A 205,434-nucleotide genomic window follows, 5' to 3' on the forward strand; every position below is an offset into this window, starting at 1 on the left:
AGCTAGGCTTGTATGAGTGGCTGGGCCGTGTATGTTTCTTAAGCTCCAACTCTGCTCTGGCTGGGTAATGGGTGCCCTTCCCTGGGTTCCTGCCTGCTGCCTGCCCAGCTTGCCCTCTGCCTCCATCCTGGAGCCTTGTTTTCCTTGGAGATGGGAGCACGACCACCACACTGCCAGGCCTGGCAGACACTGCCCCCTGGGCAGGGCTCCTGGATGGGCATGCCTTATGCTGCTCTGCAGGGTCAGAGTGGGAAGGGGCCCTTTGCCCTGGCTGGCCTGTGCCCCCACCTTTGAACCTCCTCACCACCCCACCCCACCCCCGACCCCTCTCCCAGCCCCACTCCTGGCCTTGGATGTGGCTCTTTTCTCAGCTATGGAGCCTGCTGCATCAGGCCCTCGAGGGGGTAATTTGGTTGCCCCTGGTAAGTGAAAGGATTATCCTCAGTGTTGATTGTCCTTTTTTGTAATCCTCCTGCTGTTCTGTTCTGTTGTGCTGTGCAACATTTTGCTACATAGACTATTTTATAGCAGAAAGCTAGAAGAATATTTATTATGAATATTAAAGCAATAGTGCATCAATGAAAAGGCGGAGACATTAGGAATTGTGTAAATGCTTAGATTCACTTTTGGTGGATTTTTTGTACTTTATTTATAACTAATAAAAAGGAACTGCATTGCTAACTACATTTCACTCGTGCAGGGTGTTTATTTCTATGCATACCCAGTGCCTGTCTGAAGGAAGCCTCGCACAGTCTTTATCCAAGATATGAAGTGACATCAGTTATCTATTTCCCACCAACTCGCTTTATCCTCTCCTTTTTTCACCTAGTCATGCATCACTTAATGACAGGGATACCTCCTGAGAAATGCATCATTAGGTGATTTCATGGTTGTGCAAACATCATAGAGTGTGCTCACACCAACCTAGATGGTACAGCCTACTACACACCTAGGCTACATGGTACAGCCATTGTAATCATATGGGACCACCACCGTCACATATGTGGTTTATTGTTGACCCAAACGCTAAGTGGTGCATGACTATATTTCCCATTTCCTTCTCCCCGTTTTTCCCTCTCTCCCTTAATCTCCTCCCCCCTCTTCCTCCTCCTTGTCTCTTATCTGTTTCTCTCTTTTACATCTTTATCTCTCAAAGCATCTGTTCTCTGGCTGTGGATCAACCATCTAACTGACCTATTTCCTAAACTTTAGTTATGAATCTTCAAGGGGAAACTTCCCATTTGTGCTCAATTTTCAAATGTAACTTCGTGTGTGTGAGCTGGAGGGCCCCTTGGTTTGTCTGCGGAAGAGAAGGCACATGATTTTCAACAGTTGGCATGGATTTCTACCCCCTTGTAAGAGCCCAAGCTCACCTACTCTGCATTGTCTAGAGTCTGTTCTCAGAAAAGGGTGGGCTCATGAACTGAAAAGCGGCTTTGTTTCATAAACTGCAAACAGGACTTATATTAAGTGAACTTTAAAAAAAAGTTATATACTTTGTATTTTTAGAGTAGTGTTAGGTTTACAGAGAAATGAGTGTAAAGTACAGAGAATTTCTGTCTACCCTCTCTTCACCACCCCAGTTTGCCCAGTTGTTAACATCTTGCATCCATGTGATACATGTGTTACAATTGGTGAGCCAACATCAATACATCATTATTAATTAAAGTCCATAGTTAACATTAGATTAATAAACATTTAAATTCCCAGTTCTTGTTCAAGTGAGATGAACCAAAATACTATGTGTGGCTTTCCATACATTTCTTCGTCTCTTTTGACCCAGGAACCAGGGCTTCTTAGTCCTTGCCTATCACTAGCCAGCCGAGTGAACAGGGGTAGAACACTTTCTTTCCCTGGTTTTGCCAATGTGGGTGATGGACTGGGCTCCTTCCAGCTCTACAGTTCCACAGGTCTTTATTTACAGGCCCTGCCTCTCTTTATTATCCGTCTGTCCATATATCTATTTACACTTACAATGGAGGTGACCCTGGTAGGAAAGGCCTGGGCTACTTTTGGGGTGGGAGGAGAGGGACTGGCGGAGGGGTAACTCTTTCCTTGGATAATGTGCCCACTCAACACATGGGAAATGAAAGAAAGTGAGCCGAGATGCCGGGTACTGTTCAAGCTTTATTAAAGGAGGAAAATCTGCCAGGCTGTGCTCAAAGTGGCAGGCAGCCCGGGGCTGCCCTGAAAATGGGGATAGCAGCAACAATGGGTTTGCAAGGGTTTATTTTAGCTTTGGGGAACCAAATGTATGGGGGGAGGGACCATTAGGTTGACTATTAGGTAACTGGATGGAGAACTGCACCGATGCAGAAGCCAGAAAGTTGTTTCTAAGTCAGGAGGCTTCTGGTAAAGGGAAGCGGGGAGGGGCTTGGTGCTGGAGTGGAAGACGAGGCTGGCAGCTATTTCATGCTCGTGCTTATTGTGTGCACAATGGTGCCGGCCATGTCCAAAATCCATCAGGAAAATATTTAGCTTTCCTAAACCCTGTGAGTTTCCTGTGCCACCTGTTAGCTGTGCGACTTTGGGCAAGTTACCTAAACTCTCTGTGCTTCAGTTTCTTCATCTGTAAAATGGGAATAATAGTATCTGCCTCACAGGCCTTTATGAAGATTTAATGTGCTAATATGTATAAAGCACTTAACACATGGCTGGAATGTAGTGAGCACTGTATAAATATTAGCTATGATGATGATGATGCCTTTTTAAAAAAAGCCCTGCCTTCTGTGGTCTTTCTCCTTGATCCTCTTGTTCTCTCCTCCCTGCCTTTTCCTAGAGTATTTCCCAGGCCCCATCAATGTCTGCTCTTCTCCTCCAGCCACCTCTCACCATGGTCAGCCAGCAGCAGTCACCTATCCAGCAGGAGGGCTGGTGGTTGAGGCCTCAGAACCAAGACTTCTGGAATCACTATTTGGTAACAGTCTTTTCTGCATTCAGATGGAGACTCCAGGAAAAAAAAAAGCCACATTGAGGCCACTAAGCTGGAAGTGTAGAGCCATCTTCCCTGCAGTTCATAGCCCCTACCATCCCCCCACCATTCGGTGCTTCTACCCAACCTGCCCCTTCCAAATTCAGGGCTAAAATGCTCTTTCCTCCCTTAAGGAATCGAATCACACATTTTCCAGGCCCCTCTGTCCAAAACCTCCTTTCTTGCAGTATCTATTTAATCCCTTTGTCAAAGGCTCAGATTCCTCTCCCCGATCTGTTCCCTGAAACCTCTTATCTTGCCCTTGTTCAGGGCATTTGGGGGGTTTCTATGTGGTTGATGCCTGGTGCCAGGCTCTGCAAAGCGGCTGGAGTAATGCCACTTCAGGATGGACACAGCATGGGTCCTCAGGAAGGCAGGTGCCCATGTACTGTCTGACCTCATCCATTCGGACTCCATATAATCAGAATTCAGACTGGGCTGAGTTTACCTGTATCAAAACCTTGGATGAAAAGGGTTGTTAAGCCAAATAACTGAGAATATAAGATTTGAAGTCTTCTGTTTACCTTACTTGAGCAAACGTGTTTCTTAGACTTTGATGCAATAGTTTGTATGTAAATAGCTTTGCTAATTGCAAATGAGTCTTATCTTTTCTTTAAAGTAGACCCTCAGGGATACTTATTTGCAAATACTTTGTTAGCTGTTACTCCGAAACAATGTGATTACTGTTCTCTCCAAATATTCTTTAATACACACTTGTCTTTAAATCAGGCAAAAAAAGATGGAGCCAATATAAAATCTTTTCACACAAAAAGCCATCCTTATAAGGAAGAACTTTCCAACCATGTGAGCTGTCAATACCCAAGAGGATTTGGGGAGGGAATGAACTGCTCTTGCAAAGACTGCAGGCAAAGGAGGGGAGGTGCTGGGGATGGAAGAGACCCACTCCTTCCTTTGTTTTCTTCACTCTGAGCCCTGGGAAGGGGCTTGGCCAGCGGTGAGGGGGCATTCCAGCACCAGCTGCTCATTACAGACCAGAAGGAGCAATGACCACAGGGCTACGTTTGCAGCAGGGGCATTGGGGTGAGATGGGTTGGAGGAGAATTCCCAAGAAAAAGAGCTTGTTCACGCTCACCTTGGCTGGCTGTTGGGTCCCAGCCTCAGGATTAGGACTGCTGGGGGGCAGAACTCTGTAGGGGCTACCCACAGAAGAACATCTTTTGCCGGGACCAGGACTAGGGTAAGGCCAGTGAGGTGACCTGGGTGGAAAATTTAAGACGGCCCTCACTCTCAGGTGCCAGCCTTGCACTTGCACGAACCTGAGGTTGGGTGCCTCCTTAAATTGTGCACCCTGGGCCTTGTTGCCTCACCTTAGTACCAGCCCTGCTTTCTGCCCTGCTAAGAGGAAGAGTTCTGTGACTGCCTGCAAGGAAGAGGGGATTGAATGGCAAAGCCCAGACCAGGGGCAGATGGGGTGAGACTTGAAGCAAGGTCCCTCCTGGGGGTTTCCCTCATTCTTTCTCAGGGTGTGGGGCAGGGATGGGCAGCAGCCAGGCCAGGCACAGCAATCAGGTGAGAGCAGAATGCAGCAGAGGGTCAGCCTTTTTCTCCTCTTCTCTCCAAGGAGCTTGCAAGCAGTTCTCCTCTCTCCTTAGCCTCCAGCCTCAGGATGACCTGGGTGGCAGAAGAAGGACTCTAGGGCTCCAAACTATAACTTGCCCAGGACCCCAGCATCCCCTAGGGAAAGTCAGTGTCCAGCCCAAAGAAGCAAGATCATCTAGTAAAACCGTAGAGATGGGATCTGACAGATGCTGAATTCTGCAGGACCCGCAGCCCTCCTCTCTAGCTCCTCTCCACCATCATGCACCTCCCTCCACTCTCGCATCCACTGCTGCCCCAAGTCTTACTCAACTTAGGGTCCCATCTGTGACCCTTCAGAGTGTGGAGGGTGTCAGGTGGCCTGGCTGAAGCCCAGCTTTGATCCTATGCAAACTTTGGCAAGTCAGACACCTCTGGTCCTCAGTTCCCACTCCTATAGAGCAGGAAGGCTGGCTTAGCACAGGGCCTCATAACATGTTCTGGGGAGGAAGATGGAGTACAAGACACTGCATAACATTGAAGAAACCTTGGTGAAGGCACACAGGAACTCTCTGTTCTATTTTTGCAAATTCTCTGTAAGTCAAATATTATTTCAAAATAAAAAGTTTTTTTAAAAAGGAGAAGAAAAATGGGCTCTTTGTTCACTCTGTATTTCAATAAACAGAGATGGTTGCCTTCTGGCTTCAGGCTCCTTCAGTATTCAGGTGAATACTAGTCTCTGGTCTCTAACTGGTACATGAAATTCTTATGATCAGTTTCTAATTCCTTTGAATAAACCAGTGTCTTAGTTTATTTTGTGCTGCCATAACAGGATACCACAGACTGGGTAATTTCTAATGAACAGAAATTTATTGGGTCATGGTTCTGGAGACTGGGAAGTCCAAGATCAAGGAGCCAGCATCTGGCAAGGGCCTTCTTGCTGTGTTGTCCCATTGAAGAAGGGTAAGCGAGGGGGTCGGGGGGAGAGAGAGAGAGAGAAAGAGAAAAGGGGGGCCAACTTGTCCTTTTATAGGGAACTCATTCCTGTGAAAAAGAACTCATTCCTGCAATAATGACATTAGTCCATTTATTAGGGTAGAGCTTCATGACCTAAACACCTCTTGAAGTTCCCACCTCCCAACACCTTCTCACTGGGGACCAAGTTTCCAACACATGAACTTTGGAGAGCACATTCAAATTGTAGCACCAGTATTACCTGTTTCATTAAAAATTGAAGATGTGTTGGAGGTATGTTTTTATTTATATGTTTCTGAATTTGTGGCTCTAAAGGTTTGAGGTAGCTTATGATAATTCATAAGGTGCAATTATATATATGTGTGTATATATATAAAAATATATACAAAGCCAGGATGTAGAAAGTAAAAGCTGCAGATAGCTCCATTTAAATTCTGAGGCTAAACTCATTTCTTCCGGAAGCTTCACTTAAAGGACCACAGAAGAATAAGAAACACTTAAATCCCCTGGGCCTAGGAGACAAGAGATGTCAACAAAATGTTGCAAGATGAAAGAGGATGGGTAAGATAAAAGCAATTAGCAGAGAGAAGAAAACTGACATCTTTTAGCCTGCAGCTCCAGGAGCCAATGGTAAAAATTTAGAGGCACCTGAAGGAGCCAATGGTGAGAATTAGAGGCACCCAAAATCTCTAAAGGAGAGGATGAAGGAGCTGCAAACAGGGGGATTGGTTGAGAGTCTAAGGAGCAGTTAGACCCTGGGATCTCTTTCCCACCCCCAACCAGGCAACTCCCCATGCACTCCCATACCCTATACTGCCAACGATGGCACGTTTCCTTTCTGAAGAACCTGATCAGAGATGCAGAGCCTGGGACAGTGGGTTCAGGGGAAGGTGGAGGTGAGGGCTGGCACAGCTGGATGGTGACATAAATGTCTGAAAGGGACCTTAGCCAGAGAATGGCCATATTTGGCTATCTTTGGGGTAACTAAGACCAGGCAGGAAATTTCAGTTAGTCATTAACATAGGAACTAATAATCATCAATTCCTTGAGGTTAGCAGAGGAATTGAGAAACTGACATGTGGCTGAAACTGCAGATAAAATCATGCTCCAAAAGGGTCCTTCTCAAAAGTTTATTTCTGTTTATCTGCTATTATATCCTCTTAACGCTGATTTACTTTAGATGTTGTACACCTAAAAGTAAGAATTGAAACTAAGTTCTCTTATTTTCTTACCTTTCCTGATCAACTTCAAACAAGGAATTCCAAGAGAAAGGCAAAGCACCCTAGCTGATTATTAACTCACCTTCTCGCTTAAAGGAAAATTACATTCACATTAGTTAGAGGTCCAAGTCAGGTATTTTTATGTTTCAGTGATGCTTGACTGAGGTTATTGTCTTTGAGTTGTCTCTAAAAGATAAGGAACTCAACCCTGAGATAACATCAAGGGTTTGAAGCTGACCAGTCCACCAACTGCAGACTCCATGACGCCAAAGAACCCAGTCCATCATGGGACCCTGACATCTGACTTAGACCCTCTGCTGATCCTGTGACCAGCCTCCCCTTCTGCCTGCAAAACAAAACCCTTACCTCACCTTCCTGCCTGTTCCCCTTTATAAACCTCAGAATGGGCATCAGAAGAAGTCATGATGATTCTAGCCTGGTCATCTCCCAGATGCCGGTTATCTGAGTAAAGCTACCAATCCTTGCACCAACTTTTGGACTTTTGGGTCATTTGTTTAGTGTGCGAAGACAAGCTGAGCCTGTTGATGGTAACACGTCCTTGTTCTGTACTCCAAGACCCCAGCACATGCCCTCTCCCATTCTTGCTCCCCAGACATGGGAAGCTTGTCCTTATTCCCACAAAGATGTTTCTTGTGTGGGTCTTCACCTGGGGGCAGGAGGCACTGATCAGCAGGCGGGGATGAGAGCCTCAGCAACTCTCCCAGGAGACCTGCAAGGCCATTTCCTGTGGTCCCTCCCTTGTGGATTGAGCACACGGTTTTGAGAACAGAGGGTGGGGCACTTCTGCTGGAAGCCAGGGCACTGGGGTCAAAACACTCAGCTCTCTGAGGGCCAATTCCTATCAGTAAATGACCGAGAAGAACTGGAGGAATGCCTTCAAGCTCTCCTCCATATACACTGGCAGCCTAGTTTATAATCAAAACCCAGCAGCTGAAGGGGCTGAAATGTTCCCATGCCCACACTTATAGCATGGATACTCAGAGTTGTAATTAAGGGCATTTTCATGATGTCCTGTAAATGTTAAGGTGTTTACACAGGGTTTTGCCAGAAGGGATGGGAGCAGGGACACATTCAGCCTCATCAGTTACTAGAAAGAGTCTGTCCCAGGACTGGGGAACCTTCCACCAAAAGCAAGAGCTCAGAGCTTTGGGAGGGCTGGAGGCATCACAAAAGACAAGGTCAGGGTATGTGTGGGAGGAAGAGGGGGTAGGGGCTGGCTGGTAATACAGGAGAAGAGAAAGCAGGAGGATGCTGGAGTCAGTGTTTACCTTTACACTGTACGCCTGGGGCAACCCCACTTCACCTGACTGTTCCTGAGGTCAAAGTTGTCTTGGCAACAGACAACTTGGTAACAGGCCACTTCACCTTGGCTCACCCTCCGCTGGCTCCCTGTTCCATTCCCACTTCCTTCTCCAGCATGACAGATCCTGCCATACCCCTAGGCTTCAGTCTTGCTTCTGGGGCACCTGCAGTAACAGCCCAGCACCTTCCCGTCCTTGCTTATGCTGTTATTTCCATCCAAAACGCCCTTCTTTAGCACATCCTTTGATGCAGCAATTCAGAGACCTGAAGCCTCTCCCTCCAGAGTGCTGGGGTTGTTCCCCAAGATGACAGGATCTCTCCAAGAGGAGAAAGGCTCAGGCTTCAGATTCTTATCCTTGTTGGAGCCATAGTGGGACAGATCAAGAAAGGAACTAGGAGAGCATCTAGTCACTAGAGTCACAACCTGTAAGTGGCAGAGTTGAAACTGAGTGTAATGATGGTTAACATGTCCTGAGCCCTTACTGGGTGCCAGACACTGTGCTGAGCCAATCACATGAAATGCCTCATTTGTTCTTATAATGATCCCTGTGGCACTGGGATCATCTCCAGCTTTCAGGAGAAAGGGAGGCGCAAGGCAGTTCCATGACTTGCCCACAATCACACAGCTAGGAAGTGAGGGCGAGATTTGACCCCAGAACCCTCAACTCTTACCCCATACTGCTCCTCTAGGGCCCAGGTCTCTGAGTCACAGTGCTTGGCCCTTGGCATTATTCCAGGCATGTCCAGGGATGCTCAGGAGATGGGGAGGACTCAGAGAGAGTCCCCTCCTTAGAGTATCTCATCAAAGATGCTCCATCTCTCCCCTGAACGCGGGACTCATATTCAGCTGCCTGCTCACATCTCCACCTAGACATCAAAGAGACAGTTCCTGTGAACTCCTGCTCTCTCCTCACCATACAAACAAAACAAAGTAGTCAAGCAAAACAAAAGCCTCTGTTTCTCTCAGTCTATATTATCTCAGGAAATGGAAACCCCATTCTTCCAGGTATACGGGTAAAAACATTTTTGTCAGTATTGATTCCTCTCTTCTTCTCACATCTCATGTTCAACCCATTAGCAAATCCTGCAGCTCTGGCTTCAAAATAAACCCAGAATTTGACCACTTTGAACTACTTTCACTGCTACCACCCTGGTCTGAACCACCCACAGCTTTTGCTTGGACTATTGAAGTAGCCTCCCAGCAGGTGTCCCCACAATGTCCTGTAGTCTATTCTCACCCAGCAGTCCCAGTGGTCCTGTTAAAATGTAAGTTAGATGATGTCATTCTCTGCTCACACCTGCCAGTAGCTTCCTGTCTCTTTCAGAACACATGCCAGAGACCTTCAAGTGCCTGTGAGGTCCTTGGGACTTAACACCGCTTGCTCATGCTGCTTCTGCCACTGACCTTCCTCCAACATTCCAGGCTTACACTTGCTGTTCCCCTTGCCTGGAGCGCTTTCCCCTCAGATGACACCATGGCATCATCTCCTCTCCTTTAGAGATTTACATACTCAATGTCAACTTTTCATCACCCAATTTAAAGTTGCAACCTCCTACCCCACTCCCACCTGTCTCTCTTTCCTACTTCATTTTTCTTCATCATGAATTTCCATCTGACATACCATAAAGTTTATTTGTTTGCTCACATCTGTTCCCCCAGTTTGAATGTAAGCTCCATGAGGCCAGGATTTTTATCTCTTTGGCTTGCCACTGTATCCCCAGCACTACCTGGCATACAGTAGATGCTCAGTAATTTATTGAATAAATGACCAGGAGTGACCTCTAGTGAGTGGCTCTCGTCTGGACCAAGGCTCCTGGTGTCACCCTTCTCCAGCCCCAAGAATATGTAACAGCTCCCTGAGGCAAAGAGTTTAATGGGGATCCTCTGAGCAAATGTCTCTTCCATCCAGCCCACAGGTGAGCCCAGGGAAGCTATCACCCAATACGTACTATGCATGCCCCAGGGACAGTTTGAAATCTGGGGTTCACAAACTTGGGGATTCCATTAAAAGGAGAGCCAAGCTGCTAGAAGTTTAGGCAATAGGACTCTGGAGAAATGACCCAAACTGGCTAGGAAGGGTCTCTTGGGCCATAGCTGAGGGACCAAGAAGATTTTGCTCTTGGAAGTATTCTGACCAGAGATGATGAGGTTGGCTTTCCGCAAGTTCTTGAGCTGAGATGAGTCTCATCAGAGAAGGTGTTCCAAGCTCCGAAATAGACTCATCTGTCCACACACATCCACCCACCCACCTACTCATCCATCTTCCCACCCATCCATTCAGCCACTCATCTATTCATCCATCCACCCACCATTTATACATCCATCATTCAACACACATATATTTAGTACCCACACTGTGCACTGGGCCTTATGTTAAGTGCTAAACAAATGTTAAGAGATAAATCAGACTAGTCCTTCTCCTTAAGGACTCATGGTTCAGTTGGGGAGACACATGACGAGGCACATACTTCTCATAGATGCAGGCACAGGGTGGGCTCCTGGCTCTGTCTTGGGGGAGAGGAAATGGAAACTTTTCCTGGAGGGTGGTGGAGACCTTGAACTGAGATGTAGAGAATGTGAAGCACAATGCCTAGTAGATGGAAGGGTGGATAGGTGGTGAGAAGATTGCAAGCAGAGGGGACAGCCTTAGCAGAAACATGGCAGGCAGGACAGTGTGTGCGGCATTGCTGGAAGGTAGCATGCAGGGCTTGGAGCTGTAGTCATCTTGCCCAAATGGACGTGGCCCAAGTCCTGGCAACTTGGGGGAGCCAGGTGGGGTGTGGGGTAGGAAGAGCCCCATGGGTGAGAAAATGCAACTAAATGAACCAAAGTTATTAGTAGTTTTCAATGGAGCTTTCACAGCAAGTTTCATCAGATCCTGATAAGTTCTCTGAGGAAAGCAGAATAGACAGGGCTGGTAAGAGAAGGAAAGAAAATTGACTAAGGTCATGACGTATGTTGTTGAGCCGACTTGCCCTATCCCAATAACAGCAAGCTAGCATTTACTGAACACATCTGTAGCACGATGATAACACGAGGCTCTTCCTGTACTGGTTTTGGCTGAATCAACAAGACAATAGATGCTACATTCTACAGTGAGACCACCATGCAGCACCTGCCAGGAGAACGTGGCAGGAAACTGGGTTAGTCTCTGAACTGAGTATCCTCCTCCATTTCTGATGGAAAATGTAGAGGCTGAGGTGCGGGGGGTGCCGTGGAAACAAGGGCAAGGACATTCAGGGAGAACTGCTGGGGAGCTGAGTGCCCTTTGCAAGGCTAGTGAGTGGGGCTTCAATAGGGCTATTTAAAGAAGGGGATGTGTCTGCCTCAGTTGAGGACACGGTGGCCTGCCCTTCTGGAGAAATTGTAGAGGTGAGAGATGGACTGGCCGCTGATGGCAGAGAGATGAGTGGCTTGAATGCTCAGAGTTTGTCAGAGCAAAGGGTGCCAGAGACCTCTGGTGGGGTGTCTTAGATCCTAAACAAGAAGACAGTGTGGAGGGGTGAGGCCACAGAAGAACTCGAGAGAGAACGTCTATACACCTGCTGGGGCAGAAAGACGCCAAGCACAGAGCAGCCCTCAGACAGGAGGCTGCCTTGTCTCTTCACCTCTCCTCCTCCCCGGGAGGAGTCAGAAACTAGGGGCAGCAAGAGGCAGGAGGGGGAGGAACAGGGCAAGGCAGGGGAAACCACACACGCACACATGCACATGTGTGCACACACATCATACATACATACATGCCACAGATGCTTATACACACATGTGCACCACACACACACATCGCACATGTTTATACACATGCACACCACATACATACACACCACACATGCTTATAAAAATGCACACCACATACGTACACACCACACGTTTGTACACATGCACGCCACATACATACACACCACACATGCTTATACACACATGCACACACCACAATGTGCACCACATACATGCACACCACACATGCTCATCCACACAAGCACACCACATACATACAAGCCACACATGCACACCATATACATACATTCCATGTGTTTATACACACATGTGCACCACATGCACACATTCCATGTTTGTATGCATGCATGCCACATACATACACCACACAGGCTTATACACACACACCACTTATGCATACCCACACCACACATGCACACCACATACATACATGCCACACAAACTTATACACACACACACACACACACACACTTGCACACGCACAGTTGCGCTCACACACACTCTCACCCCTCCCTCACTGCACTGTCCACATGTGATAGGACTGAGCTGGGGTATGTGAAAGGGCTCAGTGTTAAGTTTGATGTTTTGACCTTTTTATTGGGGCTGGACATTTAAATCATTTGTGACTTAAACCGTTTGTTGGACTTTTTATTACCTAGGTGAGTCCAGAGGAGTTGGGAGGCTTGTCTAAATTTTCATCCAGGGGCAGAGGAAGAACGAGTTGCATAAAAGAGACAGAACTAAGGCTGTTCACTGATTACTTCTTCCTTCTCTCCATCCCTGTGAGTCCTGCTTGGTCAGCAGGAGGGATATACTCACCATTTAGTGTAAGTGCTGAATTAAAATGACATACATATTAACCCATCTAGTCCTCAACATAACCTATGAGGCAGGTATTATTATCATTCTCCCTGTTTTACAGATGAGGAAACTGAGGCCCAGAGAAATGAAATAACATGCCTAAGTTCTCATGGCTGCTAAGGGGCAGAGCTAGGATTCAAGCCCAGACAGGCTGCCCTCTGACTGTGCGTTTCATCTTCCCAAGAGATCTCAGAGAGCTCCCTGAATGTGCCTCAGAGTTAAAAAGCCACGCTAAGAGTTTAGGCCCATCTGGGACCGAGGGTACGAGGTACAACACAGGGTGGCAGAAACACCAGTGCTGGGATGCCCTCCTGGAGGGAGACTTCCTGGCCTGACTAACCTGCCTGCTGTCCCACTCTCTGCAGGAAAATCAGAAGTTAGGTGCTGAGCTCTGCTCGTGCTGTGTGTTGCCCAGCTCCTCTGTGACTGTCGATCAGGGAGTGTGTATATTTGTGTGAATGCACATGTGCACAAATGTGTGATTCTCTGCTGCCTCTCCGTCAAGGTCACATCCCCCTTGAGGGCAGAGACCATGTCTTCATTTTGTTCCCGATCCCCTCTCGGCTCTCAGTCCAAACATTGCCCGTAGAGGGCCACAGTTGATAGTCACTAAACAAGCCCAATGCCCCTCCTTTCCTCCCAGCTTTGGAGCAGTAGTGGCCAGGCTGTTCCAGGTGCTGTCCCCTATGACCCTGCGCCCGGTCTTGACTGTGTTATCACAGGCTGGGCTGACCAGCAGGCACTTGTCAATGTGTTCTCTGTAAAGTGATGGAAAGAATTATATACTTTTCACAGGCTCGAGTCCCCTGGCAAAAACATTTCCTCCTGACACTTTTTTTTCCCCCTCATTTGCCACTGGATTTATTGAAACTGTGCAAAAGCATACATTTCTTAGTGAGTAGATGCTAAGATCATTTTTTTGTGGGGTGTGGTTGCTAATTTGCTCAGTTTTTTTTTTTTTTTTGGAAAAAGCGTTAATTCATTTTTTGCTTAAAATACACCGTTTGATGACCTCTCCTTCCCCATTTCTATCCCCTGGGTGAAGTCCCAATTTCCCATACACTTTCTATATAGCAAGTCTCAGCCTGGTCACCACTCTTATCATGGGAAGAGGAAGTGTAAAAAGTGATTTTTGTGCAGACATGGATTATGACACATGCTGATTATGATTCCAGTAGGTCCAAGTGACTGGAGGGGAGCAGGACACCACAGACACCCACAATAGTAGCCTCTGAAGGACGATGAAGTTCTCAGTGGTCTCCTGGCCCCAGTCCCAGCTCCTGGAGGCTTCAGGAAAGGGATGCTGAAAGCCGAGGTGGAGGGCAGGAAGGTGTGGTCAGGAGCGTCTCCGTGACAGGGTGGGATGCAGGGAGGGAGTCCCCCGGCCCCTCAGACGGAAGGGAAGAGGTCTCTCCAGGTGAGTCCGTCCCCCCGCTTCTTGTCCAGCCATCTGCCGCAGTTGAAGATGGTGGCCACACCAGTGCTGGTGTTGGTGACCTCCACCTTGTCCACCAGCCAGCCCGAGTAGTGGCCGCTGCTGTCGTGCTCCAGCCGCACCTTGCGCAGCTCGCCCAGCTCCAGCGTCTCCAGGAAGAAGCGGTCGGTGCTGCCCCGCTCGAAGAGGTTGCGCATTTTCTGCTTCAGCTCCCGCTTGCCTGTGTCCCCGTTGGCCCCAAAGATGGTCACAAAGACGTTGGCGTCAGTGCCTGCCCCTGGCTCGTAGCCTGTCGTCACGATGACCTCGTACTTGACTGGCACCAGGCTCTGGACCTTGCTGGCGAAGCTCTCCGTTGTCTTGGTAACCTCGAACACTTTGAAGTACTTCCTCTTCCTCTTGAGGGGGATGAGGCTGTCGCAGTTAAAGAAGTACCTGGCAGAGGTGCGGGGAGAAAGGAGGGCTCGGTGGACACCAGCTGAGGGTCACGCCCTCCCCTGGTCATCCATAAATGATCCCTTCATCAGGTGACAGGATATTGGGGCTGGAAATGTCAGGGTTAAAGTGTACGTATGGGGTCTTGTTTATCCTAAAATCCACAGGGGAGTGGCCTCTCCATCCTTCTAGTTGCTTCTTGATTCTCCTACTTCTCTTTTTGCCCTTAACATTCCATATCCAACCATAAGCAAATCCTGTTGACCTTATCTTCAAAATATATCCAGAATCAGCCCACTTGAAAAACTGTTTGGCATCTCACTAGCTGTCCTGCTGCTACCGTGGTCCAAGTTGCCATCGTTTTCTAACCTGGAGAGTATCAAGAGCCTGCTAACTGGTCTCCTGGCTTCTTGCTCCCTGTGGTCAGTTCTGATATGGTAAGCCCAAGTATGGCATTCCTCTGCTCAGAACCCTCCAATGGCTTCCCAGGTCAAGGAAAAACCAAAGACTTCACAATGGCCTGCAAGGCCCTATGTGATCTGACCCTCCTCCTCATGTGTCCCTGTCTGCCCTGTTGCCTGCTCTTCTCCTCCAAGCTCACTTCACTCCACCATGGTGATATCCATGCTCCCTCAAAGGGACTGATTCATGTTTTTACTGGTGTTGTCACCATCCAAGGAAGCAGCCGAATCCAGAGTGACAATCCCAGGCAAAGCCAAGTGGAAACATGACTATGCAATGTGTGCTCCCAAGTCCCTCTCACTTGGATGAACTACAAGAGTGGGGGGGGGGGGGTTCATAGACTGCAGAGTGCAAAGAGTAAGAGAAAGTCCTCTACTGAAGAGGCTGCCACAGCAAAAGCAAGTCCTGGGTCAAGAGAAATGGTCTTGGACCAAGAAGTCCCCCTCTAACCCTACCTCACACACTCCAACTTTAGCCTCTGGTAATGGCAGTGAGTCCAAGAATTATCAAGGAGGAAGTCAGAGGGTGCAATGAGAAAATGCCACACAGAGCATAAGGGCGCTTGTGATCTGCCCCAGCCCTGACACCAACCATCTGTGCGGCCTTGGGCAAGTCACATCCCCTACCCAGACCTTGATTTTCCCAATGGCAAAGCTAGAGGTTTGGACTGAACAATTGCTATGGCTTCTTCCCACTCCAAATTGTTCATATTTGAACAGCTTTGGAAATAAGCAGTCCTGTTGCTAGCTAATAATAAGTTCAGGAATGCAGCACTGAAAATTTGTGCCCAGTCGGGTAAAATCAAATCCTACTGAAGGTGAAAAATTTTAACAGCAGAAAGAACTTGGTTTTCTGGATGTTCACCAAAGGCCAGGCATCACATTCTTGCATCTCATGAATTCCCCCAACAACCCTGAGCATCATACTCCCGTTGTACAGAAGGGGGGACTAAGGCTTGGGGAAGAAAAGTCCCCACTCAAGGTGACAGAGCCAGGGCCAGCCTGGCCCCTGAAGAACAAGCCATTTAAAGACACTTTGCAGGAAATCCTTATTCTGTTTTGAGATCTCTCTTCCCAAGATCACTTGATAAGTTTTGGATTGTAGTTACTTACCTCAATTTCTTCAGGGGGAAATATTTGCATTCTTTGTTTTAAATTTCTTAAAAATGTATTTCTTTATGCACATTCCCAGTAATATACATAATTCTCTATAAATGCACAAATCATCTGATCATATATACGCTTTTGTAAATGTACTTTCTTGCTTCCTTTCTGCTTGGCTCTATCTCTTTCTTTCTCCTCCTGTTCCACTTCACCATCCCATCTTCACCTCAAATAACCCATGCAACAGTTGAGGGCATAGGCCTGCCATATTTCCCTCCATCTCAACCCTGCCTAGACCCACGTGTACATAGACATATGGGGATGTCAGTGTTCCCTCTTCAAAACGGCACCATATAAGACATGTTTTCCTGCATCTTGCTTTTCTCACTCAACAATACTTCCTGGGAATTGCTCCAAGTCATCTGGTACATATTTAATTCATTATTTTTAATGGTTGAAATATATTCCCTGGTGTAGATATAAGGAAATGTTTTCTAATAGACATAATTATAAGATTGCCAAGATGTGGGACTCAGGGACTTTGTGGAATCAAGGCTGCAGCTGTGGAAGGACACACAGCAGGCTGTTCCCAATGGACACAGGGGTAGGGTGGCCAGCAAGAGTAGAGGCACAAGTAGAGAAAAATGGACGAAAAGCAATGATATATATTTAGGAACATGTATAATATGACCACACTTCTGTGAATGTTGCAGATGTGAGACATTAGACAAATGCTGGAGAAGGTATTTTGGGGTCATCAAAATGCTCATGGTGGCCATTTCTGATGGGCAGGGCTTTAGGGAATTTCTACTCTTTTTAACATACCTTCTTGTACTGCATAAAGTTTTATGATGATTATGTATTAGATATGCCATTGGGATAAGACAATAAAGGTGTTTTTGGTTTAAAAAATAAATAAAGCCTCTATGTGTCCTTCTACTGAAAGCCCGAGGATATTAGTGATGAACAAGAACTGGTCAGAAAGGTAAAGGGCACACTGCAAAAGAGGGATCAGAATTAGAAAAGACTGGAAGAGAGAAATTTGAGGTTATTGTGTTTATAAGCGATTGAGATGAAATTCATTTCTAATTCATAGAAATTCAAATGTGGTTAACGTGGTAATTGGAAAGGAACTTTGGATGTATGTACAGTGCTAAGTAAGTGGTTTTTGTAATACAGAATGCATGTGCCTTCTAGAACAACGTCATGGAATTAGCCACGGTGTTTACATGTGCCTGCAAAGTTCCCCTTCTGGATGAAGGTGAAATTTCTGGGGGAGACAGGTTTGCACCCATCAGAAACCACAGACCTGAGACCTATGCAGGTGAGCAGGGGTGGGCTGGGGCTTCTGAGAGCTCCCCAGGCTGGCACTCTGCTGTGCGTCCTCTACCTCAGACTCTAGACAGCATCTGGCTCCCCTCCCAAAAGGAGAGCATGAGGCACAGAGAGGGGATGGGCACACAGCTGATGGGGCAACAGCTCCAGGGGCCTGGAATCCCTGTACCCCCTTCACTTCAGGAAGAGTCTCTTCCTTGCAGCTCTCTCTTCCTCCCTGTCCAGCCCCAGTGACATGCTGACAATAGGCCACACTCCTGGCAGTGGAGTAAAAGACTATTCACTTGGGAGCGGCTGCTTCTTCCTACTGGATGCAAAATGCTACAACTTGGGCCCCAGCACTGGGGGGGGGGGGGGGGCAGGATGCTCACTGCTGGGCCTTTTCCTCCCCTTCCTCCTGAGGCTGGAAGGTGCCAGGTGGTATCGACAGTTTTAGCCATCTCTCCCACAGCCAGCATTGTGGTTTTAAAGGTAACTCGGGTGGTGACCATTTTACTTTACATTATTGTGTCTATTTTGGGGATTTGCAGAGGAGCATATCAGCAGCCACATGTCCTGTGGCTGGCAGGCAGTTCTGGGCAGCAGAAGGGGCTTTGACCTGGTCTTGACTTGCTGAGTGAGTCATTAACTCTTCTTAGTTATTTCTAGGTTGGTCTCCCAGCTCTCAAATCCTCTTAGCAGCCACACCCAGCAACTCCTACAGGACTTATTGCACCTTGGCTGGGTTTTCTTTAAAGGAGCAACAATAATGTCACAGCTCAAGAGGGAAGTTGCTGTGGACTGAATTATGTTCCCCCAAATTTATATGCTGAAGCCCTAACACCCAATGTGATGGTATTTGGAGTTGGGGCCTTTGGGAGATAATCAGGTTTAGATGAGGTCAGGAGGGTGAGGCCCTTAGGATAGAATTCTTGCCCTTACAAGATGAGGAAGAGAGATCAGAGCTCCAAACCTGATCATGCTGGCAATCTGATCTCAGACTTTCAGCCTCCAGAACTATGAGATACTTTTCTGTTGTTTAAGCCACACAGTCTCTGGTATTTTGTTACGGCAGCCTGAGCAGACTAAGACAGAAGTTCAGAGGTCAGCACCCCTGCTCGATTTCCAAAGAGGACCCTTGGTCTGGGAGAGCCAAATCCGGGGAGCCTGCAGGTCACGGGCGGAGCATGCACAGGCACTGCTTTGAGAAGGTGGACTCCTGAGGGCCCACCCGGCTGCTGCTTCTGTCCAGTGCACATACTGGGAAAGGCACTGCAATGAGCAGGGCCAGCCCCGGGAGGGGATGTGGTGCTGGCTGGGGTGCCCCGGCAAACAGCAGGCTGGCCCTGTGATCTGCCCTCAGTTTCTCCTTTCCACCCCTCCTTGGTTCCTTCTCAGTGTCTTTCCTGCCTTCCAGAGCCTCAGGGCTCTTTCTGGCTTCCAGTAGTGGTTACCAAGCAGTTTTAATTAGACAAATTGATGGCTGTGACTATGTTGCCCAGGTAACTAAGACCCTTAATCCTCCAGAAAAGCCTGAGTCTCTAAAAGGCCCTGATGGGAGAAGTACAAAGCCCCTTATCTGGGGTGCTCGGTGGCAGGTGGACTTGCTGGTTTACCCCCGTTTGTCTCTGGTCGCTACTCTGCCCACACAGAGGGTGGGCTCTCCCTAGGACCCTGTAAGCAGCAGGCTTCAAAGCTTTATCTCTTTGTCATTATAGAGTGAGAGGAGGGGAAGGCAAGGAAAAGCTCTGCCAAATGGCACTGTTTGACTTTCTCAGTGCTCTTCTAAGGACATGTCCCTGGATTCAAAGTCTTGACACACCAAGGTCACCTGGTCTAATCCCCTGCCTCTGGTGGAGGTCCATAGTTGAGATAGCTCCAGGACCGTGCAGCTGCCTCTTCCCTTCCTACCTTGTAGGAAGCCTAGCATGGGGTGACCTTGGCATTAGAGGGGACGTATCCCTGTACCCTGCCCTCTTGCCCATGGTCCCCCTCAGTCCTTGTCCCCTGCTGAGAGAGTGGCGCTTCCTGCGGGAGGCGCAGTACGTACACATTGCCACGCTCCATCTCCGTGATGGTGATGGTCTTGACGTGCCAGACCAGCTCTCTCTTGGGGATGAACCGGTCCTCCCTGGCGAGGTGGCCCACACAGAGGGAGGCAATGTCCCCTAAGAAGATGCTGTCAAACTCAAATGTGTCTGTGGTCCCCCTGCAGGAAACAAAGGGTGGCCAGTGAGCTGCCCATGCAGAACCTGAAGCAGGTGAGCTTTCATGGGGTGCCTACTGCCTGCCAGGCACTGGGCTAGAAACAGGGCGAGGACAGCAAGACCTGATGTCAGTCTCGCGTTCCTTGAGGGACTCAGTCTAGTTCTGGAACAAGACCACCACAATTACAAAGCCCTACTAGCTGCCTGGTCCCAGCACCAATGAATGGGATGGAGCTGGGGGGAGGTGAGGCCCTGGGTGTTGAGATGAAGAGGGTGATGAGGTCCAGAGAGCAGAGGAGGGAGGAAGGAAAGGACGGGGCCCCTGAGGCGGACCTGTCTCAGTGAAGTCATGGGCTGGGAAGAGTGGGGTGTGGAGGTGCAGATACTTCTGGGGAGAGAGCTGGCCTGGGTGGAGTTTGGGTTCAGTGAGGGAAATGGTAATGCAGAAGGTGGGGTGCAGGCACCTGTGGCGGTCTGTAAGGGCCAGTCTAAGGAGTCCAGACTTTGTCCTGATGTAGAGGACAATGCAATGTTGCTATACAGTGAATGTTTGTATCCCCCCCAAATTCATACGTTGTCACCTAATCCTGAATGTGATGGTATTTGGAGGTGGGGCCTTTGGGAGGTGATCAGGTCATGAGGGTGGAGCCCCCATAAATGGGATTAGTGCCCTTATAAAAGAGACCCCAGAGAGCCCCCTCATCCCTTCCACCGCGTGAGGACACAGCGAGAAGCTGCCATCTATGAAGCAGGAGGAGGGTCCTCCCCAGACACTACATCTGCTGGGGCCTCAGTCTTGGACTTCCAGCCTCCAGAAGAGTGAGAAATAAATTTTGGTTGTTATAAGCCATGCTGTCTGTGATATTTTGTTATAGCAGCTTGAATGGGCTAAGATAAAGGTACAGTGAAGTTAGGGGGAGGGGGATCCTCTATAAGCAATTCTGGAGACAGGAGGGGGATGAGGTGGGTGTCTTAGCAGTTCAGAGGCAGCTCTGACGGGAGAAGGAGGTGAGATCCTGTTTATAGGGACACGGGACAGTGTTTGCAGTGAATAACCACATAGTGGGTTCTCATCAAATGGCAGGCCCTCCTTCCCCTTTTATAAATGTTTCATTCACAGGAACGTGCACAGGATTGGCACACAGCAGGTACTCAATAAGTACTTGCTGCTTAGGCCCATTTGTATACCTATGGCTCTCACCATGGGGGGAGATTCTTGGGGTCCCTCTCTTACCCACCCCACCCACCCCACTCCCCCATGGACACCCCTCCTCCTACTTCCTGAAGGCCCGCTGTCTGGAAGAATTTTCCACGAGAAACTCTTTGGATCGGTTCTTCCTGCCCTCCAGGATGAGCCAGACGTTCTCCCTGGTTTCGCCTCTGTTGCCCGTTTCTATGACAATCTCATAGGCTGTAACGGAGCAGGTGGGAGAGGGTCAGCAGAGGGGAGCAGCGCCCACCAGCAGGGCAGGAGGACAATGACCACTCCCTTGGGGCCTTTGTCTGATCTTAGGCCACAGCCTGGGGGTGGGAGAGGCGGGTTAAAATGGCCATATCCCAGGTGCTATAAGGTGAACTTGTCTCACTTCTGGAGCCAAAGTGATGGTTCCCATTTTATTTAGAGTAGCAACCTCTTTGCCAGGTGAACATGGGAGCCTCTGGGAACGAAGCAGGAGGTGGGGATGAGCACTCGGAGAGACATGGGGTCTAGCTCTCAGGGATGGAAGAGTCCCCAGATGCAAATGGAGATCATATGCCGAGAAAAGAGGGTGGGCAGGGCCTGCTGACAAGATGCCAAGGAGAAACACCCAGGTGGGCAGAGGGCCCCAGGAGAGCCCGGAACTCACTCCAGCAAGCACTGCCAGCCCTGTCTGGTCTCAGTTGTCACTCTGTGTCATGCTCAGCCTTGCAGCAACCTCCTCCCTGCTTCCCTCCTGCATGTCAGCCTGGTGTTCATTCATCCAGACTTTAAGTGGGTATCAAGTGTCAGGACTGGACTAGATTCTGGGCGACACCAGAACTCCCTCTCCATCCCCAGCCCCAGACACTGACTGTATTGGATGGCAGAATGTGATAACTTTGCAACAGAGGGTGAGAGAAAATCTGGCTCCCCTTTACCTCTCCCACCTCATCTTCTAGCATGTTCTTTCTTGCTCACTCCAGCCACTCCACCTCCTTGCTGTTCCCAGTGCACTTAGGCATGCTCTGGCCTTAGAGCTCCATGATGCAGTCCCTTCCACCTGGAGCGCTTCCCCTTTCTGTCCCCTTCTCCCATGTGGCTTGGCTCACTCCTTCACTTCCTCCTGTCCTTACTCAAATGTCACCTTCCCAGGGAGGTCCTCCGCAACCACTCTAATTAAAATTGCAACCTGAGGGCCGAGCCCGTGGCGCACTCGGGAGAGTTCAGCGCTGGGAGTGCAGCGACGCTCCCGCCGTGGGTTCGGAGCCTATATAGGAATGGCCGGTGCACTCACTGGCTGAGTGCCGGTCACGAAAAAGACAAAAAAAAAAAAAAAAATTGCAACCTGATTCCCCCTGCACTCCTGGTCTGCTTTACCTCACTCTGTTATTTTCTCTTGCCTTGTCACCTTCTTTCATGCTACATACTTGCTTTTCTTTGTTTTATTGTTTATTGTGTTCTCCACTCCCACTTAAATGTAAGCTCCATGAGGATAGGCATCTTCATTTTGCTCAACTGAGAGATTCTCACAGGCCCAGAGCCGTTCCTGATACATAGAAGGCCCTCAATAAATATTTTTTGAGTGAGTGAATGAATGACTGGGCTAATCACAGGAAGCTTCATGAAGGGCGTGGCATTTGAGCTTGGCCTTGGAGAAGAGCCATGATTATAATCAGCAGAAAGTGGAGGGATGTTCCAGGCAGAGGGAAGAGTATAAGCAAAGATACTGAGGGGCATGACATGTGATCCCGTCCCACTCTCCAGGGACCAGTCCAGGCATGGAGCTGGCACGCAGGAGAACACACTGTATCTTTGTCTGCAGTGTCCCCTGTGTTTACAGCTATTGCTTCAGTAAATGAATCATTGAGGGTTTGGAATTCTGGATCCAAAGGGATAGCTCCGCTTCTGTGCCATTATCTCAGAGATATGATGGAGACAGTTAAGGGAAGGGAAGGCCAGGCCTGAAGCTTGATATAATGTCAATCCCAGCTCCTAGGCAACCCTGCTGCCTTTGTAACTTATCTCATGGAGAATCTCTGCTACCTGAGACAGGTAGAATGAATCTACACAAAGAGGCAGGTGGCCTACGAGAGAGGAAGAGACCCACAGATGGCACATGACTTTAGAAGTAGGAGGGGTTCCACAGGCCGGGCAGATTCCAGTCCAGGGACTCACAGCTATCATAGCCAGGGGGGCTGTGCCACTGTCCTTCTGCTTTCCCAGCAGAGGCTAAGGTGTGCTCCGCGAACAGACACTGGCGAATTCAAAGTGGATCCTGTGTGTTGTCAAGGACAGGATTTGTCAGCACCAAGGACGCAGGGAGCACGTGGAACCTACATGCTCACCATGATTAACTCAAGTAGGAGATGGCGAGAGATGATGCAGGTGGGGTGTGCACGGACTGTAACAGACCCTTTCTGATGGTCCTGAGGGTAAGGTAGAGAAGCAAGGTCTGTAAGCGAGAAGACTTAGGTAGATTAGAAACAAATGTTGCTAGCTGCCTTCTGAGAGGAAGCTTCAATCAGCATACTTTCACCTCACCCTCTTTCCCATGTTATCAATGGCTTGATAAAAATGTGGAAGGCATGACTCTCAACCATGTCCACAGGTTGCTGGGAGGAAATGTACAGAGGAGGATCAGGGACCAAAATGAAAGGGGCAGGTAAAAGCGATGAGCCCAAGAGATCAATGTATGGCTGGTCCACGGGGCTACCACACCCATGGGACAAGCCCACCTGGAGAAAGAGGCTCAGCAGCCACACAAAGGAAGAAGCACCGTGGAGTCACCAGAATGAGGTGACCTCCAGCAAAGCCACCGTAGGCTTAGGGGGCACGAGTAGTGTTTCAAGTGGTGGGACAGGAGAGGGGACCACCCTGGAAATTTAGCTTTTGCTCTGGGCATGGCATCTGCAGAGGGAGATGAACAAGCAATCCAGGATGGACTGAGAGGGGGTGGGAGGACATAGAAAAGAACCAGTGCACATTGTGGAATGAACTCTTGAGACAAGAACCACAGGGGCACACGATGGCCATGAAAGAGTGCCAGGAGCAGGAAAGTTGGGCTTCTAGTGTGCACTGGAATTTACCGTCTCATGTTATCAGGACCACTCTACATTGGGGAGATCCTGCCATGAGGTTGGGACGGGACTGTGAGTCCTGGGCCTGGCCAATCAGAATCCTCCCCAGGAAGATGCTCTCTTCCCTTCCACTGAGGCTATTAAGCTGGAAGGATGTGGAGTTGCAGCTACCAGCAGCCACCTTCCCGTGATGTAGAGAAAGTCTGCACTAAAATGAAGTCAACATACTGAGGGGACCAGGGCTGAGGAGAAAAGACAGACAGAGACATCCTGAAACCACTGGAGCCTCTGGAGACTTCCAAATCTAAGCTAGGGCCACCTACGGCTTCCAAGTTCTGGGAAACAATACATTCTTTTTTTGCTGGAGCCAGCTTAGATTTGGGTTTCAGGCACGTACAACCAAGAGTTCTGACTACTCTTGAAATGTTCTGTTTAACCCCATTGGGACTACCAAAGGATGGAAACTTCCAAAACATAAATATGAAGATAGATTTTCTAACAGAACTGCTTTGTGAATAGTGAGTGCTCTATCCCTGTGGAGCTGGCCAGCAAGTTGGACTGTATTTGGGCTGGAAATGTTGCAGGTAAGGATGATTGAGCAGCCCCAAAAGGCTTCAAGAGAGTGGAGAGGGGAAGGAGGAGAACTGTAAAGAGGAAGGCATTGGTCTTGTTGTTGGATGTCCCAGCAAGAGACACAGTTTGGTCTTCTTAGGTGTGTGTGTGTCTGCATGCGCATGTATGCCCATACACTCATGCATGTGCACACCTGAGCATGTGATCCTACTGTCCAGGCCTTACCCTGGATCAAGTACAACAGAATCTCTTGGGGGTGGGACCCAGCCATTTGTATTACTTAAAGATTGCCAATGTTGGCATCACCTGCAGAGGCAGATGCTCACAGAGGGTTGGGAGCACCTTCTAGAACCACCATCAAGATTTGGGGGTGAAAGCAGGAACAGGAAGCTAAACAAGGTGAGGCAATGATTGGTCTGGAAGAGCAGGCAGGCCCGATAAAGACAAGACATCCTGGGCAGTACAGTGGTCCTTGGCTGTATCACTTAACATTTCTGTCTTTTTGTTTTCCTTATTCATGATATGAGTGTGAATTTGTGTTCTACCTCGTGGCGTGGGAGTAGGGTTGCAAGGACCTCATGAGAATGTGGGTGTGGAATGCTTTCACTAATATAAAGCTCTGTTTAGGTACAAGGTGTTTGTCCTCACAAGCTGAGTGCCCAGAGTTGCCCCTGGCGTCAGTGCCACCAGAATGTAAATGCCATGAGGGCAGGGTCTGTTTCACTCAATGGTGTCCCCAGAAGTCAGAATAGGGCCAGGCACTTGTGGGTGCTCAGTATGGATTAGCTGCATCCATGACTGCCCTCAGGGTGAGCTTCCATCTGGGGACATAGGTGTGGCTGTTTTTTACTTATGGGATCCCAGAGGGTACTGCTCTGCCCTCTGCAGACTCCCAGTAAAGATGGACTCATCCAGGCCCTCTCCTGGCTCTGCCCCTGCCCTCCCATCTCTGTCATGTACACATCCTCCCAGAACTAACACGAGTCAGCTCCGCTCTGCAATCCACCTGCCAGCCCAAATCCTGAAAGCCTTAGGAACTGTTTGGCAGGAAATCTGTGAAGGAGACTCAGCAACTATGCTCTAAGCCTTTGTTACAAATCTCTCCTCCCCTGAACACCAGCAGCCTGAGGAACCTCTATTGCTCATCCTGGCACTTGTGTAAGGGGCTTAGGGTTCTCCCTGTAACTAGATCATGAAGCTGAAAGAAAAGGACCACCTCTCCTTCCACTCACTGAGCACCAACTACCTGAGCACTTACTAAGCCCCAAGGCCTACAGAGCTGCAGAGACCTACAAACATGAGTAATGATGTTTCTGATCGGTGGTAGCTTTCAGATGTACAGAGAGACCAACACATGTACTAAGGGTAATACAAATGAACTAGAGGTCACAAAGCAGTGTGCATTGCTCTAAAATAAAACCGGGCACCCCGTAGCTCCTGACAATGTACAATTACAGAAGCTGGGAGTGCCCCTTCTGAATTAGGGCAGGAATACCCATATGGTAAACTCAACAAATGGGTGCTTGGTTTTTGTTTGAATGCTCCCAGGGGCCCTACCTATCAAGGTAGCTAATTTCATCATTGGGCAGTTTGGATGGTGTGGCAGAGATGGGTGTGAGACGGTGGCTTTCCACCAAAGATCCATGCTTCCCTCCCATGGTGTATGGTGATGCACCAGAAGGGACTGCTCAGCCAGGAACTGCATTGCCCTTGCATCTGGCAGAGCCATGTGACTAGCTCTCACCGATAGAATGTGTTCATGTGTTGAGAAGATAGGGGAGTGTGCCTTCTTCATGCTCTCCTTGCCCAAATGCAAGAAACGTGGAAGCCACAGTTGGAAATGGCAGAGACACAGATGGAAAGAGCTTGGGTTTCTAAATCACACCACGGAAGACCTCCCACCCAACACCTATGCTGATCTATGTATTATAGGAGTGAGAAATACATTTTGTTGTGCTAAGACACAGATTTGAGTGCTCACCTCTTACCGCAGCTAGTGTTGCCTTAATAACAGTCTGGAAAATCCCTTCTATAGGTCAGGCTCTGCTTTTGATAAGCCTTCTTCTAATCTGTTGGGCTCAGACATCTGTATTAAAGACACACCTCCCTAGGCTTTGATGGTATCTCCCTTAGGGATCAATTACTCTTTCCCTTTAAATAACCCCCGAGGAAAGGACAAAGAGAAAGTGGCTGATGCAGTTCCTGACTCTCCTGCATTCTGTTTCTAGGAAGGCTTGATTTGGCAGCTGTTGCCATGGGCATCAATTGGATGGAGTCTATGATATGAGAATAAACCAGAGAGAGCTTCACAACAACCTGCCCAGCCCAGTCCAGACCAGCCTTCAGGTCAGGGTGAGCTTGTCCCCAGTGGGTTTTCCTGCCACCTCATTAGTGCCTATGATTCAGGGACATGAGCAGTTTCAGGTTCACCAAGCAACATTTAAGGTGTTTACTCCTGCATCTTCCATGTTATTGCCTTCACTGGGCATCTGACACCTCTCCGGCTGTGACGGTGTTTTATTCCAACACCCTTCCCCACCTCCTCCTGAGCTAACTCTCCTTTAACTCTGAAGAGTCAGCCCAGATGGCACAGCCAGGCTGGGCCCCTGCTCTCCCCACGTACTGGTCTCCTCCAGCTCATCATGGATCTCGTTGTTGGCACAGGCAAAGTCACGGACCGTCTGCCCATCACCCTCACTCTTGGACAGCCAGCAGTCACACTGGAAGCGGAAGGTCTCATCACGGGAGTTGTCCTTCACATCCACATAGCTCAGGTGCCAGCCAGGAAATATTCCTGTGGAAAAGATATCATGGGGACTGGGAGATGAACATGCTGTCTCTTCCCTTTTAGACTTCCACTCCCCACCCCCAATCAGTTGGCTGTGTGGCCCAGGACAAGTTCTCTGTCCTCTCTGGGCCTCGATCTCCTTGTTGATGAAATGAGGGGTTAGGTCAGGTGGTCTCTGGGGGGTCATCAATCCCAGGGGATATAGTTGTCCTTGCAAAACCCTTAACTTGGGGTTCATGAACCCATAGCGGATTTGTGTATGAGATTTCAGCCATCTAATGGACCCAAGTAATTGAGCTATAATTATGCATGGAAATTTTACCAGAGAGAGGGCATATATCTTTCTTCAAACTTACAATAGAGGTCTCTGACCCAAGAAATAGATCTTTGTGCAATTCACAAAGCTGAAGGATGACTTCTATTACTTCCTGACACAAATATTCACCCAGTTCATGCCATTATACTTCCAGAATCAGTTCAGGTATCAACTCCTCCAGCAAGCCTTCCCTAATGTCCCCTGATTGCATGCTAGGCATTTATGAGGTGTCCTCCTCCATGCTCCTAGAGCTTCCTGCACCTGCCTTGGCCACACTCTGACCACCTTGGATTGTCATTGTTTACATGTGTTTCATCCCCCAGACCATGGGCTCTTGAGGGCAGGGACTGGGTCTTATTTGCTTTGGTTTCCCTAATGCCTAGCATTGTGACTGGCAGGTAGCAGTTGCTCAATGAGTGCTGAATGAATGAATATGTTATGACTTTGGGGACTTTGGCTGAACTATTCAACAATCATAGTAGGAATCAGAAGCTGCTACTTCCTTAGGATATGTTGCTAAATCTGACAAGTCTTGGCCTAGTATGCAACATACTGCTGCTTCTGTTGTAATTGGCAGGGCTTCCCTCAGAAGTGCTCCCACCACAGCATAGTTATCAAACATGATGTTCATTTGCTGGGACAGGTGCATGTTATTTTTACCACACACTGGTTCAGTTACTCTCCACTCTTCAAAGTTATTGAGAACTTTTAAAACCACAGAGCCCAAGATATGGGGAGATCCAGTGGTCTGGCAGGTTGTGGTGATGACACTCACTGCTCACATGTCCACAAGGCAACCCCACAAGGAAGGCATGGGTGTGATCTGCTCCCACCCCTCCTCCTCTCATACCACCTGGGGTCATGGGGGGCAATCTCAAACAGCATTTCTCTAGGATCAGACACTCCCCAAAGCAACAACTGTGGATAGTTCCTGCCTCTGATCTCAAGGTCTTATGAGCACAAAGAGGGACACACACTTCCAGTCACCCAGATCACAGGGGGTAGATGTTAAAGCTCCTGGTTAACTGTGTGGCCAGCACTAGTGAGATGGTGGACACCCTATCTGACCCTGAGAACCAGTAGGGAACCACCTGAAACCGATCATTAGAGAATACATTTCCTTACAAAGTCTTTTCGTTTAGTGTTCTACTTTAGTTTTTTACACAAAGATAACCAACACTCCACACTGTTTGACATTCTACCTTTTCACTCACAGACAACCCATATGAGAGTATAAATACCTGCTTCATTCTTCTTCACAGTTGCTGGGCATTCCACTGTATGCATACACCACAAATTACGTACCTTGTCCCGGTTGATGGATAATTAGTTGTTCTCCAGATTTCTACTTCTATACACAGTGCTATAATTAATATCCTTCTCCATGCATCATAGTAATCTTGTAAAATCACAAGTCACTTCTCCATATAAAACCCTCCAACAACTTCCCATCACTTTCAGAATAAAATGCAAACTGCTGGCAAAGGACTGTAAGGACTGACATGCTCCTCTTCCATTTCTCTGGTTTCATTTCATACTGCTCACAACTTCACTTTCTATATTCCATTTACGCTGGCCTTTTAAAAATACCTTGACATATGAAACCCTGTCTTGCCTTTGAAACTTTGCATTTACTGTTCTGTCTAGAACAATACTCCCCAGGCTCTGAATGCCAACACTGTCTCGTCATTGAGATGTCAGATTAAATGTTCTGTCTTAGGGAAAGCCTTGTTAACCACCCTACTTGCAGAAGCTTCCTCATCCCCAATTACTAACCCACCTCACAATCTGAAATAATCTTGTTTTTATTTCCTCATATATTGTACTATCTGTCTTCTTCCGCTAGGTTGTGAGCCCCTAAGAGCAGCAGTCTTGCCTTATCTATCCACCACTGTATACCAGTGCTTAGACCAGTTCTTGGCATATTATTCAACAAATGTTTACTGAATGCATGCATGTGCACTATTACTGAACAGGGAAGAATGAGGAAGAGCACACTGGTGTGGAGTTTTAGGAGTGGAGGGGAGAAAGATTTAAAACCCCGCCAGGAAGCAATGGCCTGTTCTAGTAGAATTGATTATTTTATCCCAAATCTTCCAAAGTTTACTTTAAGAAAAAGGCTTAGAAACTTTGAACCAGTGTGGGGCCCCAATATTTCCAGGCAAGAGGTGACAGACTCTGAATGGGAGTGGAACTGGCAGCTGGATGCATTATGCCATCTATTGCCTGTGATGTCCCAGTGGCTTTCCACCTCTGATGCCATAAAAGAGCCCAACTCTGTATTTACATATTTTGGGCCTTCTTCACCTGACTCCAACCACCTTTTCTCTCATCTCAATAAGAAAGAGCCTTTATTCAAAACCCCTATCCCAGTGAGATGGAGTTTTTACGCATCTCTTTGGTGTCTCCTCCTCTCATAATGGCACCAAGATATTTCTCTGCCCTAAATGCCTGCCGATGCTCTGGACAAACTTAGGTCACACCTCCTCCACGAGGTCCTTTGACATCTGCATGCCCACAGTTTTCCTTGTCTGTCCATTCTCCTGGCCATGCTCACAGATATCTTGGGAAATCTTTGCTGTTGAGGTCATGGTTGTGCCCTAAGTCTTATATGACTATTTTTCTGTGTATGTCTGACTTCTCCAATTAGATTTTAGGCAATGGGAACTATGTCTTAATTGTATCACAGGGACATGTACTTAGTATTCAATAAACATAGAACTGATAAATTATTTTTACTTTCAAAAATGAACAGTCAGTTCTGTATTCCAATGCAAGCCATTGAAAATTCTTCTCAGGTAGAATGATACACTTCACTTCACCAAGCGACTCTTTCCTCGAAAATAACCTTTGGCAAGTTAAGGGTTCATCTGGCTAACTCACATTTACTCATCAAGATCAACAGATGGTTTGAAATGAGATATGGAACCATCACAGAGCACCAGCTATGGAAGAGTACAAGAATCTAGCTATTATCATCCGACAAACACTGTTACATGTCTATCATCTAAGAAGCGACCCAGGGAGACAGTTTGGGACTTGGCAGATCTGGGTTCTGGTCGTGGCATATCAACCAAACTGAACACATTATAATATCTCTATGCCTCAGTTTCCTCACTTGTACAATGTGGGAGTTAAAACAGGTGGTTTCTGAGGTCCTTTATATGTCTATGAATTTACCTTATTTAAAAAACATATAGATTCATTTTGTAGTAAAATTTTTTTTTTATCTCACCAGAGTTTTAATTTAACCAGAGGAAGCAAGAAGAGTAGGACAAATTAGAAAATGAACACTCTGGTTATAATTTGTTCAGTATTGTGAAAGCTATCTGGGTAATTGGAATTAAGGAGAAGAATTAATCATTTATCTTGATTTTCCTTTATGAACTATATTTCATGGTAATCAAATAGCCTGAGGGGCAATTTTTTTTACAGAAAAGTTCCAGCTAGTAAGTGGATAAGAAATGACACAATTAGAAAAACCCTATTTGTAACTGTAGTTGATCATTCCTGGATGAAGCTGTTAGATGAAGAGTTATGAGGGAACTTTATAATGGGGAGATCAGGCTGACAGCCCCTGTAACCACTATTTAGTGTTATCATCAGTAAGACTGGGACTCCTGTGTACTTCATATTACATCAGTACACAGTATTTCTTCACTATGGTGTATTTCTCACAAATCTCCTCAATATACAGTACTGAGGAAATTTACATATGTCCTGTATACTACATACACAGTATTAGGGAAGTTTTCTATGGAGTGGAAATTTAATGATACAAAAAAATCATTTTTAAGTGTAATAATGATGGTGCGATTTTTGAAAGAACATAGTTTATTTAAAAAAGAGGATCACACTAAATATGTTTGGGGTAAAATGACATGAAGTTTAGGAATTGATTTTGTATCTTCCAGCAACCAAAAAGAAGTTAAGAAAGAAAAAGAAAAAGTAGGAAGGGTAAAGCTGATGTGACAAATCACAGTAATTGGTGAGCCTGAGTGATGGGTATGTGCAAGTTCATTACATTATTCCCTTCATTATGTGCATGTTGAAAATTTTTCATAAAAAAAGAACTACTGGATAAACAAAGTGAGATGAAAAGGTAGAGTCAGGGAAAGAGAAAATTGCTGTGATTTAAGTTAACTAAATATTTGTAACCTACTTATATGGTATTTGTTCATGAATCCTCACCTTTTTTTGTGGAAGACTCTTAAACAAAATGTATTTGTCCTTATAAATTTCTATGCCAGGGATGCATTAATGTAGCTAAGACACTTTTAAACTAAATATGAAAAAAGTGTGGCATAGAGAGAATTTAAGGACGTGCTTAATGTTCTTTGCTTATATTAACATTTAAACTTCCGTCCCTGGAGGAGAAAGTTACTATAAAGAGGAAGTTGGGCACAGAACCCGTACTTCTTTGTCTCCTGACTCTAGTATCCCAACCACATGCACTCAGCAAGGATACAGAAATTTTCCTCTCCCTGTTGAGCCTCAAGTTTTATCAATGATATAATCGTGCTTTCAAATCTAATGACTGGAATGCAGGAGGCCCACCTCTCTGCCCACATTGGGAAGAGGATCACATCAATGACTCAGAATTTCTTTAAGTCCAAGAGCCATTATGGGGCCAAGGCAATCAGATAGTCTTTGGTTATCCAACGTGGGGGTGGGGTGAGGTTTCAAGGTCTTTGGAGAACCTGGCATAGAAATGATAATAGTAGCAGATAGCCACATTGTTGAAGTGCCTTAGAGCTGTCCGTGGTGCTGAAAAATTGGCTGACTGGCTGTCAAGTTTTTGCATGGTAGAAAAACGCATCGAGAAAACTGAGAAAGTTGAGATATGTGCACAGTGAGTGTCTGGGGGTGGGGGGCAGCCAGTATTATTGGACTTAGTAATGAGCGTCAGGCTCATGGATAGAATTCAATTTTTTGAAGCACTCAGGCAACAAAGAAAACTCATTCTGGAGAACACTATGACTGAAGCACAGAAAGACAGGGAACAGTCTGAGAGACTTAAATAGGGGTATAATCAAATTCTGTTAAAATATATTGAGTCCCTATTATATTACAGGCATTGTGATAGGCATTAGGGAAAGAACAATGAACAAGACAATGGTACTTGTGGAGCTGATAATCAAGGAAAGAAGACAGAACAAGCAAATATGCTACAAATATGATGACCATCCTGGGAGGGAGTTCAAGTTAGGTAGGACAATAGGAAGAACTTTCAGTGAAGAGGTGGGAACAGAAGAGAGTTTGTTAACCACAGACAGGGAGATGTAGTCATGGCAGGATGCTTGGTGGAGTTGGGTCACAAGGCAGAGGTCCCAGTGGCTGGAATTAAATGACAAGTTCAGAATGGAATCAGAAGCTAGTTTATGATGCCTTTAGCTCTGGAATTTTCCTCTTTTTCATGTTTAGAAGAATGATTGGCTTCTGTGCCCCAGTTACCACCAAAATGATTTTGGAGCTGTGGAGACCCCAGCTGTAAAAGTTAGGAGCAACAAGTTTGCCAAACAGACCACTACTTAACACCACCTTGAGTGTTATGACTCTGGGCCAACCAGCCTTGCTGTGCTTCACGATGCTGCCATTAACCCCATTGACATTGGGCTCTGTGATGGGATGGCACTCTGACTTGGTGCATTTTATCTTGGCCCAATGGCCTTGAATATTTTTCCATCTGCAGCAAGTCCTGAAGCAGATTCTTTGCTGCAGAAACATAACTGAATTGAAACCTTAGTGAAGTCTTTACTATTCCCCAGAAAGGTCTTCCCTACCATATTATTTCCTAGGGTTGTCATAAAAAATTACCACAAACTTGGTGGCTTAAAGCAACAGAAATTTATTCTTTCACAATTTTGGAGACCAGAAGTGTGAAACCAAGGTGGGAGCAGTGTCATTCTCTCTCTGAATGCTCTAGAGAATAATACTTCCTTGCCTCTTCCTAGCTTTGGTGCCTTCCAGCAGTCCCTGGTTTTCTTTAGTTTGTAACTGCTATCTCCAGCTCCAGTTTCTGCCTCCATCTTCATATGATCTCTCTGTGTTCTCTCATCTTCTCATAAGGAAACAAGTTGCCATTAGATATAGGGTCCACCTTAAGTCCAGGAAGATTTAATCTCAAGATTTTTAACTAATTTTATCTGCAAAGATCCCATTTCAAAACAAGATTACATTCTGAGGTTCTATGTAAACAAGAATTTGTGGGGTGGGGGTGGGGACACTATTCAACCAATGACATGTACCCTTGGAGAATTACAAATGCCTTAATAAGAGTATCTCATGATGTGCTGCATCTGGAGATGTCTCAAACACCTAGAGGGGAGAAAGAGATCTCCATGGAAGTCTAGAAAAGGATGAAATTCTGGGGCCATGTACTTAGGATCCAGAAGCTGCTACAAGCTGGTGTTTAACATCAATTTATTCATTTATTCATGTAATTATTAAATGCCTACTGAGTGCAAGGGAATATAAATGTAAATCAAACAAGGTCTGTATCCTTGAGAGATTCAAAGTCTTCCAATTTTAATTGGCAAGACAATTACAATTCAGCTATGTGAGTGCAACAAATAGAGGTATGAACAGAGAAGTTTAGGAGCACAGAGTAGGAAGTGCCTGACTTCATTTGGGTTCATCAGGGATGAGTTCATGAAGATGATAGTTAATCTGGATTTTGAAGGATGCATAAGAATTTAGCAGGAGAAAGGCATTGCATTTGTACAGTTATCTCTTGGATATCTATTTATAAATGACTGTTAGTTTGAACAAAAGATGTATGTTATTTTATGCAAGGTGAAATTTAAACAGGGGATAGCCTCAAAGTTCAGGGAGCTAGAAAAAGAGTAAAGAATAGAGAAAACACTTTGGATGGAAATAGTTAATCTTAGAGAGTCCTTGTTGCTGCAAATTCATGTGTACCATACCATTCTCTGGATGGATTGGAATAACCAGGTATAAAAAGGCAATTTCACATTACAAAAAGGATTAGAGAGCAGAGAAGGTGAGGCTAGGTGAGAAAGGTTCCCTGACATTTTCATGTGTGTGTCTGGATAAGTATTTAGAAGACAATGGAGAGCATTTTTGTATGATAAACATGAATCCATAAATGACAGAAGGCTGTTCATCTCCACCTCCTTTCTTCCTGTCGCTTAAGTGTTTGGCTGTATAACAAAATTTCTCATCAAGGGATTCTTAGAATTTACTAAGGAGAAGTAAACATTTAAAATATTTTTAATTGCTTTGCTATTTGAAAACCAATGTGACCTCATATTTCCTCTATTAAATTTACATCACAGAAACTATGGAGTCTGGAACCAACATTCCACATCTTGGGATTTAATGGCTGGTGAGCATTACAGACTTCCCCAGATGATGTCTTCCTCCTAAACACATTCCAGTTTGGAAGGAAATACAAAGTGTGGAGGTAACAGCTCCTCATCCTCTTTTCTTTCTCCCCCTCCTTTTCCTTTTCTATTATCTAACCTCAAATGTTGGAATTCTCAGATATCTGCTCTAGGCCACACCTGTTTTGCTCAAGCTGCACTTTCTCCATAGACTTTCTCATTCACTCTTATTCATGGCTTTAATTCTGTCTCTGCACAAATAACTCTTAGAACAAGATCTCCCAACTCATTTTCCTTCTGAGGTCCAGACCCCACTGTTACTGGACGTCACCCCTTGGATGCTTCCTAGGCCTTCAAATTAAACTTATCAAGATGAAGAAAGTTCTCCAGCACCCTTATCATTCTTGCTCAACTCTTCTCAAGTCTTTAACAAGTTTGATGCCTTAAATACTCCTCAAATCTCTCTACTTTTTCCTCCATCCCACTGCTACTATCATGGTGCAAGACACCATCCTTTCCTACCAATCTCTTAACCATCTTTTGAAGTTCATTTTCTTTTCCATCTAACCTGTTCCTCACAGGAACTACAATGATCTTCCCCGAGTGACTCCTGTCCTTGAGATCCTCTGATGGCTTCTCAGTGCAGTTAGAATAAAGACATGGCTTAAAATATCATGCATGGCCTAATTCCTTTCTACTTTTTAGCTCTCACTCACTATTCCCTGTTTTGTAGTCATTCTGGATTTTTCTTTAGTTTCTGGCACATATCAAGATATCTTCTATTTCAGGGCTTTTATATTTGCTATTCACTTTGCTTCAGATGTCCTCCTCCATTTTTAGCAAACACTTTACCTAATATCCACTCCTCTTCATTCCTCAGGGCTTAGCTTAAATATCACTTCTTCAGAGAGGTCTTCTCTGAGCCCTCACACTAGCACTCTGTGGATCTCCATTTTAGAGTCTTATCATTATTTAAATTAATTACTTGTTTAATAAATGTATTTTTTGCTAGAAGATCATTTTCAAGATGACAGAAGACTTGCCTGCTGTTCACTACTCTGTCCTCAGCACTAAACACAACACCTGGCAGTAAGTGCTCAATAGATACAGGTATTGGCTGGTGAGTTAGCTCAGTTGGTTAGAGTGCAGTCTTATAATACCAACCTCAAGGGTTCAAATCCCCATACCTGCCAGCTGCCAAAAAAAAAAAAAAAAAGACAGAATTTAAAAATATACAGTTGATCCTCATTATTTATATGCCCCACCTTTGTGGATCTGTCTTTTTGATAAAATTTATTTGTAACCCTAAAATTAATACTCACATTGTCATTCTTGGACATATGCAGGATGGTGAAAAATTTGAGTCTCCTGATGCACACTTTCCCAGCTGAGGTCGAACAAGGCTACATTGACTTCTTGTTTCAGCTCTAATACTGTAAATAAATGCCCTTTTTGTGGTCTATTGAGTGCTATATTTTTCATCTTTCTGTGTTTTTTGTTGGTAAGTTCATTTCTTAAAATTGTCCCCCAAACATAGTGGTTGGCCCCCAAGCTGAAGTGCTATTTACTGTTCCTTAGGGCAAGAAAGCTGTGATGTGCTTCAGAGAAAATACGTGTTAGATAAGCTTTGTTCAGGCATGAGTTACAATGCTGTTGGCCATGAGTTCACTGTTAATGAATAAACAGTAAATATTACATAAGGTGTCTTTAAACAGAAACACACATGAAACAAAGTTATGTATTAATCAGCTGATTAAAATGTTGTCAGCAGAGGCACACAGGAACCTGACTCCGCATTTCCCATAGGAGCAATTGTTCAGTATTTCCTAACTCAGTGTTTGAGGCAACTTTATAAAGCATATTTACTATGAACAATGAGAACTAACTGTATTTGATTTATTTACTGATATGAATATTAATACTGTGGGGATTGTTAGAGCTGCAGTAGTAAAGGACCTGGACCGATCATTTTGTCTAAGGAGAGAACAGGTCAGGTAGAAGGAGAAAAACAAGAAGAGGAAAACTTAGGCATCACTGAAAACAAACACTATCCCTTACTCTTGAAATGTTACTGCAAGACTTTTTGAACATTTTTCTGAAGTCATGAGCCTTTACTTTCCTAGATGGTTTGGAAGGAAGGATACAGCATGGAGGCAGGAATACCCAAGAGGACTCTGGAAGGTTCTTCAAGAAAAATGATTGAGATGGAAAACTAGGGCAGACATTGAAGGTGTGGCAACAACAGGAGAAGTCAGCCAAGGAACAGAGGGTTTAGTCAGGTGGGGTTCAGAGTTGGATAAGATGGAGTTGGATATAGTGACCTTTGCAGGCAGGAGACATAGAGATGTGCTCTCATCTTGGATCAGCAACTCTCTGCCTCTTATTGCTGTGACTTGGGGGCAGGAGGCATGGCAGTCTGAAGCACCTTGGCAAGCATCTGGATGCCTATAGCAGCTCAGGTTGAAAACAGTCAGCCCGCAAGGCAAGAATGCTGGATCGGGCTGTAGAGTCTGGGGTTGAGAGAAGACAGAGGAGCAGTCAGAACCCTGGATAGCTCCAAGGCCCCCCAAAGACTATTGCACGGTTTCTCCACAAGGGTGGTTTTAACACAGGCACAGTCAGTCTTTCCGGCCAACTTCTGCACCTTCACACTTCCCTCCTCCACAATAAATGAAACACCCATATTGTAAATTGTCCTGGCATTGTTTCCTTCTTGGAAAATGGGGGTCATCATAGTCTACATGAAATTTTTCCCTGTCCAGTTTTCTGGCTTGACTGGGAGAAGGTCAGGGAACTCCTTGCCCTCTGGCCCCCTAGTGTGGCTGAATCCTGAAGGAACAGTTCAGGCTGCCCGGGAAGATTATTTCTTCCTTCTCAGAGTTCTAGTCCCTTTGATTCTCTGTTGTGGCTGAGATAGAGGCTGTGGCAGAACAGGATTCAAGAATTTGGTATTTTTCAGCTCTCTCCTTGTGTGTTGGGGGGGTCTCAACTAAGCTAACATTTTTTGAGTCCCCACTATGCTCCAGGCACTATTATAGGTAGTTATGAAGTTAAAGGCGAATAAACATGGTTCCAAGAGCAAAGATATCTTGCTGGTAGCCAGACAGAGAGCTGGAAACCCACAGATACAATGTGCTTCTTTCTGATTAAGGCAGGGACATAGTTCCCAGGAATATACTTCCTAAACAATGGCTTAAGCGCTGCAACGGGAAAGACCATATGCATGAATGTTAGGTTACGCAGACCTCATCCCTACGCCCTCCACCCGACCCTCCACCGACCTGACCCCACTAATCTCATATGTCAAATCCCTCTAATCCCACACAATGGGCTCAGTGTTTTTACAATTGTCTTAACTGAGTGATCCTCTGCTGAGTGTCGTGGGCAGAGGCTCATCCTGATCTTGTGAAACGTCTGGGGTAGAAGCTACAGTTTTAATAATTATGACTATTGTTATTCAACTGGACTTTCCACCTACTACTAGTCCTAAGACAATCGTAATGGATGACAAGAGGGTGGGGGAAAAAACTCTCAGGGTTCTCTGTTTTGTTTCCTTCTTGGTAAACAGGAGAGCTCATTAAGGATATTTGAGAATGTTTTGCAATATGATTCTTTCCACAGACTCATAACGCCACTTGAATGGACAGGTGAGGAAGAAGAGCCCCCTTGCACTGCAGTCTTTTCTACATAAGACTACCCCCATGCACACTGATGATAAACATATCGGGGGACAGAGCAAACAGATAGAGGAGGCTGCCCTTCATCATCTCATCTCTTTGGACCCTCTGGCACAGCGGCTGGTGAAGGTACAGAATGCAGAATGGACTGGCACACAGCATGGCATATCAAGACAGGCATCAGAAGGCTGAGATTTGAGTGCTGGCTGTGTCCCTTTCTTGCTGTGTCATCCTGAGTAAGACATTTGAACCTCACTAAGACTCAATATTTCTTGGTTATAGAAAAGAGGAACAATAAAGTGCTTTTGCTGCAGTAATTTACCACTTTTTTAAAAAAAGGATCAAATGTTTGTGTCTTTAATACCTAACAGAGTTCCAGGCATATCACAAACACATTAATTGTTCAATATATGAATGACTGAATGGATACACTGACATTTGAAAACTGTGGAGTGCTGTGCAAGTATTTGTTATTTTATTATTTTGAAGACTGGTTATTTTATTTGCACCTAATTTGAGTTTATTCCATGTTATGGAAAATAGATTAACTGTTTAACCCATGTTAAAGTAAAATAGTCTAGCTCCTTTAGAAAGAGAAGTTGCAAATTGCTGAGTTGGGTTTCATCAGTGACCAGGACAGACAGGCTGGTCCTCAGCAAAAAGTTGGAAGAAATGAGGAGATATGCAACATCAGGACAGCTCCAGGCAACACAAGAGGGAGACTCAGAAAAGTCTGGACAAGGCTTGAAGCAGATAGCTTTGCAGGGGCGAGTTTCCACAGAAGACAAGAGAGGTGGATTTGAAAGCACCAAAGAGGTGAGATTTAATATTTAGCAGTTTGACTCTAATTATGTCAGATAGAACCTACAGGCCCAAAGCCAGAGAAAATATTCAGAGAGGCCTGAAGACAGCAAAAAGATAATCAAGCAAATGTTGAAAATGTGAACTTCATCACAGTTATGGATGTGACAAAGTATTCCTTAGGTACTTTGAAGTTAAAAATAAATTTCTCACTTGACTTATATCCTATTTCATAGTTTATATTTATAAGTGAATTCAACTACTTGTAGGCTTACTATATTATAAATAAACAAGTATACTCCTTTATATAAAATCTATGGGAAGTGAATTTGGTGGTATAGCCCTTTTTTTCTTAATGTTTGTCTGAACTACGGAGCATTAATGATTCGACATCACAAAAAATAAAGAACCACTAATTACCCAGGAAAAAAGCAGAAGGAGCTAAGCCTCATCTCTAACATATGTCCAGAGACACATTCTCTAACTTATGGAAGCATCAAATTGGTGTCGACAACCATGCAACCCTGGTCTAGGCTGTCAACTTGCTGCCAGGGAGGCAGGGAAGGGCTCAGGTGGAGAACTGAGGGCTGCCCTCCCCACCGTCCTGCCTTGAGAGGGAGCTACCTTTGTTGTCGTGCCAGACCCTCAGCTTGCAGAGGTGGCCCAGGCTCAGCATGTCAGAGAAGTTGAACGTGTCTGTGTTGTTCCGCTCAAACTTGTTCCAGTTGGCCGACTGCTTCAGGGCAAGTGTCCCGCTGTCCCCGTTCTCCCCAAAGATGATGATGAACACGTTGGCATCGGTGCCTGCTCCTGGAGGAGTGCACAAGATGAGGCTCCAGGTGCCAGACTCTCTGACACATAGGCCTCTTGCTCTGGCCTTGCCCCTGGACTCCATGGAGTAGCTAAAGGTGCAGGTGGACACAGTCAGAGTTGACAGGACTGGGGTGAGGTTGGAAAGAGCCAGTTAGAGTCCTGGGACTCCCAGGTATCCAATTCTGTTCTTAACCTTAACTCTGTGTCTTGCAAATACTGTCGGTCTAACTAGAGTCATAGTCAGCCAGTGTGAATGGTTTGATACAAAAACTCATCTATTTCTGAAGAAATACACTCAAACTTAAAAGGCATGCCATGCAGACTTGGATTTATAGTTAAAAATATGGGCTACTTCCTACACAATGAAGGTTCAGAGGGAAGCAGGAAAGTTCCCTGCTCCTCAAATCTACCTCTGGTTGACATTCTACACTAGAGCTTTATGTCATTTGCTTAAGCCACAGGAGGTATTGGCCCCATTTTAAAAGCAAATGAGTTTGGAAGAGGTGACCCTGTGAAGTTTTTCTGACACACCCTGCTGTTGTCAATGAATTTATCTATTATTTTCTGAGAGCACACTGTGAGTGGATGGAGGAGCTTGAAAGCATGGGGACACTTGGAACTTTAAGCAATAAGGGTGAAGGTTCCACGGTGAGGAGAAAAGAAGAGAGATATTGAAAACTTCACCAGATTTACTGACCCATCGCTCACACCTGTGACCCTACTACGAGGGCTTCATTTCTTTGGCTGAATGCTTCTCTTTGAAGATGTAATCTACCAGGGCCAGCAAGTTACCAGCCATTTACAATCAGTGTGAATGAGTTTGCCAGATTCTTTGCAACAGCTCCTGGAGAGTGGGCTTGGTGTAGGGAGGGTGGGTGGGAGGCATCACTTCCACAGCTACATGAGAGTGTGTTCCCTTTGCACACGCTAGTGCTTTTGCTTGAAAGGCCCTTCCTCTGGGTGTCTCATCTGCCTAAGTGACTTCTGTTTGTCTTTCTGAATTTGACTTTGGCATCACCTCTAGCAAGCCTTCCACGACCCTTGCCGCTGATCTCCAGGTAGGGAAGGTGCCTTCCCGTGGGTTCCCCAACAGCACCCTGAGCTAACACCTGTTGGAGCCTCAGCACACTGCACTGTGGCTGCTCCACTAGAATGTCACACCCACCGGGGCCCTGGAGTCATATCCCTATCCTAAGACCCAAGGCCAACATAGCAATGGTCGGTCACAAGCACACGGATGTGGGAAGGAACCTGAGAGTGCCTGTGATAAACGGCACCTGGGTGAGGGGCGTCGGGCAGCAGCAGGCAGGCCAGGACGGAAGGGCTCCAAGGCAAGCTCCTGCACTGCTTTTGGAAGTGCTGACCATACTCCCCAGCAATGTTCTCCCCCACTTCCCTGACGGAGCCAACTCAGTCCCTGGGGGGAAATACTTTGTCTAGACAGAAAGCGACACGCTGTGGCAAAGACTCAACTGACTAGATTTTGGAAGGCCATAAGAAGACAATGCACTGACCGGAAACAAGGGCCCAAGCCAAACTTTGAGGGTGAGAGGCAAGGACAACGGGAGATGGGAGGGACCCCCAACCCACCCAAGACGTTGCTGGTCTTAACCGTGACAGTGTAGGATGTCCACTCCATCATCTCCTCCTCGTTGATGACAGCACACATCTCACACACCAGGGTCTTCTTGCCCTTCCGCTGGGACAGCCAGTCTCCATAGTAGAACATGGTCAGGTCTCCAGTGTTCATGTTCTTCAGGAGGATCTGGGGAGAGGCAGCCCCGGTGCGAACGCCCTCCCTCATCTCCACCAGCCCCCACCCACCAATGTGGCCCCTCCACTGAACCCCAGTGACCCCAAGATCCCAGATCTGAGACCAGCCCTTGTGATTCAGCCTTGAGGGGCATGGCCAGGGCCCTCTCCAGGACAAAGACCCTGCCCTGCACGCCTGGCACAGAGTCTGCAACCCCCATGGTGAATCCCTTAGCTTGGGGATTTGGGAATTGGCAATTAACTAAAAATGTTTCCTAAGAGGTGCCTATTATTGTGCATAAGAAATGTTTGCTGTATGAATGACAGAAAAATGGACCAATCAAGCCACTGTCAGCCACAAACACCTGGAACATTTGCCAGATTGTCCTTGGTGTGGGAACTATATTGTTTGCTCAAGAAAAATCTGCTAATGGCTCAACAGGGAAGGAGGACCCTGGGTGATTCAGGACAGATGGCCTTTGGCGAATGAGGGATGTGTGGACTAACTCAGGCAGGGGAAAGGAAGACTTTGTGTTATGGGTTGAATTTTGTCCCCCCCAAATTCATATGATGAAGTCCTAACCCATCATCCATCAGAATGTGACCTTATTTAGAAATAAGTTTACAGATGGAATTAATTAAGATGAGGTCATTAGGGTGGGTCCTAATCCAATATGACCAGCGTCCTTATAAACAGGAGGAATTTGGGCACAGAGACATACACAGAAGATTGCCTTGTAAAGATTAGCATGATGCCACCACAAGCCAAGGAACTACCAGAAGCTAGGAGAGAGGCCTGAAAGATATCTTTTCCTGGAGCCTTCAGAGGGAGCACGGTCCTGCTGATGCCTTGATCTTAGACTTCTACCCTCCAGAACAGTGAGACAAGAAAAGTCTGTTGTTCTAAGCCAGTCTGTGGTAGTTTGTTATGGCTGCCCCAGGACACTAACACACATTGCACAAGGAGGGCAGACACGACACCAGAACCACACATGTCCAAAAGCGCAGGGCCCACGTGACACCGAGGCCATGCTTGAGGGACAGTCAGCTAAGTCATCACAGCTACTGTCTTTGCTGTGATTGTGGGGCTGCAAACAAGCCTCCTTGTGGCTGCTGAGGGCCTCCTGCTTTGGGGCCATACTCAGTATGGAAAGCACCTTGGACTCCTAACATCCCATTAGTTCCCATCAAATCTCATCTTGCTTGGCCCGCAGGCTCTGAGAACTCTGCTCTCTTCTCCAGTCTAGAACAGTGAGTGTTAATGACCTTCCTTCGGGCAGCCTGGAGCACGGGGCCCCAGGGCATGGGAAAAGTGAGGAAACTATGAAAGAGAAGTCCTAAGAAGGAGCAGCTGCCTTCTTTTCTTGGTGGAAGCTGAGTCTGCGGCTGTGTGTGCATGTGTGTGCATGTGTGTGCGTGTGTGTGCATGCACACATGCATACATGTGCTGGGGAGATGAGGATGATAGAGGCAGAACTAAGGAATCCCACAGTTCTGTTGCTCCTTGAATATCCCAGCATTCCAGCTCCAAGGCTGGTTTCAGCCCAACTGAGAGCCCAAGCATTCGGGATCCTCAGCCAGGCTGCTGCTGGTCAGGCTTAGACTCCTCCTGTGAGTGGAGGTCCAACATGGAAAAAGAGGCAGCCATATAGCTACGGGATCACAGGGGCACCCAAAACTCCCCTGCCATCCAGCCTAAAGTTCCCACCAGGAGACCCTCTCTCTGAGCCAGTTCTTGCTGCTGCCCCTTCAGTCCCCCTCAACTCACATCCCTGGAGAAGCCCACACCAAGCCCCTCCCCTTATTCCAGTCTGTCTGCATTAGGTTGACAGCTCACACTGTGTTCTTTCTCAGAGATTCAGTACTCTCTGGACACAAATAAATACAACTATGCTCTCAGATTAATCCACACCAAAGGGCATATTAGATTATATGGGCTAGCCACATTCATGTGATAACCTTCTCTGGTGACATTTGCACTTTAACAAGGTCTAGTGACAATCCAAAAGAACAGGGAGAAGGGGAAGGTGGTGGCTGGAAGGGAGGGTGAGGGTCCAGACATTTTACCCTCTCCAGGAACCACTCGGGCCGGCTGCCCAGGCCGTCAATCCGGATCCGCATCTTGGTGAATGGAGCAATGTCTAGGATTTCCATGATGAAGGTATCATTCTGCTCCCGCTCAAATCTGGGCATGGAGAGGAGGGTCATAAAGAAGGGAGCTGGCCATGGGGGGGGGGCTGGGCCAGGCCAGAGACCAGATTTGGGGCAAGGAGAGAAGACGAAGCATTTACTCAGCCCCCCTCTGCTTCCAGTGACTCCCCAACAACCATCTCTTACATCCTAGAGGAGTTCATGAAAGACTGGGTTAAGTGGTTTTGGTTGGCAGAAATGGTCCTGAACTGAGAGCTACCAGTTGTGGGTTCTAATCTCATTCTTCTAGTCACCTAGAACAGCCCCCGCTCCTCTCTGGGACTTGGTTTTCTTACCTGTAGTCTGGGGAGAATGACACTAGCCCTGTAATCTCACAAAACTTTCATAAGGACCAAATGGATGTGAAATCAACTTAAAATGTAAAAAGAATTTTACACCTGAAGAGCTTTAAATGAGATTCTGTGAGTGAAAGGGCCACCATGAATAGTGGGGCAGGTTTTGCACTGCACAACTCGAGATGACATCATTCACATTTTTCTACATGCAGTCTGAACACAGTGGTCCTGGACTGGGTAATGCTACTGACAACTGTAAAGTGGTAGGCACATAGAAGGTAATGTTGCTTTTGTTGCTATTATTATTTTTCTACTGAATGACCTCATCATCTCAGACATGGTCTCTCTTTACCTTCAATGCTGACTGATTGCTTGACTGATTCCAGATGCTGCTGCTGCTAAGCCTCTCAGGGTAATGCAGTCGCCACTGAAGATATGGCTGTGCATGGCAATTATGATGCTTTCTTGAATACGAGACATATTTCAAAACAGGCCACTGTGAATGCTGCAAACTTAGAACTAACAACCCCTAGCCTCAAAGGTGGTGGTGGAACAGAGACCTAACCCCTCTAGATAACCCACTCCTGTGCATTTCATGATTATGAGAAGTGAAAAAGTTCTCCCAAAGTCTGCCCCGTATCCCTTTTGCTCTCATTTAATCTCTGTCTGTCCCTCTGGTCATGTGGGAACTGTCAGGAGGTGTACATGTCACACTCATGTCACACACCAAGATTCTCTCAAGCAATCTTTCAACCCACTCATTCCTTACTCTTGCCAGGAGCACACTTTTGCAGATCAAAAGAGCTTTAGAATTCTTCACTTTGTATGTCTCTTTAATTTTCACCTTTTGAATTTAACCAGCATTTTCATTTTATGGAGATTTTATGGTTGGGCAGGTGTAAGGTATATAGGGAGGAGAAACACTTTTCTTCTAGAAGGCTGAAAAGTAGATACATTTGCCCCCTCCTCTTTCATAACAGGCTAACCCCAGTTGCCTTTAATGTCCCAGGTGGTGGACATCTTCTCACGTGAAAGGTAAATACCCAGAGGGAAAGCCCTCACTGGTCTTTCAATCCTCCCCAACTCACAAGCCACATCCTTCATGCTGCCCTAGACCCCTTCAAGACACCTCAGTTGACCTGCAGTAGGACTCCCACACTGAGAGGCCACCACTGGAGAGGTGACCAGCCTTTGATCTAGGTCCCTGCCCCCCCACCCAGATGGACAGGGCTGCTGAAGTGGCCCAGAGTGTGCCCTGCTCTCCTACTCAATGGAGCCTCTACTCAGCAGCTGAAAGGGTGATGTCTGGGAAGGGCCAGCTTTGGCTGCCCTTCACTTCCTTCTTATTCTGGTTTCCTTCTGTTCCCAGTTCCCCATGAAAGGCTGTTCTCAGGAAAGGGCCCAGCACCACTCACTCACTGGTCTCTATGACTGAGCAGAGCCTGAGGGCTAACCAGGGCCAAAGCCTTAAGTTGGAAGGACTACTCTTTGACGGAAGGGTTTTAGGCATTGCTAAGAAGCCAGGGAAGGTTTGTGGGTAGAGAGCCTGAGAAAGGGCTGCTTAGAAGATGGGAAAGAATGGTGTAGGGGTCCAAAGCCTACCTTGCTGAGTAGCTTTTCAGGCCGTTTGCCTCTGGGGCATCTCAGGGGCATGGCTGGGCTCCCAGGATTGGCCAGGGTCACAGCTTTGGCCTTAGCTTCATTCTAGCCCAACCTCCCTCTGGTCTGGGGCTTTCCATACCAGTGGCCATCTAGCGCATGCTCAGTCGGCTCCACTGACAGGGTCCCATGGCAACCTGGGCAGCTCTCTTCCTTTCAGGACCGCTGTGGGCAACTCTAAGAACTTTTTGTTTACACTGAGTTGAGCTTCCCCCCAGTGGCCATAGCTCTGTCTGCCAGAACTAATTGTTTAATTGTCGACAGTCTGACCAACCTTGATGCCTCCACTGTCTCCCCTCCCCGTGCCCTCATAACAATCCCAGATCCTCTCTTCTCTAGCCTGAAGTGCTCATCAATGGACTACTACACAGCAATGAAAGTGAACATATCATAGCCACACTCAACAGCTCAGAAAAATCTGAAAAACCTGAAGTCGAGCAAAAGGACTAAGACATAAAAGAGGACATACAGCCTGATTCCATTTATATAACAATGAAATCCAGGTTACATGAAAGCACATTGTTTAGGAGACATGAGGCAAGATAAAACAATAAGGGAAAGCAAGGAAATGTTTACCTTAAAAGCCAAGAACTGGCAAGGTTTAATTTCTTGGCCTAGGGGGTGGTTACATGAGTTTTGGATTTATAGTTATTTATGATTTACATACTTTTACATATATATGTATATTGTATTTTATAATAAAAAGCTAAAAATGTAAATGTCCTAGAACCTATGGCTGTTCATCATATGGCAAGATTTTCAGATCCATGCTCTGTGTGTTACAGCCCCTGTGGTAGGCTGAAAAAGGGCCCACCCCCAAAAATCCATGTCCTAATTCCTGGAACCTGTATATGTGGAGGTGATGTGAAGATGGGGGCAGAGATTGGAAGGTCTGGTCTTGACAATTGGAGTGATGTGGCCACAAGCTAAGGAATGCTGAAAACCAACAGAAGCTGTAAGAGGAGAGAAATGGATTTTCCTCTAGAGCCTCCGAAGGGCATCTAGCTGTACCAATACCTTGATTTCCACCCACTGACACTGATTTCAGATTTCTGGCCTCCAGAAATGTGAGAGAATAAATTTCTGGTGTTTTATGCCAGTACGTTTGTGGTAATTTTGTATCACAACCTCAGGAAACAAATATAGCCCCAAGTGGCATGAATGAAGAACTTTGGGACCATAAAGGGTGCAGATGAGGGGAAGCTACCCTGGAACCCATACAGAGAGAATTCCAAGGTGGTGTAAGTGTCCATAGGGCTGACATAACTGGGGTACACAACATGGAGCCATAGTCCCAGGCTCCTCTGATCCAGGCTCCTTAGCTCCCTCCTCAGAGTCCATTAAGACAAGCAAACTTTGTGCGTACCCCATGAGATACAGGCAGCAATGGAGATCTGCATCCCTATCTTGTGAATGTTTACTTCCCTCTACAGAAAAACCATGTCCTTTTGTCTAAAATACCCACTGGACACCAATAGCCTCAAATTCTGCTGTTAGAGATTCATTTCTTGAGCTTAAGAATTATTTTTTGAGGGCATAATCTTTTTGAATGCCACATTCATTTGCCTTCTCAGTGTGAATTAATTTACCAGAACAATTTTTCCCAAAGTGGCAATATGGGAAGTTGGGGAATTTACCTGAGGAGCGGGGTTGAATGAATTGCTATTGAGTGTGTTAAGCCTTGGCCTCTGGGGGTAGCATCTGACAGCAGGAGTGGTTGCAGCGTGCTGCAGCCTCATTCCAGTCACACACTACCTCATGGAGAATGCACCACCTTGCACAACACAAAGCTGTACTTACAACACATGCCCAGTGGGTCTTTACATCCAAGTCCCCTAATCAGGATGCGGACACACATAACAAGGACTCCAAGTCATAGGTGATACATTGGGCCACTTGCTCATGAAATAAAGCAAACATGCTTCCAGTAAGAGCTCTGAGTTTGCAAACCAAAGTAATTAAGAAATGATGGCTCTCCTCACAAAATAAATCTTTACCCATAAAAAAAAATCCTTTAACAAGGTACCTCAAAGCATTTACAGTATGGTTGTGTTTATAATGATGCTATTTCAAGCAATATTTTTGGAATGTGGATACTGCCAGAAATGAGATGTCTATCTCTCCCACTAGCAATTATGTCTTGGACATCTGGAAAAGAAGGTGAAATGTAGGTGTGGGATAATTAATCAGAGAAAATCCGAGAATTTGGGGTCGGGTGGAGATTAGAGTCACAGTATAAAGGTGAAGACTGTAAGAGACTGAATATTTAAACAGACAATAGCCAGACCATGCACAATGACAGAACTCTGACTCACACCTCCACAGCAACCATCCCGGGAAAGCACGGCTTCTACAGCAATTGGCCCGGAGTGGTCAGGACTTGGGCAGTTATCACCAACTTCCCTATTTTGTTTCCACTCCCAACTCAGGACCAACCAGAGAAATCCAAATATGCTCCCCAGTCCAATCACATAAAATGCCATGATTCTATTTAGCTTAACATCAGCTTTGCATGCCCCAAACAACACTTCACTATGAAGCTTTCCCACTCTCCTGACAGCCTTTGAGTATCTGCCAAACCAAGTGGTGGTGGCTGACTCCCTTGCTATAGCAAGCTCTAAATAAATAGCCTCTGTTCTCATTTGGCCTTCATTTATTTTCACAACTGCCTGAGTTCAAATCCCAGTTTCCCTACTTACTAGCAGTGTGACCTTGGGCAAGCTACTTCACCTCTCTGTGTCTCAGTCACCTCATTTGTAAAGTGGAGATGATAACAATGCATACTAACAGGGGTGCTGTGAGTTAGTATATATTAAAAAGCACTTACAGTAGTGCCTGGCATGAAGTAAGTGCTCAATAAATGTTAGCCATTATTGTCATTACCATTGCCAGTTGCTCTGGGAAGAATTCAGAATTGAACTGCAGAATGAGAGAGCAGAAGTACTAAGAGAAGGCAGGAAAAACTGTCCTCATCAGATCCCCAGGGATGGGCAGCAGAGGATGGACAAAGCTCCAGCTCTTATGAGCTGCCCTGCTCATGGGAAAAAGTCCTTGCCTGGTCCCCAAGAGCTTCAGTAGCCTTGTCCCTATCATCACCTTCATCACCATCATCACAATTATCATCAAAACCACCATCATCACCAACATCACCATCATCTGCACCATCCTCATGAGCACCATCCAGAACTCAGTGGGGGCCCCGTGCATGCAAGAGACTCAGAAAGGAAGCCACCCTGGATCCTGCCCTCCAGCTGGGGGAAGGGGCTCTGTGGGTTCAGAAGTAAGTGGCTGCGGGTGGGTTTTCAAAATCCTTGGCTTGGGCTCTGAGTCTCTCCCCTATGGTTCCTAAGATGTCAGGAATCAGGGATGTTTGGGGAACAATGGGTGAATATAGAAGACCAGCAAAAACCCAGGACTGTTTGGGGGGACCCAATGAAAGGCACAGACAATAAGTACCACAGGAGGTCCATATTTATTGTTATTATTAATCACTGTATTAAGAGGCAGTAGAACCTAATGCTTCAGACTGCGGACCATCTGGGTGCAGTTTCCAGTGTCACAGCTTACTGGCTATAGGACCCTGAGCATTGCTAAGCTTCCATTTCCTCACCTGTAGAATAGGGATAATAGTAATAGCCCTCCTAGGGTTGTAGAAAGGGCTAGGTGTGTGAATATAGGTTTAGAACAATGCCTGGCACAAAACAAGCCCACGTGAAGGTTAGTGCTCCTGCTGTCGTTCTCCTGAAGTGCTAGCTCTGTGAGTGAGGGTGCCCTCCTGGCCATACTGCCTCTCTCCAGTGCCTGAGTCAGTGCCTGGCATGGACCAGGTGTTCAATCATTTTTTTAATGTTTTGAGAGTTGGCTGCTTTTTATTTTGCAATTAGGCTTACAGAAAAGTTGCAAAAATAGAACAGAGCATATGTGTACCCTTCACCTGGCCTCCCCTAATGTTAACATCCTGCATTACCATAGTACAATTAATGTACCAGGAAATTAACAATAATACAATGCTATCAACTAATCTGCAGACCTTACAATAAACATTTTTGAGTGGGCAAATGAAAGAAAGAAGGAAGGAAGAGATTGCTATGGCCTGAGGCGACTACAGCGGGCTTCCTAGAGGAGGCAGATTTGAGCAAGTCCCTGAAAGAGAAAAGTATTGAGACAGAATAGACAAAGGTGTGGAAGCTGGAAGGCCCTGCTGTATGCAGGGGTTGTGAGAGGACCAGTAGCCTCTGAAGGCGGGGGGTGTGGGTGGGGGCAGGAGGGGATGGCGCAGAGGGCTGAGGACTGGAAGTGAGGGGGTGGGGCAGGGGCTGCCTCCGGATACCTGGCCTTCTTTTTGTCCAGCTGCACCTCCTCTGTGCTCCCGTTAATGCCATAGAGGGTCATAAAGATGTTGGAGTCAGTGCCCCCGCCAACCACATCACCTGTCCACACAGTCATTTCATAAAGCACCTGCCATGAGAGGGACACAGGTCCTGAGCCTTGGCCTTAATGTACCAACCCCACCCAGCCTGCATCAGTCTTGCCAAGGAAAGAAGATACGCCCTCCGAGCTCCGTGGCTCTGAAAAAAGCCCTCACCCCAGTCAACTGTAAATGTCTGCAGGGAAAGAATCAGGCCTTGTCTGACCCTCTCATATCCCCACTGTGCCCAGCCCAGCCCTGGAGAGGAGTTCAGCTTCTGATAGAGCATGCATGGTGCGATGGAAACATGACTGACAGCTCTGGTGTTAACTGGTCCTTCGTCAGTCAGTTCCAAACCTAAGTCCACCCGTGCTCGCAGTGTATGGTGGCAGGACAGTGGCTTTTGGAACCATTCAGAGCTCCATTTGAACCCCAGATCTGTCACATGCTAGCTGTTGAATCTGGGCAAATGCCCCACCCTCGCCAGCCTCTGCTTCTCCTGTGATAAAATTGGGATAAACTTGGCAGAATTGTGAGAGCTACAGACAATTCACATTGCTGCTGGAGTTGGGCCTGCCATATGTAAAGCCTCAACAAGCAACAGCAGTTTCAGGTGTCCGTCCCCACTCTGTGCCACTGCCAGCCCATGCCCTGAGGTCTGTGAGCAAGGAGGACTGTCGGGCATAACATTTAAGGGAGCTCTGCCTCAATCCGTTTGTGAAGTGGGATGATTGCCTATTTACATGATTTTTGCTTTAGATGGGGACTTTCCTGTTTTGCTTGAGGTTTGCTCCAAAGAGGATGTATTTCCTTTGTCTCTGCTGCAGAGTGAGGGAACAGCCTGCTCTTCCCTGGGGATGGGGGGGCCTTCACTGAGGCCCTGCCTTGGGTCTTCCTCTGTGAGCCAGCCTCATGGCATAGGGCATTACCTACATCAATGGTCTGGAATATTCTCTGGTCCTGGATTCTTACACCATCCTCTCACCAGGTGTCCATGCACTAACAATGAGGTCTGAAGTTTCAGGAGAGGCTCATGCACACAGCGAGGAGAGGCCAGGCTGACTGCCTCCTCTGGACATACCTGGCCCTTCCCTTCCCCTACAGCTGCCACGTTCCTTCACCACCTGTGTAGGGGCCTGGTCCCCACTACCCGGAAGTCTTGAAACTCAGAACCAAAGTTATTCATCACAGTGTCAAGCCCCCTGCCATTGTGCCTGGTGGGTGCTGGGTGCTTTTTCAGCAGCATCTGGAATCTTTGCTGTGACACTGCAAAGTTTGAAGTATTAGGTGCAGGCCTGACCCACAGGACAAGTTCAGGACATGCTTGCTGAGGGAATGCATGAAGAGCCTCTTGCTTTACCAGGAAAATCCCCTCAGACCACCCAACAGGGGTGTTTGCGATGGGCAGGAGGAGCTACCAGGAACAAAAGTGGGAGCCTGACACTTTTTTACTCTTATCCAGACTGGCATGAAAAATAGAATGATCAAAACTAGTGCTTTGGCTGCCCATGGAGACGGGCCCCTGAGGGCTGGTCCCTCCAACTCTTGTGTTCTCTGCATCTATCTTTCTCTCCTTTGCACAGACACATCTCTTTTTATGTAATAGGTGTGTTTCCAAAAAGAGACAGAAGCAGGGCTCTTGTAATTCCAGTCTGGTAACAGATGTCCTGGGGAGATGGCCTGTCCCAAGAACCCTGGAGTTCTTTGTAAAGTGACAAGCCTGTGTTCTTTTGTACTGTGAATAACAGGCATGTGGATCTGGATTCTCCTGGGCTGCAGGGCTTGGAGGGCAATGCAGCTGCACTGTGTGGGGTGTGCATGTGTTCTGGGGGGCGGCACACACACAGGCACATGCAGGCTGGGAACTGAGTAAGGTGGAGGTCCCTGGAGGAATTGTGTGCTCACCCACACTGTCTGTCTGGCCACAGATGGAGACGTCTGTGAGAGACTGGCAGGGGGGTGTCTGTGCTGTAGAAAATTCTGCTCTTTGGATCTCCTGCAGGGAAGGGGCAGGTACGCACACTATTGCCTGTCAAGGTTTTTAGAACCCAGAACTCAGCCCTTTCTTACATTTTCATATACAGTACAGGCAGGGCACACTCAGGTCCAGGTGATTTCTTCTCACCTTTGTGAGAACAGCTTCTGACCTAAACCAAGTAGCTCATTGGTTCGGATTCAGGAATAGAGATAAGGGCTGGAGCTTTCTGTTGATCCCACAGCTTATGAAAAAGAGAAGCCAACGGGGTCAGGTGAACCAGAGGTCTCTGGGCCACCAACATCTGTGTTTCTTGGTATCCAGCATCCAGGCATCCTGCCTCCTGCCTGGTCCTGACCTGCGGGTTTATACAACCTGTCCCAGGTCATTTGGCCAATTAGAGGTGGAGCCAGGACAGGAGCTCGGTGCTCTTGCCTTCCAAGCTTTTCCAATTAAGGAGGGTCTCATGCGGACAGCATTCCCCACACTGTGAGATCCAGAGGCTCACAGTATCCCAAATGCCACTTCTCCCCATCACCATCCTACTGGTGGAGCATCCTTTGGAGATTAACAACCGTTTATGTCTATGTAGAGCTCTTATCTTGCAAAGCTCTTCATAGACTGTTCATGATCTCACTGGTTCTTGCCAAGATCTTACATGGAACAGGATGGAAAGCATTATTTCCATGAGGTTTTTGAGATGACAAAGGCCCAGAGAGGCTGGGTGTCTTGCCTGAGTTTACACAGAAGTGGACCAGAAGAGACTTCAGTCTCCAGGCTCCTAGCAAAGTGAGTCTAACCATATACCAGACTGCAGCCCCTACCAGTGCCCCAGTGATGAGTCTCCTACTCCCCTCCTGCCGTTTCCCCACCTCAACCTGTACTGCCCTTGCCATGCAATGCATATCCACAGTGCCCCCTCCTACCTTCACCCCGATGTTCACCACCATGGCATCCAGGAGGTCAAAGACGCGGGAGGTGATGCCATCGCCTCGATCCTTGGCTAGCCAGCAGTTGCAGCGCAAAGTGTACTTGGTGCCCTGGGTGGGCACTGCCAAGCACAGCTCCTCCACCAGCCAGCAGCTCTCGGGGGAGGCCCCGTCATGGCCGAGCTGGGAGGGGACACACCAGACCCATGAGGATCCGGGCATAACTGGGAAGGAAGACCTCTCTGTTCTGTGCCCCCTCTCTCAGTGCTCCCTTTCAGTGTACTGTGCACTCGCTGGCCCAAGTCCCTCCCATGAAGGTGAAGAGATTTCACAGATGTAATTAAGGTCTCTAATCAGATGACTTGGAGTTAATCAAAAGATTACTCTGGGTGGGCCTGACCTAATCAGGTGAACCCTTTAAAGGAGGTCTAGACATCAGAGGTGGGAGAAGAGAGATTTGGAGCAGAACAGGTTGTCTCCTATTGGCCTTGGTGAAGCAAACGGCCAGGTTTTGAAGAGGGCCAATGGTGGGGAACGGCAGGCAGCCTCTGGGAACTGAAGGCCTCAGACCTATAGCCATAAGGAAGTGGATTCTGCTGACAATCGGTGGCTTAGAAGAGGACTCCCAGCCTCAGAGGAGATCACAGTCATGGATACAACTCGATTTCAGCCCAATGGGACCTGAAAAAGTGAATCCAGCTAACTCACATTTGGACTCCTGACTCGTGAAACTGTGATGGAATACATTTGCATCTTTTTTAATTTTTTAATTTTAATTTTAATTAATTAATTAATTTTTTTGTGACTGGTAAGGGGATCGTAACCCTTGGCTTGGTGTCGTCTGCACTGCGCTCAGCCAGTGAGCGCACCAGCCATCCCTATATAGGATCCAAACCTGCGGCCTCAGCACTCCCAGTGCTGCACTCTCCCATGAGCCACGGGGTCGGCCCACATTTGCATCTTTTAAAGCTACTAAATTTGTGGTAATTTGCTACACAGCAATAGCAAATGAATACATAGGGCAATCCCATCAGGTGGGTGGAAAATGGGGACCCAGAGGGGCAGGTGACTCACCCAAGGTCACCTAGCTAGTCAATGATAGAGGCTGGGAGGTCTTACTCCATACCTGCTCTGGTGATGGGTTGCTCCAGGAAGGTTGCTCTGCCCTCCCTGCACTTCCCTCCCACCCATGTACTGCTCAGCTCCTACCTTCCCTGGGGGTGGTCACTATCACAGGGTCCTGAGGGGCCAGCACCTCTATTTTCTTGATGACACCCACATCCAAGCCTGCGACGTAGAACTCTTCCACAGAACCACAGCCAAAGCCCCTTTTCCCTTGGGGGTAGTCCAGCCAGATGCGATTACTAAGCTCATCATCCTCCCCGATGAGTATGACGAAGGCTCGACTGTCGGTGGCGGCGTCCTTGTGCTTCCCGGTGGTTACCGACACATAGTAGGGAATAACTGCAAGAGACCATGGTGGGGTGGGGGCGGAGGCCTAGCCTCATGATGGGCCAGGTGGACAAGGGCACCACGCAGCAGGCGTGTACGGAGGGCACTGATCTCAGCTCCCTGCCTCTGAGAACAAGCCCAGTGGAGCTTTTCAGACTGGTGTCTACTCTCCAAGGAATGAGGAATTGGTGACTCCCAAAATGAAGACCAGAGACAGTTCTTGCCACTTGTTTGGAGTGTCAAGCTTCTAAAAGCCCTTTTGACCAGATATCTTACTTGAACCTGGCACTACCATGTGAAGTAGGATAAGAAAAATAACTTCTCACCAAGTACAGGGATTATGTACCTGAAAAGCTTACCACAGTCAGCAAAAATGAGCTTGGCAAAAGCAAGGTCTCATAGAAAGTAGGAATTTGGGGAAGAACAATAAAAAAGTATTATATGTAACATGGCAAATGAAAATTCTAGAAGGCACTCATTTCCAAAAGAAACCAGATTACTCAGCATAAAATCTTGCTCAAGTAGTGTGGCACAGAATTCTAATTGTCCACTCAATATCTACTCCTTGCCACTAGAAGTGGTTATAATATGTAAGCAGATATTAGAAGTGCCTTATCTCAAAAATCTGGTTGGCAAAATGAACTTGCCAGGGAAATTATGATACTGTTTTATGGAAAATGAAAAAACTGAAGCCACAGAAGTGACTTGTCCAAGGCCATACATGTTACTGTTCGAACCAGAAATGGAACTTTAGTCTCCAAACGACCAGCTCAGAACTTCTTCCCCCACCCCCACCACACACCACATCATGCCTAAGTTAGCATGGCTGAGTGCTTTGGGTGATGCACTGCTGACACACGAGGGATTCCCCTTGTTGCTGTCATTCTCTGTCTGGTTGTCCTAGGCCCTTTGGGCTGAATCTATATCCAGAAAGTCTGAGTGAGCGCAGCATTTATGACCAGACCCTCTGGGTGGTGGATCAGTGCTTTAAGGGTGTCATCGCCCTAATGTCTTTTAGCCTCTATTTCCCCACCTGTGAAGGGGGCTTATCCCTGTCCCCTCACCTTGCAGGGTTGCTGTGGGGATGAGATAGGTAATATGTGTGAAAACTGTAAATTGCAAAGCATTAGATTTAAGTCATTGATAATGGTGGGACTAAAGGATGGCCCATCCAAGAATAGCTTAAAAACATTTCCATGTGTCTGTTCCTCCTCTGAAGAGCTCCCTGCTTGGCTTACCCGGACCTTCCTGAACATAGTCAGCCATGGGCCCGGTCACTGTGTTGATGTCAATGTCGGCCATCTTGGAGCTCAGGGCGATTTCCCAGAAGTCTGCAGGGCTGCTGCAGTTGCTGCTGCGGTCCCCAGTGTACTCCTGTCCAGAAAAGCACGACCCAGCCCGTTACAGCTCCAGCACCTTCTGCCCCAGGGAGCCTCCCCCAGGTATAAGGATAGTGACAGGGCATGGCTGAGCCAAGGACCCCGACTGCCCCTTGCTGCACCTTCTCATAAAAGAGCCTCTCCAGCCGCCCATCCTCCTTCTTCAGGGACAGCCAGCGCCCACACAGGAACAGGAACTCATCCTCGTTGGTGTCGTTCCAGATCTCCACCTTCTCCACGTACCAGTCTGCACACCACTTGGTGTTGTCATGGCGGAGCTTGATCTTATAGATGACGCCCAGGTCAGCAGCCTCAATGATGAAGGTGTCAGCCTGGAGAGTCCAGATATGGGGACTCGGATGGGGAGAGTGACCCACCTCAACCCCCTTCAACCCCATCCTTCCAGAACCTTCCATCCTCCTTAATTGTTGGGCTGAATGGACCTTCCTAGATGGGAAGCCCTCCGGGCCCAAATCCCAATCACTGAGCACTTGGTGTCCAAGGCCTCACTTCCACCGTGGCCCTATTTTATAGTCCACTTCAGTTTATGAAACTGTGGAGAAAACTGCCTTCACCCACATTCCTCTGGGGATAAGTCTGTGGGTGTTGGGAAGATGAACTCTGATGAGCGGTGTGGGTGGAGGTGGGACCTGGCAGCCACATGAGGGGTGCTCAGCAGGTCTTGTTAACTTAGTTATGTTGAGAATTGGGATGAGCCCAGGTGTGGCAGCCAGAGGGTAAAAGCTACCATAGAGGTGATATCTTGAATAATGGGAGGGGGCTTGAAATTTCCTGGGAGAATCTGGGTGGGAGTCAGAAGAGCCGGTAAGGCTAGGCTGCAGGAGAGGAGGTAAAGAGGGGCGAGGGCTCTGGGGGAGGTGAGCCCATAGAAGGGCTTAGGGGACAAAGCTCTGGAACATAGGTACACAAGGGTTTTGTGTGGGGTGTGATATCCCTGATTCTAACTTCAGTCAAGTGGACGTCAACTATGTGTGCCTGGATTCTTCAAGGGGAGCTTATTGCAGTGTGCATTCTAGGCCTTGGCTGAGACGGGGCAAGACAGAGGTTGAAAGTGGGAGGCAGGAGCCAGAGGATGGGACTGGGGGAGACAGGTAGCCCTGATGACACCAACTTCCTTCCAAAAGTTTTGCTGAGTGTGGATACTATGTAAATCACTGCAATGAGCCCTGGGAACTTAGCAATGAATACAATAGGACACCCTCTGCCCTCAGGACTTCACCATCTAGTAGGGGGAGAGGACAGGATGGATAATTACAGTCAAGGTGGCAGGAACAACCACCTGTGTGAGCACTAGAGGCAGGGCTGGGAAGCGTCTCCAGGTGGCAGCACTAAGTTGTAGATGGGGGCTGGGCTTTGCAGTCAGCCAAGGTGGGGTCAGCCCACAGGCTGAGGCAACTGCAGGTGAGTGGCAGCAGGTGGTGCCCGCTGACAGCAGGTGTGCATTGGTGCAGTCCTGGGGCATTGGCAATTGACTGAGTTCACTAAAGTGAAAATGGGTGCACTCTGTGACACAGCAATTCCACTTCTTTGCATCTTTCCTGGGGGAGAACTTCACATGTGCACAAGGATGTTTGTTGCAGGAAAATTTTTACAGAGAAAAATTGGAAGCCATCTGGGGGTCTAGCGCTTGGGGAACAGCTAAATAACTCTGGCAAAGTCTTTCCTGTAGGATGTTGTGTGTGTGATGGTTACAAAGAAGCACCAGCTCCATCTATGGTTGAATATCCTGACAGAGAGAGATTTCCAAGACATCCCACTGAATGCCAAAGGCAAGTTGAAGAAGGGTTTATATAGAATGATGCCTTTTATGTAAAAAACTAAAAACCACAGGCCAGCATTATCTATTTTCTATGGGCATGTGTTCATGTATGCATAGAAAATGTTTGGAAAGATGCGGAGACAGGAGAGAGTGTGGGACATCCTGGACACTGGGCCCAGTAGTCCGTAGGGGACATTCTAGGCAGGCTGGCAGAGAGGGCCCTGAAGGATTCAGGTCAGATCTGGGATCCACGGGCAGCACCTGAAGGGTGGGAGTGAGGGAGCAACGCCCTCGGCCTCGGATAGGTTAACTGAGGAAGCCGGAGGATGGACTGGGTGGCGGGGTGAAGCGGGAGGTCAGGCTGGTTCAGTAGGTGAGGGGAGGTGAGGCGGCTGAGAGGTGACAGTCCTGACTCTGCAGATCTGAAGCTACTCAGAAGGAGGATCGCTGGGACCTGGTGATGGAGTGGGTGGGGGTGTGGGGGGGTGCTGCCAGGCAAAGCATGCCCAGGATGACTCCTGGGTTCTAGAGAAAATGATTAGAGAAGTGGACGCTTCTAGATGAACAGCAGTGAACTTAAGTTCACATATAGTACTGATCCAGAAGTAGCTTCAGTTCCCCAGATGGGACATCTAAACTAGAGGTCAGGAGGAGAAAGCAATGGGGCAGAAAATTGAATCTGAATACAGGGGAGAACGAATTTCATCACCTTCATTTATACTTTCATTCATTTATTCATTCAACACATTTATTGAGCACCCACTCTTGGCCTGGCTCTGTGAATACAGCCGTGAATAAAAGTTGATCAGCCATATGCTGCACACTGCTGTTTTTACAGTGCATTCACCAGACATCAGCACCAGGCACCAATGTAGGCAGGGGACAGATGAGCTCTCCCAAGCCTTGACAACACCCAGCACAGGCAAAGAGCTAACTCTGTGCCAGGCATGGTTCTCGGTATTTCACGTGTTCTAATTCAGTTGACTTTTGCAATAACCACAGATTAACTCTTTTTTGTGGAGGAGAAAACAGAGGCACAGAGATGTTAAGTAACTTTTCCAAGATCACACAGCTAGTAAATATCAATGCCAGGTGATCTGAACCCAGTATCTGGGCACCTGATAAGCATGTCCCAAGTGCAAAATCAGGGACATCACATGAATCACTTGACCTCATTGACATTCCATTTTTCCAAAATGCAAAGAGGACAATCCTCTTTCTAGCTACATTGCAAGGACAGTGAACAATTATATATATTGTGGAGGTTGTGTGTGTGTGTATGTTTTCAATGATTTCTCCCTGATACAAAGTGCTCTTACATCTTGTCATGTTTTTCAGCCCAGGGGTCTAATTAGCAATCCCATTACTGTTCCCACTTCAAAAGCAGCAAGCGGGAGTTAAAGGTAAATGGTTCACATCTGGATGATGGAGCAAGCGAATGGGAGTGCTGGGGCCTGACTCCCAAGGACCTGGTGGCCAGCCTGGGGCTCCTGCCATGTGACCTGGCTCATGGGGTCACCAGCCAGCTGCAGACCAGCTTAGATAACACCTGCTTTTCTTGTCCCAGGGCTAATTTCCTCCTCACCATTCCCAAGTGGTTCAATGCTAAGGGTCATGCCTGGCTGAGGGTCAGGCTTAAGACTCTTGATAAATACCCATTGGCTGATGCACGAAATCCCCACACATGCACGGTCACGGGCAAGACCACAGATTGGGTTTTGAGCCAGTCTCCTTAATCTGATCTCCCTGTGGAGTTAGCGTGGCCTGTGTGGATTTCAGGGTGATTTGGGTGAATGAGAGGGGAAGGAAAAGAGGCTGAGGATCAGGTGACGGGAGTAAGGCAGAAAGGGTAAGGACAGAGCAGCTGAGGTGCAGAGGGATGCCAAGCTTGTGGGAAGGGAAATTTGGCAATGCCCTCCTTTAGAGGCCCCTCTGGACAGACTTCTTCCTTTCTGTAAAACCACAGCATGTCAGAGCTGGAAGAGCCTTAGACAAAGTCTAGTCATGGGGTTTTCAAGCCTTTTTACAGCACAGAACTCTTTGCTTAATGAGGGCTTGCTTGGTATTTCAACAGATAGACCAGGCCAAAGTGGATCCACCTTGGTGGGAGTGGGGTACCTGTCTACCCTGACCCCCACCACTGTGACTCCCAAGGGCCTCTGTGTCACCCAGGACTCTGCACAACACAATTTAGTTTATTCATATCTGACCCCTCACTTTATAGATGAGGAAACTGAGGCCAAAGAAGATAAGGAGTGATGGCGGAACCAGGCCTCCAGACCCCCAGTTCCAGACTCTGTTGGGACAGCCCCCTTCCCCCGACTCTGCAACATTCACCTCTGCATTTATGTACCAGCCACAGTGAACTGGATTTTCTGAAGATGATGCAGTCCCCTACAGCCAACAACCTGGGGCTTAAGCAGGCCTTCTCTTGCCCAAGCCCTACCTTCTGTCCCATCCCACTCCCACATGCAGGATCCAGCGGGGGTGCACACCTGGGAGAGGAAGACGAGCTACATATGCAGAGGGAGAGGGCCAAGGACAAAAGCCCAAATGAGGGTACATGGCATCCCACAAAGCTCCCAGACATCCCTGGGGATTAAGAAGAGCTGGTGCCCAGATAGCTGGACCTGGGGAGGAGAAGGGAAGAGGGGTAAACTCGGCGTGCCCCTCATACCGTTCCTTTCTCGAATTTGTTGGTACGGTTCTCCGACTTGCCAAGGTACCGCTCCCCGGTGTCCCCAAGGTCTCCATAGATGGTAATGTAGACCTTGGCATCCGTCCCTGCCCCGGGAATGTTCCCTGTGAAGATCTGCACCGAGTACAACACAACTGGGCAGGCAGTTGGAAAGACAGACAGACAAAGGAAAGAAAAGAACGACAGCACTTTAGGTCTGGGTGAACTGGATCTGCAGGAGGTATTAAGCTTCTGGCCCAGACCTTGAGGAGTTAGTGTCTTCCTTTTACGTGCTCAACTGTGCATATTCAGCACAATTCTGTGTGAATTCTCTTGCGGGAAGTTTGCGCATCTGATCTGGACACAGGTGAGCTCTTGGAAACCCAAAGGAAGAGACTTTTCTGAGCATCCCTCAAACCATCCACCCGTACAGCCACCTACAGTGTCCAGGGAGATGAACTCAGGAAGCTGCCTGAAATGTGTCCACATGTGGCCACCACATCTACCTGCCATGGCACACTGACAATAATATGCCTTCCTGTTTCAGGGTGACAAATGTCAGTGCCAGAACCTTCTAACTGGTTTATGGAAAAAATCAGATATTGAAAGAATAGTTTCCCCTCAGTGTTGATTTCCTTGTTTTTATTTGTTTTTCAACCTATGACCACTCCTTCCTTCCCCTAGTGCTCCAGGAAAACTCCTCTCACCAAAGCCACAGTGACCACCACCCTCTCCTTTGTCTCCCATGGCCTGTGGGAAGGGCTCAATAAGTATCGGTGTGACAGTTATTAAAAATGATTAAGGAAAGTAAAAACTAATGGTGTTTGTTTTCATTTTGCTGGATAGACTCATCAGGGAAGAATAAAATATCTCTTTTTCCAACCCAGGGGAGAGGCAAATCTCGGGTTTTTATGACGGCTGAGATTCTTTGTTCCCTCACCATATTCCTCCATCCTAAGAGATTTTGAGTTTCAGGCCAAAGAAGAGAGGGCTAAGCTGGATTGTCTGCAAGGGAGACGGGTGGTAGCTGAAGCTTTGAGATGAAAGGTAGAAGTGGCCAAACTGGGAAGAAGGTTAATTTCCCTTGTCGTGGGAGGGCTGAGGATTCCGATTACCCACTGGTGGCAGGGATCCCTCACTTGCACACAGAGACCCAGCAGGGAGCTGGCCACCGGGCTTATTTGGAGACTTAAAGCTGGAAGGAGGCCTCAAGGGTGGACGAGAGGGTCTCCTGGCAAAGCCAGGTTTATGCAGGAGTGTTCCTGGCCACCCAGAGAAGTGATACCTGAGCGTTGGCAAAGAAACCACAGCAGCAGTGGCACCGTGCGGCAGGGAGCACAGGCGGGGGTGGAACTCACTCTGGACTAAGGCCAGGCCCCTCCTCTGAGCCTCAGGATTCTTATAAGATCCCTGGAAAGGGAATTCCCCCTCCCTGCAGTGACTGAGATGGACTTTCTTATGAACCCTTGCAAGTGGGCTCAGAACCACATTTCATTAAATTTAGGAAAATAAGGTAATGTGAGTTGCTCATACCCATGATTATGGAACACAGTCACACCCACAACATGGTTCCTAGTGTTTTCTTATTTTCCTTGGATTTTGAGCACTATTCTCTCCGTCAGCCTCTCTGCATGCTCCCTCTTAAGTAGCTTTATGAGCTTCTACGCTTCTGCCCACCCCTTGGACACCAGGGTCTCCTGAGTTCCATCCACATTCCTCAGCCCTCATTTTGCACATCCTGGTGTTGACTTCCTTGAGTTTTCCAAGTCTGTATCTCCAGCCCAATTCCCTCCTACCGGAAATCTCCACCTTGGCTGAGTATCTGATGAATAACATGCACACTGACATGGACAATATTATCGCTGGTCAAAACATCACTAACTCACACATCCAACCCTGAATTCAACCCCATCTTACACCCCCTTTCCAAACCCTCTCTGCACCCATCTTCCATGCCTTGGTGGCCCCACCCAACCCCCTGCTCTCTAAAGCTCCCTGGTGCATTGGAAGAATTGATCAGCAGAGGCCTGCCTCCCACCACGGGCAGAAACCAGGGACTAATCACACTGCCCCCACCCCCACTCAGCTTAGTGCAGAATCCACTCAGCATTTCATGTGCTACATTACTCAATAAAATCTCTCTTTGTTCCTTAAAAGAGTCAACATTACCCAATCCTGTCTCGCTAGTACTGACATGAGGTAACATTAGGAATCTTGTCACAGTTTAGACTCAACAGTAGACTGTCTTAGCCCTTCATTTTTCCCTACCATCCACTTCCTAGGTGTGCATTCAGGCCTGCGCCACACCTGAAGTAACTGCAGGTGGGGCAGGCTTGTTAGGATACCCTTTCTAGGAGCCCTAGTCTTGCATGGGATGCTGTGTCACTAGTGGCTGTGATGAAATGACCTTCCTACTCCCCCACCCACCCACCCCACTGCTTTCTCCAGCCCTTTGCAATTAGGCAAACTGATTCAGCTTCTGGGTGCTGAGCAATGCACTTATACAGTCAGATTCAGCTATTTCTGGAACCTCCTCCCTCCCCATCCCACCCAGGCCACACAGCTCATCAGTGGAAAGATGTTTCCCTAGAAACATCACTGAGCTCTGAGTGGGTTTCATGGCATGCTATTCATACAGAACAGCCCAAGTGTGCCACTGGGACAGCTTTCTAGGGTGTCCTCTGGGGTCCAAGTACAAAAGGAATTTGCCCTCCCAGATTTAATAGCGGGGAAAATGTAGAAAAAGAAATATGAGTAGGGAAAGGCATGCTATTGAGGGAACACTTGTTTTTATTTCTAAGTGAGTGAAAACCAGATTAAAGGAATGTTAGAGCTATAGCCATTTTACTTCCAGTGATAAAAAGGGAAAACAACATTTGTCTTTTATTTTTTGACTGTCTTATCAGCTTGGTGGGCAGAAAGACCTGTTTCCCTGGCTCCTTATGGGACCTGGAATCTTACTCCAGCTTTTTTGAGAAGGCAACACAACACATTTAAACTGTATTTCCAAGCATCTGGAGCTTCTCTGTTGGAGACTGCCCTGTTGGAGAGACCCCTAGTATTCTTTTGTATATCATCAGTGGTAGGAAGTCTGTGTTTTGCAAGTGAATTTGATTTTTGAAATAGCTAATGATTATTCAGAGCTGAATGGCTGATGAATAACACGGGGACAGACAGGGACAATGCCAACGCTGATCAAAACAGAGGCGTGACTGTCCATGTGTTCCCGGAAGAATGTGCGCATGCACATACACATATACACTTACACAATGTAGAAAGAGGGAGACAAGGAGGCTGAGGACCAAGCCTTGACAAACACCACCTGGCATGAGAAAGGACACCAGTGCTCCGTGGACTATTTGGTGGTGTCACCAAAGCAAAGGAGGAGGAAGTACAGGAAGTGGATGGTCAGGTTGATGCAAATCTTACAGAGAAAACCACATCGATGAAGAAAGGACAAAGGTAACTGGCCCATACAGAAAACGAACTCATGACCTTGGGCACTCTGAAGCTGAACCCAACCGCTGAGAGCAGATACACAACAGCTCCAGTTGCATATTAATCCAGGACGTTTCTTGATTCATGCCAAGTAGGGACAGCCAGATCCAGCAAGAGCAGAGAGGACTAAGCCACAGAGATTGGTAGCCAAATGGACAAAGAGTAGGGAGAAAATAAGGGCCAGGATAATTCAGGCATGGGACACCCCATATATGGGTGTATTATCACAAAGTCGGACCAGGAAAGGATCTGAGCACAAACCTCTGCCATTCATTAGCTGTGTGAGCTTGGGCAGGTTATATGTCTCTATAAGCTTTAGTTGTCCCCTCTACAGAACGGAGATAACAGTAGACCCTCCTCCTACTGTGAAAAGGCTCCGTCTGGCACAGGGAAGGTGCTCTCCAAGGGATAGCCATGGTCCTGGAGCTGCCGATGATGCTGAGGGTGACCACACCACACTTACTGTCCAGGGGCTCCTCCACTTCCTTGTAGACTTGTCTTAAGGACCCATCTTTCATGTATTTCTCAGTGAAGATGTCATAAGGGACCAGTTCTCGAATGGTCTTCTTGTCATCCTCGGAGGTGGCAAGCCACCGATCGCATGGGAAAGTCAAGGTCTCTGTACCCTGGGGTGAGGAGGAAAGAGTAAAATTAGTCCTTAATGTGGAAGCTGCCGACTTCAGGGGTTCATCACATGTCAGTATGCACGGGGAGCCTCCTTGTCCCTGCCCCAATTTCAGTAGATCCAGTCTTACTTAAAGACTTGAACCACATCAAGGGCTACCTTTTGAAGGCTGGGGTTCCCGGGGTCACTTAGTAATACATATCTGAACCCCATCCCAGAGACTCCGATTCAGTGGTTAAGGGGAGGGGGATCTATACTTTTAAATTGCTCCCAAGTCATTCATAGCCACAGCCATGACTGAGAGCTATCTCCTAGGTTTAGAATTTTGTGATTTCAGAATGTTTTCCAAGTTGTTTGGGGTGAATTTTCTTTTTCTTTCTTTCTTTTTTTTTTTTACCGGCAAGGGGATAGCAACCCTCGGCTTGGTGTCCTCCGCACCACACTCAGCCAGTGAGCGCACTGGCCATCCCTATATAGGATTCGAACCCACGGCCTCCGCACTACCAGCGCTGCACTCTCCCGAGTGAGCCATGGGGCCGGCCCTTGGGGTGAATTTTCTTATGTGAGCTGACCTTGAGTAGCAGGAAGGGCTTGCTGGTCACTCACAAGTAGTATGGACTTAAGGCAGGGAACAGAGACATGGTTGCCAGACCTTGCACCTTGACCATTAAATCAGGTTCTAGAAGATTCTGCCATGGATCTGAGCTAGTTCCTTCACTCTGAGTGAATGGGGTGAACTTTCCTCAGGAGGTTTCATCTCAGTAAGGCTGAAGTAGCCAGCAGGTTCTTACAAGGAATCTGCCTTGAATCTCTTCTGGAAAGGGGCAAAAGAAATAGCAGGACAGTCCAGTCAAAAACTCACGTCTTTATCTGGGAGGAGCCTGCGGATGTCCACGTAGGAGCAGTGCCACCCAGGATTAATGCCTGTGTTATCATGGCCAATCCGAATTTTTTCAATGACTTCTCCCACATCTTCTAACTTTGGAAATGAGAAAAGCCACCAGATGTTAGTCAAAACATCTAGGAAAGTACAATTTCAGTGACATCAGGCCTTCCCAGGGCACCTTCCCTTAAGCCCCTTTGAACTCCAGGGGTCATCTCTCCTCTGTCCAGCCAGAAAGCCCCCACTCCTCTCTACACAGGCCATGCTTATGCTTCACGTTCCCTCTCCCCTCTTAAGATCAGCCTAGACTCCAGAACTCAGTTCAATCCACCTTCTCTAGGAGGTGTCCCCATGCTTCAAGGGGGAGCCCAGCCCCCGTCTTCCATTACTCGCTGTCATAGCAGCTCATTCTCTGTTTGAGAACTCACCTGATCACTGGAAGAAGAGTTTTGTCCATGCTCCTGCCTTGCCAGGCTGACCTTGTCCACATGCCTTAGCCCCAAGAACCCCTCCATTTCTAGCCACTCTTTTTCTATGCTTCCACAAACTCCAGTCCTTAGACTTGACATTCTCTTGCCACAGGGACTTTGCACATGCTCTGATGGCCTCTCTCCTTTTCTCCTCTTAACTAATCTAATGCCTTCTTAGCTCAAGAATCACTTCCTCAGGAAAGCACCTTTGACCTCCCCAAGAAAGTCAAATTTCTTTGTGATAGGCTGTCACAGCACAGTGTGACTCCCTCAGAGCTCTTCGCACAGTCCCAAGTTTGCATTTATTTGGGTGATGCCTACCTTCTCCTCCACTACTGAAAGCCACAGTGGCAGGCATCCTCTGCTCACCATTGTATCCCCAAGGCCTAGACCAGTGCCTGTGACCTAGAGACTCAACAAGTACTGATTGAAAGGATGAAAGAATGAGTGTTTCCTCATCTGCAAGATGGGTATGTTACATCAGCAGGTCCTCTCATAACATGGTGGTGAACCCTAACCATGATGGTACGTGTGAAAATCCCTTTGGATGGAAAAGCTGACATGTGTATGCCATGGTGAGCCCCTGGACTAGGGGGCTACAGCCTCTTCTGTCCCCTGCCTGGAGCCTGCGGGCACGGGGTGCAGACAAGGAGCTCGGTCAGGCCTGACTGATTGCCTGACCCCTTGGAGCCCCTCTAAGGAATAAGGGAAGCAGCCAGGCACAAGGTACGGCCATCCACTCAGCTTGGCACACAGATGCCAGCTCTCTCCCTGCCAGGCCGCCTTCTATCATCCTGCCAGCCCCATCCCCAGAGCCTCCAGGAGACTTGGGGGCCTCTCCTGGTTCTTGTGCGCCACATTCACTTCTGAAATGATCCTCTGCATACTGATCCACATCCTGCCTTGTCCCGAAGAGGATCTGGGGCAATAGCAGGATAAGAAATAGATGAAGGAGGTAGGGCAAAGAAGAAAGAAGGGCAAGGAGATACAATGATGCCCTGGCTCATGGTCAGCCTGAAAGGGACCTTAGCCAGAGAACGGCCATCTTTGGGGTAACTAAGACCAAGCAGAAAATATCAGTTAGCCATTGACTTGGGAACGGCTAATCATCAGTTCCTGAGATTAGTAGAGGAAATAAGAAACTGACCATATGGCTGAAATTGCCCAGAGATGAAATCATGCCCCAAAAGTATCCTTCTCAAAAGTTTGTTTCTGTCTGTCTCCCATTACACCCTCTTATGCTGATTTACTATAGATGTTGTGCACATACAATTAAGAATTGAAACTATTTTTTCTTTTTTTTCTTACCTCCCTAATTAACTGCAAACAGAGGAAATCCAAGAAAAGGCAAAGCACCCTAGCTGATTATTAACTCACCTCTTTCTTAAAAGAAAATTGAATCCACATTAGTTACAGGTACAACTAAGGTGTTTTTATGTTCCAGTGATGCCTGACTGAGGTTATTGTCTTTGAGGTCTGCCTAGAAAATAAGGACTCCAACCCTGAAATAACATCCTTAAAGCTGGCCAGTCCACCACCTGCAGACTCCATGATGCCAAAGCATCCAGTCCATCATAGAACCCTGACATCTGACTCAGACCCTCTGCTAATCCTGTGACCAGCCTCCCCCTTTTCTGCAGGACAAAACCCTTAATTCACTTCCCATATCTTCTCCTTTATAAACCCCAGAACAGGCATCAGAAGGTGGGATGACTTTAGCCTGGTCATCTCCCAGATGCCAGTTATTTGAATAAAGCTTCCAGTCCTTGCACCAACTTTTGGACTTCCGAGTTATTTGGTTAGTGTGAGAGGGCAAGCCGAGCCTGGCTGCTGGTAACAGGCCCACAGAGTTCATGCTATGAGGTTTGGTATAACAGTTGGGGGTTGGGGTGGGGGTGTCTGCACACTTGAGTTTCTTGGCGGCCCTTCTGTGAAGCTGGCTGCCCCAACCACTCCATCCAGCTCTCAGGTGCCATGAGGAGGTGGCTTAGTCAGCTCCGGTGTGAATGGAGAGCTCTTGATGAGTGAATGGTGTCTGAATGACTGATTGAGTCATTCATTGGATGCAAAGCGACCTCTGAATGAACCAGAGCAGCCTGCAACCACTGCTTCCTTCCTCCCCACACCACCACCCACTGTTGGCAGCCAAGGGGGGGCCCATTAACACCGCTTGGGGAACCCCCTCCCCCCAGCTCTACCTTCATTCTTTCCAATTCTAGCCCTGGCTCTGCCACCTGCTACCTGACTCTCCAAGTCACTTGACCCTCCAAACCTTAACTTCCTCATTTATAAAATGGAGAGAATGGTGTTTTACTCAGCTGAAGGCAGGGGCAAGGACAGGGTAAGTTCTTGAGGTCTCTTCTAGGCCTAAGATCACAGACATGGTTCCTTTTGCCAAGTGTTTTCTATTCTAAGTGACTGGCAGAGCACTACATTGCTGTGAACTCCATGCATTAGCAAGGAGGTGACAGTTGCTGTTGATGCTGCTACCATGCAGGACCCTTCCCAACTCCCTACTGGTCAGCTGCCCACACAGCATCAGAGAAGTGAGAGTCCAGATCCATGATGGCCCTTTGGAGGTCTTGTGAGCCCCCGAGGGCTCTGAATCATTAAACAAAGATCAGTGATTCCAGGCTGACGTTGGTGCCTTGGACATTATTAATGAGGCTTATTCTTTCACCCCTGGAGAAGCCGGAAACCACTGGTAAAATCCTTGGTCTGAAGGATCTCCACTTGAGGACCCAGTCTGCCTGGCAGAACCAGGGAGGGAAGAGTTGCCTGCCTTTCCCTCTGTCCAGAGGCATGTTTTTCTCCTTGCCCATCTCAGATCTTTGAGATTCAAGTTGTGTGGGTCTTGGTTTCAATGGCACTTCTGTGACCCTAATCCTCCAGCCACTCATTTGCATGTGCGAGGTGGGCATCTCAGCCCTGACCCCTCAGAGAGCCAGGAGGCCTTTAGGGGACTGCTAGTCATGGTATGGTCTTTAGGGGACTGCTGGTTATGGGGTGGGCCTCAGAGAGAGATTCAGGATGTCAGCATCAGAAGGATCTGGTGTTCTCCTGGGAGGTGAAAGAATTAAGAAGAAAAGATTCTGGAACTGAACTGCTTGAGTCCAGATCCCAGATCTGCTGTTTTTATGACCCTTTGACTAAATTACTTAACCTTCCTGTGCTCCATTTCCTCATCTATGAAATGGGGTAATCATGCTGCCTCCCTCTCGGAAATGCAATAAGGATTAAATGAGTTGACACACATCAAGTGCTTAGAGAAGGGCTGGCACAAAGGACATGCTCAGTGACTCTTAGCTGTCATTGCTCTTTTCCTGGCCAACACCTTTGTCTTAGGACAGGGCCACAGAGAGAGAAGTGGCTTGCTCAGGAGTTAGCTTCTGAGCCAGAGTCAGAACCCAGGGTTATGGATTCACAATCCAGTGCTCTACCTGTTACCTGAAGATCAATTGGAAAAGAGAAGAGGAGAAGCAGGGACACAGGCAGATGGAGGGACAGAGGCCAGCAGACAAAGCCTTTTCATCGTTTCCAAGCTTTCATGCTCCCCTAAGACCCACATGGATTTGAAAAAAAAAAAAAAGAAAGAAAGAAAAAAAATAGCAACAAATTACCAGCAAATTATAGCTGTATATTAGTGGGGGCCTCATTGATAAAACACCCTGGAAGTCGTGCTGAGGCGTAATCACAGCCTCAACTACTGACGGCATCAGGCTTGGGTGACTCAGGCACTACAACATTGGGTGGATGAGATGTTAGCTTTGTGTGGATGAATGAATCACCCTTGAATTTTCTGTGTTAAAAGACTCAACAAAGGTGATAGACCTTCCCACAGGTGCTGACTGTTCCTAGAGAAGGTGGGGAGGGAACAGGGGGTCCCCTGGGACAGAGGCTGGCCAAGGAAGAAGGAAGGTGCTCTGGAGTTTGTGCCCCACCACAGACTAAGGGGCCCACTACCTGGAGAGTCCAGGCTCCCAGGGCTCCTGGCTCTTCTCCTTCAGGGTCTCCCGTGCTTCCCCTCTGCACCCTGGCTCATCCCTGCCCTCTGCCCAAGTCACCGCAGCTCCTCCTGGCATTCTAGCCAAATCTCAAAGCACACGCTGTGCTTATTTCCACTGTTGGGCCCTTGGCTATGCTGTTCTCCTTGCTAGGAATACTTTTCCTCCTCATCCCTGCTTGTGCCTACTTTCAGGTCCACTTCAAAGCCACCTCTTCCAGGGAGCCTCCGCCTTCTCCACCACCTATATGGCAAGGCTTAGTTTGTTTTCTAGTCTACTGCAATAGCTAAGAGCCCATATTCTGGAGACAATCTTCCTGGGTTTAAGTGCTGTTTCCACTACATCCTAGCTGTGTGGTTTTAGGTAGGCTACTTAATGCTCTGTGCCTCAGTTTCCCCATCTTTGCACAGAGATAATTACAGCACAGAGTTGTGAGGCTTGTGAGTTAATACAGATAAATCCTTTAAGACAGTGCCTTCTATCCCAGAAGGTCAGTTATGATGATGATCACCAGACTCTTCCGTCAGCTTTGTGTGAAGGCCTGGCGTCCTCATCCAGACTGCAACCCCCTCACAGGCAGGTTCTGGGCACTCCCCTTCTCTTGTGTCTCCCACCCAACCTAGCACACAGCTGGGCACCCAGGGCAGGCCCAGAGAGTGTACTTTGAATTGAAGTGTATGGGATTCCATGGTGCTGTGACCTTCATCCATAGTAAAAATCTAACAATAAACCCCCATTGCGGAAACCTAATGGGGAGCTGTGGATTACACAGGATGTTTTCCTGTATTGACTTGTTTGGCCATAGCTTGAGAGCTGAATAGGAGACCCTATCCCTACTTGATCATTGGTGGTGGGATTCCTATCCGCCCCGGCACCCCAGAGCCAGCAAGTCTGGAAGCCATGCTGCACCTATGGATAGGTGTCTGCTGTTGTTCCAAGCAGCAGAGATGCCCCATTGGCACTGTGCCTCTAGCTTTGCCAAGTCCTCTCTATCCATTATTGCTTTTGACCCTGACACCTGTCCTGGAGGGGCAGGGTAAGCTTCACATCCTCCTGGTTAGTTGGATGTACTGAGGCCCAGAGAAATTAGATGAGCTGCGTTTCTTCCTCACTAATACCAGCCCATCAAGAAGGGTGTGTGTACTGCCCTGAATGCAGGGCTCCTTTCCCTGCCGTCTCTCTCGCCCACCCCAATCTGGGACAGCCTGCTGAGCCAGGTACCTCCACAATGAAGCGGGAAGCAGATTTCCTCTCAAAGAACACCTTCTGCTCCCTTTTGTTGGTGCACAGGTACTTCTGCTGGGTGCACACAGCATCGCAGCCGTAGATGACAATGAAGATGTTGGCATCTGTCCCAGCAGCAAAAACATCACTGGTGTAGAGGGTGATCTCATAAGGGACGACTGATGGTGATGGCCAGAGGGCAAAGCCAGAGGGGATGAAAGAACAGAAAAGAAACATGGCTGAGATAAAATTCTTTTTTTTTTTTTTTTAAAAGATGACCAGTAAGGGGATCCTAACCCTTGACTTGGTGTTGTCAGCACCACACTCAGCCAGTGAGCGAACCGGCCATCCGTATATGGGAACCGAACCCGGGGCCTTGGTGTTATCAGCACCGCACTCTACCGAGTGAGCCACGGGCCGGCCCCGAGATAAAATTCTTCACAGTACCACCCGCCCAGACCCTTTCACTGGGGAGCTGCTGCCCAGGGACTTAGACCTTCATATGGTTGCCTAGCAACCACAGGTGGGAGGCCTGTCATGCCAGTTGCCCATGGAAGGCCCCAGTCTCTTCAGACCTGGGTCTTCGAGCCTTTCACATCACAGAGCTAGTAAAGTGGATTGGTTGAAAGCACAGGCTTTTGAATTCAACAAGCCCAGGCTGTAACTCAACTATCTGCATGACCTGGGAAAGTTACTTACAAGCCTCAGTTTCCATTATCTGTAAAGTGCCCTTGACATGGTGCTTATGTGAAGATATTCTATAAACAGGAGCATTAGATTTCAGTGGGCAACTCACCATTGGGATCAGCCTATCTACAGTGGTGAGAATCCTGTCTCTTTTCTCACCATCCCCTGCTTCTAGCCCCTCACTCGTTCCAAGCTGGCCTGACCCCAATCCACCCATGCCACACCGGCTGCCTCACTCAGTTCCTTCACTTTATAGGGATCTTCCATAGGGGAGGAGATAGGTGCAGGTGAGAGCTGAGCCAGAGTTTACTCAGTCACACCAGGGACTATCTGTCCTTGAATGAGAGTTGACCCATCAATGCTGTCCCGGTGGGTGGACTCCAGCAGGAGTAGAGAACATTATTTCTCCATGCATGGGATGAAGACCCTTTGCTTCATAGCTTTTGGGATGCTTGTTAAAAATGCAGATTCTCAAACCCCTTCTCAGATTCTCTGCAGGGTGGATTTAGGGATCTAAATATTTAACTCATACTTTACACTAAAGTCTGAGACCAGTAGTCTAAAACAATGCATTGTTGTCTATAGGTTAGTTCGTTAGCAGGTTGGTTCATTAAAGCGTTGTTAAATAAGCTTAGTGGGTTGTCACTAGTATTTTTAAAAATATATGGAACAGAATAGAATCAAATAGAAAATATCACTGTATATCACACATAGTGAGGGTAACTTTTTTGTGACACTTATTTGTTGCATATGTATATGAATGTGGGTCACAGTTAAAAAAAAAAAAGATTGAAAACCCAGAAGGAAGAGTTCCAGTGGAATCTCGACCCTTGAAAGGAGTCACATTAGAAGTGACCTTCTCTCAGGTGGCCCCAACCTTCTACAGATGAAGAATTTGCTTTTCATTTATTGTCATGGGTACTTCACTGTAGAACTGTAGTAGGAATTGTTGTAGCAGTAATAGTCATTACTGATTGAGTACTTACCACATGCCAGACTCTGTACTAAGCTCTCTATAGTCCTTATTTCTTTTAATACCCACAATGACCTGATAAAGTAGGTATTATTATACCCATTTCACAGATGAGAAAACTAAGGTTCAGAGAGGTGAGGTAACTTGCCCAAGGTTACATGATGAAACTTGAACTTGAACACTTGTCTAACCTCAAAGGCTGTGTGATCAGCCTCTAGGGGTGTTGTCATTGTGAACTGGAGGTAAGTCCTGCTGCCTACCCACAAGCCATCAGGCCACATGGGTAGCCCATGGAGGTGACTACCAGCCCCACAATGGCTTAAGTGGGCCCTCACTTGTGGGTTGAAGGGAAACACAGCCCCAATCCAGCCAGGCCCTCAAGCAATATCAGAGGCACGTCTCTACAGCGTGTAGTCCTTTCCTTTGAGTCCTCTTGGGTTTCTCCCTGGCCTATGACCTGGGAGGCTTTGAGCAGAAAAGCTGGCAACAGGATCTGAACTTTCCTGAGACGAGCTTGCAGTAGAAGCCCATTTCTGGCCCACCCTTCAGCCCTCATTCCTCCAGGCCTAGGCCCAGGCTTGGTTCCTGGTTCTAGTTCTGCTTCTGCTGTTGGGTAGCTGTGTGTCTTTGGGCAAATGATAATACTTCTCTGGGCCTCAGTTTTCTCACCTATAAAATGAGGATCTTAAACTAGATCTGTGGTTTTCAGTTTGTTTAAATGTGGAATTCCTGTAAATTCATTTATCAAGAATGTTTGGAAAAAAATGTGACTTTTTCAAGCTGAGGAGCTGCTCTGAATGGCATCAATTGGGTGGGAGGCTTTCCTCTCTCAGCCTTTCTGCTCCATCCACCAGCTGCCCTGAGACACCTCCTTCACATACCAGGGCTTCTCAGAACATTTGTTGGAGCCTAAGTTTCCTCCCAGCCCTAACGCGGCATGATTCTGACATCCAGAGTTCTATGCTGTGCCCCGCCTATCCCATGGAGCCTTCCTAACCCATACGCCTCTCCTGTGTGGGCAGCACATTTCAGACGCTCCTTGACCAGCTCTTCTGAGTCTGTTCTTTATGGTTTCACGTGTATTGGGCAGCCTGATGAACTGTCAAATCTAGGTTCTGAGATTCTTTCTAGTGCCCTGATAAGGACAGCTGGGCACTGATTCCCACTATTCCTGGGACTGCAGCTCCCAGTTCATTGGAGGTCCCTGGCTTTGGTCCCCCAAGGCCTTCACCAGTCAGTGAAGCAGGTTCTGAGCAGCAGACCCCTCCTCTCTGTGCCCACCTAGAGGGTGCTGCACGTATAAGCTGTATCTCAGCTCTTCAGCCTGAAAGTCAAGTCTTTCCTGCATTTGTTTTTTCAAATGTGAGTTTAAGACAGCAGGCAAATGGATTAGTTTTAATATCTGGATGGAACTGAACATATTCAAGGTCAAGGCATACAAAACTTTTTTTTTCCTTTTTTCTTTCTTTCTTTCTTTCTTTCTTTCTTTCTTTTTTGTGCAGAACAAGACATATACTGAGGTGTAAATAGAGCAGTGGGTACCTCTATCCTCAAAGGTCCCACCCCCTACTGCTGACACCTGTGTACATCTGTCAGGTCAGAGTCTGTTCTAGACTGTAGGTGACTCCTGGGGAGAGAGGCTGGATCGAGGGTTTGTTTTGTACATGTCTGGCCAGGGAAATGTCGCTTTATTTATTTAGTTATTTGGGGAAATCTTTTGGTATAGTTCATTATTTAGTTAGAAGAAAATTGTATGCTCTGAGTTTGGTTTGGATTTCACCAAATTTAGACAATTTTTATAGTTTGGTTGATTACAGTTTGATTCTCAGTACCTAGTACACACTTACCTGTATATAAACACTGAATGTATATTATCTGATGTTGAGAGTGGAAAGGAAGTGTCAAAACTTCACCAAATTACTCACCTTCCTCTTTTCCTTTAGCCAGTAAAAGGAATTACATTTACCTTCTTTTGGCATTCTCCCCCTCCTCCCCACCCCCAATCAGGAGAAAAGTTTATAGTGATGTTTTCATTGGCCCATTAACGACTAGAATAAGGATTAGTAATGGGTTGATAATGATTCTTCACAATTAGACCTTATCTTTCTTCTTTTTGGAATATTACAACCATCCTGCATTATTACCTCTATTTTACAGATGTGGAAACTGAGTCCTAGAGAGATTAGGCCCTCTACTAGTTTGGAGTAGAGTTTGGAATAAATCCCATATTTTCTTTCCCTGGGTCTAGGACTCTGTCCACAGCCCCCACAGAGCTCAAGAAACTTTGGAAAGAAATGAGAGACCCAAATCTCCAAGGTGGGCCTAGCCCAGAATCAGTACTGGAGGAAGAATTGGGGCAGAGTTGGGGTGGCAGGCAACGGGGTTCCAAAGGAGGGCATGGTTCCTACATGGTGTGTACAGCCTTGTCTGAAGCTCTGCAGGGAAGAGGTCCCTGATGATGGTCCCATCATCTTCATTCTTAGCCAGCCAGCGACCACAGGGAAACGTCATGCACTTTCCAAGAGATGGAGCATCCACTTCTACCCAGTCTACAAACCAGCCTGGTGCCTTCCCTGGAGAGAGAGGAGACAGAGAACCCATCAAGGACTTGTGTTTCCTGTGGGTAACTTCAAGGACTCCAAACATCTTTCTCTACTCGATGGCTGATCCTTACAGCTTCACCGTTACTGTATCATCCTTTTGCTGACAGCATTGCTCAAATGATTCCTATTAAACGTGCACCCAGATGAAGCTGGAATGCACTCCAGGCTGCTGTCAGTAAAATTAGCAAGAGTGAAAGAGCTTCGAGAGATGACAGGTGGATAGGGAAAGTCTGGGGGAAGGGAAGTGAGGATGCTGTCCAGGGTGGAAGGGCTCCAAACAGGGAGCCCAGGGATGCCAAAGAGAGCCTGTGTTCACAAAGACTTTATAATTTCACCCAGTGGCAAGGATGACACAACTCCCTGGCTCAGTTTGTGATGGATGAAGGGAAGGGAAATGCGTGGAGGAAATGAGTGGATGTGTCTCTCTGGGAAAATGAGTGCTCAAGTTTAAAGAAGGAAATGGAAGTTTAAAGAGAACCCTGTCCCTACATTTCCTACAGTCCCTACAGTCCTTACAGTCCCGGGTGCTAGGATGAGGGTCCCTTCTTTGGGCTTAGAAGAGGTGGTATTAGGACCAAGAAAAAAAGTCCTACTTAGAAAAAACATGGGCACATCCTCTGTCTGGCTGCAATGTCAGTGGGTTCCACAAAGGGATGGCTAGATCAGTGCTTCTCAAAGTGTGGTCCCCAGACCAGCAGCCTCAGCCTCACCTGGGGTCTTGTGAGAAATGCAAATTCTCAGGTCCCAGCCCAGACCTACTAAATCAAAGACCCTGGGGTCAGGCTCAGCAATCTGTGTTTTAATAACCCCCAGATGGTTCCAATGCACACTCAGGTTAGAGAACTACTGAGCTGGATCAGGGGTTTTCAAATACAGCTGCATATGAAAACTACTGAGGTTGGGGGATAGGGGAATGCTGTAGAAATCACCAGTGTCCAGGTCTCATTCCAGACCAATTTGATCAGAGTCTCTGTGTGCAACCAGGGCTCCACTGGGCTCAAAGGCTTGAGAAAGCTGTGTCACGGAAGGCAGATGGCATCCAGTTTCTTTCCCAGATGCCCACAGGGAACTGTCCATGGTCCTTAAGGTCTTAGCAGATAACAGAGGGGAAGGAAGTCAGACCTGTGTTGTCATGGCCGATCCTGACTTTCCACAGTTCTCCCAGATCCAGTGTCTCCACTGTGAAGATTTCGATGCTGTCCCTCTCAAACTTGTCACTGTTGGTCTTGGAGGACTTCAGGAGGGTCATTCCTGCCAACCAGATGACCTCAGCATGAATGGCTGGGCCTGAGACCGTTCAATCCTAGTCTGACCCAACTCTTTTGGTCCCTCCTCATAATGACCAAATTCCTGAACTTCCATGAAATTTAGACTGTGCAATTATCATTTACTGGAATTTGGAATTTTCTTTTTTTGGTGGTGTCACTTTCTTGAGTTTTACAATGACCCTTTGAGGTATGCATTTTTATTTCCAGTTTATATCTAAAGAAAGGCCTTACCCAAGATCATCCAGGAGAAAGAGGTGGAGCACTGACTCAGTGTCTGCTCTCTTTCCATACCTCTCATGATTCTCCACCATTGACAAAGCCACCCATCCCATGCTCACTGGGGAAAAAGGGACTTGCCTGTGAGATGGGACATATGGGAATTGTCTGCAGTCTCCTCTCTGGATGACAGAAGGAGGGATGGCTTCAAATGCCTCCCACCAGCCATCTCACATGTGTCCTCTGTCCTGGGACTCTGGCTGTGGTGTCAGCCTTGAATTTAAGTTGGTCTCAGAGCCACCACCATTCCCTCCTTCCTCAGCACACACTACATGGCCTTTTAATTGTCTGACTCCTTTAGGTCCCAGCTCTGGGCCCATCTCAGCACACACTACATGGCCTTTTAATTGTCTGACTCCTTTAGGTCCCAGCTCTGGGCCCATCTCATGTAGGAAGTCTTCTGATATTCATAAACTTATTGCAGACTGGTTGCAGTGCACAAAAAGACAGACAGACCTTGGGCCAATGCCTTGCTCTGCCACTTACCATCTGGGTGGCCTTGGGTAGGTTACTTAATGTCTCTGAGAATCGATTTTCTCAAATGGCAAAAAAAGGGGGGATGGTCTTGGTGCTTTCCCTGTGGGGTTATTGTGAGGACTTAATACGATGATGACTGTTGACTGCTTAAGAGTGTGTCCAACACATAGAAAGCCCTTGGCAAATAAAAGGAGTTGTTAGGGCCTGTCAATTCCTTTGCCCATGGGTCAGGAACTATGGTAATCACATACATGTATGTTATGACCTAATTCTTTCATTATACACTATTATCTTATCTGTTAAATAAAAACCATAATTAATGTTTGAGTGTCACTTTGTCCCAAATATTTTACATGTTCAATTTTATTAAACTCACAACTCTATGAGGCACATGCTAGTTTTACTCCCATTTGGAAAATGTTGGAAACTAAGGCACGGAGAGGTTAAGCAACTTGCCCAAGATTACATAGCTGATAGATCATAGAGTGGAAATTTGAACCAATCAGTCAAGCTCCAGAGTTCATGCTCTCTGCCAACACACAATTGTTCTAGAATAAAAGCAACCCATGGTCAAGGATTAGGTCCATTCATTCTTCAGTCATGCTTGGCACAGGGCTCTGGACCCAGAAGGGTTTTGAATTAATGCATAATGATTACTGAGGGGACTGACTCCTCTCTAAACTCAAACAGAGTGGCTGGACAGGTGAAGTGAGTGAGTGGCTGACCCCAACACTAAATGCCACCTTTTCTGAGTACCTGGGCTGAGGTTCCAGAATAACTCTAAGATTCCTTCAGCACCTCATATTGAGAGTACCATGGAGCTGAATCTCACTGGAAGTTGGGAAGAGCCACCTTTTCCCAAGTTCTCATTGGGGTGGAGTTAGGGTTAGGTCTAGCTCTGCCATTAGAACAGAATGAGAAAGCTGGCACAGAGAAGAGGAGATTTTTTATTAGATAAAAAGAACTGCCTTTCTCTGATAGGGCTAGTTGCCTGCAATCTGTCAAGAGACAGAGGCATGCCAAGGATTTCTTTGGAAACTTCTGTTGAGTCTTCCAGTCTCCTTGGGGAGGAATGTAGGTGAACCTTAACCCTGCATTGCTTTCTTACCGGTGTTATCTTGTATGCCAAAGAGTGTGATGAAGACATTGGCATCTGTGCCTGCATTCTTCTTTTCCCCGGTCTTTATGGTAACTGAGAATGTGGTAGATTTGTCTGCCAGGAAAAGAGTGGAGAGAGGTGAATTGTAGGAGGAGGGAGGACTGCTACTTCCTCTAGGAGAGCTTCCTTGATTCACCCCACCAGGCTCTGTCACTCAATTCTTCTCCTGCTCCTTAGTCCTATACCTGTGAGCCCTGCAATCAGTAATAAGTGCACTTCTATGTTCATGTTGGCCATTTTTATGAATCACTTTACTTCAGCATCTGTTTTTCTGCAGTCAGCTTCAGTCTGGACATTTCCTGAGGGTGAAGACAATGTCCTCTGCCTCCAGCTCACATAGGGAGCCGTCAGTCAATGGAGTTGATAGGATGGTTAGGGGAGACCTGGTGTGACTGCAAGGGTCAAGAGGCTCATCAGCTTGGAGCGTCAGCCTGACTCCTCCAGGCTCGGAGGAGTTTTAGGGATGCAAGTTTCAGGGAAAGGAGCACAAACATCACAGACCTGTTGGTTACTGTTCATTCTCTCACTTAACAAAAATGCATGAAGAGCCTATAGTGTTCCTGGAGGGGAGGACACAAAAATGAATCAAAATTGCCTACAACTATCCCATTCTATTCTATTCCATGCAATTCATGACAATAACTCCATCTTAAGTCATGTACTTTATACTCAGCCTTATGCTAAACACTTGGAAATATGCCCCCATCACCTCCCTGTTCTTGCCAAGGAGGAAAGTACAGAGAGACTGTCAGAGGAGGAAGTGCCCAGAGCCCCCAGGGGAGGGAGGTGGGGGAGAGGCAGCGGGGAGTGATGCTGGAAGCAAGAAATCAGCTCAAGTTCAGGAAACCTTTCTGCTCCAAGGCCAGGTTATCGAGGGGGTTGCTGTCACCACCTCCGCCACCCTCCTCGTCTTCGCTTGTCGGCAGCACATAGGACTCATCCACTGCCAGCAGCTCTCTGGACAGCTGGCCATCGTCCTCTTCCACTGCCAGCCAGCGTTGACATGGGAAGTAGTATCTGTGGGGGTGGGGGCAGGGACAGGTCTCATGTGGGAGCAGTTGTGGGCTGAGGATGACAGGCCCTTCATGGGGCCCCAGACTCACTCCTGTCTGCCCCCACAGCCTTGCCCTCCCATCCTACCCAGCTTGGGAATCCCCATTAGCACTCACCTGGCATAGAGAACAAACATGGGGACATGGTCTCCAGACACCCCACTAAAAATGGCTGTGTAACATGCCTGGAGAACCTCAATCAGGGTCATATTGGATGGAAGTATCTAGAAGGAGAGGGACTTACGGAGACTGCTCCAACCCTTTTTGGAATTAGATTCTGTTAGCCAGAGCTATGTTAGCAGAGAGGGTTGTACATAGCAGGTGCTCAATACATAGTGTTGAAATAATGGATTTTAATGGAATGAATTGATTATGCTTCTGGAAGGCACAAAGAGTGTGTCTGAAGATCTGGCACAGTGGACAGCCAGGGCCATCTAGAAAGGTGGTCGAGTCAGACTTCTCAGTGCAGAGGCTGGGCCCAGCACAACAGAGGAGCTGGACAGAAGGGAGGTCAGCCTGGAGGTGACAGAGGTGCCAGAATGGGTAAATTGAGGACTCGCCCTTGGAGTCAGATTGTCTGGATTTAAATGCTGTCTCTTCCCCAATAGTTGGGTGACTGTCAGCCAGTTTCTTTACCTCTCTGTGCTAAGGCTATCATGTTTAACGAATAAAATTATAGGACTCCAAGTCTGAATTTACATAAGCAATGAATAATGTTTGCAGTGGATTGAATTGTGTCCCCCCAAAGTTTAATGCATTGGAGGCTTGGTCCACATAATGACAGTGTTAAGAGGGTGGGAAATCTTATTATGGTAACTGAAAGATGGGGCCTTGAAGAGGTGATGGGATTCTGAGGACCATGCCCTAATGAATGGATTAATAATGGTGGTCCTGGGCGTGGTTCTGAGGGCTTAAAGGACAGCATGTGAGAGTCTCTCTTCTCTGTCATTTTCACAATGTGTTATGCTGCATCGCTGAAATCACCACCACAGGAGGCCTACATCAGGTGTGCTCCCTGGACTTCCCAGCCTCCAAAACTGTAAGCAATAAATTTCATTTTTTCACAAAGTACCCAGTTCCAAGTATTTTGTTATAAGCAATAGAAATGGACTAATACAATGTTTTAGTGTAAGTGTGTCCTATCGAATATTGGGGACATACTTATACAAAAACATTATTTGTTGCTTATCTGAAATTCAAACTTAACTGATCATTCTGTATTTTATCTGGCAACCCTACTCCGTGCCTCAGTTTACCATTCTATAAAATGAGGACAAAATTGCCTATTTCAGCGTGAAGGTCACGTGAGTTAAACTTTTAAAGTGCTTCCCTTTCCTTCTCAGCCCAGGAGACCATGGGCTGGGAAGTTCTCCTCTGGCCCCTAAGCTTCCAGAACAACTCAAAGGGTCTGAGAATGCAGTCCACCTCTAAGCCGGAACCACTTCACCCATTTAGTGCCCCTTCCCCACCCTTCCCCTGATGCATAAGCTCCATTCAGGGACTGGTCAAAATCTAAAGAGATGGGAGCAGGGTAGGCTGAGGGTCTCATCTCTGTCTGGGTCTCACATTCTCCTACAGTCTTCATTGCCTCTAAATGTCAAAATGTCAGAGGAGCAGAACCAGAGAGCAATACTCAGTCAATGGGCTCAGATGGGGTGAAGAGGGGGCAATTTTATATTGATGAACCTGGATTTCAAGGGCAGGAGGAGCTCAATATGGGTTGATATAAATTAAATTGCCATTAGGTTACTGTTTAAGTGGAAAATGCATACTGTCCTGCTTCTCATCTTTTAAATGTATTAATGGGAAAGTTAAAATTTTATTTAATCAAATAACTTATGGGCATAATAGGCTACTGTTCTAAATTATGGCCAATTAAGTGAGAGAGACAGAAATAAAGAAAGGGGTAGGATTGGGGCAGAGGTGGAGACAATGAGAGAACAGGAAGTCGGTAGAGGACAAGGACAAAGGGAGAGAGAGACACAAAGAAAGAGCCAGGCAAATTATCCAGGGAAGAGAGAGAAAAAGTCAGAAAGACAGCAAAGGAAAAGGCACAAGCCCTCCCACACGCACAGAGAGCAAAAGCACACAGAGAATGAGAGTGTGGCTTTTGTGGAGCGTGATCTTCATTTTCCCTAAGACACCTGCATCAAGACTTTAAAGTTTCTCAGCATGCTCACAACTGCAGCACCAACGGGCAGATTTCCTCTCAGAAAATGCTCCTTGGACAGACAAAACCAGAGCAGGAGCCAGGCCTGGCCTGAGTGCTGGCAGTGTAGCCCCTATCCCCACAGTGCCCACAAGCACACATGAAGGTTTGGAGGGAGATTGAGCCTACTGTCCCCAACCTCTTCCTCCCACAGGAATAAATCCTGCTCAAGCAGGTCTCTGGGTACTAGGGAGGGGAGTAGGCAGAGGATTTTTAAGGAACAAAGGAGAAGAGAGCATGCATGGGTTCTGAACCAGATATGCCCAACCACTCTGTTTAAGCAAGGGTGATGGAAGGAAAGAGCAGGGCCTGAGTGAGCAGGAAGTTTAAATTAAGCATTGAACCAAAGCTTGGAACCATTAAAAGTACAAATTTCACTTGAAAGTAAAAATTGAATGAGGAGATTGCAAAACTGAGTGTTGTAAAATGTAAAAATTTCATATGGAATTTCTCATTTGTATGCATAAGCTGAAGGCAGGACATCAAGTATAAGCAAACTGGTGATACAGGTAGAGTGGTGTAATGACACAAGCATGGGTCTGTGATGGATTTTGGATGTGGCCGGTGCCATTGTGCACACAAAAAGCGCCAGAACAAACTAGCCACAGGCCTCGTCTTCCACTCCAGCACCAAGCCCCTCACCCTTCCCTGTACGAGAAGCCTCCTGACTTAGAAACAACTTTCCGGCTTCTGCATTGGCGCAGTTCTCCACCCAGTCCCATCAACCTAATGGTTCCTCTCCCCATACATTTTGTGCCCCAAAACTAATATAAACTCTCGCAAACCCATTGTTGGGGCTGTCCTCCATTTTGAGCACAGCCCAGCAGATTTCTTTCTTTAATAAAGCTTGAACAGTACCCGGCATCTTGGCTCTCTTTCATTGTGGTGCCAAAACCTGGGAAGGGTTTTGGCCAATGTTGTGGACGATCCCCTCTCTCTTGGGGTGATTGGCCCTCAGCCATCCTTCCTGGACCTGCCAAAACTGGGTGCCTCCGGGACTCTCTACTTTTACCTTTTCAGACCAATGTATCCAACACTGGCCTCAATTCAGGGTGAGTCAGTTGGTCTGTCCTGCCTACTTCTATGGTTCCCCGACTACTCTCTATGACTCAGGTCTCTATGAAGCCCAGGTGCCTGGCCAAGGGAACTCTTCTCATGTCTCCCAGCTATTGGAGGATGCTCCTCTAGTCAGTCAGTGGCTTTTCACTCGAAAAGAAGGTGGGCACCAAAGGGGACACACTTTGCTGGCACGCTTCTTCTACCAGGACTGACTGTCCTTTCTCACCCTCTACATGGGATCCTCACGATCCAAACCCCCATGCTCTATGCCCTTGGGCCATCTCCTGGCCAATTTCTTGGCCTTCAGGGAGACATTGAACCTAAACATCCAGTCCCGTTTTCTACTGTACTCTGTGCCTCTGGGCTGTCTCCTGGCCAATTTCTCGGCCTCCAAACAGACATTAAAACTCAAACACCTCATTACAATGGATCCCAGTGGCCACAAGATGGCACTCAATTGAGACACTCACCAAAGTGGCAAAAGCTGTAGACATTCCTTGTTCAAGCCTTTTCCTATCCCTGAACGTGTTCTTCTCCCTGTCAAAACTGTCCTATGTCTGATTCTCTTAGCTCATGCTCAACCTCTCCTTCCAGACTCAGATCAACCTTCTGATCCATCAGCCATCCACATTTCTCTCTCTTCCTCACACTTGGCCTCCAGACACTTGTCCTCAGTCCAACTCCTCCCCTTCTCCCCCCTCATCAGATAACAAGCCCACCACCGCTCTGGCTTTTCATAACCGTTCCATGAACGGGCTGGGATGGAAGGAATTGTCTGAATCCATGTACAGGGAGCAAGTCTGGATGGTGGCTCAGGTACATGCTCAAAATAACAGGCAGCCTGTGGGAGCCATTGCTGTTCCTTGCATGAACCCAAATTGGAACTACCATGCTGGCCATGGGGATTGGAAGCTCAGGGATAATATGATCACACACCTACCTCATAGCCTCCAAAGACTACTCAAAAGTCAGTCAATTATGACAAGCTTAGAGAGATCACACAGAGATCCACTGAAAATCCCAGCGAGTTCCTAACCCGCCTCTCTGAGGCTTTACATGAATACACATGTATAGACCCAAACTCCCCTGCAGGAATGGCCCTCTTACTCTCTCATTTCATTACCCAATCAGCCCCTGATATTCAAAAAACTATAAAAGAAATCAGGCCAAATACCAGCTCCTGGCTAATGCCACCCATGGCTCATATACTCCCAAGCTGGCTGCCTCTAGGGGCAAGCCTCCCGAGAACTCCTTCAAATGTATTCAACTGGGCCACTCGGCATGGGCCTGTCATAACCTGTCCTCACTACAGATGGCCAGGTCACTGGGCGACTGACTGTACCACTCACCAGAGAGGGAGTGGCCCAGTCCCCAACCTACAGCCTTTGGCTTCATGGCCATCCCCACCAAAGCTTCTTGGCTTTGCCCAGGAGGAGGACTGATGATGCCCAGGGCCTGAGGCCCCCACGGAGATCACCATGCATGAGCCCATGGTAACTCACCTCATAGCAGGTAAGCCAATCTCTTTTGTCATTGATTCAGGGGCCATTTACTCTACCCTTCCTGATTATGCTGGACCAACAACCCTGTCCTCTATTACAATAGTGGTCATGGGATCAGAATACCACCCACAGATCACTCAACCCTTTTCCTACACCCTACGACACACCCAGTTCACACACAAATTTTTAATATTGCCTCAATGCCCAGCCCCCTTACTGGGACAGGACATTCTTTTCAAATTCAAAGCTACTCTTACCCTAAACACTTTAATTCCAGCTACAATACTCCTGTTACAGGCCACCCCAGACCTGGCCCCTGAGGCTTCCACCTTCCCCTACCCCTCGGACAAGGTTAATCCCTAGTATGGGAAGCTTCTTCTCCCTCCATTGCTATGCACCATTCCCCTATCCTTGTTAAATTGCAGAACCCCTCTTTCTTCCCTGATGTCCCACAGTACCCCACCGCTAACAAACACCTAACAGGCTTAAAACCCATCATACACAAACTCCTTTCTTCTCATCTCTCATGACCTACCCACATGCCTTTCAATACACCCATCCTTCTGGTTATAAAGCCTAAGGGCTCATACCATTTAGTACAGGACTGATCCTGACACACATCATTCCCAGCAACTTACTTGGACAGCACTACCTCAGGGGTTTCGGGATAGCTCGCACTTCTTTGGCCAGTCCTTAGCTCAAGACGTATTAGAACTTCCCCCAAACTCTAGCACTTTAATACAATATGTGGATGACCTCCTCCTTTGTAGCCCCTCCTATGAGGATTCACAGACCCACACTGTTGCTCTCCTTAATTTCCTGGCCTCCAGGGGATATCGAGTGTCCCCCAGCAAGGCCCAAATTTCTTCTCCTTCAGTTCAAGAGTCTAATTTCTGAACTCCCTACTCCTACCACAAAGGGTGAAATCCTTTCTTTCTTGGGGCTTGCAGGGTATCTGCGCCTATGGATTCCTAACTTTGGCTGCTAGCAAAACCACTTTATGAGGCAGCCAAAGGGGATCCTGCCATTCCCTTAGATCCCACAAAGCCCATTCATTCTCCCTTCCAGTGATTAAAAGCCACTCTCCTCACAGCCCCGGCCTGTCTCTCCCAAACCTATCTCATCCTTTTATCCTATTTGTCACCAAAACCCAAGGACAGGTGGTTGGGGTTTTGGGACAAGAGGCAGGAGATATTTTCTCCCTGGTTACATACCTCTGTAAACAACTAGACACCACAGCTTGAGAATGGGCCCCTGTTTACAGGCCTTGGTGGCAGCTGCCCTTTTAGTACAAGAAAGCTCTAAACTAACTTTTAAACAACAAACAGTCAAGACCTTCTCAGCAATAAGGCCTAGTCAATTCTCTTCCTTTCCTGCCTACAACTTATTCACCTTACTTTCATTGAAAACTTAGTTCTCTTTTAAACCTTGCCCTCCCTTAAAATCCAGCCACTCTCATCCCAAAACACTCATAAGGCTTTAGACCTCTATCTCAATCCCTTTCCACACATCTCCCTCCATCCCATTACATGGCTCATAGATGAGAGTGCAAGCTCCATGCCCACCCCCTGGGTGGGTTATGCCACAGTAAATATAACACAAGCTATTGAGGCTGCACAACTCCCAAAGGAGGTTGGGGTTATACACTGCAGAGGACACCAAACCTCCAATGACCCCATAGCCCAGGGAAACAAACTGGCAGATCTAACCACAAAACAGCCTGCTCAATCACCAGGCTCCCACTCTTCCTCTCCTGCTCAGGTCCTTCTCATGGCCCCTATGCCCTTACCCCAATACACACCCCAAGAAATACAACACCTCCAATGGTTGGGAGCACAGAAAAAGGACAACTGGTATACTCTCTCCAGTCGCTATGTCCTCCATACCACACAAGCTGAGCAAATCCTTTTAGATTTCCATAATTCAGTTCATATAGGCTATGAACCCCTACTACGCCTTCTTCAGCCCTTATGTTGCTCTCCTCACAAAAGGACATGCTCTCTTCTCACTTTAGTAGATACCTTTTCAGGTTGGATTGAGGCCTTTCCCTGTACCTCAGAGGATGCTACAGCAGTAACGCATGCTCTCACCTCAGAAATCATCCCTTGTTTTGGCCTCCCCACCAGTCACTCACTCGCCTACGGGCTGCCCCCTGCAAACCCATAGGCCTCAGCCCCTCGAACTTATGTATGGTAGGCCCTTCACTCTCACACCTCTCCCTTCCAGCTCATTGCCTTTAGGCCAGTATCTCCCTACTCTTTCAATCGTTAGGGATCTTCTTAGGGAACAGGCCAACCTTCTATTACCTCATCCTTTCCCCACCACCCTCTCAGACTTTAAACTAAGCTCAGGACAGCAAATGTATATTAAGACCTGAATCTCAAAGCCTCTCTCGCTGTGTTGGGAAGGGCCTTACACAGTACTTCTCACCACCCCCACGGCAGTAAAAGTACTAAGAAAGGCCCTCTTGGTATCACTTATACTTGGTAAAACTAGCACCTGAGACTTTACCTAAAAATCTGTTAACAGCAAGCCAGAGAGGTCCCCCTGCTCAACCCCCAACCCAACATCTCCTCACACTTCATCCGTTTTAGGACCCACAAAACTGAAAATCTCCAGGACCTCCACTCTTCCCCCAATCCCAGAAGAAGGATGATATTTCCCCTGGCAATTATCCTCTTACTCTTGCAGGCCCATTTCACATCCTTTGCACAAGAGCTACTATTATACTATCTGTTCAATACTTGCTACAGGATTGGCAGCAGCTGCTCCAAAGGAGTGTAACATTATAGGAAGGTTTCTCCTGGCACTTCTTTACCTCCTATCAGTAGAATGCTTCTTAGCAATTTCACTGTGGCAATGTGCCCTTTATATTCTTTTGGCTCCTAACCCTTTGCGTCCTTCCCTTGGTTTTCCTCCTATCTCAATGCTTCCCCTTACCTGGAACATGAAGGTTCCAGGTCCGCAGGGACAATGCAGTCCTCAGCAAATCAGACTGGTCCCCAAGCGACTCATCTGTCTCCCACTTTGTGAGAAACTTTTTGTGGTCACCCCCTCCCTGTCAATGAAGCCCGCAATATTTCCACAAATGTCTCTTCACTTTCCTCTAATCTCACCTCAGTGGGGACTGTCAGCATTACGCGGGGCCTGCCCACACTCTGCCTCCCTAACACCAAACGCTACCACTCACTTACCCCCTCCTCATCCATGCCCTAAAACTGGAATATATTGCCTTTGTAAAACTACATTATCCTGTTACCTTTCCCCCTGATGTGACTTCTTGCATATTCTTTTGGCTTGTCCCTGACATCACCCTTCAGACAGATGGAGAGATGGAGATGGGACTGGGACTAACTTAGGCCCCCCTCTTAGGAAGTGCCTTGCGCTCCCGTAGGGCACTAATTGCACCTTTTAATTGGGGCAAAGATCCTTCCTGCAACTGGAACTGGCATAGCAGGCCCTGCTACTGCCTCTCAATTCTATCAAAAACTCTCAGAAGAACTAAGCATAGATAGCATCTCCTCCCTCCAGTGACAGGTCACCTCACTCACAACACTCGCTTTACAGAACCGTCAGGCCCTTTACTTTACTTTCTTACAGCTGAGAAGGAAGGCACCTGCCTCTTCTTGGGGGAAGAATGCTGTTATTATGTAAATGAGTCTGGGGTGACCCAAAACAACTTAAACCATTTCACTGAACCTTTGGCTACCATGGCTTATGCCACTACTAGGACCCCTAACTGTGCCTCATCCTGCTTTTTGGTCCCTGTCTCTTTTGGTGTTTCTCTAATTTCTCACAGGAATGTATGCAGGCTTTCACAAACCAAAAGGTCACCAAATTGTTCCTGCAAGGAGGATATCAGCCCCTCAGAATCAGCGACCCTTCCCCGGAGGAATACAGCCTCCCCACACGAAACCAATACCCCACCACCTAATTGTTTTGCCCGCCAACATAAATCTTTTATTTTTTCATATCTTTGCCCATCTCCAGCGGGAAGTAACTTCAGAAGAACAAGACCTTCTCCCCTTTCCCCTTCTTCTTATACTTAAAAGGCAGAAATGATGGATTTTGGACGTGGCCAGCACCATTGTGCACATAATAAGCACCAGCACAAAACAGCCACAGGCCTTTTCTTCCACTCCAGCACCAAGCCCCTCCCCCCTTCCCTTTACAAGAAGCCTCCTGACTTAGAAACAACTTTCAGGCTTCTGCACCAGTGCAGTTCTCCACCCAGTTACATCAACCTAATTGTTCCTCCCCCTGTACATTTTGCACCCCAAAGCTAATATAAACCCATTGTTGGGGCTGTCCCCATTTTCAGGGCAGCCCCAGGCTGTCCTCCAGTTTGAGTACAGCCTGGCAGATTTCTTTCTTTAATAAAGCTTGAACATTACCCAGCATCTAGGCTCACTTTCTTTCAGTCTAGAACTCAGGAACTTTGGATGTGTGTCCCTATTCTGCCTCTGATAAGCTGTGGACTCTAGGAACTGAGTTTCATCCCCAAGAAGGCTGGATGGGATGATCTGCAAAGTCTTTTCTGTCTCAACATTCTAGGACCCCCCACGATCCCTGAAGGAATGAGGGCTCCCAAGAACATCTTTTTGTTGAATGAAACTTAAGAGGAAAAAAATCCGGGAAACTTTTTGCTCAACCCCTGTTCAAAAGCCCACCTAACACATTTGCCAAATGTAATGGAATTCAAGAATAGCATCTGTCTTTAATGATTAGGGATCTTATGGGACCCCCAAGCCATCAATCAGAACAGAAATCTTTGTGTCTTCTGGATGAAAACAGAGGTGAAGAAAGCATAGAATATCAGATTGAATGTGGACAGAACCCAGGACACTAAATACATTCCTAGATTTTTGGGCGTTTGCTTGTTTGTCTTTGAAATTGAAGGGATTTGACTTTATTGCAGATTTTAAAACTGCAGCTAGTTAGAGTATTAAAGAAAAAAGGAAGTTGTGGCACAACCTCATTTAATCAACAAGCCAATGGATGTGGAAGGGGGTGAGAAAGTAGCAGAGCCAACAAGTGAATGACTTGACAAGGATATGCTAATTCAAGAGAATTCCAAATATGCCACCATTTGTCATGTGTTCTCAAATGCAAACATTAGAGGCTCGTAGCTTTGAGTGCCGAAGGACTATGAATCCTGTGTTAATATACGTGGAATCTCTGGGCTGTAAGGGATATTTAAGAGCCAATATATGATTTGTCTCTTCCCCTTTCCATTACAAGGATGGCCACAGAAACATATGTTAAGGAAAAGCCTCCATCAGCTGGGGTACCTGAGTGATCACGTTAAGCAAAGTTCCCTGATACCCTGCATTGGACGTGTATATAAGCAAAAAGTAAGTTTTTGTTGTGTTAGTCCACTAATATGTCAGGCATGTTTGTTACAGAGCAGAACCTAGCCTATTCTGACTGATACAACTTCAGATATTGATATGAGCATTATTCTTGGATAAATGCCAGTTGAAGTGATGAGGTTGGAAGAGGTTGCCCAGAGAGTGTATAGTCAATTGTCTGTGCCTCTGCTGTTCAGATCATAAGCCCAAGAGTGTGGGGTCTGCTTGCTCATTGCTATGTCCACAGTCCCCAGCATACTCAGGCATTCATAAAAATCAGTAGAATTGAAAGGCACTGCCTCCTCTCCAGGTGAAACTTTATCATTTCTTTCTTCAAAATTCCTGAGATAAGGTCTAGGTTTCTCAGTCAGCCAGACACTCTGTCCTTGAAGATTCACTTTCTTTTTTCTAATATCCCTCTTACAATGTGGTGCCTAAAGCCAAACCCAAGGCTCCAAGAATTATCTGAGTAGAGCAGAGGGGTGAAGGGAGGACCAGTCGCATCTCATTCCAAATATGATATGATTATCAATACAAAAATCAATCTGACACTTTTGTTAAACACTCACTTTTTCAGTGGACAAGGGGGTGGGGCCTCTCAGGCTAGAGGAGATAAGAGGAGTCCAAAGATAGATTTTCCCAACTTCACAATGTTGTGAAAAGCTTGGACCAGAGGGGCCCTTTACCAAAGGGATGTGAGGCTGTGTGCAGAGCCCAACTCAACCCAAGGGAGTCCTCAGATCCAAGGACATCCCATTCAAAGCCATCCACAAGGTGTGGTATATACATACAATGGAGTATTATTCAGCAGATCTAGTATACAACAATGTGAATATACTTAACACTACTAAACAGTACACTTGAAAATTGTTAAAATGTTAAATTTTATGTTTCTTACCACAATTTTAAAAAAATCCAACCCATGAGGCATAGGGAAAAAAAACTACCCACAGCTGCAAACCACCATTAGAAAGGCTTTTTTTTTAGAAGGTTATAATCTTGATAACCTTCTGCCAGCCTGGGACTGCTATAAAGGACCTCAAGTACTCTCCATTTGAAAAGAAGAGCATTCTCTTCTTAGTGATGGAACTTCAGATCAATAAACCTTCTGCCCCTTCCAGCCCCCTCCTCCTGTTGTTTCCATTTCAGGCTCCTCTGCTCTCCAAAGCAAACAGCCTAGGAGGCCAGAAGGGCTGGAAGGGGTCCTGCTGAGACCAAAAGTGCTATCCATCTCCCAAACAGCAGAGCCTCCAGGGCACTCTGAAGCCTTCCTGGGTGACCTCATGGCTGGTGGCAGGCCCTCCATGATGTCACATAATTTTCCAGTCCCTTCTACTCAGACCAGCATCTCCCACAGTGCTTGACGCCAGCTGACATTCTCCTGTTTCTTTGCTCTGTTTTCCTCGCTCAGACTCAGAAGGTCTCTCTGTGAAATCCAGCAAACTGGGAGTTTGGGTATGTTCTCAAAGTCTTCAGAATGGCTTTTAAGGCCCCCACCCATGCCTCCCCAGCTTCTCTTTCACTTTTCCTTTCCTGTTTCCTACCCCTTCATGTCCCTTGTGTAACAAACAGAATTACTCGCTACTTCCTGTGTGTGTCCCTCAACTGCTCAATTCTGTGTCACCTGCATGCCATTTCTTCAACCACCCTGAATGTTCTTTGTCCCAAGCACCAGACATCCAAGGGCTACATGTTCATGAAGACCCTTCTCAAATGTCATCCCTTTCAGAAGGTGTCCCACCACAGCTCCCTCCTCTTCCTGAAACGATTGATACCTCCTCTGTCCCTTATAGCTTCCTGTGTTTTATCTCCTTCCTTGAAGGTTAGCTTCTTAAAAATAATCCCACATGTTCCTGTAGCCCTTCCCAGCTCTCAAGCCACTTTTCAGTGTTGACTAATTAGATTCTTATCTCCAAGGGAAAAGAACCACTGCTGCGTTTCTACTGGGGTTAGGCACGGCGCTGGGCCCTTACATGTGCTTTCTCATTTAGTCCTCAGGATGATTTTGTGGGTGGGCTTTATTACATCCATTGGATGGATGGAAGACCTGAGGCTCAGAGGGGTAAAGTGACTTTTCTAAGGCCGCACAAGTAAAGGGAGGGAGAGAAAGTGAGGCAGGACAGAATAGGAACATGCCCCAGGGAGGTAGCTCATAAATATTCTGACTGGATTGGCTCTAGCAGTTAATGAACCTATAAGGAGCTAAGGACAGCTTAGCCACTCTACCAATCAGCATGCCACACTTGGAACAAAAATCGCAGTGCCTGCACACTAAAAGGAACAAAAGTGCAGATGACCACTAAACCAGAAAATACAAAGTTAAGGGAAAAGTGACTCTACTGTTCACGACCAAAAACTTCAGAAACTCAAGGATGCATGAGAGGAAGCTGATACAATCTCACATCAGCCTATTAGGCCTTAATTACCCTAGATCCTCCCCCACGGCCAAATATTCCTTCCCTTAGTTAGGACAGAAAAATACCTGACCCAGAACAGCGTCTAAAACTTCCCCCTGAGAATCTGGAAGTGTTCTTCTCTTGTGGGGTTGTCCACACATGCTTCTGTGCATACTTTCACTTTACAATAAAGTTCTGTTGTTTGAATGTTCTGTCCGTCTGTCTGTCCCCTTCCTCTTCTTTCACTAAAGGGTGTTTGCCATGACATGGACTCCATTCAGTCCCGTGAAAGATTTTTCTTCATGGTTTGACTAAGAACCTGGAACTTCTGTTTGGTACCAAAAGGACTTGAACCTATATCATCTGTTTCCTAAACCATCAAAGTTTTCTACTCTTCAAAGGCAGAGGTATATCTGAGCCAGATATTTAACCCCCAGCATTTGGAATGGAATGTGTTTGTCAAGTTGATGAATCAATCCATACACCAAGCTTTGATTTTATTCATTCATTGACTTAACAAGTATTTCTGGCATGCCTATTTTGTACCAGGCAGTCTTCTAGGTACTGGGGAGGACATAGCTATAAAAAAAAACAAATGAGATTATTAACTACACACAACTTACATTCTATTGTGGGGATGAACAATGACTAAATTCTGTCACCAGGTTATTGTAGGTCAGGTAATGAGTGATACAGAGAAAAATAAACAGAGAAAAAAAAATGGGGGGTATGCTAGGCCTCAACTGTCACCTGAGAAGGTGACATTTGAGCAGAGATCTGCCTAAAGGAAATATGAGAGTGAGCCACTGGGGGAAGGAGTGCAGGGAGCAAGGGCAGCACGTGCAAAGGCCCCAAGGTGGGACCGTGTCCGCTGGGTTCAAGGAACAGCAAGAAGTGAGCAAGGGGGGACCAGGATAGATAAGGAGGGAGTGTGCGGCAAGCTCTGCAGGGTCAAGCAGGCCACTGGAAGGGCTTTGGCTCTTACTGAGTGAATGGGAGCTTCTGGAGGTTTTCCAGTGGAGGAGAGACACGATCCTGGTCACTATGCTGCTGTAGACAATATGAGGCCCTGGGTGAAGCAGAGGGACCAGTCAGGAGGCTTTGACTAGGGTGCTGGGAGGTGAAGATGGGGAGATGGGGTCAGACTCATGTTCCTCTGAAGGAGGAGCAACAGGTTCTGAGTCCAGGATGTCCCGTTTACATGGAAGCTGTTGACTTGGTCTGGGGCAGCCAAGGGATGACGTCAGTGTTCTTGAGTCCTTTGGGCTACAAAGTCCTCATTCCTGAGCTGTAAAGGTCATGGAGAGTCTGGGGGAAGCCCTAGGCACTGTTGGAAAGGTGGTGTGTCCCCAAAAGAGAAGGGAGGTTCACTATGCTGATTCTGTTTCTTCTGAACTTCTGTAATTTTATGTCTGTCTGCCAAAGTAGGCTTTGCTCAGAGTTGCTCTTGACTTGAAGATTGTTGAAATTGGCTCATCCCAGACCACTTACTGAGGGCTGCTTCAATAGCAGAGGAAACAGAGAAATGTAAACTACAACACCGGCAGAAAAGGATGACGAAGGAAGAGGAAGAGATGAGGGAAGGGATGAGTAGAGGAAGGAAGGAAAAACAGAGAAGACTAATGCAAAGATGCCATTCGCAAGAGTGATGCAAATGTAATATACCTGGGCATAAACTGAGCAAGCACGTGTAGCAGTTACATGTAGAAAATTGTAAAGCAATACTGGGATACATAAAAGAACAGCTGGATAAATGGAAAAGTGTTCCTGGGGGAAGCACTTAATATTCTAATGGCATAACAATCAAAATTCCACTTAATGTTTTGATTCGGAAAAGGTAAGAATAGTTATTTTAAAGAATAGAGGAAGAGGACAGTATTGCCAGATATTGAAATAGATTCTAAAGCTACAGTAATTTTTAAATTATTGGGCTGGTCCACAAATGCCAAATCAACAGAACAAAATAATGAACCCTGACTGAGCTGTATGGGGAAGCTGGGATGTTCACTATTTGTCACTACCCTTATGTTTCTGCAGCACTTTATCCTTTCAAGCTTAAATGCATTAGATTTTCAGAACATCTTGGGAAGTAAGCTGGGCTGGCATCATTAAGCCCACTTATCAGAAGAGGAAACAAAAATCCATAAAGATGGAATGACTTGTCCAGGTTGACCTGGTGAGTTTCTCGTCGAGGACAGACCCCAGGTCAGGACCCTGGTTTCCAGCCATAGGGTTGTCCCACAGCCTTTATGGGCTGTCACAATAGCTTCATGGAAAATCATGACATTGGGCCATCTGTGAGCTGTGTCTCAGAGTTCCCTTGGGCTGGTAAGGCAGGGAGGGCACAGAGAGCAGCCCATCAAGAGGGCAGGCTCCAAGAGACAACAGGCTGACACACCAGGCTGCAGGCCAAGAAATTGACTTAATTTAACAAACATTTATGTATTGGGTGCCCACTAAATTCCAGGTACCAACAGACCTCAGTGGTCCCAAGCCTGCTGGGGATATTATGTGCTTTCCTCCCTACCCCACTGCTCTGCACGTAGAGGGGCTTCTTTCATCTGTATTGCCCCTTGGCCTCTTTCACCCAAGAGAAATGTGGCCTAATAGTGACAACACACCAGATTCAACCCGGATGGTTTAGAGTTCTGGTCCTGGCTCTGAGGCTGTGGCTCCACCTCCCTGGGGCATGGTTTCTTCTCCCTTGGGAAGACTTAACACCCTCTTCCCAGCCTAGCTCATGTGGAGGCTGTGTGTCTCCAGTAAGGCCAGCAAACTATGGCCTTCAGGCCAAATTGGGCTCACCACCTGCTTATGCACATCTCACAAGCTAAGCATGGGTTGCACATTTTTCCTATTTATTTATTTATTCACTCATTCATTCACTTATTTAAAAATGCAAAGGCTATTTATTTAGAGCTTGCTGTGGCAAAGGAGTCAGCCACCATGACTTGTGTTTTGGCAGAGACTCAGAGGCAGACAGAGGGGTGGGAATGCCTAGTAGTGGGAAGAAGGGAAGGCTTCAGGTGTGCACTGACTGGAAGCTACTGTCATGGGGAAGCTGGAGGGGGGATATTTAGGAAGTGTACCCTACGTGATCAGCTGGGATTGCATATTTGGCTTTCTCTGGTTGGTCGTACGTTGGAAGTGGGGACAAAAATTAGGGGAGCTGTCACCTATTAATCAAGTCCAGCCATTTGGGGTGATTGTTACAAAAGTTAATGTTTTGCTTCCTGGATGGTTACTACAGGTAGCTTTCTGGCTTCTACAAGTCTGACTGAGTAGGCTGGCTTCCAGGCTATTTACTGCAGCTGAGGGGTTGCTTTCCTGGGCGGGTTGCTCACAGGTTGTGGGACAGAGCTCTATTTTACATAGTTTAGCCATTGTCCATTCGTATGTTCAGTCTCTCACATTCCTCTGCTCAGAGTCCTCCAGTGGCTTCCCTTGGCATACAGAGTCCTTAGGATGGCCTACAAGGCCCTCCATGAGCTGCTCCGTTTCCCCTCTGGCCTCACCATCTGCCACTCTCCCCTTCTCTCCACTCTAGCCACACTGGCCTCTTTGCTGTTCTGGAACATGCCAGGCCCTCTCCCAAGGCACTTAGGGCCTTCTCATATACTGTCTGCCTTTCTTTTTTCTTTCTTTCTTTTTTTTTTTTTTTAACTTTTCAGAGGTTGTAGATTTTAAATGGTTGAAAAAAATCTAAAGCAAGATGTTTTGTGATATGAGAAACTTACATACAGTTCCAATTTCCGTGTCCATAAGTAAAGTTTTGTTGGAACGCAGCCACCCCCAATCATTTCGGTATTCTCCACGGCTGCTTTTGCGCTACACCAGCAGAGTTGTGGCTACAGAGAACAAATGGCCTGCAAGGACTCAATATTTACTGTCCAGACTTTACAGAAAATATTTGCTGATCCCTAGTCTAGAAAATTAGCATAGTGCCCTGGGAGTTGCTTTATTCATGGAGAGACTTACGGGCAAGCTAAGCCTGAGCATGGAGACGGGGCCAATGAAGGTCTGACAGGGATTGAAAATCTGACCTCTCTGAATTGATGGACCTCAAGAGCTGCTGGATTGGATGGTCTACCAGACTGTCACCTGACAGGGCAAGAGGCTCTGGGGACTGCCCAGTGAGAGGGAAGGGGAATGTCGGCTACATGGGCCAAACCGACCCTGGTGGCCATGACAGGCAATACAGCCAGCCCACCCTCATCCTCACACATCACCTAGCCCACCCTCCCCTCAGATGTCGTGGAAAACCCACCCTCACCCTCAGACATCACAGCCAACCCACCCTCAGTTCTCTTTCCAGGACTGTCTTCATGGCAGGCATGTTGCTTCCTCAACTCAGGCCCCCTGACCTCCCTCTCCCCCAGCCCCACTCACGTGATCTCGTTGTTCATGTCAGTGATGTCTATTCTGTCCAGGAACCAGCCTGGTCTGTTGCCTGAGTTATCGTGGCGAATCCGAATCTTGGTCAGGGGCCCCAGGTCAATGGCATAGATGGTGAAGGTGTCTGTCTGGAAAGGGCCAGGGCAGGACTCAGAGGAGTGAGACCCACTTTCTCCCCACCAGGCCATCAGCTCCACCCTCCCAAGGACCCGAGCAACCAGAGGCTGAGCATAAGACCCAAAGCATCCAGAGGTGGGGACGATGGAAACTGCAGCTCGTTAGTCTGGTGTTTGGTCTGCACCAGTGTTGTTTTTTTTTCTAACTTGCCCCTGCCAGAGGATCTTCTCACTGTCATTGTACTCAGGAAGGTGGAGGGAGAGGAAGGGAGAAGGTGACTGTGAGACGGAAGCACAGGTTGGTTGGAAGCCTGCATTTGTGATGCATGTGGGGCTGGGGTGGGAAGGAGTGTGCACTGAGACCCTGTCCTTGTGTGTGCACACGTGTGTATAATATCCTGCAACCACAAGTCTTTATTAAGCATCTGCTATGAACCAGTCCTGTGCAAATCCAAAGTGATGGACAGAAATGGAAGACTTGGACCTGCCTACCATGCAGGTGGGAAGATGGAATGTGAGCTACACAAATGTCTGTGAGCCACTATGTGCACTGAGAGAAGCAGACTAGACTAAACTTGATAAGTGACTGGGGTCTTCTTGGCTATAACTTTTTTAACTCTTTATTTTGAAAAAGATTTCAAATCCACAAAAAACTTTCAGAAATAGTACAATGAAATTTTTTTCACTTTTACTTAAATTCCGCAGTGATTTACATTTGTTTGTCATTCTCTCTCTTTTCTCTATTACTTTCTCTATTTTTTTTGAAGCATTTGAAAATAAGTAGGAGATACCATAATCCTTCACCCTGAAGTATTCAACATGGATTTCCTAAGAACAAGGACATTCTCATATAACCACAACACAATGAACAAATTCAGGAAACTTAACGTCAACACTAGTCTCTAATGTATAGTCCATATTCAGATTTCACCAGTTGTACTGGTTACTATTCTTTTTTTTTCCAATCCAGGATGATGGTTGCTATAATTTTTAAAGAAAGGCAGAAATAAGTCCTAATCCACAAGTCACGGGAGGGAGTGTTGAAAGAAAAAGTAAAGGCCTCTGAAATACAAGTAAATCAAGTAATGAGCCTGGAAGTATTCTGATGGATTTGGCTTATTTTTTTCTTTCTTTGTGTTGATGAGAGAACCTGGCTTTGGGATGGGGGCAGGAATGGGAAGGATGAGATAGGGGATGATCTTCTAGTGAGGGGATATTGTAAAATCTTGTAGGACAAAGATGACACCTTATTTCTCATGCTTTCCCACTATACCTGGAAGAGGGAGGCACATTTCGTTCATGGCTCCCACTACCTCAGTGCACAGTCTAGGCTTCAAGCCTGACTTTCAAGCCTCTTGTGCCTTCCCACCTCCATGCTGCATTGGTCTTATCCAAGCTTATCCACTATGGCTCAGCACTAATCACAGCTCGGCTGGAAGACTCACTGTCCTCAGACCGGCCTTCCACATTTCTACTTCTGCGTATTTGCTCATGTGGTCCCGTCTTCTGAGAACATCTTTCATGGTCACCTTTATACATCTACACCATACTCATCTGCCACAGCCCAGTTTTTTGCTCCTTCCCACCAAGTTTTCCCCAGGCGCCATCTTGCAGTGAGCACTTCCACCTTGAACTTCCATCTGCTCAGCGCCTGAGCATCTACTACCTGGTACTTTTCTCTGCTTGTTCCTGTGAGTCAGATACCCTGCAGTCTCCATGGAGCTGGAGCTCCACCTCTACTTTTCTCACCACCCACCACAAAGCACCAGTGTTTACAGAGGTGGTGCTGCCAAAAAGCCTGGTTAGAGTCACCAAAGCACACTGCTGGGCATACAGCAGGCACTGTGCTGGGGGGAGCTGCCGTGGGAATGATCAGAGGGCACCATCCCCCATATCTGAGTCCCAACCACCTGCCCAGGGGCCAGAGACCCTCACTCTACCTGCCCCTGCTCAAACTTGTTGGACTTGTCTGACTTCTTCAGGGACCGCTCGCCTGTGTCACCATACTCCTCGCCATAGATGGTCAGGTAGACGTTGGCATCAGTGCCGGCCTTGGGCACATTCCCTGTGATCACCTGGACCTCATAGGTGTTGGCTGGAGACACAGAAAGATGCAGGATTGAGGACACCAGGGCCACAGTGTGGGCCTGAGGCACAGCCTCTCAGATGCAGCAGATCCTGGGAGCAGGAAGGATCTATGGATACATCTACACTAACCAGGTACTGAAATCGCCCCTCCTCCTAACCCAAGACTTTCCTTCACCACGGAGCCAAGAGGCAACATTTGGCCTCAGCAACCTTCCTACTGTATGTCCCCATGGTTAGTTTTATCAGTTATATCAAGGCTGCTCCCAAACTCATTGTTTCCTCCTAAGAGCCTCAGGACAAGGCCAGTGCTTAACCCCAAACAGAACCATCAATGGTGGCATTTCAGAGGGAGGCCAGGAGAGCTATTTGGAAACCATGGTGGGTTCCCACCTATTCAGCACCAATTTGGCCTCCATAGGAGGGAAATCTAAGCACCTCTGTCCCCATTGGGCCCCACCTTAAGGAAACTGTCTGACCCCTCGTCAGGCTTACACTCAGGACCCGGCCGGCCAGCTGGCACCAGCTCCACGACAAGTTCATTGTCTTCCTTGCCCCGGGCCAGCCAGCGGTGGGCATCGAACTTGTACTGCTCAATCACCTCCTGCATCCCTGGCCCAAACTCCTCCTGTTCCTCCTCCTCCTCGGTCTCCTCCTCCTCGGTCTCCTCCTCCTCCTCGGATGAAGACTCGCCCTCCTCGTCCCCCTCATCCTCCTCATCGCTGCCTTTCTTCCTCTTCTTCTTCCTCTGTAGCTTGGCCTTCAGCCGCTCCTTCTTGAGCAGCTGCCGCAGCTTGTCCTTCTCTTTCTTCTTCCGGGCCTCCTCCTCGGGCGTGAGGTCCACCTCCCGCACCACCAGGTGCCGCAGCCACACTGTGTCCACGAACCAGCTGGGTCTGAAGCCCTCACCCGTGTGCCCGAGCCGGATCTTGTAGATCTCGCCCACATCCACTGCCTCCAGCTGTGCAAAGTGCAGGGCGGTGGCTGGGCTGGCCCCTGGCATCCTCCCTGCCTCCCCTGCACAGCTGGGCACAGGACTTGTGTGCTGAGCTACCGGGTGGAGGGGCTCAGGGTGTCTGTGCTCAGAAGCCTCCACCTGCTCTCTCCCTCTGATCACACCCAGACTGGATCCGCTGGCCTGGCCCCAGACTCCACCCAAACTTATTTCCTTCTAACTCCACAGAAGTCAAGCTGATCTCCCTGTTTCTCTTTCTCTCAAACATACATACTCTCTCACACACACATGCACACACACATGCATACTCACACACACACACACACACGCACACACACCCACGCGCGCGTGCACACATACTCACACACACGCGTGCGCGCACACACACACGCACGCACACTCTCACACACACGCGCACACACACTCTCACAGGCGCACACGCACACAATGCACACTCACGCACACACACATGTGCGCACATAGTCACACACATGCGCACATGCACACGCACACACACACACTCACGCACGCACACACACACACACACACACACACACACACACACACTCTCTCTCTCTCATTACTATTTTCCGATCTTTGCTCCTGCAGTCCCTCACCTGGCCTGGCTTTATTCCCTCTTCTACCCCTAACTAAAACTTATTCATTCAGATTCTTGTGCTTCACTACCTTTTTTTTTTTTTTTTTTTTTTTTTTTTTTTAACTCGGCTCTGTTCTTCTATGTTCTCTTTCCAAAATTTTTCAATATTAAGCATACATAACTTTAGTAATAAGAAAAAAAAAGTGTTATTTTTCAAAAACAAAATCTCACCCATGCCCCTAGAGGTCCCAGGCCCCTCCCAGGCACCTGGTCTCAGCCTGCCTGCCTGTCCCCTTCCCCAAGAGCTCCGAGGGGGCTCAGAGCTTCGCTCTGGTTCTGGTCTGGCCTGGATGCCCTCTTTGCCCTCACGAGCTGGTGTCTGCCCACTCAGTCATGAGTTCCTTAAGGGCAAGAACCATCATTTTGTGCCTCTCCCCCACTGGGTATAGTAGGCAACTGGCTCCAAGGGCAGTGCTGATGGCTTCCTCACCCATTCTGTCCTGAGCCCCATGCTCTGAGGAAGGACCCACACTGAGGTAAGATCTGGGCCCTGCAGAACTCAGGGGAGGGCTTGTGTGAGATCCTTGCCAGTCAGGCTCCTCTTAGGCTCCCCAATGCGAATGAGCCCCTATCTGGGTGTTTGACACTTCTCAAAGCCCTGTCCCACTGGTTCTTCCACATGAGTGCCAGGGGAAACTGAGGCCCAGGGCTGTCCCATGAGTTACTCAATGTCCCACAATTCAAGTCCAGACCTAGATGAGAACTCAAGTCTTCTGACCTCCTGTTTATGAATCCACATTGCAGCCAATCTACCCTTGCAGGAAAACTACCAGCCGAGATGGAACCCAGAGCCACTGGGGAGAGCAGAATTTATCCTTCTCATCTACTTAGGGGATGGATGCCAGACTTGGTAGGTCACTTCTTCAGCACATTAGCTCACCTCTCTAGCATTTCCCAGGCCATGGCACCCCTGCAGCCAACCCCTCCAAGGGGGCCTGCTTGCTGCCTCCACCTCCAGAAGATGCTTTAATTAGTTACATCCTCATAACAGGCCACAATTTCCCAAGTGCATTCCCTGACATTGATTCTTTTGGTCATTACAGCAACTATGAAGCTGGCCAGGCAGAAATAAGCTAGGTTTTAACTGATGAAGAAGCTGAGGCTCAGAGAGGTACAATATAAGGGCCTCTGCCTCCTCAGGAGTCTATGAGGTCATTTGATTCAATGAGGTCCACTCTAGCTCTAATGTTCCAGACACCTGTGACCCTGGCCCAGGTCCTATTCGGCCAGGACCTTCTCCCGTGGGCACTGGGTAAGGATCTTCACCAAAGGCCACGATGCTCACAGCACCCAAACACTCCTAGAGCACCCAGCATGACCATGCTCCCTGCATACACATATCTGCAGATGGACACACACACATGCACACACATGCACATACATACACACACACTTGTGTCCAACATAAAACACCCATGTGTCCTCCAAGTGGCACTACTCTTGCATTCTCCTCTCCTGCCAACAACATGCTCACATTCTCATCTCTTTTTTCCTTCTATTCAAAGACTTGCAAAGGGAAGAGAGGAGGCCTGGAGCACTCAGAATGCTGCCATGGAACTCCAAAGTCTTCCACTGTCCTTCCTGAGAAGGAGCGTCCTGCCCAGTGCCCTGTCATCAGGCCTGAGAGAACAGTAGAATCAGAGGCCACAGGGCTGGGACTGGGTGGAAGGACCTGGGCCCTAGTGCCACCTTTGGCTAAATTAGAATCAACCACTCCAGCAGTTCTCAGAATCAGCAGCATGTTAGTATCACTGATAGAGCTTTTAAAAGCATGCACAGAAAACACAACCCACCCCTAGATTCTGATTTGACTGGTCTTGGGTGTGGACCAGGAGGCACTCTTTTCTTAAGCTCCCCAGGTGATTCTAACATGAGGCTAGGGCTGAGAACTACTGATCTGCTCCAACCTTTTCACTTTCAGGCCAAAAACTTGGGTCGGGAGAGAGGAAGCATTTTCCACCCAGCAGGAGGGAGGCACTCCATTCTTGAGGGAGTGTTGGCTGAAGAACTAAGAACATCCAGGAGACCCTCCTGGCATCCACTGGGCCCTCTGTTGACACCCTTGGGCTTACCCCCACACACCTGGAATGTGTCCCTGGAGGCCCGATCAAAAACTTTGGAGCGGCTGGAGAGGAAGAGAACTTCAGTCTTGCCTTCCTCACCATAGATTTGCATGTAGACTCGGGAAGTGGTGCCAGCACCGCCCACATCCCCTGTCCAAACCTCAACCTCATAGTGGACCACTGGATGCACATGTAGGAGAAATGGAACATTTAGTGATAGTAACAATGATAATAACAAAGCAAACATTCCCCTCTTCTACGTGCCTGGTGCTTCACAGGCATTATCTTATCTAATTGTCTCCTCAACACCATCAACCAGTATGATCATTCCCATTTTGCAGGTGGACAAACTGAGGCTTAGAGGAATTGAGTAGGTAGTGGAAATGGCAAACTTAACCAATCAGACTCCAGTGCCCAGTCACCCACTGCACTGTGTGTGTCGTTGGGTACCAGGAATGAGGAGAAGTCAATATACCAGCTGGAGCTCCCTGCTGTGTGTTCATCTGCTATAGTTTGAGTGTTTGTCCCATTTAAACCTATGTTGAAATTTAATTGCCATTGTAACAGTATTAAGAGGTGGTACCTTTAAGAGGAATTAGGCCATGAGTATTTCATCTCCATGGGAGGGACTGGTGTTGTTATAAAAGAGTGAGTTTGGCCCCCTCTTGCTCTCTTGCCCTCTCACCTTCCACCATGTTATAGCACAGCAAGAAGGCCTTTGCCAGATGCTGGCACCTTGATATTAGACTTTCCAGGCTCCAGAACTGTGAGCCAATAAATTTCTGTTCAATGTAAATTACCCAGTCTATGGTATTCTGTTATGGCATCACAGAACAGACTAAGACACTACCCCTGAGCAGATACCATTTGGCAGAAAGAAGCAAATGCTGTGTATTTGTTTCTCTTCCTTATTTTCGGTAAAGGACAAAGGGTTTGAACTATAGTGTTCATTTAAATATAGGCACCTTTCAGGTGATATCAACATATACTTTACACTCAGAGAGTTGTTTATATTTTGAAGTAATACTTCATCAAGATGTTAGAGGGTGTAAATGTGTTACATGTATGCACTGCAGAGGGCACTTCCCAATGGAGAGCAAAACATCTTCCAGAACTGGGGGACCATATTTTTTCAATGTGACTGGGACAAGACTTGCCCTCTCAGGTTTTTTTTTTTTTGAGTAAAGACTGTTACTTTCAATAAGATGATCTTTCATTTATGGTAATGAGAAGTTGGGGTCTGAAAATAAGAAGACTAGCTGAGAGCCTGAAGAGGTTAGACTAGGGATACTAGGCTCAGCTAAGAGTGAGGGTGGGATGGGGATTGGACAACAGGGGGATTCAGTGAAAGCTGGCATTCCAAATGGAGAGGAACCTCGACTTCCTCACCTCCCGCAGTTCTCAAGCCAACAGGTGGTCAGGATTATACAAAATTTTAAAAGATAATGATGAGCATTCAAAGAATAAGAACTAGTTCCTAGAAATTAAAATATGGTGATCTAAAATAAAATATTCAACGGAAAGGATAAAGTCAAGGACAGCTACAAAAAAGAAAAAGGAAATTCCCCAAGAACAGAAAAAAGATAAGAAAATCAGAGGAAGTCCAATATCTATCTAAGAGTTTAGTTCTAGAGAAAACAAAGGAAATACGGAGTTGGAAATTGTCAGAGAAATAATACCCCCCCAAAAGTTCCAGAACTAAAAAAAAAAAAAAAAAAAAAAAAAGCTTCCAGATTGAAAGAGCCCATGAGTTCCAGAACAATAAATAAAAGTAAAATTACAAAAAGCAATGAGAGCATTATGAAATTTCAGAATGTCAGGGATGAAAACAGAGTATTAAAGCTTTTAAAGAGAAAAAAAATCAGAGTTGGATAGCAGAAACATCTGACTTTTAAACTGCAACACTGCAAGCTATTAGAAGAGGTAGAACAATACTCTTTCAACTCTAAAGGAAAATAAGTTCTAAATCAGGATTCTGTAACAAGTTTAGCCATTAAAAATTGTGAGTTGACTAAAGACACTTGCAGACATGTAAGGTCTTGGCATTTATCTTTTATGCACTTTTTCTCAGAAAGCTATTAGTGAAGAATGTGCTCTACTAAAATGAGGGAATAACCAAAGAAGAGGAAGATATGGAATCCAGGAAACATCAGATGCAACCCATGAGATAAAAGAAAGATTTCCAAAAAGATGGTAAAAAGGGAGTCCCCAAAAGACAGCTGCATGGCAGCCTAGCAAGCAGGACGATGGAAGGCTCCAGAAAGAATCCTTGAGGGGGAAGGGGAAGGTAGGGAGGAAACCACCAGAATTCCTGCTGGATCTGAACATATGAAAAGAATTTTAGTTCTACTAGGGATGTGGAGATGACAGTGTTATGAGCTGAATTGTGTCCCCTCCACCCCCAAATTCTTATCTTGAAGCACTAACACCCAGTACCTCAGAATATAACTATATTTGGAGACAAGGCCTTTAAAGAGATGATTACATTTAAATAAGACCCTTATAGTGGGCCCTAATCCAATCTGACTGATGCCCTCATAAGTAAAGGAAACTTGGACACAGAGAGACACCAGTGATGTGCACACAAGGAGAAGATACCATGTGAGCACACAGTGAAAAGGCAGCCATCTGCAAGCCAGGGACCTATTTTCTTACGGCAGCACTAGCAGACTAACACAGACAGCGATGGGTATAGACATAACTATACAAATGAAAAAGTGAGATTATTATTAACTCTAGAAAAAAACCCAAAAATTTGTATAGAAAATGAAATTCAATCATCATACAGCAGGTGACTCAGCAGTGAATAAAATTTACATAGTCATAATAATGTAAAAATTGAATATTGGTTTAATCATACTGAAGGCTGGAAGGAGGGAAAGTACTTGTGTGTGTGTGTGCATGTGCGTGTGCACACACACAAGCACCCACAAGCCCATGCAAGTGTCCATGCATGTGAAAAGAGCTAAAGCCTTCTCTTCCAAAGTGGGAAAAAAATAGATTATGTCTAAGACTGACAAAATCAAAAAATTGATAAGCATGTTATTTAAAAAATATGGAGCTAAATTTCAGAGGAAAAATCAAAAGTAATTAAAGGTGTTACCTCTGAAGAAGAGGATGGGTCAAGGGGAAGAGGTAGGAAAGGGAACTATTGTTTTTTAATCTTTATCTTCTTGACTAGTACCTGTATTACTCTGATGGAAATCAAGTTTTGATTTATAAAAGGAGGGAAGGAGTTGATTCTCACACTGGTGGGGGCCATTACAAAGCATGTGCATAAGACACAGCCCTCAAGGAATGTCTAGGTTGATTGGGAAGATAGCAAGAGCTCTGGAGGAGGGAGAGGTGTCTTGGTATTGGTTTCCTTCTCAGAGAAGCTTCCTGTGGAAGTGAGTCCCAGGCAGTTGCTTTCAAAATAGATGTAGAAATGCAGAGGTAAGGGAAGGAAAGTTCTCCAGCCAGATTTTGGCCCCACTGTCTTCCCAACCCTCCAGGTAACCTCTACTGTCTCTGACCCCTAGCACGATCTATGTCTCTCACATCATGTGCAATGGGTATCAGATCATCTTGAACTCCACCTCCTTAGAAATGTCACCGCCCTATCCAAAAAGGTCCTCTACTTGTACCACTGCTAACCCTTTGTCCTGAATCATCTTCTTTATAGCTCTTAGTTGTTACTATCATACATTTATTGTTTGTTTCCCCTGGTGGAACGTAGGGTCTGCAGGGGCAGGGCTTTGTCTATTTTGCTCAGAGATGCCTCCATAAAGCCCAGACCCGTGCTGGCACAGAGAAACCCTCAGTCTATATTTATTGAATAAATGAGTGAATAAACAGTTTTATCTCCTCAGCCAATCTTCCCAGGGGAAGACACAGATGATGTCTCAAACTTCTGTCCTACACAGGGTTGAGAATGTACACTCCCTGTTAAAGTCATTTGCTGCTCTTATCCTAGAAAAAAAGTTTCATCCATTGGGTTCTCAGTTTTCCCATCTGTAAAATGAGCCCTTCTTTCCCTCCTAGAACCATGGTACCAGAGGCAATTGGAAGCCCCCATAATCTCCCTGCAGGTTCCACCATCACCACCACATGGGGATAAGACCCAAGTGGCCCTCCTGCTTCCCCACGGCCCCATCCACAGGGAAACAATGTGATGGTCCCACCACGGCCTCCTCCATACATTTCTGGATCTCCACGACCTCGCTGGGATAGAGCTCGACCTCCAGGCGCCCATCAGCCTGGTTCTTGTCCAGCCAGCGGTTGGCAGGAAAGGTGTACTGCTTGCCTTGGCGGGGCACACGGATCTGGACACTGCCCAGGAACCAGCCTGCATGTATGCCAGTGCTGTCGTGCCCAATCACCAGCCTGTTGATCTGGAAGGAAACCAGATGAGGTTGAGCAGGGAGCAGTTCATAGAAACCTCCATGCCCGCATCCCTACCTCCCTGAACACCAGCACAAACAGCTCCCCTTAACCCAGGTCTCCAGTTCCCCAGAAGAGGCGGACCATGCAGGAGAGGCTGGGTCCCAGTAGTGTCCCTGCCATCACCCAGCTGGGGAGCCAGGGCTTCACTTCTGCCTGAAGACTCCACTCACTCATCTTTGTCCAGCATACTTCCCGGGACAGTTGTGAGAAGGAAGTGGGGGAGCAGATGTGGTGTGAACTTTAAAGGCTCCAGCATGTACTTAATAATGTTAGCTTGTAGCTGCATGAGAAAGCAAATAGGTTCATGGGCCACATAACGTTTGGGTTAACAACAGACTGTATATACAGTGGTGGTCCTATAAGATGATAATACTGTATTTTTACTTTATGTTTCTCTGTTTAGATATGTTTAGATACACAAATACTTACCATTGTATTATAATAGCCTGCTGTATTCAGTGCAATAACATGATGTACAGGTTTGTAGCCTAAGAGCCATAGGCCATATCTATAGCCTAGATATGTAGTAGGCTATACATCTAAGTTTGTGTAAGTACACTCTATGATGTTCGCACAATGACGAAATCACCTAACGACTCATTTCTCAGAATGTATCCCTGTCATTAAGCAACACATGACTGTAATCAATATGTTTATGCTCACCTTCTGATAACTGTGTTATCAATTTGGTCTTGTTTTATTTGCTTTTGGTTTGATTTTGTTTTAAACAATACACTGTTGTACATATTTCTCTATATCTTCTTTGGCAGACCCATCTTGCATGTGACAGAATATGCAGACAACCTATCGGGGCACTGTGGTTCTGTATCCAATTCTTCCTCTCACTCCTGGACCTGAGAACATCTTTGTTTTGCTAATGGTCTATAGTCTATTCTATAGTCCACTTGCTTTGCTATTTTACATTTTAACATCTTTGCCCATAGGTAACATAGAGAGTGCAGATGATCATATCACCATCTTTACATGTATTTAGCTTTTCAGTATTCAAATTGCTTTTATGGTTTTTTTTTTGAAATACCTCATACAGGGCCATTTTAACATCAGATGGAATTAGCAGATGGCCTTTGAGAACACTTCCAGCCCTGAGATTCTCTCTGTGATGGTTTGCAGGGGTGATGCTAGGCATGAGTCTGGTGCCAAAAGGCCAGATATAGAAAACTATCCATGTGAGCCCTGCTCTCTCTCTTCCAAGTACTAAGTGCCCCTTTGTAGCTGGTAATGGGACTGTCACAGCTGAGTGCATGTAGCCCAGTCTCCTGGAACAGTCAGAATGAAACCGCTAAGTTTACAAAGTCTGAAGGCCATTTGAGTGCATGCCAAGTGACAGAGGAGAGTTTCATTGTCTTTCTGTGGTGCTGGGACTATGAAAGTACTGGGGAGGGGTCAGGAAAGAGTAAAGACAGAGGCCAGTGTCTTCTACCTGATATGACTGGAAGCTCCCTGTGGCCAGGACTATCTTTCTTTTCTATAACACTTTGCACCTGACATAGAGTAATTGTTGAACAGATTTATTTAGTACTTACTATTAGCATGTGGGTATTATTAACAGTCCCATAAGGATCCCCTGTTGTTGTAAATGGGAAAACTAAGGCAAACAGAAGTTAGGTAACTGCACAAGAGAGGTAAGTGAAAATGCTGGGTCTCAGAAGAGGCAGTTGGTAGCCAGAGTCCAGGCTCCCAACCTCTTGGCTACACTGCTTGTTGAGGGGCTTTCAGAAACACAAGGAAGGGCCTAAACACCCTCCTACCGCCACCTCCTCCCCTCAGATGGCTCATTTATCTGTTGGCTGCTACCAGAAATCCTTTAGTAAAGGGAACGGCATTTTCACTCTACCATTATTCATTAAGCTTAAATGTAAACACACTGTGATCCAGGAAAACCGTGATCTAAGCTTTCTAACTTCAAGGTATAAATGGTTGACATGAGATCTCTCCCCAGAGTGAGTTTTGATGGGAGAAGAGATTTCCATGGCCCAGAGTGCCTGAAATAGGGCAGAGCTCACAGCGAGGGAGGAGCAGGAAAGAGAAGGTTGGAGACAGAGGGCTCGTTACCTTCTCGATTTCCACCAAGCCACACTCTGAGAAGGGCGAGTGGTAACAAATCTCAGCTCATATTTCTGGAGACATCCTCAGTGCTCAAATCCAGGATTTAGATCTATGTTTCTTCAGGTGAAATCAAGAAATATTCTCACCTTGACCAACCTCTAGCCAGGCTCCTGAGCCCTTTCTTGATTAAGCCTCAAACTTGGCCTATAAAGACTTGGACGAAACAATAACATAGTTTCTAACAGCTCAAGGCCACATCCCTAGGATGACCCTAACCCCCTTAAGGTGCCTGCCTGAGAAAATACAAGGCTGCTAAATGATTTTACTGTTGGTTCAGGCTAAGTTGAAGATGGGGTCCCTGTCTGTCAGCCTCCGAGGAAGGGCAGAACCCAACTCTGATAAGGGCTCGTTAGCAAACCCAGATGTGTGTCACACAGACCCACCTCCACCTTACTGCTTTCTGTGGTTTTTCACTTCTCTGACTATGAAACTCCTGTTCACCCTCATCCTATTCCCTCGTTCTCCCTTTAAAATGCCTTGTAAACCTCTGCACAAATCAATTGAGTTCAGTTCACTTTGGAATATTTTCCCTATTATAGTAGTATATTACTGATTAAAGTCTGTCCACTTTAGTGTTCAGCTTTGTTTATCTTTGGTGAAGTGCTCAGATTTGTTATGGCAGGGCCACCTGGAGCCTTGATAGATGGAGACTCTTGGGTCCCATCTCCTAAGGCAGAATCTCTCGGGTATGCCTGGAAGTGAGCACCCAAACAAGCTTCCTGGGCATATTCTGGTGCACAGGTGGGAAGTATTTTCAGCTCCTCTTTTCAGTCCTTCCTTCTTCTCTTTTCCATCCCCATACCCAGTGTAGAGAAAATATAGGAAAATGGTCAGGGCCCCTCAGATGTTCAGAATCTTGCCGAGCATTTGATGTAAATATGCACATGCGCCCAGGTGTCCCTTTGTTATTGTCTAATGTAATTGCACATGTACACCCAGGTGTCCTGGGTTGTGGATTTAAGTATAAAGGACTAGCAGCTCTGATCCACAGTGCCCCCTGCCCCTGGGATGCCCCGAGAAGCCACCACTGCTGCTGCTTCTGCTGCTGCTGCTGCTGACTGATTTCATGTCATCTGCCAGCAGCTCCCAGGATCCTTCCCAATTACCTAGCATAGACCTCCATGTGAGGGGTATGGTGACCCAGCCTGGCATGTGAGGAGTCTGGTGACCCAGTGTGTACAATGGGTTTGAAGGGTCTGAGCCCTAGCCCTGACAACACAAATGGGAACTTAGTATAACTAAAATAATGAAACGTTTTGGCTTTAGTTTAGCTATTGCTGTAACCCCACAATTGGCATAGATGTGTAGCTTTACACCCAGTGATTCCTTTTCCAGTGTTTGTGACTCAGGTACATTGGTCCTGGCTATGTAGATAAACAAAATGTTGGGAGTAAAGCCCCTAAAAATACACCCCAAAGAGACTTTGGGAGCTAAAGCACTGTTTACATATGTTTAGCTGCTCCAAGTCGCAGCTGGAAAACAATACACCTCACTAACAAGCTTCAAGTGGACATTTTTTTCTTCAGAATGGGCTCACCTCTGTGTACATTAGTGTGTGAATGTGTGTACATGTGTTTGTGTGGACATGTGTGTGGATGTATGTAGGGGAACGGGTGAGATGGTGTCACGTGATCTTGCAAAGGAGACTTACAGTTCCAATGTTCAGGGTCTCAAGAGTGAACTCATCCACCCGACCACGTTCAAAACAGTCTTTGAGGTTGTTGTCAGAGACAAGAAGAACTTGCTTAATGGTGTCAGATTTATCCCCGTAGAGCTTGATGTAGACTCGAGAATCTGTGCTGGCTCCAGAGATGTCCCCGGTCTTCAAGCTGATGTGATAGCGAAAGTCTGCACAGTCCAAGGCAGAGGGAGGAAGGGGGGGTTAGTGCAGGGTGGGAGACTAGGAGCAGAGTGCAGGACCAGGAGGGCAGTCTGCAGCTGGGGAGGGGGCACAGGTTGGGTGGCAAGAAACTGGGCTCCCGCTCTCTCCAAGTAGCCCTGTGACTTGGAAAAGGGGCTCTCTCCCTCTTTGTGGAGCCTCCTCATTACAAAATCAGAAGTCTAATAGGTGCTCTGCCTGTTCTGGAATATGTGTGAATGCACTAGGAAAAAGAAAGTGTGCAAATCATAGGCAAGAACACCAAAATTTGAGAGACTGAAAGGATCTCTAGCAATCACCTGGTCCAGCTTCTCTTCTGATGGACAAGGAAACTGAGGCAAAGAGAGCACCAACCTTTCTAGATAGTGTTTAGCACATTATGTACACAGTATTGCTAAGTGTTCTGATCTCAGTTTTGCAGGTGAGGAATCAGACGTCATGTGTTTGGTGCAAGATGGCAACAGCCAGGAGTGAAATCCTAATGTGGACCTAAAGCCCCTGCTTTTAACTGCGACTCCATGCAGATGTCACTCCATTTTATCAGCCAGAAAGATCTGTATCATCTGTGTGCAAGGATAAAAATGTCTCAGGAAAATGTGAGTCCTGGAGCAACAGGAGCCGAGACCCAAAGTCCTCAGGCTTATTCCAGGGCATGGGTTTTGGGGAAAGAGGAAGCATTGAGATGATGAGTGATGCTCATTTCCAGGCCCTCCACTCACTGCTACCACAAGGTCTTCCCACTGGGCAGAAAGATCTGGGGAAAGTCAGTGGAGCACACCTTGCCTGAAGGGTCAGCCCCACAGACTGGTCAGGCCCTGGGAAAGGCCAGACCTGTGGGGCTGGTCCAGATCAGCTCCACCAGAGACATCCAAGGGCACTTGAAGAAATGGCTTCTGCCCTTCTTGTTAAAAAATGTAGCAGGAACCGAGAAGACCTCTCCCTCATACCGTTTTCTATCTAAACCCTTTCAAAGGCTCTGACTTGGGAACAGGGGGTAGGGTGGAGCAGGAGCTTGTTGGAGTAGGAAGAACAGACCTCGGTGCACTGGGGGTCCCTTTACCACAGGCAAGGGTCACTTCATCTCGTAAGGTCCTTCCCAGCTCTTAAATACTATAATTCTGAGTCCAGAGCCTGGACACTGTTCCAACTCTGCAATCTGATCTTAGGAAAGATCAGATCTAAATATCTTTAGCCCCTCCAGATCTCAGTTTCCCCATCTGACAAATGGCCATCATCAGATTTGCTTATCTTCTGGGGTTATTGCAGGGCTCAAATGAGATAAAAAGTGATAAACATGAGTATCGTTGCAGGTTCTGAAGATAAATTCATTTTAAATTTTGCATAAAGATCAAGATCAAACCAAGACACTTGAAGAAATAACATCAATAAGGAAAACTATAAGGCCTCCAGGACAATACTTGACATTTTTTAAAAAGTCCTCCTTTTACAGCCCTTTCAAACTTGTGTTTCTCTTCACAAGGCCTGAGCGACAGACACCCCCAGTTCTTGATGGCAGCAGCTAGCGTTGCTGTTCTTGTCATTCACGTTGACCTATATGCATCCAGGGCCTCATGCCTGAGGCCACAAAGAAACTGTGCACGAGCATAGACAGACAAGAAGTTTCCAGACGCTCCCTTAGAGCCCCTCCTCCCCACCCTCCCTGGGCTGCCTCCATGAAATGAAATGGAGGGCATGTATTTTCCTGAAGGGCTTGCTTCTGTTTTGCTGAAGCAGGGTCTGTGTCTCGGCAGGAGTACAGCTACCACCTGGTCATCAGGACAACTTACTCTTCAGCGTCGCATTGCTGTCACTGGGCAGCAATTCTCGGACCAGCTGCCCATCGTCCTTATCCTTGTCCAGCCACCTGGTGGGCAAACGGGGGGATGTTAGCTCTTCGAGTGGGGCAGACAGACAATGAAACTGTCACACTATCTGTGCAGAGGTGCAGGAAGGTCGGAGCCTTGTATTCAGCAAAGGAAAAGGACTGTACAGGAGGTTATAACAAAGCATTTCAACCCAGACTGGAGAAAGAGGGCTTCCCTGAGGAGGTGATATTTGGTTGAGATTGGAAGGATGGCAAGCAGTTAACCAGCAGAAGAGGGAGGAGTATTGCAGACAGACAACATATCCTGGAATGGAACAGAGCCTGTGAGAGTTGACAGAAGGCCCACATGGCTGGAATGCAGCCAGTGAAGGGAAAAGTGCCAGCCGATGAGGCTGGAGAGAAAACAGGGTCCCATGGTGTAGGACGTTGGTAATCACGGTAAAAATCTGTTCTAAAAGCCACTGTTATCATCAAAAACAACCATCTCTTTTTATAAGGGCCTACCATGAGCATGGCACTGTTCTGAGGGTTCTAGGGTGGAAAGAAGACAGAGAAGACACACTAAGGTAAGTAAGACATAGCCCAGGCTGTTGAGAACCTCAGTGTAGTCAAGAAGACGGGATGGACTGGCTGAGGCACTGAAGACCAAGACAAAAATGGGCGTTTGTCCAAAGTAAGTGCTCCGTGAATTCAGAGAAATGATAAGTGTTCACGGCAGAGGTGGCTTTGAAATGAGCCCTTGAGGATGAATGAGATTTGCCTACAAGGAGAAGCAGGGTCTGTGCCCTGTAGGGCTGGGGTTTGGTAGCCATGACTCCTCAGTATGCCGGAGTGAGCCATGTCCTAGCTCTCTGCAAGTCACCCACCAGGGGCAAAGGCATAGGGCCATTTGCCTGAGAAGCACTTTTCCCAGTAACCACGGAGACCCAGCGTAGGAAATCATTTGGTCATGCAAGTATAAGCCGTCAAGGCTCCAGTACTCAAGATGGGGCCAATGGCAGCCAAAAAGACACCATCAGTTTCCTCCAGAGTATTAGGGAAACCAAAAAATTTGTTTCTTGACCACAGAATCTCCCCATCTATGTCTTGGTGCTTGTCTTTGCAGCCCAGCCCATTACACTCCTGAGAGAGAGAGACGCAATTCCCAGGCCACAGAGCCTATAAAGCAATCCAAGGCACAGCTTGCTCTCCAGTCCCCCTGACATGGAGCTCAGGCCTCCCTAAACCACAGTCTTCTTTGCTAATACACTACTCCCCACTGCCAGGTGGAGGCAACACTGCAGTCTCCCTCATCCCTTCTCTCTCACCATCCTTCTCCAAACACATGATCTTACATTTCCATGGGACTTTGCTGTCAGTTGGCTGTTAGCTAACAGTAAAATGTTAGCCAACAACTACATCGTTACACTTCCCTTGGGCTTTGGTGCTGTGAATCTAGAATACCAGAAAAATGTCTGAGACTCCAAGACATGAAGATGTGGGATTCCAGGCATTATGATGGGAGAGTTTGGGAACAGGGGACTGCTAGCTCAAATCCCTCAAATCAGCCACTGGAAGCCTGGCCCTCTGCTGAGATCACTCTGGCAGCTCCCACAGTCAAGGAGACTGCAGAGGAGAAGGTGTGGTTTTGCCCTGGCCACATTCTAGGGGAAGGAGGGCTGGAAAGTCACAGGCCCTCAGCCATTGGAAAATCTCACCTGCTCACTCTCTATTCTCTCTGAACTTATCCATCCCCAGCCCCTCCCCGGCAGCAAAAGGAAACTATGACTCATCATTTTGTTTCCACCTAAATACTTGCAGGTATTAATAGATATTCTCAAACGTGGCCATTTTCTTTCAGCTGCAAACACTTCAGCCCAGTTTCAGAGTGAGATGTCCCTAAACGGATGTCAGTCTGCTGGATTTTATAACTCTCCCCCTGGGCTCACAGAAGTGTGCAGGTACTCATGCGCACGCACACTTGCTATAGCTCTTACCACTCCTTGATCCTAACAGAAGAGAAGTTTTAATAAATAGGCCTGGTCCATCCTTCCCTCCAAGGGAGATAAAATGGCAGTCCAGGTGAAGAAAGAAGCAGTGTTCGAGCGCAGGTTCTAGCTCCAGGTTCTTCAAAGGCCTCCTGAGCCTAGATTACATGCCTCAGCAAAATATAAGAACCCGTTTTCTTAAAAATGCAGGAACTCTTAAGGGTTTGGGGGCGTGGAGATCTCTGGGGTGTCTGGGAACATCGGCTCCTGTTCTGCCCTGCCATCAGCAGCACCAGCATCACCCATGTCTTTAATGGACTTGGCTCCTCTCAAAGTGCACCATCACCATCACCAAAAGACACATGCTGGTCAGGAAGGTGCAGAAGACCAGAGAAGTTAACAGATTTGGCCAAATTCACACAACAGGAGGGTGTCTAGACTCCTGGTTCTAAGCTCCCCCTGGCACCAAGTATGTGGCAATGTAGAGTGGATACTTCTTCCTTACTCCCTTCTAGATTCCCCTCTTCCTGACCTGTCCCAGGGCTCAGTCCTCACCATTTTCTTTATCCACACTCTCCCTGAAGGATCCCATGCATTTCCTTGGTTTTAAATTCTATCTCTATGTTCTTGTTCCCTGAATTTATTTTTCAAGGCCTGACTCTCTCTCTCAAACCTAAAACATCCCAACTAGATTTCCAGAGCCCAACTTCATCCCCTCTCCTCAATTCCTCTCCATCTATCAACTTTCTGACCTCCTTTCCAGGCCCAGGTCCAGTTCTACCACCTCTTCCTGGAAGCCCTGTCTGGCTTACTTATTTTTTTAATGTAATTATTTGTCATACTAACAGTGGACATTCTTAGAAGTACAGCCCCTTTTCCATTGACAAAACAGTTTCACATTCGCTGTCCTATGGGGCGCCCCCAGTGGCCCTCCCTGGCTGGGAAACTGCTCCGCCTGGGATCATGGATGGTAAAAAGTTCAGTGGTAACAAATATATGCCAGTATGCACAGGTGTGCTCACGAAGGCATTCACGTGTGTGGTTAGAGAAAGAGCAGCATGCTGCTCACTGCTGGGCTGTTGTGTAGCTTGCCTCATCCCCTCCAAGTGGGGAGGGCTGTCTTCAGCACGACTACCCTCAAGAAGCCCTGGGCCAGCCCGAATGAAGTGGACATGCAGATTCAGCCTTGGAACTGGGATTTGCAGAGCTGGGCAGGACCAAAGCCCCAAGTTAATTATCCTGAGTGTGCCTCCCAGACATTGAGCATGAAAGGCAGCTTTGATGGCACAAAAAGCACTGATGTTGCTCCTCATTTAAAAGATCTCTTTCAGGGACTTCTAGAAGTCAATGGGATCCCAAACTGGCTATGTAAGAAACACAAGTTCTTATGAAAAAAAAGAAAAAGGAAACTTCACCTCACTAATAAGTTGTGTAAAGGAAATGAAAACCAAGTAATATAACTTGAAAAGATGTTAACAAGAAAGGGATGTCATCAGAAGGCTATTCAAAAACAAAAACAAAAACAAAAAACCCTTTGAGAGAAGGCAGGAAGCACCCAGGGACCTCAACAACTATGGGCAGCCCTGCCACTGCTGCAAACACCACTGCCACATGGGTGGTACACCGCAGCCACTGCCACAGCCACTTCCACTGCAAGGGAGGCTCACTACCACAGCAGCAGCCACCACCATCATGCAGGCAGCCCACAGACTACCAACTGTGTAAAGGAGAGTCACTGGTGGAGCCCAGGGAAAGAGGTAAGTGAGTGCAGACCCATGACCCAGTGGCGCATCCCACAGGGGGAATTATGCTGCTACATGCAGTAGCACATTTAGGGATTGGGAGGTAAATGTGCTGCTACATGACTGTCTTGATCCAGGGAGAAACACACACAGAATCCCCCAAGAGTGCAGAAGCCAGGATACGCAAATAGAGTAGGGAAGAAAATTTCTAGTCACCACCAACCCATCCCCCAACTGGGGGAAGCAAGGACCCAGAAGGAATTTCTTCCTGTAGGAAAAAGGAAAAAGAAATGCCACCCAGGGTCACCCATTCAAATTGAGGAGCTCCAATATACCGCAGTGCACTTATCAGGGTCATGGGAAAATAGCCAGGGTACCAACAAGCCTACCCAGGGTTAACCATCCCAGCCAAAGAGTGACAGAGCACCCAGGCACTTCTCCCAGGAACTCAAGAGCTCACCCACACCCCCAACCAACCAACACACTATCACTAACTTCAGCAAGGAATCACTAAGCACCCCAGTGCCTAGGCCACGGAGGCACTCACATGCAACTCCAACGCTGAATATGGCTGAAGTACCCACAAAGAGACTACTGCCTCTTCCTGGAACCAATATCAAAATACCCTACTCAATGGTCAATAGAAAGCATGTCTACAGGAGGAAGTTTCTCTCCTCAAAGCCCACTCCAGAGTAATAGAAGTGATAGTTCTACCAGATGACCAGACATCAACACAGAGATACTAGAAATATGAAAAACAAGAAAATATGACACCACCAAATGAAAACAATAATTCTCAAGTACCAGATCTCATAGAGCAGGAAACAGATGAAATGACTGAAAAGGAATTCCAAGTAACAATCTTAAGGAAACCCAATGAAATACAAGAAGACTCAGTTAGACAACACAACAAAATGAGAAAAAGCATTCAAAATATGAAAAAGGAAATTTAAAAAGAGATTAATACTTTAAAAAAGAATGTAGCAAAACTCATGGAACTGAAGAATTCATTCAGTGAAATAAAAAACACAACCAAGAGCTTAAGCAGCAGCTTAGAACAAGCAGAAGAAAGAATTTCTGATCTTAAAGATGGTCTTTTGAAATAACCCAGGCAGACAGAAAAAGAAAAAAAAAAGAATTTTTTTAAAATGAAGAAAATCTAAGAGAGCTAGCAGACAACCTTAAGCATACAAACATTCAAATCATGGGTATTCCAGAAGGGGAGAAGAAAGGAAAAGGCATGAAAAACCTATTCAACAAAATAATCACAGAAAACTTCCCAGGTATAGGGAAAAACATGGACCTTCAGATCCAGGAGGCTCAAAGATCCCCAAACAGATTCAATCCAAAAAGATCCTCTCCAAGACACATTATAGTCAAACTTACAAAATTCAAAGACAGAGAGAGAATCCTAAAAACAGCAAGAGAAAAGCATCAAGTCACCTACAGGGAGTCCCATCAGACTAACAGCAGACTTCTCAAAGAAACTCTACAATCCAGAAGAGGATGGGAAGATACATTCCATATACTAAAAGAAAAAACTGCCATCCAAGAATATTATAGCCAGCAAGGCTATCCTTCATAAATGAGGGAGAAATAGTGTATTTCCCAGACAAACAAAAACTGTAGGAGTTTACCATTACACAACGAGTCCTATAACAAATCCTCAAGAGAGCCCTGCATCTGGAATCTAAAAAATGATAAACACTACCATGAATGCACAAAAAAGAGCAAGATCCACTGGTAGAACAAAAATGCAAACAAGGAAGAGAAGGAAACTGTATCTTACCACCTCAAAAACCCAACAAAAACCAAAGACAAAAAAAAGGAAGAAAGGAAGAAAAGATATTTAAAAATCCAAAGTCAATAAAATGCCAGTAGTAAGACAATACCTCTCAATAGCAACCTTAAATGTAAATGGATCAAATTCCCTATTCAAAAGACACAGACGGACTGATTGGATTAAAAAGCCAGACACAACTTTATGCTATCTTCAAGAGACTTGCTTTGACTGTAAAGACACACACATATAATACTAAAGGGATGGGAAAAGATATATCATGCAAATGGAAACCAAAAAAGAGCAGGAGTAGCTATTCTTATATTGAGTAAAATATGTTTTAAGCCAAAAACCATAAAAAAAGACAAAGAAGGCTATTATATAATGATAAAGGGATCTATTCAGCAAGAAGACTATGAATATATATATGCACCCAACACCAGAGCACCCAGATATATAAAGCAAACACTGATAGACCTAAAGAAAGAGATAGTCCCCAATATAATAATAGCTGGGAACCTGAACACCCTTATATAAGCATTGTACAGATCATCTAGGCAACAAATCAACAGAGAAACATGGGATTTGAACTGCACTTTAGACCAGTTAAACTTGGCAGATATTGACAGAACATTTCATCCAACAACTACAGAATATACATTCTTCTCATCAGTACATGGAACATTCTCCATGACAGACCACATGTTAGGTCACAAATCAAGTCTCAACAAATTTTTAAAAATTGAAATCATTTCAAGTATCTTTCCAGACCACAATGGATTAAAACTAGTAATCAATAACAAGTGAAATTCTGGAAACTATATAAATACATGGAAAGTAAACAACATGTTCCTGAATGATCTGTGGGTCCAAGAAGGAATTAAACAGGAAATCAAAAAAAAAGCTTGACACTAATGAAAACGAAGACATATCATACCAAAACCTGTGGAATATTGCAAAAGCGGTACTAAAGGGAAGTTTATTGCAATAAATACTTGCGCCAAAAAAGAACAGAAAGATTTCAAATAAACAACCTAGAGGTCCAAGAGCTGCCAGGCCCACATGCCCCAAGGCACCCATGATGGAGCAGGTAGGTGCCACTGTGAAACTCCCAGCCCAGGCCAGTGCACGCCACCCAGAGAGGCCCCCAGAGAGGCCCAAGAGCTGCCAGGCCCACACGCCCCAAGGCACCTGTGCTGGAGCAGGTAGGTGCCACCACAGGACTCCCAGCCCAGGCCAGCATGTGCTGCCCAGTGAGGCCCTAAAGCCACCAGGCCCACAGGGCCTCAAGCCACCTGCATCGGAACCAGTAGGCGCTGCTGCAAGACTCCCAGTGCAGGCCAGCCCCCACAGCCCAGAGAGGCCCGAGCCTCCTGCCCATAGGCACTGAGTCAGCCATGCCAAATTGGCAGTCCCTGCAGGATCCTAGCCAGACCTGAGGGTCAAATGAGTGGACCGTGAAATCCCCCACCACAATGACTAAACACCAAAGGAAAGATACTAAAAATACAAAAAATCAAGAAAGTACACCACCACAAAAGGGTAATAATAACTTTCAAGCTCTAGATCCTACAGAACAGGAAGTCCTTGAAATGACTGACAAGGAATTTTGAGCAAGAATTCTAAGGAAACTAAATGAGATACAAGAAAACTCAGTAAGACAACACAGTGAAATGAGAAAAAGTATACAGGACCTGAAAGAAGAAATGTACAAAGAAATCAATGCCCTCAAAAAGAATACAGCAGAGCTTGCAGAGCTGAAGAATTCATTCAATGAAATAAAAAACACAACAGAGAATTTGATAACCAGCAGGCTAGAACAAGCAGAAGAGAGAAATTCTGACCTTGAAGATGGGTTGTTTGAAATAAAACAGGCAGACAAAAAAAAAAAAAAAAAGAAAGAAAGAAAGAAAAATGAATTAAAAACATTGAAGAAAATCTGAGAGAGATAACAGACAACCTTAAGTGCTAAAATATCCGAATCATGGGTATTCCAGAAGGGGAAGAAAAAGGAAATGTCATTGAAAACATATTCACAAAATAATGGCAGAAAACTTCCCAGGTATAGGGAAAGATACAGATCTTCAGATTCAGGAGACTCAAAGATCCCCAAACATATTCAACCCAAAAAGGTCCTCTCCAAGACATTTATAGTCAAACTGGCAAAACTCAAAGACAAAGAATCTTAAAAGCTGCAAGAGAGAAGCGTCAAGTCACCTATAAGGAAGCCCCAATCAGATTAACATCAGACTTTTCATCAGAAACCCTAAAAGCCAGAAAAGAATGGGATGAAATATTCAAAATACTAAAAGACAAAGACTGCCAGCCAAGAATACTTTACCCAGCAAGGCTATCCTTCCGAAATGAAGGACTAATAGTATATTTCTCAGATAAACAAAAACTGCGGGAGTTCACTACCACACGACCAGCCTTACAAGAAATTCTCAAGGGAGAACCGGATCTGGTACCTGAAAAACAACCACCACTACCATAAATGCTCAACAAAAACCAAATCCCACTAGTAAAAGAAAAATGCAAAATTAGCAGTGTTTCTATACTATAATAATGAACTAGCAGAAAAATAAATCAAGAAATCAAGCTGATTTACAATAGTCACACACACACACACACAAAAACCCCTAGGAATAAACTTAACCAAGAAGGTGAAAGATCTCTACAACAAGAACTACAAATCACTGCTGAAAGAAATTCAAGAGGATACAAAAAGATGGAAAGATATTTCATGCTCTTAGATTGGAAGAATTAATGTGAAAATGTCCATACTACACAGAGCAATCTATAGATTCAATACAATCCTCATCAAAATATTGATGACATTCTTCACAGAAGTGGAAAAAATGATCCTGACATTCATATGGAACAGCAAAAGATCCTGAATAGCCAAAGCAATCTTGAGGGGAAAAAAAAAAAAAAAAAGCCAGAGGCATAACACTGTCTGACTTCAAATTATACTACAAAGGTATAGTAACCAGAAAACAAACACTTAGACAACTGGAACAGAACAGAGAACTCAGAAATCAACCCACATACTTACAGCCAACTGATCTTTGACAAAGACAACAAGAACATACATTGGGGAAAGGACTGCCTCTTCAATAAGTGGTGCTGGGTAAACTGGACATCCATATGTAGAGGAATAAAACTAGAACTGTACCTCTCACCGTATACTGAAATCAACTCAAAGATGGACTAAAGACTTAAATATAAGACATGAAACGATAAAAATCTTAAAAGAAAACATAGGGGAAGCCCTTCAGGAAGAAGTACTGGGTAAAGACTTTATGAATAAGACCCCAAAAGCACAGACAACGAAACAAAAAATAAATGGGATTATATCAAACTAATACAAAAAGCAAAAGAAACAGTTGACAGAGCAAAAAGGCAACCTAAAGAGTGGGAGAAAATATTTGCAAACTATGCATTCAAAAAGGTATTAATATCCAGAATATACAAAGAACTCAACCTAATAGTAAAAAAACCAAGTAACCTGTTTAAAAAATGGGCAAAGGAGCTGAATAGTCATTTCCCAAAGTAAGATACACAAATGGCCAACAGACACATGAAAAAATGTTTAACATCACTAAGCATCAGGGAAATGCAAATCAAAAACTACATTGACATATCATGTCACCCCAGTTAGACTGGCCATTATCAAAAAAGACAGAGAATACAAACGCTGGTGAGGATACAGAGAAAGGGGAACCCTCCTCCACTGTTGGTGGCCTGCAATTAGCGCAGCCACTATGGAGAACAGTGTGGCGCTTCCTCAAACAACTACAGACAGAACTGCCGGAAGATCCAGCGATCCTACTGCTGGGTGTATACCCAAAGGAACGGAAATCATCATGTTGAAGAGACACCTGCACTCACATGTTTATCGCAGCTCTGTTTACATTAGCCAAGAGTTAGAACCAACCTAAATGTCCATTGACTGATGACCACATAAATAAAATGTGTTATATATCTACACAATGGAATACTACTCAGCAATAAAAAAGAATGAAATTCTGCTTGCAACAACATGGATGAAGTTAGAGAAAATTATGTTAGGGGAAATAACCCAGGCACAGAAAGAGAAATACCTTATGTCTTCACTCATAAGTGGGAGCTAAAAAAATAAACAAATAAAAGAAAGAAAGAAAGGTTCAACTGTCACAACAATTCATTAAACTTTCAAAAACAGAGAACAGAACTGAGGCTAACAGAGGTGGGGAAGGGGGAATAGAAAGGGGGCTAGTGAGAAATTGGTAAAGGGACACAAAATGATTACGGTGTGTAAGGTTGAATGTACTAATTATCCTGATTTGAGCATCACATATTTCATAGAGGTATTGATATGCAATGCTGTACCCCACAGATATGTACAATCAATTATGTTTCAATCTTAAAAACCCTTGATTCAAAAATTTAATTCAGCACATAACTAACTCTGAGGTCATGCTCAGTTAAATTCAGAAACCATTAAATTTTATCATGAAAAAATACCAAGTTTTTGGTACTTCAATAGAGCAAATTAGCAGCACACTGGAACAGTCCACACTGGTGTTTCAACCTAGGGTGGGGATGTGAAGCCCAGGCCCAAGCACCACCAGTGACACCACCTCTCTATTGCCCCAGCTACAGCCTTAAGCCACTATTTTGTTCACTGGTCTAGGTATTAGGGCTGGGTCTTCCCAAAACTTAGAGGTCATAACCCAAGCTGGAGAAAGTAAAAGCAGGTAGGACTCATGTACCTGAGGCACGGGAACTCCACGTTGTCACTCTCGGGCTGCCCCTCCTCTCTGACCAGCACCCGGTCCAGGTACCAGCCGCTGCCCGAGCCTTTGCCATCATGTCGGATCCTCACCCGCCTCACCCTCCGCATGGTGACAGACTCAATGGTGAACTCGTCTGCCTTCGGTGGGGGGGAAAGACAACAAGGCCAGTTGGATGGTAGCTATCCCAGAACCCAGACACCAAGGGAAGATACAGGCCCAGACATGAGAAAAGCCAGAGAACTGATGGATTGGGCTATGGGTCTTTCACAGGTGGGACAGGGGCTCCCTATAAAGAACAGGTTGCACTCTGCCCTCAATTTTTACCACTGGAATATCATTCAATGTCAGGTTCCCAACAAGTAAGGTCTATATTTTTAGGTTAAATCATGGCCATTCCCTATTATCTTTTAAAAGGCAGCTTCCCTTGGGAGGACAAGTATGTTCATCTGTTATCAGTCACTCAACACTTATCATGAATTAATTCCTTGGCTAATCTCTTCTGGCTCCTACAGGGATACTGGTCTCATTCTGAGAAGGGAAATGATTAATACTGATTGGGAGAGACCAAGTGGTCTTGCTAATTTCACAGTTTTACCTGCCACTGGGGAGCAAATATGCAGTAGGAGCTGGAGAGTTTCCAAGTCTGCTGAGCATACCTGGGAGCCTCCAGGGACAGGAACACTGAGGGTGGGATTGATGGACAAAGACACCAGAGATGTAGGAGGAAAAGAGTAGAAAAGGGTGGAGAAAAAGGCAGATGGGGGAAAGGAGAGAGGGAATTTTAAAAGCTGTGTGCAGTAAAGGCATCCCCCATCTCATCTCCTCAAATGAAACCTGAGTCCACCCACAACATCCCGCTCAGATTATTTTTGCCACCACAGGCTTTAAATGCCCAAGATCCCAGGAACCAGGCCAGAAAGAGGCCTCCATTCAAATCCCAGGGCTTACCCAGCCCTTGCCAAGGAAGGGGCAGCAGAGGAAGGAGACAGATGGACTACAGTCTGCAAATCCCTTTACCTGGTGAATTCCCTTGGGCCTTACTTTATTGCAACAATGACTCTTTACTGAGAATCTACTGTATGCTATGGGACAGGCCTGACCCCAGAGGCAGTACATCTGCTGTCCCTAATCCTCACAAAAGCCAGCCACAGGTAGGCATCCTTTCTCCCATTTTAGACATGAGGAAACTGAAGCTCAGGGGAATGGGGTGATTGGCCCAAGTCTGGGTTTGCCCCCTCAACTGCCTGACTCTTTCCCTATTGCTTCACACAGCCTCCACAGTAAACCCATTTGATGTTTGACAAAGAGGGGAACCCCAGCACATTTGTATTGAGGTTAGCAACAGAACCCAGTTCTCCCACTTCTGTGTTTAGTATCTTTCTTGGCTTCTCTTTCAAAAAGGACATAAGCAAGATACCCCAGTGGTCATGCCTAGTGGAGAATGCAAATTTCCCACATTGGCCCTCAGGTGTCCAGTTTTCTTCCAGTCTGGGACACAATTAAGATGCCCAGCATTCTTCCCCCTCTGCCCACCCCTGAGGTAAGAAAAGTGCTGTTTCTACCTCCCCAAATGTCCTTCTGTTCTGCCCTCTTCTCAAAGCTCAGGGGTGCGGAAGGGACCATGACCCCTCCAGGGTGGCTGTCCAGCTCCTAGCTGAATAGTCCTAGAAACTTAGGGGGTATTCATGTATGTTAGTGAATTGGGATGGGCCAAATGCTCAGAGAACAAATAAAGCAGGCACCATTATGCCCCTCCAGTGGCATCTGCTGGAATTCCCCAGTTCCTCAGTGCCCTCACCCAAGAAAGGCTCTCTAATGGCTGAGGCCCCGATACCAGCCATTAGTTCCACTTTTACAGGGCAGGGAAGACCAGCAAACAAAGGAAGGGGAACAAAAAGACCAGGAACAAAGGTGGGGGGTAGAGAGTGGTGGAACACTGCAGAAACTTACATTGCTCTTTTCAAACAGGTCGGTGTTATTCCTGCAGTTGTAGAGCAGCCGCTCCCCCGTGTCCCCCACATCACCAAAAAGGCAGAGATAGACGTTGGCATCAGTCCCTGCACCTTCGAGTTCCCCTGTACATACAGTCACACGGTACCGGACCACTGGCAGGCAGAGAGAGGGACACCATTGGCTGACAGTCCCCTGTTCCATGATGCTCCCGTGTCTAAGCTCTGCTTCCTCCTCTCCCCCCAGCTCTCACCTAGACTGACCTTGCTCCTTTCCCCCAACTATCCAGATCTCACCACACACTAGTCAAGAGCTGGCTCATCCCCAAGTCCCTTGGCCTAGACAGACAAGAGTTTCCCAATCCTGGCCAATCATCAGAATCTCCTGGGAGACTTGCATAAGAATTTGGATTCCTGAGCTCCACTTCAGACTTCCTAAATTTTAATTTCCAGAGGTGGGACCACTAAAACCAAAACCTTTATAAGCTCCTTCAAGGGACTCTGATGGAGTTGCGCAGTGTTTGGGGACCATTAGTCTAATCCATACATTTTGGCCCTTTCATCCATCCAACCCAGTAAATCCTTTGGCCCTAAGTTTGCAAGTTCATGTGTCCTGTCTTCCAAGTAAGTTTCATTTCTTTATGAATTAGAACCGAGACTTCCCCTTCTCTTCAGAACTCTTTAGTGCTAAAGACATGCCAGGAAGAGATGCAGAGAGAAAGGCACAAAACTCAACCACTGTGGGAAGGGCAATGGCTTCTTTCCATGTTAAAAATGTACAGTGGAAGGGGTATATCTGCATCCCTGTATACCATAGCCCTCTTTCTCACTTGAAATAAGCTGAAGAGTAAAATTCATTCATTCATTCACTTGCTCTACATCTTACTGAAACCTTGTAGGTGCTAGGTACCACTACAGGTGCAGGGATTCACAGTGAACAAGACAGACAGACTCCTTCTTCCATGGAACTTACATGGGAGTAGAGAGTAGAAGAGTGGACAGCAGAGGTGGGCAGTAAAATCATAAACAAGTTATTAATAGGAAAATTTCTGAGTTATATCTGTAACAAAGATAATATATTAGAGTGATGTCTCAGAGTGGGGAGGAGTAGAGTGAGGGGATGAAAATGATTTAGAGATGCAGAAAAGGTGGCTACAAGGAGGTAATGTTTAGGATTTAATGTTAATGGTAGGAGCCAGCCACAGAAGCTCTGAGAGAAGAGTTCTGGTAAATGCAACAACCTCAATGTGATAACCAGTGTATGTTCCAGGAGCAGAGAGAAGGCCAATATGGCTGGAGTGAAGGGAGTGGGAGAGGATATGAGATGAGCGCCTACAGGTAAACAGGAGCCAGACACATGGGATGTGACAGGTTAAGGTAAAAAGTGTGGCTTCCTTTTTATTATTTATTTATTTATTTTTGTACATCAGGAAGCCGTTAGAGAGCTTTAAGCAAGGAAGCAACATAATCTGACTTATGTTTTAAAGAGCACTCTGGCTGCCATATGGAGAATTGTTCATAGAGGAAGTAAGAGTAGAATAAAAGAGGCCAGTTAGCAGAATAATTTCAGCAGTCTAGAAAAGAGAGGACGGTGCCTAGGACTGGGAGTGTAGTGGAGGTAGAGAAAATTCAATAAATTAGTGATATATTGTGGACACAGAGCCAACCATTCTTGGTGATGGATTGGATAGGTAATTGAGAAAGAGAGAGAAATCAGGAATGACTTCTAGGTTTTTGGCTGGGACAACTAGGTGGATAGAGTTGCCAATAAGAATTAGAAAAGCCAGGGGGAGGGATGGGTATGGAGATGGAAATCAATGGTTTCATTCAGTTCATTAGAGTTTAAGATGTCTATTATGCTCAAAAACAGAGGCCAAGGTGGCAGTTGAATATGTGTTTGGAGGATCAGGACTGGTGATATGACTTTGTTCATCATAGGTATATTGATTCCACTTAAAGCCGTGGGATCAAATGAGATCCTCATGGTGAAGATGTAGACAAGTATTGTAAGAATATTTGAAGAAATTATGGTCAAAAACTTCCCTAATTTGATGAAAAACATTAGCCTGCACAACCAAGATGCTCAACAAACTCCAAGTAGAATAAATTCAGAGAAATAGATCTACACCAAGACACATCATAGTCAAACTGTTAAGAGCCAAAGACAAATGGAGAATCTTGAAAGGAGCAATGGAAAAGCAACCATCACATACAAGGGATCCTCAATAAAATTAACAGCTGACTTCTCATCAGAAATTATTGAGGCCAGAATACCATGGGATGATATATTCGATGTACTGAAAGGAAAAGACCATTAGCCAAGAATAACATATCTAATAATTACCCTTCAAGAATAAAGGAGAAAGTATAGCATTCTCAGATAAACAAACACTGAAAGAATTTGTCACTAACAGACCTGCCTACAAGAAATATTAATGGGAGTCCTTCATATTAGGCATTAGACAGTAACTTGAATTTGCCCAAAGTTTTAATGAGCTTACATACATTAAATGTAAATGGACTGAATATTTCAGTCAAAAGGCAGAGTGTGGTAGTTATCCTGCAGAGATGGGATAGGTCTTCTTATCCCACATTTGCTCAGTTATCAAGGCTGATGATGCTACGCACACATCAAGAGTGAAAGTAAGATGTATTATTTACATAATGAGAAGTTCTTGGGAGAACTTGGCAGGCTCCCAAGCAGGTCCCAAAAGGGCTTGAGACATCAGGGAGAGGTGACTGGATTGGGATTTTTATGGTGGTTAGGGGATGAGATTGGGCTGGGAGTTCTCTTGCATGGATCATGGCTTGCGTTGTTTGAACTTTCCACCACTGCCAAAGAAGGGGGCATCCAGATTTTCTTATCAGTTTGCTCAGATATGAGGCAAAAGGAGGAAGGTAGTAGTGTAGTTTGAAAGCTGACAGCCGTCAAACACCAAGAAGAAATCAGATTCTATTAAATAGAGATTGGTGGAATGGATAATGGGTGTATCTTCTATCAATAAGATACACCCATCAACAGTTGAATGTGGTACATTCATACAACGTAATGTTATTCAGCAATAAAAAGAAATGAAGTACTGATGTGTGCTACAATATGGATGAACCTTGAAAACATTGTGCTAAGTGAAAGAAACCAGAAGCAAAAGGTAACATATTGTATGATTCCATGCATATGATATGTCCACAACAGACAGATCTACAGAGACAGAAAGTAGATTAGTGTTTGTCAGAGGCTGAGAGAGAAGGTGGGAAAATGGGTGTGACAGCTAATGGGTATGGGGTTTCATTTTGGAGAGATGAAAAAGCTCTAAAATTTTATACTAGTGATGGGTGCATGATTTTATCAATATGCTAAAAGCCATTACCTTGTACACTTTAATGGGTGAATTGTATGGTACATGAATTACATATTAATCGAGCTGTTGTTTTTTAAAATAAACATTATTCATTGGTAGTTCATCTAAAATAAAAACAAAGTACGTCAGGAATGAGACAAATAATCAGGAAGTTTAACACATCCATTTTTATTTGGAGATAAAGAAATATCTGACAGATAAAGTTGACCATTTAACCTGTGGGTACATGAAGGTATAGTGTCTACAGCAAAAGTACTTGTTAGAGGAAAAGGCAGAGAATGATGGATGCACATAGAGACCTGTCTTTTCTGGAGCTGGCATAGGTGGGCACCTAAACCTTGAATTAAAGTTGAGGGAAAAGTCTCCTGCCATCCAGTATTGTCTCCTCATAGGGCAACAGCACCTGAAATTCAACCATTGTTGTTTTCTCCAATCAACTCTTTTAAAATCCAAATGCTGAATGTTTTAAATCTGTAGCCTTTGTATAAATAAAGTTGATTCATTTGTGTTAAGCTCTCAGTGATATGATGTGTCAACAGTAAGAGGAATGAACATCACTGACTGGATTGAGCACTGAAAAGTAGAAATATGAGGCCCAAAAGGGAAAGGAAAGATCTAAACACCAGTTTTGCTTTGTTCTTAATTTTGATGAAGGTCAGTTGTGCTTTATTAGCTGTAACTATTAGGCAATTATAAGAAGTAAAATGATGATGGAATTTAGAAACCTCTTTGCCTGGGAATTTGTTCAGGAGCTCTATGGTCCATTTGGTTGGAAGTTCTCAAGGGTCCTGATTCTTTCTAGGGGTCCCTCTGAGCCCATCACCCACTGAAGACCCAAGCTCTTTCTTGGTAAAAAGTCTGTGGACAATTAAAAATAATTATATTGTTAGACATCGGCAGTGAAAGACTTTAAACAGACAGGCAAGTACCAGAGCCTCTTGTGCTTTAATTTAAAAATTACAGCTGAGTCTGATTAACAAGAAGCTTCAATTTTCAGCACTTGAGTCCAGCGGTCTCCTGCCCACTCATCAGTGGTGTGTAATCAGTTCTGCTGGGCACACAAAGGAGAACACTGATCTCATTTATTTTACTATCTCACATAGCTCCCGTGGGAAGGGCAAGGCAGAAATAAATTGTGAGCTGGTACGTTCTTGTCCATGTCTCTCAGTCTGTGTTAATCAGTACAATCACTCCCAAACGCCTCTGGGCTCTCAGACACAGCATTAATTGCTTATTTGGCTGGCCTTTATTTTGTAAGTAAACTCGGGACACACAACTTCAAACTCAGAGAATTGATTTTAAATTGGTATTTACTCATTTTACATGAGTCAAGATGCTCCACTTCAGGGGTTTCCCAGAAGCTCTGCATGTTATTCATTATACGCTGGTACCAAGTGGGGAAATGGGACATCGCCACCAGCTCTACTTACTGTTACAAAGAAGCATCCAGACCAGAAAAGGAGATCTGAGTTTTTGCAGAGGTGAATGAGGACATACGTGTGTTCTAAGCCCAAGAGAAATTTTTGTGGGCCAGAAAGAACACTTGGGAGAAACAAATTTGAGTTGGAATAGTTTCCAAATTACTGCCAAGGACCACCAGAAGACGTCAAACTGCCTTTGTAGCCAAGGACAGACAGCCCTTCCATCCAAGCTAATCACCAGAACTTTTCCCTTATTGAAATGGTTCTTTAATAGTATCACAGGAGACAAAAACCAAATAACAGCTATAGCTGTTAGATGATAGCCCCACACACTGTACACCGTTTAAAATGTTATAGTAGAAATCCTCCTCTTCCCCATCTTTCCTACCATGGTCTCTCCTCACCTATCAAGTCCCTCCCCATAGGGGACCTAGCTCAAAGGTCACTTCATCTGCAAAATTTTTCCCAACTTTCTGGTTTCCACAGCATTCATGCATCTAGTCCTGCTAGTTCTACCTTCCAAATATTTTTTGAATTTATCTTTTGCTCTCTAGTCCATCCAATCCCTGCCCAATTTCAGGACCTCTTTTTCTCCCCCCGGGATGATTGCTGGTAGCTTTGCCCCTCACATCCATCCCCCACACACTCATAAGAAAAACAGCCCCTGACAGAGCAGCAGAAATGTGGGGAGGAAGGAGCCAGAAGTTCAAGGGTGGGGTGAAGTGTACTGAGGTCAAGAGAGGGCTGGGAGGGCAAGAGCTTGGGTCAGAGGTTGGGGAGCCTGAAGTTCAAAGACAGGGCAGCTTCATGGGATGATCCTGAGTCAGGGGATGGGGAGTGGCTGGTTAAGGGGATGGAGTGGAGGCCAACAGAGCAGATGAGCACCAGGATGTGGGTGAGCGGGTTTTCTACATGGACATTGAAAGAAGTAGACAAGGATCTCAAGTTATAATATGCATAAAAATTACTTGGCATGCTTGAAAAAATACACATTACCAGGCATAGCCCTCAGAAAGTCTAATCAGCATATGTGAGGTTGGACCCAGGAATATGCACTTTAACAAACATTCCAGGTAATTTTGATGTAGATGGGCTCTTGACCATGCTTTGAGAGATAGTGTCTGTTATGGTCTGAATTGTGCTCCCCCACCCCGACCCCCATTCGTATGTTGAAGTCCTAACCCCCAGTAACTCTGAATGTATTTGCAGATAAGATCTTTAAAGATGTAACTAAGGAAAATGAGGTTATATGTGTGGCCCTAATCCATTATGACTGGTGTCCTTATAAGAAGAGGAGCTTAGAACACAAACATGCACATGTACAGAGGGAAGACCACGTGAGCACACAGCAAGAACACGGCCATCCACGAGCCAAGGAGAGAGGCCTCAGAAGAAACTAACCCTGCTGACACCTTGATCTTAAACTTCTCACTTCCAGTAGTATGAAAAAATTAATTTCTATTGTTTAAGCCTCCCAGTCTTGGGGTGGTACTTTGTTATGGCACCCCAAGCAGACTAATTCACTGTCCTAGGACTATGGCAGGCATTAGTGTCCAGAGAACAACCAAGGGACACACTGCACCATCTTCAGTGAAAGAGGGGAAGTGACCAGAGGCCCACAGAAGATGGAATTGACCTGAGGTAGAAGGAACACCGTGAGATGGTATGAGCCTCAAGGAGGACTGAAGGCGAGTCTGGAAGCGCAGGTGGAGCCAGGAGAGGGCCCCTTTCTGCCAGAGCCCACAGTTTATGAAGAAGAAAAACCAGGTTCTTGAGGGAAAGTCATGCTTCAGTCAGGCAAGGAGGGGTGGAGGTAAAGAACATTCTGGACACTGTAAGTAAAAATGGCAGAGTTCTCTCTGGAAAAACTCACTAAAATGACAATCTACAGGTTCTTTTAAAGATTTAACCAAACAAAAAGGGGTTTACAAACAAGGCTAGAGGAAGAGGACACGTATGGACAAGCAGCTAGAAAAGTGGTAAATGCCTTCTCATGGTGGCTCTCAAAGTGTGGTTTCCTACCAGCAGCATTGACCTTACCTAGGAATTTTTTAGTAAGCAGGTTTTTGGGTCCCACTCCAGACTTACTGAATCAGAAAGTCTGCAGTTGGGGCCCAGCAATCTGTGTTTTAATGAGCCCTCCAGGTGATAATGCACTCTGAAGTCTGAGAACCCCTGATGTAGCAAACCAAAAAGGATTGATCCAAGCTGTCAGGTGCAAAATTCGAGAAGTAACCCTGCAAAAAGGCTCAGGAATGACAGCACCAAGTAATTTTAGAAGGAGAGACTGAAGAGCTAAAATCACGAGAATTGGGTAGAAGGGTGAAGAAAGAAGTTAAGTCCCAAGACCCCCCTCCCTAGTTCTTTATATCTACGGGCTTGATTCTGGCACACAAAGTAAACAGACGGGGTGAGAACAGGTGTATTTCTGCCTTGGTGGACTACATATTACATAAAGTCTCAATTTGTGGGGGTGAAAGGAGGTACCATATGTTATTATTATATTTACAGAGAGAAGATTGCCTTGTTTCCAAAGCAAATATTACTGAACGTGAAAAGGCAGAGTGGTATAGCCACCGAACCAGGGAGTAATAGATGTTGTTCTAGATCTAACTCTTACTGACTGTGGAACCATGGCAAGAACTTCTCCAGCTCTTCATCAGGCTATCTGAAGGGCCTTTGAACACGAATATTCTACAGTCATACATTTAATTAAGAATGAAGAGGAACCATAAAATAGAAGAAACATGGTGTTAATTGCAAGCATTGCCTAATTAGACTAACAGACTGGATAATCTCATTTTAGATATTTGCTCTTTGAGTTTTCTATGTTTCTGAGTATTTAATTCTGATCAAATCATTTCAGCAAATATATACAGAGCTGCTACTGGGTATGCAAATGCAGAATGCTTATAAATATCACAGGATCACCTATGAGGTGACATTATCAAAATATTTAGAAGGGCTACTGGAACTATGGGTGACATTGTTTTCTATATATACTTAACTTTTTTGGGGGGGTGGGCAGCTGGCTGCTACAGTGATCTGAACTCCTGACCTTGGTGTTATAATAACACCGCACTCTAACCAACTGAGCTAACCAGCCAGCCCCACTCTTAACTTTTTGTAATTTTGCAACACAGGTGTTGCTTTACTGTTAAAAAATTAAGGACTACCACAAGGATAGCAAATGTTAATTATCTTAAGTGCCAATTCTGATCAATTTGTAGTGTCTGCTTGGAGTGCTATACTACAAAGCTCATTTCACATTCAATGGGAGAGAATATCGTGATCACTTAGTAATGTCTGCCATGGGGGAAGGACAGGGCATGTGCTGTGTATTTGCCAACACTCTGCTACTATAAACTAGAGGCACAATGATCTGCCTTTGGCTCTTTGAATGTGGATGCTGGACTCCAGGTTAAAAGCTTAGTTCCTGTCCTACTAGCCTCAAATAAAGACAGAAGACTCATTGGTTAGCAGCCAAATGTGGCCACAAATTACCAGATTCAGCCTTCCCTCTTGGGAGCATTTCATGCATAATTTGAGAGGAGCAAGAAGATGTTCCCTTTAATTTCAGGGAGGCTCTGGAGAACTACTGTCCAGTCTGGATTCATCTCATCCCCTTATAGCCAAACTGAAGACCCATCAATCTCCCCTTCCTCCCCACCACACCCATCATGGTAGAACTCTAGTATCATGTCTTGGAGATGCCTCCTTCAAGCCAGTCTTGAGGCTGAGAATTTATAAATTCACTCTGGTATTCAGAGGGGTCCTGATGAGGTACAGTGGACAAGACTGTCAGCTCATAGGTCAGACCCCCATCGGCACACCAAGTAGGCATACTACTGCCTCCCCCAGGGTGGAGAGCTGTTCAGTACTTACTGCTCATTATCCTCCGCACTGTTGGGCCCTCTGCAGTCATTTCTCTCACAATCTCATTGTCATCCTCATTGGCATCCAGCCAGCGATTGCAATTGAAGTTATACTTGTCTTTGTTCAGAGTGTTCATCAGGGTCATCTGGAATGAAGTCCTGCGGTGACCAAGTGGAAGTACCAGGGATATTCACCATGCCCTGGAGCCCCCATTCTGCTATCTCATGCCAGGGAGGCAAAGGCCATCTCCTGGAGATGGTCTTTGCAGGAGGCAAAGGGCCAGATTAATATTTCTCCCCCAGTCCCCTACAGACACATGCTTGCCTAACAGCCCGGTAATGGGAAGAATGCAAGCCCCTGAACATTTTCTCAGTGTACTTTGGAAGTCCTCTCCCCATCTCTTCCCATCAGGAAGTCCCTACAGCCTATATCCAATTCACGTCTCATTATAACTCTTCTCCACCCCCACCCTCAATAAATACAAAGGCAAATTTATGTGACAGAGTGCTATGGGTTGAATGTTTGTCCCCTCCAAAGCTCGTGCTGGAACTTAATCCCCGAAATGGTATTTGAAAGGTGGGGACTTTAAGAGATGATTGGACTGTGAGGGGTGTGACCTCACAAATGTATTAACCCATTCATGGGTCAATGGGTTAATGGATTAATGGGTTATCACAGGTGTGGACTGTTGGCCTTATTATGAGACACTGAACGCACTCTGGATGGGCTCTTCCTCAACCCGTGCCATGTGATACCCTCCGTCACAGGACTCTGTAGAGAGTCCCCACCAAGAAGACCCTTGCCAGCTGTGCCCCCTTAACCTTTGACTTCTCAGCTTCCCAAACTGTAAGAGATAAACCTCTTTTCTTTTTTCTTTATAAATGACCCAGTTTCAAGGACATGCTGTAAGCAACAGAAAATGGACTAATACACAAAGTCATAGAAAGGGACCCTTCTGTTTCCTCTCCCAGCTTCCTCCCAATCCCCAAGATGGTGCACCTCACCCTTTCTAAGTGCCATCCAGAACCAGGACTCCTTTTATCATGCCATGCCCGAATCTTATAAAACCTGCCGAGATCCGGGAGTTCAATCTATGGTGAGAAATAAAAAGGTGTGAGTGGGTTTAGCCAAGCAAATGCGTGTATCCTCACAGCAGATCCACTGCCAGGAGGATACATGCTCTGGGCTGTTTCTTCAACAGCGAGGACGGGTTTGCCTGAACCCTTCCTCACACACTCTGTCTTTGCACACCCCTTGCAGCCAGTGGCACGTGAGGGCAAGACAGCCATGTAATGCTAACGTTCAGTATGAGCTGTTGAAACCAAACAAAAATAACTGACCCACAGTGGGATCCAGCCTAAAGAAGATCTTCCAAGCAACAAACTTCCAGTAACAAAATCTATATGGCAACCCTGCAAATTAGCACAGGCCCACAGCCCCAGGACTCTGCTGGGTACTGAAACAGACAAAAAGATCAACACAGCAGCATGCCCTTTCCTCAGGGGCTCACAGTGCAGCCAAGCAGACGAATACATAAAGAGCAATGAACCGAGTGTATAATAGAGGCACCAATGGGGTGCTCTGCGAGGAGAGCAGCAAATTACAAATTATTCCTACCTAAAGGTCAAAGCAGCACTTCTGTTGGGGGGTGGGGAGGAAGCCTTGCTCTAGTTAGATACATTTGGAAAGTTTTAAAGCTGAATTTCTTTTTAAATGTTCTAAAATTCACACTTTCCCTTCAATTTGGCCCTTATTCTCTAATTCAGCACAGATCGGGCAGTCTGACACTAACTGTGCTCAGGGTCTTTGTTCTCCCGTGATTCCCCAAGTCCCTAGACTCCTGGATGCCCAATACCATTCCATGTGTGCTTCCTCCCCCAGGCTTGGTTCTGGACTGGTTGATTCAGAGGAAGGGCCAGATCTAAATTGCACCCTCATTCAATAGATTGCCTATAAATCATAATATGTTACCTCGTTCAGGAGCCTAAAGTCTCCATTATACTTTTTTGTCTTCAAACTTGGTCCAAAATATGACTTAGAAAACCAGAATCCCCTGACAAATACCTCCTACCATCCCTTATTCCTTTCTTCCTCCCACCCCATCACACTTCTCTCCTACCCTAAACTTCTCTATTGTGCCGGGTTTGAACCACTTGTTGTTGGGATTCAGGAGAATCTCATCCGTCCTCCCCTTCTGCCCATAAATCTGGATGAATATGGGAGTGTTGGTACCAGCTTTCTTCAAGTCAGTCGTCCAAACCCACAGAGACCAAGGGAATTCTACAAGACATGTCAAATAACACATAAACTTAAAGAAGTGAAGAGATTTTCATGTTATAAGTGGGAAAGAGGAGACAATCAAAAATTATGAAGACCATAGGGCAGATTATATTATATACAGGTGTGTCCTGCTCTCAGAAACCCATTATAACAAGTGCCAGATTTAGAAAGCTAAGGATTCCTTGCTATTAAAAGTAGGGTGCCTTAATGTCCTTTTTAATGGCAAAAGCCTATTAGTATGTTTTAAAAGGAGGGAAGAGTCGATTCTACCCACTCTATGTTCGGTATATTCAGAGTGCACTGTAGTGAGCCATTCAGTTTAACATCTGGCTCATCACAGCAGCTTATTCAATTTGGAGACACTGAAGTCAGCTGTGATGCCAAGTCTGTAACTCTATATGGCCTGTACCTTGGAGAGCTGAGCTCCCTGGGGAGCCCTTTCCCCTCCTTTCTAGAGGAGAATTGAGAAGCAGGAAGTGGACTCCCTTCAAAGCTTTTGTCCAGTGGTCTGACATCCTGACCTTTGCTGGTTCTGTCCGAGAGGCCTCCAGGTTCTGGGTTCCTTCCACTTACTTTTCAGCCGCTTCTTCCTGAGAGACACCATCTCGTAGAGCTGTCTCTCAATCAAGCCATCCACTTTCTTCTCATCCAGCCAGTTGCTGCAAAGGAAGGTCTGCTGGATGCCAGTGAAGGGACACAGAATCACCACCTGGGGAGAGCAGACCACAAGTGTCTCCTGTATTGGGTTCCCTGGTTGAGATCTCCTCACAATGCTCAGCAGCCTCCTCAGCCCCATGTTAAGGGGAGTCTAAATTAGGACCCTCATGAAATGGCACTTCTTCTGTTGCCTTTCTCATTAAATCTTAAATCAAGAAATACCTCCTTCAAGAAGTCTTCCAAAGCAGGGATCATCTATCCTCCGATTTACTAGCTCCAATCTCAAAACTTTTCCTCTATACATAACACCTTCTTTGAACAGCATATTTTTTATGTACATTCATTGTAAAATCTCAGTTAATCTGAACCAAAAGAACTAAACTAATAAATTAATCCCCTATAATTATCTTGTAGGAAAAAAGGTAAATCACATGAAAGCTAACATCTAAAATTAAATACAAAAAACAACTTGATTCTCATTCAACCCTCTCTCCTAGACTTTCTCTATCTCTACCCACATTCTGAACGCATGGATTTAGAATATGGAAGTCTATCCAGCCCAGACCACTCACATTATGGATGTTCAAAGGTATGTTCCTGGCACACTACAGAATCTTCTCTCAACAAAGAAATTTGCATTGTTCATATTACTGAATTCTAAGCTTTACCTGCTTTTTAACCTGAAAACTAATCTGACCCTCCCATTGGTCAAGTTTTTGTCTCACCATTGTCTTACTGGGTATTTGTTTGTTGTCAGTTGTTCACAGAGACTACAATTGACTATAACTTCCTTAACTCACATTATTACCCTTGGATGTCTCCAGGTATCTCTGAGAACTCAGCTAATACTCATTATCCAATCATCATGATGAACCTTAACTTAGAAGCACTGAACAGAGGAGAGCTAAGAGATGAGGGAAGGGAGTGTGTACCTCTTCAAACTCCCAGAGAAGCACTCCTCTCTAGAGATAAACTATGCCTCCAGACCACAGGCAGAAGCCCCCACAAACGTTTTAGATCTGACACAAATGTATTGGCATTTAATGTAGTCCACTCCCACATAACATTCAACATATGGGAAAGCTGAGGTCCAAAAAGGGGAATGAAGTACCCAATTTTGCACAGTTAGTAAGTGGCATAACCAGAAATATAAATGCTCCTGACCTTAATTATCAGTTTGGGGTCTTTTCTACCTATCAGCAAGAGTCTCAGAATTATGGCTGAGCTCCACTGGGATTCACTGTTGCACTTCATCTTTTATGCTCAAGATTCTATGTGACCACATATACAGAAGTGGACCTATATATAGGCAAAGTTGGAAGACACCCATGCAGGATGATCTGGTGTCACAGAAGGGTCTAATCACCAACAATTTATTTAAAAGTCTTTCTTTCTTCTGAACAAATCCTGCAGTTGTCTCCTCCTAGTTTACTTTTGAATTGTTCTCTAATTGTTATATGTGTATTGATTAGTTTCCTCTTTTTCAACAAGATAGAAAAATCCTGAAAGTCCGAGGTTGTGTCTTCTCACACCTTGTGGTTCACCTGAGCATAGTTATAAGTATATAGCAAGCATTTAAAAATAATTGTTAGAAGTTCTGCTTCTGGACTAGGTAGTCGAGAAAGCTAGGTAGTTTGAAAAGTCCCTCACTACTGCAAAACACTCACATGCTAGATAAATAACAGGAAATATCATTTTATATACATTGCTGAGCTGCCAAGGAGTTACAGTGAAGACACAGGAGCCAGTAAAATTTACAGTAAGCAGAAACCCAGAGAATGAGCAAATGGGAATACTAAAGTTGGTACTTCCCTGAAGCAAAAGACAATACCAGACACTCAGAGACCAGGTAATTACTAACAACCTATGAAGCAGGAGACTAGGCCTTGAGCTTTGCAAATTGTATGGTCTAAACTGGAAACACCTGAATAAGCCAAAACATTTGAAGGAGTTTCTCCCTCAGACAAAAGGTAGGTAAGAAAAAATCCGCAAAGGGAAGCCTACCTTCTTTGCCTTTGCTTCAGACAGAAAATGTAAAAAACCTCCCCTAAGAATTAGTTGCCATTAGTCTAGTCACAGTCAGGATAATAGTAATAAATGCACACCTAGACATATTGAAGAGAAGCATCAGAATGCCAAAGACAAAGAGAAGACCTTAAGACCATCAAGAGAAAAAAGACAGATAATGGCAATTAGGCTAATAAAAGCCAGAAGGCACTGGGGTAGTGGTGGGGAATCAATCTAGAATTTTGTAGCCTAAAATTATCTTTCAAAAATGAGGTCGAAATAAAAACATTTTCAGATGAACAAAAACAGAGTCTACCAACAATAGACTTTTACCAAAGGAACTTTTAAAGGATGTGCTTCAGGAAGAAAAAAAATTAAAAAATTGACACCAGAAATAAGATCTTAGATGCAAGAAGTGGCAAGCAAACAAACTGGCAAACATGTAAGCAAATCTGAACAAACAAAAACTGTATGAAATAATATTATCTAATGTGTGGATTTTAAAATAATTCAAAATAGAGCTAGAATATGAGGCAAAAATAGCATGCAACCTAGATGAGGGGTTATTACCATTACAGATTTCTAAGGTCTTTGTATTTTCCAGGAGGAGAGTAGAGATATTGAGTAAATGTAGGGTTTACCTTAAGTGTATATAGCAAAATCACTAGCAGGAGAAAAAAAGAAAATGGAGAAAAACAGCCAATGCAAAACAAAAACATAACAAAATAACATATATTTGTAACCTAAAAATAATACTTCAAAATAACTAATGGCTCACAAAAGAATTTTAAATGAAATAATAAATAGGAACCAAAAAAGCACAAACTGTAAAATAAAAAAATAATAAATTGCTTTTCAACAATATTAAAAGCTTCTGCTCTTCAATAAACTTCGTTAAGAAAATGAAAAGACAAGCCACACATTGGGTATTAACCCTTCTATACAGCATTGTACTGTAGAGCTTAGGCCAAGTGATTAAACAAAAAGATAGAAATAATAATTTTTAAAGAGCTTTGGGGAAAAAAACTAATTACATTTACAGGAAATATGACTGCCTACAGGGAATATCCCCAAAGAATCTATAGACAAATTATCAGGATTTATGATAGAGTTTAGCAAGACAGCTATATGCAAACCCAATGTACAAAAAATATTTCTATTTCTACATCAGCAAAAAATGGTTAGAAAATGTAATTTTTAAACAGAGTCAATTCATAATAGCAACAAAAATTATAAGGTCCCTATGAATATATCTAACAAAGACATGAAATCCCTTTATCAAGAAAAATATAAAACTATATCGAAAAACATCTTAAGAAGACATAAATTTTAAGTATATCACATTCATAGATAGGGAAACTCAGTATAGTAAAGATGTCAGGTATTCCAAATGGACCCATAGATCCAATTAAATTCTGTTCAACACAGTTCTTCATAGAATTTGGCACACACAAAAAAATAATCTAGAATTTCTGTGGATGTCAATGGAAGGGTAAATGGCCATGAATAGTCAATACATTCTGGAGGAAAAAGAATAAGGTGGGGAAATTTCTTCCAGCAAATACAAAGACCAAGTATAAAGATAGAAAATAAAGATAGTGTTGTATTAGCACAGAAATAAGCTAAATCAACAGACTAGAAAGCTCAGAGGCACATAAAACCCTGCATTTTGAGAATTTGATGTATGACAAAGCTGCCTTTTCAGAACAGTGAAAAAAGAATCACTTTTTAGTAAATCAGAGTCTCCCAATCTTCTGTAATGATAAGAATTATCTAAAGCACTTGTTAAATATCCAGATTTCCTGGAAATTCTGACTCGTAGGTTTGGATTGGAGCCCAGAAATCTATTTTTAACAAGAATTCCAGGTGATTCTTAACTTTACTCAAGTTTTAAAAGTCCTTCAGTAAACGTTGCTGGAACATTTGGATATCCACATGAAAAAAAAATAAAATTGGATTCTTACCTCACACAAAAATCAATTCCTGGTAGAATTGGTTTATAAAGATATAAATGAGTAAACCAAAAATTAACAGCTTTTGGAAGAGGATATAGGAGAATGTCTTTATAGCTTTAGGATGAGTAAAATCTCTCTCAACATTACAAAAATCATTAGCCATAAAGGAAAAGATTGATAAAGTAGATTATTTTTAAATTAATCTTTGTTTCTTCAGTGAACATTGTAAGCAAACTATGAGAACATATTTGAATATATACCATCAGCAAAGGATTAATATCTAGATTAAATAAAAAAACTCATGAAAATAAATCCAAAGATAGATTGGTCAGTAGAAAAATCAGCAAAAGACATGAATAGGCATTTTACATAGAAGGAAACATCGATGGCAATAAAGAAATGAAAAGATATTCAACCTCAGTAGTAATCATGAAAATTAAAATAAAAATCACAACAGGACCATTTTCAACCTTCAAAATGGTGAAAATCAAAAGTGTTGACAATTACGTATGTAACAAAATGTCTCTTACACATGGATGACAGGAGAGTAAAATGGTACAACTACTCTGGAAAAAATCTGGAATATTTTGGAAATAACAGCTATCTAAAGCGGAAAATTTGCTTGCCATGTGATCTAGAACTTCCATCTTGAGAAGCTCTTGCACATTTGTACAAAGATACATGTACAAGAATTTTATGGCAGCATTGTTCATAGCAGTAAAAATCAAGAAATAACCCCCAAATATTCATCAACAGAAGAATGGACAAATAAATTCTAATCAATCTGTACAATGGAACACTTTACAGCAAGAAAATGGATGAACTACAGCTTCTCTTATCATCTGAATGAATCTCTAAAGTATAATGTTGAGAGAAAACTGCTAGTTAAAAACAATATACATAGACAAAACTTATAACAGTGCATGCCCTTTGGGGGAGAGAAGATTATAGGATTGAGGAAGATCACAAGGAATTTCAAAAGCATTGGAAATGTTTTATTTCTCAAGCTTGGTGGTAGACAAAATTGAGGTTTGTTTTTTAACGTTCTCCGTATCTCACTTTTATTATGTACATTTTTTAAAGTATAAGTATTCCATAATACAAACATTTACTTTAGAATACTTACTGATTGAAACACTTCACCAGGAATCAGGACAGTCTATAACCACTGACTGAGCACCTCCAGACAAGCTACCCTGTGTTTGGCCCTTGCATGCATGTACAGAAAAGCCCCATTCTTGACCACCAGCAAGATGAGATAGATGGTCCTGTTACCACCCAACACACACAGTGAGAGGGACTGTCCACATGCTCTGTAACTGGTCCAAAGGAAGTAGGAATTAGGATTCATGTTAGAGTTTGTACTTGCAAGTTAAAGAAGAGAGGGGCTGGACTGAGGAAGGCTGTCGTGGGTCATGCCTTACCTTCTCACAGTGCCAGCCTCTGCTGACACCCACGTTGCCATGCCCGATGGAGACCCGACTCAGGGGGCTAAGGAGGGCAGCCAGCTCGATGTGGAAGATGTCTGTGCGGCCTCGGTCAAACACGCCGCCCTCCAGGAAAATTTTCCCACTGTTCTTAGTCCCTCTAGCCCCATACATGACCATGTAGATTTTGGATTTGGTCCCAGCCCCCCGGATATCCCCAGTGAAGACAGTGACAATATACGTGATAGCTGGTGTGGAAACAAAAGAGGAAGGAGAGAGTTCAATGCAAGCTGCATCATAATATACCACCCCTCTTCTCTCCTACCTGGCTGCAACATCCCCAAGGTCCTCCTCTTCCACACATCCTCATCCCCCCTCATGTCCTCCTCCCCGAGATGACATCCAATGTCCCTCTCAACTTCACTTCATCTTTTTCTTTTTCAGAGTTCATGTGTCAGTGTCTGAGTTTGAGAATAAACGGCATGTATTATTACAGGAAACTGTCAGTGCTAATTACAGGAAACTAACAAAGAGAAGGAGAAACTTGGTTTGGCTAAGAATAGTACTTATTATTAATGTTAATTACCATGTGTACATTATTAATAGCTGCCAGATGAATTCTATTATGTCTAATCTAATTATAATAGTCAACTCCATTAATGGAAATTTATATTCTGATTCATTTAGCTTGCTCTTTTGCTGATAACTTAAAAACATAACTTTTAATAGAAGGCACTAATGTCCTCCCTCATCACCTGTGGTCTCAGCTCCACTCACTAAGATATCCCTTTGGATTTTGCCATCATCTTCATCCAAAGCCAGCCAGCGGTTAAGGGGGAAGTCATATTTTCTTCTGTTCCCAATATCTTCAATGACAATCTGGGAAGGAGAGGAGAGGGAAGGAATGTGGTTCAGTGTTATTGAGGGTGCCCCTATTGATCTAATCCCATTTCTTCAATCACTTGAGTGCACTCTAAGAATACATTCTCGTCTCCTTAGTGACCCAAGGAAAGCTTATCAGAAGGACACAACTGTTACCAGGAAAACCTCACAAAACCATATAAAATGACTTGCAAAGTCATATAGGGATGACTGGCAATTACCTCCTACTTGAATTACCAAGACATTGCTCTCTCCACTGCTGCAGATCATTTTTTAAAACTGAAGCAGGAAATTTGGCAGGATGTGCCCTGTGAGCCTTGGATATAAAAACTGGAAGCCTGGATTTATAAACTATAATGAGATCATCATCTTCCTCAGCTGATGAAGACTGGGATTCTCACGTTATTGGTGGTGACAAGCAGAGTCCATGCAAGGGGAATTGCAAGCCCCAAATCAGGCACAGGGACTCCTAGGATCTAGTGATCGGGTCAGAAAACGTCAGTCACTGACAGTGAGGCTAATGGAATTGGCCATATATGAAGATTCCCGCAAGGACTGCCATGGGAGGTAGGTTGGTGAGGCTGAGATAAGTGTGTCTTCTAGCTGAGAGGCCCTCCCAAAATGTGCTGGGAAGATCCAACTGAAAATTCACTCTAAGATAAGAAAAACTGTTAATAACTAGAATGTGTCCTCCACTCACTGTGTAGGCAGAAGCGTCTGGTGACAGACAGGATGAGTTGGAAAGTAAAATTCTGCCGAGGTTTTCCCAAGACTGCCTGAGAGAGGGACTCTGATTCTCAATAAAAAAACTCTTCCTAAGTTCAAAGTGTCTGCAATGTGGAAACAGGATCTACTGGGCTCCCTGAATGCATCTCGTCTTGTCTAATGCACTGATGACCAAGGAAACTTCTGGGCTTTATGGTGGCTTCCTGAGGACACTGCCCACCATGGAGAAGCTAGTGTCTTGAGCCAGTGACTAAAGGCAGTTGTTCCACTAGGCTTCTCTACCAAAATAAATCAACATTCAGGCTCTGGTTTATAAATCAGTCCCCAGTGAGTTTAGTTGGTGTGAGTCAACCCTACAGAGATTGCTGGTTCAAATGAGCACTTTTAAAGCTGAGGGTCCAAGGACTGCTGTGGCACTGCCCAGAGAAAGGTTCTGCCAGGGAAGTTCAGCCTCTCCCAATTCATCTATCTGCACATTTCTCTGTGTCTTTGATCTCCTGGGGTTGGCGGGGGAAGGTCGATATCGGGGAGTCACTGAAAACGGTCTAAATGAGGCTGCAGCCTGCTTCCTAACGTCTCTTACTGTGACTTCACAGAGTTACAAAAGCAAGGTGATTAAAGAAAGGATTTAGTTTTTCAGGTAAGCTGTAACATCTACTAAGAAGCCTAGATACACAGATTCACCATCTCTGTCTCAAAATGTTCACAGACTAGTGTGCTAGCCATGGTTTCAAGAGCAAAGACATCCACCCTCACAGGTCAAAGAAATGTCATCAATGAAGGGCCTAGTACCCACCTGGCATCAATGGAAGTTCCTGACTTGAGAAGTTTAGCTAATCTGAAAAATGGAATGTGCCATTAAACACCTCTGTAGGGCAAACTAGCTTGCACAGCTGAACCACAAAGGAAAAGGCAACATTGGAATTAATATTTGAATGATAACAACCAAGACTCTAAAAATTAGACTTTTTTAAACACCAAAAAACAAAGGTCGACAGATAATGTAACAGCTGAAATACTTGTACAGAAAAAAATGAAAGTCCCTGAACAGTTCCAGAAATTTTCCAGATGTGTATTGAGTTATGTAAGCAAATATTTATGACATCTCTTCGTCCTACAGTCTGCAGGATGAGACTGGGCTCATGGAAGAGTTTCTACTGGGGGAAACTGAGGCCCAGCACAGGAAGATGGGATCTTTTCTTCCCTGTCACAAGGCTTCCCTTCACCATATGATCTGTGTCTCATTTGTTACACTGAAGTGCCATGTCACATTGTATGTAACCCACGATAAATGTAAATAACTGTAAATGCCAGCACTTGAATGGTGACATGCCTGATACTCTCACTCCTTTTCTTCACTTTCTTCCTCCCCTCTGAGCCCGTCCACATACCTGCTCCTTCATTACCATCTCAGACTTCTGCTCAACCTCAGTCCAAAAAAGCCTGATGGCTTACTGTGATCAGGGCCCACAGTGGTCTTGCCCTCACCTGCCTCCCTGCTTTCCTGCTCTTTGGTTCTCTGAGCCAAATATCCACCCCAACTGTTCCTCTGCTGCTCCCCCCACCTAAAGGAGACCCTCCTGGCAAAACCCCACCCATCTCCATGACCAGCTCCAGTGAACCCCTGAAGCATCCCTGGTACCCAGGCAGAGTGACCCACTCCCACTACATTTGTCTGTACCCACTCAAGACTCTAACCTCATCCTCCTCTGCATTAAAATCACAATAATCTCATTTTCAGGTCTTCAAAGTGGGAATCATGGTCTGACCAACACTACTCTACTTGTGGGACCCTTAGGGCAGAATGTTTGCTCATTGAGAGCTGGACTGTCCCTGAAATTGTTGAATATAAGGTCACAGTAAGTATAATTATTAAGGGACTTTTCTCTCTCATAGAAGCAGGACCACATGTATCGTAACAGCCGCAGTTGGTAGTTTGGGGCCTAGAATGTAAGAATCACTCAATAAATGTGGGTTGAATGTTGAGTATATTTTTAAATTCATTTTTAATATTTATTATTTGTGCATTTAAATTACTATTTTTATTTATTTATGGGTGTTTTTTTTGCAGAGTTTTCATTAGAGATTTTATTTGCACAGTACCTCAACAGTACCTAGCACATCTTAGACACTCAAAAAAAGCAAATATTATTATTATTATTATAATTAATATTTGGGGCACTGAAATCCTATAGAATGTTGAGTATTAATTGGTGGCATGGGACATGTAGGGCTTCTTGAGGTCCCTGAAGTCAACACCATGAGCCTCCATCTCTTCTTCCCATCAAAGTCAGTGGTGCACGTTTGGCTTATATTCCTTACAGCACACAGTGGGCAGTCCACCCATTCTGAACTTCCTGATGCAGGGCACAAGGGAAAACACCCACCCTGAGAGTGCAGGTTAGGCACCAGCTTTGCCACTGAAGAGTGCTGACGCCTTGGGCAAGTCTCTAATTTTACTCCACTATCCCTGAAGCAGATGGGCCAAGGATAAGGCTCCTGGCAGCATATTGTTCTTTTTGTGACCTTTGCTTTTTTGAGGCTCAATTAAGTGGTCATTGAACTATGAACATTTGAGTCGGTCACAATAGTTGATCTAACAAGATGTGTGGACCCAAGCCTTGGGGAGGGCAAATCGCCCCAGGGGAAAGAGTGTGTCAGTCACCCCATGGCGATAAGACGGGGAAGTTGACTAAGGGAGAAGGGCAGGGAGAAAAGCTACAAAGGAGTGACAATACTGGCTTTTAGATTTGTCCCAATACACCCTTAAACATGAACAATGAGGAGCAACTCTCGTCTGAAGTCTAGGGCAACCCAGCCTGGCAACTTGAAGAAATGGAAACATTTACTGTGCAAGTGTCAAATCCGGAATCTCGGTCAACTTAACAGCCCATTTAACTGGTGTCTCTGGGGAGCTGGAGGCAAGCAGTTCTATCAGTGAATTGAGGAGGGGCAGCAGGGAGCTCCCACAGTGGGGGGAGCAGGAGGTCTAGGCTGGTGAGGGTTGGCCCTTGGCTCCCTCCAGCCTGTGGTTTTCAGCTTCTGTCCACCCTGAAACCCTCCTTCCTCCTTTCTCAAAACAATTCTTCCCTCAGTAAAATTATCTGGTAAATCCAGGCACGCTGACCTATAATCTGGTTGAATTATCTTTATGTCTTATCCCCAGGGAGCAGTTTAGTTTGGCTCGAGTTAGAGGAATAGGCTATAAGAATTTTTCAGAAGCCAATGAACCTTTGAAAGGGACACCCCCCTTGCAGTTGGAAGACAGGTTGCCTACCAGGCCCTGAAATCTCCCCCCTACATAATCTCCTATATAACAATATCACATAGAAAGTAGCCTGCTTGGCCTTTTGGTTTAAAATAGTGTCTGACTAGCAAACAATAAGAAGGAGAGAAAAAAAGGAAGGAAGGAGGGAGAAAAGGAGAAAGAGAGGAAGGGAGGAAGGGAAGGAAGGAAGGAATAAGAAAGGAATTTCAACACCATCAAAAACTAAAATTGTTGGAAAACTTAGGGTCAGAATCTGGAAGCCATTTCTACTAACTTAAGTGTCTAGAACTGTATCAAGGAAGGCTCCTCCCGGTGAATCCTGCCTTCCCCTAATATAACAGAGACCCCCAGGTAAAAGAGAGAACCCTCCTCTGCTAACATCTCCTAACCTAAACTTTCGGGTATTTTTGCCATTTAAATCTGGCAGGCATGGTCTGATTGTTTTCCAAATGACCAGAGCACAGCAACATGGGTGCACAGATTAGCTAAATCCCAGAGATAAAGCAGTATGGGGAGGGAGGGCCCAAGACAAGAAGGGCCCTGGAGCAGGTGCTAGTGACTCTGGTGTTTCCTGAACTCTAGTGCATTTAGTGACTTCTCTGGGAATGTGAATTAAACACATTTGAAACAATTTTATAAAAAAATTTTAATAAGGCCTCACTTTGTGCACAAAGTTTTAATTAGCGAAAACTTCTCAAAAGTAAAAAAAAAAAAAAAAATCCAGAATTACACCCAGAAAACTGAATTATAAACTATTTTAGGCTATTTCCACTTTAGCTTTTAGAAAGAAATACCCACCAACCTGTCAGTGCAATGTGCCTCATACTATTGATGAAATGTTGTTAGTCATGGAAACTTCTGAGAGTGATTTAAGGGTGAGTATGCTGTTATTTTAACATTCTCTGTTATAATTTATAATATTTTCATGGCCTATAAAATCTAACTCTAGTGCTGCTGAAAAACTTGTCTCAAAATCAATCATGTTAGAACAGCAGTAGGATGACAAAATTCTACCAAGACCAAGCAATCACCTGGTATCTTTGCAAAATACTGTAAAAACCAAAAATCATTAGAGCAAAAATACACTTTAACGGTTATTGACATATGCTCAAAGTATGCAACCCTCAGGAAATTCTGTCTCAAGTTAAATGAATTTCAAGTTATGTAGATTTTTAAGGATATATCCTTGTATAAAATGCAACCAACCTGTACTAATGACCCAGGCAACAGGAATAAGAACAGAAACCATCCCAGCAGAGCACAGCTATACCAGGACAGTGCCAGTGATGATCCGAGAATAGGATCAAGAGCCTTCCCTTGGACCTGGATATGAGAAGGGAATTCAATAATTACCCAGCTGGAGCCAAGGATGAGTAGAAGATGAAAGAGGAGGAGGAGGAGAAGTTGGAAGAAGAAGAGGGGGAGGAGGAGGAAGGAGATTTGGTGAATACATGTCCTATATGTCAGGCGCACCTTGATATTGTCAGACACCAAGTCCAGATAGGACCCACCTTATTCGAGGTTGGGTAAAGAGAAAACAGCAATTTAAGGCCTTATGAAAAACTACTCCTGAACCAAAGAAGGAGAAAATCATTCAGAAGAAGATCAGAACTCTGGAAATGACTTAATTCAGGATACAGGAAAAGAATTCAGGAAATTGGTACGCTTAATAGAATACAAAAAGATTGAGTCTTTATAAAATAGGAGTAAACATCTTCAAGGATAGAAGGGGCTACAATAAAAAGGCAATAAGATGATATTAAAAGATAACTAAATTAAACAAGAAAAGGTATTAGGAAAAGTAAAACTATATAGCAGCAAGTACATCAAATTTCTTACAATTCTGCATGTCCCTTAACTAACTCCTAGCAATTTATTGTAATAAATAATCACAAATGTGCATAAAGATAAGCTACAAGAATATTGTCACAGCACTATTTATAGTATAATGGTATAATATATAGTATACAGTGCAATTATATAGCATGTTTTATATACTGTGTACTATAGTATATAGCATAATTAGATAGTATAGTAATTTTGAGAAAAAATAGAACTGTGAAACAAAAGGAGATTGGTTTAGTAAGTCATGACAGATCTGTGCAATGAAACACTATTATAGTCATTAAAACTTACACTGTAAACTATCCATGTCATTCTATTTAAATAACATGCGGAAATACACGTTATATTTGAAAGTGAAATCAAAGGCATTTGTAAAACATTGTATTCATTATAACTCCATTTTTAAATGATAAATGTGAGTGTATATTAATTAGTAGAAAAATGAGTGGAGGATATTCATCAAAATATTAACTGGCGATGTGTGGGTGGTGAAATTATGAATGGTTTATATTTTTTTTATTTGTATTTTGTAAGTTTTTTACAATGAACTTGCATTACTCTTGTAAGAGGAAAAAACGATTAAGAGAAACACATTCAGAATTGAAGTGTACATTGATAGTAGAAAGGAAAGGAATTGATAATATGGAAAAACAAATCAGTGATGCATGGGGGGAGGGGTGGTTAACAAGCTCCCATGAAATGCAAAGAAAATAGAGATAAAAGGAGTAAAAGGGAAGCTGAGAGTTTTGGAAGACAGAATGGAGATCCAACAGCTGGGTAATTGGCATTCCTAATGAAGTGACCAGAACAAATGCCACCCAAGCAAGAATCTAGTATATAACAGAAAATCTCTTTTCTGAGCTGCATCAGACAGAAAAGACTCAACATGTTCCATAGAAATTTAAAGCAAACACAAGGAAGCCAGGAAGTGAGAAAGGAAAGGAGGATAAACTAACATAGTCCCCACTCCTGGATGCTGTCTGGCAAGATTTTGGAATAGTAAATATAAAGAAAAAAAATCCTGCTAGCACCCTAGCAGACAAAAGTCTGCCTGACCTCAATATCAAATTTCAAAAGGCAATGGAACAAGATCTGCAAAGTTTTAAAGGAAAAAACTGTTCTCACTCAAAGATTTCACACCTTGCCAAACTGCCCTTCAGTTATGAAGTCAACTAAAGGACACATTTTTTCTGTGAACCCACCTCCTTCCAGAATATTGCCAAGAGCACAATGGTAAGTGTACCCACGTGACCAAGAAGGAACCTGAGCTCAAGAGCAGCCACTGTAACAACTGTCCACACTTTGCAGCTCCTTCTACTAAACCTTGAGTTTTAACCTGACTGTCTTCTTTCCCAGGATAGAGGAACTGAATTTCAAGTCACCTGCTCTGTGCCCCACCTGACTGTCTTCTTTCCCAGGATAAAGGAACTGAATTTCAAGTCACCTGCTCTGTGCCCCACCCTGGCTGAGGTTATAAAACATACCTGCCTCCTCTCCCTCCTCTGCCCAGTTGAATAGAAAACCATTCTGAAGACACACCTCTGCCTGTGACTGGCTGTTTGGATTCTGGACTACTGTCCCATTTCTTCTCAAATCCAAGGAGCAGTTCCTCTCAGCCTCCTGGTACCCTCTTCAGCACCTTACTGGCTGCTCTTAGGATGGAGAAAGCCCTCACTTTTCCAGAGGAACTTTGGCCATTTCTCACTTCATTGATTCAGTGCCAAGTCCCATGCTTAGAGCTAGGGAGGTGTCCTCAAGGAATTTCCATGCTAGTTGTGAAGAGAAGTATGGCAGATACACTAGGATGCATACTCAACTCTTGTTCACAATCACCTTCTTCTTAGTCTACTTCTACTATAAATGCCAGAAAGCTAGCCACTTGATCTCCCAGTTTTCTCTGTAGCTAGAGTGGCCATGTGACACATTTCTGGCCAATAGAATATAGGCCGAAGTTCCAAGGAGGGTTTTGCTTCTTTCAAACTAAGGCAAGGCTTGCCAGAAAAAAGTCTTTATCCCTTTTGTCTTCCCCTCACCCCTGTCTGGAACACAGATAAGATGCCTAGAGGATCAGCAGCCATCATGTGATCATGAGGCAACAAGTTGGCAGATGAAAGCCACAGCACAGAGGATGGTGACCCAGAAAAAGAACAGGTGCCCCAGAAAGCAGCTGCACCAGCCCTGAGCAGACCATGTCTGGATATCCTATGAGATGAAAAAAATAAGCCCCTAATTGTTTCACACAGCACTTCAATTTTCTGATACTTGCAGCCAAATACATTCCTAACTGATGCAAGAAGGTAAATGAAATTGAGCAATAACAAAACCTCAAGGATCAAACAGCCTTATTCTTTATAGTCAAAGTGATACAAATCTGGGAGTTTTCTGTTTTAAGAAATAAAACCTTTTCAAAATATTTTTCAAAAATATATACACATTAGCCTTTTCTTATCAAATTTCATGAACTGAAATACACTGAGATCTTAACAACTGAGGGAAACATATGCAAAGGGCTGGAAGCCCATTTTCTAAATGACCTCAGACCTCAGTGAATTTTCGATATTCTTTTGGTGTTTTTTATCTTCTCTGACTTTCCATTATTGTTCTCACCCTACCCATTACAGTACCTCTTTCCCCTTCTAATTTTCTGCTACATGTTTAAAATCCCAGGTAGCAAATTTGCTAGAAGAGATTGTACATAAGTGCTAGACTCTGGGTGAGAGTCTAAGAGGGTGCTTTCCTTCTAAATCAAAGCAGAGCAAGATAGAGCCAGGGGCATGCTTTTCTCACCAGCTCTGAACTAGGTATGTTTTAGCTGCTCAGAAGCCTTTTTGCTTTCTTCTTGATTCTTAATTTTGTCCTGGGTAGGCTAAATTGCAAGGGTCCTGAGATCCAGAAATTGGAGGTACAAAGCAGCAGCCCAAGATAAGTCACAGGAGAGCATATGATTAGGGTCAAATGAATGCTATAAGCAGGCAGGGTTATAAACATTCATGGGAGGGAGATGTTCTGGTGAGCTGGGATCAGGGAAGCCTTCATGATGGAGCCCTGAAGGATGATTAGGCCCTGGCTAGGTTCAGATGAGAAAACTGGGCTTTCTGGGAAGGTGATAACATGGGCAATGTCTTGGAGGCCATGAGGAGGGCAGCATGGCTGGCCAGCGGGCGTAGGTAGAAGTATGGATGCAAGTAGACCAAGAGAGAGAAGATGGGCTGAGCTGTAACCATCTGAAGAGTCAGAATCCCCCCTCCCAGGCTTCAGGGACCACAGAGATGCAGCTGAACCCACCTTGCACAGGAACCAACCTGCAGACGCCCCCTTGTTGTTGTGGCCAACGTTGATCTTCATCAGCTGCCCCAAATCTGGGGCATCCAGCATGAACTTGTCTTCAGCTCCCTTTTCAAAATTGTTTTTTTCATTTTCCAGCCTACGCTCCCCTGTATGCACAGACAGGCAAGAAAACTGACCAAAAGGCCAGAAGAAAAGAGGAACCAACTCTAAGCCTTAATGGCCTACCCACTGAAAGATGCTCTTCCGGAGTCAACAAGAGCAGCTTTCCCCTGAGATCTAAGGGCTGCTTACACCCCTCCAGCCTCCTGGCAAGGCAGACATTTGTCTTATGCATGGCTTGTGCCCAGGTCCCATAACTGAACTTCCAATTTCTGCCTTAATCTGGAGTCCCCATTCTTATAAACCCATTTGTGCCCACATCCCTAGACCCGAGGCCCTGCCTTGCTTTTGCCAGTTGCCTGTCCTGAACTAGAACGACAACCATGGTAGCTGGTATAGGGGCTGTGGCTGGGACCCTGACATCAGCCTACGGACTTCCTTAGACCTGACTCCTTTCTGGAAAACCGTGATGATAACTATTATCAGAAGCTGCTGGTTGTTTAACATAGATTTTTTTTTCTCACTTATTCCCCATCACAATCCAAGAAAGAGATATTATTAACTCTGTTTTGCAAATGAAGAAACTCAGACTTACAGAAGTTAAATAAGTTGCTGCAAGTCATAAGCACATAAGCACATATTCTTTCTCCTTTGCAATTTTTCCATCGTTATGTTTCTGTTATTATGTATCTACAAGTCAGATTAACCCTTACATCCCCATCTAAGCACCAACTTTTTGCTGAAACCATTCTGTGTTCTTTCTTTTCTAAAATTTAATTATTTAAATTTTTTCTAAATTTTAAATTGTGACAGTTCAAACAGATACAAAATAATATGACATTCATGTACACACCATCCAGATTTAAGAGGTATAACAAATGTTAACATTTTGTCTACTTTGCTTCAGACCTTTCTGTTTCTAAGGAAATAAAACACAGCAGATATGTCTAAGACCTCACCGTTCAGCTCTTGCCTTCTACTCCCTTCCCAAAATAAACACTATCCTTAACCTGGTTTGTATCATTTCTGTGAATTTTGTTTGCACATGTATGTAGCCATTTACACTACTTTTACATGTTTCAGGGTTTTACATAAATAATATTACAGTGTACCTGAAGTTCCTCATCTGTACAGTGGGGGTGATATTAGTACCTGCCTTATAGGGTTTCCTGTGAGATTGATTGAATTAATATACATGAAGAACTTAGGATGGCAGCAGGTGCGTGGTAGGCACTACGGGCGTGTCATTGCCACTAAGGTTGTTGCTGTTGATCCTGTTCTCATCATCACACGCCCGTGTGCAACTTATTTTCTTTCAGTTAATACTATGCTTTTGAGATTAATCTGTTGATGCCAGTAACTTTAATTCATTCATCCAACTACTGTACAATAGTCATTGAATGAAGAAAACACAGTTATCTTTGCATTCTTCTACTGATGGACATTTAATTTGCTTCTAATTTTTTGCTATTGCAAATAGCACTGAAATGGATTCTTTTGTACCTATCTCCTGCTGTGCATTTGTAAGAACTTCTCTGAATAGACACCTATGAGCAGAGCTGCTTGGCCCTGGCCTGGGGTGTGCTCATCTTCAGTTTATTAGGTGTTGTAAAATTGCCCTCCAAAATGGTTATATTACATTAACTACCACCGGCAGTGTATGAGAATTCCCATTCCCTACAATCATATATATTTTAAATTTAATATATGTATTTAAAATTTTTTATTCAGTGTGTGTATAATGGTATCTCATTGTGTGTGTGTGTTTTTTTTTTTTTTTAAATGACTGGTAAGGGGATCCGAACCCTTGACCTTGGTGTTATCAGCACCACACTCTCCCAAGTGAGCCATGGGCCGGCCCTCACTGTGGTTTTAATTTGCATTCCCCTACTGATTTGGAGAGATTGAGCACATGTTTATACACACACTCATACACACACACTTATGTGTATATATACATATGTATACAAGGAGTCTTCAAAAAGTTCATAAAGATATTCAAATTATCTCTTTTTCTATTTTTCCATGAACTTTTTGAAGTACCCTCGTACATGCCATGTAGGCTCTGCTCTTCCGAAATTTTTCTGTTCTTATTCTTTATTCCATTATTCTATTTTGTTTCCTTTGTCTACAGTTTTTTTATTATAAAAAACAGATATTTTACCCACATTATTAATATTGTTAATATTATTTTCATTATTCAAAATTATATTGGCAATATTTAGCCCTTTATGGTTCTACATGGATTTTAATAGTAGCTTCTTTGCCTTTTGAGAATTTGACCGAAATTTCATTGCATTTATAGAACAACCTGGGAAAGTTTGACATCTTAATGAATTTGACTCTTTTCTCATCCATGAACATATTTCTCCACTTATTTATGTATTCTTGCGAATTCTTCAATAAATATTTTTTTTCAGAAAGCTCTTTATTCTTAGGTGCTTTATAATTGCTATTGTAAATAATATATTTTTAAATTAAATGTATAAGTTGCTTGTACTTTTTATCCATTTTTTGTATATTAATCTCATATCCAGCATCTTTGCGAAACTTCCTCTCTCACTGCTTCTAATGGTATGTAAATTCTCCTAGATTTTGTAGATGGTCATTATTTTTCATGAAAAAGCAAGTTTGTTCCTTCATTTTCAATCATAATAGTTTTTATATCTTTTTCTCATTTTTTTTTTTCTTCTGGCCCTAGGACCTCCAGTAATGTGATGAACAGAAGTTATGATTAGCTGGAATATTTCTTTTGTTCCTGTCTTTAAAGGGAAAACTTCCAAGTTTTCAAAATTAAGTATGATATTTATGCATATTTTGGTAGATAGCCTTATTCTTTTCAAGAAGGTTTCTATTTTTAGTTTTCTGAGGGTATTTTAAAAATCATGAATGTAAATTTTTTTGCATCTATGGAGATAGTTCACTTTTCTCTCTTTAATCTGTTACTGTGATAAAGTACATGAATAGATTCATTAATGTTAAATTATCCTTGAATTCCTGTAATAAACCTTACAGAGTAGAAATCACCATTTACCTATACATTTATTTATTTATGAATTTGGTGTACTAATATTTATTTAGGGTTTTGGCATCTTTGTTTAAAAATGAGACGAGACTAACCTATACATTTCTTTCTCTTAATATATCTGCCTGATTTTGGTATCAAAAATCATAAAATGAATCAGGGCACATTATCTCTTTCCCTTTTCTCGGAAACAATTTGTGTAAGATGGAGATTAACTGTTTCTTAAATATTTACCTGAACAATCTTCTGGGTCTGATGACCTGGGTAAATTTTAATTGCAGCTCTAATTTCTTTAATGATCACAGGTCACCTTGGAAACTGGCTACAGCATGTTCTTAAAATTGTCAATCATTTTGAGATGCTGAGATAAAACAATCAGACTACATCATACAGTGACAATCACAAGGCTTGGACCCCAGCCTCTTTACCATCCCTGTGCTCCCCCAAGCATGAATGTTAATGTGGTGGAAGGGGACTGGAGGCCAAGATTCTTCTGTGTTATACTGCTATTGGACCCCAGCTCCAGGAAAGAGACTTCACCAATTATGCAGCTTAAAGACTTCACAGCCCAAGGGCCAATGTCCCTTTCCCAGGTCTCCAGTCTTGCCCTGCAAGATCCTTCTAGGATGACCCAGAATGTGATGGGTAACAGAGACTTACCTGCACACCTGATATTGCTACTGTCTCTGTTAGTTTCCTCCAATAAATTCTATTCCAGATAATGATAATGGTGATATAACATGCTACCAGATTAGTCACATTATAGTTTCTTCCTTGATGGATTAATTACTTAGAAATGTACTTTTTAATTTCTAAATGGTGTGAGTGGTTGGAATTTCTTCTAATTTTATTGCCTTGTGAACCAAGAATACTGTCTCTATGTTACTGATTCATTTGAGTTTAAGACTTGCTTTGTTTGTTTATTATGTGGTCATTATGTGCTTGAAAAGAATGTGTATTTTCTACCAGATGGATGCAGTAATCTACATATCTCCATTAGATCAAGCTTATTAAATGCGTAGTTAAAATCTTCTCTAATTTTTATCCACTTGAGCCATTAATTAGTAAGCATATTGTATTAAAATCTCTCACTATGATTATGTATTTGTCAAGTTTCTCCAAGAATTCTGATATTTTTGCTTCACATATTTTGGGAATATGTTAAATTTATACAAGTTTAGAATTATTATATTTTTGTCATTATTTCTTTTGTCATTGTCTAATATACTTTATTTCTAACAAACTGGTTTGCCTTAAAGTTTAGTTTGACAGATGTTAATATAGCTATGCCAGCTTCTTTTTCATTGTTGATATTTTCCTTGCATACTTTATTTCTTTCTATTGTTCTCATATATCTCTGTTTCATATATTTAAGCCGGATCTTTTTTGCTTTTATTTAATGTGAGAATATCTATCTTTTAACTGATGAGTTCAGTTTATTCTGTTCATTGTGATTATTGATACATTTATCTTACTTTTGCTATTAGCCATGCTTTTTCTTGGTTTCTCTTGCCTTATATCCTGCCTTCTCTTGGATTGATTGAGACTTTATTCCCTTTTATTCTGCCTACTGGTTTATAAGTTTTACATTTCTATTTTTTAGTGGTTACTTTTACCATTTTAATATGCATAGTTGAATTATTAAGGTCCATATTTAATATATGTGCTCTTCTGGGAATGGGGGGATGGAATGGGACCAAGAATCTTATGTTTTAACTTACATTACCTACTTTCTTCTCAAAGATTATTGATTTTTAGTATTTGGGGCCCACATTTCCTCAAGCCCTGATATCCACCATTATCATCATTGTTTCATATAGTCAGTGTGTTCTTAGATTTGTTACATGGTTATCAGTTTTTTGCTAACCTTTGCTTTTTGCATCTCACTTTTTTCTTCTGGGTACAATTTTCTTTTTCTTAAAGTATATCCTTTAGTGGTTGTTTAAGCATAGGTCTATGGGTGGTAAACCCTATTTCTCTTTGCTTGTATGGAAATTTGTTAATTTTGCCCTCACTCTGGAATAATAACCTAGCTGGGTGCAGAATTCTAAGTTTATGTATATTCCTGTTCAGAACACTGAAGACATTATTCCATGGACTTATGACCTCTATATGTTGCTGATAGGAATTTGCTATCAATCTAATTGTTTTTATAGAAGGTAATCTGCCAAATCTGTTTCCTTTTAATATTTTTCTCTTTGCCTTTGGATTTAACGTAATGTGTCTAAATGTGGATTTATTTTTATTTATCCTGTTCAATGACTAATTTTGCTACTCTCATCTGAAGACTCACATCTTTGCTCAATTCTGAAAAAGTTTCTGCTATTATCTCTTCGATTATTTCCTCTCACCTATTCTCCATATTCTCTGTTTCTAGAACTCCTGGTCAACTTCTCATTTTCTCCTCCACGTCTCATGATCTCTCATATTTTCCAATCCTTTATCTCTCTGTGCTTCATCTGAGTATTTTGCTCATATTTAGCTTATAGTTTACTAATTCTCTATTCAGCGGTTTCCAATTGTGTTGTTTAACCCACACATTAAGTGTTTATCTTTAGTAACTATATTTTCATTTCTTGTATTTCTGCTTGTCTCTTTTTTTTCCAAATTTGCTATATTTTTCATGGTGTCCTGTTATTTTCTTCATTTTTTTTTGTCTTTAATCAGTTTAAACAATTTAAGTTATAGTCTTTCTCAAATTTCTCCATTATCTGAAATTCTTGAGGTCTTAATCTTATTGTTTGTTGTGTCAATTGATGCCTAGTTATAATGGATTGTGTACTTGGGTGGTTTGTAGTTTAGGAACATGAACTCATCTCCAGCACTTTATCTATAGCAACCTCATGCAGTCTTGCAAATGTTTCTACCAAGTACCCAAGATTATTACTGGCACAGAATCAATTTTCTGTACTTGGGGAAGGGGCAGTTCCCAAATCACACTTGTAGTGTAAATTCAGACCTCAAGCCCACATGTGGTACTGGCCTAAGATATCAATTTTTCAGAAATTTTTTAAATCTAGAGCTCTTGTTGAGATAAGTTTACTGTACTGATGAGCAAATTTTTTCCTGGTCTATTTTTTCGCTGAAGATGTTCCTGTGAACCCTCAGGGATTCTGGCTTTATGTGCAGTTTTTATTTCAAATATCTTTCCTCTTGCAAGGCCAAGATCTCATTTTGTGATCTCAAATAGGTATGAAAGCCCATCCTCTAGATTATTGAGCATGAAAGATCCCTCCTTCCATGAGCCACAACATCAATTCATAGTTAACACTTTGGTTTTGAGTTGCCTCTTCATTTCTGGCGCCTGGAGATTTCTCTCTCTCTTTTTTTCTTATAAGCTCAGCAATGCATTTTCAATTCTTTAGTATATTGTGTCCAAAATTCACATGTCTCTGTAGCTTTTCCAACTCCTATTTTATTCTGCTAAATTAGCAGAAGCAGAAGAGAACCACCTGTCTCAGTTCTGCTGACCTGAACTTTCTCCCAACACCTGCAGCTGTGTCTGTGCCCTCAGTTCCTGCTTCACCTGTGAGGCCAAGTTCAATTCTATCCCACAGCCCCATTCTGATCTGCCCCAAACCACTGCATTGAATAAGGCCATGTACAGCCACATCCCAAAGTATAACTCAGCAGGACACCCTGCTGCCATGATAAACCATATCATAAGAAGAGAGACGCTCAACAGAGGAGCCCATAGGGGGCTCGAGTTGCCTTCTTCTGCCAAGATTGTGAGAAACAGCCCATCTAAAAAGGAATACTGGGTTGTGAAGAAAGGATTAAAACCCATTACCTGTGTCTCCATACTCTCCAAAGATATTGATGAAGACGTCAGCATCTGTCCCTGCACCAATTACGTCACCAGTGTACACCTTGACTTCATACTTGTTACCTAGGAACAAGGACAGAGAAAGCCTAAGCTCATTAGAATCCTGAGAAGAGAAGGACAGAGGCCCCAACATAGCTATCATACCATCTACCCTTCCCCCCAGCAATGCATGAATTGTCATCATTACTGTCAATAACAGAACAAGAAACAAGTCACTCAACATTGGTTCCAAATGGTCATTACTAAACTGTATGCAATGAATAAATAAGAGTTAGAGGGAAACTTCCATTCTCATCTACTAACATGCTGCCTTGGGATACATGAATCAGCTCAGACCCAAGGTGCCATCCTGAACCAGAATATCTCCCCTGAACTATAAAATGCCTCTAACTGGGCCCCCTGCATCTCCTCTGCCCTTTCCAATTCATTCGCCACACTGCACCATAGTGTAAAAATTCATTGTGGTAATTGGATTCTGCAGATAAAAATCAAATTTATATGTAAATTGTTGAGGCCATAACCAATGCAAACACTAGAGGCACCAATAGCAGCCAGCAAATCCATGCTTAGAATACTTCTTTTAAAGACCTGTATCTGCTTCCTGTATCTTTGCTCCATTCATTGAACAGAAATTAACTCTGTTACCCCCAAATGCCTCACCCTCAACCATTCCCTCAAGAGGAGACAGGGCTCAATGTGAACTTGACAACATGATGAACCCTACCCAGGCCTCCCCAGCTGAAGCCTGCCTTAGGGTGAGGGCAAAGGCCAGGGTGTATGTGGTCAGGGGAAGGAAGCTCCTCCAGGTTTTCATTGGGTTCCAGTAATTCCAAGGGCTGAGGTCACTATCCCTTTCCTTTTCCCTTCCAACAGTGGCTTTCTATTTTCACATAGCAGAATCCTTTTTCTCAGATGTCTCATGGCCAGTATGCAAAGCCAATAAAAACTAGAGCTGTCCTCACTGAGGCCCAGAGGCCCAGCCCCTCTGGCCATCTCCTCCCTAGAACCTCTGCTGACACCCAGCCACAGCCCCCAGGGGTCTTTCTCCCCTGTATTCCTCATCTCTGCTATGTCATCTGTGTCAATAATTTTCAATTTTTGCCATCTACTGTTCTGTGCTGTTTGCTGCACACGAGGCTTCTAAGTTCCTCAAGAACTTACAAGAGGGCTGGGAGCAGGACTTCTTTCTTTTATAGTCTCTCCCATACCTCCTAGCACAGCATTGGGCAAATATATTACAGTCTCATTAAGTATGTTGAAAAGTGAATCAAATGAAATTTCCTAAAATTCGAAGTCTCAGGGAAGCTGCTCAGGGCAAAGGATGGAGGTTGGAGAGATGAGTAGAAAACTTAATTTCATTCCTTCCCCATCTCTAGTCCTGCCCAGAAGTACAGAGCCAGCCTTCTAGAGATGACACCATGCAGGATCCAGCAGGGGGCCCACAGATGACATGCTGCACACAGCCTTTCCAAGCTAGTCTTTGACCTGGTGAGAGCATTGGGCCAGAAGCAGACAATGTCTTCTCTTTCTTTCCTCAGTTCTCACTTAGTGAAACCCAGTCACTCTCAGATTCCCACCCTTCCTGCCTATGAAGACCCCTCTGAGATGGGAGGCAGAACGAGAACCTTCAGAAGAGGGAACCCTAAGGTTAGTGCTTGAAACTTGGGCCACACTCAGGGTACCCAGGAGTGTGTTAAAAAGGTAAATTTCTAGGTTTCCTTCCCAGAGCTTCTGAGGCATGTGGTCTGCAACGACCAGGAAGGCCTTGGCTACGGCTGGCTGATGTTGCTCTTGTCATCTCCCAGGTTCCAGAGACCTTTCCTCCCTGGCTGGCAAGGTCTCTGAGGACATTTGTCCCAGCTCCAGTCCAGGGCTCTCTTCACAAAGAGGCAGGACCCCCCTTCAGGATGGCAAGATGCCCAGGACCCCTTGGCTAGTGAGGCAGGGTGGTATGGGGGCTGGGGAGGCTCCAAAGGCCATTGCTGAGCATCAGTCTGGCAGAGGGGCATCAGAACTGCAGAGAGAACTGGGCATGGTGGAGCAAGAGACACGCTGAGAGGGCCGAGAAGCATTTGTGGAAGGAGAAGCAAACATTCTGAATTATTCTGGAAGGCAGAATTAGAATTAGTGGGTTGGAATATGAAGAGGGAGATTTTAGTTCACCAAAAGAAAGAGTTTCTATTCACTAGGCCTACCCAATAAGGGAATGGGATGCCCTTGGGGGCAGTGAGTGCCCCATCACTAGAGATGCCTAAGCAGCTTCTGTGGCCAAGAGCACTGGTGGACAGCCATCTGCCAAGGACGCTGTGGAGAAAATGCTGGAGGGAAGAGAACACAGGAACACTATGGTGCTTTTTAATCTGCAATTCCATGACCTTTGACCAGGAAGGGCAGAGCTCAGACTGTGGAGGGAAGCAGGAGACCAAGGCAGCATCTCAGAAGGTAGGGCAGGCCCCTGGGCCAGTCCAAGTGAGGCCTGGGAAGCAGGGGCCCAAGCAGAGCTTTGGAAACAAGCAGCATCCATGTCCTGGGACAGTCCAGAGAAGCAGAGCATCAAGCCATAGTGAGGCAACTTGGGAGACAGGCCAAGGGTCAGGGTCCAAGAGGCCAGAGTGGGACGGGAAGGAGACTCCAGGCCTTTCTAGCTGAGGCAGACAAGGGACCCAAGCCCAGGGATCAGGAAGTCAGGTGGACAGAGTGCAGGAGGAACAGGGTGAACTGTCTTCTGGCCTCTGTGGAACTTTCTATGGCAAGACAGGGTCCGGGTCCTATGTTTGGCTGGGTGGAGAATAGGATCCCCATGTGACAGGAGACTGCCACTCACACTGAGGGGACAAGAGCTGCAGCAGGGGTGGACATCTCACAAAGTCATCTTTAAAAAGCCCATAAATGAATGATGAGGTTTATTATGTTACTTTTCTACCTCCTTTTCTCCACACTCCCTCTCCAACAGAACCCTGTACTATCTGATTTGCCATTTTCCAAAGCAAGTCCCGGGGCCCAGTGACAACCCTACTCTGTGAGTAAGTGCACGTATTGATGGAAGAACGAGGCTGAGTGAAAGCAGGGCTTCGCTCTCTCACCGTGGCAAACCGTCAGCCCAGGGCATCAAGCCTTACCCCCGAGAGCCCCTCCAACTTCCTGTGACTGGAATTTCAATGAGTACAAACTTGCAGAGCTGGTCACAGTGGGGTTTTATCTGGAATTCACCCCTTAGATCGTAGTGATAGGTGAGAGGGCAAAATGCCACCTGTGAAATGTGGCTGCCATCCTGGCAACAGGATGCCATCCAGAAAGAAAGGTGGGGGGCCTCATAAAACCCTTCCCAAAAGGCCAGAAGGGAGCAGGGAAATTGGGAGGAAGATGAGGAGAAAAAAGCGTTGAAAGAGGACCCGCATGTGGGGGAAGAGGCCACCTTTCATCTATGAAAAGGACATGGTGGACCCACCTTCTAGGGCAAATAACACTGAACCTTCACACCGGCATTTGCACATTCACACAAACCACTTGCACATCTTTGATGTCATTTGATCCACACAATGACCACAAACTGTAGGCAGGGCAGGTACTGTTGACATTATCAATTACAGATATGGAAACTGAGGTTTAGAGGGCAAGGTGACTTTCCTGATGACACACACAGTTGTTAAATGTTGTAAGACAGGCTCGAAGCCAGGTCTCTTGCCTTCCAATCCAGGGCTTTTCCCAGGATACCTCATGGCCTCCCACGCCCCATGCCAGGGTCGGCAAACTGTTTCTGTGAAGCATCAGATAGACAATATTTCAGGCTTTGTGAGCTATTCAGTCTCTGTTGCAACTACCCCACTCTGCTGCTGTAGCACAAGAGCAGCTATGGAAAATACATGTAAACAAATGGGTGTGGCTGTGTTCCAGCTGGACTTTATTTGTGGACATTGACACTTGAATTTCATATGGTTTTATATGTCATAAAATATTCTTATTCTTTTGATTTCTTTTCAACCATTTAAAAAATGTAAAAACCATTCTTAGCTTGTGGTCCACATAAAAACAGGTGGCAGGCTGGGTTTGGGCCACAGGTGACAGTTTGCCACCCCTTGCCCTGTGTCTTGTGCTCCCAGGCACTGTTCTGTGTGTTCCTTGGCAGGGGACTATGGGCAGCTCTGCTCTCGGTGGCCTGGAATGGGAGGGGCAGGGTGGTCAGCTGCTGGCTGAAGGATAAGAGCAGCACATCCTAACCAATAGCTAAGCAGCTCAAGGCTCTGAAGATTGGGGAACTAGTCCCCTTTCTCTGTTTGTGTGGAGCATGTCCTGTGCCCAGTGTGACAAGCAAGGCCAATTTTCCCTGTCCCCACAATATTGCATGACTGGTCCGAGCCTGGAGGTCCCCTGAGTCTGTTAGAGAAGGAGGCCTGGCCTGGCATTTCCCAAAGTTGGGGTGAGATGGCAGCACCAGTTTTGCAACCTTAGGCATTGTGCTTTTAGCTCACAGTCTGGCTGAGAGCGAGCCAGGAGCAGAGATGGAAATATAGATGAAAGTCAGGTTGGAGGAGGGGCTAGCAAGGAGTTCATCCCTCTTCTTAAGCAAGCACGGGAGAAACAGGGCCTAGTGATGGACTGCGGGAATTATAGCCCAAGCCAGCTCTACAGTCGGCCTGGGGTCTACCCGTTTGGCATATTATCTGTTGTAAAATTCTCCCCAGAAGTGATTTCTTCCTGGCCTTTCAGTAGGGCCACCATTAGCTCATACAGTGCCTTTGTGCAAATCAGAAAAAAGGATCCCTTCCTCGAGACACTTTACTGCCATCTGTTGGATAATTGTCATAATAAATACTCAATCTACAGCCTGTCTGATGTGAAAGGTGTCTCCTTACACAGTCACACTTGTGCAGGGCATGACCCGCACATCTGAGTCCAGCAGCCCTCCCTTTCAGGTGGTGGCCTCCTTCCTCTAAAGATGAGGGTGGGCTCAGAGAGTCAAACTAATTTGAGCATCAGTCTGAACAATATACAATGAGGGATATAGCCTGGGGATTAAGCTAATCACATGGTACCTTCCTAAGCAAAACTGAGCCGGGGTCCTGTGCGGGTGGGGTGGGTTGCAGCCTGAAGACAGCTGGCCCGCCTCAGGCCTCGGCAGAGGGTCATCTGGGTCCTCCTTGTCCTGCTCAGTGGGTACACATGCCCAGCCTTGCCCTGCTTTTCCTGTGTAGGCTTCGTGGCAGAGGCACAAGGCTGCTCCCTCCAAACAGGAAATCTGTCCCCTGTAGGCCAGCCGGAAGCTGCCTGCGTGGGTTTCCAGAAAAGGCAGGCACTGGCAGGCCCGAGCTGCCAGCCTGTGCCTGGTGCGCCGCCGCCCCCACCTCCTCCCCTGCGCTCTGTCTGGAACAGTCAGCACCCAACAGCGACAGAACACGTCTCCAGAGGGCTGCCCGGGTGGTGGAAGAGGCACAGCCAATGAGGGAGCCAGGCCCCCGAATCCTGGTGCCACATGCACAGCAGAGCCTGGCTGAGCAGCTCGTCATGTTCCCCGTGACAGAAATCAAGCATATGCCCCGTAACTAACCCTCTGTCTCCCTTGGGAAGAGACCATCCCACAGCCCCTGTGATGTGAGCCTGGAGAAGTTCACGTGGCCCAGGCTTTTTTAGGAAGCGGAGAATCATGAATGAACTGATGGACAGAGCTTCTTCTCTTGCCTTTCCCCCATGCCCCGATCCTGTTTAAACAGAACGTAGCTTGAGTTATTTCGCCAAGTGAGGGGTGGGGAGGGGGCTGGAGAGAGGATGACTGGGCTTGATTCTACCCACCCCTCCCACCCCCAGTGAATGTGCAATGGCTCACACCCTGACACCCCTCACTTCCGCTCGCTGAGAGCCAAGACGCTAGGAGCGAGATGTCGCAGGCGCTGAGTAGGAGGAGATGAAGTGGGGAGGGAGAGAATTTGGAGGGGCTGCCCTGGGGATGGGGGCTGGGGAGGAATGTTCTCTCCCAGCCAGGGAGGCCCCCTCACTACTCAAGCCTGCACAGGTGTGGGGAGGGGGTATCTGCAAAACACAAGGACGGGCAGGTAGGGCAATGGTACGTGCCAACAGCTGGGTCATGGCCACTGACCAGCAAATTCCCTCCCAGGCCATGGAGTTGAATTCGCTCTCTCCCCACACTGCCCTGGGAAGGTTTCTTCTTCCTTCCATCAGGCCCAGACTCCTGTAATTGCCTCCTCCTGGTTGCTCCAGACCCTCCTACCTCCAGTATGTCCTCCCCACCCTCCCATCATCTCCTTGCTCCACACTCCCCATGGCCTCTGGGACCACATGCAAAATCCTGGGACAATGGACCCCAGGCTGTCATTTTCTGCTGTCCTCCCATAACCTCCTTTCTTAATCTCTTCTCTCAAACTCTCTCACTGTCTCACAAATAGGACTGGAACTTTTCTGCTTTCCCTGGAATGTCCTCAACCTCACTGCCCTCACAGAAGACACACCACTTATCAAAAGAATAACTACCACTAATGCTTCCTGAGGACCTACGATTGGCCAGTCACATTTGTCACATCATTTAACCTCACAATAACAGACCCTGTTGTCACTAGTGTCACCATTTTACTGATGAGGCAATGGAAGCAGGAGTTTAAGAAACTCGGTTAAGTGCACACAGAAGGAGTGAAGCCCAGACTTGGATTCAAGTGACCTTCACAAGAAAGCACTCTCTTAGCTGTCACTACACGCAGCTTCCACATCTAGCTCAAACCCCAGGTCCTCTCAGAAGTGCCCCCTGTCCCAAGCCCACTCCAGAACTCCTGGTGTCTGCATTGCTCATTTGGCACCTAACATGTGCTCAGACACAGGCCTGAGTTTGACCTCACCTGAGCCTGAATGTGCAATGACATTAAAACATCACTTAGTCATTAATAGTTGCTTATGGGCAGTCATCAAGAAAACACACTCTATCCTTTTCATCACCCCCAAATGAATATACAGCTGGTAAATTTTCCTAAGAAACTGTTCAATGTCAGCCTGATGCTGTCAGGTGTTGAAATGTAGATAAGTTTTCACTCCTTTTAGCTCATCTCGCTCATCCTCCTCATCCACTTCATTGCCAAGTCCTGCAGAGCTATTGCCACATGCCCCTCAGTCACTCGTCTCCCTTTACTCCGACTCCTGCTGATCTGGGGAAGACCCTTCTCATCCACCTGTTCACTCCAGAAACCTTGTCTCCATTTCTTCCCATTCTAACCCAGATGCCCGTCGACTGCTAGAGTTTATCTTCCCTTAACACTGGAAAACCAGTACTTCTCATATGCTGCTGCGAGAGCTGCATACAGGCTTCCTGGAGGTCAGATGAATAGTATGTGTCAAAAGCCTTAAGACTCTGTAAAGCACTTGAACCAACAATTCAAGTCCATGAATAGCAATTAGTATATATTAAGGAAGTAATTATGTTCATTGATTACCAATAAGAATGTCTATCACAGCATTGTTAATAATAACAAAACACTGGAAACAACCTAAAAATATCCAAAATGGGGGATTGTTTGGGTGAACTATGATGTTCTCCCATTCATGAAATACTACGTGGCAATTTAAAATAATGAATAGAAGATTTTTCAATGCTTTAATATAATATTAAGTGAAAAACATGGCTACAAAATTGAGGCTAATATAATACCATTTTAATTCAGTATTTAATGTGCAACACATTCATGCACAAAAAAAAGAACAGAAGGGAAATTTATCAAAATTTTAACAGAGGTGTCTCCAAAGTAATCCTACACTGTGATTAAGTTCAAACCTCTGGGTGCACTCCTGTCTTCATACTTATACACAAATTACTTTACATCTCTGTGCCTCAATTTTCTTCATCTGTAAAATGGAGTTAATAATAATACTTCCTTCATGAGGTTGCTGTGAAAATTAAATGGATATTTAGATAGATGACAGATAGATGGCTTGTTGAGAATGATGTCTGACACTGAGTAAGTGCCAAATAAAAATTACCTATTGTCATCTTTGGATGATAGGATTATGGAAGATTTTACTAGTCTTCTTTTGTTTACTGGTACTTTTGAATTTTTGCAATAGCTATATTTTTTCCATGTGATTGAAAGCCAAAGATTAAAGTTCACTAAAGTCAATACTTTTGGAAGAATTTTTCAGAACCCCTGCCAATTTGTTATACCCTCAAGCTAGCTTTGGCACCAAAAACCATTGAGCTGGTCAGAGTGGCTAGGAGGCCAGAGGGAGGACTGAGGACTGGATGGAACAAGAGGGAAAATAGACACAAGGGCCACCGGTGGACGTCCAGCACCAGGCAGGTGGGAATCCCTTCTCTGACTCACTGGACTCACGCTGGCCATCACCTGGAACCCAGGGGAGGATTCCAGCAGGAAACCACTGGTGCTGGAATCAGAGCCAAGGCAGTGTCTGTATCATACATTCAGGTTCTCATGTGAACAAACTGAAGCACAAACTGAAGTGCTATTTCCACAAATAGAAGAAAAACAAAGCTTATTTTAAACACCTATTTAGAAGTCAAAATAACCAAGTTTGGAGCAAATATACAATTCCATGCATTCTCCAAAGGTCCTAGCTGCTGGGTTGAAGGAAAATGTAGCTGGTGGTGGTCCTGGTGGTCCTGAGGTCAGAGTGCAGCTGTGCATTGGAGGGCCCATTCCCAGTTGTGTGAATGTGTGCTTGTAACTTCGGGGTCCATCATTTCCCCAAGGGCCCCAATTCTGTTTGAAAGCTAGCAAACTCCTCCGTGCCACGAAGTCTCAGCTTGAGCATCACCTCCTCTATGAAGCCCTCCTGACTCCCCTTCATCTATGCTCTCATTGACCCAGGCCATCCCCACTTAGAACATCCTATCTCTTTGCACTATGATTACTGACCTGACTCTCTACCTTCTAGACTCTAAGCTCCTAGAGAGAAGGGCCCATAGGTATTCACCCTGAGCACAGGCTCTGGTGCATTCGCCCCCAAAATGCCCATTGCATCTGAGTGAATGTGCTCAAGAGCGGGAAATATGGAAGAGCATGAGTCAGTGTCACAAGCCTGGGCTCTAGCTCTGCCCCACAATTATGCTGTGTGGCCAAGAGCAGTTTGTTTCATTTCCCTGGGCTTCTGTTTTCTCCTCTATAAAATGGAACAAAAATGGTAAAGTCCTTTTTCATCCTGAAATTCTCAGATATGCTTCACTGCGGCTTCATTCAGAGCAGTTCTCTTCTTCCCACTCTTTCCGGAGATGATTTTGTGCAGTGCTAGGTGGGAGCAGATGGGGTGGGCGGGAAGCTGCTGTGAAGTTCAGAGGAGGAGAACGCTGCAGGGTTGGCCCAGCTCTCCTTGCCCTGAAACCCTCGCCCCTGCATCTGGGGGCCTGGGGCCACCTCTGCCGGGTTCCAACGAACAATGACTCCCAAGCGGCACCCACAGCACAAAGAGCTCAGAGAGTACTGGGTCATGTTTAAAGGTGGATGAAATGTCACGGGGAGGGTCAGAAAGAGAGGCGCTCCCTGCAGGCTTCAACTGTGGTCAAGGTCATGGGCCTGTTCCCAGTTGTCTATATGAGTTTGCTCAGATTCTAGAGGGGATCCTGGCATTGAGTGGTTCCAAAGTCCTTTCCAATTTTGAAAGGCAAGAATCCTGAGTCTGTGCATGTCAGAATCAGAAAAAGCCTGGATGTGAGGAAGGAGAAAGGGAGCTTAGCCACAGGAACAGCCACCACAATATTGCCTCATTTACTTACTTACTCTATATCTGCCACTGTGCTGAGTCCTTTATGCTGTGAAAGTTGTCAGAATTAAAATGGAGTAACTTGCATTGAAAAGAAAACCCCTCACAAATAGAGCCAGGGAAAGGCCATAAAGGGGGGAGTTCTCATGTCTGTACACCTGATAACAAAAATAATCACAAAGGACTCTGCAAAACCACAGTCTTGCACAAAGGGCATAGCAAACTTAACAAAAAATACTTTTACAAGGACATCGGCCCAGCAATTGCCTGGCCAACCTCGGACTGGCGTCGCCCTTGTTATTGATCCTTATAGCCAAGGATAATTATCCCGAAACAACTATGTCATTATGTAATCCTCCAACACTTTTCCTTTAAAGCCGGTTGTCTTCCTTTGCCTCCCTGAAGATGCCCATAGTTTACTATGGCATGCATATTCCCACTGCAATGTTATATTCCCAATTAAACTCAGTCTTCTTTTAGAGAGCCTCTCTCGATTTGTTATTGGGGTTAACAATGCTCATTTCCCCAATTAACCTGATGAAGTGGGAATTAATATTATCCCCATTTTACAGATGAGGAAATAGGGACATGAAACGTAAGGCATCTGCTCCTGCTCGCCTAACTGGTAGAGTGGCAGAGTTAGGTTTTGACCACAGAGAAGGGGTGTCCAGAGACTGAGTCCATGCGGGTAGGCAGTATGAGTGGATGACATTGAGAAGTACCTGCAGCAGAAGGGAGGGCACCAAAGGTCAGTCTGCTCTTGTCTCTGTGGAGGAGGGCTAGCCCCAACTCATCCGTCTCTCTTTGGTTGTGAAGGTAAACACTCTACTAATCTAGAAAAGACCCCAAGAGGTCACCTAGTCCAACCACTCTACAGAGAAGAAACTGAGGATGGGAGAGAAACTGAGACCTGCCCCGGCTCTCATTGCTATGGGGTGGCAAAGCCAGAACTGGAACTTAGGATGTACAAGGGTACTTCAAAAAGTTCACAGAAAGACTCATACTATCTTTTAATTCCATTTTTCCACAAACTTTTTGAAGTATCCTCATATAGTCCCTGTGCTTTCAGACCCAGAGAGCTACACTAGTATTTTAAAATTAATTCTTTAATTACAGTATCATCTGGTAGAATCTAGGAATAAGTCAGGGCTGCTGGTATCTTTGACAGAGCCTTCATGAAGGGTGTTTTTTGTATCAATCACTCAGGCTGCTTTCATTTTGCACTATGCAGTCCTCTGGCAGGTCCATAATCCACTGCAGGTCAGTACAATTTGCACATGCCCCTAATACATTAATCACACTCCCTTTCTTATCCTGTCCTTTACTCAAATGTACCCTGGGCACTCTGCCCAGCATGGTCTTGCCAAGACACAGTGCACATCTGGAGCTGTGTGATAATCATTGTGTAGCAGTGTGGACGGTAATAAAATTATAATCCAGTAACCTGATGAAATACCCAGGAGTAGAAATAGTGGTTGTGCTAAGAACAAACAAAATCCCCTCATTTTTGCCTTTCCCCAGGCCCAGGGGAGCTTTCAGCCCCCAGCACCAGCTGTCCCATTGGTTGGGTATAGCAAAAAAAAAAAAAAAAAAAAAGAAAAGAAAAAAGAAAAAGAAAAAAGAAAAAAGAAAGCAATTCATTTGCCCCAGACTGGGAGTCTGGATGAAAACATTTCTTACCCCTCCCATCGCCTGCATACTCCTGGCCCACCCACCCAAGCCTTTGCTACTTCTCACAGGCTCTTTTTCCTCTAACAACCAGCTCCTTGGTCTCTTTGAAGCATACGACAAAACTGGCTGCAGCTGCATTTAGTATTAATCCACCAAAGAAGATTAAATGCCCTCTAGAAGAAGGCTTGTCCCTAACAAAGCCTAGGGAACAGGTCCCAGCTGGGAGCAGTGGTGGTTCAGGACCCACCTCAAGGCTGTGCCCTCTGAATGCAAGGACCCTCTCTACTACAGATGAACCTGAATCAGAAACATTTATGAGCTGTTGTGCCTGGTTCTGACAGTGCTGGGGTGTGAGCAGCCCCCAGGCCAGCTGGAACACAGATCTTGGCTTCAGAGGGCTTTCTCGTGGCCAAGTTGGCAGAGTTTTCCCAAAGTGATATGGCATGGACTCAATACTAATTTAAGACACGTGATCATCTCAATACTTTTCAAGGTGGGAGGGTTTGTGGGTTGGCACTGGGCTGTGGGCAATTGCTTAGCCAGAAGGCAGGAAATGACATCATATTGGCAGTGAGAGGTCCAGGCAGGGTCTGCTCTAAACATACATCCCCACCAGGTGACAGCCCCCAGCCCAAACTCCTTTAAGACCCAACACTGGGTCATCCCATATCTACCCAGAAAGATCACATCATCTTATCAGGCCTTGCCTAACCAGATGCTCCCCCATCCTTCAAAACTGCCTGGCACCCTATCCCCAACCAAACGGATGTGCTCTGAGGCTCCTTGGGGTCAGAGAGGGCTGGGTAGCCTTGCATTCTCAGCCCGTGTAACTGCAGCACCTGGTGCTGTGCCCTCTGTGTGTCACACCGCAAGTGACAATATCCAAGTGAGGGAAGTGAAATTAGTGGCTGGGAGATCCCTGGAGGCAGGCAAGGCAGACGAGGAGGTGCTTACCTAGAAGAGTACCAGAAGAAGCCAGCACTACAAGGGACTTCAGAGAACATCTAGTCCAACCTTCTGGTAAGATGAGAAGACAAAGACCCAGAAAAGACGAATAACTTGACCAAAGCCACACAATTACTGAAGGGTGGGAGTAGAACCCAGGTCTCTGCCCCCTAGTAGAGCTCTTTCCACCCATCTCTGCTGCTGTTCTTTGTAAGTGGTGTGTCTACACTTGACTGCCCCCCTGCACCACCATATGCACACAAACCTGTTTCTTACCATTGAGCATACAAGCCCCTCATCCCAGCAGCCAAGGCGGCAGGTGTGAGTGAAAGAACAGCCACCAGGTGGCTAGTAGACCCCAGTGTTACCCTCAGAGCAACCTGAGCTTGGTTGGAGAGACCAGATAGACACATATTAAGTAGTTAGAGCCCAAAGAGGCAAATCGCAGTCCCTGAGATAGGGTGTTTCTTAGCCATTTATTCATCTCAAAACACTTGAGGGCTACAACCCACTCCATCAGCCACAGTGGCTCATTCTGGCTATGATCATACTAGAGCATGTCTGAATCTCAGGGAGCAGGTTGAAAAGGTCCTCTGTCCCGCCCATGAGATCCCATACACATCCTCTAATTGCAGAATCTCTGCACTACAGTGTATGGCGCAGACTCTGCTTGCAGAGTTGGAAGGGGTGGAGATGCCAGAGCAGAGGGAGCGGGTGAAGCTCTCTTAGAGACATGGGGCTTTACTTCCAGTGGGGTTTGGGTGGGATGGAGAAAGCTGAAGGAGACAATGAAAGAGAGTAGGGAAGGTGCTGGCCCTGTAATTGCTTCTGATCCTGGTGTATGTTTTAACAGAAGATCCACAGTTTTCTATTTTACCAAGTTGAGACAGAATCCCTGGAAGCAAGGAGAACTCACCCAGGCAGCAGACGGGGCAGGCCCCTGGGGCTCTGGGAAGAGCAACCCTATGGGATCCTTGTAGGGCTTGATGGGATGGGGCCTGAGTCCCGGAAATGGCTGTCGGTGGTCTGGCTCCCTTGTCACCATCTCAGAGCATGGTGAGAGAGAGTTTCCTGTCTTCTGACCTCAGTTCCCCTTCCCATGAGTCCCTTGAAACCTCCTCATGATTTATTAGTGCTGGAGAGAACAGCTTTCAAGTCCACCAACTGCCAGACAAGACACAGGAATTGACACAATCTGAGCAAACAGGTTGAGAAGTGAGAGCTGCTAGCCCATGACCAAGCAGCAGAGGAGGTGGGTGAGCAGTGCTCTATGATGCTTGCCTTGACCTTCGTCACATGTGCAAAGTGGAGATAAGAGCAGTCTCTACTCCTGGGGGTTTTAAACAAGATGCCAATTACAAAATATGTGTACATGAAGACACAAGGCTATAAAACTATTTTTTCCAAAAGTCAAGTAGCTAGGAGGTGGAAGAGTTGGGATCTGAACCTAGGACTCCATGATTTGAGGCCTGGCACTCTTAACCATGATACCCTATATTCTCCTAATGGGTGCTCTGTCTTATGAGAATCTGTATCCTCCACCGGACTGTGAATACATTGAGGGCAGAGACCATGTCCTTATCCCCAGGTCCATCATCTAAGCACAGCTCAGGAGGGCATCGCTAATGACCACTGCTAAGGATTATGCTTTCCCTCAAAGCATGGGAGACTGCTTGGCTTCCAGCCAGAGCTGCCATCAGTGTGCAGATGTCAGTGTAGCTACTCTGCCCCCCTGAGTTCTGGGTTGTCAAGAGGATGAGCCATTCCAGGCAGATGGGAGAAATCCTCCAGGAAGGGAGTCAGGCATTCATGACAATGGAAGGGATGCCAAGAGGCAGATGGCAAGAGGGAAAATTCACTACACTCCTGTAGCAGTTTGATAGCCAAGACTGTGTTCTAAGGGATAATAAATGCAGATATGCTAGGAAAGCAACTGCCAAACTTCCACAGGCCCCAGAAGGTGCCAGGACCACTGACACCCACTCTAACAGGGAAACAAGCATAGAGGTGGCAGCTAACTCCCTGTGCCGGCTCTGTGTATGTCTGAAATATTTAATCATGAGTGATGTCTGCCTGGACCATCCCATCGACAGGTTGGAGGGAGGCAGCCAAGACTGGGACATCCACTCCTGCTGATTCACATGTGGATGAGTCAGAAGAATCCAGGAGGTTTCTCCAGCAGCCTTAAAGTCCTGGGCAAGAACTTGGAGTGGAGAAGGCATTTTCCTGTTTTCTTCCAGGTGAATAGAAGCCCTTTGACTGCAAAGTCAGCATGATGTATTGTCACCAATAAAAACAGTCAATGAACACTTAGACTTCAGGATACAAAATCACCACGCAAAAATCAGTAGTTTTTTTTATACTCCAGTAACAAACTAGCAGAAAAAGAAATCAAGAAAGCAAGCCCATTTACAATAGTAACTAAAAAAAGAAAAAGAAAAAAAATTATCAATTTAACCAAGGAAGTGAAAAATCTCTACAATGAGAACCACAAATCACTGCTGAAAGAAATTGAAGAGGACACAAAAAGATGAAAGACATTCCATGCTCTTGGATTGGAAGAATTAGCATTGTAAAAATGTCCATACTACCCAAAGCGATCTACAGATTCAATGCAATCTCCATCAAAACACTAATGACATTCTTCACAGAAAAAGAAAAAACATTGATATGGAACAACAAAAGACTCCAAATAGCCAAACCAATTCTGAGTAAAAAAAATAAAGCCAGAGGCATAACACTACCCTACTTTGTTATACTACAAAGCTACAGCAATCAAAACAGCATGGTATTGGTATAACAACAGACACTTGGACCAATGAATAGAAGAACAACCCAGAAATCAACCCACATACTTACAGCCAACTAATCTTTGACAAAGGCAACAAAAACATATGCTGGGGAAAGGACTGCCTCTTCAATAAGCAGTGCTGGGAAAACTGGACATCACTGTGTAGAAGAATGAAACTAGACCTGTACCTCTCACCTTATACCAAAATCAACTCACAGTGGATTAAAGACTTATATATAAGACCCAAAACTATAAAACTACTAAAAGGAAACTTAGAGGAAACACTTCAGGAAGTAGGACTAGGGAAAGACGTTATGAACAAGACGCCAAAAGCACAGGCAACAAAAGAAAAAATAAACGCATAGGATTGTAGCAAACTAAAAACCTTCTGCACAGCAAAAGAAACAGTTAACAGAGTGAAAAGACAACCTAAGGAATGGGAGAAAATATTTGCAAACTATGCACCCAACAAGGGATTAATATCCAGAATATGCAAGCAACTCAAACAACTTCACAGTAAAAAGAACAAATAACCCAATTAAAAATTGGGCAAAGGAGGTGGATAGGCATTTCTCAAAGGAAGATATATGAACTGCCAGCAAACACATGAAAAAATGCTCAACATCACTAAGCATCAGGGAAATGCAAAGCAAAGCCACATTGGGACATCTCATGCCAGTTAGACTGGTCAGTATCAGAAAGACAGAGAATAACAAATACTGGTGAGGATGCAGAGAAAGGGGAACACTCCTACAATGTTGCTGGGACTGTAAATTAGTGAAGCTATTATGGAAAATAGTATGGAAATTCCTCAAACAACTACAAAAAGAACTTCCACATGATCCAGCAATCCTGCTGCTGGGTGTATACCCAAAATAACAGAAATCATCATGTCAAAATCATACCTGCACTCCCATGTTTATCATGACTCTATTTACAATAGCTAAGAGTTGGAACCAACCTAAATGTCTATCAACAGATGACTGGATAAGGAAAATGTGGTATATATACATGATGGAATATTACACCATAAAAAAGGAATAAAATTCTGCCATTTGCAGCAACATAGATGAACTTAGAGAAAATTATGTTAAGTGAAATAAACCAGGTACAGAAAAAGAAATACCACATGTCCTCACTCATAAGTGAGAGCTGAAAGAAAGAAAGAAAGAAAACAACAATCACAATAATTCCTTGAACTTTCAAAAGGAGAGAACAGAACTGAGGCCAGCAGAGGTGGGAAAGGGGGAGAGGGAGGGGAGGCTAGGGAGAAATTGTTAAAGGGCCACAAAAAATGTTCACATTGTGTATTGATAAAACAAACAAACAAACAGACAATAAGAATGCGTTTAAAGAAGTGGGACATCAAGGGATCCTGAACAGCCAAAACGATCTTGAAAAAGAACAAAGTTGGAGGTCTCATCTTTCATGATTTCAAAACTTACTGCAAAGCTACAGTAATCAAAACAGTGTGGTACTAGCATGAAGACAGACATATGGACCAATGGAATAGAACAGAGAACCCAGAAATAAACCCTCATGTATATGGCCAAGTGATTTTCAACAAGGGTGTCAAGACAATTCAAAGGAGAAGGGACAGTCTTCTCAAATGGCTCTGGGAAAACTGGATATCCACATGCAAAAGAATGGAGCTACATACTTATCTTATACCATATATAAAATTTAACTCGAAATGGATCAAAGACTAAATGTAAGAGTTAATACTATAACACTCTTAGAAGAAAACAGAGAGGGAAAGCTTTATGACATTAGATTTGGCAATAACTTCTTGGATGTGACACCAAAAGCATAGGCAACAAAATAAAAAAATAGATAAATTGGATTTCGTAATAATTAAAAACTTTTGTGCATCAATGGACACTATGAACAGAGTAAAAAGGCAACCCATGGAATGGGAGAAAAATATTTGTAAATCATATATATGGTAAAAGGTTAATATCCAGAATATATAAAAGGACTTCTACAACTCAACAACAAAAACAACCACACAACTGGATGAAAAGATGGGCAAAAGGCTTGAATAAGCATCTCTTCAAAGAAGATATACAAATGACCAATAAGCAAGTGAAGAGAAGATTAATATCGCTAATCATTAGGGAATTACAAATCAAAACTACAGAGAGATACCACTTCATACCCATCAGGATGCCTAGTATAAAAAATTTTTTTAATTAAAAAACCCCAGAAAATAACAAGTGTTGGTTACAACATAGAGAAATTGGAACTCTTGTGCATTGCTGGTGGGGATATAAAATGGTGCAACCACTGTAGAAAACAGTATGGTGGTTCCTCAAAAGTTAAACATAGAACTACCATGTGAACTAGCAATCTAGTATATATATATACCCATACATACACACACATGCACGTGCGCGCATGCGCACGCACACACACACACACACACACACACACACACACACACACACACACACACATCCCAAGATAGGTATATACCCCAGACACTTGAAAGCAATGTTCCAATGTTCATAGCAGTATTATTCACAACAGCCCAAAGGTAGATATGATCCAAATGTCTATCAACAGATGAATGAATAAACAAAATGTCGTGTATATATTCACAACGATATATCACTTAGTCTTCAAATGAAATTAAATTCTGACATATGCTACAACATGGATGAACGTAGAGGACATCATGCTAAGTGAAAAAAGCCAGGCATAAAAGAATAGACAAATGATGTATGGTTCTACTTATATGAGGGTCCTAGAGTCATCAAATTCACAGAGACAGAAAGTAGAATGGTGGCTGCTGGGGCTGGGAGAGGAGACAATGGGGGGTTAGTGTTTAATAGATACAGAGGTTCAGTTTGGGATGTTGAAAAGTTCTGGAGATGGGTGGTGGTGATGGCAGCACAACAGTGTGAGTGTACTTAATGCCACTAAACTGTACATTTAAAATGGTTAAGATGGTAAATTTTATGTTACGTATATTTTACCACAACTAAAAAAAAGCAGGACGATAGAGTCAGGGAGATCTCTCACTCTATTCTGTTGAGCCCCATCTGGTACACGGGGTTCTAGCCTAGGACAAAAAGAGAGGCCAGGGAACCTGGGGGTGCATTCCTGAGAGGACAGAAGCCATCTTCCAACAGCTGAAGGGCTGCCATGTAGACAGACCCTGTGTTGTATCTGTGGAGGGCTGGAACAGGTGAGCAGAAGCCTCAGGAATACCGTGTGGGGTTTAATTTCAGGAAGACCTTTCCCACTGCCAGTGCTCTTAGCAGTGAAATGGGTTGTGCCAAGAGGCTGATAACTGTCCACCGCTCAAGAGAAGCTGGATTCAAGCCAAAGCTGGAGAAATAACCGGTGGAGGTGCTGTGGGAGAGATTTCTGTGACAGCAGGAGGTTGGCCCAACTGACCTCCATGATCCCTTGTGACTCTCAGGCTCTGATCTCCTAGGTCCCAGGCTAATGGCCCTTGGTCTTACCCTGACCGAGGGCAAGCTGAAAGCAATTCCAGTGAGAATAAGGAGACCCTCATCCCAGCTCCAGCTCCATCGGTGATTGGTTATTTGACCTTGGATGGATCCCCACCTCCCTGAGCCTCAGTTTACTCATCTGTATAATTAATACCTGTTGGCCCTCCCTCAGTCACCACCCCCCCACCCCAGAGGTATCATAAGGAGGACGTAAAGCAAGGACTTGTGAAGAAAAGAGCCCAGATATCATTGCCGGCTCTCTCCTCCCTCCTGGGCTCTGCTTTCCTTCCTCTCAAATCAAGGCTGGTGGTGCCTTCCAGGGTGTCGTTTACACCCCACTGGGGGTACGTGGGATGCTAGCAGTAGTACAGGAGTGTTACCTACCATTGCGTATTTATTTTAATATGTACTAGTATATACTTGACATCTACAGCAAATGATAGTTTTTCTTTATGATAGTGATGTCAACTTTCTTTTTAAAATAAACTTACAAGTTAATGTAAGTCATAAAAAAAGTGAGTTGATGAAGAAGGAGTAATTAATAATGCAAGTGTTAGTTGAATCATGCAAAAATCTTGTAAGTCACTTGTGAGTGTCTGGGGTTTGACAACTCCAGTGGATTGAGGGGACACAACAACCTGCTTCCTCAGGCCCTAGGAACAGATCTCCGAGGCCTGGGGATCAGAGGCAGAGAAACCAAAAGGCAAAGCCTTTTTGGTTGGCCCTGCTACCTGGTTTCCTTAATGTACCAGAGGCAGCGATTTTACCAACCAATTGAGAACAACTATGAAACTGAACTTGGTTCTAGGATCTTCCATCTGCAAAACTGTGAGGCTGGTCAACTTCCACCTTCTTCCTCCTGACCATCCTGTCTTTGCTTTTCCTGATGTCCACCTTCTACACAAGGGGTTCAATTAAGGAAGAGAGCATCCCTAACAAGGTCATTCCCCTGAAGGTGTTAGGACCATGTTGGGCATTTCTCCAAAAAGTGCATTTCAAGAGGAGCCTTGAGAGGGAAGAGTCATCTCTGTGACAGATGTCTGGCACTGTGCTGTGCAGTGAGGGTGATGTTCTTATCTAGGGAGGCACCCCAGAGCCCCACAGCTCACCTTCTGCTCCCACAGGTAGCACAAGCTCCCCTCATGCCTGCATCTTGAAGTGTGATATGCCAGATTCCCTTTAGAGGAACCACCTAGAAACCTGATCAAGTTTCCTTTCACCCCCACAACTATCTGCTGATCACCTTAGTCAAAGGGTAGGTCAGTCTGCCTAGAACACCTACCTTCCCTGAAGAGTAGGAATGGAAGAAAATTCCAGCTGATTGTCAGCCAGAAATTGGGGAAATGGACCTTGAGGGTGGGGAGAGGGGAACAAGGCTCCCTAACAATCTGCCCTCCCTTGGGGGGAGTTTGGGGCTGGTGGTATATACACTGAAAAGGTTCCCTTCTCCTCTCTCATCCTTTTATTATTGCCTGCATCCCATGTTTTGAAATATTTCACCTACCAAACTGCATGGATGAAGAAATCATTATCTTCCCCATTATTAATCACCAAAGACCTCCAGTAGCAGCCAAATACCAACTTGGTTTAATTCCAGGTGAAAAGCAAAGAAACTTAACATTTTGTTTACCAATACAGTTATTTGAATATTTGAAGATTCCTTTTTTTCATTCCTTTTTCTGGAACCCAGCCTGGAAATACTAAAAACCCAATGCCTTCATGCCCATGAAGGGGTTGGGTCCCAGGCAGCCTGACCCAGAGACGGGGTCAGCAGATGTCTTGCCTTTTCAAAGACAAGAAAACTCTACCCTGGATGATTCTTATGAAAAGTTAGAGAACCACTAAGTTACATTAATTCTTTCTCAATGGTGACTTTTCAGACTCTTCTGACAGTGGAACACTGAATTTTTGTGTGACCAAAGCAGAAGGTCAGATGAGCAGCTGAAAAGTGGAAAAGGTTAAGAAAGAGGAGACTAAGAGAGCAAAAGAAGAAGATGGCAAGCTTGACAACTGCTAGGATTGATCCTGGTAAAGAGACTTGATCAAGAATTAAAGATGCTTGAGGTCTATGGAAGAATCTGTGACATTCACCCTAATTGAAAAGACAGGCGGCAAAGGGCACAGGCAGACAATTCACACACACGCACACGCGCACGCGCGCACACACACACGCACACACACACACACACACACACACACAAACAATCTGCTAATAGACATATGCAAAAGATTCAACTTCACTAGTAACCAAAAACACCAGAACATTGAAAACCCCCCTTTTCCTATCCAACTGGAAAATTAAATAATACTACCAAGTGCTGGCAAGGGTGAGTGAACTGGGTGGTCTTGCACAGCTGGTGGGACTGTGCACAGAGACACCCTTTCTAGGGCAATTTGGAAATGCCGGTGTTCATTCTATTTGACTTAAAAATTCCACTTTGGAACTTATCTTAAGGAAAGAATGAATTTGTGCAAATACCTAGATGTATTGTTTATAATAATATTGCTCATAATAGCAAAAAAGTTTTAGAGGATAAATATAATATAAATGCCCAATGATAGGAGACTCAGTGAATAGATGACAGTATCTCCATACTCCAAAACACTATACAGCCATTACAAGCAGGAGTGTTGAGCAATATTTAATGGCTTGGAAATAAACATGCTGTGAAACAGGGGATGTTTTATCAGCCCATTCTTTCAAACTATATATGCATAGAAAAGACTGGAAACGAATGCACAAAAATGTCACCAGTGTTGTTTTCCCAGCTGATGGAATTACAGGTATTCTCTTTTTATGCTTGCACATCTCTGTTGTCTAAATTTTCTGCAATGATCAAATTTGGCTTTTGCAATAGGAGAAAAGACCAATAACATATTTTTAAAAAAGGAGTCAATGAAGTTGCAAGTTACTATGATAGAGATCACAAGAAAATAAGTCAAGTGTTCAAGGTTGGCTAGGAGGCAGAACATCAGAAGTAGACAGAGAAATTGAGAGCTGAAGCCCATTAGGACAGAGGATAAGTTTATTTCTGCTCATTGGGACAGAAGATATGTTTATTTCTGAGTTGCAGGAGAGGGCGGAACTTGGAGACCACACAGGGACATGCTGGATGACAAATCCAAGGGGTTAGTCTTCTATTGTTCTACTGAGTGACCGCGGGAAGGTTGCTTCCCTTCTCCCAGCCCCAAATCCCTTTCCCCTCCAATAATCCATGACACTGTGAGATCAGGGCTTTATGATGATGGTCCCTCCATGTAATGTTCCCCTCTTTGGAAAGGCAAATATGTTCAATGATGAAGTGAGGTGAGGTCAGGACTTAGGGGACAAAGGTGCGACAAAACAGGACATAGGATACAGTGTGTTTTTTCTTATATGCCTTGTTCCCCTGCCTCTCATTATTCCTGAAGAACTAAAATGACTGAACTTAAAGCTTTTGGCTGGATATATCACTTGAAATAAGTTATTTCACTCCTCACGGAATCAGAGGGAGTCAGAGGGGCAGCATGATGGAACTTTGATAGTTGCAAGTTATGGTTCCTATCTGCCATGCATAGGCTGAAGCTCACCTTCCTTGGGCATCATAAGAAAGGTAAGAGGATAGGAAGATGGGGAAGCTGCCTTTGATCTCACAGGAAACCCTTGGTAAACACCCGTCACCAAGAACCATCGAGAACACAGGACACACTCAGGGCTGTGCCCGTCCCTCCATCACACCTCCGGGTCCTCTTGTATTCCCCACTTCCTTGAACCCCCAGAGCACATAAGCTTGCTCATGGGAGGGCCACAAGGAAGAGACGGGGCTTCACCTGGGCCCTAGCCAACAGGAAGACCCTGGAGGGGTGGCATGGTAGGGTGGGACTGCCCAGACAAGACAGAGGGCGGGGTGAGCCCAGCCCAGGCAGGGAGGGGTGGCGGGTGGACCGGCCTAGGCACTGACCTCTGGGCATGTCCATGGGGTTGAAGCTGGCCAGCAGGTCACGGCACCACTGACGGTCGCCTTCCACCTTGCTCAGCCAGTTGTTGCAGTTGAAGTAGTAACGGAGATGAGGCCGCTTCATGTCGGTCACTATCACATGATCCAGGTACCAGCTGGCGTTCAAGCCTGTGTTGTCATGCTCGATCCTGGGGCAGAAGCCAACACCCACACCATCAGTGGCAGAACCGAGACAGAACCCCCTTCTATTTGTAGTACCCCAATGTTCACTCCAAGGAGAGGTTCAATCATTTTGTTGTTGCTGTTGCTGTCACTTTATCTCTTAAACCTCAGTTTCCTCACCTATGAAATGGGGACAACTTGCAAGGTAGATGTGCATGTTAATGAATGTTACATTGTTACATTGCCTGCAAGAAAATGTCACCTTTTGTAGAAAATCCAGGATCCCTGAGGCTTTTAGTGAGACCATTTTGATCTTCCCTTCGAGGTCCTGTCTAATCTCTTTCCTTACCCTTGCCTTTGGAAGCACATATACACACATAACTTCCCAAAGCCCAACTGAGTCAGGGTCCAAAAGAAAAAGTTTAATATGACCTTACTAAAGGGAGGGGATGACAACAAGGGAATAAACAGAAAGCCAATTAGACCATCCGACTTGCAGGGCATGACTTGTGCCCTGGGGCTCAAATTGCCCCTCCCATTAGTGTGAGATGGTCAAGTGTACCCCTCTCTTCGTGATTCCCAGACCCTCACAACAAGCAGAAATTCTTAGTCCAGTCACCTGGAGGATCCCCCTTGGCCATCTAGACCAGGGTTGTCCCATAGATATAACCTGAGCTGCATATGCATGCCACAGATGTAATTTTAGATTTTTCTAGTAGCCACATTTAAAAAGATACAAAGAACTAATTATAATAACATATTCCATTTAACTCGTTTTATCATTTCAACACATAATCATGTAAAATTTTCTTTTTTTATCATTATTGGTTCTTTACTGAAACAATTGATGATACATATTTGTGGGATACAGAGTTGACTTATCAGTAATTGTGTACAATATGTGATGATCAAATCAGGATAATTAGCATACTCACCATTACAAAATTTATTCATTCTTTGTGTCCATTAACCAATGCAAAAATTTCTTAACAAGCTATTTTACAATCTTTTTCTTGTACTAAGTCTTCAAAAATCTTACATGCATCTTATCCATAGAGCACACCTCAGTTTGGACTAGCCACATTTCATGTCTACAACAGCCACATGTGGCCAGAGTCGACCACAGTGGGCAGTGTAGATTGAGACTCTGCCCCCCAAATCTTTTCCCAGTTCCTATAGTCCCCCTCATCCCCTGTCTGAGGTTCAGTTTCTTCCCCAGAACTTGACTCCTAGACCCCACTTTGTACAGAGTCTCTCATCTCTGTGAGGCTTCATCTTTGCAGGTGTTAACAGGACAACCACGGCTCAACGCAGCACACAACCCCAGCAGACAGATGGCACCCACAATATACTGGGCTGTTCTTTACAAGGATGTGTGTCTCTGCCTGGCTTAGAGCCTGGCATGTAGTAGGACCTCAGCTAGCGGCTGCCTTTCCCACACACTGAAACCTCCTTCCTAACCCTCCTCTGCAAGAGCACTTTCCCTGCTAGTAATCGCCTTCCCTCCACACAACTAGTGCCTAGGCTCTTGTGTACCCGTTATTTGTCCAGTAAAGAGAGTTCATGGTCCTATATTTTCCAGTGGGAGAAAGAAAAATCAGAACCGAACTGAGGCTGCATTTGACTCCTGTCCAAGCCCTAGCATGGATGCAATCAGATCACAGATGACCTTAACATTCTGACAAATGGGCAGGAACTTGAATGAGAGTGGGTACAGAGAGGAAGAGGGTAAAGAGGGTGATTGAAGGCTTTTCCTCTGCAACCAGGCTAGTAGAGTTATCCCTACTCATACATTCATAAAAATTCCCCCAGAGAGAATACGATCAGGGGAGCTCTCTGTCCAGAGGCATCCTATAACACGATGGCTGGTATCTCTAACACTTGCTAAGTGCTTACTGTGTGCCAGTTACTGTTTCAAGCACTAACTCATTAAGTTCTAGGGTTATTACAGATGAGTCTCCATTATTACAGATGAGGAAACTGAGGCCTGAAGAGGTAACCTGTCCAAAGTCCACAGCTAGTAAATAGCAGAGTACAAGCTTGAATCCAGGTAATCCAGATTCATATTCTCTGCTCCTAACCACTGTGCTGCAGTGTCTCTCAGAGCATATTTCTCAAGTGTGTGAATAATCGTTTCCAACCATCTTAACCCAAAGAGGTGAATCTCTAATGGGGAACTTTAGGGCACGGTGTTTCAGGATGGGAGGGAAAGATTGGGGCATTTAGTTACCCTTCAAATAGAACCTGGAGAGTAATCAACACTCAGAAATTGTCAATAGTGAAGTCAATTTCCAATCTACTTGCCTCTATCTCCACCCCAACCCTGGTCAGGGGCCAGGTCCTCACCTGATTTTGTAGATGAGGCCCACATTGTTGGTTCTCACCCGGAACACATCCACGTTGGCTTTCTCAAAGGCAGACTCGCTCCTGCAATGAACATGTGCACAGTCAGTGCATATCAGCACTTGGATGACAGGCCTGGGAGGAGAGCCAAGGATTGGCACTTCCCTTCTTCCTCCATTGTCCCACTCCTGGCAGGAGCTACAAGCAACTGGATCCCATTCTGAGATGCCTTCCTGACATGGTTTGGAGAGGAGGAGGGCAAGGACTGTTTGTAACATTCCTTGCTCTCACACCCGGGTTCTCACTTGATTCTTGCCCTGAGTCACTAAGGCAAGCATGGTGGGCAGTACTAGCCTCATTTTACAAATGAGTAAACTACTAGTTGGTCACAAAGCTAGTACCAGAACCTGGCTCTCCAAAGTCATGATCCCATGCCCTCTGGTTGTTCTGGGTCAGGAGGGTGGAGGAGGAAGGAAGTTGTGATGAACTCCTTGGAGCTCTTGGTTCTGCGCCCCCTTGCCTCTCCTCCTCACTTGCCTCCCTCTTGCTAGGAAGAGTTGCAATCGCAGCCCCAACGTGGATGCACATGTTGGGTGGCAGTCTGTGGTCCTGCCATTGCAACAAGAAAGGAAGCACTCAACCCCAAACCAGCAATCAGGGAGGTGGAGGTGGTGAGGGAAATGCATATCTGGCATCCTACAAACGTGTGAACAGAGGAAAGTACACCTGAGAAATTCAGCAGCATGGTTCCCAGGCAAGTCCAGTCTCAGAAGCATTCTGATTTCAATCAACTTAGACACAGGAGAGCTGCAGCAGCCTCACACAGAATCCTCCAGGAGCAGAAGCTTGAATCTCACATCCACATCTGCTCCATCTTCTGCATGGACCAGAACCCACACCTTGCAGCTCTTGCTGCCCCCATGGTTTAGCCCTGTGAGCCTGAGAGCTGTAGGTCTCTCTTGCTGGTCTCTCCCAGAGCTCTCAGAACTAGCATACAGCCCATGGGAAAGGAAAATCACAGAAGATATGCGCTTATTTATCAGCCATCAATGTGTTTCAGAATAAACGTGTTTCAGAATGAAGGGCCTTCTCCCCACGGCAATAAGGCTCAAACTCTTTGGGGAACAGAAGGCATTTAAGGTTCTTCAGAGCCCGGAAGCTATGATTCTGCCCTGGGGAGAAGCTTCCTTAAGGTGTGACATTGTTAGACATGGGGCCTAGGCCCTCCTAAAGCTGAGCAGAGCTCATGGAACCAGGTGAAGCTGGATACTGAGCCAGTCTTGTCAAAAAAAGAGACCCCAGAGCTGCAGCCTGGGTGTGGACAGTGAGGGAGAGAGAGTGGCAGAACGTTCTGGTTTCTGCTGGAGTGAAAGGGGTGACTCCCTGTCTCACTGCACATGACCGAAGAAGGAGGGACTGAGGCAACACACAGCAGCCCAGTTTCTACTGCCCATCATAAAGATGGGGAACGTCATCTGTTAGATCTAGAGGAAGAGCAAGGAAAATAAGAAGTCTTCCAGGAAGAACCAGTGACTCCATTCTGGAAAAATAAACTTACCGGACTCAGCATTCAAAGGAAAACTAATCCAAACCAGCAATCATGCAGTCTGGCTGATGTGGGAATTTCACTTCCGGGGGAGAACGTAACCACACACCCTGAGTTTTGGTTCAGAGTCACAGAAGCTGTTAGTAACTTGGAAAACATGTGGATGTCTATGCTGCGCATCAGCATTGTGTGAGCAGGAAACAAACAAAAAAAGGAATAAGGGTATTTTCTGATTCAATATATAAGACAAAGGCAGCTGATCTTTAGAATAAACAGACAAGAGTGTCTACATCAAATAAACACCCTAAGAAGCAATCACCTTGGGAAACTATATGATAGAGTATTTTGCAGTCATTAAAAATCCTATTATAAAAGAATATTTAATGAAATAGAAACAGGTTTATAATACAGGCTTAAAAGAAAAACTTGTTAAAATCAGAATTTACAAACAGCAATCAATACAAAAAGGATACCATCTTCATTTAAAAACAATAAACAGTGGGAGGATTTATACAAAAATGTCTAGATGGTAAGACTGCTATAAAGTGTTGGCTCTTTGTTCTTGTCTGTATCCTTTAATTTTCCAAAAGGAACGTATATTGTTTTGTAATTATGAAAAAAGCACAATCCTGTTTTGGTAACTGCTCACCTCCCCTCAACCCCCAGCCCAGCCAGCAGGATGCCCTAGAACCAATTCTTTGGAAGAGGTTAGGGGATTGCTGGGCTTCATCTACAAAAGGTGCATGGAATTTGAGAAACAGCCAATACCAGAGAGGAGGGGGAAAGGACAGCAATCACCCCCATTTTAAGCCAAAGACAGGTGTGACTTGGAAGGAGAACAGTTGGCTTTCTGGGGCATTTTGGACAAAAATTCCAAAAAAAAGCTCTGACTGCTACATTCAGTAAAGGGGAGCTCCACACCTTCAGAAAGGCCCTACACCCATGACAGCATCATTTAAGAACTTAGTTACCTCTGGACATGATCAGGTTGAATGTGGACACATATGCTCCAATATGTTATTAAATCATTGGCCATGGTGCTTTATAGTCACTGGGGTGGGGTTGGGGAGCTATATGGAAGGAGGGAGACCAGGGGAGAAAGACCTACCGGGTTGGACAGAGCAAGGAGCAGAGGGAATGCTCCACACTGTCTCAGGACCACACTGGAGTATTTCAGGGTTCCACAGTGTCTGCAAGATGGAGACCAATCTCTTCTTGGAAGATGAGGGGGAGGCCCTCCGTGTAGCAGGAAAAGAAAGGGGTACAGAGACATAGCTCTACTGACTCCCTTCACTCATGGAGGGGTTAGGGTAATCCCAAACAAGCCTCCAACTCCAATGCACTCAGGGGTCAGATCCCCAAATCCCTACTTCTGGTAAATCAGAATGCAAAGGCCTGTGGGTTTCAGAAAACTGACTGGGAGTGAGATGGAAGCAGCAAAGGACAGAGGGCCCCCTGGTTAAAGGAACATTAGAAATACAGGTTTCCTTGTGAAAGGCTGGGGCCTCAGCATGGCTCCCATTGATCCTCAGGTAAAAGCTATGGTGTGCACAGCCCCTGCCCGTACCTGCCGTTCAGCAGGGACCCCATCCAGGAGACCCTTTAGAAGATGCACAGGGCATTTTAGCTGCTAACCAGGCAGAGCCATCGTGGTAAAATCCAGGAATTCTCTGGCACTCTCAGATGGTGAATTGTCAACAGAAGAACCACGTTCCAGAACATACATGAGATCCCATCCTTTTGCCATATTCTGAACAAGTGACCCAGTGTTGGAGGTGGCCCTGGGTAATGGGAAGGGAATGGGGGACCCAAAGATGGGGACTTCCGCTGGAAGCCACTGCTGCTGGCACTTACGTGGGGTGGGGGCCGGGGTGGAGGTTCACTAATGGAATCTAAGCGAATATGTCACGTTTTTTGCTGCCTAGGAGAGGGTCCAGTGAGTGCCAAGGAATTTAGACACTAGATCACAAGGGCAAAAACAATCAGCATTTCAACAGCAGCCACCAAAGTTCCTCTGGGAGTAGGGATTTTTTTTTTATTGGAAAAAAACAATCCTGATAAGACATTTGGGTGAGGAAGGTGATGTCCTGGGGCACAGGAGAAAAGGCACAAGAATGAGCAGGCATTGAAGGGTGAGAGAGAAGAGAGAAGGCGGGAGAAGCAAGAGAGAAAGACGGGATGAGAGACTTGGGCAGAGGCTGTGCAGAAGGGGTCAGGGAGGAATTCCAAAAGAGGTGGTGGGTGAATGTTAAGACTGGGGTCTAATATTTCACTTTATATTGTTTGCAATGATGTGATGTGAACACTCTTGGGTGCCCAGAGTTATCAGTGAAGTCTGATACGTGAAAATGCCATGTGCATGCGTGCGTATGTACGTGTGTGTGTGTGTGTGTGTGTGTGTGTATGCACGTGTAAGGAAAAGGAGCTCGGTTCCAGCCAACACAGGGTTTGGGTTTGGGGTGCCCCAGTGTAGAGAAGAGGGGACAGCAGTGGCAATGAGATGTGAGGAGATTTTGGGTCTGGCAGGTGTTCCAAGCCAGACCCCAGGGACGGAGTAGAGGCAGGCCTGAGCAAACTGCATCTAAATCTCAAAGAATAAGAAGCCTCAGCTGCCATCTGCATCTGGGTTGCACAGGCAACCTGGAATTCCTCAGAAAGCAATGCTCCCCTCCCAGACCCCTGTTTTCCATCTTGAATTGAAGAGGTCTTAGAGGGCAAGGGACATGTCTACGCAATTCTCTTTATAGACTTTTTCTCAGTTCTCGCTGCAGTCAGACTCTGGCCCCTCCTTTTGCATTTACCCTGCTCACCACGTCTTTCTTGGCTGCCACCATAGTAAGGTGAACTTCCACTGATCAGCTTCCGAGCAAGGCCTGTCCTCCCTGGCCTTTCCGACTTCCTCTCTCAGCCCTGTCGAACTTGCTGCTTCCATACTTTTACAAGCTGTTCCTCTCAGTCTGAAGGACCCTCTTTCTGCCCTCTCTTGTCTGAGTCCTTCTCACCACTTGAGGCCCAGAGGCAGGGTCTCTCCCTGTAAAGTCCTGCTCTAGCCACACTGATGCCACAGGCATTTACTGAGCTCTGACTCATCACAAAGAACAGGGACAGCTGCTGGGGGTAAAGAGCAGGCCTCCTCTTGGCCCTCATCCTGCGGTTCCATCTGTCCCCCTATGTATCGCCCCTCCAGCTGCTCCAGGGCATACAGCTGATGCTACAAACTGTGCCCACATCTGTGACCCCACCGCTCTCTAGTAGAGACCTCCTGACCAACCGAATTGGGGTCCTGGCCAAACTGTGCTATTGCTGCCCAAACTGGAGCTTGACAACAGATATAGGCAGAGACACTCCCCCCCCAGAGGACCCCCACGGTATTTCGGGGGTGTTAATTCCTACCCTCGGGCTGGCCTAGAGAAGCTGGCTGGAAGACCTCTGGGCCCTGCTGGCTCATTTGTGCCTTAGACCCTGTGATGGTCACGCAGCCCTTCATTTCCCATTGAGAGGGAAGGCTGAAACTCAGATTCCCAGGAACAGGGACTTGGTGACAACCCTCATACTGCATTATAAAAGATGACCCTCGGGTCCTTCTGGAGAGGATATTTTGACAAATGGAAAAGGTGAAAGGGAAGAATGTGAGGACACTGGGCATGTAAAAGGAGGAAAGACAGTGAGGAACCACCATGCAAGGAGAAAATGGGTCCTTTTGTTTAGAAAAGATGGGCTGGGGGCTCCAGAGACCAACAGGCCACCTCCCCAGTGTTGGTGGCTTCTCCCTGTGGCACTGCAGTCTGGGAGGATGCATGGCAAAGAGGATGGCTATTTCATGTATTCTCTTTACCGTGCACACATCACTGGAGGGAAAGACTTCCACAAGCAAGTCACGCTGCAGTGTAGGCAGTACAAGAAGACGGGTACCCTGTTCTGCAGAAACGGATAAAACAGGACGTTATGCCTGCCTCAACTCTGTGACAGGGAGGCCATAGCCCATATTCAGGGTGCACGTGTTATGCGGGGCCCGGTCAGCCTGCCAGGCACACAGTTCAGGGACCTCCTGGCCTGTGGGCCTCAGCCCTCTACAGCTGTCCCTGCACTCCTGCAGGTGGCAGGCCATAAACCCTGGAGAACAGCATGGAGCCCCAGGAGGCCTTAAGGGGAATCTCCACCCCCACAGGGCCACAGGGCCATGTGGTCGAGGAACGTGGCTACATCGACAACAGGGAGTTTGAGGACCAGCTTCACCATCTAAAAGCACCATGACTGTGAGCTGCTCACTGCTCTTCTCTAGGCCTCAGTTTCCCCATGAACGGGTTAGAATAGATCAGTGGTTGTGGAACTCTTGGCTCAAATAGAAACTGACTCAGAAACTCGGTGGGTGAGACAACCATCAGCCGAGCTGCTCTGGAGGAAGGAAAGACGGGGCATGGAGGACCCAGAACCGACCAATCAATTTCCTGTTCTATTCGGCACAGATTGAAGACCAGCTGACTAGACCCTCCCTGAGGCCCCTGAACATCTCTGAAATTCTTCAGTTCTGCTACAGTGTTCTCAGGTTTTGCCGTGTGTTTGTGTGTGTGCGGTGTGGGAGAGGATCAAAAAGAAGACAGAAGTCCCTGACCTCAATAGTTTATAATAAAGTATAAGGCACAAGGCACGCCCATAAGCACACACATGAGCACACGCACAAGTGATCCACATGGCCGAGTGTGCGTTAGCTGGCAGCAGGTTTCGTATGACGCTGGTCCCTGGGTGAGACTTCGGTGCAGAGTGTTTTAAGCTCATGGCTCCCTTGCATGCGTGGTCTTCTGAGCAGCCCTTCTCCCAACAGCCGTATGATGACATATGAGGAAACTAAGGCCTTGGAAGCAATGAGATTTGGCCAAAGTTACATGGAACTAAGTGGTAAAGCTGGACCTAGACCCAGGTTTCTTGGTCCTGAGTGTCTATTCTCCCACATTAAGGAAGAGCTGATATGAATTCTTGGGAATTCTGAGATCCGAATTAGGCATTACTGCTCACAAAAATCAAGAGAGGAATCAAGCTAAAGAAGGTGGGTAGTAGATCACTGGGAAATCCCTGGCAGACACATGGTCTATCGTTAGCACAGGCCCTGTACTACTTCATATGCCTGTGGTCAGACATGTCTTTTACTCAGAGAAGAAGGTCACTCCTGGGTTCCAGAATGGCCCAGGACCCCACCAAGGAAGTTGGTACTCACTTGCTGGTAAGATGGAGCTTGGGAGAAAGTCCATTCTCTCCGAAAAGTGTGATGAAGACATTGGCATCTGTCCCTGCACCACGAACATCCCCTGTGGCTGTGACCACCTCATACACTGGAGGAGGAAAGGAGGAGACTGATTGTAGGCTCAGAAGAAAACCAGGAATCCTACGTGGGCTTGGAGAAAGCAGATCTCCTGCCGGACCACAGGGCATTTCAGGCACAAAGGACTCCAGGAACCCCTGATACAGCCCACAAGCCTAAGCCAGGGCCAGACCCCACCAGGTCCTGCTGCAAGACCAAATCCTCACACTAAACCTGGGCACTCACACTGCAGATGAGGAATCTGAAGGAAGAGGGACAAATCCAGGTCACACCCTGCTCAGCGTCAACACCAGAGCCCGGCCCCAGGCCTTCGGATGCCCTGTCTGTGATCTTTCCAGCACAGCACAGATACCCTCCTAGACATGGTCTACTTCAAAGCCTGCACCTGGCTCTCAACTTCCTCTCTGCCCCCTACACAATGCAGCCACAGCCAGCCCTCACCTCCCACAAACTCCTGGGCATTTCAGCCTCAGGATCAGCCACCCAGGGTGGGGTATGCAGCTTTGCAGGGGAACTCTCTATGGCAGGACACTGATTTCTTTCTCTTTGACCCCTTGAAGCTTGTTTTTCTTGCTGTCAACACCTTTCCTTGTCAGGGCATTAGGACAATTAGAGAAGGCAAGAATCCATCTGGATTCTCAGAGACAGCAGAATCCACTCTGGCCTGGTTAAGTGAGCAGGGTACATCAGGGATATTAGAAAGCCTGCAGAAGCACTGGAAAGGCTGGAGACACATGCTCGAGACCCAATTGCAGAAACAACTCCCAGATTCACAGAACTGGCCTAGGGAGGATTGCTGCCACCAGCCACCCAAAACCACATCCCTTCACCAAGACCAAAAACCGGTCGCCATCACTTCCCCATCCAGCATGCTACTCCTGTCTCCAAAATAAATGCCTTGTCCACAGCCCAATCCATTTTGAGGCCCACTTCTGAATCAAAGCCTTGTACTGGAACAGCTGATTCTGGGAACCTGAGGCACATCTCTGCAGCAAGGGAGGCTGAGCAAAAAAAAAAAAAAAAAAAAAATTCCATATTGGGAAGATAGAATTCACAATGCAGGGGGCCAGCTAAATGTAGGGAGGGTGTCTGAAATATTGGGGCCATATGACAGATGTCCACCCCATCGTGGGACTGTATTAATACCAATACTTATTAATTATGGTCATAAACAATATTGATTGATTGATTACTATGTGCCTGTCCCTGAGCTAAGGGCTTTATAATATTGTTGCACTCAGTTATTAAATTACACCTATTATTATTCCTACTTCCATTCTTTTCAGAGCAGCTCCCCAACCAGTCGCTGAGTAAATTTGATCTGCCCCAAAGAGGCCCAGCTGATTGCAAGGATATTTTGGGATTAGACATTCATTATTCAAACCCACCAATACAGTGCCTATTCCACAGAGAGGGTTTGTTCTGGGTACAGATGGCAAAGTTGGGGATGGGGGTAATAAGGAATATTAACACCTATGAGTCCCTGTTGTGTGCTAGGCACTGTGACAGGTATTTTACAGACACTACTTGTACTACGGCATGTCTGTGAGCCGTCGTGGGCTGGTGGGAAGTACGGGACTTCAGTGCCACAGAGATCTGGGTGCAGCCACTGGCTCCTCCACTTATGATCGGAGTGACCCTGGACAAGTGCAAACCTCTCTGTAACACCTGGGCAATAACACCTGGTTAGCAGGCTGTCCTGGGTATTAAAGAGGATGTATGTAAAGCATCTGGCACATAGAAGAGAGTCAATAAATAATAGCTTTAAAAAAAAAACTATTGTTGTTGACATAGAAAAGCACGTTTCAGCTCCAGGAGCTGATAGCTTGTTCCTTTGGCAGATAGGATTTTAGCTCAGCTAACATGCACATGATGCATGTATATTCCAGAAACCCTTCAGGAGTACCTGTAATTCTCATGTGGTCCTTCCAGGCCTGTGAAACACCAGGAGCAGCAGTGTTTGGGGGTGAGTGGACTTTTTGATGTTCCTGGTTCTGATGAAGGTCTCCATCAATGCATGGTGAGAGAGACAAAGGAAGCAGTACATTTGCATGACTTCCTGTCTCTGATGATAACCAAAGTCTTAATTATTCATAGTCTACACCACAAGGGAGTCTGATCTGCAAACAACCCCTGGAACCCTCCGCTTGATCCCACTAAGCACCACTCTGGGACCTGTAGTGTTGGCCACATGGCTTGCATATACACAAGAGCATTTCCATACCAAGTGTCCACAGGAGAATGACAAGTCTGGTACAAATTCCGCTATCACATCACATGAGAGAAGTGATTCAGGCCTGTGAATGCTTGGTTTGGCGAAAAAGAGAGTCTGGGGTAACAGGAGAGGAATAAGAAAACTACTTCAATAGTTGATTCAGAGGTACACAACTACTTCCCAAATAAGACAATATCCATAAAAAAATAATAAATAAATTGGACGGCATTAAAATTAAGACCATCAAGAGAGTGAAAAGGCAAGCCACAGTCAAGGAGAAGATATTTGAAATACATATATCTAACAAAGGACTCATACCCAGAAGATACAAAGAATTCACAGAAATCAATAAGAAAAAAAGAGACCACACAATTTTTAAGTGGGCAACATTTTTTAAAAGATAAGCATACACCTATAATACCTATAAACTCCACTTTTAAGTATTTATCCAAGAGAAATGAAAACATGTCCACACAAAGACCTGCACACAAATGTTCATAGCAGCTTTATTCCTAACAGATCCAAACTGGAAACAACCTAAATGTCCATCAGCAGGTGACTGGATAAGTGACCTGTGATATACCCAGACAATGGAATACTATTGAGCAATAAAAAGGAATGAGCTACTGACCCAAACAATACAAATGAATCCCAAGCACATCATGCTGAGCAAAAGTCAGATACAAAACTCTAGGAAAGACAAATCTAATCTGTCGTAACAGAAAGCAGAAGAGTGGTTGCCTGGAGTTGGGAGCAGGAGAATTGACTTGAAAGAGACACAGGGAATCTTTGCACTGTATACGCACTATTTCTCAATTTAAATTTTTTAATTAAAAAAACTCAATTCAGATAGTTGATGAATTACCCTATGGAAGATAGATAATTTATGAAGACATGAAATTCTGTTTGACTCCAGAGAGGACCCCAACCAATAAATTTTGCTTGTCAGCACAAAGCACTGTCAACAGCAACAGAGTGTTGCTCCTGGCACAGAGCCTGGCACATGGGAGGTGCCCAATAAATAATGACCTGGATGAATGAATGAAAGAATAAACAAATGAATGAAGTAACCAATGAAACACATGTGAATTATGGAACTAAACTGACCAGGATTTGAATATCAATCCTATCATTACTATGTGATTTCAATTGAATTTCTTACTAAGCCTCAATTTCCTCATTTCTGAAGTAGGAATAGTTCCTTCCTTGACAGACTGTAGTAAGGACTAAATCAAGTAAAACAAAGTTTTAACGTTCATATTCACTGACGTAGCATTTTCACTTCTGAGAATTTATCTTACACTCTTCCGCAGTTGCATGAAAAGATATGCATTCTGTAAGTGGTTACCATCATCATCATCATTGTCGTCATCATCATTGCCATTATTACCACCATTATTAACAACATCCCCAAGAAGGCTGCCTTGGGAAACTGTAACCCAATAAATGCTGAGTGACCCCTGTCTGAGATGCAGGAGAGGAGATGGCCCCAGGGCTGGGAGCCTGTGCAGGATGGCCGCTGGGGTCCCTTCAACTCTCAGGTTCTGGTATGAGTCACTCTCTTCCCATCATGGGCCCTATCTTAGGGGACAGACCAATGTGCCAGGCTCAGCCTAGCCTCAGAGTGTTGCTGTCCTCCCTCAGGCTGTTGATGGACCCCAGTGTAGCCAGAAGGTGGCCCAAGGAACAGAGAAAGAAAACCTAGGCCTCTCTTCTGTCCCTCCCTCTTCCTGTCATCACACTCACCAAGACTTGCCATGAAATGCTAGAATGCAGAGCTCAAAGGGAGAGTCATTCCAGAACTGAGACGGTGACAATTACAGTGCAGCTGAAGCCACCGTGAGCATCATCCACACTTGTCACCAGGGCCCTGCAGCAGACTGGAGAGGCAGGGGGTCTCTTAGAGATGTCACAGGGGCACCCACCTCGGCTTGCTCTTCTCCAGCTATTTTTACCACAGTCAGGATTGGGCTGTACCAGAGTAAGGACCAGCCAGACCCGCTAGATTCAAATCCTAACTCTGCTACTTACTAGCTGTGTGGTCTCGGGCAACTTATTTAACTTCTCTGTGCCTCGGTTTCCTCACCTGAAAAAGAGGATAATAATAGCCCAACCTGCCTCTCTGGGTCATCAGGAAGAAGAACTTCGTTAACGTAAGTAACGTGCATGGCTCAGTGCCGGGTACACAGCACATTATTATGTTTGGCAGTTTCATGAGACAAAATAGGGAACTTGCCTTCAAAACGACAGTGGAATTTCCTGTCCTTTATCCTGCTTGTGACCTTCCTCAAGTCACTTTACGTCTCGGAGCCTCAGTCCCTGACCTGTGAAACGGGACCAATCATACCTGCCTTGACTGCTCCTGGGGATCTTGAGGATCAAGGAAGAGAATGAAAGTGAAAGGGCTTTGGAAGAGGTGAAAAAGAGAATGACCAGTATGGTCACACTGAGCAGACATGGGCAGGATGCCAGCTGGGAGAGGTTCTAGAACGTTCTCACTAGCAGCCATGTGGCCTGGGGAGAATCACTCTGGGAGGTCAGAGTGCCTGTCAGGAATGCTGCCCCATGTCTGCCCTCACAGACCCTCCCCACCCTGGAGGTCAGGACTTGGAGTATGGTGTGGGAGAAGGTGCCCATGCCTCACTTGTTCTAGCCCCTTCCTTCTTCCACAGCCCCCACCACTAACCCCGGACACTGTATTCTGAGCCATAGCCTTCATGGTGCCACAGCGAGACCACCCTCTCTGAGCCCAGACCTGTGTTGGAGGCTGGGAGATGAGGGCTAAGGATAAGTAAAGCAGGGTCCCACCCTCATAAAGATCAGGCCCAACACCCCAGATTTGCATGAAACAATGGAACAATTAAGAACTCACAGTGGACTGCAATCAAGGAAGGCCTCATGGAAGAGGAGGCCATGAGCTGGGCTTTCAAAGTTAGGATAGGAGGAGAGAGAAAGGGGGATGCAAAAGCCCCCAGGCAGGCACAGAGCAGGCATTCAATACATATCTGTTGAATGAATGAACGAGTAAAAAAATGGATGAACATGGTGCTCACGGGGACCTAGTGAGCCACTTTGGAGTAAGCGCTGAGAACTTAAATGCCTTCAGGGACCAGGGGGGCAACACCAATGAGTAAAACAGACCTAGCAGGGGATGACAGGCAGTGGTGAAGACTGACAGACTGAAAGCCCATGGCCCATAGGCATACACAGATTAAAATGTTGCAAAACACCATAAAGGGGAAAAAATCCTCTGCAGGCCAAACTTGGCTCCTGGGTCCGGGTTCACCACTTCCCTGGTTTACCGGGCCAGAAGGCGAAGTCATCCAAAGCCGCTCCCATACAGCCCAGTGGAAGATGAGAGTAAACGGACAAGGGCCTGGGGTCCAGAGTGCCAAGTGCCCTCCACACATGGGTCGGCATCTCCTTGCAAAGCCCGGGCTCCCTGTGTCCATCGTTCATGATGGGCAGCAGTGCTGAGCCCCTGCTGCGCACGGCATGAGGGTCAGACTTCTTCCCCAAGACATCCCTTCACGACCCAAGCAGTTCAGGGCACTCTGCCTGCTGCGGACCACATGGGCAGGGACCAGGCTGGAACGTGGATGTGCGGGAACCGGAGAACGTGGGGCGCCACTGCCTGGCCATGCTTCCCCCAAGGGCCAGGCCCCGTGCGCACCTTTGGCCTTGTAGTACTCATGTGCCCGCTCCTCCTGGTCGTCCTCCGAGGCGTAGTTCAGCAGTTCCTCCTCATACAGGGCCAGGAAGTCAATGTCTTTCTTCCTCTTCTTTTTCTTCTGGGGCATCATTTTGCTGGTTGCCCCTTCTTGTCACTTGCAGGCTCACAGCGCCCACCTCCTCACACCTCCCTGGACCCACTGCCCTCACTCCCTGAGATCCAGCACCCACGGCCCCTCTTGTCACTTCAGGTCTGGGTGGGTCAGAGTGACCTGTCTTTTTTGGGTCCCCTGTGCACAAAGTGCTGCTCTCCTCCTCTCTGGCCCCTGAGCTGAACCTTGGTGCCTTATCTCTGCCCTTCCTGTCCCTGTCCCTGTTCCCTCCCTCCACCACCCTCTCTGCTCCTGCGCTGGGGTTTCTCCTTGGGCCTCATCACTTATTCATGGGGACAGAGGACAGGCTGTCCTCCTTCCTCCCCTCCCCTCCCCAGCATCCCCCTCTCCTCCCTTCATAGAGAATCAGGTGACATCAAGCCCTTGGCATCAGTTTCCCACCCGGCTTCACAGCAAGGGGCCCACCTGGGACCCCTCCAGGCCACCCTCGAGACAGGTGGGGGCCTCCCACCAAGGAGACCCCCTTAGCCTCACAGTCCTGGAGGACCCCAATCAGAGCCCCAGAGATTAGGGCCCTGGGACCCTCGAGGAGGGCAGGACCCCAGTATCGGCCGAGCTCCCAGGACTCAGAGGACTCCGTTTCTCTCCATTATTCATGACCTCTGATCATCTTACGGAGCAGGCAGGGTTCTTACTGGATCCTTCTCGTTTTCTCTCTCTGCTTCCATCTCCTCAAGACTGCTGGCTTCTGGAAGTTGCCGTTTGGCCAGGGGAGACCAGCTGCCCTTCAGGGGTGCTGCTCTCACCAGCACTCAGATGACCTCCAAGGCATTTACTGAGCCATGAGTTACTGGCATGGCCAGGCCAGAGCCAAGAACCCTGGGGAAGCCACTTCTCCTCAGCTGACCCCCAACTGATCCCCAGGGCAAGATTCACAAACCTCTGTCTCAGCAAGACTTCTCAGTTTACCCATATTGCTCTCTGCACTTTCACATGAAATAGTAAAACCCCTCAGAGTCCACCCCAGACTCCAGCCCACTCGGCTCTTACCCTCCCCATCCTCAGTCAGCAAGGAAAGTTCCCTTACAGCCACTAGCCTCCTCTTCCTTGCTTATTTATTAAGAGTTTATTAAGGCACTTAATTAAGATTTCTGACAACATGAGTGGTAGGATTTCTGTATAAATCCTGAAATTCTAGAACCTTTCAAGTCACTTGAAACTCTCATTCTTCTGTCTTGCAGGGTGAGGTTGTCAGACAGAGGTGAGTCCAGCTCTGTGACCTCCTGCCTTGGTTCTCCTGTTCCCAAAAGGGGATAATGATCCCTTATGCATATTCAGCACTTTGAGAAAGCGCTTGGTAAGCAGAAGCCTCTAGAACACACTAGAGGCTTAATAAATGCCTGTGACACCTACAATAGACTGTTTGTGTCCTCCCAAAATTTATATGTCAAAATTCTACCCTTAGGTGATGGTGTTAGGAGGTGGGACCTTTGGGAGGTGATTAGGTCACAGAGGTGGAGACTTCATGAATGGAATTAGTCCCCTTGTGAGAGACCTCAGAGAATTCTCTCACCCCTTCTGCCATGTGAGAATACAGCAAGAAGACAGTTGTCTATATACCAGGAAACAGGCTCTTACCAGACACTAAATCTGTTCATACCCTGATCTTGGACTTCCAGCCTCCAGAACCATGAGAAATGAATTTCTGTTTATTTATAGGCCACTGAATCTATTGTATTCTGTTACAGCACACAGGCTGACTAAGACAACTCCTAATGAGGATTTCTCTCCTTCTTATTTTGCACAGGGGAGTTTGATGCTTTGTTATAACCTCAAATTGTTCCAGAAGCTCCTTCAGGTCACACATGCAAGGATCAGCCCATGTTCTCCTTTCCCCTGTGGGCCCAGCCCACAGCAGCAACGGAGACCTCTGGTTAACAGACTGAAACTTCTGCTGCTTCCCACTGTCCTGGCAGGACTGCCTTGTAAGGGCCTGTTTGCTTGTCAGTCGCTTTCTTTGCCACCTAGCTGTGAGCTCTAGAAGGGCAGAGATCATGTCCTCTGTTCACTGCAGTGTTCCCAGTACCTACAACATGCCTGGCACACAGTGGGCTTTAGTAAGCTTTTGCTCAGTGAATGAATGCATGCATGCATGAGCGGATTGCAGGCAGATCTATAAAACAGCTATCAAAACAAGGCCCAGAGCCCAGAAGGAAAACTGTATGAGCTGAACAGAAACCATACTTTAAGTGTTATACTGGTCAAGTGAATGTTAGAGAATGAATACCACTCTGAGTACACTTAGCCTGGAGAAGTGGACATTTCGAGGATCTGTGAGAACTGCCTTCACAAACGTGAATGATTGTCTTATAGAGCAAGCACTACACTAGTCTGTGTGGCTGAAAGTGCACTCCTATGACTGTAGGTCGTGACTACAGAAAGGCAGAATTCATCCCAATCCAGAGAGAATGCTGGGACACTGGGCAACGCCTGGGTGACAGTGTCACAAGGGATGCTTGGGTGAGGGCTGGAAGGCATCACTTGACAAACCCTGCAGCAAGAGGCACTTCAGTGGATCAGTGAACTTCATGAGTTTGGACTTGATAGTCCTCTGTCTGGTATCTTGGACATTCTATGACTCTGAATGGCAGGTGCAGGCAACTGCAGAGAGACCACCCAGCCAGTGGCCACCATGATGGGCCAGCGGCCAGGGAAGAACGTTACCAGCTCCAGGCTCTGCTGCAAAAACCAGACCTGAGAGCCCCAAGTGTCTAGGACCCCTGGCCACCACCTCTCCTCCCTGTCCTGGGTCTCCTCCATTCCGGGCCCCTCTCTGTCTAGGTCACTGTTTCCTGAAATGTGACTCCAGGAGCACCTGGATTAAACAGTCTGGAGGAGCTCCTCAAAATGCTACCTTCTGGGCACCTCCCGAGACCTACTGAATCAAAACCTCTGAAGGTAAAATTTAGGAATCTACATTTTCAACAGCCCCTTCTTCTCCCAGGTGATTTGTGTATGTGTGTGTGTGTGTGTGTGTGTGTGTACACATTTAGTTTTATTGTAACAAAGCAACTTTAAACTTTAAACAGTTAAAACTGAGCATCATCTTTCCTTTCCAGAGAAACAAAAAGAAAATTTAAAAACAAACAGGAACAAAATTACAATAAAGAATGTCAGTTCCAGATAGAATCCTACAGGTTCTGCTGATTCTCCCGTTGCGTGGCAGGGCTGACGTCATCATTAGGAGAGAATTTTATTTTAAAAGTGTCCCAGGTGATTTTCCTATGTGCTAAAATGTTGCAGCCATAGTAGCCCATACCCTCCGGGGTGAATTCAGTAACTTGATAAACTCACCTGGGCTAATGGGAGGGGGTCAGCCAGCTTCTATCCCAGGACACACAGCCCTGGATGCACATTGGAATCACCTGCAGAGTTTTAAATGCAGATGCCTGGCTCCCACCCCGAGAGATTCTGATTTTCTTCATCTAGGGTGCAGCCTGGGCACCAGGAGTTTTCCAAGCTCCCAGGTGACTCTAATGTGCAACTGTGTTGAGCATTACTGCATCCCTTCTCAGGTAACTGAGCCATGTTAACAGGATCCTCTAGAGGCATCACATGTGCTTTTGTACTCGAAGCCAAAGGATCGACTTTACAGGGGGAGTTTCAGATGGAAAGGAGGAGAAAGTTGTTCACAAATGGACGGAGGGGACATCTGAGCAGGAGTCAGCACTCGCGTTCCTCCCCTGAAGCCGGGGTCAGCTTTGTTCCTGCTCTGCTCTTTGGAGCCATCCAGATCCCTCACCAGGGGTCATCTCTGACCCCACACATCCTCACCCAGGAAAGACTAACTTCACCTCCTCCCCTATTCTGCTGAGGGACCACCCTAGAGTCAGCCCAAAGTCTGGATGAGAAGCAGGAGTGAAGTTTAACAGTGGGTGACGCGCGCCCCCTTCTGGCACCAGGTGGTTTGACCTCTGTTGTTAATTAAACATTTGGGTTCCTTAGGAAGGGACCTTAAAGATTAGGAGGAAATTACTAGGGAAAAGTCATTTTGCATGAGGATTCGTTAAGAGAAAAAAAAAATAATAAAATGTTTGTTTTTCATGAGGGCCCATTCAGATAAAAAATAAGATGTTTATTGGAATGTTTTTTTCAAAAAATTGAAATTGAAATATTTTTAGAGAATCCCATGGCATTAGAATACAAGGACTAAGAGAGCAGGGCCTGAAATAATACCAAGGGTTGATGGGGATATGGAGCAACTAGAATTCTCACACTGCTGGCAGGAAGGTAAATAATCCAGCCACTTTAGAAAAGAGCAGCATTTTCTTATAAAGCTAGACATTTCCCATACAAGCCAGAAATTCCTGGGAATTTACCTAGGAGAAAGTAAACAGTATATCCACACAAGATCTGTGTGTGAGCGTTCACATAAGCTTTGTGTATAATAGCCAATCTCTAGAAACAACTGATGTCCATCAGCTACACCTTGGCCAGTGGGTAAACAAACCAAGGTGCCTCTATACAGTGGAATGCGGCTCAGCAGTGAAGAGGAAGGAGGGAGACATGCTACAGCATGGAAGCACCTCAAAAGCACTGGCTAAGTGAAAGAAACCAGTCAGAAAAACATACATGCTGGGCCGACCCTGTGGCTCACTCGGGAGAGTGCGGCGCTGGGAGCGCTGAGGCTGCAGGTTCGGATCCTATATAGGTTAGGGGTTCGGATCCTATATAGGGATGGCCGGTGCGCTCACTGGCTGAGAGTGGTGTGGGCGACACCAAGCCAAGGGTTACAATCCCCTTACCGGTAACAAAAACAAAAACCAAACAAACAAAAAAAAACATACATACTGAGTGATTACATTTACATGACACTCTCAAAAAGGTAAAACTATATAATCAGAAAACAGGCCAGTGGTTGCCAGGGGCTGACAAAGGGGACAGGGGTGGACTGACTGTAAGGGAGCATGAAAAGGCATTGCTTGGCCTCAGAAGTAGGACCAGTGCTCTACCTGTCTCTCTCACCTTCCTTACTGCTACCTTTCCATCTCCACGTGACAGCCTACCTGGGTCAAGCCCATGCTTTAGGCCCAGCCATTAACTGGACCCCCACCTCAGGCTCTTTGGTGTGAGGATCCTGCACATGGCTGGCTGCTCAGGGCTGCTCAGGGCAGGCTTTGCAGACCCACCTCTCATCCCAGGCAGGGCCAAGGTCTAAGTTTGAGGAGAGGTAGGTGGAGACTTCAGTGCCAGCCACGTCCTCTGATCTAGGCTTAGCATGAGGCCCTCCACTATGCAGCATGCTTAGGAGTTCTAATTGATAAAATTGACAATTAGATTCCAATCAATTTCTTATGGACTGATAAAAACAAAAAGGGCAGACGGGGTGATTACTGGTACCCCAAACCTCTGGTAATAGTGAATGGTCTGTCCCGTTAACCATTTGCACGTGCACACACAGACACACACAAACAAAACAATCTCATTGCCCCAGTCTCCTCCTTCAAGTACATTCTCCTGCTGCTGAATGGCTTTGGTCATGTTACTCTCCAGCTCAAAAACCCTCTCTTACACTCCAGTGCAACTGAATTTTATTAGCCAGGACTGGATTGCAAGCAGCAGAAACCAACAATAGCTAGTTCTTAAGTAGAAAAATGATTTATTTAAAAGTCAATGGGGGGAACCTCAAAATTTCCTAGAGGGTTAGACACTGCACTTAGAGGCTGCACCCTGGAAATGATGCCCAGAATCATGCTGGCCCATTGAGGTCCCCACTGCCACCAGTGCTGGGCCTGGACGTGCAGTTTATACCACCGAGCTTCAACGCTGGCTGCTGCTGCTAGAACTGCAGTCTCTGCCTGCCCCTGCTGGTGCCACCCTTGCCAGAATGGTCTCTTCTGCCTTCTGTTTGAGGCTTGTGCATCTGATTGACGGAGCCTACATTATACGCCACTCCCTTGCTGGAAAGGAGGCTGCGTGCATGAGTATTCAGCATTTCCAACTCCTATATTGGGAGCTGTGTCCTCAATTTAAGAAGGGGATTCATATTCTGGATTGCCAAAAGAATAACGAATGTCTGCGGCACTAACAGAACTCTAGCTCCTCAAGCTGACAGAGCAGGCCCTCCACAATCTGACCCAACCTCCCCCTATGAAACCCACACTGTAGGTAAACTGAAGAAACCCCTTTCTAAACATGCCTGGTGCTTTCCTTCTGCAAGCCTTAGTTCCCCCTATTAGAGCTATTGCCTGCATTTCTGTATCGGCCAGCTATAGCTACGTAAGAAGCAATCACAAAACTCTCAGTGGCATAAGCATTATTTCTCACATGTCTGGGGCTGGGCTAGGGTGGGCTCATCTATGCTGGGCATGGCTGGCAGCTCTGCATCAAGCTGTAGGACCAGATGAACTTGGCTGGGGCGGCTCTGCTCCATACGGATTCAATCTAGCCGGGCTGAAGGAGAAACAGCTGCCCAGGGAAAGCTCTTCTCACCGCCATGGTAGAAGTGCTGGCGGGGGGGGGGGCGACCCTGGCAAGGCAAGCACACTGCAGCCTTTATCTGCATCACATCCACTGACATCCCTCCCAAACAAAGCAACACACATGGCCAAGCCTGGAGTCAAGGGTAAGGAAGAGCTCCCCGCCTTTGTAGGAGAGACCATAAAGTTACACGGCAAAGCATGTGCACACAGTGAGGGGTGATGAATTGGGACTGATTGCTAATCTCTTCCCTCAGACTGCAGTTCCTTCTGAACAACTCCTGTGTACCCCCAGCACCTAGCAGAGAAGGCACGTGGCTCTCGAGAAATGGTAAATGAATGAGCAAATTGCAGTGGAAAGGAGGGTGGGGTAAGCATGTGTAAGTGCGAAGGACAAGACTATGCATCCTGGTAGCTCTGGTTCCCACCTGCAGCTCCCCACCCACCATGGTCCCGGATTTTTCACTGAAGGTAACCAGCGGGTGTGGTGTTTCAAAATGAGCCATCTGCTATTCTGAGAGCGGGAGGGTTTCTCTGTGTCACTGACATGTTGGTTCCTGCTGCCCCCTTGGGCAAACCCTCTCCCTGGGTCCGGTACCAGGAGTATTAGAAAAGCAGGCCTTCAGCCATTTCTGCCCCTCTCCAATCCACTCTGCTCAGAGCAGTCAGAGCAATTTTTCTTAAAAATAAATCAGATCAGGTCCTTCCCCAGTTTAAATCTGAGCTTCCCATGCCCTTAGGATAAAATGCTAACCTCTCCCCAAGGCTCTCCCCTCCTCACCCTTCTCTCCCTTCACTTCCCACCTGCAAACACGCTGGCCCCAACCTGCCCTACTTCCACCAGCACCCCCCCCCACCAAATGGCCCCACTGTCCTGGTCAAAAGCACACCCAGCCACCCCCTGTCCAGGGCAAACACTTTAGACCACAGTAGGGAGTCAATCCCTCCCCTCTCCCCAGTACCACTGCCTTATGCCCACCTCCCTCCTCTCTCCTGGAACCATGCCCCTCATGCCCACCCTGCAGGTTTCTGCCACCTCACTCAGGCCACTGTCCTCACCACACTCCTCCAGAATCACTTTTCCAGGAAATGGATGTGAACACGTTATTCCCTATTTCCCCATCTCCTAGAAAACAAATTACCAACTTCTTAGTCCTGTTTACAAGGTCCCCCCAAAATCTGGCACTGTCTACTACTCGAACCCTGCCTCAGTCCCTGCACCCCACCCCATCCCATCTGACTACACTCACAAAACCATTTCATTCTGTCCTTTCATATTCAGATCCATCTGTCCATAATGCTGTGCCCCTTCCCTGACTGACAAATTCCACTGTGCAATCCGAGACCTGGTCCCCAGTCACTTCTGCAAAACCTTCCTCAATTCCTCAAGGCCCCCTTTCCTTTGCTCTTACCGTGGTGACTGCATCTGTACTCAGTACATCAAACAAGCAGGACTCAAGGACATGATCAAAAGCACCTTTATTATTGCTTGGGGAGAACAAGCCTTTCCTGGACACTAGATAAAATCTTGGACAGACCCATGTCTTTTCGGGTCACTGTCAGGTAATTTAAAAGTTTTGCAGACATTAAAAGTGACAAACACTGTCTTAAGTCAGTAATTAGAACTGTACAGTCCACTGTAGGAGCCCACGTTAGATCTTCGTGAAACTCAGACTTCTCCATCCTCTTCCCCAGCCAAACCGTAGTGGCTGAGCTGTTGCCTCTGGGAAGGGGACGGTCATCTTCCCTTCTGCTGAATTCCTCCTTCTCTGTTGCCCAGGGCCACCTTAGATTCCTCAGGTGAGAATGGGGCTCCAGTGCTCAGGGACCCCACTGCAGGGAATCCATAGCACGCTCCCTGGGTGGTCTGGGAGCCCCTCTCACTAAGCCTGGGGTCAGGAGTTAGCAATGACCCCCACCCGCACCCTCCACCTTGGGGCTGGGGCTCATAAGCACAGTTATCTCTATGAAACCCTTTTTTAAAAGTCAACGATTCTATTAACTCTCTGCCATCCTTATCGTATTT

At 45.8% G+C, this 205,434-nt stretch overlaps 1 protein-coding gene across 3 annotated transcripts; it reads right to left on the reverse strand.

Annotated features, from left to right (window-relative positions):
- Nucleotides 1-14,011: 14,011 nt before the first annotated feature.
- LOXHD1 (lipoxygenase homology PLAT domains 1) lies at nucleotides 14,012-196,947 on the reverse strand. 3 transcript variants are annotated; one of them, XM_063077308.1, is made up of 41 exons: nucleotides 196,818-196,947; nucleotides 190,825-190,939; nucleotides 184,070-184,150; nucleotides 181,565-181,749; nucleotides 159,012-159,110; nucleotides 152,095-152,243; nucleotides 142,844-142,967; nucleotides 142,086-142,336; nucleotides 136,616-136,751; nucleotides 135,882-136,042; nucleotides 134,767-134,853; nucleotides 133,772-133,907; nucleotides 125,108-125,262; nucleotides 123,134-123,294; nucleotides 112,853-112,929; nucleotides 110,838-111,034; nucleotides 106,815-107,007; nucleotides 102,654-102,814; nucleotides 99,454-99,919; nucleotides 98,814-98,968; nucleotides 96,752-96,885; nucleotides 79,641-79,810; nucleotides 78,743-78,847; nucleotides 76,736-76,864; nucleotides 75,419-75,583; nucleotides 71,348-71,529; nucleotides 65,632-65,748; nucleotides 64,608-64,770; nucleotides 60,647-60,801; nucleotides 56,312-56,521; nucleotides 56,049-56,184; nucleotides 54,614-54,822; nucleotides 53,356-53,541; nucleotides 50,377-50,504; nucleotides 43,969-44,086; nucleotides 41,740-41,914; nucleotides 39,961-40,146; nucleotides 27,032-27,202; nucleotides 20,857-20,989; nucleotides 19,422-19,580; nucleotides 14,012-14,492 (listed from the first exon to the last, which is right to left on the reverse strand). In XM_063077308.1, the coding sequence occupies exons 1-41, from the start codon at nucleotides 196,945-196,947 to the stop codon at nucleotides 14,012-14,014; spliced, it is 6,831 nt and encodes a 2,276-aa protein (XP_062933378.1). The 3 variants fall into 3 exon arrangements, with proteins under 3 accessions (XP_062933378.1, XP_062933379.1, XP_062933380.1); XM_063077309.1 differs by lacking the exon at nucleotides 53,356-53,541; XM_063077310.1 differs by lacking the exons at nucleotides 98,814-98,968; nucleotides 99,454-99,919.
- Nucleotides 196,948-205,434: the final 8,487 nt, after the last annotated feature.

The sequence above is a fragment of the Cynocephalus volans genome, chromosome 13 (genome assembly GCF_027409185.1).
Source record: "Cynocephalus volans isolate mCynVol1 chromosome 13, mCynVol1.pri, whole genome shotgun sequence".
Taxonomy (NCBI): Eukaryota; Metazoa; Chordata; class Mammalia; order Dermoptera; family Cynocephalidae; genus Cynocephalus; species Cynocephalus volans.

Coding starts and splice junctions, on each gene's coding strand:
- LOXHD1 (XM_063077308.1), bottom strand. CDS start 196,947: ATGATGCCCCAGAAGAAAAAGAAGAGGAAGAAAGACATTGACTTCCTG. Junction 54,823..56,048: donor CTATGTTCAGGAAGGTCCGG/GTAAGCCAAGCA, acceptor GGTCTCTTGCAG/TTATTCCCTACTATGTGTCG. Junction 40,147..41,739: donor TAAGACCAGCAACGTCTTGG/GTGGGTTGGGGG, acceptor GCACTCCTCCAG/GAGCAGGCACCGATGCCAAC.